General features: G+C 39.6%; 2 protein-coding genes across 5 annotated transcripts; one reads left to right on the forward strand and one right to left on the reverse strand.

The window, feature by feature from the left end:
- Positions 1-8,501: 8,501 nt before the first annotated feature.
- Positions 8,502-10,289, forward strand: KLHL34 (kelch like family member 34). Its single transcript, XM_074157707.1, has one exon. It carries the CDS (start codon positions 8,502-8,504, stop codon positions 10,287-10,289), a length of 1,788 nt encoding a protein of 595 aa, XP_074013808.1.
- Positions 10,290-13,778: 3,489 nt separating this feature from the next.
- On the reverse strand, positions 13,779-235,910 carry CNKSR2 (connector enhancer of kinase suppressor of Ras 2). Of its 4 annotated transcripts, XM_074149949.1 has the most exons (22): positions 235,671-235,910; positions 198,491-198,654; positions 186,319-186,521; positions 174,569-174,656; positions 160,346-160,387; positions 144,006-144,125; positions 137,227-137,286; positions 132,355-132,423; positions 115,970-116,116; positions 105,579-105,712; positions 101,476-101,687; positions 97,579-97,668; positions 95,753-95,967; positions 74,506-74,554; positions 73,464-73,636; positions 71,217-71,290; positions 68,677-68,748; positions 62,395-62,462; positions 57,048-57,148; positions 55,296-55,833; positions 17,043-17,239; positions 13,779-13,994 (listed from the first exon to the last, which is right to left on the reverse strand). In XM_074149949.1, the coding sequence occupies exons 1-22, from the start codon at positions 235,732-235,734 to the stop codon at positions 13,779-13,781; spliced, it is 3,096 nt and encodes a 1,031-aa protein (XP_074006050.1). In that variant the 5' UTR covers positions 235,735-235,910. The 4 variants fall into 4 exon arrangements, with proteins under 4 accessions (XP_074006050.1, XP_074007718.1, XP_074006872.1 ...); XM_074151617.1 differs by lacking the exon at positions 115,970-116,116 and having other exon boundaries at positions 235,671-235,734; XM_074150771.1 differs by lacking the exon at positions 97,579-97,668 and having other exon boundaries at positions 235,671-235,734.
- Positions 235,911-288,358: the final 52,448 nt, after the last annotated feature.

Here is a 288,358-nt window from a genome sequence, read left to right on the forward strand (position 1 = left end):
TATGCATTGTTTTTAATCTCTCTCTTTCAATGGTATCCTCTCCAGATATCAAATGTACACCATTGTAAGGCAGCTCCATTTAACCATATTTCTCATTTAACTCCAGCTCTTGTTCACATCTTCCCCTTGGACATGACCGCTAACAGGTTCAGAGGACTTTCCTAGACATCAGTGCTGCCTCTGCGAACAGGAGAGGAGGATGTAACTGGACAAGTTCTGTGTGTGTGAGTACTCTGGATTTTCTGGCAGGAGCACGGAATCCTGCTGAAGCATCTTCCCTACCCTCACCTCAAAAGAGCACTGTCTCTTTACTGCAGCAGTTTTGCCAATCCACTTGAGAGGGCATCGCTGGCTAACCCATGTCCCTCAGCAGGACCTGTGCTCACCTCGGATGCATTGCTTGGCACCTCAGTAAGGCTGGAGTGGTCTGTCTATTGGCTGCTGGCTTCTAACGTCAGAAAAAGCCCGTGGTTCTGCTGAGAGACACCAAGTGCCCTTGAGAGATGGGCCACCTGGGAGAACAGACAGATAAATCTTTGCAGTACTGGGAAGGTGGTTTGCTGTTACACATTTCAAACTTTATAATTCCCCTTAAAGGCTGTCACAGGTTTCAGGTCCATCTGCCCTATTCTTTTCTCTTTACCTGTCTACAACTTCATTTCTTTGGTGTGGCAGAAGAACTAACATACAGCAATGATTTTTCCACTTCAGGCAAAATCCAAAGGTCTCTTGAAAAACCTGCCATTGTACCAAGAAAATGATGCTTCACTGTTGTGCCAGGTGCATACTGCTGAGGCATAGAGCATGGTCTATATAAGTCCACTCCCTTCGAGAGTCACTTATGTTGATCCTTGATATAGGCAGATCAGACCTAAATAAACTTGCTAAAAAATAATAAATCAGTATCTCTACAGCCTTTTGAGCTGTAGATTAGTTGTCTGTTAAATAGACTATTTGTTTTTTCTGGGCAGGCAAACCCTTGTTCTTCCATGAGGAAGTCAATATTTGCATTGTTGCTGGTACAAGATCTCTAAAGTAAAATTAGTAAAAATGAGCTTATAGTACATTAGTTATTGGAGAGTGCCTTGGGGATGAGCGGTTTGGCTCACTGGTATCCAGAGCTTATATGCATGCCCAGTATGCATCCAGCTCATACCGGGGGAAGAGGGGAGATGACTGAAGCCACGGTGTGCCAAGACTTTGTCCTGGAGAGGAAAACTTAACATATGCAGTCCAGTTCTTAAAACTACCCTAGAAATTTCTTCCAGGAGTGAAATTTAGAGATGGAGTCTAGTCTGGAGGGAGATGTGTCTCTCCCTGTTTGGTGAGCAGGGCCACCAGTACCTTATACCACTATGGACTGGCTCTGAGTTCAGCCTGATAAATGACCGGTGAGGCTTGCTAGTCACGCACCATTCAGTAACTCATGAAGATTAGGAGGGTGAATAAAACATCCCCATCAATGCCTTTGCCAAGCTCCAGCATGGCTTTATTCAGTCAGAAGTCATTAAGACAAAAAGCGCCCCCCCCCCCCCGCAACCCCGGCCCTAGCATGGTGGTTTGCCATCTACCATCCATCCTTCAGCATCTGCAATTGATCCCAGCTGCACTCTACACGGTGCAAGGGCTTGGGTGCTCTTCCTTAGCTGTCTCTCCCACTCTCAAACCCGAGTGTTTGTGAGCAACTGGAATAGGATCAGTAGGTGTAGGCACAATGCTTTCAGTCCCAAGGGTAAGCCTGAGAGTTGCAGATCACGGAAGGACCGTGCCCGGAGTCACTAGGTAACACGTTGCTGTGTGATGACGATGATGGTTGGACTCTATGATATGAAAGGTACCTTCCAACCTAGTCAATTCTATGATTCTATGATGAAATACTGTACAGATTCTAGGAATATTTCAGTGATCGAGTGTGGACATCAGGCCCTCATTATCTCATAGAGTAACAGCACTAAAAGCAGCTGACTACTGTAAGTTTTATTTTGCTAAGAAACAGTCTATATCTTAGAGAGCATTTGCTTGAATGTGAATTAGGGAATGGAAGAGGGTGGAAGAGCTGGATCCTTACCAGCTTATGTGCCCCTTGATTTCAGAGAGACCTCTGCGTCCAGCAGCAAACTCCATGAAGGCTCTTAGCTTTACTTCATCTATATGGTGTCCTAATACAGGAAAATGTCATTTGTATTTTCTCCTCTGTGGTCCCAGAGCACTGGTTATTCCTTACATTCCTATCCCTATAGAAAAAAATTTCCATTCTAATTACAAGTAAATGCATTAAGAGACCATTGCAACATGGGGAGCTGATCTCCATTTCCTTATAATTTTCTTAGACCTGAGGTACGGATCCCAGTTATACTGGTTTCTGGAACATAAGAAGTTCCATTCAAATATGAGGAAGAACTTCTTTACAATGAGGGTGACAGAGCACTGGAACAGGCTGCCCAGGGAGGTCGTGGAGTCCCCTTCTCTGGAGATTTTCAAGAGCCGCCTTGATGAAGTCCTGAGTAATGTGCTCTAGTCAATCCTGCTTTAGCAGGGGAGTTGGACTAGATGATCTCTAGAGGTCCCTTTCAACTCTGATAGTTCCGTGATTCCGTGATCACCAGGAGCACAGAAACCATATTGGGGTGGACTGGACTCTCTGCAGTGGGGGCAGAGCTGGGAGCTGCTGGGTGTATCCAACCACAAACAGAAGGAGAAGTCCCAGCTCTCCTGCCATTAGTGGCCTTACAACCCAAAACTGCACCTTTTGCCACTAGATGTACCCAAGCAAATAAAGTTTGGGAACCCAGTTCAACCATCTACAAAGTCTTGGGGAGGCAGGAAGGCTTCATGGGGGTCAGAAATATTCCTTTTATAGTGAGGGGGACCCCCAGACATGCAGAAGTGACCTGCAAGCAGAGCAGCTTCAGCTAGGTCTATATGAGTCCTCACTGTACAAAGTCAGCAGCCACCACTGTCTCTGAGCAGCCCTGAGCTGGATGCAGAGTAAAGGTCCCCCTTGGCAGGGGCTGCAGGTCCCTCTTTGTCCCTGCTGCAGTGTGGGCAGCACGGGCTGCCCAGGAGAGAAAAATCAAGAGCTCGATGTGGAGCATCTCTGGTGCTGCCAGGCCGTCTAGGGAGCAAATGGACCCCCAAGGAAAAGGTGAAAACTGCCCTCTGCTGTGAAGCTCTATGAAGGCTATTAGGATGTCTGCTCTGAAATGGGCTTGTTAAAATACACATTCACCTTCATTATCCTGCAGCTGCATTGCCTGACTCATCCCGCTGCAGTCGCCCTGAAACAGGAGGCCAAGTTAAAAACTTTCCCAACTTGGTTTTTATTCACCGAGGAATGTCATGTCTAACCCACTGAGGGAGCAATGCAAGCTCTGTCTTCATGGGAGGCGAATGAAAGGAAACCTGAAAAAAAGAGAGGAAACAAATGAGGCACAGGCTGATTGAAAGACTCTTATTTCACTTTGCCTTTCACAATTTGACAAATGATGCTTTCTCACATCGATGTTTTTAGTGCTAACGTAACCTAAGTGGGGCATGGCACCCCGAACCCAGGTGTGTCAACAAAATTCCCTTCTTTCCTCCTCATTTTCCTCAAAACCATGGAAAACTGCCACGTAGCCATGGCTTAGCAGACATGGCCTTGCAGCAGGTTTTGACTGGGATCCCTGCTCTGACTCCTGATCACACTAAACCTCTTCTTCTCCCCAGTGGCGGACGGAAAATTGCACTCAGCCTAAGTCTCTTGCCAGCGTTGCCCCCGGACACAGACCTCTGCTAGGTGGCACATGCATGGTTATAGTGTGTGGAGGGTTTGCAGACCCCTCCAGTGCGCCAGGGGGATGCACTGCCCTGTTCTGATTTCCTGCTTTACCAGCTCCTGGGGGGCAGAGTGTCCTGTGGGCATCTCCGTCTCCTTCACACACAGACCGTGCGTCCCCAGCTTGCCCCTGCCAAATTGGAAACTTCACAGCCTCAGCCCACCTCATCCAAGCCGGTAACTTTCTCCTGCACTTTTATACACAGACATGATCTCACCATTACATTGCTTTCAGCTGCAAGAAAATGTCTCCCTCTTACTGTTTTCTTCTTAACGACTGCTTTCCTGGGCTAAACATCCTTTGCTTTAAATAGATGGGGTGACCCAAATACTATTGTGAATGACTATTCAAGGATGCAGTACAGACTCTAGTAAAATGATTTTTACAAGACAACTTAAATCAATATGATCTCTCTAATTAGTAGTTTCTAGAAAAACTATATGCTACATCATTCCTATTACATTTATCATTTGGCTCACTTTTGCTATATTTGTTCATGTGGTACATTATCAAGCAAGCATCTGAAGCGTTCACTCTGTTGTTGTCTGGACTGCACTGATTTCTTCTGGAATAAAGTGTAGCTTAGAAATCCTCCACTGTGGATTTTTGTAATGAGTATTTTACAGTCAGCCACTTGTTACTAATGAGCCTAATTTTACTTGTGCAACTCTTTTTATAACCTTTACTCTTAAAAAATAATTGGGAAAATTTACAATGGTAATTGAAGTGTTTATTAAGTGATGGCCTATTTGGAAGATTACACTGAACATGGCATTGCAATTTAGGCCATTTTTCAGCTTTGTATAGGAAAAAAATAACTGCAAGCATGGAAGCCAACATTTTTCACAGCACACCTCTGAATTTTCTTTTTTATTGCAGACTGTCTACTGCAGTACAGCAATAATATCAACAGAAAATATACTAAAAGCCTGAAATCTAAATCTAATTTAAAGTCTAAATGCTGCACATGATTAAAAATGTATTATCAGTTCCCAGCAAATCATATATCATTGAAAAACTAATGCTTTGCTAATTTTAAGCACCATATAGTGAGTCAAACATTAGATCTGATCTTCCAAATTACATTTGAGAAAAATAAGATCATGGCTTCACTGCATCCCACCTTGTGCTAGGTCTCTTCCTGAGATTCTTAAGTTAGCTGTTTAGTCACTGCCAGCTCTCCTGCTAATGGACATTAAATACTCCTCCAAAGGTGCCGAAGACCAGAGCTGCTGCCTGGAGATAATTTGTCTGTTGACAAAGGAGGGTACTGGCTGAGTAGGTTCGCCGGTTAGACAAAACTAACTGCCTAAAAGTGGAGCAGGGAGAAACCTTATTTCGATAATGATAATATTTCTTTGTCACTCCAGAGCAAGGAACTGGAAAAGATTTGGCTTTGTTTCAATTATAAGTGAAAGAAAAAAAAAATCTCTGGGCAAATAAACAGCTTTATAAGGATCATGATTCTTACTATTTCTATTAGCTGGCTTGCCATGAAGATGAAGTAGGTCTGAGAGGGACTCGCACAGCAAATCTGCATACAATTATAGGACCTGCTTGTCTGGTACTGGCATTAAATCAGCTCAGTTAAATCATCACCGGATCCTGTGGCAACGCACTGTAATCAACTGGCAACTGACCTGTATAAACTGCAGCCCATATGCAGAATTAATTTGGAGAGTAAGTGGTGCACAACCGCTTTGGTTAATTCTGCATCACTCTGGGCACAGGCACACTTAGCCTGAGCCTCATTTGGCCTCTCTGAGGTTACAGAGCCTGCAGTCAGTGCTGTGCTGGTTCTTCACATGTGCCAGCAAAACTGGTGCAAGCCTGAGCAGTGTCTGGCCTGGCTTTGCTGAAGGAGAGGCAAAGGCATGTTGCTTTTGCCCGGGAGTGCATCACTTGATGGGGGGAGTGTGTTTTGGCTGCTGCTGGCAATACCCATAGTTGCCCAAGCCACATCTCTAACCCCTTTTTGGTGCATCTGGATCTGGGGGAAGCAGGATTTAATTAAGTATGTGCCCTCAGTCCCAGCTTATGGCTTACCATCATAGACAAAGCACTTTACCAGTGCTGTTGGCCATGGCTCAATGACAGAAGACCAGTACAGTTTCTGTGCGTTGGGTGGGCGTCATGTGCCAAAGGGTCTCTCCTGATGATGGGTCCCCAGCTGTATGCCCAGCCAGTGGCTCTCTCCTGGCCTCTGCTGTACTCTGGGTTGGGGCACTACATCTGCTTGGAGGGCCACACAGTGTGGAAGGCTGAGAGCCTGATCCAGGCTGCAGAGACTTCTCTGCTGTTGTATTTTTGGATTTGCCCCACTCGTCTCTCAGCATCAGTTCCTGGCATAACCTCCCAGAGCCCCACCTCAGAGCAACTGTGGCAGCGCAGGCGAAGGGCTGATGGAGGACAGGGACTGTCAGTGAAGAGGAGGTGGTGCCAGGATTTGCTTATGCCAGAACTGCTGCAGAAGTGCTCCTCAAACTCAATCCTGCACTAAAGTTACAATCCCCCTGCCTCCGGCCCTGCTCCGCTGCAGTCATTGCTTGGTCTCCTGGGGAAAGTGTGATGGCACTGTTCTGCACTTCACATTATTGAAATCTGGTACCTTATGGGGTTAAATGGGGGAAAACAGTATCTTTAAGGAGCAGGAACATTTAAGGCCTGGTCCCTCATCACCAGCATGCATGACTGCTGAGGCGTGACAGAGGTGACTGGTCTCCAGTCTGTGCAAAACAGGAAAAGCATCAGACCAGAAGCTTGGACTCAACAGCACAGCTTTGGTAACAACATCTGAAACACTTCAGAGTTGTGCCAACATGGACATAGACATTCTCAGTGGAAAAGAGAACCAAGGCATCCCTTTGCTCCATCATCCTCACTGCTCATACGTGTCAATTTGCTAGCAAAGGGGAAGATTTTTTAGCAAGATTTATGGTCCATAATGCCATGATGGAAAGTGGGTTCAAGCAGGAAATCAGTTTTCAGAGCTATACAGCAACAAAGAATGGTGTTTTGGGGGTCCTTCCCCACAAACATAGCAGACTATGTGCCAGTACCAGTCCACTTATCAAGAGAGTTTAAGCCCACAAGAACAGTTGCACAGCCTGCATGATCCACATAGGATCCAGTCAGCTCCCAAATACCCCTCGGTTACAGGGGTAAGACAGAATTTCATGACATCGCATAAATAAATATAAACAAATACAGTAAAAAGGCTTTACCTTGAGCTTGAGTAAAAGGTGAAACTTTTTAGTCCTGCAGGATCCTCCTCTGCCGCCAAGTCTGCTGGCTCATCATGCCGCAAAGTGGTCTGGCATTTAGCAACCCTGTCAAAGTTTGCAAGTCCTGAGCGTGTTTTCCTGACCTGGAAAGCAAGGTGTCAGGAGGAGATTCCCGAACATCTCCACCCAGAGTTATGCAGGGAAAAAAAAAGAAAAATAAAAGCAAGCTTTAAGAGGTCAGAATGTGTAGCCTGCTCAGAGCTACTATTCCTGGTAGAAATGAGACCCTGAAGGGCCTGGGTGAAAATCAGGGATAATCCCCATATACGTGCTTCTAATTGGGACAAAGTGAAAGTGAGAAAGCTGAGCAAGTCAGCTCCAGCCCATCCACGGGGGCTCTGGGTTTGTTCCCAGCTGGTAACTGAGAGCACAATTATGCAAAGCCTCCCATATAAACAGATTTCGGTTTAGTACGGCCGAACTGGGGGAATCTATTTCTGTCACCACTTTGTGCGAATGTGTTACCCTCGTGATTTCCAGCCAGGTCATTCCAAGTCAGCTGCTTTGGCTGTGGCTGTCATTGGAAGCTCCTCGGTCTGCCTGGTCCCTGGCCCCTTTGCTCGCCCGCCTGGGATCGGCTACCGGGCAAGGGGTGACAAGGGGATGCGCCTGTGGCTATTCTGGTAGCTCTGAGTTATGGCAGTGTCATGTGAAGCAAAGAGCCCAGAAATGCATGTCAAATCGAACCAGTGACTAATCATGATATTTTGGTTATCTTAGTGCCTGCCGGGGAAAGATTTATGGGCTTAGAAAATCTTCACGTAATAATCCCTGGGCACTGATTTGATCGTCAGCGGAGGCTTCCTAGGAGAGCACGAAAAGAGGACGAAAAGGGGGCTGCTGTCCCAGGGGTGGTGAGGTCTAAACTTATCTGAGTTTGAAATACAAACAAGAGAGGGGAAAAACCAGTGCTCCCTCCTCATCTGTGTCTGCTCAGAGCCATGCGCTGGCAGCCAGAGAGGATCTATTTGATCTGCCTGCAGAGCAAGAAGGGTGGAGGGGGACGGCTGAGCAGACACAAAGTGTCATTTGTTGGGATTGTCGTCTAGCTCCCTCATCTGTCACCTGATGGCCAGCCAAGCAAGTGCTCAGCACAACCGTGGACCATTCATCTTTATGCAAGCAACGGAGGAGAGAAAAGTAAGCATCCTGCAGCTGTTACGACATTCAGCTGGTTTTTTTCTGTAAAGGAATGCATTGAATTCACTACAAATCTACTAACTGTTCCCTCATGCCAGGCAAGAGACTGATTTTTATTTTTTTTTTCAGTTGGGCTTTTCTCTAACAGCTGGAGGTCTGCTGGGCATTCAAGCAATGATTGCTGAGTTGGGCAGCTGCTCCAATATCTAATTGCATTTTAGCTTTAATAACCCAAGGGGAAAAAGTTGCATTGCCTACCATGAGCTATTTCCTTTCCTACTGCAAAGCACACTGCACTGCTGTGCTCACCCAGTACCAGACCCTGAGATCAGAGGGCTTTCTGTGCGATATTTTGCTGAAAGTGAAGGAAAATGAGTTTCCTGCACACAAGTCCCTGTTGGCATGCTCCAGTGACTATTTCCGAGCCATGTTCAAAAGTTATACCCAAGAGTCTAAAGCCAGTGTAATTCAACTGCAAGTTGTCTCACCCACCGGTCTCCAGCACATCCTGGATTTCATTTATACTTCCTTGTTGCCTCTTTCCTTTGAAAGCCTGGAAGATACCTTGGAAGCTGCAAGCTACTTGCAAGTAACTGATGCTATTGGCTTGTGCAATCAGTACTTAGTTAACAATCTTGCCTTGGAAAACTGCTGCTTCTCTGCCAACGTGGCCAGGAAGTTCTACCTGCCGGATGCCGTAGTAGCAACAGAAAAATACATTGTCAATAATCTCTGGAAGTTGCTGGACTTGGATTTGTCAGGACTGCTGGAGCTGAACTTCAGGTCTTTGCTAGTAGTGGTTGAATCACCAGACCTCCCCATGGTGAAAGAAACCCGCCTGTTGAATCTTGTGCTGCTGTGGCTGAAGCAGGATAAATCCAGGTTGGCTCACGCTAGCAGCCTTTTAGAGCACATAAGATATGGCCTCATCCCGGTGGAAGAGCTGAGAAAAACCTACACACAGTCAGAAGTGCCCCTCTCTGCAGGTATTAAGTGCTTGATCATTAAAGCAATAAATTACCACACATCTGTTTTCAAACAGCCTGTCCTGCAGGATAAGTCCACCACGCTGAGGAACCAGAAAACTCGGATCATTCTGCTGGGGGGTGGGACGGCAAGCGAAGGGCTCATCACCGATGTGGTGGCCTTTGATGTTTACAATCACAAATGGCAATCTCTCACACAGGTGCAGGACAGGATGCAGAACCACAGCATGTGTGTGGTGGCGAACTTCCTTTACGTCTTGGGTGGGGAAATAGAAAGTGGTGCCCCAGGTGACCCTAAAACTGAAAAGACCTTATTAGTTACGAATAAGGTCCATCGTTATGATCCGAGATTTAACACGTGGACCCAAATCATGGGCATGATGGAAAAGAGATGCCAGTTTTCTTGTTGCGTCTTAGGCCAGGATATCTTTGCCATTGGTGGCAAGGGTGAGGATGGGTCACTGCATTCGTCTGTGGAAGTCTACAACATCAGCAGGGACAGATGGACGAAGGCCAGGGAATTGCCATGCAAGATACATGGCCATGCCAGTGCCATTTGCAAGAATACTATATACATCTCGGGTGGCAAGTATACAGACCCAGCCAGCACAAGCAAGGACCTATATTCTCTGAGCTCGCTTGAAGGGAAGTGGATGAAACAAGCTCCCATGAGCATTGCTCGGTTTGGGCATCAGATGGCAACAATCAGAGAAGCCATATTCACATTTTTAGGATTATATGAACCATTCTCTGAAATAGAAAGATATGACCCTGATCTAAACCAATGGACTCGGTTAAGACCACTGATCTATGATCGGTTTTGCTATGGCCTGGCAGTGGTAGAGGAAACAGCTCTTCTTATTGGGGGTAAGAAATGGCAAAACTCACGGGAGGTCCCCACACAAGATGTGGTTGGCTACGACATTGACAATGATGGCTGGGAAGAGATCTGCAAAGCCCCCGTGCCTTGGTGTGGGCTGCAGTGCGCAGTGCTGCAACTCTCTGAACTGGCTGATGAGCAAGACAGTGACAGCCAGCAGAAGAGGCCACCAAACTGCTGAGTGCACACACTGAGGAATAATCATCCCAGGAGATAAGCCAGCATGGGGGTCCTGGAGAAGAAGAAAATTGCAATGGCACTGAACGTGATTGAGTGGAGGTTTTTGCTTTGATAAGCCATACATTTGGTGGAAACAGGCAGGAAAGTCTGGCTCCAGCATGGGAAAAAGCGATGGGATTTATAGAGCTGGAAGTTGATCTCACTGGAAGGATGTAGCATGTTTAGAGGCGATGAGCGAGAATCATAATCCTTGACTTTTGAAGAGTAATACCTAGATAGCAATTAATAGGTGTTGCAAGTCAGATTTTTCAAAGGTTAAAAATATAATGTCTTTTCTGTTTTCTTAATCAGAGGTAATTTTCCCAGCTGGTAAGTGCTATTGAATTTTTATGCTATGGCTAAGCAAAATAAAAGTGAGATGTATAAAGACTAGAAAATTGATGCCTATGAGAACTAATAATAAGTACTGCCAAGGAAAAAGTATTATTTGATATGCTACATACTAGGCAAGAATGTCTTAGCTAACCAGCATGAAATTACTGAACAGAAAGCACGGATTTTTTGATATGTAGACTCAGTTATGGCCATAAGTCAAAACAGTGACTGTTTCATAAAAGCCACTTCTCTCTGAGCCGCCTTTGTTGTAGCATGCCTTTCAGATGCTTATTTTGTGTTATTTTATAGATGCTCACTACCAGTAAAGTACATTTCTTTTGTATGCAAATCTTGTGTTAGTTTAGATGGCCAGAGCTGAATGGGTATACTTATTATTAGGCTCTAAGACACGTTACAGGAGTTGCCGTAACTAATGCCTTGATACTTACTTTGGTAGCATACGCTGTTTTATTGTACTTGGTCATAACGGTAAAATTGTTCATAGCTGTTGAACTAGTACATGAGGGAATCCTGCAGTTAAAAAAGGTTTACTTTCATCAAATAGTACAAAGGGGAGGGAGGTAATTGAAGATTTTCAGAAGTCTTTATTCAGAGTTTGCCTACATATGAAACAGCAATAGTCTTACTTCTTTTTGGCCATGTTGGCAGAGTTCGAAGGCACAGATTAAGGTATGTGGATCTGTGAAATGCAGGCAAAATGGTCAGATGCCACAGAATCACTTTGGTATGGAGTAAATTAAATCCTGAGTCACAAATGTTCATTTAAAAGCTAAATTTATTGTACTTCATTTTACAGTGTTCCCTTTCTAGGCTGAGAGTTAATACAATAAAAATATATATAGAAGAACATTTAATAGTCTTCAAAGAAGGCAGCACAATGGAGAGGACACATGTTCTTTGTCACTAGACTAGCTTAAAAAACTGTAATGTTTAATTTTCACCTTTAAAGCAATCAAGCTGACTTTACTAATGTAAAGTGCAGGCAGAATAGCTGTTGCATAGCAACAGATCTAAGTCTTCTGAACTGCCTTGGTTTTGACAAGGAATCAACTACACAATGTGCATATACATCCATCAGATATAAAGAGTTTTTTATATGAATATATTTACTTTTGGTCCAGTAAAACAATAGCAAGAGAATCTAAATGCTTGGAACAATAGCACAATCCATTTCAAGTCAAGCATTTTTTAAGAGAAATTTACAAAAACCTCACAAATTTAATATACAAGTCAGTACCCATGCAGTAAATAAATGTCCAGTTTATACAAACAATATTCTTCTAATGGTACAAATATTACACTGGATCCAGAATTCTATACAAACGTTAATACATGATTTGTCATCCATGTTGACTTGAATATAGGATTACTGAAAATGGGCTACAGAAAGGCCACTCTTCTGTACAATTGTGCAAAATCTGCAAAACATTTGCAATCCAAATGCAATAGAATAACAAGAAAGAAAGAGAGAAAGAGGGAAAGAAAAAAAAGAGAGAAAGAGAGAAAGGGGAGAAAATGAGAAAAAGAGGGCAAGAAAGAGAGAGGAATAAAAAGAAAGGAGGAGAGAGAAAATAAATCTGTCCATTCTTCCTTCATCCCTTCATGGATATAACTGTCAGGAAATATCAGAGCTCATAACGTCTAAAGTACATTCACTGAGCTGTACAGGCAATAGTCTAAAGTTGGTGAAGAGTACAGCTCACTGTAAAATGTATAAAGGAAGCTTTTCCTTTTCACACGAGCATTATTAAATTATGTCGTGAGTCCTAACTTATGCAGCAAAACACTGAAAAGCAGCAGAAACATTTTGTCATGCTCTGATCACTTTTTGAAAACAAGCCCATAAAAAGTAAATACGTGATTTAAGATTCCCCTCCCACTTTCCTATTCCAGGTACGTGCCTAACTCTAAGGAGTTTGTTATTTCTAAGTAAGTTATTTCTACTCATATTCACTGGGTTGTCTCCAGCACATCTCAAATCTCATAGAAGTTTAAAACATTTCAATTGGCTTGTGAACTCAGCAGAACCCAGAGGCATCCCTTCCCCTTCAAAAGCAAACCAGGGGCTTTTTTACTCCTCAGTTATTTTTCAGGTTCTGTGCTCAGCTATGCTCCCATCACACATTTTCCCTGCATACAATACGGCCAAATTTCACAGCTCAGAAAACACATAGGAGACTACTTGAAAAATCCTATTCATTCCATTTCTATTGTGGGAATTTTCAAAGTCTCTCAGATTCAGAGTATTTTGTTGGGAACCTTTTCCACTGCTGCTTTTCTGGGCAAGAGAAACGTCGCTATCAAGGATGTTCAAAGTCTACATTTTCGCTTTTGCAAAATCTGCTCATTATACTGATACCTTCAGCATAAACTGCAGTACCATCACTATTTTTTTTAAAATCAACCAAATGTGATTAAGAGACAAATAACACATAATTTGGTCTTCATTAGAATACAAACCAGCATCCCTTTGCACTGATGGCAAACCTTAGCAACAGGCTTTTAAAAAGTACAAGGAAATAAGACCTAACCTTTTGATACTTAAATTCACATCAGTAATTTCTGTCTGCTGATTTTCATCCTTTTGTGTGTTTGACAAAAGCGAAACACAACCACTGCATTACAATTTTTTCTGTTATTTAAGAAAACTCCTAGAGTTTCTTATTAAATATAAAAATTGTTTTTTTCCCACCACCAAAATAGTACCTGCACTCCAAAAATGCAATGCAATACTGGAATTATATAATATAAAATATCATTGTAAAAGTGACCTTCAGTAACAAAACCTTTAGCTTGTGGAACTTCCTGCATGAAGGTCACAGTCTTCCAAAAATGCTTTTAAATATGTTTCTTTAATAGGTAAAGATCATGTTTGTTATTTCAGAGAAGGTAAACACAAGCAGAGCGTTGGTAGCATATAAAAGATACAAATCTTCATTAAAGATGTGGTATCGTTGACCATTGAAGGTTTACTTCACACAGCTGAGTAACATTAAAATATAATTTACTAGAGCTCCCACATATTGATATAAAAACTACTTTATGCACTTAAGTAAAGGGCTGGAGTGTAGCAAATGGACGAAAAGGGAGACCTTTATACGTGTGTTTCAATGTATGAGTGAGTGTGTCCTAAGGAGGCTATAAGTGCATCAACCTCAGATGAGCCATTAACAGAGTCCCTCGGGGTGGTGCTTTGATAGATGTCCATGAAGAGATCAAGGTACATTTGTTTCCATTCTTGAAAGTCTCTAGATGTCAAAGCTGGATTATCCAGAACTTTATCTATAATGGCTACTTCTCCTTCCCTGGCCTGTGAGAGAAAAGGAACAAGCAAAGAGTCAATATGAGTGATGAGACACTGGCAAAATCAATCATGTGGGTGGAAGGAGAGAACGGGGGGACCAAACTCAAGCCACGGAGCCCCTAGAAGCAGGGGGACTATCTGACTGCTATACGATCACTCGTGAGCAGAAGGCCTTCCTACAGGGTGTCACACATCACCCTGCGGGGCAAGGGCTTCCCGCGCCTTCTCCAGCAGCCTCAGAAACAGTCCCTATTCCCCCTCCTCACCCCTTGTTCAGCTCAAGAAAAAGCAAGCCCTGCACTATTTACTATTAGCTGCCTGCATTTCTCAAGATGGGCTTCACACAACGAAGTGCCATCTGTTTGCTCTTCTTCATCAGCGTAAGAAATGCTGCGTGGGTGCGTGGGATGCAGACAGATGGCCTCTCGCCCGCCAGCACAGCTAAGCCTTTTTTACCAGGCTTGCCATGGGGACATCTGAGTGCTACATTGCAAAGGCTTGTGCAAGGAGCCCCGTGCTAATGATAACTCATCTTCATTAAATATCTAGTGTATCTAATGGGCTGGCTGGCTGCAACCTCCTCCTACCACTGCAGTGGCAAAGAGAAGGCACAAACAGGTAAAAATCTAACATAGCTGCTCATACCTCCTAACCTACCATCGAGGCAGGTGATGTGGCTGTATCATAATCACTGGCCGGTGAATAGTTTATCCAGAGTTGACAGGCAGCCGGTACAGATCAGAGTAAGCCTCTGATAAACCTGCAGCCACTCGCGGTTGTTGCGAGTGGTGGAAGCTGGATGCAACAGACCTAAGCCTTGGAAACACAGCTAACACGCAGGTTTCCAGCGCAACTCCTCTGCATAGGAATGGTATGGTCACCAGCAACCTCCCCTCTGTCCCCCTGCTAGATGGGTTTCACACTCCTCATTGCTTACTCACATTTTCCATGTCCATACTACGAGTATGTTAAATCTTTCTGGGGAGCAGGTTAAAGGGAAATATTAAGCTGTGTCAGGTCATGTTAGCAGGAGAGGATCAGAAGGCCAGAGGTCAGAGGTGTCATCCATAGGCAGTAGGTTGAAAGGTATTTTTCATGCTTTGCAAACAGCAGCTAATTAACGCTGTGTGTTAGAGTACTTACTTTCAGAAATGGAGGTGCAAGCCGAGAATGCCCAGTGGATATTAAACCATGGGAACTCCTGATTACCATATCTCTGCTTGAACTAATATAACCTGCTTATCACAGATTGTGGCTGGTACCCACACCTCCGCACTACCTGCCAGGTAGCTCATACTCGCTGGCAGAAGAACGGTTTTGTGTTGTGTCACAGGAAAGAGAGCACACGGGTCTTTCATTAAGGACTTAGCTGATGGAACAGACAGCCTATGGACAACAAGAGCAAGAAACAATTTGGAGGGCTGTCTCAGGCTACTATTAATTTGGATAAATTCAAGGAGAGTTCAGAACATCAACTTAATAAGGCCAGTGCAAGTGGCTGCATTCAGGAAGGAGAAATCAAAGGAATGGATCAAAGGCAAGAATAACTGATTCAGTAACAGCAGTAGCTACTGGTAGATACAACTACCAGGACTACCAGTAATATGGCAGAAGTAGAGCTCTGGGCTATAACGGACCTAGAAACTTGTTATGAGTTACCATGATGCCATTGCAAAACTGGCACGTGACACAAACCAGCAATTATCTGTCTTTGGTACTTGCTGCCATTGCATTTTCAATTATTGCTGTCATGCACTTTAAGAATGATTTCTGCTACTCAAGGTCAGAACAAGAATTGTGACAGGTTTCGATCCTCTAGGTCACGGGGATGTGCTGTTTTTGGAATTCCCTGGAGGAAAGCAATTTCATTTGTAGGAAGCCATTGGCATAATGTAGCTCAGGTATCAATAAATGCTAATAAGAAAGACAGTTAAGCACAGTAGCAAGCTGCTGATACTGAACCACAGTTTTAGTATGAGTGATCCCACCATGGTGCTAAAGCACAGTGTGAACCTCCCGCCACCCCGAAAAGTCTGCAAGTACTGTGATTTTTTCTTTTTCAGTTTCTCACGCTAGTAGAAGCCATGTGGAAAGCACATGTATCTTGACTTTTTCTGCCAGCCTCCAATCCTGTAAAGACTCACATACTCATATAATACTACAAGTAGCAGTTGCCTTCAATGAGATGATACAGTGCAGAAAGTTAAGCATGCATAAGGTTTATTCAGGATGGGAACCCCACAGATGAAAATCATATTGCTTAAATGCTTCTCTAGGTGATGGAAAACTAAATTAATTAATGTTGATAAAGCCCGCTTCGATGAAAGCTGTTACGAAATCCACTGTACAATTATCTAGTGACTTAAAATGTGGTAATTTAATATAGTTAACAGAGTCCCTGGGGAAATCCAGCATATTGTTTGCCGAAATCTCTATCAAGACAGAATTGAAACTGCTGTAACAAACAAAGAAGCTGACAGGGAGGCTAAATGAGCTGTGGTACATTTAGAACAACCATAAAAATCTTCAAATCTGTCATTACTACTATCTATTTATTTAATCAGTCCTACTGATTAAATACAATGATCCTATCAGTTTACACAGAAAGCAAGCACATGGTTTCCTCCTGGACAAGCTCAGCAATCAGAAAATAATCAAGTGTTGGAAAGGTACTGCTCCCTTCTGAAGGGCTGGCTTTGCTTAACTTTAGACTTCGGCAATTACAGAGTGAATGTGTTTTGGTAAATGAAAATGTTCAGGGACAAAAAAGGGATTAAGGTTTCCTCTGATAATTTGCTGTTTAATTCTGTTAAACTAGCTAGAGGAGGAGCAGCTGACTGAGATTTTATCTGGGCAGAAATAAAAACTGGTCCTCTCACTTCGACTGCTCTCCCAAGGCACATTTTTCTCTGCTTTGTGATCAGTGTTTCCTCATGTCTCCCTTGTTCCGCACACTAGTTCAGCCTGGACTACAGCTGCGGACAATTAATCTCCGAATGCAATACAGTCCGATCCAACCCTGGGGCAGGATTTTTCCTCCCTCTTTCATCTCACCTTTAAAGTGCTTTTCAGAATTCGCAGCTGGTGCAGTTTTTCATTGACTACTGGATCGCTACATCTCTTTATAAAAGATTTCTTATACTCCAGCTTAGTGGAAATCCGGTATTCTCCTAAAGGAGACAGGCTGGCCTGCTCCAAGGCTCTGTACAAATCTTGCAAGGAGTCTGCTGTTTTTTCCTCTATAGTTTCAACTGTAATGAGAAAAAGGAAAAAAAAAAAAAAAGAAGAGGAAAAAATAGAGAAAGGAACAATGTATCATTAATGTGATTATAGGAAGATCTATCAAAAACCTTTGCAAAACGTTTAACAGGTTTAACTAGACCATAAGGAGAACGTTTCACACCTGCTAAGTTCCAGAAAATAAGTGCTGCGATTGTAACTGCTCCTTCTCACTAACTATTACCGTCAGGAGAAAGGGAGAAAAACTTTCAAGAATGTGAAGTCTTGACCCACAAAGAAAGAAGAAAAAAAAGAGAAATAGTGCAAAGCGTAGTAATATTACAGTGACATACTGACTTTGTTACTGCAAGGAAAGGAAACCCTGGAAGCATCCTGCTGAGGAAGGTGATCAGGAATCGGATCTCGGCTCAAGAGCACTGATACAGGTTTCAAGATTATATTTATGATGGTGGCCTTGGAATGACATGTCATTTTCCTTCCTAGAGAAGTCCACTTCTTTTTGTCTCTTATTTTTGATACTCAAGAGCGTTGTTCAATGGTCAGTAATACTGTCACTTGTGGTAGTTTTTTACTCTACTATTACCTGAAGGTTCAGCAGCAGACTATGGGCTGGACATAAGAGCATATTCATGACAGCCTACCCAGCAGTGCGGCAAACCAAACCAGTGCTGTTTGCATTCTAGGTTTATTTATTTATTTATTATAGGTTCTAAAGTATTTGTTCTAAATAGTACTGGGAACATTTAAAAGGAAAAAATAAAAAAGAAAGATTTTGCTTCTCTAAAAAAAAAAGTCAAGCAAAGGCTGGGTGTGAAATGTTACTCTGATATGAGCATTTGAAATGCTTTATTTAGAGAGCATCAAAACATTTCAACTTCTCACACACCATCTCCTCCAGAAGAAACTGTTTGATGACTCCATAAAAACTTGGGAAGTGCCAGTGAAGTGCCAGAATTAGCTGACTGGTGACCAGGAGAAGTCCTGGGGGAGCAGCCAGCCAGCGGGGCAGGCAGCTCCGTCCCTGCTGCCCCTCACACACCAAGACACCGGTATACACAACGGCTGGTCGCTGTCTGCACGCAGCCTCCCAGTTGTCTCCAGAGCCCGCAGAACCCTCCAACCCAGTCCTGGCTTTTATAGTGGTGTATGTTTTCCTCGCCCAAGCTGTCTGTGTCCTCAGGATGCTTTCATGAAAGCTCTTATAGGAAGGTTACAGCTGTTTGGTTTCAAGTACCACTTCTATCCTGTGACTGACCCTGCACCAAGACATAGCCATCTCCACTGGCTGAAAATTCAGCACATGCTGAAGTACACCCAAGTAGTGAGCCTCAGACTCCTCAGGTATTTAGAAGGTTTTTTTATTAAGCACTATCAGGGAGGACAGCTCGTGTTTAGAAGTGACATTTCTAGTTCACGAGGAGCTACCCGAGGCAAACTCCCATTCAAGCCCATAGCATGCAGTACAGCAACTACTCACCTCAGGCTCAAACAAGAACTGTGGAGACCCAAGTCTACACACCCCATCACAAAAAGTGTTTGTATTTGTACAGATCTTTACACAATCAAAGAATTTTGCAGTCAGCAACTAATCTATCTCTATCTCTCATCAGTTTAGTCCTTTGCCCTTTTTAGGAGGCTACTGTTTTTAAAGCACTCCTTTTTTTTAATTTTAGAAGATATGGAAGTGAAGAAGGGTTAGAGGCATTTTATTGATGGAGGTGTTATGGGTCTGTACAGAGCTCCCCAAATCCTCCCACTGTGTGCTACCCTGCTTGGAGAGCTGGGTTCATCACTGTAAGAGGCAACCAGGACTTAAAGAAAAATAGAAATGAGATGCATTGCTCTTTCTTGTTGATTTCTTTCATGTTAAAACATCTAATACGTTAAAGGGTAAAACATTTAGAAGCTGAATACTCAAAGACTGGTTAAAACCCCCCATGGTCTTGATTTTTATGCTTTCATAAAAAGTCCATGCAGCAACGAGATCAGATGTTTGGGATCTCTCTATCAGTTCCTATTGCTGAATACCGAAGTCCACCAGTCTGGCAGCTGGGGAATGTGAGTGATTTGCTAAAGGGCAAAGGGAAAAAACCCACCTTGATCTGACAGGGGAGTATTTCACATCTGTTTCTCTCTTTCTCTTATGCCTTGTTACGCAAGGTAAAAAAGATCTTTCCTCGAGTATCTTTTCCCCAGCAGCATCGCCACGTTGTACCCTCAGAGGTTTAGTGGAGGAAAAGTCTGCTGAAGAAGAGAATCAGTGCTTTGACTCCATGTCATCTGAATTTACTTTGCTAGGGTGATGTAGTGCCTGGATCAGCAACCAGCCACCATGTCCAGGCTTGCCATCGAAAACCCATGGCTTCCTGAAACACTAAAGGTCCCCATCATGGTAAAGGACAATGTTTAAGTTCAAGCCCAAGGTTTGATCCTGAATGACAAGTGCTTTTAATGAACCTCGAAGGCAGCGTGGTCTGTGTGGGTTCAAATGCTGGGCTGGGGGGCTTGTGCTACTTTCCCTCCCTGCACCATTGGCCTGGTGGTCTGCACGGCTGGTGCTCCCCATGGCTCACCTCCTCTGGCAGCCAGCCACTGCTCAGTGTGGGCCTCAGAGGGACTGCTGACTCTTGCCCTCACCCCAAATGCTCTGAGGCTGCATAGGAAGAGGCACAGGACCACAGGGGCACGATGCAGGCATGGTTAGACAGCAGAGCACTGACGGCATCAGGTCATCACCTCCACCTGGCTGGGGCTGCCTCCCACAGGCTCTGTCACCACCTCGGTGCTGTAGTTATGAGCGGCATGTAGAAAAGGGGATAGGATTTGCTACAAAGGAAAGAGCAGGGAAGAAAAACAGCAGGTCCCTTCCTTTAAATGTCTTGCTGCTGCTGAGGCTGGGGAAGCTCAAACACAGCAAGACGCCGCCTTGTTCCACCCACGGCGGGGGAGAGGGCAGCAGGCATCACGCTAACGCATCCCAAGCTCTTAATATTTTCCAAAGAAACACTGAAGGTGGTGGTAGTGCTGTTCTCAATGGCTCTCAGTAGGCGGGAATGAGATTATACACAAATCTCCCCTCCCTCACCCTTCTGCTAAAGGCTCTGATTGATTTCCTGTAGGTGCTGGTGAAGCCCTTGGTACCATAAAGCATCTGAGGTACTTGATTAGATATACAGCTGAGCTTAAAACATATTTTCTTTTTTTAAATTGGTGGATTTGTATGCAAGTCATGCTATTACAGCAGGGCTGTCTCCTTAAGGAAGAATAAGGCCTCAGATAATGCCTTGTTTAAGTAGAAAACTGGCCTAATGGGATTTGCAGATGACCTCAGAACAGCAGGCAATGCAGCAGGTTGTTTTTCACCCTCACTTGGCTGCTGAGACATGGGTTGCATCTCCCGTTTCTCTGAGTACGCTGTCAGGTAGCTGTTTCTACCTCCTGCTAAAAACGAGAGTCCCTTCTCTGAAGCAGTAATTTTGTCCCCTGCCCCACCCAAGCCCGAACAACTCTGTAGCTCTGGAGCAGAAATAAAGCTGCATAAACTCTGCAGCACACAGGATCTAAATTCAGAACCGTATCTTCCAAATATAATAATATACAGGTACTAAATTTTTTAACAATGAAACTTCTCCTGTGTCTTCAAGTGAATGCAAAGCCATTTGCATTAAATTCAGGAGGTAAAGAATACATCGGTCTAGTAAATGGTGTGTTATTAGGTTTCATTATTCTGATTTCCACATGAAAGAGTTTCTGAACTTTTTGTACTCTTCCCTCTCTTCTTAGATGCCGTAAATATTTGTATGTACTTTTATATTTTCTTAGGAGAGGGAGCTGGAGTATGTGGCTGGGTAGGTGAAGCACTAAGAGGTCAGGAATGGTTTGGTTTGTTGGCATTCAGGAAAAGCTGGTGGGATTTCTACACTGTGCTGTCATTTGTTGTTCAAAAGAGCATGCCCTGAGCTCCATGGTGCACTAAGTGTAACCACCTCCTGCCTCTGTTGGCCTATTCATATTTTCCATTATTTCCCTCTTACAAACCAAGATCCTAAGAGCAATAAATAAGAACATCAGCCACTTGAGTGAAAAGTGACCAGAGAGAAACAGTTGACATTGGTATTTACATGGATCAAGAGATGATCAGTCCATGTAACCTGATGATTCAGGATGATGGTACTGAATTATGGCAACGCAGAAGGCCACCACTGCAACCCAGATGGCTAACACATCACACTCTGGACACAGAAAATCTCTAGGGACACATTTCTCATAAATCTGCTCTAAATACATGGAATAACCTCTAATAATTTTCAGTGGAGGTTCCTGCGCTTCTGTGACTCACTTCCCCTGTAAAAGCTGGAGCCACTGGAAGCTTGCATGGCTCCCCTTGCATAGGGAAACCCTTTCAATAATTACCAGAGGAATCAGTGGTTTCACCAGGGACTACAAGAGCACCTAACTGCCCCTGCAAGGGTAGTACAACACAGTTAATCATAAATTTTGTTACCCACTGTGCTGACAAGGTCAGATTTTTTAATGGTTAATGCTCTACTTTGAGGTCCCTTTGTGCTTTGCCGGTGCCTCCTAACTCCCCATCATCTTCAGACTCCTTGTCCTGACTAATGGACACCACTGCCACCCTGACAGCTTTCTCCGTTTTTCCGCTATCGTCTTTGCTGTTTGCTACCTTTACAGCTTAGTGACACACTTTCCTTCACTGTGCAGCTCCTCTCATGCCCACCCACTCCTCTACTTGCAATTAGCCTTGCATTTGAACAAAATTACCACCCTCTGCAAATTCCGAGAAAGCCGAGCTGCTCCGAAGTCTGTGACAGAGACTGACCAAGGCACAAAGAGTCAGACTGAAATCCCCCGGATTCACTGAAATTTAAACTCCCATTTTCATTCTTTTTGGTGACCTCACTTCCTCTGGCAGAGGAACCAGCTCAGCTTTCTCAGGACCTTAAGCAGGCAATTTCATTAGAATACATCACTCATTACGTTACTAAGCAGCTCCCATTTGTTATTTCTCTCCTACAAATCTCAAAGATTTGCCTCCAATTTGAGAGTTACACCTTTCTGCTTCACTTTTTGCACAGGGGAGGCACCTACCTGAAGCCTCCCAGAGGCTTTCTGTGGTGTCAGTAAATGCTCCACCAAAACGGAGAGCGTCCCTGGCTTCTGGGAAATGGTCTCAAGATAAATAAAATAGGCCCTGATGCACAAATCTCTGTGGGGTGGTTTTTTACCCCCTTTGCCTTCTTGACCCTGTTGCATCTATGCTGGGAATAGAGAAGCTTGTCTGCCACAAGCTAACTAGTAAGTGATAATCCCAGGACGGACAAAATGTTTTGTAATCTTCCGATGCCACAGCATGTTGGCTGTGCCATGTCTAACAGGTCTACCAAAACCCACCTGGCCCTCCAATGGTTTCACTGCCAGGCAGTGCAGCAGACAGATGTCTGCGAATCCCTTGGGAAGGGGAGGTCTCCCATGGCAGGATCTTGAGCCCCAGCTCAGGCTATCTTCTGGCCCAAGTGTGCTGACGGGCAGGCAGGAGCAGGGGACTCAACGTGGCGACAGGGACCAACAGCCTGGCTGTGCTTGTAAACCCCAGGGAACAGTTAGAAGAAAGACAGAAGGGATCTCCCCATATTTAAGGTAAGAAAGTGAAAGAGTAGAAGGAGAGAGGACATGGTTTTTGGCTGTGTTGGAGGGGAGGAGAGAGAAGAAATCCTCCAAAGAAGTAGTTGTTGGTTTCTCAGTGCAAGGCTTAAATCCATCTTTGCTAGTGTTCAGGTTAATCGTTAGAGTCCAAACTGCTCAAGAGGGAGACATATCCAAATGCTTATGATGCAAAGAAACAGGATTTACAGTCATTTTTACACTATTTGGATGGATGGCAGGCAAACTAAGCTAGGTATTTCCTTTCCCCCCAGACTACAAGCTAAAAGGAATGAAATGGTGAAATCAATGAAAGATTTACAAGGAGATAGTAGTGTCTACACAGCTGTGTGCTATGCTTGAGGTGACCCCTCTGCACAGGTATGGGGGAGCCATGGTGACATGTAAAGTCGGGTCCTGGTAGGAAAATGCTACAAGTCACATCCCTGATTACTGAGAAAAGGAAGAAGCAACATAGTGTTTAAGCCTGGCCTGGCACAGCAGGCAGGAGGTGCAATAAGATGCAGCTCAGGTCTACATGGAAGCCACCTGCTCATCTGCTCTGGGTAATATAGAGCAGATTTCCCTGTTAAAGCACAAGTAGAAACCCGTGTCATCTCCTACACCATGTTATGGCAAAATCAAGGCCTGAATGGGCCTATATATACATATACATATACATATACATATATATATGTATATATACACATATACATATATATATATTAAAGCTTTCCATGAGTTTAAGCAAGCTGAAATAAGACTGGAGGCTTCTTGTGCAGCACCTGGCCTTTCCAGCCCTTCTCTCTTTTATTCCTTCTCTTTGCCTGGGCTTTTCTGATTTGTGTAATCATCCAACCTTCCTGGCCCCATGTACCTGAAAGTGCAGGATTTCCCCCAAAGTCTTGAGTCAAGGAAGGGAGACGCTTGTTTAAAAGCAAGCTTTGATACACATGTGCTTAGCGAAACATTAGTGGCTGGAGGATCAGAGAACGAGTATTAAATTTGCATTTTATAGCATTCTTTCCTCTAAAGAGGAAGTATTTTTGGGTTACTAGGATAGTTGTACACGGTTTCTATTCTTTCCCATTATGTAAACCTGCAGGCAAAAAAGATATTCTCTAGAGAGCGTGTTCACTGAAAGCACCAACACAACAGAGCTCTGCAATACGCTGGAGTTTTCCACCTGATGGTAGGAGGCTGCCTCTCCTCTCACATGCATGAGCATAAATTGGTTTCTTGAAATGAAGTGAACTCTGCAGGCAAGTGGAAAACTAATCTCCCATAGGACAGATTTCTGAAGGCATTTCAGGCATTTTTCACTACAGCCAAGTTCAATCAGTAGCAGTTAGGTACCATAACCACTTTTAAAAGACCTGACCCTAGCCTTTTTAAGGCCTGAGAGATGCTAAACCTTTGCTGTGGTACCAAAGGTCTAATTCTTTTTGTGAACTATTCATGGTACTAGTGGTTTTCTTTTTGGATCAGTAGATCCCTGCGAATCTCTTTTCCTCTCAGGTCACCCTTCTGGTGGCATTTGAATGACAAGCTGCGTACACCTTGTCATGGCCTTGTGAGCCACCACTGCCCGGCGGACTGCAGTTTGTGAGCTGGCAGGCTGGAGCACGTTCAACCTCCAGGCTTCATGGGACACTTGAGCTGGTCCTACTAGAAGTCTCACGCCCACGTTAGTCACCTCTCTTCAGCTTTCCACACAACTGGAATTGCTTATTAAAAAGGGGCTGACACTAAACTCAGCATTAAAAATAAATATCGATCCTCAAGGTTTCTCTCCGCAGACCTGCATTGTGCTGGCAGTATCATTTAGGCATTTTCAACATCCACTCAGCAACGAAGTATAGGTGCCAGCAAATGGGTTAATATGTTAGTGAGAAGGGAAAACACAGTCAGAGGGAATAATTAGTTCGCTTTGTTCATGCTGCCTCTTGACAGCTCTTATACACCTCGAATGAGCATCAGGAGAAGCTCCTAATTTGCTCCCAGCCCTGCTGTTTCATGAGGTTATATTGGTGGGCTGTGATTTCAGAGAGGGCATAAGGAGGAAGATAACTCCAAAGCTTCCCAAAGTAACAGGGAACTCTGATCAGTGGCAGATCTTTTTGGCAGCAGTGTTATAATTGCATCCTTTGGTATTTGGACACGGTACTCTACTCATTAAGTTGCCTATGAAGAGATCAGTTTAGCCTTCATCTGCTGAGCAGATTTTAGTGACTCTTTGGGAGATTTTTAACACAATGAAATAGGATATCCTGACATTTTTCTGTGCCACACATTGATATAAGTGCTGTTTAATTTTACCACAAGCTACCAATGTTGAAGTGAAATAAACAGAGCAATTACATTTTGATGGTACACTTCCCCTCAGTCCCCGCAGTTCAGAAACAATGAAAAACTTCTTTTATTTATGAGGTAATCCGGGAGCTGAAGCAAACTGGGTAAACTGCTACACATCTGGGGATGCTGTGACTTTTAAATAGGACAAGGATGTCCCTACGGATACATCTCGGAAGCAATATATGGAAGCAATTACTCCTTCAGGAAAATATTTTTTCACAAACCTAAGCTGTTACAGCATATGAAGTTGTGAAAGGTTAAGTGACAAATGATATGGACCCAGCAACATTACTCACCAGTCAGAATCAAGCCACAGTCATGTTTGCACAACAGCAATGCCTGTCAAGGTTTAAGGACTTGGTACCTGAAAGCAAGGCTGAACAGAAGGGGTATGTATTCCCGGTGAGCAACACCCACTGAGAAAATGAACTCTACTTCAGGCTACATCCCAAGTTTGCTTATTTATATGAAAATGTGACACCGAGAGTGGAATTTTTGAAAGCACTTGCATCACTTAGGAATTGCAATCCTACTTTCAATATGAAAGAAACATGGTAAATTAGTGTGGGCGGGGGCCACATTAATTTAATAGCCAGCTCAGTTACCTCTGTAATGCACTGTCGTCTGCTGGGGGAGCACCTCCAGAGGCATTTATATGATGAAATATAAATACTTCTGAAATACTTCTGAAGACATTTTCCCAGAAGATGTCATATTTATTCAGATATTCAGATTTATTATTGGATTTATAATTGCACATGTTATGATAGCTGCACTGATTAGATTCCAGACTAATTAATCTGCACCCTGATTTACATGTGATTTATGTAGGGCATAACACTGCCAAATATTAAGAACCCCCTGTCAGCTGCTGAATGCCCATCACACCGCCACGGTCTGTAAGCACCGCACAGAGTTCGAAGTACCTTTGAGAACAAAAGCTATTACTGTGATGAGAGAAATGCAATACCATGTGGCTTTTGTAGATATTATTAATGTCATCAGATGTCATAATGAACTTGTGAACATGTATGCACCTTAACATAAAGCTCTCTCTCAAAACTGGCACTAGAGTCACATAAGAAAGGTCCGTCCCCCATCCATTGGGCAGAATGTGTTTGCACACAAAAGAAACAAGAGAAAGGAAATGAACATTAGCCCTGACAGACGATGGTTATGCAAAGGCAAAACTGAAAATTTGCTGGCTTATTTCCTTTATTAAGCCCAAAATAACACCTTCAAAAAAATCCTGACTTCATGAATAAATCAAATGCCTTCATTAAAGAAACATTTACTGCCATTTTCTATACTTTATTTTAAGGCATACAGAAAAATATTTAACAAATGTGTATGCAATTAAATGCAGGGGACTGCTAATTACAGCCCTTCTGAATGCCTCTGCAAAACAAAGATACCCAATACAATATGTTAGAAAGGGTGGGGAAAAGAAAGAGAGGAAGCTGAAGACGATCTAATTCATAGTAGCACAGATATATGCTGGCCTTTGGCTACGAGCAGCAAATAAGCCATCAGTGTAACCCCAAATGGCAGCCAAAGGACATTTTAGAGTCACATCTTTGCTTCTGCTTCTCTAATTCATTTCCAAAACATTTCACCTCTAACTAATTATGGAATTTAATGACAGAATGTAAAGGACTGGCTGGGGTTGCAGGCGATTCCAACAAGGCTTTAATGACATATCCTTCAGGTTGCAGAATCTTTATGTACTTAGCAGTGATTTATCAGCCCTGGCAGAGGCAGATACTTCAAAGGCAACCTTATATAAAAAATGAATTCTGCCTTTGCCAAGCATTGGAAAGAGCACTAAATTAAATTTAAAAATCAATTCCTACAGACAAGAGAGTCATAAAAACGCAGTGGGTTTGTCTATTTGGCCAACAGGCAAAAATTTATGACAGTACAGTTTTGTAATCAATAATAGCAATACAGTGTATGTTTTTGATCGGAAAAAATTAAAGATGCCAAAACAACATTACTAAATATTTAGGCTGATTTGTGACAGTCCCATTGAGCAGAAACACAAAACATGCATTTTGATGAATTTCCCACTAGTTTATGTCATACTATACTTTTTATTTTTCAAAAAAGATTATTAAAACTATTATAAGCTTTGTCACCTGCTGTAAGGCAGAATGATGTAATTTTATTCACTGCACATTTCCTGTTTGTGAGGCAAAAAAGCATAATTTACTTCTTTATAAAAGGGAAATATATATAACTATATATATATAATTTTATTGGTATTAACATAATGCAATACCATACATTGAGCAAACAGAAAGAAAACATTTCAAAATACATTTTTTAAAAGTATCTCCCCGTAAGATAGTATGAAATATCAAGTAATTAGCATTAACATTATTACAATACACCCTTAGCCAAATATATTAAGGAAAATCCACATTCTAACCACAGAGATAGAGGCAAACATCAACCCATAGGGGACCCAGAACATAATGATAAGTACAATATCTGAATCTACTTTGAGTGACATCCAGACAAATACTGGCCCCAAAACAGCCCTGTGGAGTCTGGGTGTTATACAGAGAATACTTTGTGCCTGCTTGACCAGGCAGCATCACTCACATGTTTAAGTCCTAGAAGATAAAGAGGAAGTGAAGAGTTTATCTGCAGAGTCTAATAAATCTCAGCGTGAGGTATCTTCTCCATCATCATCCAAACCAGTGTCAGTGTACCCTCTGGTAATTCATTAGAAACCATTAGATAAATGGAAGTCTCCGAAAGGTCTGTACATACCTCCACTTGACAGAATACACTTATTTTAGCATGACACAGTAAGGTGACTTCCTTCACTAACGTGAAGTACGCTTAAATGATATGACTTTGTCTGGTTGGCCTGAACGGGTTCACTGGAGTTCAGTACAAGCAACAGGATTTTACAGTTACCATGGCTGAATCCCTCTTTAATTCCTTGAGGTCTGCAGAACAAAACTGAGTGACATCAAAGCCCTTCCCCTGCCAAGACCCTCTTCCCCTTCCGTTCTCCCGTGCGGGGGGCAGTATTTTCTGCAAATGTACTCCGTGTAGACTGGATCTGACTTTGTGCCTAGTCCCATTGTGGAAAGGGTGCATTCTTCAAAAGACTGGCCATGCCCTTTGACACCTTCCTGGAGGCCTCATATCCAGGCATGTGGTTGTCTATGCTTTAACAGGTCTGTTCTCTGTTATAAACATCAAAGTTATTCAAGAAGAACTGACTTTCTGAACGGAGGCCATTAGGTTGCTTGCAAGAGGCTGAAGTTGAGTCTCCGTCGTGCCAATTCGCTAATGATAAGTTTATCAACCTTTGAGTCCAATCGGTTCAGTGCCAAGAGAAGTGGATCCCATTTGACATGGAGAGGTGCTATCAACTCTCGCAGTGTATTAGCCTAATATGATAAAGCAGTGATACAATATGTTGAAAGAATTGTGAGGTGCCATTATTTCCATATCATATTAGTATATTAGAAATACTATCATGCAAACAAGAGCAAATAGCAAATCTGGCATACAGTAGCAGCACTACAGAGCTTTTTGAATCTGCATGCAGCTATGCTCATGAGGACAGAGACATGGCACTGTTCTGCTATTACACTTTGCTCCATTAAAATATCCATCCCTGATACAAAAGAGGTATCTAGGGCAGAAAGTTATATATTCTGTCTTTGTGGATATGCTTAAAAAAAAATAAAAAAGAAAAGAACAGAACAAAGACCAATTAAAAACCCCACAATAAAACAAGAGAACAATACACACTCTAACTAACTTGGGTTGGTCTGCTTTATGTTTAGAAGACATTAGCTCATTTGGAAGCACTGGAAAAGGGTCACATGAATGAGGAGAAAGGAAACAAAGAATGTGTCCCAAATCCACCAAACGTGCTACAAACACAGAAAAATATCCTGTTGGCAACTTATGCACGAACTAGAAAAAGAGGTGGCACAACAGAGTCTGGCTCCTTTCATTATCCTAGCTGACAATCCAGCATTGTGCAACGTTGAGTGAAGGGTAAGATATGGAGCTAGGAAATCATGTGATTTCGAAACCACACTGACATTACATACATCCAAAAGCTAGGACTTGAGAACTTGAGAATCTTTGTGGACCTGTGTTAGCAAACAAAAGAGAAAGAGAGAGGTGGAAATAAACAGCATATAGCTAAGTTGTTTACTAAGACTTTCTGCGTGGATATGCAGTCTCTACACACAGGGCAGTTTCAAAAGCCCAGCTGCTGCCAGTACATACCCTATTTTATTGTCTACTATACTTATTTGTAAAAAAATACAAAACTTTTCATGAATCTTGAAATCCATTGTGATTTTACATCCCAGATATGAAAAGCTGAGGGATGTTTTGTTGTTAAAAAAACTACTTTGGGAAAGAGTTCAACTGTGCAGAATATAAAGATGTACAAATTCAATCCAATTTAACTGGTGAGACTTGTTTATCCCTTGTTAAAGAGATTTTTGTTGTTGTTGTTTTTGAAAGACTGGATGAAAAAGAAGGAAAATATCAAGCATTGCCATTTTTACTCTAGAGCTTATCACAAAAGGTCTGGGAAAGCAGAAAAGTTGTCTCAGTGACAGAAGGCACAAGGTGGAAAGAATCCCAGATGGAAACATCGGTGCCATTTATTCCACCCACGGCAGCAACTGGAAAATGAGTTTCCAGAGAGGCAGAGGGTGAGCATTGCTATATGGAACTCAAACTGAGTTCAGCCTCTCCTCCACTGCTGAGATTTTCCAGGGACTCTATGCATCAACAGGGAGGGGAGGAAGAAGAAGGGAGAGGAAAGCAGTTTATATAACTGAATCCTAAGTATAGCAGTCAAGAGAAACTTTTACATAGCTTACCGTTTAAAATTAGGAACATTTGGTTCTACAACCAAAATGAAAAAAAAAACAAAAACAAAACAACAACCCAACCCCCAAACCAAACCCTCGACAAACAAAAGGCCAAACCAGCACATTTCAGGACTCAAGGGGCTGAGGGAAGGAAGACTTCAGCAGACTGCAAAAGGACATGTTTTTCACATTTCACCCTGTTTTACACTACAAACAGTCACAGAATTTAAAATCAGAGCTTTGGCTTTGTTTAGAAAAAGGCACTAAGTGAAAGAGGATATTGCTGCCTCAAATGTATCACTTCTGCAGCTTTGGGAGATCCTGTTGTCTCATGGATGTTGTTCTTATAACTTTATCTGTAAAATTCAGGAAGCTTAGTTTCAAAGGTCAGGCTTTGGGGAAAGAAACTTGCCTTTTTGTGAAACAAGGTGGCTACGAAATGAAGGAGGGTTATTGAAGTTCGGGCAAGGGCGTTACCTAGCGGGTGTCTTTACCCAGCTCTTCCACACACCCTGCTGAGGCCGGCTGGGATACGTCCTCTGTGCCTATGGGAGAACTGTGCTGCTTTCAACAGATGGTGGAACAGGACTTTGTTATGTATCTAAAATCCAACTAAATTTTGTGTTAGAAGATGACTATTTCTGAAAAAAACACCCCTGGTAATAAGACACACTTTCGAAAAGGCTATTCAGTAATATTGTTAAGGCCATTATAGGCCTATCATCAAACACTGGTAATTCTTGGGTGTCCCAGCTTGGGTTAGTCACAATGTGTATGAACAGCCTTTCATTAGGACCTCTTTAAGATAAGTGGTAGCATATGCTGTCCTATTTATCTGAAGGTGAATATCATTAACAGGCACACTTGGGGGGCTTTTCTAAATAGATTTTGTTATTAATTTACTATATCACTGTTACCGATAGTAACCAACTATACAATATTTCCTATTAGTGTATATGCATATTAAGAGCTTAGAAATTCAGCTTTTTGGTAGTAAAATTATTTTTCCTTATCATTATAAAACCAACATTTTTCTTCCTGGCATTAGCAAAATGATCTATGTAAAAAATCTCCAGCATATGGTTCCCTTTCTAGTTAAGGTTTTTAAAATTTGTTTTAAAGGAGAACAAATACAAATAACAAAGAACAAGTAATGTGCTTTTGGATGGATACTTATCGACACTACAATTTATGAAACTCATGAGACTTGCAAACATTTTGAAAAATAAACCAATTGCCATTCACATACAAAAATGAATGCGACCCTATGAAAATAATGAAGTGAACTTACTGCATTTATCAATTAAATTATGTTTGCATTATGAGAAGAGCTTTATGGCAAATGACTTCCCCAGAGAGGTTACAGAAACAAAGCTGCCTGCTATAAATCTCCGCTTATTTCTTCAGCTAATGCAGTCACATTAGATGGGAGGAATCTTATGTTCGAGGAAACCTTTAGCAGTTACCCATCGAAAGTGGTGGTGACAGAATGCATCAGGGCTGGGACAAACCTACCCAAGCAAGAGCAAAGGGATGCTCTGCAGACCTTTCTGGGCATACCAACACATCTCAAAACACAATAAAAACATAAGCAAAGTGAGGAGAAAGTTCTCACTGAAGAGAAATGCTTGAGAGTCACAATCAATAAAGTCTCAAAATGGCTCTCACACAAGATGTCCAATGTAAGGAAAGGGGCGTGGAAGGTGAATCAACTATTTCTTTTTCTCTTTGAGACCTATTTATAAATAATGAAGGCACACCAGCAGTCACTAATAAGAAGTAATTTAAGTTAGGGCTTTCACTTTGATGTGGTTTTTTTTAATAAAATGCATAACATTTTTTCACTGCCACTTGAGAATCTTTCTTATGAAAGCTTTCTTATGAATGTTCCCATTATATATTTTGCCTAAATAGACTACAAGATGTTTGATTACTAGATGGTATGTTTATGGTAAATTTGCTTTTCAGAGAAGGGGTAGGTAGAATAATAGCAGGTTAATACACTTACTTTTGAAATGAGTACTTAAGTTTTAGAAGAGGAAATTTCAGACTTCCTATCTATAGTGACAATCAGTAAAACTGTAACCGCCTTTTGAATCTCTATCTTTTCCTTTATTTGTATCCTATTTTGTGTACATATTTCTACATCTGTCTATATATTCATGAGAGATACAGAAGAACTTTGACTAGAAGCTCTTACCTATTATCTAGTCCAATAATGAAGCATGTCTAGTTATGTATATTCCCCTGAAGGTAAATACTACGCATGAATAATCAGGCTCTGAACAAGAACGAATGCCAACATGGGAGAAAAGAAATCCCTCCCCGTGTACCACAAACTGCTACCTGGCTCTTTCTGTCATAAGTCCAATGGCAGATACATCTCCCTCCTAACTAGGGAAATGCCTCACAGGGAAATGCCTCAATGCTATTTGACACAGAGTCCTCGGGAGCAATGCTGGCAGATCTACAAACCATTTATTGCTTAATGGTGGGAAGCTCCTACCATCTTCAGGACTGCTCAGGTCTCAGACAGCTGCCACACAGAGATGAAAAGGAGCTGGTATAGAGCCTGGCAATGAGACTGCCTGAGGAAAGAGGGCTTTGATGACATATCCAGTGCAGCCCCCTGACGCTATACTCCAAAGCAGCATCTCTGCACGTTATCCTGCAAGAAGCCAGTTAGATGTGGAAGCAGTAGCAGGAGTCACTCAGTTCTCCTCCGGAGTCTGAGTTACTGCAGTAAAGGGCACCGCACCAAACAATGCTAACACAGGAATATGCTATCTACAAATGCTAAGTGCCAGTTTTCTCAATGCTACAGCACATGCTTTAGCATCCCTCATGTCCTTACTGAGCTAAAAGTGACAACAAAGGAACACCAAAAGCACAAATGTTATATGAGAAAGCACCACAATGAGGAATGGGGACGGGGAGGACAGGTGGTTGTGTCAGACCACGTATAACCTCCAGTGTCTGCTCCTGCACGAGTGCTGCACTTAGCCCCGCAAAAAGAATGAGGTGGGGAAATTACGGGGCTCTGATCTGCAGGGATTCTTCCTCTCACTTACCTCAGTATTTCTAAATGTGCAAATGTATCCCAGCTCTCCCAATATGTGCTTCATATACTACAGTCATTGCTAAATAACCCTCTAATTACTCAGTACTAAAGAACTAAATAAAAAACCCCAAACAACAAACTAAGCAAAATCCCCACTAGGGTTACAATGAAAAGCACCTGGACAACTCAAAATTCATAGTTAAAGTTGTCCTACACTGTCCAGCACCACACCACTGACATATCTATTAGTACACAGAACAATATTATCCTCTATATGATCCTGTCTTAAGCTGTGCGCATGGACGCTGAATCAGATCTAGCACACTTCATGTGCAGGGGAGACCTTTTAAGCCCAATAAAGTCATTGTGCTTTTCTCCAGAGTCTTGCTTTGGCTTACAGCTGTGATGCCTGATACCGCTCTGTCCCAAGGCTCAAATGACGACATCGCACTGGCGGTGCGTGCTGCTACGACCTTCATTCAAAGCACTCTTATTGCTTTGTGAAAGCCACATCTGATAAAAACAGCCATGGACTTGGAAGCCCATGGAGGCAGACCTCTCAAGCATTTCTAACCCTTCTTTCTGCGCTACCTTCTGCTAAAGTAAAGCTTCACACAGAAATGTCAAGGAAGAAGTTTACATAAAGAATATGCATTTGCTTCATGAACTCTGTTTCCCTAAATGACAAGAAGCTTTTTGCCAATGCCACTAGAGCCCATATATTATTTGCTATCTATTTATGGAGGTTTTATTAAGTGATGAACTTCCAGCTTGCTTGAAAAAAAAGAATGATACCAGTATCAGTAACTAAACATCTAATGAAGGAGTGCACCCACTCATACAGATCCCAGTTTTGGCGGCTCTCTGGTGTGTGTGGTTTTTGTGTTCTGTTTTTCTTTTTTTTTTTTTTTTTTAATTTAGCATGTCAAACCATCAAATTACTAATTCTTACTATATTACTATATTATATTCTTGCTAATTCTGCCTATATTATGCCCCTCCACATTAGATATAATTCATGGTTATTCTTGTGCTGTATATAGGTGTCTCTCTAATACCTGTAAAACTCTCTCCTTTAGTTCCTTACTGGGGTCTTACTAAAGTGATGGTCCGTAACTCCAAGATGGAGCAATTTTGACCCATGTCTCTGTCAGAAATCCACAGTATTGTTCTAGAGTAGTTTGTTTCGTAACGATTGTAAATTAATACAAAAGAGTTGCTCCCAGACACAGGAGTCCCTCTAATTCGGGACATAAACAGAGAGACTAGAAATCTGAAAAAAATCTATTGTTACTGGTACAAAAGGAGAACCACCCTTCATTCTTCTGAAGCGGAAAAAAAGGCACATAGTTGAATAACCATGCTGAGGAAAAAAAAGAAGCTGGCTGAACTTCTTATAGTTTTATATATGTTCAGAGGGTGCAAGATGTAAAAAAGGACTTCAGCATCCTACTGGGAAATTCATGAATTCTGAGAATGTTGTTCAAATGTTGTATATTAGCACTCTAATTGCTGGGTTACACTGAAACTAAGTTACATATGTCTATGTGACAAGCATCACCCAAGAGAAGTCGCTGTTACACCCAGAAGACAAGTACATCTAATGGTGAGGTTGCTTTCAATATCCAATTCTTAGTATTGTTGTAAGCTAAAATTAGCCAGGCTATGATTGTAATGGCATATAAAGCTCAACTTAATCTACCAAACCTCCTGCATGGTTTATACTGAGAACTGCTTAAAAAGACATGTCTTTATTTCCTGACCATGAAGCAGGAACTGTAGATCCAGTTTGTTGCCCCATGAAATGGGGCAAAAAAAGGGAGATATGTTTCCTTCGGACCTACGTTCCTTTGGAATTCAACCTTGAAAAAAAAAGTAATGTACTAACTTTTTGCATTTATATAAACAAAATTTTTAATAAGGCATATTTAAGGAGAATTGATCCAATTATCATAACAGACTATTCTCTGTATCATCTTTATCAGCAGCATATTTCTGGGAATTTTTATACATTGACTCATTTGGGGCTTTAAAAGCGAACAGAAACGTATGGAATTAATTATAACTACATAAACAAGTTTTTAACTTCAACTGGTAGAAACCACTTTAGATAAAGAACACTTTAATAGCCTATGATCAAATAACGTAATTGCTTTTTCTGATGGTGCCTTCCATGCTGACAACAAAAATACTAATACACTGACACAATCACTTGCATGACTAAATAACATATGGCCAGACTGTCATGTCCTCACTGCCTGCCTATGTCCAAGGGCAGACAACTGAGATGCTGCTCCTGCCACAGCTGCTGACAACTGCAGCAACTTTCCACCCTGGCCAAGGATCTCTTATCCAAGTCTGTCAAGGAGACAGATGACATAAACATGAAGCTATTGATATCAGACTGCACGGTTACAGTAAAATGAGCAGACTGAGCGAAAATGTCATCTTCCTCTTTATGCCCTGTTCTACTGAGGGTCTTGAGCAGCTTTTGCTAAAATGTTCAACATGAATGGTGTGAAAACCCACCCAGTTAGGGAAAGCTGGGAGGGAATGTAATGATGATTACTATTATGCTCATGTTGAGATTTTTTTAATTGAATTGGGAGCTTACTGGACAAGCACACCCACAAAACATAGACTGCATTATTACTCATCTGGTGATGCCATTAAGTGAAATGTTGAGAACTCCCCCTGGCTGGCTATGCAACATATAACAAAGGTATCCCCTTTTCTCTCCTCATGTACTAGCATGTGTTTGATCTGTTAATCTAACTTGCCTTGACTGTTCCCAGGCAAGTCATGTGGTTCTGCTCTAACTCTATTTTTCATTTAGTCAGGTCTCTTCCAGGCTTGGGGAGGACCATATTTAGGAATACAAATTCTATCAGACCTGAAACCCCTCCCTCAGACCATCAAACTGAAATACACTGCACAAAATTAGCATATAAAGAAACTACTTTTAGAAAACTTGCTTTTAATTAATTTGGTTTCCATAAAAATAAGGCAGATATCACCTTTCCTGTTTTAAAACAATGATTCAGCTGCTTTCTTGGGTGTCTACAGTGTCCTGAAAGCCCATCAGACCAATACAGCAGTGAGCTTCTTGTTTTGCTGCAGTGAATTTGCAGATACTTGGGAATATAAAATGAAGAATTAACGATAAAATGTTTTGCACCTGGTAGATACTGGAAGCATATATTTTCATCTGGTGAATTTAACGTTTATTTTTTATGATAATAATTATCTCTACTTAAGAAGCTTGCACAGAAAGGTTTTATGTAAGGTATCCTTCTGTCAAGCCAAACATTGCTACATTTTTTGCTTATAATTGCTTGTATATTTTTAACATGCGAGAGGTGCTCCAAATTTTCCGTAAAAAGTATATCCTAAGCCTGTCATATGCCAAAAAAATGCCCTCAGCAGTGTAATATGAGAAAATCAGAGTTGTACAGGGATTTCATCTGGCTAAAGGCTCCTCTTGCAGGAGTCAAATGCTGAAAATGTCAGAAGTTCCCCAGTGTATTTCAACTCTAAAGACAGCAACAAACAAAAAATTTAATATTATTTCAAATCCCTGAACATGCTAGAGTGAATATGATCTCTTTAATTGGATAGTATCTCTTCAAGCCTAAGAAAGTACTTCTATACACAATTTAGGAGGGGAGAAAAACCAGCAAACTAATCAAAGGAGTCTTTTGTTATACCCCCTTATGTATTCAAGCTCCTGGTTAAATACTCATTCAGAAAACCACAAGGCCGCTGTTCCTGGAAAGGGATGGTAGAAGTCATTTGTCAGACTGGTCAGGAAGTCCAGACAAAGCTTAAGACATGCCAGGGTTTCACAGCCACGTGATGCCCTGTCTCATGGGGGAGCCCTCAGCCCTGCTGTCCAGCCTTCCTCTGAAATCCAGGCACCCATGAAAGTCCCTCTTGGAGAGAGGACATGGTGTGCTCAGTGTTTTTTAAGGGAAGATCCCGCTGAAATTCTTCGTGTGCTGGGGATAACGAGGAAGGAGTTATTCCTATAGTTCCATCAATTCCTACTCTTTCACTAATTCCTTCAACCAATTTCTCAGGTTTTTACTCTCCATGATCTTTGTACAAAGGTACAAAGACATTGGTGTGAAAATCCATTGCTTCTCTGCCTCCTCCCTAATTTATCCCCAAGCATCTCCAAAACACAAAATGCTTCTGTCACACATGTTGTGATTGATGAGGTGCAGCTTCCATAATTCTGTATCATGGTATTATTTCACAGAAGAAATAATCCTGCGTTGAACAAATTACAGCACCAATACCTGATTTGGTCACTGACTCTCTTCTCCTGCATGTCTGAGCCCTTCCCAGGGAGGGAAGGCCAACCCCTGCTCCTGCCTCAGCGCCCTATCCTGAGGGGCCAAAGGCAATAGTCCCGAGCCGAGGGAAGACGCGCTGTCCTCCTGGAGTAATGGACCAGCACACAGGTCTCGCTAGCATGGACACATTGGCACCCAGGTACCAATTTCCCTCTTCCTAGAGCAGCTCATGCTCCTCCACTGGCATGAATCATCAGAGCTGTGCTGCAGACAGGCACTTCTCAAAACCTTTTGAGATGTCAAAAGTGTTCTTCTTTCTCAGGAGAATGCAAATAGGATCTTGGTGGCTTTAAACTGGAAATGAGAGAGCCATCTTAGGGCATGCATGACTATTTGCTAGCTCTTGCTACCACATCCAGGGTGTTGGATCACAAATGGGAAAAAAAATCTCTTTAATTTCCTTGAAGTTAACCACATTGAGGCTAAGAGAAGACTGATGAAAACAAGGGGAACATTTCCCCAGAGGATTGCCCCAGCTCTGGGAGCAGCTGGGTAGCAGGGGTACTGCTGACACGAGATGGCACCTGGGTAGGCTATGCCCATGTCTTTGGTGAGGAGGAGCAGTGGGAGGAAGGCTGGCACCAGGTGGGAGGGAGCTGAATCCAGAAGACAGAGTGCCCACAGCGGCTCCACCAATGCCACTTTACCTTGGGGTTCCTGTAGCAATCTGTCAGGAAGTGGGGGACACATTTCAGACATAATTAGTATTAAAAGATCCTTTTGATCTGGGTATTGGTATGAGGGCTCAGCTCACCCCGCCAGCAGCCTGCAGGTGAGCAAGCTGTGCCCATGACCTGAGCTGCTGGGCATTCAGCCTGTGGTCCTGCCATGGGTAGCAGAAAGGGTATCAAGAGGTTCAGATGTCCCTTACTGTCACCTCAACTGGTGGCTGTTGTGTGCAAGGGAATCCTGCTCTGCAAAGGGGCTGCTGGGAGAGGACCAAAACACCCTCTGACACTGGGGGGAAGGTTACCTATAAAAAGAGCCAACCCTGGAAACTGCCAGGTAAGAGTGCCCATCCCTCAGAGGATGGTCAGCCAAAGCAGACTTGTCCCGAGCGGTTTCTGCTGTCCAAGTGCCTTCTGTTGATCAGTTACTTGCATGGTCACTCCTCCCCTGGGCAAGCTCTAGCACAGCCAGAGTTGCTCTGTGGTGGAAATATTCCCAGCAATTCACTACTGACTCCCGCTTCGGTTTGCGTAAGTGTGCTTCATCAAAATATCACCACTAAACAAAGAAAATATTAGCATCGCTGTGGCCTGAAAAACACAGAATATCATGCAGCTGAGCTCTGTTCTTATCTCACCATAGCAACCTCCCTCCTCATTGAGTGATTCCTCAAGCTGCTGTTAGCTGTCTTCTGCTAATTTCTTTTGGTAACTAAATTGTCTTTTTTAGTTTCCTTGTCATTTGCAGTCTTGTATGTGAACATCCTTACTGACATCAAAACTACACCTTTTTTTTTTTTTTCCCTATAAGGCAGAACCATCTTATACCAAACAACTCCCATTAGCTCTCTTCTTGGTTTGCAAAGCCACAATTACAGAGAATTTGTTAGAAAAATCAAATCAGCTTCCACAAAAATGGAGAACTTGGTTTGGCTTCTACTTCCAAATAAATACAGAAAATTGTGGAGATAAAGCAGAAAAGAAATAAAATGAGATAGTGTAAATCCCTGATGTGTCACATACTGAAGGTTGTATACTGCTCTGGCCTTCTCACCTCAAAAAGCAGTACTGAGGAAGGTAGAGATATGGGCTGCTGGGATTATTGGTAGTGTGAAAAGTTTTTCCTGCAAGGTGTGACTGCACAGTCTAGTGCATGGTCTAGGACCATATATATGAGGGGTGACTTAGTCACCCCTATAAACAAATGAGATGTAACAGAGGTCTATGTAATTATGAGCACATACATGCACTAAGTAAAGAGAGAAAAGGTTGATCATTGCCTCTTCCAGTAATAGGAATATTTGAAAGTTTGGGTGGCAGGCTCAAAACTAACCAAAAGAGATGCTTTTCTCTCCAGCCTGGAGTTAAAACGTACACCTCCTTGTTGCCACATCAGACAGTGAAAAGTACCCCTGATTTCAAAATCAATAAAACTATTTTGTGGAAGAACGATCCACCAAGCGCTACAAGCAAGACCCTCTTAACTCTTCCCTAGAAATATGTTTTTAGGCACTGTTCAAGGCAAGCTAACTGGGTTAGATAGAACGTGGGGCTCAATGCTCTTCAGTGCAATCACTTGCAGGTTTGGGTGTTTTTTTAATGTAAATAGCTCACAGTCTGGGATCTGATACAGAACTACACAAATCAACGTTTTGGACAATTTTTACTAAGCCCACATCTGCTGTGCAGACTGGAAACATTAGACTGCAAGATGAAATAGTAAAAACAACAAGCTTAGTGAGTTTTTAATTTTGCAAGGATTTGTTCTTTCAGAATAAAGTAAACATCCCCCTTAAAGAAGTTGTGCATCTGATGTCAATAAGCTCACTAATTTTCCTGTATAACATCAGGACTTGCTACCAGTAGAACCGGATATTCCAAAGAGGCTTTACAACATTAGACTTGTCACTGATGCTTTTATAATTTGCAGTGGCTTGAATTTATGTTCATCTTCCTCAATGTTTTTTATTCCAGAAATACAGGTGGAGAGATTCTGGATAAATTATTCTGGTGCAATGACATGGAATTAGGCTATAAATTTATCTTTGATTTATGTCATTGCTTTCACAACTAGGGTAAAAGAAGTGCAGAAAACAAGATTGCTTCTGGAAAAGAGACACAAGGAAAATAAATACACTTCGAAATACACAGAAGTCATACTACCTTTTATAGTGTCCTTGCTATTATCTGATATAATAAAGATTTTACTGTGGTTACAGAGTAACCACAAAGTTCAGTATATGTTATATGATACATCTATTCAACAACTCTGTGGAAAAATAAGAACTTTCTCAATTTAAGTTTTCTATGAAAAAGTACATGAGAACGTAGGAATGAGCAAAATTTTATCTGTTCTGGTTACACTATGGTGTGATAGGCACAGTATGAGCACAACTGCCAGTGACGAAAAAAAGTTAGTGGCCATGATTTACACACTTCTCTGTGAACTATGAAATACAGCAAACCCATGGTCAGCTTAAGCTGAAGGTTTTTAAAACAACCCCTTAGCAGGTGTGTGCAGAAACCTTGGGGGGATTTCAGAACTGGAAATTCACAGTTACATGCCTAAGTGCAGACAGCAAACTCCCCTGATCCGCCTGGAACTACTACAACCATTATATTTGCCTTGGAAAGAAGAGACACACTTTAATAAAACCCAGGAGGAACAGAGAGGAAGATCTGGCTATATACTTTGGTCATTAATAACAGTGTTAGCTATGGCAACTACTAAAGATGAGCAACAGCAGACTGAAGAAATGCAAAACATACAAGGACAAAATAAAGAAACAGGATCATAACTTTGTCTTTTAAAATACCTACTCCGTTTCAATATGGTACAAATGAGTAAGTCATCTGAAGAAAAAGTCTCACCAGAGGCCTCTGCTAATACTTTTGGAAGACATGAGCTAAGGGGACACTATGAGAAGATTTTATTTGTCAAAAATAACTGCTACCTTAGCTAATTATGGACAGAGATATTACAGGGTTTCCAACATAGTCATGAGGTTATGCCAGGTACGTCCTCCTTGGGGGACAACTTGGGCTGAGGAAATGTTTCTGTGCACTCATGCAGTCTGCCAGAACATGGCCCCAGCATAAAATAGGTCCACTTGGCTCACCTGTGCAGCATGCTAATATGAGTAATTCTGTCAAACAAAGGCAAAGACAGCATGGGTGCATTTACTGTAGGTTATCCTGTAAGAGAAATGCATCAAAATCAAGACAAAATGCTTTTGAAACAGTTTTCCTGACTGAGGGGAAGATTTATAACACCATCATGCTCGATTTTTGCACAGAGCAATAAGGATGATGGGATTTTAGTTTGAAAAACCAATCACAACTCAAAGAAACTTGTTCCATATCTTATCCTTACCATTATAAATGTATGTCCTATTTCTAGTCTTCTGCCTTTTGCTTCCATCTCAGCCCACTAGATGTTGTCATCTCTTCCCCAGCTACCCTGATGTTTCCTGTTCCCTACAAGCACGACAAATCACAGGTTGTAGAAAGCGTTTCCTTTCTTTTTACACAGGTAAATTAAGCCTCCACCACCTTGGTGGGGTCTGCTTTCCTTTCTTTGTTCATTGGTTTATTCTCAGTAGCCTCCTACTCCACAACATCCCAGGAAGCAGCCATGCTCAGAAATGCACACAATCTGCTGGCAGCTGTGGCAGAAGAGCCAAATCCAGGTGGAATATAAAATCTCACCCCTCCACTCCCGTTTTCCTCTGAGTAGAAACCCAAAGACTAGAGGTGTCACAGGCCTCCAAGGGACAGTGCTGGCTGCTCAGGGCCATCTGACCATGCCCTTGTTCTCCCACATTCAACCCCCTCTAAAGTTCATGAATAATGAAATTCATCAAGGACCCAAATCCTATTTTCAAAACTGACTGAAGAGCCTAATTTGGACTTCAAGTGACTTTTGTACTCTCACTGTAAATCCCACAATCTCGTTTAGCCACAACATGTACAAGTTTAGGAAATTGGCCTTTTGGGATGGAGGAGAGCAAGAAGAAGGTGGCTGACATTTTTGAGTTTCATTAACTGTAAAAGCCATTTCCAAATTGTGAGTCTCAAAGGCAATCATTTTTTCACTTTATGAAAACCCTGAAACTTCCTTCCACCTTCTACCAATAGTTCAAAATTAATTGAACCAAAAATTTCATCCATCCTTTAAACAAGTATTCCCAGGAAAACTAATACACCTCTTTTCCTCTTCTTTTACTATGGAGACATTTTACACATATTTTACAGACTGTGCAAGAGGTTCAGAGAATTAAATTTCTCAACTTCTTAGAGTTTGCACAGATGCAGGAATAGTCTGTTCATGCTGTAAGATTCATGATGGCCACTGTAAGGTGGTCATATCTGCAGGCAGAACTCGTGAATTCAACTGTGGAAGGTTAAAATGCAAAGTGAGCAGAAAACTTAGAAAGTATTGATTTATTAATGCATAGTGCACTGATGTCTAAAGTTAATTTTTGTTTTTTTTTTAATTTTTATTCCTCAATCTCACCATTTCATGAACCATTATCAGAATTCTGAGATTTAAATTTTTAATGTATTGGTATAAAAAAATTATGGCATGGTTAAATGATCTTCATTGATTAATAAGTATTCCTAACCCCTATAAGAATCACATGAAATTTTTGAGGCTACATTAGGAAACATGAAATTAAATACCAAGATTGTACAGCAACACTGGTGAAGGTAAGCATAATTCTCAGTGGCAAAAAAATGCAAAAAAAAAAATAATTTAGTCTTGGAGAGCATTAGTGGGAGTGTAAAATTTAAATGGGATTTTTCCTAGGCTCTTTACACAGCCAGAAATAAATAAATAAAAATAGTCTCTTCCATCTTGTGAAAAGACAGAAACCAGCTACTCTAGTTATCCCTAAAGCCATTACATTTAAAGTTGAAAATATAAATGTCATACTTTGAAAGTATGTGCATGTACTTAGCTTGATTAAAAAAAGAAAATGTCTTGAAAATAAAATTTATTTTCTTAATTAAAAGTTGAAAACAAATGACAGGGTATATTTGAGCAAGGAGGAAGGAAACAGAAGAATTCTCAGAACAATCAGCTTCAAGCTTTTTTATAGATTAAGTATGATTTTCATATTGGATTTCAAGTGTTCACATTAGTACAGTAAAAATATCACTCTAATGCCAAAGGTAGAGACTATTAAAATACTGTTATGTGAATTCTGAAACAGATTTTGCTAGTTCTGCTACAGGAAGATACTCTCTAATTCTCTAGGTCTCATACTCACCAGTTCTCAAGCATTCTACAGTGACGGCTTTGCACGTATAGGAAATGCCATACCAGCTGCAAAGAGCCCACTGACACGTGTCTGGCATCGCCAAGCCCGGCTGGGGGCTGTACCAGGAGCCTCCCCCACACCAGACCGCCGCACTCAAAATCTGAGTTTCATTTAACCCAAAACTGAATGCACAATGGTCTTCAGTTAAAATCTGTCACTTATTCTCATTAGTCTTGCTGGGTAAAGCGATCAAGGTAAACTTCCTCCCCGTCCATGCCCTGTGGCTAGGCCTTGCAGTGTTGCTGCCTGATGTTTGTCCGTCCCCGAATTTACAACCAGGAGAAATCTCCCAAGTGAGGTTTCCTTACTTTCACCTCCTCCCTGATGCCTGTAAACCTTCACAGGATTAAATCAACATTTCAAAAAGTGGCTGAAAAGTGGTTTTAAATTGAAGTTTTTTGGCAGCCTCTCTCCTCACTCTCTAATGGTGATAAAAAATCAAATGCTTTTAAACAAATCAGTGGTAATATTTTATCTTCCTAAAGGCCTAAGTTCATCTCTTTGGAATCCAGAAGAGAAGAAATAATTAGCTGCTATTGTTTCATGTCAGCAGTATTCAAAATGTGGAGCCAGAAAGCAACCACACTACTTAAAATGCGGCCATTTTCTTCAGGTAAATACAATGAGATTGTGCAGAGAACTTCTTTCACTCTTTGCCCATGAAATCATACTATTTAATAGCACCACACTAGGTACAATGATGTGGGAGTGTTAACCATCATCAACAAGATCCAAAACTTGCAAATTTGGGCCACAAAAGGAGACAATATTTATATTCTAGGTTTTGAACCACAGTTTTTAAAAAACAAGGCTAGAAACCTATTTTTTATTATTATTCAGAACTGAGATCCTTGCAAAATTGCCTGCTTATGGAGCTTTTTTCTTTTTTTTTTTTTAAAATAAAGTACTGTATTATCACATTTGTTTCATAAGAACTGTCAATGCTTGATATTGAAAAACAACAGAAGAGCTTACAAAGCGACTGATGAAATCACAAGTGACAGAAGGATGAGTCTTCAGTTTCCCACCTATCTCCAGGTACCATCTTCCTTTGTTATTTCGATGCAGAAGGGATGTGAGACACAGCACAATCTTTTTCTTCTAGAAGTTCAGGTCCCAGAAGTGAGCGACATTAGCCACCTCTGACATCCAAGGTGTCCTCTGACAGCCAAAGGCCAGGTGGAGGAGACACCACAGGCTCGCTCTTAACAGGGAAGGCTGCACTATGTGAGGTTCTCCCAAGGCTGCCCTGGGTCCAGAAACAGTCCCAGACTACACTAGTGAGCTGGACGGTGGAAGAGAATAAACCTATTAAAATCCACAAGCACAAAAGTGGGAGGAAACACCTCCTAGACTGCTGGAGGACAGTCTCAGAAGTCAAAATGTCTTGGAGGGATGAAATCCTTGCCATGTTTCATACAACCATATGTAGATGCTACGCTAACAGACACAGAGCTTGGCAAACACCAGGTGAATATGTAAGGCTTCTTTTTTATTTTTTCTTGTCTAGTCAGGCTGTTAGTTTTACAAAATGTCATATTTGTTTGTTGGGTGGTTGGTTTTAGCCCAATTAATTAAGACATTTTAAATCACCTGAGGTTTTTGTTAACATGAGCTACTTAACATGGATATGTGAGAGGGGCAGGAATAATCAGCTCAACTATGATTAGAAAAATAACCATTAAGCAGAAAAGCATCTGTACAGCACAAACTGAAATGTGAAGTACAGTATGGTTGTGAAGCAGATACTTATCACAGTACAGTGCACAAAATGCCCAGGGTGAAGCCATCTTCCCGGTCTCAGCCAGGTGCGCTGCACCCCGCTTGGATGTCGCCATCCCAGAAAAGATGGACGGCAGCTGGAAAACCCACGGAAGCTCACCAAGAGGGGTCAGAAGCCTAGAAAACACTATCTATGAGAAAAACCAAATCAACCTTCATAACAACCTTTCAGCTTGAAAAAGACCTGCTGTAATGGAGCAGTTTTGTTTTCTATGCCATAATGGAAAGGAAATGCTAGGCTCAAATTGCAGAGGGAACGATTCAATATCCATTAGGAGGGAAAAAAAAACAACATTCTTTCTAATACAGAAAGAAGAAAAGCACTGTCTGGCGGGAATAGGGAATACCCACTGCTGGAGGTGTTTAAGGACAGATTCAGTACGCTCAAGATTGTAGGGCAGAACTACACTGGATAACCTTTGAACTCACTTCCAGCTCACTGGCTCCAAGACGTGCACAGCACACTTTCAGCCTTCAGAAGGGCCAAGATTTTAGTCTACATATTCTGCCTTCCTGCAGTGGAACGGTTTAGGAAACAAGTAAAGAGATTAAAATACCCAAACATAAGCATCTAGTGCCATTTTAGCTGCCAAAGAGTATCCAAGGAAGTTGCATAGGGCTGGCAGGTTGGACACACGACCTACACAAGATCTGTGACCCTCTGGAGCAGCAGCTGGTGGAAAAGGAAAGTCAGGAGGCAAGGAAAAGGAAAAGTTGCAAAAGGAAAGACAGCCAAAGGCCAGGCTGGGACACTAGGAAAATTCATAGAAAACTGCCCTGCAACATTTATTTCATAGGCCTCCATGACAATCTTTGTCTTAACTCCAAGAATTCCGAGTACTTCTTTTTTAAAAATAGACTAAACCACACAAAACTGCTTTGTAAGAAATTTGGCTTTTCTAGAGTCTCCTGTCCAACAAAAAACATTCTACCAAGATGCTGACTGTTCACACTGAGGGCTTTAATATCTCATCCTGCTTCCCACGACGAACAGTAATTAAACAAGAATGCATGTTTACACGGTGACACTACAGAAGTTCAGTATGGTAGTAGCTTAATAAAACTACATCCCTCCCATATCCTTCCAAGCACTCAAGTTCATCCCTGCATATGTTTTAACAGTTGCGTTAAAGTACTTGAGAGCCACAGACAGCAGATGGTACCACCTGGAGATGTAATAAATACGATTTGAAAAGCTTTTAGTCCTCCTTATTCTCCCAGTCCTACTGGTACCATGTCATATTCTTCTGATTTAATTATAATCGATTATAGAAAGGATTGGGATTTTTTTTTAGTTTTGAAAAAAGCAAAAAATTTTAAAAGGATATATTTTGAAAGAACATTCTCATGCACACAATAGCTGGTTAACTTTTTTTGTTGTAGGTGTCTGTTTCCTTTGCATTTAGAAACTTTTAGATTAGGCTAAGTCTCTGCTGCACCTCAAAGCAAAATTATCCCAATTCTGCAAAAACCCCAGTGAAAAATGGCTTCCTCATGTATTGTGCAGTGGGGAAATATGGAGTGTATTTAATATCAGTTTGAGTGAGAAGATTTATGTAAATGATTAAAAACCATGTATGTTTTTCATGTTTGAAATCAAAATGAATATGTGTATAAATTTTGGGACAGGAAACCTGTCTTTTTAATGGTAAACTATATGTTAATTTAAAAAAAAAAAGTTTGACTTTCCTTTTTGTACACAGAATAATTTTAAAAAAGCCACGTACCCTTATTTAAGAAATGTGACTATATTACGCTTCAGAATGAAAGCACATTTGAAATTGAGGGGGCAGAATCTACAAGCACAAAAAAGGCTTTTTTATATTGCTATTGAGACATATCAGGCCAACTATCTGGGGAAGCAATCGCATATCTTTCAGTAAGGTAAACAAAGAGCCCTAAAGGGCTTGGACTGTCTTCCTTGTATCACTTGTGAAAGCGGTTTGCCACCTATGAGTTGTTTTTTTCCAAGGACAGCGTCTCTGCAGCCAGACTCAAGACAGGGCAGTAGCAGGGACAGAGCTTGCTTAGAAGAAATGGAAAAATTAAAGGCAAACCAGATTGGTTACATAACACCTAGCAAGAGAATTAATGCAGAACACAGAAAAAAAACAGAAATATATTCTCACATACAGATTCCTTGCTCCACCACCTAACCTGAAAGTGCCTCTGATAGGATGGCACCATTGACAGCCACCAATTTAGTAATAGAATTGAGGATGCTTTGCAAGAAAACCAATTTATAAGAATGGCCATGTAAGAAATTCTCTTGTGAATTTCTTTTGCTTGTAAAAAGACCATATAATCTACATATTTCAGGCAAAAGCAGATGACCTTTGTTGGCAGTGACACCCAAAGCTATTAAACCCAAATAGGAGTAGGAATTCACCTCTCCTTTGCATTTTTAGCAGCAGGGGCAACGGAAATAAATTAAAATTTAAAAAGTGGCAACAGCATATTTATGGGTAAAATGCATTCATATGAAAAAGAACTAACAGGCATAAAATTAAACTACTTTTATTTTTGTTGACAGCCCATACTGCTTTCTGAATTGCTACTCAGTAAATGATTCAATATTTGGCTTTCAAACACTGCAGGCAATTTTTTCCCTTAGAACTGAAATTTAAAATCAGAATACAGAGGTTTTGTATCTCATCATTTTTATTTAGAATACAAACCAACTTCTATAATGGAGTTTATTTTGCATATGAGAATTGGAAAAGCTTTATTTTATAAAGTTTAAATTTTGAATTAAAGCACATGCTCAGAAAGATACCTACTTCCAGTACTTGTTTATCCAAGTTAGTCTTCATATCAATATTTTTTAAAATATAATACATAATCTAAACCTCACTTTTATATACACAGTTGAACATACACACATATATAGCAGCTAGAAGACAATTAAGCAACTCTTATTTGGGATGACAATTTTCCCAAATATCCAGTTGCTTCTGGAAGCTTATAGAGACTTCTATTCAGATAAACATGTATCTTAAAATTTAACAAGGATAAAAAAGTTTAGCCTGACATATAACCTAGATTATCAACAATGCTGTCCCCTCACCCATTCATTTTCAAATATAACAGGTCTCATAGGATCTCATTGGATCTTATGACAAATGAAGCACTAAATGGTTTAGAGTATGTGAAGATATGTCATTCCACCAGACATTTTGCACATAAAGCATTTGCATTGAAAGGCAGACCAGGTGATATGGCAGCCACTGTCTTTTCCTGCTTCTCCATGGTTCCTTCCTCCCTGAAACTATGAGCCATTGATGAAAATTTCCTTGCAAATATATAAACTTTCCATACCAAGGCAGTGCAGGCTAGCCATTTACACTATCAACCAACAGGCCTGAGATCATATTGTTGAACATAACTAGGCAGTATTTTTAGGCAAGCTTATTCTGAGTTAACAGCAAAGCTAGCACCTTAGAGGCAGTGGGAGGAAGGGAGGGAGGGAGTGAAGGATGGAGGGAGGCCTCCCAGCAGACAAGGCACAAAACACTGATGGTCCTCAGCCCGCAGAAGTGCAAGTGCCCGGTCAGGTGCCACAGGAAGGCTCAAATGGAAATTACGAATGAAAAACCAGACCATGAAAACAAAGCTCAGAAAAAGCAGCCATTTCATTAGTCTACTTCAGTGTCTGAGCACGCACGGACTGCGCTGCCCAGAAGGTTATCGAGCAAAGTAAGAAACCCAACCCTGGCAAATGTTCTGGTTTGTACAGGACTGATAGTGGAGGTAGTAAGTTAGAAAAACATCCTCCTTAGCATCCCAGAGGGTGCTGCACTTCGTGCTGTTTGCCAGCCTCATAAGGACTATTTCTAATGTGAAACATTACCTGTCATTTCTCATAGTTCTGCTTATTTAAGACACACTACCAGGCATGCACACTTTTACTAATCTGAACAATCCCAGAGGGTAAGATACTGTACCTTAATGGTCTCTCCCTTGCCTCTTGGTGCGGATAAAACTAACTAGGTGGTCAGATGACAGGACACCACTAATGGTATCCTCCTTAAAATGAAAAGAGGCTGTCAGAAAAGCAAATCCCCTCATTAATTTCAGCTACACATCCCCATCAAGTCCGGTGCCCACAATCCAGGCTTTATGCATTTTTCATCCTGGTTCCCACATTTCACTGCTGCTTAAATCCTGCCAAAATGAAAAGATGCCCTATCCAAAAGGCAGGAAGAAAAACCTAGGTGTGGTACACAGCGAACCACTTCATAACACAGTGTTTAATTAGTAAACATTGATCTTTCTGAGAGATACAATTTGCACTGCACAGTACAGCCCTCTCATTAAAAAGAGGCAAGCCTCCCTGTACGTGTATTTCAGAATTTGAAATACCTGATCTTATTCACAGTATATGTTTTACTAGTGAAAACTCTTTCTTGAAGTCAAGTGCTGCCAGGGATATACCTTCTTGGGCACAGTGAGTGAAACTCTACTTGTTGCTCATCATAGGACTCCTTAAACCCATCTGTCCTTGTTTGTGAAAGCACTGCCACCTGGAATTTCATTTCTGTGACTGGCTGGTGGGATGGGAGAAATGCTCTCAGTTTCTCTTATTCTCTTTTGCTGGTTCCTATTTTGTTTTGCTGGGAACAAAAGAAAAAAGTTTGAGGCTTGGTACCTCAGCACAAGCAGACATTTTATGTCTCTTTCAGTGACTAGCTCTCAGTGACATCAAGGGGAGCTTTCCTGAAATCCTTTGCAGAGACTGGACATTTCTCTCAGCTCCAAAATGCCAGCACCAGCTCCTGCTCCAGCCTTTGGGAAGTGTCTGCAGTGTTTTAAGGTAAAAAGCCAAGTTTCAGAGAGTGAAGCATGAGGCTATTGTGTTCCTCTGGGAGAGCACTCACTAGACTGTGTGGGACTAAACATGGGATGCTGGGGGATGTTGCAAACCTGAATAAGGGCTTACGATGATGGAGCAAAATACCAGGGAATATGTATGAGTGTGCCCAGGCTTAAGAAACACTCCAAAATCTTTTCAAGGTGACACAAGTCACACCTGGAAGATTGTTGCATCTTGTAAACACTCCAGAGAATGAAATCAATGCAGCAAATTGTCCTGGTTTGAAGTAAAACTGAACCAATTTTCTGTTCTGTAACTCTACATCCTAGCTAGGCCTCCTCTAACTCTCTGAAATTAACGGCATATTGTGGAGAAAACTGCTCGTTCTCAGAACGATAAGCCCAATGTTTGTGCTCCATGCCAAGGAACGATATGCAGGGAGGCCCTTGCTTATACTTACTGCCATATCAACCAAGGTCAGCCAATTTCATTATTTGCCCCCTTAGAGGGTCGGAAACGGAAAAAACGTAGTGGGGTCACATCAGTGGGGAGGAGTGGACAGGACAGGTGACCCAAACCTGACCAACTGGGGTATTCCATCCCATCTGCCCCATGCTCAGTATAAAAGCTGAGGGATCAAAGAGTCAGCCCCCTTCCTGCGATGGCCGACGTCCAGAGAGGACTCTGTCTGTCCATCTGCCTTTGATCCCAATCCCTGTGTTCCTGACTCCAGAGCTGGAATCCAGTTCCCATTTGTCTCTGAGTCCAGTCTGGGACGTCCCCAGCGCCTGCTGGTGACATGACTGTCATCCTGGGAGCTTGATACGGTTTTGTATATATTGTATCTATTTCATTATTTTCTTCTTTATTTTTATTTTAATATTAATTCTTCATTAAAGTAGTTTAGTTCAATCTAAACTTCTGAATCTCCTTATCTCTTTCTCCTCCTCTCTCCTCTTTTGCGGGGTGGGAGAAGGGGGAGAAAGGGCCATCTGTCGGTCTGGTTTTGGTAAATTAGGCCGAAACCACGACACAAATAAATGGTCCCCACCCTTCAATTGCCCCCAAAGGACAGCCATTGATTTATTGAAACCTATCAAAGACCTTGTGATAGTTGTATATCCTATATAGAAGACAGTCTAAAATTATGATGATGAAGTAGCAACAGAAAAGTCCTAAAACAAGTCAGCAGGAATTACAGTACTTAGAGGGCAGGAAAAGGACAGAAAATTCGCATAAGCAAGAGAATAAAGAGGTGAGGAATGACGCAGAAGGAAATGGGATTGAACAGTGGGAAGACAGTCTAAACAATTTCTTGCTGCTGCACATACCTTTTCAAACTCAAACACAGATGTCAATGCTTTTCTATCCATATTCCTGAAGAAATCTTATGGAGCCTGCACAGTGGAAAGCCCCCTTGTGTGCCGCTGCAGGTCCTGGGTGTGAGTTTCCTGGAAGGTGTGCCAATACTGCTCTGGCCAGCCAAGCAGCACGTGGAGCCAGCAGCAGAGCCCCTGCCCCTGCACTGCCTGGGCAGGTGACAGCACCAGAGACTCCCACAGACGCTACAGCTCTCCAAAGACTTCTCGGGGAGTATGGAGAAAAGAGGTGCAGGTTTTTCTGGGGCTAAGTTGGTGGGGTCTACAGCCAGTTACACCCTGTAGAGAGTTAGTATCTGCTTCTCTTAAGTGCTGAACCCTTAGTCATTCCTGTCACTTTCCCACAAACCAAAGAAGTCTTTGAAAATGAAGGCATCACCACCAAAAATACTTTCAAAAAATAAAGCAAAAAATGAAGCAAGCTTTCCTGGGACAAACCCCAGAAATAGTGTCCCAAGAAGACCCTAATGGCATTAAGTGGTGATTATCTGTCAAAACACAGCAGAGAGTGCAGACAGTGGTGGGGCCAGAGGGGAAGGGGGTGACAGTGCCATGCTGCACAGCTGTCTCCTCCTATTACCTCCCACGAGCAGAAGACAAACTGGAAAAGGCCCAACTTGGCCTTCACAACTGAACCACCGAAATCCAATTCACTGTGCTATAGCCAATGACCCACTCTCCCTGTGCACGCTGCCTCTGAACAACGCAGCAAGAGGGATGCTCGGTGGAACAAGTCTGAATGTTTGCCATTTTCATAGCCTCAGGAGCAAACACATGGACAAACACACTGATCCCACAAGAGAATCCTCTTCAATTACAAAGCAAAAGACCATTACAGGACGGTGTCGATATGGAACATCTAAGTGATTTACACAAAAGTCATTTTAATTAGGGAAATAAAACAATCTGCTAAAGATTAGCAGTGCAATGTTAATGTGAAATAACAAGACAAAAAGAAGCAACTGAACACACAACGAAGTTAGATCCTAATGGATAAACATAGGAAAGGACAACCCATATTTTCAGTTTACCATATAGCTAGGCATTACAGCAGAGCTGATACACAGAACTATTTGCAGCGCCAGTAAAGTCTTGCAATATCTATTTAAGGCATAAAGTAGTGATTAGCAGGGAGCAGATTCCTAGTTGTTGCAAATCAGTGTAGCTTTAGTAGAAAGTCAACAGAATTATGTTAAATTGTAGCAGTAGAGGACAGCATCTGAAAAAAGCACGGAGCTCCTAATTTGTGGTGTGGTTATTTGAAAACAATTCTGCAAAAGAAGTTGGAAGAAACAGGACTGCATTTTACTATTTGATTTAAACTCAGGAGGTTTTAAAAGTGGGAATGTAAAAACAAAAAGCCGAGAAAACAAACTTGGCAATGACATTTGACTTATACAGCAACAACTGCAAAGGAGCTGCATTCCTTGTCCCGCACAAAAAGCAATAGGAATGATTAAGCATTAAAACACATACATGTACACACAAGAACACATATAATCATCCAAGAGCTCAGAACTATGTCAGGATCACAAATGTGTAAGGCAAATAAATACATTGAAAAGGTTCATCTGATACCACGTCAGGGAAGGTTCAAGGCGAGGTTAAAACATTTCTAAAAGGGAGAGGATTTCCTTTCTCCAGCCAGTTGCAATGTTTCATTTTCCCAGAGCAATGGAGGCGAGAGGGGCAATGATACAGCACACACAAGGGCACCCATCCTGCTAGCAGACTCAGCAGCTATAAGCAAATCTCTCAGCTCAGAAACTGGGATTTTGCACTTAAGAACATCACTTGCATGAAATCCCTCCTGCCTTTTACTGGTAAGGGCACTGGAAAAAGCCAGCATTGCAAACAGAACATTGCAGCCATAGCAACAAGCAATTCAACACTTAAACTCTTCAACAGACTAAACCGTGTTTTCTTTCTGGTTTTATAATTTCACGGTCAATAACTCACCATGAGCACTTTACTTGTCTAGCTGGTTGTTAATGCCTCAAAACCAATCTCCTGTTAAAGCTTCAACCAAGAAAACCTCCTAACCCAAACTAAAATAGAAGTATGTGTATACAGGGAGATCACTTCAAAAATTAAACCTTTTTTTCCTTTTTTTGGAAATTGGTATAGAACAATGGAGAAGAGCCCAAGTTCTGGCCTGTTACACCAAGCACTAGCCCTTTATTAGCATTGTACGCTACGAAATGTTACAACCAGGAACCCAAAAGCCTTAAAGCTGAGATTTAAAACACCTAACAACTTAGGCCCTGCAACAATATCTCTGGGTAATGCCCAAACAGCACAGGAACTCCAGTGGGAAGTCTCCTTGACCCTTTTCATTGACTGCAAGGAATTTAAAAAAAGATATATTTTTACTGCTATCAGTAAAAACCCATTTGAAAACCAAAACTGAAGGCTAAAAATAGGATAAAACACTCTGCATCTTTGATGAAATTTAACCCTGTTAATTAGACAGCTTCATTTCACAGTCAGTGAGAGTCTAATATTACCCTAATAAATGTATGGGTTTTTTGGAAAGTGTCATGCATGAATGCAACTGAAATCGTGCCTTTTTTAACTTTTAATGGCATCAAATTTAATATTGGCAAAAGAAATCACTGTTTTCTCAAAGGCAAGAATCTGAAATGTTTGTAACCTATTGATTAAAGCATAAGGGCTATGGAAAACTGTTGATCTCTCCAAGCAGACTAAACAATGTCCACATGAATTTTAATGTTCAACAAAGGTGTTAACCTTAACGAATTAACTTAGGTAGCTAATTATCCAAAGCTTTCATTATCTCTATCCCTATCTCTTTACCATTTCACAGAATCTTATACTTCTTTACTGCAGTGAAAAAACAGAATTTGAAGAAATCAGATAGCACACACGCTTTCAGAGCTTCAGGGCTCATCCTGCCTTCTTGCCACTACCGGTAACTTAATTGCAGCATAACCCCACAATTCGTGGATGTAGGCTTTGTTGATTGACCCTACAACTTGGGTGTGAACTCAACTTTGCTAGCAACACATGCTGAAAAGCTCCATAAATGACAGTGAAGGACAGAGCATGAAACAGACACAGAAATGTGTTTACATGTTTAGGAGGAGCAGGGACCTTCTCCAATCCCTGTTTATTTGGATTATTTTTGACAGGTAATATCTATGGAGTTAATGTGCCATGTAAGAGACAGTTACTCAGCGTTATGATTTTTTTTAAGCTCCACTGGTCACATAGTTGTCCTCTATTAATTTTTTTGTTTGTTTGGAATGTTTCTTGAACTTCTCTTTTATAAATTGCAAAGTGAGGAACTGGGGAAAATACACTCTCTTTTTCAACTTCTTACATCTTCTGGGCTGTCTTGTGGCCTGGATATTACACAATCACAGCCTGACCCTGCACTCCAGGATTTACTTAGTGTTTTTTACAACCCAGATGGAGATGTCTGGAAATCTTACTAAGTATGTCCTGAGACATACATGTGTCAGTGGAGGAGGACAGTATGCAAGAGGAAGTGTGAAGAAAGCATGGAAGCAAAATCCATTTATAACTAAGAATTACTAGTAGGAGGTGATTGGAGACCAGCCTCCAGGGAAGTGTCTGGTGATCATGAGAGGTCATGCAGCACTCTGATTATTAAGCCTTACATATAAGGCAGATCAAAGAGGTGTGTGACACAGGGGACCTGGTAAAACATGGGGGATGTTGAAAGACTGTTGGGGTTTTTGACAGGAAAAAGGAAAAACAACCTGTACGTTACACAAACAGGACTCTTGAAAAGCCACAGAAATATCCCATACTTACTTTTGTCTTCCTGGTTTTCTTCTGCTGCTTTGCCTTCCTCTTCCTCCTCCTCCTCCACCTCCTTCTGCTGCGCTTCTTCGTGATGATCGGCGGCACCGACTGAAAGGCTCTGGCAGCAGTGGTTGAAGCCGCTATCCCGAGGCAGAGTGAAACTTCGGGGCTTTCCCCCATTCCCATTCAGCACTTGCATCCGCTCACCCTCCACGAGTGGGAAGGGGCCGTAGTGGTCTTGCAAGTGGCACTTCTGGGTGGGCAAGGTTGACTGACGCCGGTGCTCGGGGGAGACCACGGCCGCCTCAGAGAACACAGAGTCCTCCAGCGGCAGCGTCTGCAGGTAGTGGAGTCCTGAGCTTGTCAGCGGTGTCTCTATGAGGTCCTGCCAGGAGCGCCGCTGGCTCGCCGTCTTGCGCACTGGCGAGTCGGTGGCGCTCCCCGCCGCCTCCGGGCGAAACTCCTCGTGTGACGACTGCGACTGGGAGGTCTCCGTGGACGAGAGTCGGCTGTGTTTTGGCTCCACGTAAGGGCTTGTGCAGCTCATCTACAATGTCAGCAATGGACCAATCTTCAGGTCAATGTAGACTGAGACCTACTGCTAGCAATAATCACGTACTTTTCATTGTCGGTGATGGCACCCAGTTTAGTAATGAAGGCACAAACTTTTAACCTGCCCTGATCATAACTTTAAGGCATGCACACAGCTACGCATGTCACACCTGTGGGCCAAATACTAATACTTAGTCATAATAAATATCCTTATTGTGTCCCTTAGTCTACAAAATAAGCCAACACAAATTACTTGGGGAAAACTTTGCAGAATACAGCACTATGGAAGACATAGAAGAGATGTGTCTGGTCAATTAAAAATCTTAAAGGTGCCATCCAAATGCCTGCTTTCATCCTATCTTGCTAAAAATTTCTTTGGCATCATCTTTGCAGTGCTTCAGTGCAGTTCAAAGATCTATGATTTTGGAAGATAAAGTATTGCATTCAGATTAAACATCATGAACACTCTCTTACCCCTGACTTTCCTAATTTTTCAATCCAAATTTTTGCATTTTAAAAATTATATTCAAGTGAGGTACACTAGTTAACATTGTCTGAGTATATGGACATGAAAATTAAAATTGCCAGTGCAGAATAGGTTAGAAATCCACACTCTGGTTTTATACCAGCAGCTGCTTCAAGGAGAAAATAAAAACAAATCCCCTTTTCTTCTAATTTATAGAGAAACCTACTTTTCCACAACAACAGAGCAACTGGTATCGCTGTTTGGGATGTGAGAGGACATTTTTATGTTGGCATTTCTGTGGAAATTCAAGTGTGATTTGTTACAGTAAAGCTTCACAGCACAACTGTTGTGCCTTAGAGAAGAGCCTGTGTTGTTACTGAGGTAACAACATTTTGTCAGGGAAGAGGATAAGGAGGCGGTGAAGGATTGCATGGATGAGTAGGGGACCATCATGAACGAAAAACAGGAAGAAAGAATTCTGTAACTTAATCCATTTTGTACAGCAATTGGGATTATAGATCCATGTTTTCATGGATCTATAACCATGAAACCAGTGGAAATAGTAATGAAGGCCGTGCAAGTCAGTGATGCATGTTACTTAACAAATGCCTTAAGTCGAGTACTGACTCAAAAAATATACTGGAGAGTGCCCTAATGTGCACATGCATGTGCTTTTAATAAGAAGAGTAAGTAAAAGTGACACTTTATGTAGTCACTCCTATAGACAATTGCAGGTGACTTACCGAAGGAGGCCGTGGGTATGTGTCATACGGGGGCGGTGGGCTGTCTTGTTTGGGTGTTGATGGAGTGTCAGCTTCCTCCTTATCACTCTCACTCCAGTAATCTACAAGTTACATACAGATCAGATGAAAAGCTACTAATACATTTTGGTACTCAGAGACTCACTTTCACAAAACCAGCTGGAAACTCCATCCCTAATATTACTGAGAGTAAAACACCAGTCAATGCTGACTCTGTAAACATTAGTTGCTGTAATTTGGAATTGCTTTAATCTAAAGAGGGAAAATCCAAAACGTTATGGGGTATACTAGGTCTAATGCCCCATTGCAGAGATATCAAACAACAACCTGCAAAAGAGCCACAAACTTAACTCTTGTACATATCTTATAAATATAACATGCATACAGAATACTCCTCATACAAATATCAGATTTTCAAGTATTTATACAGCCATCAAAATAATTATGATTGGACATTTGACTGGAAAATATTGAATGTATTTTTTTAATAGAAAGATGAAAAATGTAACTTTCAAAATTCTTGTTGACTGCAAAAAAGGCATTAACAAATGTAATTAACACCAACTGGCAAATCAAACAAGTAGGGGTTATTGCACACATGACTAACCAATGTTATTTCTCTAGCCATTTTCCCTGTTGTGTACCACCAGTTACGCAAGCTTTCAATTCAAGTTCTAATAACAAACAGCTGCATTTAAATAAGACAGAAAAACTTTACATCATATATCTGCTTCATAAAACAGCTGCTGCTCTGTTATCCATGCAAGAACATAAAGGCGATATGGTAAGGAAAAACACGACAATCATATTTAAGCAGAGAGTTCCAAAAGATTGATGAAAAAATAAGGACACAGAGCTTGTGGGCTAAATTTAATGGGATACGGGGTTTCATTTTGTCAGAAAATCAAGTCTTGGCCAAGCACATTTCATATGTTTGGTAGCTTGGTCAAAAGGAAAACACATGGATGAATGTACCGCACAGGAATTTATATTTATTCTGTTGCAAATATTTTTGAAGCAGAACAGCATCTAACTAAATGGACACCGGACCTTAACATTCCTTACAAAAGAAAACTACTTAACTGATGACTCAACTCAAGATGGATAACTTTAAGTTTCTACACATTGTAAGACTTATGCAAAAATTCCTGTTGCCACTTTGTTTCTGACTGTATTACCTTCTACTATTTGGGTAAATCATTGTGCAACAAGACACTTTAGCTCAGACTATTCACAGACTAATCACAGGCAATTTTCACTTCGCCTAGTAAGTGTTCAATGAACTGCATGACTTACTACTTTCTCTTTAATAGATGAGGAGAAAAAGATTGATTGTTGCTTCATAAACGATCTAAACCAAAAATCCAAGTTAGCACAACATGTAATTTTGGCTTTAATGATTTTGTTACCATGATGATTATTGTATTGTATGATTAATGACCTGCTGTACCTAATCTTGTTCAAGAAAAACTCACCTTAAAATGACACCATCTTGAAACAGCTGTCCCTAAAATGCTGTATATTTTTAGATTGCAGTAATGGTGGGGGCAGCCTTATTTATGTATTTATTTTTCCCAAGCGGCAACTCTGTTTTAACTCTGGGTCTCTTGATTTGCTTTCTGCAAGCTTATAGACAACAGATTCTCTTCAAATGGTATAATAAATAGCATAAATAAAGTTTTCATGACTATGAAATAAAAAATTACAAAAAAAATTGCCTCTAGGAATCTGCAAATAATGACTCTTTGGTGAATGAAAGACTAAATCAGAGAAAATGCTTTTTTAAGTCACTCCTAGTTTTAAGAAAACTTGTTTCCAGCAAGTCAAAACACCTGAAAATATTGGCGTATAGGCATGTTTATTCCTATTACAGCAAAGGCACGATGTGTGGTGAGAGACCTGTCAGAACTGCATCACTCGGTGAGATTTCTGCAAACTTGGAGCTCAACTGTTTATTCTGAAAGTAAAATTTAGCAGCCTCGGTGCAGATTCCAGTTTTGGCTTAAAATACAAAGACGTTCTTGCTGTCAAATCCTCATGCAATAAAGTACTTTATGATAACACTTTTGCACACCTTACCTCAGACAGGGAATTCTGTTGGCAACCCATGGTTTGTCTAGAAAAATTCTGCAGTAACAGGGGTCAACTTACAGATGAAATGTATGAAAATAGCCTCCCATCAATTTTTAAAAGTGTTTTGCTTTTGGCAACTGAGTCACTAGGGTCTATCTAAAATGTATATATTGCTATTGAACAGTTGCCGTATTTCTCTCTGCAGATTTTGTCCAATTCAATGATGGACAAGCTCAATGCATCAGGCACATCTTGAAAGCTTTCTGAATGAGCAACAGACTGCATATACTATATATAAACCAACACTGACCTGCAATTTGCCAATTAAATATTTTCTATTTATATAAGCAAGTATGTTTTTTCTCTGATTTTATACGACTGGAAAGTATATAACTTCTCCATCCAAGGAAGTCCCTTACCATATTGCTAACGTTCATTGTATTTAATATGGAAAGTTGATGGTATTTTTATAAAACTGTTCTGTACAGAATGTGACATTTTATTCAGCAGTACACCCACAATTCAGTGATTCGTGCATCTCTGAGGCACCTGAAATATATTTATGCACTTCAGATTCAGAAGCATTCAACTCTTAATTGAAATAGGTTTGACAACTACTGTTGAATTGTTTCAGAGGTATTATAAAGGTTTGCTGCAAAGGGCTGAACCGAACAGAAATAAAAGACCTTTTGTAAAATCAAATATGTAGATGACAATTGGTACAGTCACTGAATATAAAAAAATCCAGTTTCACAGTTTTTATAATTGCAAAAATGCTTGAAGCAATAGAGAGGTTTTACTTTGCTAACTTGATGCCTCTGCTAATCAGGGACACTACAAAGGTTTAATAGCCCTTGTGCTGGAAGCCAAGGATAATCACCAGAGGCATAAAAACAGTATATGGCAGCGAGGGGGGAGTGTGATACTGATTCCCACACTAAACACAACCAAGCAACACAAAAAGGATATAGCTTTACCTACCTGTACATGATTAATCAATTTGAGTGAATGGCATTAGAGTGGTAATAAAGAGCTCCGTCAGTGCCCGGGATACAATTTCAATAGTAAGTGGGGTCTCACTGATTATCTTCAATAGGGAGACATTTTAATAATAGGTAACATGAGGCCTGAATCCACATGATCTCATGTCTGGAGCTGGATCATCTGCTATTTTATTACTCAGTGATTGCTTGGTAGCAAAAATATTTCTCCACATCCATCTGGATTTTGAAAGATGTATCATGTCTGCAATTGTGCACTTGGACAGTGTTAGCAGAACTGTTCATACACCTTTTCCCTTACTGTCCCACATGTTATTGTACTTCTAGTGCCAACCTGCTGTCAATAAAAGTTTTAATTTGGCTTTGAATGATAACATGGAGGATTTCCTAGAAGACTCCAAGATTCAGAGTTTTTTCACAGCCTCTTCAAGCAGTGACAGATGGTATACAGGTCCCTCCAAACCAGTTATTGTAGTACTGCCTGGGGAGCACAGATTCCCAAAGTGATTTTGAAGTCTGGTGAGGCACTGAGAACACGACTGGAGGAACAGTGAGCACGTTGCTGCTACCCTGGGCTGTGTGAATGCAGAGGGCCTGGTGTTACGAATGACATGATGTGCCAAGGACCATACAGGATTAAAACAGGGTGTGGGCAACACTCCCAGGATAAGCAGCTGCACTTACTGAAAGACATGATTAGAAATGAGGCAACAGCATGTACGACCTAGTTATGTGCGAGAACGACAGAATGCCCAAAAACCTTCCCACGCACGCTGCTACCACTGAATTACGGCAGTATGCTGTAAGCCACTGCTCTTCAGCTGCAGGCTGATCCCTCTAGGATGCTCCATGGTGAGGCAATCAGGGTGTGAATCAAGGCAGACATAATTTTCTGATGCTGTCTTTTAATCTCCTACCGTTACAGAATATCCTACTCTCTTGATGTTTCCACCTGGCTGCCAAAGTCACCCTTACTTCTTACTGGGGAAAGGAGTATTTTGCACAGTGTCTCCCACAAAAATGGCGCTCTGGCAACACATTGCAGAGAGACAGACCACGCGCACCTTCCTCCTCATGGTATCAGACCAGAAGGTCAGGGCTAAGGCTGCTCTCACATAGCTTGGTATGGAACCATGACTTTGGGGGTCAAGGAGGACACCATGTGGCAAATTTTGAAGCCTAGTGATAGCATTTTGAACGCAACTCCCCCTGAAAAATGGTTAGAGAAATAGTCTTTGTAAACAAAGGACTAGATTAAATATATTGGTGCTGCAGCTCCGAGCTATAAGCTGCCGGGGCCAAAAGACAGAACCTTACTGATGAAGGCAGCCGAGCCACAGAATTAAAAAGTGAGGTTTTGACTCAGTGGCAGACAGGCATCTGGATAAGCTCGGGACCATCATGACCACTGCAATTTTCTGTTGCCTGCTGCCGGATATATCTGTGAAAAAAAGCATGGATTCTAAAGTCCACTGTTTGCCAAAGCAGCTAGTTGAACAGGAATACTTTTGTGGATCCATGTCGCTGGCAATTCTAGGAAACAACTTCCCCAACACAACTGAGGACTGACCCTTACCTTTTCCTGTCTGCGAACAGGATTTCTACTGCAGCAAACTAAAGCAAAGCAACTCATTATTTTATATATGTCGCTTTTTTAAACCCATGAAATACTCAACATTAAAAATAAACAGATGTAAATACTGTAATCCTGCAACTCCAAATGAAACGCCAACAGGGCTTCAGCACGCATCTCAATATAGCAAAACCAGTAGAAATCACAAAAAATTAAATGCCCTTAAAATGAAAGTCTTTAGGGAAATCCAACTATGTTAACAGGCTTTAGAAGAATGGTTTTGTTCCTGAGGCCAATTTCATGCATTCCTGCTCCTTGTGAATTCAAACACCAAATGCAATGCTTAAAATTTTTTTTTTTTAGTTTGCAGATTTTAAAGTTTCTTCTGATAGGTGACACAGACTCCTTGGTATCACATACTGGAGCTTACTGGCAGTACATTTGCTGCTTTTATCTACCTTCTGAGGACTTCTCAGAAATAATCCAGTGTTTGCGGACCAGAATCTGAAGGAGCTAATAAAAACTCCTGAGAGAGATGGAATTCTCTAAATCAACAACAGTGATACCCATATGTGAATTGCCCTCAGATGAGGAGAATGAGGCCTCATACACAGCAGGGAAAAAAGAACAGATGAACTCATGATACGAGCTGACAGAAGAAACCAAAATAACAACACATTACCTTGCTCTTGTTTGATCCTCTCTCTTTCTGCATAGCCAGCAGCAAGCATGTTAATTCTGTTTAGCCATCTGAAATAATATTAAAAAAAAGCAGTGATACCAATCCAGCCTCTTAATTTTTGGGTAAATTTTAACAAAAAACAAAGTGAGGAGCATATAAGGGAGATTTGGGATTGTGTTATTTTTCATATTAGACGGCTGTTTCCTTTGATACTCTTACTCAGGGAGTCTCCAAAGATCTATGATTTTGCTGTTGAACAAATTGTTTTCACAGTAAATATTTTATTTCAAATGTAAAACCATGTATGATGTCAAACACCTGTAAAATAAAGGATTTGGAGATAATCAAAGAGCTATTAAATCTGCTGCTCACAGATATGCCACCACACCAATACTCCTGCTGTTCTGATTTCTTAAGAGTAAACACCACTTTTAGAAATTTAAGAAATATTTTAAGGTCTGAATTGGCAACTTAGCAGAGGAACAGAGCAGAAACCAGCAGTCAAAAGAACAGGTTCACTCCCAAACAGACAGTGAGGTTTAATTACGCTATTATGTGGTTTAGAGCTTACCTACAGCGTCAAGTACAAAGAGAAGGAGGTACACCAGAATTCACTTTTGTGTTTGTGTCAGAGAAGCAGGGGGAGAAAAGATAGTTGCCTCAATCCAATTCACATCTAAGGCTTTAACCTCAACTTAGACTTGAAAAAATGTTTCCATAAGGTGCACAAATTGAAAAAAACCCAAACTATTGCTATTCTTTTCTAGCAGGGCTGTCATTGCCAAGCATACACTCAACTGCCTGTAGCAATGCACTGCTTCAACCTGCCCTATTTCCCCATGGGGCTCTCAGTGTATTCATTATCCAAATGCTTACGCTAAATCAGGTCCTCCATCAACAAGGTTTCAAAGCTCCATGACAATTTCCCATGGTTGCCCGTTCCATGGTAAAGCTGGAATTATTTACTCCAGGCATCCCATACTGGCTTGCAATTTTACTGCTAGGGTATACAGGACAAGCGAAGTCAGGTTTGCGTTTTCTTCAGGAACACGAAACTCCTGTTTCAGAAAACTGTGCCTGATAGGTTTCATTTGCATACTGTATGCACAGAAACAGGATGTAGTATTGTCTCAACAAGCAGGACACCTTTGTAATCACTCCTGCATACCAGCCTTCAAGACATTTCAGTGCAGGGTAAGCAGGCATCAGGTTAAAAAACACAGTTGCTCTCCTCAAAATTAACTCCTGTCCTTCCACAAATGGTTGACCACTGTATGATCTGTAAATCATGTTAATGGTCCATAAACCATTGTACATTCGGAAGTAAGCCAGACGTTTACTCCTGAAGTGATTACAGAATACTTCATGTTAGCATAGAATCAAAATTTCTGCCAGAATAGGGAATCTGAAGAAGAGATTTGAAATTTCAGTTGTAATTGTTAGGAAGTGCAATACACTTATAAAAATAACTGGCACATAGGAACAGAAATTCAACAAATCATGTCTCAGACAATGATTTCACATTTTCACAGCAGGAAGGTGACCCACTGCAAAGCTATCTTTTAGGTTCACACTGCTGATATGTGAAGGCTTTCTTTGGGGAATAAAGCTCAGCTGTCTCGACAGCTCTGCCAGTCCAAATCAGAGGCACTGAGGCAGGAACCTCCCCCAAAGCACTCCAGTCTCGTGCTGCCGAGGGACCAGCAAAGGCCACAGACTTGTCCGTGTCCAAAGGGTAAAGCAGCAGAAGAAGACAAGCGCCTGCTCTGTCAAACGGCATGTCAGACAATGGAGGTGGTTCCCGATTCAGTTCATGGCCTACCATGCCTCAGCGCAGCCAGCAGGGAACAGCCACCCACGGAACCCCCTTGGATACGGCTGCTGACCACAAACATTAGATGATATAACTATAAAAGCTATCCTGTTGGAAAACTTCAATCTGTCCTAAATATGAGATAGTATTTTGTGTTAAGTTTGCATGAGACTGAGATAACCAATTAAATTAACAAACACTTAATTGACCGTAAGTTGATACTGCTTACAGCTATGGTAGATGATTGTTTCCAGAAGAAATTTTATTTCCTGAAAAGTATAATCTAATGATAACCCAGGAAATGTATAGCAGTCTGAGAGAGAGACAGCAGACTGACTTCACATTTAATGATTTACTACAAGTCCTGATCGTGTCATGGTTTGGAATATCACCTGCAATGCCTGTGGGGTGAATGTGAAGGTACCGATGTGTCTGTAAACAGTTAACAGCCACAGCTTTTGAGTGGTTTGCTAGTTTAGAAACTAAAAGAATGGTACTGACCTCTTCTGTATATTTTCTGCTATGTGGCTGCTAAAGCTTCTTTAGATATGGTTAGAGAATTAATATTGTTTTAATAAAGCATGGCTAGAGTTATGGTTCATTGAAGCTTCAGTAGGGGAGTTGGACTAGATGATCTCTATGGTCCCTTCCAACTCTAAAAAAAATTCAGTGAAATTCAGTGAAGTTAGAATCGTACGAGAAATCCAATGCACTCACTTTGTATCACAGGGAAATGTAAAGATCTGCAGAACGGAAGAGGAGTAAAACATGCCAGCTTTACAATGCACTGGGGACAAAAGTTCCAAGCATACAGTTATAGAAATATTCCTTACTATGAATATTAAAAGATACAAAGCTGTAGGACATGGGAAGATTTAAATCTTTCTTCCCTGTGGTGTGCTGTGTCCTGGTAGCCACTGTAACTTTTAGAGGGCAAGAGGCCAAGAAAATATTACTTCCTTACTGCAAATGCAGCTTTAATTTTCTTGTGAGAATTATAAAATCTATTTGCTAGGTAGGACAATAAATACAGTAGCACTGGTAGTTGCAGCAGCAGTCATCTAGATTTTCTTTTTTTCTTCTTCTTTTTTTTTTTTTTTTTTTTTTTTTTTTAAGAATAGGACATCCATTTCTTGTCAGTATTTAATTAAAACAATTTTATGACACTCAGGATTAAAAAAAAATAAAAATCTTTCTTTAGACTTGTAACTTCTGTAAAGAAGAATGCATAGTACTGGCACTCACACAAACTAGTAAGAAATATTTTTCTATCTTATCTCATGCTCCAGGTAGATGCAATGCTTTTTGTCAAAGCAGAGTGTCAAATTGTCCTTAATTATAAAGCTTGAGGATATAGGATGAATTTGCCATATAGAAATATGGATACCTTACAGTGTCTGTAAGTACTCAATTGGAGCTTAACCGGAATGAAAAGGCCTGTAGATGATGCGGGACAATTTTTAGAGGCCTTCTTCACTGAAATCTTCCAGAGACGTTCCCATGCACTAATACTACAAGCTGACTTGTCATCTTTCCTCTTAATCATAGAGCTACACCAGGAAGAAAACCCTTATATATGTCAATGCTCAATGTCACAAAAAGAGAAATAGGACAGCTCAGTTAAAGCAGGTCAAGGAAGTTCTCAGACAAGTATTCCACATGAAGTTACTGACTGTATTCCCTTTCCTAGAAGATATAATTTTGGCATCCATATATGTCATCACTAAAAAAAAATGGACAGTTAGGAATAAAACAGAAGAATAAGAGTATTTTAAGTATTTAAGCCAGCCAATCCTGAAAAGGATGAATTTGCCTCTGAGCTGATGATTGGGATTTTTGAGTAAAGAACAAATAGTCAGCCCATAAAATAGCTGGCACAGTTACCATGGAAAATCAAAATAAAGTTACATATAGTATCATCAAGTAGAAATATACAGACTGCCTTCTATATCAGAATATTTTCTTGGAATGGGAATAACAATGAATTTCCAAGCAAGATGTTTATTTGACTATACATTTACATTAGCAAAACACTACCTTGCATCAATAGAGGATATTGTGTTCTTCTTCTCACCCAGAATAAGCATGTTATATGGATAGAAAGAACACTTTTGCTGGTGCAACCATGCACATGAAAGGAACTTCGGATGCCATAACAATAAAGTTCAGTGATCATAGTTCTCCAGACTCCTTACCAGCATAATGGTGTGGCACAGTCATAAAAGTATTAAGAGAATTTGAATAGTGACAATTACCTGAGATTAAAATACTCATTTTATGTGAGTAGATGCACACAAACAAAAACTTCATATCCTGCATACATTTTTTTTTTTTTTAAAAAACCCACAACTAAACCTTTTTATAAAAGGGATGAATGAACTGACCATTTTGAACTTTCAGTTAGACTACGTATCAGCAGTTCTCTCCTTTCTTTTCTTCTGCTTCAAGTATAAACAGAATAGAAATGATTGAATGATACATAATTAAAATGTCTGTCAGAAATATGACAAAAAAGAACAGAAATTGATCAAAACAGTCTTAATTTAATTTAATAACATGATTTTATGTTTGACTTCAGCTAGGCTACAAAATGCTTTTAGAGAGGAAGTACTTTATTACCTCTGTGTTTGAAAGATTATTTGTCAGTAGGCCATTTTTTTTTACAATATATTGAGTTAATTCAATATTAACTCAATTAATTCAATATTAACTCATTTCAATGTGAAAGTGAACTACTTTTTGTAACACATCAAACAAAGAGAAAATATAAAATAATTTGGTGAGACTGTGATGGTAACTCAGATGTAAGAATTTCAAGTAATTCCATAGACCTTGACAGAGTAGCTTTAAATTTACATATGTATAACTCAGATCAAGGTTATTCAAAATGATTTAATAAGCACTAATTTCAAAATATGATAAAGAGATTATTTGTGCTGGGAAAAAGTGCTGCTTTTAGTTCTTGGGGTTTAGGCTGTGCATATATTTTTAAAGAACTGATGCATATTTGCTGCTGCTTTCTGATTACTGAACAGTGACATAAATTTTTGTCCTTAGAAACAAGGTGCCTTGTCATATTGACTGAAGACCTGCTGACAGAAATGATTTATCTACTGCTGTATTTCAGGATATGCCAAATAGACCACACCATTATTCTGTTTGCTGTGGAGCAAATTGCATTTTGAGCGGCTGGCTTGACAGAATTATCAAGGAAAGGCAAGCATAAAATTTTACAAACAAATAAAAAGGTTTTAAGTTTTCTAAGTGAGGAGAGATTTTTGAAGTGAGCCTTAGTCATGCATGAATTTTTGAAAAATGCTAAGAGAGCTATTTCTAAATGAAAGCAAGTATAGTATTGACATACTTTTCCAGTCAAATATTATCAGTAAAGAACCGGCAGTACCCTGAAGGTGCTCTGCCAGGTAGCCGAATCTAGTAGACACAGGAGAGATTAAACCATGATTATAGCATTTAATATCAGTTTTATGGTTGGAGTTTTATCTCCATTTCCCTCTGTTTTAAAAGCAATTTTGCTCATCGAGGGTGTCCACAGACATTACTTAAGATAGAACAATTCTCAGTTTGCATTTGTTTGCGTCCCCTGTCATATGATGAAAATGGCATATTATTTTGAACTGAATTAATTTCAGTTTATGTTGTGAAAATGAATTAAATAAAATCCCAAATATTTGAACAGACATGAGATCCATGTTTTTAATTTACCATTCAAATGAATTAAGAGAAACTGTGTTTATTTTGTGCTGAAGTCTCAATCATTTTTCTAAAAAAAATAGCCAAGTGGCCTAAAATAGACAGTAAATCTCAATACCCAGAGAACTAAGACTTAAGTCCTTGTTCTTTTTTGAGTTGCAGAAATTTTCCCCTCTAAATTCAACACAAGCAAAATTTCACTTCAACCTGTAGGTTAAATTAATGGCAGTAGAGAGAATCTGCAAAATTCATTCCTTGTAATGGCTACCTTCTTTTTCAAGACTGGCAGAAGAAAAAATCAGTGACTGCTTTAAATCTTTCTCCAACAAGTCATTCCCTCCTAGGCCAGAAACAGAAGTATCTCCAGAGCAAGCATCACATGTCTTTGGGAGTATGTTAGGAAGCAGAGTTGGAGATACTGCATCTTTGCAGGTGCTTCACAACTCAGAGCAGAAATCTGGAACTCTGAAATTGTATTTGCATTTTGTTTCACATACTGTATTTACTACTCTTTAGAAAGAGGGAATTTGGTTTCTAAAAATCTTCAAACTTTTGTTTCAATAACAAGTAATTTTACATTAATTGAATATTGAGCATATGCAGCCACTCAGAAACAATGCTACTCTGCACTTATTTTCTCAGCTATTAAACTTATTTTTTTTAGATTAACACATCATTTATTATCATTGTGTTATTACTAGTTTCAAGAAGTGTCATATTTAAGGAATGGTTCCTTGAACTTTGCTAGATTTCCTTACCTGTTCATATCATCTAGATGTTCAGCAGCAAAATAAAAACTTTTGATCTTAGGATGGCAGGCTTTGAATGCACTGTAGAGGAAAAACATAATTATAAAAATGTAATGGCACAACTTTTTTTTTTTTTTTTAAATGTAGATAGTGCAGTCACCAAGGAATGAGATGAGTTCAGATTTCCTGAGTTGGATGCCTGCAAACAACATATAAACATATAACTTTTAGGATTGTGCCAGATTTCATAAAATAAAGTGCTCTTCAACTACCCCTTTCTAAATAATGCTTGATTCATATGTACATAAATACTGTTCAAAAATAACCTGAAGTGTACTATATTTGGATAAAGTTAACCAGTTAAGGATATAATTTTATGTATCAGGTGATTTTTCTGATATACTTATAGGTGTCAATTTTTTCTGAACAGAAAATGGACCGAACAATTTATTTGATACAATAGAAAAACTCTCAGTCCTGGTGATTTCTCACATCCCAATGACCTTCACATTACCTTTAGCTCTAATGACTGCGTTTCAAACAGAAAAATGTGATGCGCTGATTGACTTCTGAAAAGCTGTTATAAATCAACACTGTGTTCTTGAGGTCATTCTAAGCAATGGGCAATTACACCTCATCTTTTCTTTCCACCAAAGTAATCAACATGACTGGGCTGACAGAATTACTGCATTTCATACATAATATGAAATAAATTACTAGAAAGAATTTTTTAACTATGTTGGATAAAGATTTATGGTGAAGGACTTGGAGATCCAGAAAATGCATATGAAAGTAATTAATAATTTACAGTACAGAAGAATAATTTTTGAGAATAGCCTAAAGTTTCTCTTAAAATAAGAACAAAAGATGCAGAACAGTCCAAAAGAAAATAAGGAAAACTGCAACCATAATGCATGAAGAACATCATCACCATTTTTCTGAGACGCAATGGATTTTCTATATATATATAAAGACATATAATATAATAATTCTCACTCTCTCTAATCCACTACATCTCAGAAAAATGGCAATGATGTTCTTTATGTGTATCATGCTCGCAATTTTCCATATATATGTCTACATGTGTACATATATGTAAATATATGAGAATAGGTTTTAAGAAACCATGGATATGAAATTGATATCCAGGAAAGTTACTGTTAGTGAAGGTAATGTAAAAGTGAGACAAAAAGAATTCCTCTAACACAGCAGAGCATGACACAATGTTATGCAAGTGAAAGCAGATGTACAGTGACATCTGCTCTGTTTAGAAAGACATCATCAAGTTACTGAGACCCCAACTTGACTTCTTAAAATTGCCACAGCATCTGTCGTATGGATTTTTAGGTTTTTTTCTTTATCTGCCACCCAAGCAAGGAATTTTAATAGCCACATTTTATGTTCTACTATCCAGTAGATACCAAATCAAGTAAAAACTCCCAACAATTTAACCAGGGTGAAATTTTGAGGAATTAGTTGACTTTATGCTGCTTCCCCAACAAAAATGAAAAAAAAGAAGCACTTCAACAATGTAGCCCAGGGACAGAGGACAATAAGCCCAAGCTGATGGATCTTTTTTTTTTTTTTAAATGCAGTTTTCATTTTCTGCCCTTTGAGACCATCACAAAGTGTAGAGCTCATCCTGAAGCGATATGTAGACCAACTGATACAAGGTCAGTGTCTTCTTTAGAACTGTATTACAAATCATACCATGTTACTTTTGCAATTGCTTTTCTGTACAAATTTGATTGATTCCACAGTCTTGATAAACTTAAAAGAACAGTAAAAACCACTAGAAGGCAAGACAAAAAGTTTTCAACAATAATCACTCTAAAAATACCTCTGTGGGAGTATGCACCTGTCACATTGCTACATATGCTTGAATTTGCATCTTAATGAGAAATGGATTTGTGCAATGACACAAATCTGGACAGCAGCAGACACAGCTAGGTGAGAAGAAAAGTTATTTGACATCTTTAGGTCATACCTCAAAAATACAGCAAATCACTGTCATTCTCTTTTTTCACTCTGACTCAGGACTGATACGCTGTGTCAGCAAACTTTGAGATGATACTAACTAATTTGGAGTTACATTAAAGATTGATGCCTGGCCATGAACTTGGGGACTTTATTTGGATGGTCTCTTTTTATGCTTAAAGCTCTTTATTGAGCTTAAAGTTATCACACAAACACACACTCCAGCACCCCCAAAACAAACAAAACCCCACCCCAAAACAGAAAGGAAACAAAAGAATAAAGGAAAAGTAGGAAAATAAAGGGACAGAAGCAGCCAGCCAGCCTTCTTGCTCTTAATTCATTTTGCTTTCGTCAAGCACTGTAATTCATGGTAAAGTAAAAAAAAAAACCTTCCTCAGGAAAGATGGCATACAGAAGCCACACTGAATTTGCCTGTTCTGTATGAGCTTATTCTGTGATACAACCAAACGATCATTGTAACAAAGCCCATTATGTTATTGTTTTAAGGGAAAACCTTGTCCTTTGTTCCACTTTTTCTATGGTATCATTGCATTATTTTTGAGTATACTTACTATTTCTTACGGCATTCACTGGCTCTGTCAATTTTAAATTCAGGTAGACTGATGAATCCTTCCGCTTTTTCATCCTGCAAAGATAGTTCTAGATATTACTGTTGTTAAGGTGTCAGAAAAAAACCCCACCACACTGAGAACTTAAAGATATTTTCACTTGCCGCCTTCTTACATAAGGAATACTAAAGTACGCTGCTCTGCTCTGCTCTGGCAAACCTCCCACAGAAGTCGCCGGGACTTTTGCCAAAGTAGTAAGACAAATCCCTTGGTATAAAATACAATTTTAAATACCCAGTTTTCTCAAACAATTTCACAGCTGAACCAGCATTTGAAAATATACAAAATGACCAAATGTATTCAGGCAATTAGTTATTGTAATTAGTTAATTTGGGGGAAGATGGACTAATTAGTAAGGAGAAACGCAGTCTACTGTAAGAAATAGGGAAAAAAGCAATTTCAATGTGTGCTGCTTACCATCGTTATATGGTATCACAGCTAAGAGGCATGATATCTCTTCAGCTACTTTCATCTCTCTCCAACACTCAGGAGAGAAGACATCTGATCTTCCGCACCTCTCCTCTAAAGACTTGCACATAGTTTATTTTATCAGATATTCAATCTCCCTTGACTTCTCACAATTTGAAAGAATTCTTTATTTTAAGCCACTAATAAATCAATAACACAGATTCGCTTATTTAACTGCTCATAGCTTTACATGAGAAATTAATACCGGATCATAGAAGTAAAGCTGCAGAAAACACAAAAGTATGTTAAGAAATTCCACAGAATTGTATCTTTTTCTCAGAATCTCCATGGTTATTTATGCTACATATGCAGTCCATATGACTATATGCTTTCTTAAAAATAAAGAAATAAAAGACACAAATCAGCATATAAAACAGGAACTAGAGTTGTTCTGTGGAAGGTACAAGGTTGTAACAGGTTCTGCATTAGCAGGTATTTTAAAATCAAAAGGACACTGTTTAGAATAATCTTGCTATTTCTTTTTTGCATGGTTGCCTAAGGAAACAAAATTTTGGCAAAAGCACTATTTGCTTGTCTGTCCATCTGCCACTGAGGCTCCCCCTGCCAGCTTTTGAATCTATTTGTGAATGCAGACACTTTGATAAGGGAGCTGAGGTCTCAAAAATAACTGAGTCTCAGCAAGTGTCACGGAAACGTGGGACCAGGGGGAAGACAGAGGCGCTCAGACCACTGCCCTCTCCCCAGGAAAGTAAGGCACAAGACAATGGTTCAACATGCTCCTTGGCCACAGCCGGTGACCAGTCAACATACTTGTAGATATCAATTACCGCCCTGGTGAAAACCTCATAGTAGACCTTGAGCAGGGAGGATAGAGAGGAGGCAGTTAGGGGTACCAATCTGAAGCTGGGATCAAGGCACAAATGGGATGAGTCTGTGCAAAAACAGGCTTTGGTAACTCTGTTCATGGAACAACTTGCTTTCTGCCTACTCAGGGAAAAGTTGTGGATCACAATATTCTAAAAAGATTACATACAATTCCCTGCAGTGATTAAAAGAACAAGGCCAGGACTGAGTGCATCCACATGTTGGCAATGATTTCATCTCAAGATATTTACTAATAAGACTAGTTGGGTTGAAAACCAAGGTTTTCTAACTCACTGGCAAAAAGCTTTTTTTGCTAAGCCGGTATAAATAAACGTGTACTAATGCAGAACATGTTGCATGATCAAAGCTGGTACACAATTCAATTGGGCTGTGCCAGTGCTCTAAAGCTCAGCATATATGAGCACTGAAATCATATCAAAAGCTATAAAGAAGGAATGACAGGAGAACACAACTGAGAAAACAAAAGCATCTTCCTTAATTGCCAGAGGTTTTGGTGATTTCACTAGCACAGATAAATAAGGAACACCAGGCAGCACATCATTACGGTTTACACTCCCATGACTAAGCTTGAATGACAGGATTAAATAACTACTTTTTCCCTTTCAAGGGTTTGAGGACAGATTTATTCTAAACTGGTGAGAGCAGGACACAGGAAAGTGTGTTATTTCTCCTTGTAGTAAAAGGTAAATTTGAAGGACCAAATATCTCTGGACCTTAATGGTAATTTATTCAGGCAGTTAATATTAATTTCAGTATGACTATTTGGGTGAATAAAGTTATTCACATATATAAGCACTCAAAGAACTGGCTTCCCACTAAACCGTGACAACAGCACTACACAGGATATTTGTTGAGACAATGAGCACAGATGCTTACCTCTTCATTGATATACCAATATAGAGATGTATCCTTCAGGACAAACCAGTATTTTTTCCATTTCTGGGAGAAATAACTCTTGGCATCTTTCTTTTTCCAAAGCCAGCCTTCACAGTCCCCTCGACCAAGATCTTTACATGAGATCCGTCTTTTGCTTTTACCAGGAATAGGAGCTAAAAATGACAAGTTCATGTGAAAGTGTTTGACTTGTGCACTAAATCAACAAGACAGCTAGCCAGAAAGCACTAGATATATTTCCTTAAGAAAATTAATTAAAAATTTCAACCTCAATTTGCCATGAATAAATTATTACAAACATTCTATTTCTATCACAAAGCCTATGCAAGGCACCATAAGTTAAAAAACAAAACAACCCATGTTCAGCACCTCACAGAGCTCATATTCTATAGATAAGACAAAAAAAAAAAAAAAAGAAAAAAAAAGAGAAGATATTATAGAGAAAAGAAAGCTAAGATAAAGGTAAGATACTTAAAAATACGGAAAATGTTTATTTGTAATTTTCAACAAAGTAATATTTCACATGAGATTAAAGCACACAGCATATAAATTCACATACTTCCACACTTGACCGCCAAATACAACTACGTATGTACACACTTCATGGTATTCAAAAACCTCTCTTAGCAGGTCCTTTTGCAACTAAAGAGCTCCTAAAGCCTTTGTACTTCTAAATCAAAGGTGGACAATTTACTATGATATAAATTACCTGAGAAGCTTAGGTAATGAGCAAGAACTGCAGTAAGGCATTACTTGCACACAAAGGGAAAAACTAGCCCTGGCCCCAAAGAAGCTAGAGCCTAAGTATTCAAAAAAATGACAGCAGCAGATATATGCAGGTAGATGAGTATTTGGAAACCATGAGACATCAGTAACAGACTAACACATGCTCTCAACATGAGCAACTGAACTAAACATTGGATTGGAGCTAACAAGCTCTAGTTCCTCAGATACCGCAATACCATAAACACTAATGCTGGCAATTCCCTTCCTACCAGTACATGAAAACAAGTTTAATTTTTACCTTTGTTCTTCTTTTTACTTTTCTGCTGTAGAGAAGACTGCTGAAATGTCTACAAGAAAATCAAAATGGAATTAGTGAAAATACAGTGTTAATGTTCAACCACATCCTTATCATAAAAGAAGCATAACATTGTGAACTCTGAAGTCATCACCAGGCAAAACACCAGCGAACAGACTTCTAGGCCTAAGAAAAAAAGTAATTTTAGTTCATCTGTTTATAAGGTTGTAAAGCAAAAGCACACAGTGAAACATCTTAAAATAGACCACAAATTAGTTTGCCAAAACAACTGACGTTTCTCTCTAGAATGGTAACACTTCTCTCAAGCTGTTAATAAGGAAGGAATGTCTCCCTTTGGTTAGTATGATCGTGAAGCTACACAGCCTGTGCATTTCTAATACATTGTCTAATTAAGGTCTTCCTGACATAAATATGCAAATATGCAAATCAACACATGGCCTAATGCAGGTGTGAAGGCATTTATATGATGGTCTTTAGAACATCAGACAATTTGCTCAGAAATGGGAATGGGCTAATATTTTTAAAGACACCAATAAAATTCCACTAAATCACAACTAGGAAAAAGTCTCCCAAAAAATATTCTGAAATAGAAAACACTTTATTTTTTACTGAGTTTTGACTGGAAGCATTTCCCTCCAGTTGATCCACTCCATGAACCAACCCATTGCCTTGGAAATGAGACAGAATGGAAATTATTCCTTTACTTAAGATCCTAGATTATTAAAAACCACAATACACATTAACACATTTTATGGTCATTTTTGTTAAAAAAATTTTGACTCAGTTAATCACCATGACTCTAGTGAATTAAAAAAATAATTCTGTAATTAATCACTCCAAAATTTAAAGATGTGATTTTAGTTGTTTTGAATTTTAGTTTTCCATAAAGACAGACAAATATATGAGTACTGAAACTAAGAGAAGTCCACATTAGAGTGTCTGAGTATTAAAACCTCTTATTTCAGCTTACTATGAATCAATACAAAAATCAAAGCTTTTGTGCCACTTGATAAAAATAAATCTAAGCAAAAGCACTTACTGCCCTGTGAGCCCAAATCCTGTTCCTAGGAGATAAGACAAACCCTTACCCAGGATTACAAGGCCCCCTTTTCAATTCAAACAGCTGCTTTACTTTTCATTTTCTCCTGCCTGCTTCCCCTACGCCTGAGCTCACATGCAGGAGGCTGAGGTCCAGTTTTGAAGGGACGTCTCGCCTCACAGCTGAGACATTCTCAAGCAGCAAATACTAACATGTCCATGGGGATAAATTACCAGCAATACAATAATAATTATGTGTAATATAAAAAATTAACTAAATCAGTAGATGTGCTGATCCCTTGTAGATCGTATCTGAACAAAACTACTCAACTGTATTGCTACCTCAGAAGGTCAAACAGGCCTCCACTGGGAAGAAAAAAGGAACCAATTTTTTTCCATTCCCTGGCTCTTGTCCTTTTTCTTCTGCTAGTGGTACCAACTCCATCAGCACTAGCTCTCAGCAAGCCAAGACAGCAACAGCATCCTAAATTACGTTGTATGAAATATTTCGACCTGCATAGGCCTAAGAGGGATCTTTATGGCCCAGGAATAACAGAGTGACTGGGCAGAAGTGTGTAAATAAGTCTCTCTTGGATGTTCTGAAAATCTTACCTAATTCAAAGTGGTTGAAAAAATACACACATGCACAAACACAAAACTTTAGCACTTCTTAGTTCTCTACCCAGAGAGACTGCTGTTTGACTTTTCTGCACTAATATTTTCACAGTGCCAAAAACGAAAAGGAAAACCACCACTTGGTTTTCTTATAAGTGATTCTGAAGGCAGATGAGAACAATATGAAAGCCTTCTCTTTAAATGTTTCATCTGTAAATTTAACCTACAAATGTGAGTTCACACCTCTCAATTTCTGAGTCAGTTTTTGGGAAGAAAGGGTAATGAAGGGGTATCAGTTTTTAATAGGAAGACAGCACGTAATTTAGACGTCTAGCCATTTTTCCATACATTATGTCATATTGCAAAATAGAAAGGTTTTATTAAATTCAGTTATTATTATAAATTAGCTCATTAAATTAAATTATAATTAAGGACAAAAGCTACAGATGAGTGGAGCTCCTGGGAAGTCTTCAACTGACTTCAGTGATTTTAGTGGACACTAGATTATTTTACATAGACTTCAGGCTTCATGTTGGTTCATCCTTTGCAAAACCAGCACCAGGTTTTGGGTTATTTTTTTTTGTTTGTTTGTTTGTTTTTTTTCACCTAGAAGATGTATAAGCAATATGCATTAGTCAGTGTTATTCACTTTCAAATTCACATGATATGTAATCCAAAAAAAAACCAAGTAAGGATGAAATCTAAAAATGTTTCTTCTGTTGCTTTTTTTAGGAAATCATCGAATGCAATCTGCAGCTTCTTCCCACTTATTAGATAATGCTTAATGCCATTTTCTCAGTGCTGTTTAGAATCAGAGAATGATGAAGGAGATCACGTCCTCCCTCCTGCTCAGAGCAAGGCTTGCTTTGTAGCCAATGCTGGATCATGTTCTTCAAAGTCATCTCCAGCCAAGATCCAGCTATCTCCAAAGAGGGAGATTCCACAGCCTCTTAAGCGACCTGTCCTAATGTTGGCGACCTCAATGTTTCCCCTTTTACAGCTTATTTCTATGATGTAGCAAATATGGAAATAATATAAACGCTTCTTTTTAATGCCAAGAACCCTAAAACTATGGATTCACACCAAACCCAGAAATTCAGTTGTACTAAAGCAAGTTTGCTGCAAGATAGTCTTTAATCACCCACCCACGAGGCTGAATTTCAACATATGTTCACTGCATTTTGATTCTGATACATCTTGAGCTTTGGGCAACTGCTTTCACATACATCTTGTCCCAGTTTCCAAGAATTCATGTATCCTACTAATTCTGACAGCAAGCATGGAAAAAAATAGAAAACAGCATTCTATGTTAAAGGAAGTTGTTAGTAACTCAAATAAGAAATAAAATGGACACAAGAGTATCACTGAAAAGATTAAATAAATGAATACCTTAACCCAAATTGAAATTGTCACTCCTGAAGAAAATTTGAAACTGTTTCATCATATTCTGAATTATATGCTTTCCAGTTGCCCAAAATAAAATTAGCAAAACTTTCCATTATGCAAAAGCAAGGTGTCACTTGGCGTTTAACATACATCAAAACTCCCTTGAATACCCTGAGCTTCAGATTTTGAATGCGATAATTTTCTCCTGTAATATGTGATGTTTGAGCTTGTCGTATTTAATAATACACCTGAACTAAGCTCTCTGAAAAATACACCTCTATGTAGAATATTAAAGAAACATTTTAGAGGTATATATATGTGTGCCTTTGCTATCAGCAGCCTCCAAAGCATGTGTATTCCAATAGGAACAAAACATAATTTATTAAAGGGATTTTTGCTATGTTTCTGGTTTGTGTTTTTTTTTTTAATAAAAGTGCTAGCCTACCTCTAGCCCTACCTTTCTAATGGCTTAGCTGCACATCTCATCAGGCAATGGAGATTTCATTGTACATGGAAGAGCCATAACACTTCCTCTCTTCCTGCAACTGTTCATTACCAAACTTACTATGTGGGATATATTTACTTTAACACTCTTCCAAATGATTGACAGGGTTCTGAAAGCCCATCAGAAGACTGCACAGCTGTAAATAGCAATCTGCCTTGGGGTATGCCTTTCCGTGCTTTTGGGATTATAGCACAGTAATACAGCTACTTAGTAAAAAACTTCCAGATGGAGGCTCACACTAACAAAGGAGGCCACCAAACACCTATAACTGTATTTGTTCCTCTAGCAAGAAAAAAATTACATATAGATGATATAATCAACAATATCTGCATGCACATAACCACGCATTAGCATCTTCATATGCATGACACAAAATTTTCAAGAAATGAAACAATCAGGTTTTTCTCTCATCCTCAGAGTTATCCAAGCTTCTGTCTGCTTTCAGCTCTTGGGATAAAGCATTCATACTTGGTTAGTACCACGCCTTCTGTATATTTCTTCAGAAGGGAAGCAAGATTAAAAGTTAGTCATTAACATTCAGAAGCCTCAAAATGTTAGTATTTACTATGAACTATTTAGTAGTAATTTAATAGCTCTCTATTTGGAAAAACATATTTAAATAAAAGTGTTGAATCATTTAAGTTTCAATTAATTTATTTGTTTCATGCCAAATAGGAAACTTAATAAACTGGTATTCCAATATCAATATTAAATTGCTATGAAACAGCTATCAGGGAAGATGAATATTTGATAAAACTCATATTATGATGAAAGTTAGAAATTCTCTGTTCCAGTTGATACCTCAAATAAAAGTAGAAGACAAGTAGACTGGCTATCAAAACTATTGATTTGGGAGGACTGGTTATTTTGCCAAACTTCAAGAGTCTGAGGAAGAAGTCTAAAGATTTGGGGTCAAACTATACCTACATAAGAGCTTCTCTAAGATCTAATATAAATTCCATGTGAGACCAACAGAACATGACACCCATGTCCAAAAAATACATATATTCTAATAGTTACATGAACTCCTTCATGGTTACAGAATTTGTAGGTCTACCTAAAAAAAGACCATAACTGAAGCTTCTCTGAAGATCTGGATTGGTGATACCAACTAGTACTAAATTTGACAGCTCCTAAAATACTCTTTCAAGTGCTTACTTGTTTCTTCACTTTTTTCTTCAGAGATTTTCTACTTGCTCATTTTCAGAAAGCTGGAAGAGAGAACCAGGTTATGGAAATAATAACCTCAACTCTTTCACCGGAATTTGAGCTCAGTCTGATTGGGAAGGGAAATGGCAGGTATCTTTATAGTTTTTTTGAGAGCTCAAGTCAAATTCCATTTTTCTCAAGCTGCAAGTTTAGACACTAAGGAACTATTTACAGTCAGACAGGTCCCCTCTGTCACTGTAAGATAACTTTCCCTAGTTTCAGCAGAGTAGCTCATAATATTTCTGATTACTGGAACTTTTTGCTGCAGATGGAAAAGCCAATATCTGGAAAAAAATGAAAGCTGGTGCTGCCAATTATTTGACTGATCTCTCACTCAATACTTTGAGAACACTGGCAATTTTCTGTTTTCACAGTCTTGATTCACTACTTATAGATATTCCTCCGCATTTGGTGTATTGAGATCCAAAATTTTGGAGCTAAAAGAAGAGTGAAAAGGGGGAACAATTCAAACCTATTTATGTTATGTTGTCACACTATCCACCACTATTAACAACTCATGCTTAAGGGTACTCCCAACAGAGAATTTTGCCAAAATCTTTTTTGTTTACCATTTTGTTTAGTCTCCATTAAGAGCTAATGATAGATAGAAGTATTTTTATGCATATTTGTGGAAAATATAGTTTTCAAGGTATGATGCAAGAAGACCTCTGGCAGCTCAGAAAGTTTGAAACCTCCTGCCAATGAACAGCAGAATTTCGTTCACAACAGATAAATGTTTTGTATACAGCAGGAGCAGGTATTGACCTGTTACTAAGTTTAGCCCTCAAAATAAGCAAAAAGATTACTGTTTATAATCATCTAGGTCTTGAAGCTAGCTGAGTCCATACAGGGCATCTGCAAGGCAGTTTTGGGAACAAGAGCTGAAGTTGGGCCACACTTGATGCTCTGAAGGAACCAGTTACCAGGGCTAAGAGTCAGATGAAGCATCTATGGGTGAAATTACACTCAAAAGGAAACCTACTAAACAAGTGGGATAACGAAAGACTATGCTCTAAGTTATGATCCTATTTAGGAAGGCAAGGACTTCACTGCCTTGTTTGAATAGTTTTGTGTGTTGACTGGGGTTCAGAGACTGCTAAGAGAATGAATATCTGCAAAAAATCTCATGTTTGGTCTATTCAATTTGTCAGGTCATGAAGGCTGTTTTAGGAAATACTCCTGTTCCAGTAATCACAAACCCTAAGGGTATTCCAAATCCTACTTCTTACAATCCTTCTTCCTACATTTTGCTGAATAATTGTTCATTCATTATCTACTTCTGGATTTTGAACTTGTCATACATGCAACATTCTCTGATTTATCTATGGCTACAACTATTTAGTTGCGCAGAAATGGTACCAAGTGGCACTAAACTGTGAATAAAGTATCTTTAATGTGCTGCAAGAGCTCTAGTTTACACAACTCTTCTAAAAGTGGGGCTTCACTCTGGATAGGTAAAATGCAAATACAGTAAATGGGATGGCCCATGTGAGAGAAAATCTAACACAAAAGCAGAGCAGTGAAAGCAGATCCAGAAATATTTCTTAAGCTAAAGTCACAGGCTGATGACAAAACAGTCATCATATGTAAGTAATTCCTAAATCCATGGTGAGTTGGAATGAAAAGTGATTTACAGACAAAGGATGCCACAGTTGATTAACAATACCCTGAAACCTTCAGTCTTGCCTCCCAAAAGCAAAATTTATTGAATCAAATCTTGATCTTTTGGTGCTTTGGCAACAGACACTTCTGCTCTCCCTGCACAGCTCTCTCTGCTCCTGAGCACGCTCTATAATAAAAATACCACACCTGGGTTTAAAAGGTCAGCATTCACTAGCTAAGACATTTAATACTAAAATACAGTATGAACATTATATATGAACAGACTTCTAAAAATGAGCTTTTGTAGTATAAACAAAATAATGCCAATGAATAAGGCAGAATCATTATACTAAATATCATGTGGGTATTTCTCTTTTAAATGGCAGGTACCTCAGACAGAGAGAAGCATGAATCACTGGTTCTGTCAAATGGGTTGTGAGAGGCACTGACATATTAACAGTCAGTGGAAGAACGGATCCCAGAATTTATGGCTTGGTATGTTATCCTACACACTGTATTCCTCTTCCTCCCTTAGTTTTGCTTTTTCAGAACTGCAGAAAGGTGTTCCAATACTAAGGCCAAATGAATGTGTATTTGAAAAAGTTGGCAAAGCAATAGTTTTCTTGGCAGCAGCTAAAAAGTCCATTTCAGACGTGATAATTTTCTACATTTACCTGACAACCAATGGCCCTGTTCCTGTTCCTACTCATTCTCTCCTTTCCCCACAGTAGCGTTATGAAACGCTTCTAGGAGGTACTAGATCTACAGTACATGCCATCTGTCACGCACAGTCACAGTTCTAACTGGGTTCCTGTATTTTTGGAGTTCTGACCATGAATTCCTAATGCATGCATTTTGTTAGTGACCACAAAGATAAAGAAACAGTACATGTCTGAAGATGAATACACAAAGAGTTTTTTATTGTAAAAAAATGTAGCCGGAGAACTTGAAGCTGCCAACTTTATAGCTCCTCCTGTTGTAGGCAATGGCTATGCTACCTGTGCAGGATGGTCTCCTTATTACACAGTCTACAAGGTCTGTTAATATCAAAGATGTCTAAGCTTTTCATACAACTGTTCCTATATCCGCTTATCCAAGAAGAGTATGCTAATGAAGGACAGAACTGTGGTGGTCAGCAATGTGATAGCAAGCATAGCGTTTCTGTTCAGGGATTTTTATTCATTCTCCCATCCCTAAACTTTTTCTCATAATTTAGGGGGGTCTGTGGCAAATTTTGCATTAGTTGGATGCAAATTTGCAATTGCACAAGCTAGTGCAAATTGTTTGCGCAAATTTGTTAGCATAATGCATGCAAATTTTAGAAGAAAAATTAAAACAATTTTTAAATCTTCAGGCCACGTTGAGAAAATGCTTTCTACCACCAGGGAAAGATTATCCTTCGTAGCCATTAAGCCACAGGACTCTTTAATTGAAATACTGAAGCAGTAAAACTTCTGGACAGTATCAAATTTAAATGAGAGTTCTCATACTCCCCCACTGTCTTTTAGACTGACAGAACAGGGACTGCAGCACTGTCATAGCTGCCTGAAGCAAATGAGGATAAAAAGTTAAACTAGACAAGTGCTGTTCATTAGAATAATTTATTCTGAGATCATTCTTCTGCTCTACATCTACTCTGAAACATGTAATTTTGCTACCTCCCATACTGCTTTTATTGACAGTAAGTAATCTAAGAGAGAAAGGGAGGGTTCAAAAACTATATATATTCTTTAAAGGCAAAAGTCCAAGATGCATCAGTTGTTCCATCATGGTGTATGTTTCCACTGCATCTATTTAAGATGGAAAAAGAATCTTAATTACAACCCATTACAGAACAGTATTTAACCCTTTATTTTTATTTCTACCCCAGAGCAACTCCCAGTTTCATCTCTTACTGAAGAGAATGGACCCAGTCAGAGAACCACGAAATGGCTGAGGCAGGAGGGCACCTCTGGAGATCATCATATCCAATCCTGTTGCTCTAAGCAGAGTCAACTAGAGAGGGTTGCTCAGGGCTGTGTCCAGTTGGATTTTCAATATCTCCAAAGATGGAGACTCCACAAATTCCATGGGCAACCTGCTCCACTTAAACCATCTTCAAAGTAAAAGTAGTTTTTTCTTATGTGTACATGGATTTTCCTAAATTTCACTTTAAGTCCTTTCACAAAGTACCACTGAGACAAGTGACCCCACTCCAGAAACCTTGTGGAGTGCTTGTGCCCTGTAGTGTTCCTCCTCCGGCAGGTATCAGTCAGTCAAACAAACCTCTTTCACACAATGCAATTTCCTCCAGGCAAAATCTGGTTTTGCTTAGAAAATTTCTGTCTTATTCATGGGAAAACTAGGTTTTCCTCTGTATGTTTATCTAAACGTTAAAACAATAAGACTATCCAAGCAGATTTAAGAAACTTCTTCTGCAAGTGATCTATGTTAGATTAGAGAGGTAGTCTGTGGCACAGCATGGAATCAATCTTGGACCTTCTGGGAAGAAAACTTAAACGATTGTAAACCACCACAGAAGTCAACCCCAGGGCATTAACAAAATCTTGCATAAGGCCCATAGTATTACTAGACAAAAAATCATTAACTTAAAATAAAGGTCCCATGCCCCCCTACAACACCTAGGTGCTTGCTTATTATGAAAAGAGTACCTACACAGCTCCTTCCGTAGGAGCAGTCAGCAACACTTCTGACTGGGTCCCTCGGCATGATCTCTTTCAAATTGCTCAGTCTGACTGTGTGACAGAGAAAAGTGCAGGGGATGTAGGTGCACTGAGGGCAGAACTGAGAAAACAGATTTTTGCTTTGAGGAAGATACACTCTTGCAAGCTATTCTCTGTTAGCACTTGGGCATAATATTTTTTCCGTGAAAGAAACAAAAACTCATTCTGACTGTCAAAAATATAAAGTTTTTGGTGAAAAATCAATAAACCAGAAAATTGCATGTTGCTGGAGCTAAAAAGTTTACAAAGGTTTTGGTAAAACAGGAAATTACTGCACAGTTGTGTGTAAAAGCAGCAGTCTTGGCAAAGGAGATGCACAAGACAAATTACGGCCACCAAAATGCTTTCCTTGCCCATCCCTAGAAGATAAAACATACAAACCCAAATTTTTTCCTTTTAAGTGGTACTATTCATCAGGAGAAAACCTTATCTACTGGTTACAGTACTGTTAAGGACATGTCCTTATAATAATTTCCATGGCTTAGAGATTTCTTGGTATTTGTACCTTTCAGGACTAAAATGACATTTCCAGAACATAGTGCTTTGTGCCTCTTTATCGGTGCACCTTGCTATCAGGAATAGCTTGCAGCAATAGCCGTAGTAATAGTTACACATCAGGACTGAATTCAGGTAGCTCTTGACTATAGGAAGTAACAAGATCTTGAACAGAAGGGAAGTTTCCATGGAGAAATGAGAGAAAGAGCGTTTGTATCTCAGCCATTGTACATTCTATTAAAATTCATACCAAACGCTTCCATCACACCTATGAATTAAGGTAGAAAATGAACAGATCATTCCAGGATAAAAGTCACATTACTTTCTGGAATTCAGAAAAATTTCCTCTAAGAAGAAACAGCACTTCTTAGAAGGTGGCGAAAGTTAACATTAGGTCTTTTAATTATGTGCTGGCTATGGTGACCTTATGGGTACAAACCAGCTTACAAAATTAGTTTTACACTTAATTCTAAAGTCAGAATTCTGTGGTGTTAGAAATATTATCTACTTGGGTTAATCTGAAAGCTAAGGGATACACTTGAGAAATGAACAAAAAGCAGTTATCTCTATATAAAAAATATGAGATTTTTTTCCTCCACAGCACAGTAGCTGAGATGGATTGGCTGACTCAGAGATCAGGCGCTAAGCAACAAGCACTTCTTTCCAGTAAAATAGAAACACCTAATAAAACAGCTTCTGTTTAGGAGCTGCACTGCTGCAAAGAGCCATTTTCCTCCTAGGTACAACAATACAATCTCCCACATCATGTGTCAGCAATAGGCTTGAGAGGCCACTGCCATGTAAGCGGGGCAGAGGAATGGGGCAGAGACTCCTGTAGAGTCAATCCCACTACTTTGAAAAAAATCACTTATTCAGAAACAATTCTGCTGCTTGTCAATGCCTTCTGATAAAACGGTACACTGAAATGGGCATCTGTGCTCCCTTTGTTCAAACAACATTTTCACCACTAAGTACAAGTTTTTTAGAACGCCAGCTTTCATGACGCATGCCAGCCAGTGTCCTTGGCTCACTGCTTTCATAGTCCTGAGGCCTCCCTTTTCTTTGCACAGAAAGCAGTACAGAGAGGAGCCAGTTGAGAAGTCAGGACCTAGATCTAAGTTCTCATAGGTGCAACACTCTCCACCATATTGCAGTGATAACTCATGCCGAGTCCCCTCTGTGCAAAGCCTGACATACACTTCTCTGCTACAAAATGCTGCGTTTAATCTCTTCTTTATCAAAGGGGAATAACCGGGGGACTAAATCACTTATTCTACATTAAAAAAAAAAACTCTCAACTGTGCTATTGTGATTGTGCCAGCTACAGGTAATGTAGCTTACTGGTGTACAAACAATGTTAATACCTACAAAAGCTAAAGTCCTCTACCACGTAATAAAAGCAGAATGCAACCAGGAATGATTAATTGAAATGGATAACAGAAAAATACAGAATGGGGATGTGAACGGAAATTAGGAAATGTTCTGAGCTGGGAGATTTATTAGTCTACAGATCTATATCTCTTGACAATGTAAAATTACACTTCCGGAGCATTATATCATATGCAGTAAGGAATAAATCTAGACCAGCAGAGCTAGACTAGACGACCTTTACTGTAAGTCTCTCATTTTTAAAGAATTCTCCAGCTTCATCACGGAAAGAAATTATAACAGGCCATTTTTTCCCTCATGGTCAGATGCAAAAGGAGGTAATAGAGGAAGTTTAAAATATTTTTTTTCCACAAAAAACTCCAATTGTGCTTCATGATGGCCCATAAACCAATCTTACCTCATCTCTAGAGCATTTTGCTTTGCTGCAATAGTTAACTCTGGATTTTAATAAAAATGACAGAGTATATAGAAATAGATGTAAAATCTCCCACATTCAATGCCTTCAAATTTCATTTTGGCAACCACTTCCCCAGTAAGAGAAAATTCATGGTATTAACTGCTTCTTTCAAAGAGAAGCAATGCAGATGTGAAAACATTCTCTCACTTGTGACAGGAATAATATTTGTCATGAACAATGCAGGTATTATTGCACATAATTAACTTAGCAGTCCCTCCTGAGGAGATGAAATATTACTATTTCACAAAATGTATGCTTAACCAGAACTCAACTATAAAAGCTGCATATGCACATCCACTCTCTTCAGTCTTGAGTTCAAAGGACTCAGAGTCTAGAACTGGCAAAACAAATACGAGATTACTGAAGCACTTTTACAAGATGATTTTAGCTAAACAGCAATGAAACAACAGAAACTATGCCTTAAATATGAGCAAGTTGCTATCCTCTCAGCTGCTGCTGAAATCTCTGTTTTATCTCCCACCTCCAACTGTTTTGCCATAAGGACAGCCAAGCAGTGCAGCAGGTGGGCCGTGAGTTCGTGCGGTCTCCATCTCAGGAGGTTTTCAACATCTGACTGGGCAAAGCCCTGAGAAGCATTGTCTGACCTCAGAGCTGGCCCTGCTTTGAGCCAAAGACCAGAGCAGAGACCTCCTGAGGTTCCCGCCAGGCCGCTCTATGATGGTTTCTGAGATGTTTAGATTTTTTTCTGTAGCAAGTTCATTAGGAGTGATGCCTTTCTCTTGCTGGCAGGCTAATTATAATTATAATGATCTCTTTCCTGCCCTCTGTACAACACTTTTCTTGGAATTATGACAACTGGCCACCCATTTACCCAGTTTACCGCCTTTTACTGGTCTCATCATTAGCAATTCATACCATGTTTAAATGTGAAGTTTAATACATATCTGAATAGGATTAAATGAAGGCGATTAACTGCAATAGCAGAGGACTAGACCCAGGAGGCCTCTCTATTCCTCTATGTTGATTGCACTAGTCTAAAAATAATACAATGCCATCTTCCATTAGCAAGGAATTTATATGCCGTTTCTCTCTTGCCTTTTCTCTCAGAAATGTAGAAGAATTATTTTGGATCAGATCTTTACCAAACCCAGATGGAATATCTTGATTTGCCTTTTAGCACAACAATCTTATGGCTATCCCAGTCCCTTCTAATTGTCAGAAGTACCTTATGAAGTAACACTTACCTTGCTTATTGGTTAACTGTTAATTGTTTCACCATTTTCTTTGTTTTATATGCCACACAGTTCACTTATGACCTAGATGAAGTTCCTACACTGATTTTAACAACATGACTACTATTTTTGTTACTTGTTTTGTGCTTGTTACATTTATAAAGTGCTGCATTCAAAGGAAGAAATACATATGGTATCATTTAGATGGTTTCTTTTTAGAGTGAAGAAGCTGGCCAAGGTCTGGAGCCACTATTCCAGATTGAGAATGTGAGAGATGCTGCTCTTCTGTCTCAATCAGATACATAAAACCCTGTGTCTCCAATTGAAAGAAACTGAACATGTGCCAATATATAGGCATTCAAAGCTGCCTATGGCCAATGGGATGATTTTGTGCTGTGGGACACGACAACAGTGTTTCAGACTCATGAAGGCACTAGAAGGAATTACATTTCTTCCTCTTACCTGTTTTCCCCTTACTGAATTTTTTAATTGTTGTTGAATTTTTTTAATTGTTATTCTTTCCAATTGTGTCTCAGAGCAAAAGAACTATACCTGAACTACACTAGAGGAAGCTGACAAGAGAAATGGATACAAGCTACACACTCATGATGCCTTCAGAGCAAAATTGGGTATTCTACTCTACACTGCATTATATAAAACATTCTACTAGTGCTATTGCCCCTGAATAGATGTTGCGTCTTTCAAAAGAACTCCAAATCAGATTATTCTATAACTTCGTCAGCCTATTTAGCTCTGTTTCTACTGCAGAATAGTGAGTGAGTTCCATTTCCACACATGTGGAATATCGACCTATGTGACCTAGATATTGTCACATCCTAATTTCCTTGTTACATGCTCATTGATGGGAAAATGATCAAGGAGTTGAAGTTGTAGCACAGGTTAAAGTGCTCTCCTACATCCCCATAAGACTACAAAAACTAAGGTGTAAGGTGACTGGTGTAACCTACAGAAGAAAGGGATATAAATGCCATAAATGCTCCAGTCATCTCCAGAGAAGGATATCCCAGTGTTTAGTTTTTACCAGGCCAAGCTATGCCAGACCTTCATAAACATACAAGTACTTGAGAAGAAACTAGGGCATCACAGCAGTTCAGACTATTGGACTTGTTCTACTGAGGCACCTGGGAGCCTACTTGGAGTCCAATCTGAGACAGCTATTTTTGAAAAGGCTAGACATCATGAAAAATTATAATTTTCTCACTTGTGAAATTTCAGCAGTATATGTGCTACATTCAGTTTTCCTACCTTTACAGTGGAAGCTAGTGCATGTACAACTATATTTAGACTGTAAAGGGCTAAATTGCAACAAAGCAGCAGAAAAACAAGCTTTTTAATCCTTTCTTACTGTGGTAATAGATAGACTGAAATTTTTCACAATTATGACATATTTCAAAAACTCTTCAAAAAATGTTCATTTAATTTCTGGGGAGTTCTTTGAGATCCAGTGCAGTTTCTTAGCTGGAATATAAAAATGCCAATGCTTTTTAACTTTAACACAAGCATAATTTTTTAAATCAAGTATTTCTTACAAGTACATTTTCAAGAAGGAGTTTAAAATTTCCTTTGCTGATGATTGGGTGCCTGTAAGTCTGTAATTATTCTGCAAGTATTATTCAGTATTATTTTAATACAAATATTTAAATGGAGATGAAAGACCACAGAGAAGAAGCAATACTAATTCAAATGTTAACACAAATTATGGAAATCCTCATGGAAAATATTTTTCACTATGCACTTAGGTTAAAGTAGACTTTGATATCAACTGCTAGACTTTTATTCTATAGTAATTACAAGTCTAACTATAGACAATTGTGAAAACAGAGAGAAAAAAAAAAAGGAAAAGGAAGCCTTGATATTTAAATATGGCCACAGTTGGACTTCAAACATTTTGAAGAAGAAAATGTACCAACTCCATCTGTTGAAATGGTACAAGAACGTTCTAGATTTCAGACACCTACTTAAAATCTGTGCAACTGATTTTCAATTTTTTTCCCTACAAACTTATTTTTCTTCAATTACAAATATCTATATTAAAAATTCACCAAGCAGAAGTTCTTTAAATACTGCGATGCTTACAATTATAATAAACTGCTAGTTTTTCTGTGGGATGTTTTTGCTTGGTGGTTCCTTTTTTTTTTTTTTGTAAATAGTTTTCCAGTATATACTGCTTATTAGATGCCATTTCTATTCAGATTTTTGCATATGTTCTTCACTTTCTTAAATGCTAGTTACTGAATACTATAATTAAAAGGTTTCATTAATACACGAGTATTCAAGTCAAGAATTCTCATAAAAAATGTAGGTACTTTATGTTCAAGTACCTTCTCTTTTTCCTTCCTTTCAGCCCTTCTGAAGAGGAAGAGAAGGAGTAAGAGAAAATCAACCACTTAAATACAGTTAGCTTTTAAAGTTTTCAAAATCATGAGCTTTTGGTAAATTCTCCTCTGTAAGAGAACATCTAAATGCATACATTTTGAATTGAACTTTTAAAAAGCATTTTCCTGTATTTTTCTCTGGATGGGGTAGGTGGGAGGCAAGAAATATCTGGAAATAGGCATCATTTAAGCAGAAAAGTTATTTTTCTTAAAAGTTACTGTCTCCCCTTTCCATTATATCTTATCAGCTAAAACCTGGTTTTTGCAATAGGTCCATAAGCAAATCTTCACTTACAGTATGTTCAACAAGGTCACTGCTGCAACCAATTGAACTTTGTATGCCCAGACTGATGCAGACCCATCAGCTCTGCTGAGCAAACCCACTGAGCTGAACTGGCTCAGCAACCTCATGGGGACTGGCAGGGAGAGACAACTGAAATTGAAACCTTGGCCAAATCCCTCATTGTTATTACCTCCATGTCTTCACTGGCAGAGTAAAAAGGAGAGTGTTTGGCTCTCTGTAGGTGCTCATTGGAGCAAGTACTGAAATTAATTGTGTGGGTTAAGAGTCACTGAGCTGCACTCCAACCACATGGAGAGTTACACATTGCTAAAGAGGAAAAAAAATAAGTTTGCCAAAGGTGCACCAACTTCATTGAATTTGCAGCAAAAACCCCCTCCAACTGATGGCTTTTATGTTATTCCTCCCTTATTTAAACTAAAACTGGAACATTAACTATAGTGCATGTGTACATATCTATACATGTAGATTCAGCAAAATCCCTATGGAACAAATCCTTCGTTTCTTCCCTGCATGCATTCCTGAGCCACCTGTTCCAGATGTATGAACTTTAAATGGTACCTCTTGCCACTAAGCTTACTTTATTTTCAAAAATTATTAAAATGACCAAGAAAACTGCTGTAATTAATTAAACAATTTTAAATAGGCTGGTTATCAGCAAAGTAAGAAGCTGTTAGATTTTTGTCACTTTTCTTATGACAAGCAAGTCATTAGGTACTGCTAAATACATATGAACAAGAGAGCATCCACTAGAAAAGGCAAAGAAATAGGAGGCAAGAAGGGAGAAAGAACAAGGTCAATAATATAAGTTTATTGGTGTAGGCTTGGAAACAGTTCGCAAGCAAGATTACTTTTTCTTGTGTAACTCCCTACCATTACAATAGGCTGCAAGCTTTTCTTCCCACAGCAATGCTGTTTCTAGACTAAGGGAAAGTTCTATTGATCCAGATAGGAGCAGATTATTAACCTGATACAGAAATTCTTTTGACTCACGACGCTATCTCCCTTCTAAATAACTGCATTATTTTCCTGCAATGAAAACAAAGCACAACGTGCCAAGGAAATTCCTATACAGAATAACATAATGAACTTAAAAAACTATAATAATGTGTCAGAGCTTTCATCTCTTGTGCCCCAAAGGTCCAAGACAATTTTAACTGCACCGTTTTATATCTACAGTAATAGATCACACTGAACACCTGCTTGCACACAAGATTAGCAACAGCTCGAACAGTTTGCCTTGACTTAATAAAAACATTAACACTCTGTGTTGGTATTTCTTTTGCAATACTGAGGCAGAAAAATGGAATGCAAAACCAACAACTTGGCTAGAAATCAACATACGCTGGAAAAACTTTCTGGAACAGGAAACAAAACAAAGCGAAGCGGTGAAGACACTTTGCAGGTGAGGATTAAAAGAATACTGTAGGTGGATACAAAAGATTATTACTTCACAGACATAACACAAACTAGTTTTTATTTTGCTATTATGCCAGCTATCACATCAGTTTTGTTCAGTGGACACAAGTAAACATTGTTCACTTTTCAAGGCCATAACTGAAATGGTCCCTTGACCACATAATTTTTGATTGTACTGGCAAGTCAATGATGCAAACAAAATTGTTAAAACTAGTGATTTTATGCAAATTTAGTGTATTGACAGTCGGGAAAATGCTAGACTGACACATTATTGTGACCACTTCAAAATATAACAATTTGAATCTGCTGGCATTTTTCAAAATAACTTTTAGCAAATAAACAACAACCACGCACTTCTGAGTTACCATAGTAAATTTTTAACGCCATCCACTTTGTTTACAAGACAAAACCATACCATTTCTGGTATTCATCAGTGTACTTTTTTTTAATCAAAGATTTTTCTTTTCTTTAGAGCCATGTATAAAAGCAGTAGAAGCAAGGAGTTGAAGTCAGCACAATTGCAAAAGCTGCTTTTCTGCAGAAAACCTTCACAGTAAAAAAGGTAATCAACTGCACAGGTCAATGGCTGCAAAATTCAAAAGAAAAGAGGCCTGGAATTGTAAGGGGAATTCATCATTAACTAGTGGGATGCATTCTTAGTCCAAAATTATTTAACATATCAATGGACTCAAAAAAGAATGAAAACATCATTGAATAAAGGTAACACAGAACCAGTGAATGACACGACACTTCAATGCTGAGTGAGCACCGTGGTTTGTGTTCTAGGGAATTCAGAAAAAAGGGAAGACAAAATAGAGAAAGAAAGTAAAGAAATTAACTGTCTGGGTTTTTTTTTTTATTTCACAGAAGATGCATATTAAAATGATAATTTCAAAATAAGGGGTTCGGTAGTTCCATTCCACAGCAGACCCCAGATTCCTGAAGCTTCAATACTCCATGTTATGGACTTGAGAATCGCGTGGGCCCTATTTGAGGGCCCACAGCCCTTACTCTTTGGTGTTTTAATACTTAGAGTCACTTCAGAGACATAGATTATTCAGCAAGCATACCCAAGAAGATATATGTTTCAACATGGCCAACCGTACATAATGTTATATATCTGAGAACAAAGAATGCAAGATATAAATTATTTGATTGGGAATAACAGTCTTGCAAATTAGAAAAAATAAAACCAAAACCGAGTAATAAACATATTCCTGCTCTCCAAGTGTATGGTTAAAATGGGTAAACAGTCCTTTAAATATTTAAATAGAGAGGTAGTAAAAAGGAATACAAAGGTTATATTACCTTTCTGTCCAGCTCCTGGAAATTTATGTCCTGTTCTGGCATAGATACTTTAGGAAGGATGCTTAGGATACTTTAGGATTAAATACAAGGAGTTGAAAGAATTATGAGAATGATGAAAGGATATGAAAAAAAACTCTCTGATGACAAACCCAGGATGCTCACTCTATTCCTTTTAAGCAAAAGATGGTTGCAAAGTGGTTTGATTACAACCTGTAAATTCCTATATTAGAAGATTTGGTAACAGAAGACATTTAAACCTAGAGAATATAGGTACATTTATAATTAATGTTGGACATAGAAGCCAGGTAAACACAGGTTAACAGGTGAAAACTTTTAATAACAAGAGCAACCAGGGACTGGAAGTACTTAATAAGCGTGTTGGAGTATCCTCTAGTACTGGGACCTAATATAAACAATTGAGGCACTATAGGTACAGGTTGAACTACAGCCACCAGGTAGGAGCTGCACTTTACTTCAGGACAATCCACTGGCTTGTAATATGCAGTGTGGAGAGTGATATTATTCTCTCTTTGTCTGATATTCTTGCATGACGAAAACACCAATGTCTTAAAAAACCCCAAACTGAAACCAAAGAAAAACCCAAATCAAAAACCTCAGTCTCTTTCACTACTATTAGTGCAGTTTTTGAAGTCACCACCATTCCTCTGCACAGAACTCATACTCATCCAGAGGCTCCCATTTACAGATAATCCAAAGTCTTTGTGAAAACTAGGTAGCTGATGCTCATAAAAAAATACTTTTAATAGGACAGTAACCTTTTAGTGATCTTTAAGATGAAATTTGCAATTTGAACATAAAGTATGTTTTCACTGTCCTATTTGTTATCTATAGTTTAATAAAATTGTACTGCAGTCAGATATGTGTTCCTTCTGTTTTATCTGTATTCCCCTGTTCTTTATCTGCTTGCTGCACTGTTTATTTAAGATTTTAAGAAAAGTTCTGTCCAACTTATTACAAAATCTCTGGCTCTGCTATGTGACAAAGACATATAGCCCCACCTGCAAACTAGATTAGGGTTTCATAAGCCAGTATGCTCGGGTGCCATTACCACAGAAAGGGAACTGTATTGTACTGCACAGTGGCAGACAGGTGGCTCCCAGCGATAGCACCAGCAATAATCAGCTGCAGAGGGCTGTAAATGCTCTGTGAAGGGCTCCCTCCCATTTCCCTGGGGACAAATCAATGGCCCAAGCTTCCTCTTTCTGTTTATTTCATGCATTTTGCTGCAAAGCCAGTTAGCAGATCAATACTGGTTTGTATTCTGAAGACTGAATAACCTTTACTTAGTTTTATAAATAAATAAGCTTCCGCAAAAGTTCTAAAAAGATGCTGAAGGTTTAATGGCATTATAGAGAGAGACATCCTTTAATGGTAATGATGCACAAAAAGGATTAGCAGACACTGGTGGAATCTGCAGTGTTAACAGTTCAGCTGTTTGTGGATGGGTATTCAAAGTACATTAAAAATATCAGTTGTTAATTCTAAGTTTGCTGTTGCTCATTAATTTCCACATGAGAATTTTGAAAAATCTTTCAATTCCTGTGTCGTTTATTTTTGTACACAATTTGGAAACTAGACATAATGAGTAATAGAGTAAACCAAGGAAAAACAAAAACAGCACCTTAAAAAAAAAGTTTTTCTTACTGCACAGTGTCAGGAATTTAATGTATACTAACAAAGAAATGTTATTGAGAGATAAATATTCTCTCAATACATGGAAAGTGTTGCAAATTTACTACACTGTTCTTTACAGAGTGGAAAGTCCTCCGTTACACAAATTACTTTTCTATTTTGTTCTGTAAATATTTGATTTCAAGGGCTCTTGCATTGTTTAGATTCCTCCTAGGAAAGACTGCAGACATTACTAAGAGGACAGTTTGGGGACACCAGCAATCTTCTTGGCTTCATGTATAAGGGAAACATTATATATCAGTTTGCCTTTGCAAATGGAAATCTCCCCACTATCAGATTTCCAACTTACAAAGAAAGAATAAAACTAAAGTTGGAAATAACAACGTAAGAAAATATATTTATCATCATACCTAAACTACTACAAATGAAAAGGAAAATGAATAGCAGTTCTTCAAACTGGGGACCTGATTTAATTAAAGTGCACCACTAGCGTTTACTTTTAATACTAAATGACATCTTCTCTGAAATTTATCACTCACCTATAGACTACTGCACGCTAAGGAATTTTATGAGCCAGTGGACCAAGCACTTGGTGTAAAAGGATGTAAAGGCTCCATTAGTTTCAAGTAATCTACAGCAATTATAATGTGATAATCTGTAGTGATGTTTTCAACAAGAAAACGAGTTGTCTCTTAAAGGTTGTGAGGCTTCACCTGCCAGTTTTTCACAGCGGACTTCCTGACAAGCCCACATTGCCATCTCCCTTAGACACTGCCAATCTAAATAACATAATCTTTTTCAGTATATGAAGATAATTTCAATTATTTCTATTGCTTTGCTGTACAGTTACTGTGTGCATATTCCTCTCAATGGCATCTTTTACTGAGATCTAAAATGCAAATACTTTGATGGGGTGAATATGATATCATACCTAAAATATGTTGTGATCTTTTAACTCCATTTTCTTGACACATTTTAAAATCTAGAAAGTTACTGCAATATTACTTTTACAGCCTATTCAGCAGAACCCCTTCCTTCACATTTACTTGAGTTATTGAAGGCTACATGTTAAGAACAGTTACACACATTAGGGCTCCCCTTACCTCAAAGGAAAACCAAATGCCTCCCACAAGTTCTCCTGCCATTAATAGGCCTTTCAAGTGTCTGTAGAAAAGGGTTTGTCTGATAAGACTTAGCATATTGCAGTGACATAAATACTGGAAAGAAGGTTTCTTGTCAGTCTGGAAATTGCTGCTTCTTCCCTTTCCATCAGTAGCAAGTAAGTCAAGGCAGAGATACCACACTCCATTTCAAACATGACATCCAGTTAAAGGAGATAGAACACTGGTGTCCATCCCATATTTGTAACAGCAAAATAAAGAACTCTAAAACATTTCTTTGAGATCTACTTATTGTCCGAAGAATAGGAATCAATGCAATGGCAGTAGTCCAAAAAAGGTTTCAACACCACTATAAAAACAAGACAGTCTCTTATCACAAGCACAGGACAACAACTTCTGTTAATGTTGTTTTTACTCACGTGGTACAAAGCAGTGTCTGGTCCAGGTGTGCCCATGACTTCTTGTCTCAGTGAGTCCATTTGTAAACTAGGCAACAGTGAGTAATGACTTGGACTACTACTCTTGTCTCCTTTCTTTTTGGACTTTTTCCCAGTATCCTTTTTGCTATTCCTCTGAAACATGTAGTCTTCTTGACCTATTTTCTCATTGCTCATATAGCGAAGCAGTGAATTTTCTGTTAAATAAAAGCAATGCAAAACATCATTGTGAATTGTTGTATGTATGTTAATCCTGCTTCCAAAATATATAATATTCTTGCTAAGAGCTACTGTCAATTTTAACTCTTCAAGCGTATTTCATTACAAAACCCATTTGCTTCTTTGGTCTGGATATAATATGAAAGCAATCTTTTGGTAGGGAAAACTCCTAATTCTTGCTGTTTTCTGGTACCTTTGGCAATAAAAGGAACAGAATATAAAAGAAGACCCACATCAATAAATTATGTCTTGGAATCTTCAAAAACTGAACGATACACTTATGATCATTTCTGTAATCTTTTTTTTAAACAAGTTCTTCATGAATACAAATAACTGTGGTGTCATACATTTAATAGTAATTTGCTTTGAACATTCATTTGAGATCTTTTACCATATCATCCATACATTCCCTGAATACTCTTCCAGCATCTACCAGCTTATAGCTGAGGGATACCCTGAGAGAGAAACAATGTTTGCAAATTTAGGAAGGCTCAGCAGATTTGTCTTTCACGAACTTGTCTGGTCTTTCCTTGAAAAATGTGAACTTTTAGTACCCACCACCTCCTGTGGCAAGAGGTTCCTTAGCTTGAACCCAAACTGCATGAGCAGCCAGCTCTTTTTGTTTTTAACCAGCACTCAACAGAGGCATTTGATGTCTTTTGGGTCTTGTTTCAGAAAAAAACAGTGACAAATCTATTACCTTACTTCATTCCACACAAGATTTTATAAACCTTTATTATGTCAAGTCTAAATTCTCCCGAACTGATTATGGCCAGCCTACTGAATTCACCCTGGTTTGGAAGTCACTCCATATATCTGAACACTTCTGTAGTCCCTAAACCTTCTTCAATTCTACTGTATTTTTCTTAAAGAGATGAAGAGACCAGAACTGCACACATACCCAGTATAAGCAAGAACTTACACAGCAGAAGAACACTTCTTTGTCTTGTATTTTTTTCCTAATAATTCCTAAGTGTTTCATTTTTTGATCCCTACTGAATGTTTAGTTAATATTTTTATTGAAATATCTATCATTACCGTAACGTCTTGTTCCTAGGCGGTAAGAGCCATCTCAGAGGTTATAATTTTGTATGTGAAGTTACATATCTGAGCCACACAAACCAGAATTTTGAAAAAATTATCCTCAATGTTTTTGAGGTGAATCCCATGCTGCTCTAAAATGTTTTGCACCCAAAAAGAACTCATGAAGACAGAGAAATGTTATATATAATTCTCATTTAAGAATAATAATATTTATCAGTAATAACTATACATTTGTGCTCTAGTATTATAAAATTAAGACCAGTTCTGAAATGGACTGGATAATACAGCTGAATCAATGAAATGCCAATATAAAGTTAAGCCAAATAGCAGGGCTTTGCCATCATGATTTTCTTTTGCCTGGCTGAGCAACTTTCTTAATCCTCAAAAAAGGCTCTGCAAAAAATTAAGTATACATATGAAAGAACCTCAGACAGGTTCACAAAAATATGTATCTAAGCAAGCAGCAAAATGACATTGAAATATATGGCTGAAAGCATGATAAAAGCCATAATGCCTTGTAAAAGATGTGTGTTCCGATCACTTACCTCTCCTACTATCTCTTTTTATTTTATTGGGGTCTTCATAATCCCCCACCCAGTTATATTCTACTGGCATAGAAATAGGCCTTAGTTTCCCTGGAAACAGAGGAAAAAATTGAGATCATGCACCATAAGGCAGTATTAAACTAACATGCTTTAGAAGAAGAACAAATTATGTGCTAAGCTGCTATTCTACAGGGTTGCTTATGAAAGAGCATCCAGGATCACCTCTGAACAAGAGGTTAAGGTAGGAGTTGTATTTTCTTTATCAGACAAGAAGCAGCTAAGTATTTAATGGATATTTTTTAAGTTTAGAAAATAAATCCAGTGCCCTACAAAATGTCTGGGTTTGACAAATGCATTCAAATTACTTTAGTTTTCACTGAACAATATCTGTTTATAACTCTGGAAGCCCCTGGCACACACATGGAGAGAACATGTTTTAAAGCATTTGTGAATTGTTGGTAACAGTGTGTCCACATTACTAAAGTACCTTTACAAAGAGCATCTTTGCTGGTGGGCTTAAAAGATCCATCAGTAACTGAGTAAGAAAAGAAGCAGAAAAACTCTCCATGTAATTTCTTACGTAGCATTTCAACCACCAAAAGCAAAGTACATTACTATTTGTAAATTCACTTTCATTTCAGAAAGCAAGAGACTGAAAAGCTGAAGACTATGATATCTTTTAAATTTTGATTTTGAAGCTGCTGGATTGATTTTAAAAAAATGCTGTGAACTATGATTTCTCCTTAGGGATTCCACAAATATAGTTGGAAATTCAGGGAAAGTGTGCTATGCAACTTAGTGGGGTTATTTAAAGTGGTCTGAAGTTTTTAGCAAGTTAAATAGTATATTGAAACAAAACATAGAACAGCATAGCATACGGCACAAAATCTGGCAGACTGAAAACAAAATGTTTTCTCAAGAGGGTCAAAAGGCCTTGGTCTTTTTTGAATAGATTTACTGGTCACAAAACCAAAAATTGAGAAAATAACTTGTTTTTGGAAGTAGCAGAACTTAAAGTAAAAACTTCAGAAGTCTCGTTATTATTTTAGTAGAAAACCCCTACATAAAGGTGATCCTTTTTTATTCCACATTTTGGAGGTTAAATCCATGATACACTGAAAAAGAAAGATGTGTTTATAGTGAAAACAAATATTCAAACATGTCTGACGACCTACTGAAGTATGGCGTCCATGGGAAATACACCAATACCGTGCAGGCAGCATAATGGCAAAAAGTTGTACTGGCTGTACTTGTGTCAGGAAACACAACGTATATATTTAACTTCTTATTTATCATTTATTTTACTATTTATGCACACATATTTAAGTCTGATTGAAGCCAGCAAGATTTAGAGCACACAGTTAAGAAGTCATTTCCTGAGTGGGGATGTATTTGGCTCATGTTTACTTGATCAGAACTTTCAATGTTTACTTTTTCTAGAAATACAACTTTTTCTTCTTTGTGAAGCTGAACTCACAGTCTTATTGAAAGGATCTGCACACTTAAAAAGATACAAAAGTAATAAAATCTTGTAAAGTCTGATTGTTATCAAAAGGTATAGCCATAACAAACTTTCCACAAAATCTTGAGCTGTTCAAAGTGCATATTTTATTTTTTTTTTAATCTGGCAGTAAAACTGCAATGACCAAATTTTTATCTTTCCTCAAATTCATGTTTCACTTGCCTGCTACCTCTGCTAATCTCCTTCTTGTAAACCCCCATGGATTCCCAAAATCTGTCTTCCCTGGTGACTAAACTCAGAAAAATGTCTTCCTTTGGATGTGAACAGAAGCTTTCTGAGGCCAATTAGCAACAATCATACAACAGTTGGAAACCAGTAAGAACATGAAAGAGAAATCTCTTTGTTAACATTGTCAAAAAATGTCAAAAGATTCCAATAAAGAAATTATGGAGGGCCCTATTAACCTCTCACGAAGGAGGACTGAGAAATCTTTTTTTAAAAATTAACACCACCACATAATTAATGAAGAGTACACGTTGAAAACAATTATTTCTCTAGGCCTTGGAACTCTGTTTGACCTTTTTTAATGGGTCACCATCAGTCAGAAGAGTGTTATTGTCATTTTCCCGATTTCTGTGAAATCCTAAGGTCACGCCTAGCCACCAATCTTATGCTAACAAGTGCTGTGTGGGAAACTTTAGAATTTAATGCCGAAATGGTAATCTTTTTAGAAAATACACTTAAATGAAAATGGAGTCGATGGTGTGAATCCATTTAAAAAGAAGTGAGATCAAAAGTGAAAGGCTGTATAACAAATGTGTTAAATAATGACTGACTTTTATTGCAGTCTTTGATCCATCTATTTATAACCTTTTCTGCTAATAGAAAAAAAGGCTAAAAAAACTACCCTGTAACACAATAATGGATCCAGTAGTCCTTGAAGAAGAAATGTATTCCTCTTCACTCCAGACCACCAATATTAAAATTTAACATCTGGAACAGAGAGTACATCTCTTTTAATGGAAATGACTGCATCCACCAATTGTAACAGTGGAAATATTGGAGTAATAAAATTGATATATCCACTTTGAAAACTTAGCAGTTATTTCGTATGCTGTGGGCACGGTTAGAAACCACCTGACACCACTTTGAAATCAAAAGCATACTGAGGACTTTGCAGCAGGATTGTGTAGTTGCATAGAAAGGGTGCATTTTATAAAAATGCATTTTTTAATGTTGTGCAAGCACATTACTCCAGGTGCTGAGGACACTTTACACAGCTCAAGCTCACAGGTGATTTTGGAGCTTGGCTGCATGATGCACTAAATTTATGCTTTGTCATAAATTAAGTCTGTCTTCTTCTCAAAGGGATATGATGTCAGGATTACTATAACAACTCCAACATACAGCTTGTGCTCAGTTTAAAAATTGAAATAACATAGTAAGTATGGTGAAAAAATATTCAAGTGTGTGCTCAGCTAATACCATAGTAGTTAAAATATTTTTTAAATATGAGATTTCCTCTTCGTTTTAGTCTATATGCTAACAACTGTGCATAATTTTATACTTGGCAACAGAAGACCAATTCTCCCAGTCCAAAGCTGAAAAAAGTTACAATACTAGCTAAAGGAAGATTTCCAACAGATTCAAAGGGAATATAACCTGGAGCATAAAGGTTTGAGGTGCAAAAACCCTCACCAGAAATTGTTTCTGAGTTCTCACCCTAAATAAGTCAAAATCCAAGACGTGGAAGTAGCACGAATACACCTGTGTGTTTACACACAAAATTCTTTCTTAGACAACATATAACCTCAAATAAAGAACTGCTATATATAGGAAGTTACAGAGGGTTAGTACGGTATTACAAAAAATGCATTCTATCATCAGTCATACTTCATTTTTAGGACTAAAGAAAAATTAAAGGATTTTAAACCACAGTGCAGCATGAAAGCAGAATGTCATCTCTTGGTAAATCTGAAATGCTTTTGATCTTTAAAACTATTATACTTGGGTAAATTTTTCTAATGCTGAATTCCTAAAACTATGCAAGTCTTGCACTTGTACTGGGAGAACAATTCCATCCTGTATTTTTATTAAAATTATATGGGTTTCTGCCAGTTTTTTTGTTTGTTTGTTTGTTTTTAATGAAATGATACTGAATCATAATCTGGAAAATTAAACTGATAACAAAATAATAGAACTTATATTCAGAAAAATCAGCAATATAAAACTAGATTTGCCCTCCCTATCATAATAAGTAATTATTTTTTTCTTGCACAGAATAAGCTATTAGGTTGAAATTAGACTAAAGCAGTACAGAATTCTTAGTAAAATCAATGGCCACTGAAAATACTTTCATGCTTAAAAACAAAAGCAGATGCATGAAAATCCTAAAATCAACAAATGGTGATTATCCTTCTTAGATCAATCCATACCATATGTTGGTGTGCTCTCTCTCCTTCCAGGACCACTTGTTCTTCCTTTATCATATTCATAGCAGTACAAAACTGCATCTTCTTCAACCACATTAAAGCGTTTCCGATATTCTTGGTCAAGAAATGAGTTTGGAGATTCAGATCCTGTATGAACTGGCTTGCCCACTATATGTCTGCCAACATCATCACAAGGGAGATTTCCCTTTTCATCCCTTTAGTAAACAAGAGAGGTTTTTTAATATATTGGAATAAAACACTTAATTTTTTTTTTTACTGCGAATATTTCAATAAACATGGAAATATGTCAATATTTTATACAAGCTGGTAACAGATGCCATCGACCAACACCAGGATCACACATCATACATGCATGTATGCTTGTACGTGCCAGTTACCTCACACATCTCTGTTTATTGAATGCTTTGGCAGACTGTATTAATCTTACTGTTTTTTCTTGAAAAGAATCATAGAAATAAAGCTGATGTGCAGCTACTTTTTTTTTTTTTTTATATCTACCTAGCATTTTGTGATTTAGGGCAGAGAAATAATGTTGACCTTACTTTTTTATACTTGCATCTTTAAATGCATCAGATAGTTTGCATTTGCATCAGTGGTTATATGGCAAGAATGGACAAATACAATCTGGTTCCTTATAAACTAACGTCAGAGCAAGAAGAACCAGGGACCGATGATGTATAGACATTTGACATAGTCTTGCACAATCACTTCAGGCCTAGAAGTTGTATAGGTACATCCATGCAGTACCAAATACGGTGTGTAGCACCTGATCATGAGCTGCTATCCCAGGACAGCAATCCTTCGCAAGGCATGCACTTTGGAGTTTCTGCAGAGATCCCCAAGCCGATTGCTTATTCCTTGCCCACACCCCCAACCCACTCAAAACGCAAACTGCTCAAAGGCACCAAACAAGAGATCAAGCTGTGCTTGCAGTAGGAGCTCTCTCTTTGCACTAGATGAAGCAGGGCTCAGTAAACCTGCTGGTAGGACTGTGCCTGGACATGGCTGCAAAAGACCTAATCAGACAGTAATTTCTGGGCAGCAAAATGCATGGGACGCAGCCAAGAGAGAAGCTGGGGCCTCATGCCCTCATTGGAGAGCTTCTGCCCCTCTGGACTGCCATGTGAGTTCCAAGCTGGCCAGTGTGTTGACCCACACTTCACTTGGCATCCTGAGACTCCATCCGAGGACAAAGCAAAGCCTCCTCGTGAGATCCAGGCAGCCAAGGAGGATGAGAAAAGTCCATCCTACCTTGGCTACAACAGCGCAGCAGCACTAACGCCCACTGACCACTACACTGGCTTTGCCAGGCTCCTTTCCCAGAGCAGGGATGGTGTTGGCTTATCGAGGGGGGATGGTGCAGCCCCACCGGGGCTGTGAGCTCGTCTCCAGTCACAGAAAGATGTTCTGTGGTGACAGTCCTGGGGGACCACGGCAGGTAACACAATGAAGACTGACATAAAACAGCCAGATGCTAACCGGAGCTGCAGCTACCATCAGGGGCTGGCACAAGGGAGCCTCCATGATAGAGAGGGCAGCCTGAGCTGGAGGGATCTTTACTGTGAGCACGGAGAGAAGTGTGGAGCCACAAGGCAAACATCCTTTGCCACAGCCCTCTGGAAATGAGGGCTTCAGTTCTCACTCCCAAAAGCATTTGACAAATTTGAGCAGGCACTAACTTATGACCAGCACTTCTAAGTAACCGGTACATGGAAAGTGTCAGTCCCTCTTTCTCATGCCATCTGTCTGCGGTTATGTCAGCAGCTGTACTATCTGTTGGTACCTTAACCAAGGCAGCATGGCTTCAGGGTTTTGCAATTTACATCCAAATATCAAGTCCCTTACTCTATTCCCATAACAAAAGGAGGGTTTGTTTGTTTTTTTCCCCTTGGAACGGCAACAACAAACTGAGAAACAGATGCTGAACAGTTTGATAATACCGGAAATAAAGACATGCTTAAATATAGTTAATCATGGCCAAAAACCCCCTGATGAAATACCAAAACAGATTATTCAGAAACACTGTACACTATGTGACAGGTTTGTGAAATGAAGTGTAGTCCATTAGGATTAAGCTCATAAAAAAAAATTCAAATGTACATAGCTTAATCCCTCTGAAAGATTACAGTTTGTACTAATATGTATTATAAGATTTAATCACAATTGGTCCAAACTACTGCATTCAGGATTTAGGAAATGTTATTAATAAATAATCAAAATGCATTTTGAATATCTCAATTTCTAGAGCAGAACTCAAAAACTGCTGAGCAGTGAATATTCACTAAAAGAGGATGTATTTCTTATCAAATAAAACTATTCTTGTGGTGGTAAACATGATCACTGGCAGTACAAGGCACTACTTGTTTTAAGGTAGTATAGTTTTGGTTTCAGAAGCAACAGGTCTTCACCATATAACTACTACATTCAAAGAGAAACCTAAACTATGTTTTGGTTGGGGTTTCTTTTTGCAGCTTTTCTTTGTTAATGCATTTGAATTAATTAAATACTTTGGGGTTTTTTTTCTGTGGATTTTCTAAAACCGTGTCCTTAAAATATTTACATAGACATAACAAAATACTGTTATCAGAGAGGTAAAAGACACATTCAATCTTTATGAACAATTCAAGTGTCATGACCGACAATGTTTTTATTTAATTAGAAGAAAAACAAAATAGTGAACTAGACTATGTACTCTGTATCTTTGTCACTTTAAGACAGATATTAGGGTAATTGTTTTAGCAAGTTCAACTGCTTCATATGTGTCACATTTGAAATAAAACGGCAACATTGTTTTTCAAGAAATAAAAACCAAGCCAGGTAACAGACGAGGCAGGGATGAGGAAGGAACATGGGACTCAGCTTACGGCTTCACAAAAGGCTTGTGACATCATCTAAATCATGAAGTGGAAAGTCACTCTTTTGCTCTGGAACTTTTTTCATATCTCTTAAGAGTAAGAATTTATCATAACTTCTGCTCACTTCTCCTTCCCACTAAAAAATTTAATTTGCCATATACCTCACTCTTGGATAACCCCCAGGAAAGTCTTATCAGTATCAGGTCATACATCTTATTAATTGGCTAGAAGAGTTACTGATAACAAAGTCTAAGAAAAACTCAGCTGCCAAAAACTCAGGTACAAGAAAGGAGATGCTGTCCTTACAACCTTTCCAAGAAAGTTAACTAAAAGAAAATTTAAAAAATTTTCTGGACATATAGACTGGACATATGATAGCCTGTGCCTAAGAATATAGAAGCTTTAAAAATACTGATTCTTCCTAAATACATTCCTAGACTTCTAAGTAGCTACTATTTATAGGCGGTAAGTCTCAGAATTTTAGGAAAGCAACATCTGTGTACATTATGGAATTATACTGAATCATTTGAGGTCATGTAAGGGTAGGGTGATGAATGTGCAAGGAGGATCTGCTGCTTTTCTGGCTCAGAAAGCCCAGAGATGTGGGAAAGATGAAAATGCCTGTTCCAGGTGACAGGTCAGAGTAGCAGATCTATTTACAGGATGGTCATTGCAGAATCCAACAGAGTGGCCACACTAAAATGCAATCCTGAACTTTGCTCTAACACTATCAAATCTATCTAAACACTATCTAAAACAAATCTATCAAACACTATCTAAAAAAGAAAACACTATGGCAGAACAAAACAGTACTCTTGTTGAAGTTAAAAGTTTCTTGCCTTTATCTCAGCCTCCCTTGTCACATCATGGTTATTAGACAAGGGCACAGATGCAAGCTCTTTCCTAGCTATAGATTCAGGGTTTCAGATAATTTTTGCTCTTCTGAAGTAGGATGAAACTGTCACAGACAACAAATTATCCCATATTTGAGAAAACAGGGTATTGAATATTCTTTTCTAAAGACTACTGTCTGTTTTGCAGACAAGACACTGATTCACATCACTGTGGGTCTGATTCAGCATATCTACCCTTCATTTTGCAGGTGAACTGGTTGTTAAGTATTATCACCCTAATCCCGCAGGGCAAGCTGAAAAACAGGTAGGAACAGAATAGTCGGTCACTTTAAAAATATTTTTGAAGTTTAATTGTACCTGAAATGATCTTTTTTACCTTGGAACATAAGGTTCTGTCGGAGGAGGGGGTATGTAGAGATCCTGAAGGGCAGAGCTATCTCTTTTGGTAGGTGTGCTGATAGTGCTCGATGGTGTAGCAACACTGCTTGTAGGACTTCTAGGAATAAGAGGCTGGTTCAAAAGAGAGAGAGAAATAATCAAGCTTATCTTTACATATTTTTATTTGAAAAAGCTATAGACATTCTATAGTTCAGAAAGTTAAATAAGTTAACAGTTCTAATGTTTTGTGTGCTTTTAAACTGACTGAAAAAGCTGAAAAACTAACTCATACTAAGGAGACAGATCTACAAATGGACATGTATTAGGCTCTGATTACATCTTTTTCCCTTTTGCGCAGCAAGATTATTGCCAATGCCCATAAAACTTGTAATCAGTAGAGCCACTGGTGAAATCTTAATGAGTAAATATCATACAGAATCCAGTGAATTCCTTAATTAAACTAATATTGTAAAGAAGTCTAGTGTTTACAGTAAAAGGTGCATAAGTAGGCATTAAATTGAATGTCATCTCCCCCCATCTGCTCTACAGCTTCAGAGTTAACTGTAAAAGCTTCAGTTTATGTCTGCAGATGCTGTAAAATCAGCTACTGTGTCCTCAGAGCACACGCACTATGATACAGAATAAGCTGGTGATTATTATTATTCTTCACTCCCCTGGGCACACTCCTCACAAAGTAACATTTACTCACAGGTAAATAAATTGTACCCTCCTTGCAGAACAATCATGAATTCTAGCTATCATTCCAGTCCAAATAGGATCATTCCTCTTAATCACGTCTCTTTCTCTCTCATGAATTAGGCCCCTCTTTTTCTTCCTCAACTTAACTATCTTGGGTAGCTAAATAATGACCAACCATTTGAAGACTTTATTAAATCACTGTAGGGCTGGAAAGTATAGCAAGATTTTCTAACAGTGTCTCTACAGATGCAGAAAAATGAAATGAGAATAAAACTTTGATTGCTTTAGTCTACTTAATAACGTCTACCTAATAACAAAAGTCTTATGTTGCTTGGCTTGTGTGATAGCTAAATTCAAGCAGAAGAAAAAGAAAAATGGCAAAACAGCAAGTATAACATTATCTTCATATACCCTAAAATTAATCTAATATTAAACAAATGCTGAGTTTTGCTTAGAAAGAGTTCTTTCCCCTCCATCTTTTTGAAGAAACAATTGTTGGGATTACCATTATGGGTTCACCGATACCTATAATTTCTGATGTAAATAACTACTAGAGGATACAAATATTTCACATTGTATTTACAAACATGTAGAAAGATCCTTCTGCCAGCAATATTAAGAATACTTTATGACAGACCAACAGAGCATTCCTGTGCAGAATAATCAATTCTCATTTTCTAGATATTAATCTTGACACTGTAGCATTATGCCTATACTGCAGAAAGAGTCCAACAGCAGGACTGCTTTCAAAATGTTGGCCTTCCATAAGTTAGTGATGAGCCATTTGAATTTATGCTTATCAAGCAAAGCCCCTACCATTCCATTACTTTTTTTCAATCTGTATGTATAAATAGTCCATGCCACCTAGGAACCTCAGACATCCTTTAACCAGTTGCTGCCTTGTTTTAGGAACAGAGCTGTGTTAACTGTTATTTATCTCAAACATAATAAAATGTATGCTTAATATTTTCTTGTTAGAACTTTGCAAGCCCACCTGTAGAGCAACAGCTATAAAATGACAAAAGTTTTGTCTTTCTGAATGTTAGAAAAACATATCCTGTAAAACAGTGATACTGCTAAATTCTTTCCTTGCTCATTATAGTTAACGTGAGTATTCTGTAGCCAGGCCAATAAAAGACTGCCAGTATTTACAGGAAGAGAGGGAGAAAGACACATACACAAAACCAGACAGGCAAAAGACTTTACAACCACTAAAAACAAGAAGACAGAAGTCTGCAAAAATAAGAATAAATCTGGTGGCAAAACTGGGTAAAAAAAACCCAAAAAACTTAAAAACAAATAATAACCCTCTTTCAGAGAAACAAAAATCTAATCTTTTAAATTTTCATCTGTGACACTGTAGCCATAGATGTTCTTGAACCACTGACTAAAGCAACACTGGTTATTTGCTTTCTGATACTTTGAACTTCCGTGACAAATACACTTTGTGGCTTGCTGAGTAGTTTGTCGAATTAAATTTCCTTGTAAGCCAAAAGAATGTTGTGATCTAGACCCTGTTTACACTTGTTAAGCCCAGGCTGTTGTTGTTCATGGCTCACACTGACAGGAGCACTGAGAGGAAGACAAGACAGATTTGCTCTTCCCTTTGAGGAATAAGACAGCCCCTTACTTTACCTGAATGAATAGGCAGACAAAAGGAAAGGGGAGACTAGACAGGCAATCAATAGGAGTGTATGATTTCTGTGACATAAGGAAAAACAGGCTCCAGCGTAACAGTCATCTGGACTTACAACAGGTTGATGAGCCCCTGGTGGTCGTGACCAGCTGCTGGAGGACACAGGGAAAGAATTTGCCTTCTCTTACAGCCTGGAATACCTGGGCTTAACTACTTAAATAATAACGATATGGGCTTAATTCGCCCCCCAAACGGATTTTGCTGCAGTCTGAGGATTCTATTGGTTAACTTCACACTTCATCAGTGCCTGATAATACACAGCACAGACATACAGGTTGGTTTGTCCTCCAGAATAGTTTGCTGGAAGATTTTGAAAGTCATCAGTTGGGGCTAGTGCATCTTTGACAAATGTATATTTTGGTTCATCTTTTGGCTCAGCAAGGTGGTTAAAACACTGAGTACAATAGGAAGAAATGGTATTCAGTCTACCACAGGAAAACACAAGTTATCCAGCTACCTGAAGGTAAAAGGCTTCCCTCAAACTGACCCCATGTCAAGAGGTGAAATTACAGTGTAATTAGCAAGAGTCTGAATGACTGTGGCATCAGTTAGATCTTCCCAGGGCACCTGGAAATCCCAAGGAGATAGAAAACTGTAATACAATCTAGTACAAGTGGAATCACAATCCGGTAGGATTGTCCCAAAACATCGTAGGATGTCTCATATCTTTTCCACATTTGCATCATATTGCCAAAGTCAACTCTCCAGTTCATTTCCACAAAAACAGAAAAGCTGCATAACTGGAAAAAAAAGCAGAAATCCAAATTTAAAAGTAGGTCACCACTTTTTTTTTTTTAAAAAAAAACATATTTATCACCACTTCACCAGATAAATCTGTAAGCTCTTTCAAAAGAACGGCTACGTGGTAAAAGTATTCAAATGGTCTCTCCTGGTAGTAGCTCTACACACTGAGAGCATTGCTGTAACTACCACCTTGTGCTAGAGGAGTTCAGCTTTCATTTTATAAGGAATTAAAAGTCTTCAGGCCCTCCTGGCTGAAAAGAGAGCCTTCAGAACATGGCCTGCCAGTAAGGTGCATCTACATGGCATTTTGCATTGCAATTTAGAGAGACCTCAAGCGTTCGGTTCAAGTCAATCTGTGCACCTGCAAGTAAATCAGCCCATACAGCTCTCCAGTTCAATGGCAGCCATTCAGTGGCCCACATACAGGCACACTGAACAGGAAAACCCATGGAACTCCATTCAAGTATTTCCGAATTGGACACCTTGGAGATCAGTGTTATCACTGAGTTAATTATCTTCCAAGGGCTAGAGCTTTTCCCTGCTTCAGTTCCTTTTGGTAGGCTGGCCACGGCAAGTGGGATTGCTGAAACAGCAATAAAACTAAAAAATTTTCAGGTCCAGAGAGTTAAATACTTGACCCATGGGAATAGAGAAAGTTTAGAAGTTTCACATTAAAACTGGAATAGCCTCAAAAATGTCCCACAGAAGACCCTGCATCAATGTTAACCCACAATGACAGACACAAAATCCACATTTCAATACATTTTGGAGTACTATTTCTCAAACATTTTGGATGCACCATTCTCCTTCAGGATCATTAGTCTTTATGAACCTTTTCCCAAATCGTCAGTTTGCCAGGGAACAGATAACTAACCACCTTTACTTACAGTAGCTCAGTTTCCCCAGCACAGGGAAATAAGAAGTCCCTGTAAGTACTGCCTGATAGCGCAGAGACACATATTTCCCTCTCCTCCAGGAGCTGCTCTGCCCCTGGTTAGCTCTGCCCTGCAGTCCCTACCTCCCTCTTGCTACCAGCACCTATTGCTGCTTTTCTCGCCCCCAATCCTGGAGGAACTCAGAGGGTGCCCCTAGTAAGTCAGCTTATTTTTTTTTTTCCTCTAAACAATGAATATAATTAATATTTAATATATACTATCTAAAATTCTTTTTAATGTTTCTAAAAACTCTTTGAACCTTTCATTAGCTCCCTTGGAAGCTGCAAAATATAGTTTGAGAAACATTGCTCCAGAAAAAGACATACATTTTTTAAAAACATAAGCAAAACCAATGCAAAATTTTAAGTGGTAATGTCTTTATACAGTATTTGAATCAGTAAACAGATTTTACTGCTAATATATGTATTTCATCTTGGATCATGGTTATGACAACTTATTGAACAGAATATTTCCAATAAAATAAACTTTTCATTAGACCAACCATGACATGAAGCAATGAAATACTGTAACTAATTCATACTCTGTAGGAAAACCCAGTCAGAATCCATTTTAACAGTGCTACAAAGATTGCCCAGCTCCCATGCAGTTAAAAGACAATTAAGCAACTGAAGAGCCAACAAGTTATTATTTCGTTCAAATTTAATGATTAAAAAGTGTAAGGTCATTAATTCTAATCATAAATGATGAAAACAGAATATAACATTGTTTATAACGAAGGAGGCAGTATAATAAAGTAAGGAAAAATAGGAAATAAAAATAATAAAAGTAGCATTTTCTCTCAAACCAAGGACTCCATTGCTATTGTTGCTGTTGCTTCTTAGGAGGCTGAAAAGCTGAATAGTTCATAATGCATATACAATGCATATCATAGTGGAGATATGATGCATATCTGATCCAAAATAAAGTCTGTTTAAAAAACTACAGATACTGAGCTGTTGGTGATTTTACAATGGTACAATTTAATCACATACAAAACAGTACAGTGAACTATTTTAAATATACAAAAGGTGACATTTAAATAAGCTTGATAAAGAGGGTGACAGAGTGTTTAAGAGGTGTCAGAAGGCTTTTTTCCAAGTCAACACACAAGATGCGGCTGGCAGTTGGACCTGCCCCAACCTCACTGATATCAGTAAGAGCCTTTTCACTGGTATCGGCAGGGTGTAGTCCAAATTAGCCAAAGCACGGCAACATGTTGCTCTACCACTCCTTTTCCGTATTATAAAGAAACTGGATGAAGAGTCTTCCACACTGTAGTCAAAGCCCAGTTTCTTTTGACTAATTAACATAGCATTTTCCAGAAGGCACAGGAGGACTTTGCAGCTAGCTTCTCGCTAGCATGACGATGGTGACTTAAATAAGATTTCATATGCTCCGAGAATCTTCTCTATCGAACCTTCCACCCTTGTTCAAACAGCATTTTGGGGAGCCTTCCTCTGAAACTTCCCCAAAATGACACAAAGTGGAAAGGAGAAATAAAACAGACAATCTAGAGTAGAGGACATTTATTTAAGTTAGGTTTTGAACCAGACAAAAATGTGGAGAGTTCAAAGATAATTAAGTCATTTCTATATCAAGTAAGAAAAATGGAAAAATTAAAGGTTAAACTTATTTGTTCATCGTATTCAGTAGCAGTTAGAAATACAAACACTGCAATCTGAAATATCACTCTAGGCTTTCACACAATGGATGAGAGTATCAGAAAAAGTAACTGAAAGGCAAATTTAGTAAGATTTGTCTTGCAAGCATAACACCTTAATATTTATGGTACAATACCATATTAATGAATATCTTCAATTGCAAATGCAACCACAAAATTCCCCAAGGCCACATCTGCCTAATTCAAATGTTATAAAAGCAGTAACAAAAACACAGGCTGAAAAATCTCTTGACTTCACAAATTCGTACATGATTCCAGAATGCATCAAGGGAGAACTTTGATTATCTGAAAGAAGTTGAATACTGATGGATATTAAAACAGACAACCATCAAGTGACAGAAAGCCAAAAAAACCAACCACCCCAGCACTTCCTTTAATCAGCACACAAGGAAAAAAAAAGGATGGTTTTCCTTCTGTACTGATTGACCTCAGAGCTGGAATTAATGCACTTGTAAATACAAACTCATTATGTAATGGTGCATAGTATAGCCATAGGCTAATTGTATTATTTTACTGCACATCAAGAAATTTGTTTTCAGTTTCAAGACTGCTACACAGGATACATAATAATTCTCCTTCTTCTTCTTCTTTCTTCCCCCTAACCTTTCGTATTTATTCTAAGGATGAAAATGTTTGTGAAAAGAATGAAAATACCACATTTCTGATAAAAGGAAAAAAACATCCCAAAGAATTAATCAATAATTATGTAGCCTGCATTTAACTCATAATTCATGGCAAGACTGCAGTGTGAAGGCAGAGCTGTTCAAAGTAAACCACTGAACATTCTAAGAAGTATTTATGCCAATTAGTAATCAGTTAATATTTGAATGATCGAAAAGCGATTTCCGCTCTCAGGGACCATATGCCAGAGAGACGGTATATAGCTAATTTAGATCACTAACAGTGGACAGCAAGCTCTTAAAAATTTAATTATCAGAATGCATAATTTAATTATCAGCATGCCCTGTCACTCACACATCAAACTGATTGATACACTGGTAGCGCATACTACCTGAACTGGAAGACTCGTCTAGCACTTCTCCATCTTACAGGCATACTTAGCATCTCTCCATTAAGTCTAGCTTTTCATATAGCTGTAAATGGCAAATTTCATGTTCTTACACACAATTATTGACTAAACAAGCAGAATACCATTTACCAATAATGCCTCAATATTATTCACTTTGAGCTAAAACTACATTTTGAAGTCTCTCAATTAAAACACCTGAATGTAAATCTCAATGTAAATGAGTCTCAATTTAATTCATTGAAATATTACCTTCTACATTCACTACAACAACTGTCTCCAGCCCCTAGTTCTGATGGTGTCACTTTGGCATAATCATTAAAGGGCAAAGTAAACTTTCCCCAGGTAAAACCAAAAGTGTAATTAGTAAAAGCATCATGTGATGCTCGAGATACGCAGGTAGAACCATTATCCAAGTAATTATATTATACATCTGAATGCCAATCCACATTGGTGGGGTGCATACAAAAACTCAGTTTCTGCTTTTGTGTCAGCCTCCTTACATAGGGGCAAACTTCCACCTTCCCACCTCATTCATTGCAATTTGATTAGGATGGGACACCACATTTCTTCTCTGTTCACTCCTTTTGCAGAACCAAAAGAAACACAGCAGCCAGTTTGCAGATTCTAATTCCCACTTTGTGAGAATTTCATCCCCACATCTTATTCTAGAGTCTTTTGAATATTTTGCTCATATTTTGTACTTAAGAGAATTATTACTGAGTCATAATTTCCTTATAGCTTGTGTCTGTTGAATAATACATATGGTTCAATTAACTTAGCTCTCGGATGTCAGCACAGTTATAACATTCTCAATTATTTCATGACATCCTGACATAGGAAAACAAGTTATCATAATTTCCCCTGCTTCCAAAGGTGATGGAAGTACTGCTTTTCCTTATGTTTTTTTCCTATTTGCTATCATTTTCCCCCTCTCCTCTCACACTATCTCCCAAGCTCCTATTAAAGAATAGCACCCTTACGTGAATCAGGAACATAAGAAATTTCACAAAAGCCACAGGGCAAATTGCAATTAAAAAATATACAGCTTTTCTGAAGATTTTTTTTCAGAAATTTTTGAAGTAGATTCTGTTAAATAAACACCATTTCTTCATATAGCTATAAAATTACACTGCACTCTGACTGCTTTCGCTGCTTGTTATTAACCAAACATACAGGAGCGATTTCACACTTAGGCTACATTTAAACTAACATCAGCCGACTTTAACAGCTGTTCACCTCTGATCTTCATAAATTAACAGCAGAAATCTCCACATTATGCAGCTTCTGAAGTTTGTCTTCACCCTGGAGCTTTTTTGACACTCAATCCACTTAAGAAAACTGTTGTTTCTCACACTAAAATCACAAATTACAACAGACACACATATGCACATTGCACACATAAGTGCTGAATGAGGTTCTGGCCTTTTGCAGGTGTCATGTTTGATAACATCAGAACAATATCATCATGATACCAGAATTATATCTCTAATGTTTAACAGCATCTCTATTTGTACTTATATTAACCTTAAAAATATTCATATTTTCTATGCTATCAGCAAAAAACCCACACCAAAACCAATACCCCCCTGCCATCCCCAAACCTGTACGATTACAGAAAACCTCTATCTAAGGTCAGTCTCATCTTATCTAATACAGATAATCTACATTCGAGCTAGTTGTCCAGACTGCCTTTATCATCAAATAGAGAGAAAGAGGCATGCACATGGTCAAATTCACCTCATTCTATGGCAGATCATTCTAAAATAAATGAAGACAAATGAACCAGCAACTTTTGTTTATGTCCACTGGCCAAAGGGAGTAAAAATGAGAAACTGAATGATGTGTAGATAGGTTCATAGTAGATACCTAAAGTCAGATCAGTTGAATAACACCCTAGTATCTGTACTGAACTAAGGATGCTGAGATGTAAATCAGTGACAAATCAAACACACTAAAAGATGACTGGATATTTTTGCTTCTGGAAGTGAGCGTGGAGTTTCAAGCAGGCCCACAACTGTAGCTCATGACTACATTCACTGTAACAGGACCACAGGAATCCTCACTTTCCTACTGGACTTAGTTTAAATGGTGGAAATTGATTTCTATCCAATTTCTTCCCACCTTCTTGGAGTAGCCTGTCTTGAATTAATTACTTATTTGCTATTGTCTGGATCAATGGCCCATGTCAGAAACTTCTGTTGTGTGGTTTTCTGTGTAATTATTCTAGCAGCAAATGATAAAGTGAAGCAAAAATTATTACTTAGGAGATGACCCAATTTACCCAAAGAAATACCAAACTCACCCAAAGAGGATTTAGACTGAAAGTATTTCACCCCATTTAAAGCAATGATGTGTATTTTTCATTTGTATTTATATTCTCACTAAAGCTATGATAAAAGTGCAGCCTTCAAGTACGGACATTCATACACTCATATAATGAATACAGATTTGCAATTTTATGTTCAGACACTAATAAGATATTTCTGGTTGAAAGTTTTTTGTCACATGTCTAGTCAGTACTTTACATCTGAAAGACCAAGACATCTCAATCATTTAAAAAGTTACTCAGTATCAAAGACAGTGATGCATTTAACCACTATAAAATAATTTTTATATATATACATATTTAAAAGGCGTTCTTCATGGCAATAGTTCTTTTTACAAATCTCTTAATATTTTAGATAGCAAAGACCACAGCCACTGCAGTGGCATTTCCATATCTCATCTTCCTTTTACCCGAACTTTGCAGAAGTCCTTCCTCTCAAATATACTTAATTTTAAATTAGACTTTTTATTGTGATAATAAAAATGTCCTGAAGAATGCATTCGTTATGCAAAGAAAATAAATTTCTAAGCAATGTTCTATCTGAACTGAATGAAAAAAAGGGATTATTTGTCAGTTCCATCTGTTGGTTACATGCTTTCATCAGTCTGGACGTAACTTTTTTTTCCTAGAGTAATCCATCACATTGACATTTTATCCTAGAGTGAAACACAAAAGCTTTAATGAAACCATTCCATGGTTTTCAGCACATTGCAGGCTTACTAAAATTAAAGGCCTATCCAGACATCCTGTGCTACACCTCCTTATGTGCAAGGGTTCAATATCAATGACAACTCTGACATGAATACAACTTTACTTACATGAGGAAATTTTGATGGTCAAGTGCTGAGGAATAAGGGAATAAAATCCCCTTATACATTTTCCTATAACTCCATGATTAATGAAACTGAGAACTCATGATCTTTTCTTCCCCTCTTTCTTTGAGTTTATACTGCACTGGGAGCTGAACAAGAAGTCAAACTAAAATTTATCAGTCTCTGAAGTATGCCTGCTTCCCCTTGGCTAGAAAAGTTATCTGGGGCTACTTTTCTGCACTGTAAAACACTAGGATGATTACTTCCTAACTTTGAAAAGTTCTAATAACAGGTTTAATTTCAATTGAGCCTATGAGAACAAACTGCAGAGAAATCATTTCAGAGACAATTTTTCAAAGTATACAAGAGTAAATCCATATGCTGCTGAGATGAAGCACAATAAAGCATCATTGAGATAATCTATAGTTAAAATGATGGTGTATGACTTATGATTAAGCTTCATTACCTGCAGAGCAAGGGGCTTCCATCTCATATTTTTCAGTAAAGCTGGTGCTGAGGTAAGCATGCTCTGAGGTCGCTTTTTCAAAGTTAAGATAACACCACTCGGATCCTCTCGTAGTGCATTCACCAAATTTTTCAACTGCCACCCCACCTGGTAACCAGTAAAATCAGTACAATAAAATTGAGGTACAGTATTCAGTATGTAATGTTCCCTTTTTAAATAAGATTAGTAAAATAACATAATAGGAGTGTATATATATATATATTAAAAGAGATTAACTCTAGAAATGTAAAAAATAAATTACTGCATAAAAATCACGTCAACTAAAATAATTATTATAATGGATTAAGATGGATATGCATCATTTCAGGTTTTAGAATTAATAAACTACTGTTACTCCACTGTTAATGCACAATTAAATCTCAAAGTGTTTTCAAAATTAGCTCTGGTACATAGACTTTAGAGACTAGAAGGTTAAAAAGCCCTGGCTTCTCCCCCAACAGTTCAATTCAAAACTGAGCATTTTATAGTCCATAGTTACTATTTAAAGTCCACTAACCACATGAAGTCATACTACTCCTACTCCTAGCAGCTTATGCAAGCACAAACCAGTTCAGGAAAATCTTCTACTCTTCACACTGCTATAAAAATAAAATCAGAATCACAAGGCCTTTTATTTTAATAGTACTTCTTTCATGATGATTTCAGAAATAAATGCAGTAAATTAATGACAGAAATGTAGTCTAGCCACTACTTCAGTATTAGCCCAAAGTAAAATTTTCCTAATTGAATTAGAGCATTTTGAAATATTCTAAAATTAAGAACTTGACTAACATGGAAAGCAACAAGTCTTTCTTTATAAATGCAGGATAGAAGTTTCTGAATCATTTACTTTGCATTTTTGAAAAAAATACTTCAAATATTAAAACAGTACAACTCATGACAATGATCTTCATTCTAAATAATACCTGATTTTAGGTATCTATTATGAAACGCTTTAAGATATTCAATCCCTGCATTTTCAAGTTTGGCACCTAGAGTGGCAATACACAGAATCATACATCCCTCAGCCTGTTGATTTAGAAAGTGATTACTTCTGTAAACTTGACAGCTTTTCTACTTTTTTCTCTCTCCCCACTAAGTAAATTTTTCCTGTTGTTTAAAGGATCACAATTACAAATATTTTCCTGCTTGTACAACTTGTATAAAAACAATGTCAAGACGAAAATTATCTGAGAAGTGAATTCTTACTGAAAAAACATCTAGAATTCTGAAGTGATAAGGTAACATCATCATAAAAAGGTTACTTTATATCACGTCAATGTATTTGAAAAAAATCAAATAGGCAATGTGAACAAAGAGAATGCAGATGTTCCTTATCACTAGTACAGTGCAATATGACACAAATAAATATTTGTTACCTCTGTATAAACAAGGTGATCACATGTAGGTTGTTGCTATTTATTATTTACCTTATTCCCTCTTACACCAAAACTCACTTTGTTTGCTTAATATCACTTATTTTAAGAGCTGATGCTCCCATATGAGCATGCCACTTAAGCCAACACTGATGCTTACCCACAACCCTGAATCACAGACAAGGTTCAAACCTCACCACTCTTCCTCAGCTACTGTGAACCTACCTGTCCTTTTTTCACCACAGCAAAGTTCATTATATCCAGGATGCACTTCTACAGTAATATTATTGTAAACAAAATCAGGGTGTTAACAACATGCATCTTTATGGAATATTTTCCAGCTTCCACAGAAGACTTCCAAGTATGCTGAAATCCTTATTTTCAGTCTAATGTACTAGGCACATGCCTATTACACTTTCAATAAAATGAAACACACACATAATCAACTTCAGCTCAATTCCCCTGTCCCGGTGAAGCCTCCATTCTGTTTCAACAGTATCTAAACCAAGGCTCTGTAAGTCTAAGTTTTGTGTCTTAATATTATGATTCTGTAAAAAAATACCTTGCTATTTACAACACTGTTTTCCTACATGGAAAGACTTCCACAACTACTTAGAAACAATATATTCCCCATAGTTCCATTTCACCTTGGGCATTTGCTACCCAAAAGAAGGAATTAAAGGCCTACAGTTCATGTAACGTATCTCTGTATGTAAGCTACTGTAAACTTTAATTCCCTAATGTAACAACTGAAGACAGATTTCTGGAGAGGAATCCTTCTGCTGAATAAAGCAGCACAGGGAACCTTGAGGAGAACATGATACGGCCCCAGTTACACAGTCAGAATGTAAAATTCTTGCCATTTAAGTTGGTAAGATGCTGGACGCAAAAGCTGTGCTTTAAAGCCATCTGTTTCTCACTGAAATAGCCAGAGGAATATAAATAAAATTGGGGTTTTTTTGGTTATGCTAGCCATTTTAAAATTATTTTAAATGCACTTTCATACTTCACAGAGATAAACTGTATTTCAACTACATGTTACAAGGCAATAAATGTGAGATTATCTACTCTCTTTATGAAAGCAGCATTAAAGAAAAAAAATCACTTCAAAGCACTAAATCTGATGTATTTAATTTAGAAGCTATGAATATAAACAATTTAACTTATTTTTTCACAGGAAAATTCTGAGTTTACTATTAATTTTCAAATGAAGTTCATCCTCTAATTTTACTTTATTCCCTGACAGGAGTTTCCTGACTGTTTCAGAGGGTTCTTCTTCTTGCTTATCTTTTGAACAGAAACGACTAAATTGGCCTAAGACGAACAAGTCACATAAGAGGCTGTCCACAATAAATTGAAGGAAATTGATGCCCGTGTTGGAGGCATGCTTTTCAGTTCTCACATAGTTTAGATCCCATCAAAATTCATATCGACACAGACTAAACACAAGCCATCTTATGTCAGGAGGTCAGGTTGGAAAGAGGAAAAGGCAGTGAACACACCTGGAACTGAAAACCGTTTTCCAGAAATCCACTTCAGTGATATTTAATCTACACTTTATTTTAAGTGTGATTTGAATGTATTCTCTCTAATTTCTCCTCAGGATCTCCCCCCTTCTCATTACCATGACAGTTATTCTCAACTTCTAATCATCAAGCTTTTGGGCAGAGCTTTCAAAGTCCCTACTGTATGCTTTATCCTGCTCATGTATTGCAAAAATGGACAGTAAAAAGAAAGTTTTATTACTGGTCCGAAAATTCAACAGATAAGTAAAAGGACTATATTAACAGACAACTTTACTTACATTAAAACAACCCAAGCCATTAATTTTTAAATCAGTGCACTATACTGACCAGGTAGTCACTTTTAAGGACCAAGCAAGTTACTGTTGCTTCCTTTAAAATAAATTTACATTGTTAAACCAAGTGCCATCAAAAGTGACAGTCAGGAGAGGTCTCTTTAGTGTCAGAGGAAGCCCAGCATTAGGTTTTGCTGTGCAGTGCCTGAATCCCTCCTGGCTGCCAGTGCAGCTCATGGCCAAGCGCAGGGAGGGGCAAGGGCAGATGAGAGCAGCCCAGGGGGTTGGCCACCATGCACAGGCACAAGTTAGCCAGTCCCTGGGTAATACTGGGTTCCCTGCAGGAGTAAGAGTGCCCATTGCATGGGTGCAAGCCTGGGTGCCCAAGGGAGCACAGCACACCTTGTGGAAAGGTGGAGCTTGCAGCAGGACAGGACACAGAAGTTTTTTTAGGGGAGGAAGGAGGAAGATGAATATGGACTTCAGGAGCAGGAAAGGAAGGTAAGCACGGCTTGCAAAGACAGAGGAAGTAGGGGAAGAGGGAAAGGAGAGAGAGGGAGCACCACAGGGTGCCCTAAGGGGTCATGCTGATCAGCTCCTCCCAAGGAGATTACAGCACCTTTGCTGGACGAGTCTACTGCCAAGGTAAAGGTGGGGTAGAAAGGGTAGCCCATGCCCATGCCCCCTGAGGAGCAATAACCCAAAGCCAGATGAACAGTGCTACTGGGGGAAGGCAGGAGAAGGCCCATCACCCTCCTAAAGGGGAGGGCAATGCTCTGCGCTAGGAGAAGTGAGCCTGCAGGCAGGGTGCCTGCAACATCAGCATCAAGGAACCTCCAAATTTCTTATCTTATCCCATCACTACATGCCCAGAGGTTGTGGCCAGGCTGGGAAGAATCACCAGCATACTCCGGAGACATTCCTGGCCATCCAAGTTGCCTCAGCGGGGCAAGATGGGCACACAAGAGCCCTGTACAGCTGTACCCATCTCTGACACATCCTCCTCATCTCCCCTGCCTCTCCGCCTCGCTTCCCACCAGCTTCTCTGCAGCCTGGAATAACCCATTAACCCAAATAGCAGGGTGAGGTTACAAGATTCTGCTCCCCCAGCCACCACCTAGTAAAAGAAGATGTCCCTGAGCCAGAGGAGACATATTTTAAAAGACTTCAACTGTTCTTTGGCTTGCAGCAAGCACATCTGGATCACAATATCACAATGGCCTGAAATGGAACTTTTATTTTAGATTCTTATTCTAAGTTGCCAAGAACGTTGACATTTTAAACTATCAAAAAGTTGTTCTTAAACTAATGACCTTTTTTCCCAGATGAATCTATTGCCCCTTTTATGACAAGCTTGGAAAACTGGTAGCAATCTTCCGTTTTTCTGAAAGTAAGTGTGACCATTCACTGTATTTTTTTTTTTTTTTACACAGCCGCACCCATGACAATATTCCCAAAATCCTGTGCTCATTCATGATTTCTGTATGTACTGCTGTACGTTATGAGCCAGAAAAGAGCTCTGTAAAATATTAACATGCAGGCAGCTCAAATACAATCGGATGAACCTAAACCAAGCATTTTTAGGATGCTACAAGATCCAGTCTGAAAAATCCAGCACGTGTATCCCAATGAAACCATGGAACAGCTGCATCATATAAAAGCAGTGTGCAAATATAATACACACTGAAACACCATCATCTAGTGGGTGGAATTATAGTCAAATGATAAATAGAACACAGTCCATACTTTTACAGGCGTATTCCTGCTCAAAGGGTCCCACAAAAGTTAATGAGAGCTTTCTGCTTCCACGAAGCAAAAACTGAGTTTTCCCCAGTTACAATAATTCATTCCTGACTTGCAGATTTGTAAAAAGAAAAGTAGTAATATCTTTACACTTCTGAAGGAAAACTAATATTTTCCTGCTCAATATAAACTGCAAAGCCATCTGCTATTTTCTTGCTAAGCAAATATGCGAAATCCACTCTAGTGTTTTGTTTTTAAAAGTTACTGGAATGGCGAGATAATCAAAATTCTTACTTTTTCAATGATGCCTGTTATAAGTGGAATGCAGCCAGAGCTCTTTGACTTATCAAACATTTCAAGCTTCAAGCTTTACTCATTTTTGAGCAAAAAAAATATATAGAATTTCTAGGAGAAAATTGTATTCACTTTAAGAAATGGGTGTTTTTTAAAAGAACTTTCATAGCTATCACTCATCTTGCATTCTACAAATAAAAATCAGTACATCAGAAAAAAACCCAACCCCAACACTGCACTTCAAGTCACTGTCTATCAAACCTAGCACGCTGTTAAGCAAGTCAGAATCTGACAAGAAACTACCTGGCATCATGCTGCTAAATTAACAGCTTGATTTCCATGAACACTGGCCAGAAATGAGGATGATCAGCTGGCAGCCCTGTGAAACAAATATGTTAGTAGCAAGCATCTCCTTCCCTTCCCCCAGCTGCAGATGCCTGAAAAGGCTAAAAAATAACAGAAGGCCATAGGTCTTCCACCTCCAGAAAACATTATTGGATGAGGGAACCACAGAAGGATGTTTACGACATGGACTACCACAGAGAGGAAAGCTCTATCTGTACGCAGGAGGAGAAGCAGTGTCAGGAGAGTAGCAGATGCCTTTCAGGGATTTATCCAGGTTCTTAGGCCAGCATGATAATGAATGTCCATGCTTACATAACAGCTTTGTCCCAAAGAGGAGAGGTTAATAATATTGTGATTGCATATGCTGCAACTCTAATTAAGAGCATCTTGGCTATGTTATTTAAATAAATCCAATTTTAATCCAGTATAAAAGAAGTCAGTTCTGTGCATCCTTAGAATGTCACTGTATTGTTGTCCAGAGTCACAACAACACAGTTTGTATATAAAGTACACTGAAGAAAATCGCATCTTTTACTTAAGCAAAACCTGATGTTTCATCAGAAACTTATGCTTATTACCACTAAACTACGAAATAAGTAATTTTTATATTCATTTTGGCTACATAAGCTAAAGCTCACAATTAAGAGACTTTCACAAGAATAAACTAAGTTAGGACCCAAATTGAGAGCTGAATACAGAAGTCACGGCCTCTCATTAAGCTGCTCTAATCACATTTCTGCGTCAGAAAACGTATCTGATCCAGAGCATAACATATGACTGATTTTATTACCTTGCTCTTTTTAGGTATTTGCACAGCTCAGTTCCACCATAATTCAACAAACATCTCAAATGTTAGTAACATAACTACAGAGCATCACAGTAACGAAGACAAGTATCTGTTTTGCCCATGGGGAAACTAAAAGTTGAGTTATCCAGGGACACAGGATCAGTTCTATATTGAAGATCGGACACTGTTTAATAACAATGCTTACCTTTCACTTTTCACTGATACAATCAACCTTCAGTTCAGAGCTACCTCACTGTTTTGTTTTTGAGTCATTTCTAGCAACATCCTAGAACAAATAAACGAGTATATTTGTTGGGAACAGCAAAGATTCCAACTTTATGGGTTTGATTATATCCTATTTTACAGATGTAAGGTCAGCGGCTAGGTACAATTTTTGAGGAAAAGGGGTGTCGTTTCCCTATTTCAGGGTATGGCTCTAAAATATGGGGTTGATTTCAGTTCGGTCAGTTTTGGTGTACCTCTGGAATTTGAAGCATCTTCCCCACAGTGACTGGCTGCCTCCAGCGTGATGACTGTAAGGCATCTCTCTCTTCACCCAGGAGTACAGATAACCAGAAGAGACAGGTACTGGCAATTTGGAGGGTTTTAATCCAGCCTTCCGTCCAGTTGCGGAATGCATATCTCAGCACTATTTAGCCTCAGAGGAACTAAACTCAGTCTTTCAAACCCTAGAGGGGTGTCTCCAGCACCAAGATGTGCATAATTTCAGGTTAAAGGCCCTCCCTGAAGGCAAAGCACGGTGATGATGGAAATACACGACTATGAAGTCCAATCACACAACAGGCAAGAAACCCTCAGGTCCCTGCGTTGCGACTAGGGAAACAAGGGTTCTAGTCTCAATTCCCAGTGACCACTTTTTTGTGTAATATAAATGCATCACAAACTAGTGCAGGGAATGAGCTTTGAAAGCCACGCTGTGATGAGCCGCCCCTACCTGTTCTTCAGCAAGGACACAGACATTAAACTATTATGAATAAAGGTGTTGCCACCAGAGTCCTCACCTGGCCTCATTTTCAGGGGCTTCCAGGGAACATATGAAGACCCCTGGTGCCTTCCTCCACTTCAGCAGGGCTCCTGGCGAGGGACAGACCTCCACTGCCTGAGAACTGACATTTTAGCATCCCTGGGTGGCCACAGGTGAACGCTAAAGAAACTTTAAGGCTGAGCCGGGAAATGCTGATGAATGTCTAAGTAGGTGCAGAGACTTAGTGATACAAGCTAAAGGCACAGGCAGGATTGCACCCCAGTTTCTCACTGATTAAGCTGCAATATGGACGTGGGTGGCCTCATCCTTCCTAGAGGGAAGGGAACAGCCAAGTTCTCCATACTTCACACAGTGGCATAAGGAACATGCTCCTCAGGACTGACCCTGCAGTCTTAACCCATCACAGCCTTGTTTGCCTTACAGTAACTCATTTGTGCTGCTGTGTGCTTACATCTCACAATGGGAATTTGAGGCATGTGTGTGTGTGCATTGCATATTCTCATATTTAAATTCCGAAAATGGTTGTCCTGGAATTAAAATAATAAATATGTATAAACATACATGCATACACACATATGTAAATAATTTTGTTTCAGATTAAATTTACATTATCACAACTTAATATTTTAGGATGATTCCAGTGAGACAGTAATTCCAACAGTCTTCGACTCCACCTTTTCAATACATAAAGTCCCTGAGATCCCCAGCTGCTCTGCAGCTAAATAGTGCTGCTATCCTTGAAACTGATGTTTCTTGAGACTGAATTCATATAATGAAAATAAATTAACACATGTACAAAGAAATTGTAAAAAAAATTCTTAAAGGTCACTAATAGCCAAGCACACTAAAAAAGACAATAATCAAAAAGCCTTTAATTGAGCTGAAAACTCACATAGCATCACTTAGCTACAGGAAGGACAGGGATAGGGAGTTAAAAGAAATTGTCATAATAAAGCAGTAATTATTTAGCCATGAGAGTTTTTTCTTTTTTGTTGTTCCATTTTACTGCTAATAAAATAATTAGCCCTAGACTATGTATAGTCTTCAAGCCACTGAGGTGTTTTAAGCCAGTACAGAGAGTTTTTTAACAAAAATTTACATATTCAGAGTACATTTACTCAAATCAGGCATAGAAATTCCCTGCTTTAATTGTCCCTCCCTCATGACACAGCATTAACCTGCTTTTCTTACAGTTTTGATCTACTTTCACAACAACTATCATTGTCTTCCACTTCCTCACAATTACCTCCTAACTTCATCAGGATAAGATAATGAATTCTGCAACACAAGATCAAGCTGGAACCTGAAAATCAGCTGTGTAAGCTACACAGCTGCTACCTGCACAAAGCACAGAGGTATTCAAAACTACTGCATCCTAACTCATATATGGTCCAGGCTGTGCAAAATTGTACTATCAGCCAATTAATTTGCACAACTTTGAAAACATCTCTCCCTACCTTTCATCTCCTTCTCTACAGTGTACTTCAGTTTTCAGCAATTTCAGTTAAAAGGAAGATTATTAGTAGCAGAATAATATCTGCCTTGCTTTCCAAATACACATACCTGAATTTATACCAACAGTATGCCTTTTAACCTGTTCTTGAGAGACAAGAGTGCTATTGTTTGTATTCAGCATCAGCATAGTTAACAGTAGAAAACTCCAATTCTTCTTATTTATTCTTATTCTATCTTACCTGCTGCCTTGGCATAAAACATATGCTCTAATCATATACTTCACACATCAGAGACTAAGAAATTTTGAAAGTATTAACTGCAGAATTTACAGTATTCTCACTATCAAGAATATCCTGTTAACATTGCCATTTAAATTGCCTGCAAATACAAATTGTACCAAGATTAGTAGGCAGTAGCAACTACTATGAAAGTATGAAAACATTTTTATTGGGAATATATGCAAAAGGTTTTTGGCAGCACATTGTCTTTCAATATTTCTGTTGGAAATATTAATATCATTTACAGACCCTCTTAGAGGACTTTTTTTTCTATAGAAACAATACCATATGAGAAAAAAAAGCAAACCATAAAACAACTGTACAAAATAAATAAATTAAAATACATCATCTCCCAGTATGTTCTGTGCAGAAAGATGAATTTAACAATTAGGCCCCAAGATTACTCCACAAAATACTGCAGCAGTTTTTCTGCTGACACATCCTCAGGAGTATGGTCATAAGTATAGCTTGTATCAAAATACTTGATTTGACTATGGACTTAGTAACTTCACTACCACCAGTGGTGAAGCTATGAAGGCCCACCAATGACACCCACAGAAAAAGTCAACTGGTACTGCAGCAGAATCTTTACTACAATCATGCTGCTTCTAAGAGAGACATTAGTGCCTTCAAAGTCAGCCCAGGTGTGTATTTCCAAACTGTAGTCAGAGTCATACAGAGCGGTCTATGTCATGAATTACAAAAGAATGTATTTTTTTTCTGAAGAAAAATAATAGAAGAACTCAATAGTCTGATCAATGGTTATTCATATACGTTCATCTAATCATATGAGTAAACTACCAGGGCTCAATGATAATACAGTTGTCCATTCTGGTGTACATCCAGGACAGACAAAAAAAAAAAGTATGTTTTTGATTGAGCTGTGGGACACAGCAAATGGCAACAGGTGATCAAGACCACAATTAGCTGGCAGGGAATACTTCTAGAAATACAGTGTGTGGCACTGAACCCACGACCCACACATATGAGAGGATGGGTATCTCCTGTTGCACCAGTTTCTTCTCTTACTTCCTGAAAGACCTCTTATAGTAATCTGAACCTTTCAGTGCTTTATTGCTACACAGCTCCATCAATAGCATACAAATCCCACAGATGAGGCTTAACATACCTAGCATATATATTATTTAAGTACTGCAGTGCACTGTAACTCTACAGCAGAGGGTCAGGATCAGGTGCTCTGGAGGTCAAAGAGCTCATTGAAACTGGGATGTCGGTGACCAGGTCACAGGACCAAACCTACTACTCACAAAGCCCAAGGGAATAAGGAGCACAACCACTTGTGACTTAAGACTGACCCTATTGGTGTTCCCTTTCCATTTTGGGCCAGGTTTAATGCCTTCAGCTAAGCCAAGCAGGTTGACTTTACAGTAAGGTGGAAGCGCTCACATAGTTAAGCTCTGTTACCATCTAGGAGACAGGTAGCTGCCGAAAGCCAGCACAGAGTGACTTTCTGCTGGAACTGAACTAATTCCACTTGCTGGTGATACAGGTGTATAGTTAAGCGTGAAAATTTCATGTGGAATGAACAAAGGGAAATTATTTAAAGTTTGGCAGAAACATGAAGCAGCGTGGGCTGGCCAAGCTTATGCTGCTCTATCTAACACAGATGCGACAATGACTTGTTTGTTAGCTGATTTGTTGTGCCAGAGTTAGAAAGTGCCAGAGTTACAAGTGCGAGTGGATGCCCACACTGACACAGCACATAACACATTTACATAAAAATGAGCCTGTGCTCACCAAAGTGGTGTGTGTCTCACACATCAACTCTGAACAAGCCCCAGGGATCAACGGAAAACAGATTTACTGGACAAGAGCATCCAACATTTGAGCTGTAGAACTGTCAGAACCAGCAGGGGAGTCCTTGCCCATTCAAACTCTACCAATCCAAAACCAAGTGTGGGGCAGTTCTCAAAGCAGAGATATTTTATCTGTGGAGCTGGCACCAATGACCTCCCTTAATTTTATTTTCCCAGATATTTACTTAATTTGAAAAATATTTGTGCAAAACTAAAAACGAACTATCTGTATTCACATGTGCACACTTCCCTAACTCCTTAAAAGACTACCTCCTACCTTTTCTTCAGAGTACCTGAGAATCCTTTCTCCCTGGAGAATATTTCTTGGAAAGCACAACATAATTCATCTGCATTTGTCAAATTTGTCAAGTTGTTTCTCTTCTTCATTTATACTCATGTAAAAACATTTGCATTTACCATGGGGAAACAAAAGATCATCTTCCCTCACACATTTCATCTCTGCAATAGCACACTTCCCTGACATATGGGATATAAAATAATATATTTCTGTGTGTATTTGCACATCTATGTAGAAAAGAGTTCATAAGTAACACCATATAACCTTAACACAAATTCCATGTTAAAGAGAATTGCAAATTGACAAAAGACTTTTTCCGTTTGAGAGGATCATGACAATTTAGTTCCTTTATCAGTATTCCACAATACTTATGGTGACTATAAAGAAAGAAAAAAAAAAATTAAACTGAAAATTTGAGAGGGAGTTTGGAGGACAGACTACATTTGCCAAAGTCAAAGTACAGTCCTCATATCCTGACAAACTACAGAGGTCAAGAGAAAGCCCTGCAGAGAACTAGGTTACTTTCATAAAGACTTCCATTAACATTTCTGAATAGACTTAAAAAGCTTTTAGACGTATATCCCACCTATATTTAAAATTAAATATTCATGTTAAAATTTACCAAGCCATTATAAACAGGAAGCCCAAGGATTTGGAAAGGATTAAAATCATGATTTGGGAGCTATTACTCTATCTCCTCTTCCATAAAAGCACATGCATGGCAGCAACAGAAGGAAGCTGAGCACAAGGCATATTTCTTTTGAACTTTTACGATCTTGATGCACTGTCCTGTTGTTCAAATCAAGCATCATAAGAGCATAAAAATATTATTTTAAATGAAAGATGTTGTTACTGGAAGTTGTTGTATAAGGTGTCAAACAGCTAATGTCAAAATCTTAGACTGACACTGCTGTCCCCCCCCTTATACTCTTCGAGCCCACTTCCCCACTGAGTCTCTTTAGAAATACTTCAAAGTCAAGTTAATAAGGCCTTAAATGAAAAACCTGTGTTCAAAAAACTTGTGTTCAAAAAACCTAGCTTGGATCTGAAACATCCTGCTAAGCAGTGCAGAAAAACTGAATAAACAGAAATATCTGCAACATCACTTTTCTACTTATAGATGTTTTGTTTCTCCCAAACTTAAGATGACATCTACATGCATAAGACAACATGGATGCATACACTACAGAGATTCATATGAACGCCAAGATCAGCATTTCCTATCAGCTGGAATTTGCCAGCTCTCCACAAACCCTGAGAGGTTCTGTGGAAGTTGAACTCTTCTCACTAATTGTACAGTGAATCTTAAAAACCTCTCCCTTACTTTTTCCAAGCAAAGATTAAGTTAGGGTATAAAAGTTAGGTGTTACCTACATCGTATATGATTCCAAAAAATCCAATTTCATCAGTAACTTATAGGTGTTAAAGACATCAAGCATACCAGCTTCCACATGAAACTGATCAATAACTGACCATATTCACCTATTTTGCCAAATTATTGTGCTATATTTTTTGTCACCTATATTTACATTTGTTCTAATGAGCTTTAGCCAAAAGACATAAATTTTGTGAATCCACGTCTACCACATCATATCAGACTTGCATTAAATCTATAAGTCATATCATACTTGTATTAGAAGTATATGCGATGTGCCAAAAATGCCTCCAAAATAAAGAAACTAGGCACAGGAGATTACACAAGAACAGCCTGTTATTCAAGAATCGTACACCATCCTGAGTCTATACCTCCCTGTTTTCTGCTTGGAGTATTTTCTTTACAGCTTTATCACTGATGCAACCAAAAAGAGTACTGTGAACAGTAATAACTCATGTAAGCGATAATATTGTTTCCTGCACTTTCAGTTGGTTAAAAAGAGGACTATCTTGAGGCAAAATACACTCTTGAATTATATATGGGCAGAAACATGAGTACTGCAGTACCGTGCAAATTCTGAATCGCCTGAATGACTTTTTTTTTTTTGTTTACATTGGAAATAGTTTAGACAGACAGGCTTTTAGAGGAGATTAAAGACAGAATTTACAGGGAAGTTTAAGGGAAGACAGTGCCTAAGTTCTTTGAATTTTAATGGGGGAGTCATGCCTCTTAGTTACAGAGCTATTTAGAAAAAATTCTATTCTGTAAGGCAAAACCGACACAGAAGATTCATACAGCTATCTAAGCTCAATAAACCACAATTTATAGGACAATTTTCTGAACATTAGCTTTTCACTGACTTTAGGCTTAATCTTATTATTTTTTATTTTAAAAATTCAGAAGATATTTACATTGCAGACATCCTGCCAGCAACAAGTGGAATACATCCTGTTACGCACGTTTTCTATCAACATAGCAAGAGATCAGGGCAATCACTTAAAATCCTTTGAATTCACTGCCAAGCAAAATACTATGAAAATTAAGGAATGCTACAGGCAAACAGAGGATGTCAATAGAGAATTTAAAACTACTTGAGACCCAGTATTAGCACATGTATAATAAAAATCAATATAAGTCACTGAACTATTCTCCTATTTCGTCAGGCTGCTTATTTGAAAACCAGTGGGCTTTCTGAAATAACAGACTTCTCATAATTATTAAAATGTGAGCCTTGTAAAAAGTGTTAGCTAGCAAAAAACCTAGCAAGTTGTACCTTTAAAATAATTGTGTGGAATTTCTCCTCCCCATACCTGCATTCATTCTTTGAAATACATAGCACTGAAAGCCAAGTATTACCTTTACTTTGACAAACAGAATACACCAAAATAACTGAAGAAAATAAAGAAAAAAAGTTCTAACTGTAAAATAAATTTAAACTTTGATTTTTTTTAGATTTTGATTCTCCAATGACAAGATACCACCTAAATAAAAGTTACATGTGAACAATATTTCCCTATTGTTTTAGAGTTAGATCTTTAAAAAATTGTCATAGTTATTTCTATAGGTGATATGAGTGCTAATGCATGATAAGTTACAAGGCGCAAGCTGAAAAACAGATCCTGTGTTTTAAACTGCTGAGCACTATATGAAGTGTGAAAAAAGTCCATAAAAAGCAAAGACAAAATGTAATATCTTCAGAATTCTTTATCTCCTAACTAAGAATCACTGTAATTAAGAATACCCTTTCTCCCCAGAAAAAGAGATCGCTAGAACTGGACAGTAAATTCCTTATGACAAGGGCCAGAGTACAAAAGGACTGATTTAGACTCTTGCCAAAAGAAATAAAAAGATTTAAAAAATGGTGCAATGGCTATAGATAAGATTGAATATTTGAGCTCTATAAATTGGAAAGCAAATGAAGGGCACTTTTGTAAAGGTAACATATGAAGTGCAATCGTATTCCTAACAGAATACCAGCTGACTCTCACTGCAAAAAGTTGACATTAAAATACGAGGAAGTTACTTGTACACAAAATCTAAGATGCCAATTATTTTAACTACATTGTTGCTACAACAAAGCAAGAAGATACATAAATGTGAAACAGTGTTATTATACATATCCTCTACACCAAATGTTACTGCTGAAAAATTAGATTAAGTTTGTCTTAGCTCTCTATGGTCCTTTTTCCTAGAACTACAGTCAGCTCTCTTTTCTGTACATCTCAAAATGCCTAGCTTCACTGACTCAAAAGCCAAAACACCCAAATCCTACATTCAAAATACCATCCAACTAGGTAAGAAAGCTCATCTTAAGGCTTGTCTTGTCAAAGAGCTTTTATTATTAGTGTTAGGAGTAAGAATCTGATCTTTCCATCAAATAAATGCAGTGTAGATGTGCCAAAAAACTAGAATAAATACCTAGCTGATTGGAAATTTTCAAGTTGATGAGGCAACTTTGCTATATAGCACCATCAGAATTTGTTGGAAAAGATAGCTAGCATAAGGACTGCATGCTTGTTGATGTGCCTCTTCAGATGTGTATATATATTTTGATAGGCAAAATAATAATGTTCTAAAATGTTTTTCATATTAAATTGCTGTCATAAACTTTCTTAGTGCAGAAAATTAAAAAAATTACTCATCATGATCATGGAATACAATACTAATGAATAATCTATATGGCCAAAAAATTATTAAAATTCACCCTGATCTGCTTAGATTTATCAGATTACATTGCATAGCTCAAAAGATAGCTTCCCATCAGTTAAGTTCCACATATGTACAGTACATTTGATATCAAACTTAGCTGGAGGGTATACTGAAATATTACACTAATTTGTGCAGAGGAGCTGACATGATGTACAATGACCTAAAGTTAGAAGTGGAATCCCATGGGGAATGACGAAACACACTTTTAACAAATGACTTCTGTATTAATAATTGTGAACTAGGATATTTTTTGTCAGTTAAATTGCTTGGAAGGACACGTGTAATTAATACCATATATTGTCTCTCACTACTCTTAAGAAACCTTATACCTCGGAAAAAGAATAGTTGTTTTCTATACTGACAGTCTGCTCTTTTCTGTTACCAAGTCCTACCTTAGAAAAGGTAATTTTATTTTAACAGTTCACCAATCCTAAATAAAATTACCAGGAACTAACATGCATCTGTTCACACAAAGAGCAATTTGCATAGTATTAGTTTTCTTGCCTATCATATCTGAAAGATTTGTTTCATCTTAACTTTCCAAGTTTCAAAGTCTGTATTTAAATTAAGCTAAATATCCTAGGCACACTATGGGGATTTTATGTGCTTTGTTCTCAAAACCCATGTTCTACTCATTACAGTAGGTTTGGAAAGCAGTAAGTTTTCCAGCTTCCAGGAAGTAATCTTGCTTTTAAACTCACAAGGGCACAACAGTTCCAACTCCCTGCATCCCTTTGACCCAAACCTCCTATTACACTAAACCCAACTGTTCATCAATAGAGCATGGGTAATCAGAAAACAGCCTAATATATCTCCCAAGCCACAGCTATTTAGCCTAACTCAATACCTCCAGTGCTACTCAGAGGTAGCCTAACTCAATACCTCAGTGCTACTTAAGCTTACGAACTTAAGAACCATGTGGTTTCAAAAGAGAAAAGGAAAATTTAGATGTTAGAATAAATAATGATTTATAAAAACACATTTTTCTACACATTTCTTCTCTACACATGCTGATGTGCCATGACAACTCTATCTCCAATTGACACAGAATATAGTTATACATACCACAGTTTGGTGGTTAACTTGAATCACTTCATCCCCAGCATGGATTTTCTTGCACCGATCTGCAGGTGACTGAATTTAAAATAAAAGAGATGATAAAGAATACAGTTCTTACTGGTCATCATCTCTCTTTCAGCAGTATGATTGCTAAGCTATGTAAATCAGGTTAGATTGACAATTACATTCTACTGTGAAATAAAGAATTAATAAATATTTAGTAAATCAAATCACTGTTGTTGGAGAAAAATAACCTGTACTATTGTACACAATACAATAAAATGTTGAGAAAGATATAAATTTTTTTTATTAATGGATAAACAAGTCCTAAGGATTTCTTTTTAATTTAATTCTGCCAAAAGAGTGCTTTAATCTACCTGACACCTCTTGAGCTCTGAAAGCCAATCTTTGGCTGAATTTTGAACCTATCAAGACTAATTGGCAATTCCCCATAAACAAATTTCATATGTTGCCTTTTTGTTCTACAATGTTTCAATATGTTGCAGAGAACTTCAGTAAATTACTGTTCTTCAAAAAGTACACAAAGAGAGATTATTAGGTTAGATAACAGCCAGGAAGACCATATAAGTTACATGGTAACTTAGTTTCTCAGTCATAATTAGAGTAAAAGAAATGCAACCAGCATTAGAGTAAAAGAAATGCAATGCAACCAGTGAAACCACACTTTCAAATAGAAAAGTAGTTTTGTTCTTTGCTTTTGCCTCAAAAACCACAACTCAACAACAAAAGAATCCAAACAAAAAAACCCACAACAAAAAACACTAACTGTCCCCCATAAGGCGACATCCCCCCGAAACCTTTCCCTTCTTCTGTCTTCTACGTTTACAACAGATCAACTGTTTTCTGAGGGAAATACACTATGTTTAGAGGAAAATAAACTCCTTCAGCTTTTCATAGAGTGATACTTTGATTTTTCTCTCAATACTGTGGCTGCCAGCCTACGAAGGCACTTAATCAACTTAAAGGTAGAAGACGAGACAGTTTGAAAAAAATCAAGGTGCTCAGGAGGAGGTTTCCAAAAAGCTGCTATGAATTTTACAGAAAGGAATGAGATCAAATTCTTTTTCAGGTGAGATAACAGGTCATCTAGAGAATATGCTTCAGGTCTAAAATGTGGACTTGAAATTGTAATAAGCTATGTACTACATCCCCATTCAAAATATATGTCCCATAGCTACGCCATGACTTTCTGGTACAATTGCACGTAATTCATGGCCCAAGTTAAAGACAGTGTTTAAATGGAAGATATCCAAGAGAAACATGAGGCTGAAAGAAGGGTCACTCATGACTCAGTCCTACGTGACATTGCTCAGAACATCCTAAATCAAGCTGGGCTGGTAAAAGCGTAATTTTACTTACACAAAGAACAGCAGCCTTGACTTTTTGGCACTATTTCAGCATTAAAGGTGTTGGCTGAGTGGCTTGGGGAAAAAATTTAATGCTGGTAATTATGTTCTAATGATCTATCTTCTTCCTGCCATTTCACTACTCACACTTACTCATTCATACCTCTAACAATCTTTATAATCCTCCCATGTAATATTGCTATTTTAGCTCAGATGTAGTTACACCTAAGGCTTTCAAGTACTCAACACAAGTGAATCTTGTGTCATTACCCTTGAACTCTACAGGACTTTATTACCATACAAGCTTTCTCCTGCATTGACTTCAGCACCTGCAGCTTAAATCTTGATAAAACAGGCATTTTGTGCAGCAGTTTGCCAAGCCAGTAAATATGGTCTGAGAATCTTCAAATTGGAAGGGGCTACTTTAAAAAAACTTATTGCAATTATGCCTCAAACACACTGCAAAGTGAGGTAAAAACCATTTATAAAGGAGTCTCAAGGCTGTGGTCTTATGAAGAGATTGCAACTGTTCATTATTGCTTTTTCCTCCTAAGTAAAGAATACAGATCTTGCTGCAAAGAAATTGTATCTTTTATCATCGCTAAGGAAAACAGAGGAGAATTGATAAGCTCTCTCTTTTTTTAGATGTTGATCATTAAGTGAAATATCCATTCATGAAGTCCTACTAGGAGGAACAAAGTGAGACACATCACAGCTATATCTTCATTAGCTGCTAATTCAGTTCAACAGGGAGCTGAACAACAGATGGAAGTACCTGTTGCTGAGGCTCACACATTCATACCATACAAGCTATTCAGAATCTGTTTAGGATTTATTCTTCAGAATAGATTCCGTTTTGTCCTTTAGAATAAATGTTGTCTTTGTCCCATTCCCCCAATGTATCCATACTGTCTGAAAGACCAGTTTAGACCCCCTGGAGCACATTTGTTTGCATGCTCAGAGTGGAGATTTCAGTGTCATTTCTCCTGAAAGGCTTCTCTTCCCTGAGATCTAAGGGCAACCCTCAAACTCAACCAGTGCACAGTAAGTGGGGATACTGGGAGCACCTCCTTCAAAGATACGCTCCTGCTGGAGATGTACTGCATGCTATTACTTTAGCAATACTCTTTTCTACTGGAAAACCAAATTATAAAATGGCCTTATTTGAATGCATTGGTTTTATGAATTAAAAGAATCTCTCCAACATGGTCTAAAAGTGCTACTCAACAAGAAAGCTGTAATTTCTTGCTGGATCAATACACCCTTTAGAATTGTTTCTTCCAAACAAAAGAGAGAAGACATGAACTAGAAAGCTCAGCTTACTCTACTGCTACAGGACCACCAAGAAAGAAGCTCTTACGGGGCAGTGACCTGTGAGAAACCCTGGTCTCTCAGTGTCTGCATTTCAGAGCTCAGCTGATTTGAACTGCAGGGCTGATGTGTTGGGAGAGATGATTCTCAATGCTGAACAGCAAAATCCAAACTCTAATGGGCTTTGTAGCTGGACATCAAGTACCTTGAATGGCAAACAGAGAAAGCAGAACTGTGGCTACAAAAAATGCTATTTTACATTAATGCTGCTAGCATTGCCCATGCTACTGTGTTTATTAAAAAGGCCGGTGCTTCTCTGTGATCTTTCACAAAAGTGTCAAGACAAAAAAAAAGCTGTGCCAATGACTCACTAGGAAGAGCAGAATTTGGAAGAAAAAGGCCACAAAATTTTGTTCAAAGGGAAAAGAGTTTGGATTCTTATTGTTTCCTAGAAGTCAAATTGTATCACAAACAGTAACCATACCAACATCAACAAGTCAGATCACATCTGCATCATCATGACCTTGCTCTGGCTTATGCTGCTTAGATGTTTCTACTCCCATCTATCGGAATCATACTTTTTTTTTTTTTTTTTTTTTTTGGTTAAAGGAAGCAGCTAGCAACTGTGTGTTTAAAAGCAGGAGACATCTTACTTTCTTTAAGGCATTACTCATTTTCACAAATGCTTTAACACACAACAGGTTTTTCCCTGGATAGCAGACTGCAGTTTCTCAGTCCGCTGTGAGCACCTCCAGGGTGTTACAGTGAGTGAAAGAATCAGTAACGAAAGCAGAAAAGTCATCATGACTGACGCTTCCTGACATGGTTTTAAATTATATTCATGAATCACAAAAGATAGGAGTTTTGAGGGAATGCATTAAGATTTTATTTTTATCTTTGCCCTTGGGAAATTAAATCCAATACTAGTAAGTCATGGAGAGAAATGGTTCCTTTTTAATTTGAGAGAAATTCAACTGTAAAAACCATCCTCTTCCTTTCATATGTTTCCAAGATTAAGCTCAAGTATGGCTCTCTTGGTTTTGTCTGCCTTTGCTAATTCCACTGATGAGATCTGTACCTGTAGGTCTGACTCCCTAGAATTTTGATTTCAAGGTTGAAATTCCTTACATTCTCCTTATTCTGAGACAAGTGACATCCACATTATAACCATTATAACCACAATGGTTATAATCTATTGGGCATAACCCATCAATCCTGCTCACAGCAGAAGAAAAAAGAAAGAAGAAAGGCTATCAGATTGCAGTTCCTATGAAGGGATGAAAATAATATTCCTATTTTATTGAGATGTTAACAGAACCTCACTGCAGATCAGAGGCAACAACTGTAAATAGCATGTAGGTAGTTTGCACTTTCCACAGTATGACACAGTAGAAGGATAAAACAAACATTTCTGACAGCTTCATTTTAAGAAAATGCTGTCAATATCTTTGAAAGGAATTGCCTAAACCATTACGGAATAGTTCAGTGTTGTTTAGTGGCTTGTTCCATGTTCATTGAAGATTATGGATAAAAGCCTTTCCCCCCAAAATGATCATTTAGCTCACTTATTAACAACCAGTCAGTTCTCTAAATATGGTGTACAAAGAAAGGAAGTTATATTTCAAAGGCAGTTGAAAAGGATTCTATTATGTTTTGCTTGCTGTTTAATACCTTCAGTGAGAATTAGTACACCGGTAATAAGTGTTCCCTTTCTATAACCATTACTCAGAAGTTCATGCAGAAATATATGGTTATTTGTCAATGTGAAGGGATGTCCTAATTTCCATGCATTTATTTATTACAAAATAGAGCTTGATAGATGGAAAATATAAAAGCTGTTTGTCTAATACTGCAGCAAATTCCAGCATGTCAGCCTATACATAATAAAGACATTTCTCTTTTATTCACAGAGCAAGGTAACTCCAAGACAGCTAGTTCCTATCTTGATCAACTGCAGCATTTTAGGTGTCTTGCAAGAACAAATCAAAGCTGATTCTCCTGGTCCTCAGCTGGGAACAACTCTTTCAATTCTGAGGTGAACAAGCACAAGCATTTCTGCCGTCCAACATGCTATTGGTCCTCAACAGCCAACTAGCACACTTTTGCAAGCAAAATGTAGTCTATAGCAAAGGGAAAGCATAACCCACAGGTAAGGTCAAAAGGCTTCCAGGCCTGAACACACAGTATTAATAATACTTACATTTTCTGTTGTTCCAGTAATTACATGGAGACCATCATATGTTGATTTAATGTACATACCCTAAGAAAAAGACATCATGGGAAAGAATTTTTAAAGTGTTTCACAAACCATCACCATCCAAACATAACTTGCATATCTCTAAAAGAAAAGCCTTTTTTTTTTTTTTTTTTTTTTTTTTTGGTGAATTTCTAATATATGCTATGAGGAATTTGTCTCTGGATAGGAAAGTGCTTTTTGATACACTTCAAGAACGACAGTCCAAATGATTCTGTCCCTAATTATCAATAGCAAACTAAAACTTTTACCACAGTCATCTCCATAAATAGTCCCCAGGTTTTTTAACACACTCCTTCAACTACAAATAAAACAACATCTGATTACAAAAAACCCCCCAAGAATTACAAATTGCCTTAGGATGATCAATACTTCCATTTTGCTTTGGAAGCTACAGAAGGCTTTAAAAGATTTAGAGTCTCTGGTAGGCAGTGCTGCAAACAACTTTCAAACTGATAACCAATGCTTTGAAGTGTGCCTGGAAAATGGCTCTAAGACTTTTTGATGGCCTCACTCATCTCAGTGAGCAGGTCAGCTATAAAGCTCAATGATGAAAACTTAAAGGTCAACTTTGTTAGCTATCCCACTTCTTTCAAAAATATATGAAAAAGGGGGGATAGCTTATGAACAGACAGAACTTCCTGCATGGGTGATCTGAGACAATGTCTCAAATCTGTTTTTTCATCAAGTCATAATTCAAATATTTTAACAGCATCCACTCAGACACTGAAAGAAAGAAAAGGGAGAGGTAATTGGCATACACTGTGCATTCATCAGCTTCTGAGGAATCTCCTTTCCCCCGAACTGTTCACAGAAAGCAGGTAAATAGTGAGCTTGAGTTAACATTCTCTTCATGACCTACTTTTTCTCCTTTTAATCAGAGTGTCACAAAGTCTGTTCATAACTGAGGAATAGGGTGCACTCACTGGTGATTAAGTATGGTAAAGAGGCAAAGAAGACGTATCAAGTTGGGACTGTAATCTAGTTTGGGATCAGAAGTCACAGACAAGCGGGAACAAGGAAGTACCCCCCACTTAACATAAGTGGATGTGGATACTGGATATCCCCAGTATAAAAAAAAAGGTATTTTATGAGTTTCTCAGGAGAGGGGGCTCAAAACTAAACTCCTATTTTGCTCTGCACAATACATAGCAGTAATGGCATCAAATTCAGTTGTCATGTTGGGCTGCCAGAGATAGAAGAGAACAAAGCAAGAATCTGCTCGTTACTATACAGATACAAGCCCCTGTCATCATCTTCAACTTCCAGCTCCTCTATACACTTTCAGCAATCTTCACCATTGATTGGCTCCATGCACGTATTTTCCTGCTTAACTCAGTTATCTCAAATATAGAATGGCAATTTCTTATACATTTATCCTCACAACACCCCTGTGAGGTAGGGAAACACTAATACACAGACATTTTACAGAGAGGCTAATGAGCCCCACAAGAGGCTGAGATATGTTGGTACCTGTTATTTGGTATGCATACCTACCCTCAAAGCACCAAAAAATCAGGGCCTAAATCCCTCTTGGGATCTGGATCTAAGTGACCTGACCATACACCTTGAGACATGGCAAAAGCTGAAATCATCATGACTTCATGGTGATAAGAACTATGAGTCAGGTCCCCACACAGAGCAATTTCTGAAGAAAGTCACATCTTTGTTTTTATTGACAGTGAGTTACTGCTTTCAACTTAAAACATCAAGGTGAAAGCTGAGGATAAAGTCTCACGCTTAATGGTTACACAGTATTTATCTTTGTGCAAAGCATTATTCTGAAGGCTGGTAAGGTCATCCAAGCATGTTGTTGTGGCAGAGTGTAATTCACATCCAATCTAGTCTTTTCTACAAATTTGAAAGACTGAAAAAGCAAAAGAGGAGAAAGAACTTTTTCAGAATTTTCTTTAAAGGCTAAGATCAAGATTTTGCACGCATTAGGAAAGAAAGGGAAGAAGGAAGTTGCAAAAAATCCGCCAGGTGATATTTATTCCACATGCGAAAAATTAATAAATGCTACACTAGTACCATGCCACATTAATTTTGCAAGAGCCAACATTATTCTGTTTACAAAGCAGCTTTTGAATGGGGAGAGGCAACAGAAAGATGAGTTACCCTTTCACCCACATTCCTCCACTCCTCGTTTTGACTGAACTTGTTTTAAGTATGGGAAATGGTACAGAGAATAAAATGTTTCTGCCTTATATTGTTCGATCTGGAATGAACATAAGAATACCACAGACAAGTTTTCCCCTCTCTGCCTCCTTGTGGCTGCACAATATCAACAAACTTTTGCGATCAAGAATAGAGAGGAGATTAGTGTGTGTGCCGTACATTTGTACTGAAACAAATAGGCAGATACACATCTTAGGTATCCAAAGATAATGCCACGGTCCCTATGAATTTACAAGAATCAGTTACATCAAATAAAAAGAAAGATAACTCAGTTAATAACACTAAAATAACCATAAGGTAACTACCCTAGTAATCAAGAGCAAATGTATGCCTAGGTTAAAGATCAGATAACTCCACCTTAAATACATCAGAGATTGTCATGATCAGTTACGGGTAGAAGTCCAATTTCAAACCAATCATTACATTTTATCTTAGTGTGTATAATACAGTTAAGGGTTAGAAAAGAGACCTTGTGCCTTTTTTCTTTTTTTTTTTTTTTTTTAAGAAAACAGAATCTGATATACTTTTAACATATTTTACACAATGCTGGATGGAAAAGAAAAGAAGATACTAATTATATTTTATCACAAAACTGAATTTTTACTCTTTCACAGTGACACCATCTTAATGGAGTCCCCCAGAGTTGCACATGCCTCTTTAACCCCAAGCAGTTCTCAGAACCCTGTTCATAATTTTTTCCCAGCTCCTCAAATATTTCAAACCAAGTAACTCAGGAGAAATATTAGGAAAAGTAGTACCCTGGATTTCTGGAAAACACTTTCTAGCCAGGGAGTCAGCAGTGCGCTTTTCATCAGCTGCCACACTCTGCTGTGTCTACAACTTGCATGTTATGAACTATTTTTTACATGACAGGCTCATTTTGTGTTTGGTGCAGCAGGCAAAGAGAAACCCAGAACAATTAGTCTCATGTTCTGGTGAATTCACCTTTGCATTTCTGAATCTAGCATGCAAGGCAAATAGCTGCAACTTCAAATCATATCACAGCACCTGAACTGAGTAGGATTATGATGATAATATGAACAGGAAAAAAATGAGATTCAAGATTAACCCTTGCCACGGTTCTCTGATACTCTGTTCTATATTAAAAAAAAAAAAAAAAAAAAAAAAAAGACAAAATAGAAAGGTACTGTTGAAGGAAAATTTCCCAAGTAAAACTTAGTTATCTGCTTTATGTCTAACAAATGGTATACAGTATTCTGCTTTTTTTGCTAAATAATCTCACTATTTTCAGTCATGCAGTAATATTTTTAAGCCTGTTTCCTGGCAAAAGATACTACCTAAGCTAGTCTGTTTTGTCTCTTTCTAGAACATCAGTAGTGTAAAACCACACAAAATTAAATTCTGCTTACTGATACAGATGAAACAACTTGTAAGTCCTCAAAAGAAGGAAAAAAAAAAAAACCCAACAATAAAAAGGAGTGATTACATATGGGAACATGCTGGTGATTGCAAAGCTGATCACATTGATCCATTTTAGGCCTTTTTAAATAGTTTTCTATGTTGACAACCCTTACTTCCTCCCTTTTCACCCTTACTTCACAGATGTTGCAGGCCATATCTCTTCCCACAGCAACACTCACTGGAGAACACAAGTATGCAGCCAGTCACACAACCACACCTAGGCAACAGACGATGGATAGAGGGGGGAAAAGAAAAAAAAAAAAGCAATACCAAAACCCACCCATAACTTTGCTTTACCCAATAAAGACAAGTAGTAAGAGTCTACTTTACCCAGTAGACAAGCGTTTCCCCACATCACACTCTAACAAAACTTCATGCTTGCCAGGTTCTTTAATCTCTTTTTTCTGATAGGTGTTAGCTAGTTTTAATACCTATAAGACATTGTAAACCCTTCAACACATTTACCTGTTCCTTCTGCATTAAGGTATGAGTGTGACAATTAACATTTACCTCTGACTGATACTTACGTTTCCACAAGGAAAGATTAAACATAGTGAAGGAACTATTTGTGCCGATTAAAACGTCCTGATAGTGCTCCAATCTGTTTTAAGTCATAAAAACTCCAACCATTTTCTCAATTCTGTCATATATTTACCATATGAGTTTAGGGAAATAGCACTGATTTCCAAACTTTTTATTTCCTTCTCTTCCATTCCTTTTCCTCTCCCTGATCTACTTTAGCTCCTTAGATATTCAATTTGAGATGTTAGATATTCTGTTTATGGTAGGTGGCAAAAAAAATCTTCCCAGTTGGCAGCCATCCTTGTCCTTTTCCTTCTGCTTGAAGTCTTTCCACCTTTATAGAAGATTTTATTTAGTGATCAGTAGAGCCAGCACAGAATTGTCATATGGGTCAGAAATCTAGAAGAAAGTTGACAACAACCCATTTTTCCACCTCCATTGTTGCACAGATCCTGGAAGAAGGTCCAGAAGTTATTGAGTTTCACATTCATCCAAGTGTTCCTGATGTGCAAAGGGTATCACAACTCCAGGTTCCACCATCAATTCTTAAACTGACACACTTAGCACTCAACGGGGCTGTATTGATATGCATTTACTGTATCTTAATTGAAAGATATTAGTTTAAAAAAAAATAAACAAACAAAAAACAAAAAAAAAGCCCATCAACCCAAAAGCAAAGCTTTCATATGAAACACCAAGAGCAACCTGACAAAGATGATCTGTTAGTAAGATTGGCACTGTAACAAACTGAAAGGTATGATATTCATCCTTCAGACGCAAGTATATCATCCTTTATGCCTGCTCTGGAGAGCTCACAATCTAGAGGAGACAGCACGATACAGAGGCAATAGAATACTGGCATAGAGACAAGGATAAAGGGGGAAAAGATATGACCATATTAAAATAGCATTGTATCCTTCTAGTGCTTGTAATACTGCACAGTTAGTGTTTTCCACTTTTTAAAAATACATATAATTATTTTTATGACAATGACATGGTAGTCCTCAGTCAGCATCATGACCTTGTTCAGTTCATTCACAAATACATATTAAAAGAAAAAGGTCTGCCTCAAGAGCTTCCAGTTTAAACAGACAAGACAGACGGAGGGTGTAAAACAGAGGCACAGAGGGGTTAAGAGATTCTCTATCTCATCAGCTACCCAGCAGGAACAGACCCATGAAACACATTCGTATTTACAAAAATACCACTCAACATTTTTCAGTCACTGGGGGTTAACAACACCCTACACAAAAGCTTAAATGAGGGAAAAAAAAACCAAACTAAACAGTCACAAGACAGAAAGGAGAAGAAATAAAAGTTCAGATAAAAATGGACAGAACTCCAGAAAAGGTGATCAAGAGAAAGGGGAAGAATATTTCTTCATTACAGTAGAAGACAGGATTTTGAAAGGTTGACTGCACTGAGCTGGTGGAAGATTTAAAAATACGGGAGAAAGAGAGAGAGGAGAGAATCCATGAAAAGCTGAAATCCTGGAGGACTAGTTTGAAATGGATTCAGAGATAAAAAAGAAAGCCAGTGGAGGAAGGGAAAACAAATAGCAGACTAAAATAAAGGATAGGGAAATATTTACTCTTCCAAATGTTTGGGATTTTTCTCATACTTTAATTGTGATTTCCGAAAGAATGGAAAATTAATTTTGGGAATAATTGCTCTAAATACCTTGGCACATCAAATTTGTCAAAAACCCAAACCAAACTAAAACCCAAAACCCAAAAATAACCAACCCACAAACCAAAACACTTTCCAAAACTACACCATCCAAACAACTTTAAAAACCTGCTGCAAAGAGTACGGCAGTAATCCTTCTTATTCAGGAAAATTGAATAAGAATAAACTTGGACAGAAGTTGCAAAAGCTATTTGATTAGGCAAAGAATGGTTAACTGTATTCTGATGACCTACTACTACTACCTCCAAGGATTGTGGGAAGAGATATGATTAGTGATGTAAATCGTACAGCTGTAATTGTTACCAGTGTTGGTTTTTTCCATGCAGTGGGTGTAGGATACTTGAGTAAACAAATGATCGATGGTCAACTGTTGAACAACAAACAGGGGATGGCCGCACTGAGCCTTTACAAGCACCTGATTAAGCCTGCAGAGTTCTTGCAATAAAATTCAATAAGCTACTTCTCAGCAGTGCTGTAGAGCCCTTGAATAACTTATAAAATAGCTTTATATCCCAGAGATACTATGAAGCATATTCCAGAATTTGACAGGTTTTGTGCATAAGCCCACGCAAACTTCGTGGTTGAGTTGATCTTAGTAATTTAAATCCCTTCAGACTTCAAGATCCTAGAACAATCTGAACCATTTTTCAGAAGCTGGTATAAATGGCAAGAACTTCTCGCTCATTTCTCCCTGGTCACTAAACTCTGCATACATCTGTCAGCCTTACAAAATACTTCACTGTTGGCCCAGGTGCATGAGAAATCAAACTAGCATGAGAAATCAAACTATTTGCAGACTTTAAAATAAAAAAGAAAGCCCAAAATGTCCTGTTCCTCTCCATATATACAACTTATTTTAGAAAATTAACTTTCTCATCCTGGATGATGGGTTTGATTAACTGCGTACTTCTTACCAGCCCTTCACTTGGCTTGATGTTTGTAAGCTGGATCACTTCAAGGTGAGCAGACTGGGAAACCAGCGGATCAGAGGAGAGCGAGATAATGTGATCACAGACTCCAGAGAGAGTTTTACACTAGGAAACAAAAAAAAAAAAAAGAAAAAAAAAAGAAAAGAAAATGTCACAATAAGCATACCATTGCTAACTATTTGCATATCAACCTACAATTCAAAGCACTGCATTTTTGAAGTACATAATAAATCACATTGCTGAATCTGCAAGGCAGAGGGAATGAAGGTGGATGGTGAAAGTCCTCGAGTCAGCAGCACAGTACAAAATCCATTTTTTGTGATGACCCTGAACTGACACAGCATCAGACCAGGGAAGAACAAGAGGCAAGTGCTTTTACATCCGAGTAGAGAGAAAAAGGGACTGGGCAAGCTGCTCCCCTGCACTCTCAGGGTGAGGTGCCCTGCCTCTGAGCCCTGCTCAGGCATGCACAGAGTGCGCAGTGAGCTCCCTCCCCCCCGCCCACATCTTTTGCAAAGACATTAAGTGCCCCCAAGCCCCACTAATTTCCATTGAATGTGCAGATGTTCAGCACACATGAAAAACGGGCTCCTAATGATGATGGGTAACTCCCATTAACTCTGAAGTTTATTCTGTACTAATAAAACATGCTAATTGACTTTGGACTGAGTTTCTCATGTTCTACTGCTGCCAAGCATGATTTACTATTGCAGGCATGAAGATTACAATAAATAACCACTTCACAATGGGGTAATTCCTAAACCTGTTATCCTTGGCAGCCTCCTCACAGCAAGATAGAAATAAAAAGTTTCTCAAAAAGGCTGGGACTGTCAAACGAGTACTGTGCATCTACTCATCTCTCACTCTCTGAATACCCTCTTCTCAGAAGCAGGGAAGCTGTGATATTTTTCCTATCATTCTCTCATATTTCTGTAAACAAGAGATTTTTGGGAGTTTCAGTATTTTCCATTAAGTCCCCTTTCAGCAACTAAAACTGATTTCCCACTTCAGGCTTCCAAATGCGTGTTTTGTCAGCAAATTCAGGGATTAGGACATTCTTCTGGTCCCAAAACTGTGGGTACCTCCAAAACCAATTAAGAACCAGCTTAACTGCTCTCAAATTCAAAAGATGAAGGCCAAAAAGTCTCCTCTAATGACTGAAACACAACTTCACAGATTGCTGCACCAACCACACTTCCAAGACTGAAAAACATACTTAACATAAAAAATATCTACAACAACTCTATGGAAAAATAATATAAAATTGGATATAATCTTCTTACCAAATCACCATTATAATTCCAAATGCCAAACTACAAATATCTTATGTGAAAAGGAAGGTAAAAAAAATGAAGTGATAAAAGCAACAAAAAATCCAGTGGCAGTGAAATTTTAATCCTGTTACAGACCATTACATTGGGATTTTCTCCTCTTTAAATTATTCACAAACAGTTGGAAGTTTAGGTTTGTATATAGATGGCTTATTTTATCGAAAAATAATGTTTCAGAATGAATAAACAAATCAGAATCAAATGGAAAATATAATAAAATTTAAATTACCAACATGACCTTCTTCCAGAGATATTACCTTCAAGCATACACACACACACACACCCTCCCCTTCTATTTTATCTGTATTTCATGATGCAGAATCATTACTGGAAAAGAAGAAGTAAAGAAATAGATAAAATGGGGTTAAGAATGCTTTGTTCTTTACCTGAATTAGGAAAAAGTGAAAAAGTGAACGTTACTGCAAAATTGGCTTTTTATGGCTTTTCGGATACATGAAAATTGCTTTGGGCTGACATTTTAAAAAGGTAAAAAATATATAAAATTACATAATAAAATGAAAGCTTAAATTTCCTGTTTGTTTCATTTTTTTTAATACAATGTTGAAATGTTATTTCTATATTTTAAAAATATTTTTAATATTAATTATTAATTCTAATTAATAATTTTATTCTCTTGTAATTGCACTGACAATTATTGGAAAATTAATTTTAGAAAGTTATAGAACACTCAGCTCTCCATATGCAAAATGAAAAAACCTACATTATAAATCATTCTCTGATGATGAAAACTGAATTTTTCATGTATCTTAGAACTTGTATTCACCTACCTATTCTTCCTATTAATCTCTCCTAAAACTACTAAATTTATGGGGTCCTTAGCAGTTTCAGATAAAGTTCTATTTACAGTGAATTAGTGTATGATTTTTTTTTCTCCAATTCCCAGCTGTTACATTGCAGAGAGATGCCAAAATGCACAGAAAAGGAGTGTTCCTACCACCTAACACAAGGTATGCCATTTCAAGTTCACAGACGTGGCTCCTCATTAAAAAAAAGTCCTCGGCTGCCTTGACAGATGATGGGGAAAGCAGAGGAGTGAGGCAAGTTCAGGATGTGCCATGGAACAGAAGCCTAAGATGAGATGGATTAAATAGCTCCCTGGAGCAGCTGCTCTCCCTCTGCATGAGGGGTACAGACAGTCCGTAAGCCTATAGAGATCAGCATTCCAATATGGTTATGTTGGTTACAATCCTAAAACAAGGTGGTATGAATATTCCCCAAGAGTAGCTCTGGGAATACTGGATGCCAAAATCACCAAGTTACCACGATAGAAACATCTACCATATGCTTCTATGCATTTCTAAAAGATTATTGTCTTTTGGGTCTTGCGGTTTTCTTTCCACCTTAGATATTCACACTGCTGTCCAACAGCACGATCGCATGCCCATTCTAAGCACAATAAATGAGCAACAACAAAGTCCCTAGAGAAGACCCTACAACTACAGGATGCTCTTTCAGATTAAGGCTTCAAATTCTAGGACCTTCCCAAAATGTAAACACTCATTCAACATGTGGAGATGCATACATAAATGTCCTTGTAAAAAATTATATTTAAGGGCAAAACTCTGCTGCATTATTATAAAATCTTTTCCACTTCACAAGTACTCAGATCTCACCAGGGTGAGAACAAAAGTTGAGACAGACAACTTGTAAATATCCATTAAAAGTTATCAGGTTAATTACCATGTAGTAATATCAGAGGTGACTGGAAACAGCAAAAGAAAACAGGAGGTACAGAGAAGTGAAAATGAAAGTTCTTGACCTACTTCTCTCAGTTCCTGACCAACAGAATTAGCTTTTTTTCTTCTAATAGAGCACTAGCAGACCTGAGCGATTCAGTAAGGCAACATGCCATAAACTAACTGCACCCATAAAGAGAGTTTCTCAAGAAACAGTCACTCTGGATAATGAGACCTAATCACAACATCATCTGCTTAGTAATTATGGAATAGTTCTGTCAGCAAACTCATTTCATTAAAACGTGGTTTGCTTTGCTTGTACGAGCTATCCTTTCCTTTGGAGGGGAAAGGATGTTTGCTGTAGGAGGATTTTGAATTTAAGGCTCACTGCTATTGCATAGCAAACTAGCATATTCATGTTGCCAGGACTTCCAAGGAATGACTAGCTAATTTGTTTTCAAGTAAACTGCTCATCTAATTTCAGAATACTATGCATTTTGATTTTCTTGTTCCACCATAATTTCAAGATCTTGGGAAAGGTCTTGAAACTTGAACTGACACACAGCTGTGTCAGTTTACAACAGAGAGTTCAACCAGTGGCTCTGAATGTAGTTACCATCCAGTTTACTGCTGTTGACTTAATTGGCCAAGGCTTTTTAATATACCAATCAGCATAAATCAGCATACAGACAAAACAGCCTTTTCACTAGGAGCACGCTTCCTCCCCATTAGACCTCTTTATGGAAAAAGACCTTGGATCTATTCAGTGGATCAGGACCTTCCATGGCAAAGATACTGCCACATGGCACAGGAGCAAAGTTAATTTAATGGAGGCAACATGCTATTGTACTTAGAAAGTTCTGAAGTAAACCGCCTTTGACTTCTCTATGCTCCTCCTCCTAAACAGTTCATGCTGTTGCTCATCAGGTTCATTCCATACTCATTCAAGCAACAACCTTGCCTAAATCTAAAGTTACGTTTGATACTACTTTATCTCTAGCTTGACTAAATTTTCCCTAAGATTCCCAGACTTCACCGGAGCTTTCACCTTGGCAGATGCAAAGCCGATTTATGTAGGTGTGAGAAGTACCGGAGGGTTGTTATTACATTTTTTTATTATTATTTCTTGATAGAGAGTTTTAAAATTATTATTTTATTAGATGGAAAGTAATGGACTGACATATTTTGCATGTAGGATACTCAATTAATTTGAGCGGAAGAAAAGCACACAAACAGTGCACTTTTGCTACTAATTTGTTCCTAACAAACTATGAACACATTATTTTTCAGCATAACTCTTCAGCACAAGCGGTATCGTAGATGTGTATTTCAGTTTCACTAAAATCAGATGGAAGTACAACTCACCTTTTCTCACAAATGGCAGTTACCTTTTGTTACTTTGTAAAACTAAATTTCTGTTTATGAAAACATTGTTAATGAGATCAGGATCCTTTATCTTTTGTAACTCTTGATTCCCTGCTGCAATACAGTACTAGCTACAGGAAGACGAGCATCCAATTGCTCCTACAAAAGTCAGCAGGCATTAAAAATGCCCAGCCTTTCTCAAGCTGCATTCAGCTTCCAGCATGCAAGGTGTCCAAACAAAGGAAAAGGATTTGGCCAGGCCAAAAAAAAAACCAACCAAATTACAAAAGATTAACTGAGAGAAATCAACAGATGATTACATTTTCTTCTTTTGTCACACAGTCCCTGTTTTCACTATAAGCCTTACAGGGATGACTCCACTTCTTTTTTTGCAGTAACTCATCACTGCACATTAGTAATAAATTCTCCTTTCTGCTCAGTGACGAACTGATAATTGCAGATTGAAGCTACACCACAGTCTTTATGTACAAAGCTAAATGATTCAAAGGAGGATGAAAAATAATCACTACACAGCATCTAGTTCTCTGGAAAAATTCAAGGGGAAACATTTTCTTTCACTTAGTAGGCAACTAGTTTACCACCCAGAGCATGAAGAATGAAAGATAATAGTTAGTTTCTACCTGAATTTTTGGACTGTAGTGTACCAATTTCTAATGGATTTGCCTCAATTGATCCTTCTTTCAGCAAGGGGGATGAGGACCTAGGGCAGATATGCATCTGTTCTGATTCCCTGTGGCTGCTTCAATCTGTGCCGGGAAAATGTCCCTCTTCTGCAGCAGAGTGGAGGTACTTAGGGACACAGCTAGCTTCAGAGGCCTCCACAAGCCATGGTCTTTCCTCAAACTGTTCATCCATTAAACAATTCAGGCAGCTGTAAGGTCACAAAGCATTTCTGGTCAAGCAAACAGACTTGTGTTTCTTTCCTTAATTTTACCCAGGTGAGTGACTAAGCTTAAATCTATCTTGCCAAGTACTACTAACCACTATTGCTCTTTCATGTGGGTGGTGACAAGGTGGCAACACATAGCCCAAGAGCAATCAAAAAAGACTTCAGGGAAGTTGGGAAGGTTATTAAGGAATCTGGGGCGCAGATAATCTTTTCTTCTGTTCTCTCAGTTATAGGCAGGGACTCTGAAAGAAACAGGTGTGTACAGTCTGTGAATGCATGGCTCCATGCCTGGTGTCACCACCACAATTTTTGTTTTTTCGACAATGGGATGGCTTACACAGCACCAGGCTTGCTGGCATCGGATAGGGTTCATCTTTCTGAAAGGGGGAAGACGGTGTTAGCTCATGAGCTAGTGGGGCTCATTGACTGAGCTTTAAAGTAACCTTGTTGGGGGAGGGCGATATTATCCGTCTAGCTCTTGACAAGCAAAGGGATGATGCTCCAAGATCTGCGGGATGGGTCACCAGCAAAGGACCCCAACCTGTTGCTCTGAGATGTGCTGGGTATGCTGCAGCACGCTTGAAGTCTTAGGGGGATGAGCTAGGGGCTCCTGAGGCAATAGGAACCAGGGAGTCACAGATAAAAAACACCTCAAAGGAAGGTCACCTGAAGAGCAGCACAAAGGAAATGCAGCCACTCCAGCCAGCAAGTCAGCTCCATCAGGCACCCAGCTGAAGTGCCTTTACACAAATACACGTAGCATGGGGAACATGCAAGAGGAGTTAGAGATGTGCACACACCTCCAGGGCTATGATCTTATTGACATCACAGAGATGTGGTAGGATGGGTCTTATGATTGGAGTCTTGGAATGGAGGGATACAGACTCTTACAGGAAGGACAGGCTGGGGAGACAAGGAGGTGTTGCCCTCTGTCAATGAACAGCTGGAGTGCATGGAGCTCCGCCTGGAGATGGATGAAGACCCAACGGAGAGCTTATGGGTCAAGGTTAAAGGGAACACAGGGGCGGGTGATGTTACAGTAGGGGTCTGCTACAGACCACCTGACCAGAGCAACAGGGCGGATGAGGCCCTCTATAGACAAATAGGAGCAGCATCATGTTCACAGACCCTGGTCGTCATGGGGGACTTCAGCCACCCCAATATCTCTTGGAGGGACAACACAGCAGGGCACAAGGAATCCAGAAAGTTCTTGGAATGTGTCGACAACAACTTTCTTCTTCAAAGGGTAGATGAGCCAACGAGGAAAGGAGCTGTGCCGGACCTTGTCCTTACCAAAAAGGAGGGGCTGGTGGGGAATGTCAAGCTCAAGGGTAGCCTTGGCTGCAGTGATCACGACATGGTAGAAATCAAGATCCTTAGGGCAGCAAGGAGGGTACGCAGCAAGCTCATTACCCTGGACTTCAGGGGAGCAGACTTTAGCCTCTTGAGGGACGTGACTGGCAGGGTCATATGGGAAAAACTACTAGAGGGGAGAGGGGCCCAAGAAAGCTTGTTAGTATTCAAGGATCACCTCCTCCAAGCTCAGGAAAGGTGCATCCCAAAAAAGAAGTCAGGCAAAAAAGCCAGGAGGCCTGCATGGATAAACAAGGAGCTCCTGGATAAGCTCAAAAAAAAAAAAAAAAGGAGGCCTAGAGAGGGTGGAAGCAAGGATGGATAGACTGGGTGGAATACAGAGAAACTGAGTGGCCACGAACCAGAGCAGGCAAGCTAAAGCCCAGAAAGAATTAATTCTGGCCAGGGACATCAAGGATAACAAGAAAAACAAGAACCACAGAATCACAGAATCTTCTTGGTTGGGAGGAACCTTTGAGACCATCAAGTCCAACCAACAAAAAAAAAAAACCAACCAAAAAAACCCCAAAACAACAAAAACCCAAAACCAAAACAAAACAAACACCCACAACCACACACCACACCCACCCACAAACAGACACAAACCAACAATCTCAGGCACTAGAGCATGCCCTGAAGTGCCACGTCTACACGTTCCTTAAATACCTCCAGGGATGGCGACTCCACCACCTCCCTGGACAGGCTGCTCCAGTGCCTGACCACTCTCTCAGTAAAGTAATTCTTCCTAATATCTAATCTAATCCTCCCCTGCCGCAACTTCAGACCATTTCCTCTGGTCCTGTTGTTATTCACTTGGGAGAAGAGGCCAACGCCCACTTCTTACAACCTCCTTTCAGGTAGTTGTAGAGGGCAATGAGGTCTCCCCTCAGCCTCCTCTTCTCCAAACTAAACATGCCCAGTTCCCTCAGCCTCTCCTCATATGACTTGTTCTCTAGACCGCTCACCAGCTTGGTGGCTCTCCTCTGGACACACTCCAGTACTTCAATGTCCTTCTTGTTGTGAGGGGCCCAGAACTGAACACAGTACTCGAGGTGAAGCCTCACCAGTGCTGAGTACAGAGGCACAATCACTTCCCTACTCCTGCTGGCCACACTATTCCTGATACAGGCCAGGATGCTGTTGGCCTTCTTGGCCACCTGGGCACACTGCTGGCTCATGTTAAGCCGGCTGTCCACCAACACCCCCAGGTCCTTTTCTGCCAGGCACCTTTCCAGCCACTCTTCTCTGAGCCTGTAGCGTTGCCTGGGGTTGTTGTGACTGAAATGCAGGACCTGGCACTTGACTTTATTAAACCTCATCCCATTGGCCTTGGCCCATTGATCCAACCTGTCCAGGTCCCTCTGTAGAGCCTGCCGACCCTCAAGCAGATCAACACTCCCACCTAGATTGGTGTCATCTGCAAACTTGCTGAGGGTGCACTCAATCCCCTTATCTAGATCATCAATAAAGATATTAAACAAGACTGGCCTCAGAACTGAGCCCTGAGGGACACCACTGGTGACCGGCCGCCAGCTGGATTTCACCCCATTAATTACAATTCTCTAGGCATGGCCATCCAGCCAGTTTTTTACCCAGTGAAGAGTACACTTGTCTATGCCATGATTCGCCAGCTTCTCCAGGAGAACGCTGTGGGGGATGGTGTCAAAGGCCTTACCAAAGTCCAGGTAGACAATGTCCACAGCCTTCCCCCCATCGAGAAGGTGGGTCACATGGTCATAGAAAGAGATCAAGTTGGTTAAGCAGGACCTCCCTTTCGTAAACCCATGCTGGCTGGCCCTGATCCCTCGGCTGCCCTGCACTTGCTGTGAGAGCTCACTCAAGATGATCCTCTCCATGATCCTTCCTGGTACCGAGGTCAGACTGACAGGCCTATAGTTTCCCAGATCCTCCTTCCAGCCCTTCTTGTAGATGGGCATCACATTGGCCACCCTACAGTCATCTGGTACTTCTCCTGTTGACCAGGATTGTTGATAGATAATGGAGAAAGGCTTGGTGAGCTCTCCTGCCAGCTCTCTGAGTACCCTTGGGTGAATCCCATCCGGCCCCATGGACTTATGCGTGTCCAGGTGCATAAGCAAATCATTAACTACTTCCTCCTGGATTACGGGGGGGTTGTTCTGCTCTCCATCCTTATCTTCCAGCCCAGGAGGCTGAACACCCTGGGGGTAGCTGGTCTGACTATTGAAGATGGAGGCAAAGAAGGCATTAAGTATCTCAGCCTTCTGCTCGTCCTTGGTCACAATGTTTCCTCCTGCATCCAGTAAGGGATGGAGATTCTCCCTGACTCTCTTTTCGTTGATGTATTTATAAAAACTTTTTTTGTTGTCCCTTATATTAATGGCCAGGTTGAGTTCCAGCTGGGCTTTTGCCTTCCTAATTTTTTATCTGTATAACCTAACAAGATCTCTGTACTCCTCCTGAGTTGCCTGTCCCTTCATCCAAAGGTGGTAAACCCTCCTTTTTTCCCTAAGTCCCATCAAAAGCTCTTTGTTCAACCAGGCCGGCCATTTTGCCTGCCCTTTAATTTTGCGCCTCATGGGGACAGCCTGTTCCTGGGCATTTAGGATTTCCTTCTAAAACTTCTATAGACATGTCAGGAATAAAGGCAAGACTAGGGAAGAGGTGGGCCCTGTCCGGAAGGGAACGGGAGACCTGGTCACCCAGGATATGGAAAAGGCTGAGTTACTGAACAATTTTTTCACTAGCAAGGACTCTAACCACACTGCCCAAGTCACAGAAGGCAAAAACAAGTGCTATGAGAATGAAGAACCACTCACTGTAGCAGAAGATCAGGTTTGAGACCATCTAAGGAACCTGAAGGTGCATAAGTCCATGGGACCTGATGAAATCTGTCCGCGGTTCCTGAGGAAGCTGGCAGATGAAGTTGCTGAGCCACTTTCCATCATATTTGAGAAGTCGTAGCAGTCTGGTGAAGTGCCCGCTGACTGGAAAAGGGGACACATAACCCCCATTTTCAAAAAAGAAGAAAGGAAGACCCAGGGAACTACAGGCCAGTCAGCCTCACCTCTGTGCCTGGCAAGATCATGGAGCAGATCCTCCTGGAATCTCTGCTAAGGCACGTGGAAAATAAGGAGGTAACTGGTGACAGCCAGCATGGCTTCACCAAGGGCAAGTCGTGCCTGACAAATGTGGTGGCCTTTTACAATACTGCCACAACATTGGCAGACAAGGGCAGAGCAACAGACATCATCTACCCGGACTTATGCAAAGCGTTTGACACTGTCCCACATGACATTCTGGTCTCAAAATTGGAAAGTCATGGGTTCGATGGATGGACCACTCGGTGGATAAGGAACTGGCTGGGTGGCCGCACTCAAAGGGTTGCGGTCAATGACTCAATGTCCAAGTGGAAGCCAGTGACGAATGGTGTTCCACAGGGGTCAGTACTGGGACCAGTGCTGTTTAACGCTTTGTTGGAGACATGGACAGTGGGATAGAGTGCAGCCTCAGCAAATTTGCCAACGACACCAAGCTGTGTGGCACAGTCGACACGCTGGAGGGAAGGGATGCCATCCAGAGGGACCTTGACAGGCTTGAGAGATGGGCATGCACAAACCTCATGAAGTTCAACCAAGCCAAGTGCAGGGTTCTGCACCTGGGACGTGGCAATCCCAGGCACAAATACAGGTTGGGCAGAGAATGGCTGGAGAGCAGCCCTGAGGAGAAGGACTTGGGAGTGCTCATGGATGAGAAGCTCGACATGAGCCGGCAATGTGCACTGGCAGCCCAGAAAGCCAACCGCATCCTGGGGTTCATCAAAAGGAGTGTGGCCAGCAGGTTGAGGGAGGTGATTCTGCCCCTCTACTCTGCTCTTGTGAGACCCCACCTGGAGTATTGTGTCCAGCTTTGGAGTCCTCAACACAGGAAGGACATGGACCTGTTGGAAAGGGTCCAGAGAAGTGCCACAAAAATGATCAGAGGGCTGGAGCACCTCTGCTATGAAGACAGGCTGAGAGAGTTGGGGTTGTTCAGCCTGGAGAAGAGAAGGCTCTGGGAAGACCTTATTAACGGCCTTCCAGTACCTGAAGAGGGCCTACAGGAGAGAAGGGGAGCGACTCTTTATCAGGAAATGTAGTGACAGGACAAGGGGTAATGGTTTTAAATTGAAAGAGGGGAGATTTAGATTAGATACTAGAAAGAAATTCTTTACTGTGAGGGTGGTGAGGCACTGGAACAGGCTGCCCAGGGAAGTTCTGGATGCCCCATCCCTGGAAGTGTTCAAGGCCAGGCTGGATGGGGCTTTGAGCAACCTGGTCTAGTGGCAGGGGGGTTTGAACTCGATGATCTTTACGGTCCCTTCCAATCTGAACCATTCTATGATTCTAAGTATTTGCAATACTTAAGCATCCTGGCTTAAACACATTTCCAGGGCTGAGAGCAAGAAAGGCACCCATCAACTCTCTCACCTATGTCATTGGAATGAGGGATAGGATGCCAGTAAGACACATGGACATTCAGGGCTAAAAGTAAGAAAAAAAACGTCTTGGCAATGTTAAGTTTAATCTGTTTGAAAAGAAAAAAGAAAAAGCTCAGTTAGTAAAAACTGACTGAGATGAAGCAACTTGCTGCACGAGGATTCAGGATGAAGTCTAACTAGTTAGCTTAAGCCAAACCAAATAATTATTAACCAATTAATTTTAGTCCAAAACATTTGTTGTACTATAGGGAATACATCAGTAATTCCAGCATTCTTAGAACCAACTGGGCCTGGACTTGAATTTGTATATACATGAAGTTTAAATAGTGAATTAAATCTTATTTTGGATGCAAAAAGAGAGGCTTCTATTAGAGTGAAGTTTGCTGGGCCCAGTTTGCAAGGTATAGACTCTTGAAAGGAAACAGGTGGTTACTTTTTACATTTACAGTTTATCATTTACAAAATGATACTTTTGACAACACATTTTTAGTTGATTATAGCCCCATAACAAATATTGAAATATAGTGGGGAGGAATGAATTATCATCACTGTGGTTTCTGCAAGGCTCTTAGTAAAAAGAGAACATTTTGATCCATTACTCGGTCTTTTCTTTACCAATTTAATAACTCTTTTTAAATTTAAATAGCTTATTTGCTTTTCAAAAACTTCTGAATATTAATTTCACTCTGTGGTTCTCCTTTCTACAGTTTTCCAACTCAATAAATTTATTTTTTTTCTTTCAGGAAAAGCAACATAATTTTAAGAAAGTGGAATTCTTTAGGAAAACATATCAGTTTTTTATAGAATTAAACCAAAAAGAAAATTCAGTTAAAACTTATTATTAATCTGACTGGGGCCCGGCTTCTACTTTCTATCATTAGTCCTTCTTGCTTTGCTCTCACTTTAATACTCTACTGCTTCACGTGGATTAATCTGAACTAGATATTTCCGTCATATACAGCCTTGAACAGCTGGATGGAATCAATGAATTATTCTTCAAATATTTTAAAGCTTCATTCAGACTTTCGCAATGATTAACTTATAACTCCCCAAAATAATCAGAACTGATACCCTCTTAAGCTGAGCAGTTTTCCATACATTTTATCATCTCACGTTAAATCAATGTAAATATTCTAAATATAAACTATCCAGAGCATATTAATTTCCAATTTTGAAGCAAACACCACACCTATGGTTTATCCTTTCATATTATGCCCACTGTATTTTAGAATCTGTGTTTTTTAAGCTAATATTTTCTATTGCCATCTGCTTCTATTCATATTATTTTTTGTTGATATTTACTCTCTATTTATATTAGTAAATTATTACTACTATTATTTAATTATTTATTTATTACATCACTTACTGAGCAAAAGGTAACCAGGAAAAAATACTAAGAAATGAAGTGGCAGAAAGATGAAGCATTTCTTTGTATTCATGAATTTGGAAGCATCAATATTTTAATGCACAAAAGCCAACACATTATTCCTGTGTGGATTCATGCTTCTTATTCCATAGAAACCAAGTGTTTCTGTGAACAAATTCAGAGCAAAAAACCTTGAAGAAATACAGTTGTCTAAAATAATTTCAACGCACCTGCAATTCCAGGGCAGAAAATTATACAAGAGACATTTTTTCCCAGGCACACTTTGCAACTCCATTTAGAAGAAATAAACAAGGTGAAGAAGATAATTTTTCTTAAAACTTCATCAGTTTTCCATAAGACCTTTTTCCTTTAGGTACATTTTATGTGTTTAGTTGACACAGATTAGCTTAATACTTAATATTGTGAGTGAGAATTAAAAAGCTTTTATATAGCATTTGAAACTTGAATTACTTGGAGTAAACAAAAATATTTCTTTCTTGAACATAAGCTGAAGCTACAGATTTCTGTCTCCACAGAATACCATTTCTTAAATGTACCAGTGATACCCAAAAAGCTAACATCTGAATAAGTTTACTGACGTTAAAACATACTATCTATGTGCAAGGTGATTCAGCAGTCTCTCCACATGAACATCCACACTGCCATCTCTGAAAGAAAGGGGGCATTCATTTGCTTTTCAAAAGAAATTACTGTGATTATAATACGAGCACATTAACTATTTTTTGGCCCTACCTGATTAAAGCAAACCAATAGGTCATTCAATTGAGAATTTGCCCTTGCTGAGGGATGTTGCCTAATCCACCATGCTTTAGAGGAAAGTGTGAAGACTCAGTGATGGGTTAGTTTTGGAGGTACCCATGAATGCACTTCAGTAGCAGCAGTGGTCTCACATCCCCTGTCTGTGCCCACATACCCTCCCGCCACCCTTATTTGCCACAAAGTAGGCTTGCTCCAGGGCAAATGGGGCAGCATCCGCAGAGGACATGAGTGCTTACAGAGCTCCAGCCCCTGAACCACAGCACATGAGTCCAAAATAACACTTGTGAGCCATGTGAACAATGGAGATGTTCAACCCAGGACACAGGTTCAACCTGAAGTAAACCACTGGACCACCAACAGGCAACACGGACAAAAATTAACTACTTTGATCCAATGATCTATTCCTAAGGTGGTAAATTTCTTGGTGTCCTAAAGAATAAGCATACATAACTGTCATATAATTCATTTTCATTTCTTTAGCTTAGTTCTTTTTTACTTGTGTAAGAAGGATCTCTTAAAATTTGACTTCAATCCATAGTGAGAACAATACCTTGCAACAAGGATTTCCTTAGGCTAATTGCATGAATTACTAATTAGTTTTAAGTCAGTGCCTTTCACTTTTGTGAGGAACCTTGTTTCCTTGTGTCACGAGGAGAACACAGTATGTGAAATCATACAGGGTAAGCCCACAGTTTTGCATTAATTTTCTTCTCCAAGACATCTGAGTGAACACAGCTATATGTCGGTATCTGATCATTCAAAGGCATCTGGATGCAATGCTGCCCAGACACCACTTCTGTTACCTCCAGGAATTTGTACAGTTTGCAGATGGGAAACATACTCAGAAAATGGATTTGCAATATCTTGTTCTTTGAATTTAAGAAGAGAAAATCTACTTTTTCTCTCTGTAACATCCATGTACATGTCCCCTCCTCCCAATCCTTCCTAGTTCTCCCAGCATTTCTCATTCAAGACTCTTTCTATGCCTTTACCAAAATCTACTACTATTCTTTTTATATCAAAGAAACTTCTTTTTAACATTCACCTCTAAATTTACTGGATGCACAGTCTGTAACAGGAGATTTAAATTCTTAATCTAGAACATCTTTAATCTAGTTTGTACTCCTGCACTCAAATATTGTTATCTCATAAGGTATCCAACATCCTGTCTTCTTTGACACTGACATTAAAGTACCATGCACTTTCTCAAGATCTTAACATCAATAGGCATTTCCTCTCTTTTTTTAAATCTACCTGTTAGATTGCTCTTCTGCAGATTGTCTAACCAGCTAAAACCACACCACCTTTTTCTGTCTTCAAAGAAGAAGGGTTAGAGAGAACTGTGACAGCTTTCAACTGCAGTTCTATCATTAACCTTTTCAACTGCACATGTAAAATACCCCTTTTCAAATTCAAAATATGATTTCAAATCCCATCTTTTAGTTACTCAATCACACATTTTTTTCTTTCCTCCATTGCTTTTGGTCAGCTTTTTCCCCCTGAAATCCCATCCATCAGCTGAAAGGCAACATGGTCAGAAATAATCCAAGTTACGAGTAATACATACAGTCATTTTTAATCCTGGGTTTCAGTAAAACATTCAACGCTCTGTTCATGTTTCATTGCAAGCTTGAGCACTAATCCTAGAAGCTAATTAAGCTCTCTACAATAATATACATGTCCACCTGTCACCACAATGAAGTTACTGTAGATTAAAGAAATAAGCCTATGTGAGTCTGAATGATGTAAAATAACTTTTGAAACTTGTCTCACATTTGTACACTCACATCTCTTAAGTGAATCCCTCTCAGTTTCCTCAAAATTTTCTGTTGAAGACTGCATTAACTGATGCTTCGTCAGCTCCAAACACTGCCAGCTCCCTTTACAATCCTTTTTGCTAATTTGTAAAAGATACATACTGTATATAGCAGATGTCAGAGCTCTTGGCTCTTAAAGCAGAAAACAATCATATATTGAAAACCAGGCTATATATAATGATTTCAAACTTATAACACTACAACTTTTGCCAAGATTATGCAATTAAAAACTTCATTACTTAAATACTTGCAGAGATCAGCCTAGCAAAGATGATGACGTCAGCCGCACTAAAATTGCTAATTCTTTGTGTCCCACAGGGGAAAAATGTCAGTGAAACTTAAAAATACAAGGAGACATTTTATTCCACATCACTGTGAAATCAAAGCATCAAAAGCTTATAGAATTCAGCTTGCCAAGCTTTTGATAAGGAAGCACTGAAAAAAAAAAAAAGTTATAGCAAAATCTACTGGAAAGCTCACCTTTTAAAATAGAGAAATGCAGTATTTTCTTGCTAAAGCTCCACTAATAAGAAAAGTAAGATATCAAAACCTACCTAAATGTAAAATACAGTGAATAAATTAAACCATTTCATTACTTACTCTCAGGAAGATCTTCCTATTTAACTTTTAGAAACAAACCCTGAGTTAAATTAATACTCACTAAACTATAGCCACAATACAAAACACAATTTAATATCTAAAACTTAGGTGCAGTTTTCAGACAGAGCGTAGTCAAGCTTTTGACTCCGCTATCCATGAAAGCATCAGCCTTTCAAACTCGTCTTATGTTCTGATGCCCTGATGACTTTAATCTGCTTTATTCGAAAGGAAGGAATTGCATTATTTTTCCTATCACTAGGCTAACTCCATGCTTCTATGAGGAATAAAGTTGTATAAATTAAGCTATATCACTCACATAAATATATATTTCCTAGAAGCCTAGCAACCAGCTCACTCTCAAAAAAAATGCCATTTTTCGAAACCATTCTTCTGACCATGGTTTGCAAATAACAGATGGGCCTGCGCCAGACAAATACAAGCCCTTGCAGTGTTCCTGGCTTCTCATATGCATTCAGCTGCCATAACATCATTGCCTATTCACAAGTAGTTCCATACACTCACTCTGTCATATCTGGACTAGTTCATTATCACACTGGCACTGCATAGAAACAGCACAAAACACACAGATCTATAATTCTATGTAGTCTATACAAATATGTTTATTAAGAAATCCAAACACTACTTACCACATGAAGAATTTTATTCTCTGTTTCATATACTGTGCAATCCTGAAAAAGTAAAGCAGAAAAGGAAGGTTAAATTGATCCAATCATTCACCCTTCCTAGATTTACCCTTAAAAAGAATGAAATTAAATTGAATTGAAAAGTCTTTAGCCTAAAGCAAAAGCGTTCAAAGTCTCAAACAGAATGAAAAAGATTCACGTAATCAAAGTGTAAAGCCACCACAGAAGGCAAATAGTGGTATATGTTTATATGTCTTCACTAGTTCTTGTTGCTTCCTTCCTTGAGACAGATAATGATCTTTACATCCTTTTGGCACACACCAGCTAGTCACTTGTACGCCAGAATAGTGGCTTCAACCAGCAGTCCCTGACCGTGGACAAAAATTACCCGCTTCTAGTGGTAACACTGAGAAACAGAAGTATTAGCAATAGTCTTAAGTAACTAAGAAAGAAAACTAAGCTGAACAATTCCTGCTGAGCAGAACATGTCTGCACACCCTGCCAAAGAAGAGAAGGAAAACCCTGGGATGAGGAAGAAGAGAAAAGGGAACCACTGGTTGTTTATATCATTCTATGCAAGGGGAGGGAAGACAAATGCGGAATACAAAACGCACAGGAAACTTGAGTCAAACCATCTTACTACATACAGCCTGCTGGGGACTGCATGCACATTGTTATCACCTTATATAGCATATGAGGCATTGCTTTCTACAAGCAAGACTAACAGATGGGAGGCTGGGGGCTGTGAAAGTTTTTCTGACAGGCCAAAATCTCAGTGGATACAGAGAAATGGAATTAGTAAGGCAGAGAGCACATGAAATACTACCAAATTTGATGAAAGAAACACTCTTTCCTAAGTTCATCAGATGCTGTGGCTTTATGGTAATTAGTGCAAGCTCTGTTTAGAACAGATGCTTTATATCCTACCTAATAAGCCACATGAAAAATGTCACTAAGGTTTCACGTTTTCAGTCTCATTTTAAAATCAGTTTATCCTGTTAGAAAACCAACTTTGCTATATGCAACTGTTTTTAAGAAATGAACTTTTAATCCATGACACACTTCTAGTGTTACTCGGGCAAGAAAAGCCAATGTGTTCTTAAGCTTTATATAAAGCAACCTATGCAGAAGCAGCAGGTTGACCAGGGAGTATTTTCCTAGTAACAGCTGTTGGCATTCAGGAACCATTTGCCAGTAAGTACAGCCGGAAAGAAAATCTAGCACGTTTAATTATATGCAGACATCAATGAAGTATTTGCAATCTTAGTAGCAAAACACACATTTCATTGTTATATGCGGGAGGACATGTAACATTTTCAGTCTGGATAAATTTATGTTCTGCATGGTTTCTTATGAACCATTTTGCAAAAATAGTAGGAATGAATTGCAACAGTTATATTGAAAAAAAAAGTGCTTTTAAGAAGATATAATTATTTCATTGGTAATAGGAAGATTTTACTATAAGTTTAAACATCCAACTTAAAGAGGATACTGTTTGAAAAGTCTCAGTAGTAAGGGAAGAAGGATGCTGGGTTGTTAAATGCCGTCGACGTTTATTACAACCAAGAAACCAGTGAATAAGAAAGAAATGCTGATACATCCTTGAAATGAAACTCTTCCACACAATCATGAAGGAAGCTAAAAATATGATTATTTCTGACAAACCAAGAGCATATATATAAAAAATAAAATATTTCTGAATCTACAAAAGACAGCAAAGTGGAAAACTTCTCAGGCATCCAGTCTATGTACAGGGGCAGGTGGCCTCACCCTTAAATTCTCTCCTCAACACAATTACCTACAAATCCAGGGTCTGGGAAGACAAAACTAAACAAGTTCATCACATAGTGGACCGCTGATTGTTGATGCTACAATTTCATATGCAGAGAAGAATTAACAGTCCAGGAAACCATAAAAGACAGAAAAACTGGAGGAAAGCAAATGCAACGCTTAGGTAAAAAAGCAATTTCAAAATATCCTTTTTCCATACATGAATGACATCCAATTAAACATAATTCAAGCATGAACTCAGGGAAATGTGCAGGAAACCAAAGATGCATGCCAGCATAGCCCAGAGCAGCCCTGAAGTCTAGGATTCAAAGAAATCTAGAAAAGGTCACCAAGCTGATCCCTGTATCGTAGCCAGCTTGTTTTAACTTCCTGCAGCCATCCCTAGAGATGAAGGCTGAGGCTGCTTCTGAGCGATCCCAAGAGCAAAACCTACCTGTCACTTTCTTTCATAGTGAACAGTTTCTTTCCCCTTAGTTTTTTTAAGTCACTCACTGCTTCGTGCTTTATCTTTAAGCAAGTTCTGAGGATAACTGTGCCCACCCTCTTCAAACATCCCTTAGGTAGAACGATAAGCTGAATGCTTATTACTGGGGGCCTTTACCATTTACAATTATTGCTTTTTCATACCCATTTCATTTCAACTAGAAGAGCTTAAAGCATTTAAGAACTATAAAAAGAGTCGCTAACTATGTGATTAGAAATAAATTTGTACTCTTAATAGCATACCACCCACAGCTGGAGAACATCTCTTCCTTCCACACCTAGAGTACAAGCCCATACCTTACTCTTGATCTTCTCAAATATCTGTTTAACAACAGTATCAAAACATTGCAATTAAGGTAAGAATCAGATCATATCCAAGTTTAACATCAACTTTTTTCTGCTTCAGAAAAGCAGGAACACACAAAAAATCTGCAACCAACCTTTACTCCTACACAAGCTAACAATTTGCTATTCACTTAGTGAAACAATACTGTGATTACCCCTGAACTGAAATGCAAAGATATAGCAAGGAGGAGACATTTTACCTGTTTATTCTCTGAACTGCACACATATATTTACTGACAAACTATAATTAAAGCTAGACTATATGATCTTAATCCAAGCGACCAAACAAAACTTCAGCTGAAACAGCGTAAGGCTATCTTCTAAATGCACATTATTTTCTAAAAGATTATAACCCAGGTGCCTAATAAAGCAACAAAAGCAGTCTTGTGTTAATTTATACTTCCTGAAGATGTAGTCAAATATTGGCCATTAGCAGTTTCAGAACGGAAAATGGGACAGTATCATCTGCAAAGAAAGCGCAATAAAAGGGGAATATGATAGAACAACTTAATTACTAATACCAGATTTTCATGGTCAGTTTTTCTAGCTATGCCTCATGCATCAAAAATGGCAAAATGACCTTTGTGGATGCAGATGGAATTAGGCTAAGATCCTAAAAAAAGGAAAACATGAGGTCCAAAACTAGAAGAAAGAGAAAAAAAAAATGCAGTGAGGAAGATAACAAGAACAAACCACAACAATGAGGAAGAGGGTTCTTCTGCACTTTCAATCCTGTTATAATTTTAAAAACTATTTTTAAGAGTAGCAAGACCTATGCCACACCGCAACTGAGAGGCATCATTAATATTTCTTCCAGAACTTCTGACCTTCATAACCACAACTTTGCACTATTTCTACAAAAATTACAAGTTTTATCTGCAAAGATCCTATCGTAATGATATAAGTAATAACTACTAAAGACACTTAAACCCATTGAATTAGACAGCACTAACTGGTGACAATGCTGCAAAATGTACACGCCTCACCCCACCCTGCCCCAGACATTGCTAGAACAATTCACATGAGGCAACATATATAAAATACAAATATTTGTGGATTTTATTTTTCAAAAGCTATATTTATGATGCTTTATTGTTCCATTTTATTTTATTCTTCCCTCACTATTATTGCCTTTCTTAAAAACATTTTTCTTAGTATGTCACAGAAGTGGGGAATGGGGTCAGCCAATTACACCAGCACTTTTCTTATTCTTTAGTCATTTTCTTTGCACCTGAGCTGATTAAATCAACTCAAAATGTGAAGTACTGAGATCTAGAAGACCTGCCAACTCATCCTACTGCTCATATATCCCACAGGGAAAAAATGTTCATGAAGTTCTCCAGTACTATAATTATGGGATAATACTCAGCAGAAAACACTTTCTATTTTTGCATATATATGATCTGGTTTACAAGTCCGAGTTGGCAACCTGTCACATTACCTGTTACAATTACCTGTCAAACACTTCTTCTCTCAGGTTACTTGCAGGCTATAATCTTGAAACATACCATCATTATTACTACTACTACTATTATTATTTGTGGGTTTGTCACATATTCTAGGCAGCTGCTGCACTGCACTCTTCTTGGTAGCCTTAAATTCCCGTCAAGCCCATGACTTAACTTCAGAATAAAGTTATGCTAGATCAGAAAATAAAATATATACATACAAATAGTTAAGGGATACAAAAAGGGAGAATTGCAGAAATATGTTTATTAGCTCTTTCAGCAACATTTCAGTATTTCTAGTAATCCTTAGATCAGAGTGCTCAAGAGCATGTACTTCTTTCACTGTATTTTCTTGTTCAGCAGAATGCCTTGGTTACTCATATATATTTAGTCATCCTAATTCATTTTTTCCTCCAAGGCAAGGAAATTTCCTAGGCAGAGCTGATACAGAAGCAGGTTACATGACTTGCAACAACAAAAACCAGATGTCCTGATTCTCAAGTAACATGTTAGCCAAAATACGTCCATTATGAATTCATACAATAGTAGCATTGCTCAAAAGCAGGTTGTGGGGTGCTACAGAGGTGGAGCCAACTGGAGCCACTTGTGAAGAACAAAAGCTTGCCATGAGCACTTTCAAGTTGCTTCTGGTGGAGCATCTTCACTGTTTTTCATTTGTTTTCCTCTGCAGTCCAACTGAATTTACATGTGTATGGTTGTGTATATTGCACTGTTTTTACCAGTATTTTGCACAGTAAATGTAGGCAAGGTTAGGAAAACAATTTTAAAAGTGGTAGTGAAATTGCCTGGGAAATGCGTCTTTCATGAGCATTCCCACATACCTTCCATGTCTGGTGTTAAGAGGACAACAGCTAGATTTTATGTACCTCTTAAAAACAGATGTCTGATAGAATTGCTGTCACCATTATTTTGAAGTCACGCAAAATGTTCTAAACTATGTAACTCCAGTTCTCTATTTGCAACAAAAAATAATGAATTACATGATTGTTAAAAGAGGCTTCAGACTCTCATGCATTGCCAAACCTTTCACATAAAATCTTGTCTTGAGCAATGTAGCCATTGGCTGGAATTAAGCCAAGCCATCCTTTAAATCCCTTTGCTTTTCAAATTGATTAAAATTGTAACTGAATCCTTTAATAGCAGTATATGTCAAATGGATGGTCTGTCGGTCTTGCTACTTAGCAACAATAAAAAATAATTAACTTGAGAATGCTCAGATTATAACTCCCAGTTACTTCAGCCTCAGCACCGCACCATCAAAAATAACTTGTTCTAGCTTCAAGGACCCCACCCTTAGCCTGTTCAAGTGTAACCAGCTCTAGGGAATTTATGCCATTGGCTCTAAAAAGGCTCATTTGGTTTGAATTCCGCCCAATTCAGCTATGGCAAGAGATCCACAAGACTAGGGTTTGCTGAAGTCATCACTGAAGGTTCTCACAAAAGCTCTCAACAGCAATGACAGCAAAGTCTAAAGCTTTGCCAACACACGAAGAAGGCAAAAGTTTTATAGCTTTCATAGTATACCTTCATTTATTATTACCCTTCATTTCTTTTCTCGGACCAAGACAGTAGTACATAATTTCCAAACAGGTACAAGGGTAAGGCAAGTTGAGTTAATTTAGCCTTTCACTGCTTAGAAAATGCATGGAAAATATATCTAATACAGCTGATGGCAGGATTAAACAATGACAGCTTTGAAACAATAAACCTGATCGATATAACATAGGCTATGGCAAAATACTGTGTTCTATAGAGCATGATGATTAGAAAACTGAAGGATATTAGAGAACTCTGTTCCGACTGTGTTTTACAGGTGTTTCTGGGTAATTAATGGCATAATAAAATACAAATCGGCAGACATACAGCTCTGTTCAACCTCCTCCCCTCCAAACCCCCTTCTCAAAAACAAAAAACTCTTAAATATCCCCAAAGCTACAGAAGCTGGCAAGCCGGTAATGCTCTCCTCTGGCAACAGGCAAAGATTTAAGAACATGACACAGGCAGAGGTTTACTGTGGTGCTTTACCACATCTTAGATTTTGAGAGGTCTAGCAGGACTTTGGATACAAAAGGTGCGGGCCTTGGGGACACTGACAATTACAAATGTTTGGAACAGAGAGAGGGAAGAGGAAATACCTTTTTCCTGTCTCACCAGCTAAAATGCAATAGAAAGCTTCTCTTAAGCTACGCAGCAACCCACTGCTTGCATAGGTAATCCTTGGCTGCTGCCATACAAAATGAATTTTTAAAATTACACAGCCATTGTTAAAAACATATTCTATTTCTACACCACACTTCTAAGTGAATGTCCCAAAAATATGTGCTTTCCCTGACTTTCTTCCCACTGAGCTGCTCCAAAAGAGTCTCCTGTCATGGCTCTTCCTCCTCCTTCCGACTGCCAAAGTCCCAGGGAGCTCTATCCTCAACTCTCCCCTCTTCTGCAACCTCTTCCCTATTGCTCAGCAGCCTCCTAAAATCATGCTGCTTTAATTATCATCTCTGTGCGGATGAGTCACAGATCTCTCGTCCCTTCTGTTCACATTCGCAGTTCAGAATCTCCTTCTGGATATTCGCCACCAGCCCTAACGCAGTATGCTGGAAAGCTGAAATCACGTTTCTTCCCAAACCCTCCCTGCTTTCCCCTTCTTCCCCCATCTCTGTCAACAGCTCCACCACCTTATGTCCCACAAGCTCACAACCTGGGTGCCATTTTCAACTCCACTTCCCACACAAATCCTGTCGATTTTCTTCCCACTGCTGTTCAGAAATATTTGCTTTCTTTCCCACTTATGCCACAATTATTCAATCCCTGCAGTTTCTTGCCACTGCGTCTATGGCACCCTCACTCAGTTATTATTCCCTGCCCCTCCACACTGAAGCCAGGGGTCGTCTGTATCTGCAGCAACCCACTCTGTCCTCCCCCCTCAGAAGCATGCATAAGAGCCGACAGGGATAGGAGAAAACAGAATGGTGAGCACACGCCATTTAAGATACTAAGGGAAAAGGAAAAAAAAAAATCTCTATTGTGAAAAATGTAATGCAAGCTATTAAATAAATGCTACGTAAAAGGTCATTTCCTATGCAACCTACACAAATGCTTCTAGAAGTCTAGAGCCTTTCTCTGAATATTTAATGAACCTCCAGTTGTCTAAGTTCATAACCCTTGTGTACAAACTAATAGCAATTACCCAGCTTACTCAGTACAAAGAACTGCCTTAATTTTATTTAAACAATCTGCGTGGAGTGGCACCTATCACCATAGTAACAGAATACTTCATGTAAAAATTTAACACAACTTACATAAATCACCCACAGATCAAGCAACTACTGGGAAAAATTGCTCACTGGATTAAGAGAGATGCAACGTGTACACTAAGCTCTTTTCTTCTATATTTCTGAAGTCATTTTCCATTTCCAATTATTTCTACTCTCTTTTCTGTAAAAGACATCATCTCACTTTCCTTTGAGATCTGGTCACATATTAGTTCTTAATTTGCATATAGAGAGTAACACTTCTTCCCGCTACGCCATTTCTAAAATGAGCTGGTATATCATTAGGTAAGAAATCATAGCAAGTATTTTAGCACTGACTAAAATCGCATTGATACTTGCTCATATATCCTGCTAGAATTTAAATGCTTATGTGGTCTAAATTGAATTTCAGCTCTTAGGGTGATTTCTCTATGCAGCAACACTCTCAGCAGGTAAAAATAAAATCCACTGAAACTATCATCAGATGAGAGGCTGGAAATGAGGCAAAAATGTTCCATGCAAAGAAGAAAAAACAAAGACGAAAACCCCTTTTTTTCCACACCTCTAATTCAGAAAAATAAGTGTCATCCATTCAAACCCAAATCTTTTATTACAGACACACAAAATAGAGTTTGTAGTATGATGTGCAGTTCTTAAGTTTTCAGTGTCACTTCCAAGACCATTCAGAGGTAAATAATGTCTTAATTTTTCACTTCTGCTTTTCCTCTAGTACTGTCATGAAAAAGAATTCTGGTTTATAAAACACAATTACAGCAAAATATTTTACGTTTCATAGAGTGCCTAGGTGGTTATTCTGCCAACAGAGGAAATAAAATTAATCAGACTTGAGAAAAAGTAATGATATTTAGGTAGATGGCATTTCAGGCTCAACTATGACTTGAATGTTTCATATTGGATCATCTGAAATTCTTGATGTGTTTTTAACAGATTTAAGCAAACAAACACACACGTACTTCACATGACATTCCTGAAATAAAGACTGACCCTACACTTTTTCATGCTCAAGGCTTCTATTAGCTACCTAGCAACACATAGTTTCTGTAATTCACTATACTGAAGTGAAATCTTGCTTCGCTGCACCTGGTTACAGAGACTGTACTGTCTCTGGAAAGGGAAATCAGTTTCCAAAGTAAAAGAAATGCAGAGTTTCTGTCTTTATTTCTACTGATATGACCAACATAATGATTAAATATAGCATTTACAAAGGTTTACACAGGAAGCATGGCATATCCTCTGTTTCTATTCAAATAGAAGCTGTGATGCCACTCAACATGCACTGACACAGTGCCCACAACAATCAATTTACAAAGAAAAGGTTTTATTCAAAGGAAACATGAGATACTAAAACACATTCTTTCCCTCTGTCTACACTTTATCTCAGTTTCCACCAATTTTCTGCTACTTTATGCAAGTGCTTCCATGGGTGTATGAATTAACTCAACAGTCCCTGACTCTCACCGTCACCTTGACCCACTCAGGCTCCTTTTCTTGGAAAAATTTAACAGCTTAATTGGTTTACCAGCATGTGCCCCACCAAAAAGACTACTCTTTTTTCCACAAATTATTCCACTTTGTGTTTTGTTTTCCACCATGTTCAGAGGCTGTGAATCATTCATCTAGAAGAAAACCAACCAACCACAAAAACAAGCCAACACCAAACCATTTTGGGCTACGGACACTAAGCTTATGTGCTCAACGACCTTTTAGCATTTTTTGGTTGCTTTTTTTTTTTTCTTCTTCCATCCACGAGGAAAAGAAACTACTTTCTCTAAGAATGGAAAAGAAAGCACAGCTAACAAATTCACAGGACTTTACAAGGTGGGTTTTTATTAAAGCATGCAGTGGCTTCATAAGCTACTTTGGAAATGTCATATCACAGACTACACAAGTTTTGGGAAAAAAACCTCTTTACAGCATATATCTCAATGACAACTAATGAGGCATCAAATTATTTCTAGTAGTGGTTCATATCCCTACAGACTATTATTGATGTTTTAACCTTTGAGCTATTCCGTGCCTAATCCCATTTGAAAAAGGACTTAGATCAAAAGACAACAATATATCTACAAGTAAGCCATTTCAAGGGGGAAGAAAAGTATAATAAAATAGCAGAAATAAATCAGCAGAATCAGAAAGAGACATAAATGTTAAGCACCTTAGGCACTTTTCACATTACATTAAATTACATCTGAAATTTCCCATAAAAGTGTGCTATAGAGAAATAAGCTACTCTCCTATGAAAAAGAGGAAAAACACTGCTAAAGAGCATAAATTGAAACTGCTTTGATATAGCTCCTTCTAAACAAAAACCACATTCATACTTCCAACAATCCTTTAAATTCTATTTTACCTCATACATTATACACTGAACACCACTACTTCCGAGCACTGCTTTGTACCTTATGCAACAGAAAATTCTTGCATAAGAGCAGTAATTGAAGGATACAAGGTGAGTCTAAATTTCTCTCAGTGTTCCTTGCAACGAGTTATAACACTCTTATAGGAATACCATTTGAATTCCATGTACTACAGGCAGATAATAGCTGGGTACTGTTTTCAGGGGGGCTTTTTTGTTCTTTTTTTAACTTTTCACCATATCTATTTAACTACCCGCTTGTACACTTATGCCTCTACTTGTACACTTATCAGAAATGGGGTGCGTTGTATAAACAGTGTACTATGGTTATATTTATTTTAAATTCCAAGAATATGGCCTCCTCACCATGAAGTATTTCTATTGAACAACAGGGGGAGGGAGAGGATTATTACCACAGTAGGTAACAAAGTTTTTCCTGCAAGCATTTGACAGGAAAGTTGAGGTGGGAGGAATAATGTTGAAAATTTAAATTAAAAACTTCGAAATTTAATACATAACTGTTTCAATCAAACACATTTTGCTCTGAAAAACCCAACAACCTGAAAGCGCAAAGCAGCTTTAATAAGGAACCAATCAAACATTCATACCACTAAACTGTTAAAGCCAGTTTATTAGCTAAAGATACCTGAGGTAATTAGCTACTTGGTACAACCTAAAATTCAAAAATTTTTGGCTATATTTAGTGAGTCTTTAAAGTCCTTAATAATTAGGACTTAAAAGCAAAAGTGAGGAATTGTGATAGAAAAGGTTATGAGAGATACTTTGTAACAATAGTACTGAGGACATTAATTATTCCTCTTTGTTCACATATTTGATATTGTCCTAAAAAAATTAATAGAACCAATTTATATTATTGCATTCGGATTCTGTGTTGGGATGGGGGGCTAAGAAAGTAAATTCCCTTTTTATCCTTTAAACTGGAAAACAAGTCTGCGCTTGGTTTCTCAGTGAGACATAATATTTGAAACATTCTTCATATAAGTTACAGCTATTTGATTATAAAAAAAACGCAGTGTCATACAAAAATAGTGCATTACTCATGAAATAATTTGTGATCCTTTCCAATATCTCCTATCTGAAAGATAGCATTGACTAGAAGCCCAACAAAGATTACCCCTCTAGCATGGGAAGTGAGTCTAACGGGGCATGGAGTATATGGACACTTACCTTTTTTTGAATCTCAAACACTTTTAAACAGGGAATAAGCTCCAAATCACTCAGCTGATGCAGTACACAGAGTACTTCTGTATGTGCTCTGTATTAGGGCTTTTAGGTGTCTATATGTCCAGACAGAGTATTTGTGGATGGTTGGCTTGGTCTTTCCTAGCTATCTTCCATCCTGGCTGCCACCTCCCAAATTGCATCACGCAGGTTCTCACCCTCTGTCATCCACAGTCTGAGTTTACCTCTGAACGTTGCTGACAGATGATGTCAGAAGTATGTTCTGTGACAACAGCGAAAGCCAGATCCACGTGACTGTTCCCCATCTCCACCCCTGTTACATAGAATTGCTTCCACCGCATAGTCTCTCTTCAAAAAGGTGTTTAGGCAGAGAAGTAATTGCAGTGAAGCTTTTATAAAGGAGTATTTACAGGCCTACAGCTATACTTCTGCCAGAGCATCTTGCTAAGTAAATCCCACAAGACATTAAAGCTGTGAGATAAACATCAGTGGTTTTAAAACTAAATAAACACAGCAAATCATTGTGAAAGCTGATTAAGGAAAGTAAGAAACGTGTGACGAGTGCTACTAATGATCACAATTAAACAGCACTAATAAGAACTACAGTGTTCAGCAGTAAAGTTTTCTTTAAACGTCTGATAACTTAAAAAGTCAATATAAAATTAGACTTTTCAGATAGTCCCAAGATCTCCAGGTTTTTAATTCTAAAGAAGAAAGCTTCTTTAGTGAAACACTAATGGGTTCCTGAGAAATAAGAGCACTGAGAATGATAATAAAAGTTACCTACAGATTGCCTAAGAAAGCAATAAAACTTCTATTCCTTACAGTCATCATTGTAGCTACTGCTACCTTTCCAAAACAAAACAAGCACACTTAAAAGAACCAGCTCCTGGTACCCTCTGAAGCTGAACACCAACTAAGTCAATAGTAAGACTTTCATGAACGCCATAAAGACAAGGAGTCATTCATGTTCTTCCTCATATGCATTTTTGACTGGAACAATTCTACCAACAGAAACCTAAATTTATGAATGAACCAAAAGGGAAAAAAAGCACAATCCAAAAGAATCTATCTCTCTCACACACACCCCCCCAACCTGTACATCTGTATCGCTGTAATACCTATCTCGTATCATCAAGAAAGAACAGGCCTTTTTTACTTATTGCAGGGTAAACAGAGAGTACAGATAAAGCACAGCCTCCAATTCCTATGGGGAGGCAGGTACGTGTAGGAGAGAAAGGCAGATAATGCAAGGGAATGGTAGCAAAAAATCACAATAGTCTCATAGATTTGTTTGTTATTTAAATTCTTTTTTTTTTTTTTCCCTCCAGTGTTCTGCTGCGAAGGAAGAGTTGATTATAAAAATGAAACAAGAATGCAAGCCCTGAATTAAATAAGCCATCAGCAAGGAGGACAGTATTAAGAGTGAAAACCTGCAGGAAGTGCCTATGAAACAATATCCTAAAGTCCTTAAGGGGAAAAAAAAATCCCTAAGCCAAAATAAAAAGCTGCATAGAAGCAGATGATTAGTGCGAATGTAAAGCAGGTTACAATAATAACTTGCAGTACTCTGAGGGACCTGCTTCCACTGGCAAATATCCACTGCATGCTGGCCTGTTAGTTGGGTCCTGGCATTGTGCAACACACACAGAAAATAAAATGATTAAAACAAAGTATGCACCATTCTGCATTTTATTCCAAAGTCTCTCTCTGAGTAGGTATTATTGCTCCAACTTTTCTAAGTATTTAAAGGTTAAAGCACAGACACTGAATAGATTTTCTTAGACTTCATACATATAAGAGAGAGCTATAATTTTGTAATTTTTTTCTTCATTATCCATTTAGCACTGATTAGGGGGGAGGGCAGGGAGGCGAACACACCAAACAACACTTAATTCTATGAAGAAACACTGACGTTACAATTAGCCTCAAAACGTGCAAAATAATTCAAGCAATCCAGCTTAACTTTAGCTTTTTTATGTCCATCTTGACTAAAGAATCATTTCTGGTTAATAAATCTGAATGTCAGATGCAACTTAAACAACCCAAAAAAACCAGTTTTCAGTCCTGCTGGTGTTCAGTTACTAAGGTGAATACTGGAGTTCTGTTTTTAAATTGTATGAATGTCTTAAAATAAAAAAAATAATGCACAGACTGCATTTTTTTTTAATAAACCATTAAACTTTATAAAAAATTGTTGTTAGCTATTGTTACAAGAACAATTCTAACATTGCCTTCCATAGGTCTTTCACAAACAAAACCATATTTTCTCATCAAATTATAAATTATTGTAAGTTAGTGAAGTACTATAAAGTACTTCTCATACAAAAAAAAACAGATTCTGAGACAGAAAAAACACCTGATAAGGTGATACTGAAACATTCCATTTACAGCCTTAAAAAAGCACAATGAGAATTTTCAGTGTATTCAGTGGTCTTACAAAAGAAAAGCTCAGCGAAGACATTCTGAAATGCTACATCGGAATGCATTTGTTTTAAGTAGAGATCAAACCACATGTGTTTGGGACTAGTAATGGAATTTTTCATTATCATTCTTCTGACTACAGCCCAATTCAATTTCAGAGCATGCTTAAATTTAGGCACATAAATGCTCCTTTTGACTTCAAAGTATGTATTCATGTACTGAACTGCTTCCTGATTGGGGAATCATATCAGTTTTGGCAAGGATAAAACTGCTGTTCTCCAAAGGTATTAAATAGTAACATTTGCTCTCATTCACACTGAAAAATATACATAGAGAAATATTTACCTACACCATAGCAAATTAGCGGTATCATGGATAGAGATGAATTTGTAAGAAAATGAACCGATATTGAGCTACTTCTGAGGAAGCACTGCAGTGTTTGATATTCTACCCACTTTCTCACTAATACTAGACACATGAAAATGGATCAGGTGGCTCTTCCCCTCAATTAGAAAACTAGACAGTGATGCACAGCAACTCCTGAATTTCTTGAAGGTAGGATGTACAAAAATGTATTGACAATATTCTAGCCTCATGGGGTTATGTATCATCTTAACAGGTGTCTAAATGACATGAACTGCATGAAAGAGCAGATGACCAAAGTCAAATACATACAGACCTTTTGAACCAGACAATTAATTACAAATTAAAGACAAAATATAAAACCAGGACACAGAATTTTTATAAAGTGTTTACCTAGTACTACTATACTCTTATTTTTGTTAGACAATGATACAGACAGAGTAATACAAAATTGTGTGAAAAAGGTAACGGTCATTTACAATTTAGGAAAAAATAAATTGCTAAGCAGATGTTCTCATACCTGTTGTACTATTGTTGTTAGTTCCAGACAGAGCTGTATGACATTATTTCTTGTTACTGAGTAATCTGTGACAGCGGCAAAAGGTGATCTAAAAAAAAAAAAAAGAAAAAAAATGTTGAATAGCACTACCATATATCCACTTGCTTCACTGGTGCACAATGAGCTTAATACACATTGTTTCTCTAGAGATATTAAAATCACACAGAATATCTAAAATGTACTACTAAAATTGTAAAATACAGCATACATATCCATGGAAAACGTTCATCTCTCCTTGGTTTTAAAGTTCTTCTTTAAGAAATTCCATTTATTTCTCACAGCCTTCCAGTTTATTTCTGGACTGCTTTTACTCCTCCAGAAAAAGCCCACCTTGCCTTCTGCATTTGTTTGGGAATAGCCTCATAAAGGCAACCAGAGGCAGCGCTTCCACCTGTGATATGAATGGTGTCCAGATGTGAATCAGATCAGAACAGCATTTGGCTGATTCACTGAGATTCTTGGGACCTGATCTAATATCTGGTAAAAGTACTGGAGGGACTCAGAAGTAGTAAAATCTTTATTCAAAGCTGAGAATAACATTTAGAGCCAGAGGTACATTAACGCTCAGAAGCAGCTGCGAAGGCTGAACTGGAGGCACAACCTAACATCCCCACACACTGTGCTACAATCAGAAGTGTTCAGTGAAATGAAAAGTGTAATCCAGCACTTAAAGACATCACCTACACATATCCCATACCTTAGAACTTCATGTAAGAATGTTTAAAATGCTTGCCTACCTAGAAGCTTACTTTCTTTCTATAGGCAATGCTAAAATGTATTTGGTTTGTGAGGCTGGCAGTCTGATTCCTGTACTACAGGTCTGTGTTAAACTATAAACTCAACTTGGCCTATTTTCTCTATTCAAGAAGTAGCCAAACACTAGGCAGGACTGGTATTTTCCCCGAAAGGAGTCAAGTTTTTTACTTCTGATGAAGTAAATTGCAAATGAGGTTTTATGGGTATTATTACCATCACAAAGATGGCATTTCTCCCTACCTGCTTCAAACATTTAAAACAAAGAAAGGTGGCAAAGAACCACAAGGACTGATTGTAATGTCTGAATAAACTAACAGTTGATCATGTAATGTGCCAAGATCCCTAAACAATACTTGAAGTGTGGTTGCCTTTAAATTAAGCTGAATGAGTAGTCCCTTCCCCAACTGCCTTCTTTCATCACTTCTTAGAGAATACATATTCATATACACCTTTAAGAGCTTTACCACGATGGTTGGTATTATGCCTTCCTCATTTAAGCCTAGAGACAAATTTCCAGTACAAAGAACTGTGCTATATCCAAATGGTAACTACAAATACAGTTCTACTGGTTCTTAATACGTCTCTAAGGTTTTTTTTCCCATATGCAGAATTACTGAAATTTTAGTGCAGGCAGATTTGGAACTGTCCATTAATAAACCCATGTGAACTCCCTTATCTCCACCTGCTTCTTCTAATGCCCTCTTTCTTCTCCAGGGCTCCCAGTTCAGCGCTGATGGTTCATAAGACTGAATGCACTTTGAGGGAGATACGCAAGTCTAGCAGCTTTAATTTGATGTAATACATCATACAGCAACATATACTTTCTGCCCATATTTTCTAGGGAGAAAAGCAGTACATTCTTTTTAAAATAAAAGGACAAAAATTGGAAGCTAGGCAGAGTTTAAGAAACATAAAAGCAACAAGAGAGTGAGGACTTAGTAGACAGCATGTGGGAGGTTCCAAAAGGTGCCTTACAAAAGTTATTTGACACAGACATATAAGCACAATCCACAGTCTAAGTTTTATGCAGTACATGGCAACTGTACAGCAGGTACACACCATGGCAGGCCTACCCACGGACACACACACAGATTATTACTAAAGTTCAGGAGACATGTGAGCATATTAAAGGATAAAAGGTAACTGAACTGCTTGGTTATGAACCGTAATTGTGTTTTAAAAAATACATTAGCCAAGATGTACAAAAACACTCATATTTTTCTTTCAAAATTGTAACTGTTGAGGTTCTGAAATCTACCTGAAACCTTGATTTAAAAAGGTTATGTTCATTTATGAACTCACTTTTATTGAAGATGAATGGAATCAAGCCAGCAAATGGTATTATTTTACTTTAAGTATGGATGTTAATACAATTTGATCCTCAAATTACACAACTGGAATCTATTTGACATTTCAAGGCCTCCAGCATTTCTCTAAACAAAATTGCATGGTAGGCTTTGGCTTCTAATACCGCATCATCTTCCCTCATACTTTTACAATTTAGTTTGGTTTCACGGTTCATGAGGAAAATAATGACATTTTTACCATCATTGCTTTTAGTGAAGATCGTTAGAAATGCCCCAAATAAACTTTGTTGACATTAAAGAACAGGCAAAGGGTCTGAGACATTACTCATTTTTGTTACATTGAAGTTTACTGAAAACAGCATCCGAAGCGGGCAGCAAGGGTGCCAGCAGTAGGGAAAAGACTACTAAAAATCAATAACTAATAGGCAATATTTTGAAAAGTTCTTCACAACCTGGAAACACAGGGAGGCAGGTCCATACTGCATGGACTTTTCTCCTGCAGAAAATGTAAGCTACCTCAAGCTACCTCTGTAGGTCTCTCTAGTTTATAAACCGACTCCCTCACATCAGTTTCAGCCAATGCCTCTCTGGGGTGTTGCTGCAAATTGGACCAGTAAAAACAATTCCCTTTCCTTCCTCTCCCCAGTTCAGATCACTTCCCTGGAGGCAACCTGCAAGCACAACTATACAGCCAGTACTGCATAAGCAGTTGGGAAATGGTAAGGGCCTCTTTACATATTTACTACCAAAGGAAATGTGTTTTGGTATTACATCCCCATCCCAAGTCGCAATTTCAATAGTGAAAGTCCAGCAAGACTTATAGTATAACAACACACCAGCCGTTTCAACCAAAATATCAAGAGAAACTTCACTGTAGGATTACTGATTGGATTTCATAAAAGACACAGTATGAAACACCAGTCTGACAAAAAAACCCTCTTCATTGATAATATATCCACTGATTGTAATTTTAATACAGCCCACTTATTGCCTGTGAACAGATGAAACAATATGTATAAATGCAAATAAAGCTTACATACACTGTAACTTTTCAGTTGGCTACTAAAACACTTTCCTTCTAAAGGCATCATAAAGACATCAAGTAAAAGGAATTCCTTGTTTAATTGGACCACTTCTCTCTACTTTTTAAAAATTATTTCCTTGGCTTGGCTGAGCCACTTCTATCAGCTTCCGATTTCTACTCTTTTCTTTCAAAGCCACATCCTTCTCAGTCCCTTGGACCTTCAAGTCTCAGATACCTCCTATGGCTCCAGTGAAGCAAAGTCCCTGAGAACAACTGCAGTCTTCAAGACGTGTGCTGTCCAATTCGGTGCTCTTTAAGTTAAAACAAGAACTAAAGAACTGCTTTGGACTGGGGCCGTATGTTGCCCCACTTCCTGCTGTGATATTGACCTCAGTGTCCCATCATCTCACCTCTCAGTCATTTCCAAGACCTTTTCCAACATACATTTCCTTATTCATGGAACCGTTTTTTACTCAGTTTCTTTTATAATGTATTTGTACTTCCTTCAAAACCTCCCTGTGATTCTCTTCCTTTGCAACACCCCCATGAAAACACCTTTGTAGCTCCACTGTACACCTACCTGACGATATGCCCTTTCCATTCATTCCCTCTTCCAGACCTCTGCTGGCTTCCACCTTCCATTCTTTGTCTACTCCTATGCCTGATATCTTAAGGAAGGAGATTTATGCAATCACATCAATGTTTCTGCACACACGTGCAGGGTGGTTTTACCCTTGTTCTCACCTTGCTTTCTCCTTTCCAACATTTGAAGAGGTTAGCCATTTTCAAACCAGTTTCACAAATGGGTGGGTAATAGGTTTAAAGGGTAATTAAGTTCATACATGTTGTGTCATCATGCATGCAGCTGGAAAAGTGGGAGCCTCTTAATTTTTCCACTGTGTGAACCCACACTGTGAGCCTGCACCATATTAGATACCACAGACTCCAGAGAGATGAAGAGCTTCTAAATACCTCATTCATAGGGAAAAAAAAAAACCCTTACAATTGGTGTTTACTTTTTTTTTTTTTTTTAACATTAAAGCCAATCAACTTCAAGACACTAATCTATAGGAAATAAGTTTTCCCTAACACCGGGCATGACAGAGCTACTGGTTCTTTTAAGTTCTTTTCACAGTTTTCAAACCTGTGTTTGAGATAAATAATAAAACACCTTGGAAGCATGAATTGGTTTATACATGTGTAATGCAGGCTGTAACACATGCATGTATGTATACCATTTTATTAATTGAGACCTAATTAAAATCTTTAGCAGCATCAGCATCTTTCAGAATGAAAAAAAAATATTATCTAACACTAATTAATTAAGCCACCCTGAAGGATTAGTAGAAAAACCAGCTACATCAATATAGCACAGCTAATTCCATCACAGAATTAAGAAATCATACAATTCAACAGCTATTAATGCTCACAACTGCTGATTGCACATGAAGGAAAATTCTTCCCAAACAATTAAAAAAAAAGTTGTGTATTGTGAAGGAGACGCATATGCTTAGTATTTCTACATTATCAACATTTTCGGCCTCCTATGCTTTAGTCTCCTCATCTATCTTCTTTATATAACATTTGGTTAGGAGAAAATTATACACAGAAATAACTATTTCACTTTTTAAAGTTGCAATTTGGACAAACACGGACTGTTGTTAGTAAAAGCACTGCCTCAAAAGAAAAGTTAATCATATTTCACCACTAGTTGTAGTACTGAGCTATTTTATAACAACGGACATTGTGAGGGGTTTAAAACCATGTTTTAAAAAACCCTTTTTTTAAAGCCTTGTTTTAGCATCCTTACAATGGAAAATATCCTCAGAGCAGTTTGATTAAACATAATAGTCCAAAATGTTTTAAAGAGAGAGGTAACCAAATCAGTAATATTCTTCAAAGGTAACACATTAAGGTCAAATAAAAATCTGAATGTACAGTATTGTTGCATATATATTCGTGCCAAATCCATCTAAGATTATAAGTTTTAGGCTTTGATGAAACAAACATTTTATTTGTATTTCTAATGGAACTGCTTTATGTAGAAGCAGGGAGGAATGCAGTAAAATTCACACTGGATAAAGGAATTCTTTAAATGAGTGCTCTGTTAAACATTTACAGCTGTTTGAGTAGCACAATATGGTTAAATACCATAGCATTCTTAGCGAGCACTTACTGGCAGGTTTGGCATACCATTCAAACAAGCATAATGGGGAAATGCATAAAGGAAACATGAGATTCACAGGTTTAAGACTGAACACCTATTGACAGTGCATTATTTGTGTGGTGAGTAAAAAATCGCTCAACTCTTTGGTTTCTTTTTGTTTGGGTTTTCATTTGTTTTCCCCCACCATCTTGTGTGCAAACCAAATCTACCCTGTCAGGACAAGCAATAACCAAGCATGGCTAACAGGACTGTATGAAGTCTTTTATAAAGGAGCCTCTAAACCAGTAACACTTCCTTTGTAAGTAAGAAGTTACAGGCTTGCAAATATCCAAGCATAATTTTCCCAATGAATGCTCCTCTTTACTTAAACCTACAAAATAGTCACACCATAAACATCACCAAGGGTCATTCACCGAAAACAAGGAGACAAAGAAATCCAGCTGACAACATTTTACCTACAGTGGAAAAAAACATATGCATTGTGTATGTCACCATGGTGAAAAGAGGGAGATCCATTTTTGAGCGGGGAACGTGTTCTGCTACCACAGCGCTTCCATACAAAGCAGGCTTAAAGGGTGCGCTGAAGCTGAACACCTAGGATTGTTCATACATAAACAAGAGTGTTTTCATCGTTGCAGGCTGAACTTCTCTGCAGACATCAGAGCATCACCAAAAGAAGATTACACAGCCCACAGTGAGGCCTGGAGGTCTGCTCTGTTGCCCAGACTTAACCACTGAACCATTCAAATGTCCTGAACTTTAGGCACAGTTTTTAGCCTTACTTAATAGGTTTTCTGTATACATTTGAGTGCTTTGCAGACTATTAGCTCATTTAAGCCCATGGCAAAATGACTTGCCCACCTGGGATTACACTCCATCAGTTTGTGAATGGTCCTAAAAGCAGACCTAGACTTGCCAGAAAGGCCTTTTGCTCTGAAATCTTACATCTTGTTACTACTATCAGCAATTTGACCTATATCTTTTATATGACCAGCAATTTCTATTTACAGTTGGGCTTTTTGTTCATCTCCTTGTTCCATTTTGTTCACATACCATGTAGCCAGACAGTAGTGGTAAATTAATCAGACCGGCACACATTTGTAAGCCTACTAGCTTTTCTCTGGCCACAGCAGTGAAAGTCTTGAATACAAAATCTGTCTCTGCAAGATCTGTTTGTTCCTACTAGTAATATGCAGCAGCAGTTTAAGTTTTTGATTTCCAAAAGGGGGATAGTGCTAGGGTTAAAAACAAGAAATACAGGAGAGTTGCTGTGAAAGACATATTGAATCACTGCCCACACAGATGGCTGAGTCAAGTAGACTAAAAAAATGCAGCGTTCCCTGACAAATCCTAATTCACGACCATTAAAATCAGTGACACAACAACAGACGCAAAATGTTGTAGTAGTTATCTCATGGGAAGTTGATTATATGTTCTTAAATTCTTAATTGAAAAATAAACTACCACATTATCTTAGTTGTGTCTTTAACGAAGACTCCATTAAATCCCTAGAAACAACCATCACCCCTTCCTCACCCCTACTCTCGAAGTCCACGTTTACTGTTTATACAGATATTGTTACTATTTGCTAAGATCTGAAACATTCTTATTGATGCTGCACAAGATCTATGGTATGGGGAGTCCTTGCTTCAGATAACAGGGCCCAAGCATGACAGAGCAGGCAGAAGCAGGGAGCCCAGATGCACAACTAAGAAATTTTTCTTGCTCAGTGCAGTCAGCAGGAAATACAGACTTCCAGGGTGTTTTGTTGGCAAAGAAAACACAGTGGTGGAGGTGAATGAAGACAACATATCAAACCAAGAGCAAGATGGAAGACAGGAACAGCAGAAGCAAGGGATGCAAACATGCTGGCAGAGCAAGGAGACAAGATGGGAAGAGACAGAGCTCATGCAGCTGCCACCAAATGTCACCCCAGGTCAGGTTCCCTCAGGATCCTTCCTCCTCCACAAAGAGCATTATAGTTCTTCCCAGTTAAGACTATGGTATTGAGCTCTACCTGTTAAATCTAGCTGTTCCATGAAAGAAAAACAGATAACGTACAGTGGGACTTGAAGGGGAAAAGTGGGATACTTAATGGATGTGTAAAAGATGCTTTTGCTCCCAAGGCTGCCTTCATTTGCAGCAGCCTCTGACTCATTAGGAGACAAACTCAAAATTGCGCCAACTTCTCATGAAAATACAATGTTCTGTCTGCCTATTCGATGGTTTGTTAAGTTCTGGGAGAAAAAGTATTGGATAAATCTAAGCACCCTTCACTCTGGACTCATCACAATTTCAGTAGCACAACCAATAGGTAGTAGCAAATTAGTAGAAAAGGAATGAGATGTGAGTACAGTACAAGAGCTGGCTGTGTCTTAACCAGAGAGAAAGTTAGTTATAAGCATTCCTAAATGCTCTATGTTCATATTTGCCTCTGGATAAAAACTGGGAAGTTTCAGTGGTGTCACTGAAGATGCAAGTAACATGGTAAAATTCTAACATAATTTTGTTAAAAATGAAAAAAGTAGTTTGATTCTCAAAATCCCCTGGGTGTTCATGATGTTTTTAGATCAAGAAAGCCATGGATGGATGATGAATATTTAATTCAGAAATCTCAGAAAGGCACTGAACAACAACACCACACATGAAGCCACACTTTTACAAAGTGGTTTTCAGGTGGACTGTAAATGTGTGTTGTAAGAACAAAACCTTACCTGGGATGAACAGAAATAAATATGTCCAATTTCAATTTCAACTAAATGTGCAGATACTTCTGAACATACTACTGTACAGAAAAAAATACTTTAATGAGGTTAGAGCTAGCTTTATGCCACAAAATTGCAATGCATTCATGTTGTGGGTCCACAGTAGTGAACTAACAACAGTAATCCTACTTTAATTATACAGTTAAAAAAATCCTCCTCAGGATGGAGTGTATCGGCCCTACAAAAGGCAGTAGAATTTCCAGGAACCTGACACATCAGAGAAGAAGGAGGATTCAGAAAGGTGGCATACATTACTATTCAAAAAAAACCAAAAACCACCCCCCCAAAAAAACTTTCATGAATTACAGGAATAAAGACTGAAAAGATCTAACTTCCAGTGATCTAAATGGAAGTCTAGAACACCTGTATGACTGTATATATTATTCTCTAATTCCTGAGTAGTATCACTGGAGACATTTCAATGTAAAGTTGCTTTGAACATCAGGTAAGTAGTTTGTTGTTAGAGCCTAAGGTGTGGTTTTCCATCAGCCTAAGATCTACGTTAAGTGTCAAGTGGAAACACACCATACTTTCACAAAAGGCTCTCATAGTTTTTCAAGAAAACACCATTCTCATCAGCAAATTGGCCTGGAGGAATTTGAAGACTAGGGAAAGTGTATAAAATAAAATATTATCAAGCTAAAACATTTTTTTAAGTCTTCTGTAAGAGAGGATAGATTTTGTGGGCTGAGAAAGTAACAGGAAGTTAAAATTAATCTAAGAAGTTTAAGGATATAATCTATTAGTGTGGTGACAGTTTCTTACAGGACGTTACTGGAGAGCTATTTCATGTTCCTCAAAATCAACAGCCAACCTCTTCTGAAAATAGCTAGAATACTAAGTTTTCTTAAATGAAACTAAACCTGAAGACTTTTAAAGCCTGGCAATAAAAGCTACCCTAATTTTCAGTAAAACTCAAGTCTCTGACATACATGTGGAAGTAGGACTGCTCCAGGCAGAGACCTGGAACAAAAAGTGTCCTTGGATTGGCCCTGCACAGTGGCACCGCAAGAGCCACAGGGAAAGTAACCCAGCAAATCACAGCTCTCGCACTCCTTTTGATAATTGTGCCTGGCCTAATGAGGTCTTTATAGATTGTAAGTGTCCTACAGAAACACCATAAAAAGACAGCTCTCTAAAGCAGCAAGTGAAGCACAAGTTGTACAGAGTCATCACATTTCCCTACACATTAAAAACACATCATTGCATTTCTATGCAAGTTGGAGCTGCTGCAAGATGCTTTTTCCAGACATGACCGGAAAAACACTGCATAGGTGCAGCCCACTATGGATCTTAAAATGGGGTGGATAACCCTATAGTCATTTTATTCCTCCTAATGGTTTGCTCTCCCCTCTCTTGTACCCCAGAGATGGAACCAGTGGTAGAATCCAATCAAAAAACCTAAGATTTGGGGCCCAGATTTAATAGTAACAGCTGTGCAGAATAAAATTAAATCCATGTTCCTGACTTTAAATACTTTATTTTTAAAATCTTTCTATCTCCCCCTAGTGGCCCCAATAGCTTCTTGGAAGGAATATAATTAGCAGAATCCTATTGATCTCCAGATGTTCCCACTTCCTGAAAAAATGCAGTCATTGGCCTGCCTTCATCTTAATTTGGGGGCTTCACAAAGAAGGAACAACAAACCTAACTAAAATACCCACAAGCTCATAAACCAGAAAAATCTTTTAATGTTATAGAAAACATTTGCAAGAACCACGTGTTTAAGCTGCACAGACCTTCAAAAGGACTTTCCCAGAAATCTGAATGAAATTAAAATATTACTTCTAGGAAGCCTTATCTGGACACTAAAGACAGTATTGCTAAAAGTGGGCTACCACCATGGCTGCCCCCATTTTTAACTTCTTGGAACTTCTGGGTCTGATCAGACAAATGCAAAAGTAATTTTGCATTTTACTGGGAATAGAATTGATATGCATGTTTTTAGAAATTATTTTAAAGATCTTCCCCCACCAACACTAAAACCTGTTAACAGAATTCTCTCTGACAAATACAATATAGCTGCCTTTATAAACCTAATTTTACTAAGAGATAATTCTCAACACACTTCTGAGTAACCAACAAATTTTAAAGACTGGATTTGTCTTTTAATACTAGAAGTGCATAATTTGAGCATAATGCACAGTACTAGAGTGACACATTAATGCTCAGATGCAGATGTTTCGTAGCATCAACAACTACTTTCAACTGAAAGTTGAAACTGAAGTTCAACAACTAAATTCATATTAAGGTGCCAGAAACACATTGTTTTTCAATGTGTTAAACATAACATATGTGAAAGTTTACCTTTTAATATCAATGTATTTTATAAAAAAACAACTCACCACTAAATCCTCAACTTCCTAACTAAGTCTTTATCCATTAACCACAATTCCAAAGAGAAAAAAGTCAAAATTATTTCTAAATAGAAAGAAGTGGTAAACACTGATCTGCCTATGCAAAAGAACATTGCTTTCTACTGTTCCTTCTGTTTTAAAGCCCAGAAAAATTATTTGCAGGGAGAAAAAGTGAAGTCTACAGGTCTTCCAAGTAACAAGAGGCTGGAGACAGACCTAAAAATATATTCCAAATTTTTAAAGTCTTAATACTAAGCTCTTTCCATGAGATTGTATTGCTTCTCTGCGCATCCAATGTTAAATATCTAAACAGAAATTTAGGAGGCCAACTTTAGGTACTCTAGGCTAGAAAGGGGGGAGAAAACAAGAAGCAGTGGTAGCTGCAGTCTATTGAAAAAAGAAAGAGTTTGCAGTTCAGCTTAAGAAATAGAAAAGATTCATACCTCACCTAAACCTTTCATATGGAAACCATTTATGGGACAGAAGCTAGTTTTCCTCAGGACAATGAAACATAACAAAACCCACAACAGTAAATCCAAATAATTCTGTTGGACTTTAAGAATTACACAAAGATCATACTCTGAACAAAACTTCAGCTGCTGGATACAAAATAAGATACACCTTTAAATCAAGATAAGCATTTTATTTTTGCTGATAGAAATGCATTGTGATTCATTCTATAAAGACATACAGATAGACTAATTTTAACCACTTTAGGAGTTTCAATGATCATCACAAATACCTGCATATTACTCTGGTTATCATTAGAAAAATGTCACTACAGATATAGTAAAGGAGGGCACTTAAGTCCTGGTTCCACATATATTCTAGGTAATAGAGGTAAAAGTGTAAGACAGTTCCAATTGCATCTACAGTTTTAGAGGTATTTCACCGCCATTTAAAAAACCTGAAATGCAACACGCATGTTTACAGACACATGCTCACACATACTGGAGGTATATATTGACACCTATTTAATGAAAAGTATGATCACAGTATTGTGAATGTGATACTATCAGAGCAAAGAATCTGAGTTATGCAGCGTTATGCAATCTGTATTAATAATAAAATACATATATAACCTAATGATGTCATCCTGCTGCTAGATTGTATTTCCAGATATGCATAGGCTTGCAGTGCAGTTCGACGTATTGTACTGAAAGGAGATCTGAATTGCATGCTGACTTAACAAGAAAAAATTGCTACAAACATCCTCTCAGAATTTGTAAATGAATTCTGCTTCCATTTCAGTGCCGACACTACATTTTGTAAAGAAGCTGGGGGTTTGTGCATGTGCATGATCTGGTTACCTGCGACACATTTGGGAGATTTTACCTGTCCAACCAAGCCAGCAGACTTTTAGCTGCTCCAATCAGATCCACTACCGATGTCAGAAAATCATTTGGTAATTTGCGGCTGGTCCTTCCGTCATAGTGACCACTCCTCCGTCTCCCAGTGATGAAGTTTTGCAGATTTTTGGCAGATGCATTCAGTTTGTGAGAAAGGGTTTTTAGATTTTCTGTTTCCAAGCCATAGTTCTACATGAAAAAAAAAAAAAAAAAAAGACAAAGAAAAGTTAGTTTTGCAGCTGAACATGAAGTACCAAGAACAGCAAGACTGCACTTCTGCTTCAAAACTTAAACCATTCCTAATAATTAAGGTAGAAAGACACCCACTCATTAGTTTTTAAAGGTATGGCATGTTCTGTTTCTAACATGCATAAAAATAGAACAAAAGAAGAACAAAATTATGAGTGATCTTTTAGCTGGTTTTCAGTGCACTGAGAAAAACAACTCAAAATGAAGAAAAAACCTAGTCTGGAAGATCGATTTTCAAAGCTGTGCATCAGTCTCAGTAGACCAGGTGGTTCTCTCAGTAGATCTGATGGTTAGGGGTCAGTCCCTCGTGTCCATACTCACACCAATTCCTAAGATCACGTTAGGCAAAAGGGCTTGCAACTAGCAGAAGTATGCAGTATGGACACAGTGTGACACCAAATTGCTTTTGGTGTCAGTGAACGAAGCATGTTCATTACCTTATTTTTATTCTTGTTAGCAGTAAGGAACCACCAGAATCACAGACCAGAGAACACCGTGATACTCTGCTCAATGTCTGTGTTGCCCTTTTAAAGTCAAGTTGTAAACTTCACTTCCATTTAAGAGTCAATCCCTTAAACTTAAATTATGTTCCTCAGCTGTGCAGTAGACAGAAATAATTATGTAGAAATATTAACAAATAGTACTTGAAAATCCTTCAAATATACAAATGTTGCTGTAACAGTACTACAGAATGCCTTAATTTAATCTTCAATTACAATATAATATAGTACAATCAGCAATTTGTTATTTCTGTAATAATTTATTTTCCTCACAAATGCAAATAATAATAGAGTTATTTCAAAAGAGATCTTCTTTTGCCTTTGTAAAGGAATAAGCAATTACATAGACTTGTGCTTATTATTTCTGTAAGAGAAAGGGGGACTTCTGAAGGTGCTCCTTGCTTTAACCACATCACAGGGTTATAGCATGGGGTGCTCACAACTTGTTCAGCTGATGATGGGAAGTGCTACAGTCTATCAAAGGTGGACCACTTCCTACCACAAATGCTGATGTAGGATACAGAAAGCCCCTCAGCTGCACACAGAAAAATCTACTTCCTAACAACACACCCCCATCCTCACCAGCTCTCCTCCCAGGACCCAAGTTTGCTAATTTGTCCGCAAAGTGAAGTGATGGGAGAAAGGATATAATTGCCAATTAATTTAAGGCTTCTGAAGCTTATTTACCTGAGTCTTTTTTCTATAGGAAATGGGGGGTGTGTGTGTGTGTGATTGATTACTTACAGCAGTTGTCATGCTCCTAATCCAAACCATCTACTAAATGAACTTAATCTCCTCTTTAATTACACAGGGACTGAAGGAACATTACACTGAAGCTAGCCCCAGCCCTCCCACAAGGTCCAAATGGGAGATCATCACAGAAAGAAGAGACTTCAGCACACAGCTTGTCTGCCACCTCCCAGTCAGCCCCTCTTCCCGCTTGTAAACCGAACACACTTCACCAGGGAGACACTAAACCAACAGCCATCTTTCCACAGCAGAGGATGCACTTTGGGGCTCGGATTAAGGGGGAAGTGACCATATGCTAAGGCTGCGCTTTCAAAACCTCCACTGTAACGTCTGTGTACATCCATATTCTGGGCAAGGAAGGTTTTGTGGGCATGTTTCTCAACCCCAAAGTTTCTGCACATGCACCGTCCTCTGCCACCACATTCGGTTCCCAATTAGACAAATTGTGTGTTTGGGCAGTGACTTTTCCACCATGTAAATATTAATAGCAATTATACAACAGAGTTAGGTTATAAATAAAAAATTACAAGATGAAAACAATAATTTGGGATGGAAAAGTAAAACGTACTTCATTATGCAGCTAAACGGCTCATAACTAATAACTTATTAAATCAGTCCAAATTAAAGAGATAAACATCAGGTAAAAATTGTTTTTGCTGCCTTTTTCTGTGGTTGCTGTGGCTGAGAGAGCAAGATGGAGATTAAGGACTACTTAGGAGTAGGCTGGAAAAAAATACTAGGCTTCCTTTTCTTTCATCCTGCTTCTTGAGCATCTAGCTCATTTTGGCAAAATTAACAGGGGAAGAAACAAATGAAAGATATTCTGGGTGAAAGATACATCACACCAAATGTCTTGCAGATCAGCCAAGAGATCCCTCTCTTTCTTCATCCCCTGGTTCATCACCTTGTCCATACCTCATCCGCTTCGATGGCGGATGTCGGGCACCAGCTGGTGCTGGTGTGCTGTGCCCAGGGTAGCCGGATCACTGGTGGGAGATGTAGAGGCCTCTACTCCCACCAGAAACCAGAAAGCAAAGCACCAGCAAAAAGAAAGCCTGCAACATCAGACACTGCAGACCGAGCAAAACAATACTCAAAAATTTATTCTACAAGAAAATAGGGTGCATTTATGTCTATGCTTCTTTAGAAAATCAGCTCCTATAAAAGCCCAGTGGCCTCTTGTTAACATTTCAAGTAATGGCCACCTACAGACACAGATTTTTCAGATGTCTTTTTTCACGGTCGGATACGTGGAAAGGAAGAGACAACATTAACAGATACAAAGTCTATTTTCACACATATTCATCAAATACGTGTGTGTTCTTTAACATAAAAAACTGAGGGACAAATGTAATGCCTAAGCTACATATAAAATTCAGTCTTACGTGAGATGATTTTGGTAAAGCCTCCACCTGTAATATGAGACAGACAAACCCAGGGGTGGAAAACAGAGATAAATTTCAGGCAGAATAGATTTTTGGGCAGCTGTGTTTATCGAAGCCTTCAAGTAGAAGGACCCTAACACAGCAGTCAAGCTAACAAAATCCGCACTTTGTTTATCACTAGTATTCTGTCCCACATTAAAAATGAACAGAGTTGCATGTTCTAATATTGAAAAAAAGCTTGCTCAAATAAAAACTGCCAAGTTTAATCATACTTTATATGTGATAATATACTATTAACAATATGGTTTTCTTAGATATGCACTGCATTTACTTTCAAGCACTGTAAGAAGGTAATTGCAGGCAAAGGAGACAATTCTTTGTTTTCCCCTACTCTGCATTTAGCCAGCACTAACGTAAGTTATGCTTTCATTAGCCAAAATAAATTCACAGTCACTGAAAGAACCTCAAAGAAATCTCTGTGTGCTTGTAGAGATTACGAGAAGCGAAGCAAGTCGACGCATCTGCTTTCCCAACAAGAGGCCACGGAGCAAGAGTCTCTTCAGAGACACCCCGCCTCAACAGAAATGGCTCTAATGGAGTCTCTTCTGGCAATCACAAAACAAGAACTTGATGAAGCTAAGCTACACAGAGAAATAGCTTGTCAGCAGGTGTTCAAGCTAAAGGTGGTGGCAGCTATTAATAGACATTTTACCTGCTAATTACTTTTCTGTGGCTTCACATGACAGTGTGAGTGATGAATTGTAGCTCTTCTCTTCACACGCTGACAAGCAGCAGCTCTAATCACCACTGATGAGTCTTTTTTTTTTTTTGGTGGGGAGAACCAGCCTAGTCCCTCTGCCAGCCCATCCTTGCACCAGCACCACAGGGTAGGAAGAGAGTTTAGTAACCAAGCTTTGGAAGTAAAGTGAAATTTTCTTGAATTATCTTGATCAATGTTCACTAGTTGTCCCCCCTGCTTCCCCAACTGAAAAAAAAATAATAAAAATAATCAGAGCTCATTTCATGTCTTCCCTGTGTTAAATTCACTTAACCCTTGCTGGCCGGGAAGCACACCTCACACTGCTAGCACAGGTTAAAAAGTGTTCCTAACTCATATAGTGTTAACTATCTCTGCGGGCTCAGACAGAAGCTTGAGACAGAAGCTCTAGAAGCTGCTGAGACCTTTAGTTTCAGGTATTTTTATGTTGCCCATTGCAAATGTAAAGACATCTCAGCTAACTGAAAAAGCCAAGCTTAGATACCAAAAGAGGTCTGGATCTAAACACACCGCAATAAGCCATACAGAGATAGCCAAAGTCATAGAATCATAGAATTGTCCAGGTTGGAAGGGACCTTTAAGATCATCTAGTCCAACCATCAACCTAACTCTGATAAAAAAACATCACTAAACCATGTCACTAAGCACTATGTCAACCTGTCTTTTGAATACCTCCAGGGATGGTGCCTCAACCACTTCCCTGGGCAGCCCATTCCAGTGCTTAATAACCCTTTCAGTGTAAAATTTTTTCGTAACATCCAATCTGAACCTCCCCTGGCGCAACTTGAGGCCATTTCCTCTTGTCCTATTGCCTGTGACTTGGGAGAAGAGACCAACCCCTGCCTCTCTATGACCTCCTTTCAGGTAGTTGTAGAGAGCGATAAGGTCTCCCCTCAGCCTCCTTTTCTCTAGGCTGAACAACCCCAGCTTCAGAAATTCCTTAGAACAGATGTCTTGAGCACAACTTTCATGCAGCCACGAATGCCTCCGTATCTCCAAGCCCAAAGGCCACATCAAGTTCAATGACATCGTTTGACTCCTACAAACAACCCAAGGTAGAGAAATGAGTGTATGGCCTCTTTGCCCACCTCCCTAAATAACTGTTTCTTCTCTTCAGCCCAGAAAGCTGCTGGAAAACACGTGGAGCAAAAGGCATGCAGTGACCAGCGCTAACTCTTACTGAAGAGACACAAGATGGGACATGAAGATACTACTGTAACACTGGTGCTTGGGGGTAAAAGGAAAATAAAAAACAGTTTCTCCAGGCAGGCAGAGCAGATAGCAGTGCTTACATCGATCAATTTCTGCTGTCTCTTTGGAGAAGGCAACCATGACTGTATAAACTACCAAAGGTAAAGGTTTATTTTTCTTTGGCAAATGTTAGTTACCATGCATACAAACATTATCTTTTAAAGAAGGAAAAAAATGGCAACCTTTTGAAAAGACAAATGTTATAGTCTAGATAGCTGTACCGTGTAACAAATTACGTGTAGTGTATAATAAATTTTGTATGAAGAAATGTACCTTTTCAGTTATGCCTGATATCTCTCAGTAATATGGATAACAATCACAAGGATGAAATCAGAAGTTTTCTTTCTAATGCAACTTTTTAAAAAGTCTTTTTCTACTTATTTGCAGATTGAATGCAGGAGTTCAAGGTAAGAATAGCATATGACTGCTAAGAAATGGACTTAAGGTAACCTCAGGCTTAACTTAATTCTGCTCCTCACTATTTTTCAGTGCTTTCATCTTCCATATTTAATTCTTGAGGATCATTTCTGTATGTATTATTTATTGCTTTTAAACAAGCAACCGGGAAACAGTAAAGTTCAGAGTCTTCAGTTCTCAGGACAAGTTTTTAAATGAATAATCAAAACAGCATCACGTGGATCCCATGGCACTTGGCAGCCATTTCAAAACCATGCCTCAAAATTTGGGGCGGCCAAAAATTCGCCAGGAAAAATTCCAACCTTTGTCTCCAAAGTTGTTTTTAAAAATGAACAAACTGCATCTGAACCTCATTCTTCAAAACATTTGGCTGAACACATCCCACAATGTATGAGGCAGATAGCTTACCAGCACAAAGTTGCGAGCAACTGAGAACGCAGCTTGTCATATGGAAGGTGCCTTATGTAACTTCATACCTCATCAGATCTGCCTACGACATATATTTCTAACGGTCCTTCTTCCAGCATCACGAAATGCCAACACTAAGGTTATCTCCCCTTCAAATAGCACTGACATATGGGGTAATTTAAAAGTGCACAATACATGATCCTTACACATCTGCTTCATAAACACAGAATAAGTAGATAAGGAGAAAAAGCTAGATAGCTTAAATGACACTTATAATTTACTGCAATTATTAAACATATACTGATTAAAATGCAAATGGTTTAAAAGAGTATAAATATTTGTCCTAAATGTTTATAGTAAAAAAAAAATCAGGTGCATGATACTTACAGCCCTGCAGAACCCAGGAAATATTCATAACCATCATCATCATCCCCTTTCCTGAAAAACGCGCTTTTTTTTCTACAGCACAATCAAGAAACATATCAAAAAGCCAAGTCCTGGTCATGCTTTGTAGCACTAATAGAGCAATTACATAAACTATTCTTCTTACTCTTATTCAATCAGCAGACTCTGCAAGACCAAATGCTCATTATTTTTTCGTTTTTCTACTTTCTCATGTAATTTTGTCCCTAGCCAGCCAAGTGCTCTTATTTCTCCAGAATTCAAACTACCAGTTACATATTCAGTTACATGCATTTCACAGTGTCTTGAACAGCTAATCAGCAGTTTCAAAGAAAAAAAAAAAAAGGAGGAGGGAAATAAGTAAATTATTATGAACATGCTACCTCTTAAAAATATTTTACGTTGTAACAGCCCTTTTTATCCAGTCTGCTCTTAACTAGGGGGTTAGATCTTTAAAGGTCCCTTCCAACCCAAACCGTACTATGACTCTGTGAACCAGGGCCTATATTTCATACTTTCCCAAAACTCCAAACCGCCCAAAATAAAAAGCAACTAAGAAAAATATCTAGGATCCATAGCTGATTCTTGTGGCAAGTGGGAGAAAGGACATTCACCCTTTGCATACAGACATATTTACTGCCTTTGGCATACCACAGGGTTTTCTACAGTTCTGTATAGAAGATCTACTAACACCAGCAACAAACATTTTCAGCGTGATCTATATGAGGTATCAGAAAGTCTTTAACTCCTTAGCTTTATTGATCTGGCGATGGACTTAAGGATTTCCTTCTCTGCAGTTAAGTTAGCTCATGCTGAATACAGGAAGGCAGATGATATATAAGCAGAACTTTAACTTGCAAAGGGCAATAGAAAAAGGGTAAGTAATTTTTCTGCTATGAGCATGCAGAATATTAACAATAAATCCCAACTCCAGTACATACAAATCTCCATTCCGAAATGAAGTCTTCCTCATTTAGCACTACAGTGATTAAGTCTAATATTCACTATTACTGACAAAAGCAGTTTTAAGACCTGACTAGTGATAAGGGAAAGGATTTCTGTGTGAGAAATGGCAAGAAGATGAAATTAAGATAAGAGGAATCATTCTTAAGAGGAATCAAATCATTCATGGGTAAAGTAGGTCTATTTTTTACATTCATTTGCATATAAATGTTTTGTGTTAGTGGTAAATGATAAGTAATTTCATGCTGTTAGTGCACACCAATGTTTTCTCTGCCAAATAATAATGCTATTTCATCTGCTGCAATCGTCTAGCTTTACAGATTCAAATATATAGTGTATAATAAATTCCTGTGCAGCCATAGCAGATTTAAATAACTAGCATGAAACCACCACTGAAACCAGTGTGCTGTACAAAGCCAGTATGCTGTACAAAGCAAAAACTGTTTTGTTTTTTAACCAAACTCTACTCTGCACAAAGGTAGATTCCCTGAACAAGTATTTTGCAAATTCAGAGGGACTTTACTAAGCTTGTTGTTTAAGGAAAACTTTAAAGCACCCAAAAGCTATTTGTGAAGTTTTCTAAATAGTATCTTCCCAGAACAAAATATTTCCTGCTTTAAGGTTTCCTTTTAAAAAATATTTGAAAATGGTCAAAATCAAACGAAATTCATTTAATCTTCATGTAAGTAAAACGTACATGATATTTTGGAGAAGCAAAAAAAAAAAAAAATCCTCATTCATCAAGGCATTGTGGTGATATGTCAGGTAAACCAGACCATTTTCTTAAAGATGGAAGAAGAAACCTTTGGCTGTGCAATTTTCAGTCTTTTTTTTTCTCCAGACAGTGAGGCAAAAGGTAGCATTTTCTGGGAGAAGTATGATACCAAGAAGACATAAAATTTAGAGTCCACGGACATTCAGAAAAACATGGTCATAACCAGTTTTGAAAAATGAAACTCCATCTCCTGACAAACAGATGATGGGAAAAGAATTATGTGCATTTCTTTGCTTTTTGTAGCACAGTTCGGTATTTCAGGAGCTACAAGACCTCCAGATGCACTCCAAACCTGAAGACTGTTACAGTGATCTGATGGCACTACTTAAGTAATCTGTTTTTCAGTATGCATTTCTCTTTTCAAAAGCTTCACCTCCATCTTTGCTCAATTTACTTTCTCCTGGCATTGTTCATTCACATCCAGTTCCTAAAGCAATCATCAAAGAACTTTAAGAAGAACTCACCACATTTTATGTGTGGATGAAGGTCTGCTACACTGTTGTTTGCTTACCGATTAAATGTAAAGCAGTCTTAGACTAGCTTTACCACCACACGCATACTGAAAAGGATCATTTTGAGGCTAGATCTGGGTTGTAATTTTTATAAATGATGAACAATGTATGTTTTATTACCTGGGAGTAGCCTGGAGAAAAAATGCCATGATACCTAACTCAGTACAGTTTCTCCTGTATCCATAGAGCTGGACATGCAGTTTCGTAGTTTACCATTTTTCAACCAGTTATGAGATGTCAATTATTTTTTGAGATTTTGTCAGTATGAAAAAACATGTACATCCATATCAAGCAGGAATCTACCTGTTGGTACCACCAGTGTGATCTCAGTTTCATGTCCCAGTTTGAACAGAAAGGGAGACAAGAGACGTGCCTTGCTGGAAACAGAACAACTCTAGAGGCATATATCCATCATGGTAGTGTCTCAAGAACTAATTGAAAACCATGCAACAAACCCTTAGCAGCAACAAAATACCATCACAGACCTCACTACTTCTTTCTTTTAAGCACAGAGAACATTTCATTTATCTTGCCCTTTCTGACATACGGACTTTATAAAAGACAAAACTGCACCAAGGCAAGACAATCTATTAACGTGCTCCCACCTTCACAGACCAAAGGAGAGAGGGAAGAGACAAACCAAATTAGCTACATTGCCCGCTATCTCCTGGAGCATGTTCAGCTTCAGTGATGGTATGTGGTATGTACGCCCCCACCATTATCAGCGAGTGTGACCTGTAACAGCAGTAGCAGCTGGGCAAAATCTTTACTCCTCCTTCTCTGAAGCACCACAAGAAAAGAAAATCTGTGAATCTCACCCCCGGGATGCTTGCTGTCCTGTCAAGAGTGCAGTATGGCAGGCTGGCAGCCAAGAAAGACTTGACTAAGATGGATAGCTCAGGCCACCGTTTGTTCTCTGATCAGCTAACAAACACTGGAAGATGCATTTGTCGCAAGTGTTTATGACAGGAGGGGAATACTGTGAGAGGCCATAGCCACCCACCCACCTTCTGTCAAAAATCAATAAAGAACATCCTTTAAATAGTGCTATCAATCATAACTGGTTCCCAACTATTATTGCAGCACGCAGTTTGTCTATTTAGTGCTGTTCAATAGCCTCCGCCTGGGTTAAGCAGGTCTCATGCTCTCTCCATACCAGATAAATATGCTTGTCCAGGCTCTCCACCTTCCTCCAGGAAGAAAATGTTGCCCTGTGAACTGTAGACATGCAACATAAACGGCTGGTTTGCCATTTGCTGTATCCACAGCTGACAGGGCAGAAACTGCAAGTAGAAGTTTACCCTAGAAAAACTCTGGGAAGGGGGGAAGGAAGAAAGCAGCTCATAAAACACATCAGCTATCAACATTGCAGAAGCTTTCCTCACTGACGGCAACTCTCTCTTGGAAACTCTCCCCTGCAGAGTGGGAGAAGGAATGAACAGTGGGAGGTGGTTCTGTCCTCAATGCCAAAAATTGTTTAGGTGGTCACTCACTAACTCAGAGAAAATAGGGAGAAGAATCAGAAGTGACAATCCATTTGGTTTTTTAATGGCTAGTTTAAAATCAACCAGAGATTATGCTTGCAAGGCAAAATTAACATTATTATTCTTACCCCATCATGCCACTCATTATCTCCAGCATCCAAATAGATGTTAACTCAGTTGGATCATACACTTGTAACTCTTGCCAAATTTTATCACGAAACCTCTGTTAAACTCCAGTGAAGAGGAAAAAATAATCAGGTAATTTTAATTTAAAAAACCTTGCACAGTGACTACCTGCACTAGCAGTTAACCTGTGTTGGAGAGTCATAGGCTTAAATCTCTCTTAAACAATACAGTCAACATTAGAGGCTAATCGTAAGAATGGGCAAGCACTAACCAGGACAGATACTTACTGATGTAATAAAAAAAGGAAAGCCTGTATATAGGACCAGTATAGTCAAAAGGATTATCTCTGAATTAAATTTCCTCAGAGTTTTATCTGATTTGTGAACAATAAATTCAAATTAAGTTCACTAAAATCAATATAACGATCGCATTTTGTATCTCCAAGGAGCCATCAGGAGCCAATTGTGAGACTGCAAAAACCTCAGCTTAAACTAGAAGCTGTGATCTGAACACATGCTATTGTGTTTCAGTGATGAAATTTTCTTTAAGACGAACTCAGAAAAGCCAACAACACTGTATGTGCAACAAGGACCACAAAGGTAGACCGTTGCTACATGAGTTAAGGATGCAATGTTAGCCTTTGCTACAAATTCCTTATTTTATATTCAAATTAGTTCCATACACTTTTGCCTAAGATAAGGGAGCTACACAGACAAGTTATGTTTGTTTGTCTAGAGATAACATCTGTAATTACATACTCAGAAAAGAAAAGAAATTTCTGCTAATAAACAAGTTTTTTTCTGTGAAAATAGGCTATTTTTGAAAGAGCCACAATCTGTCTCCCTGTGTGCCCGGAAAGAATGGTCATCAGTCTTCACCCTAACTTAGATTTTGTCTCATTTAATTAAAGTATTTATTTTCTTGTTTCCTTTTGCATTGTCTGATGAGAAAAGTACATTGTGAATAACTCTTTACATTTCCTTCTATAACAATAGCATTATTTTTTTTTTTTAGGATGGCATCCTTTCCGTTATTTAAAAAACAAACAGATATGTTATCTTATTGCCCTGAGCCACTTTGCAATGTTATTAGAAATATTACTCTAAGGAAGAGAATCTAAGATGTGTTTAAAACCAAATGTCTTCCTGTATGGAAAACCTTTTCTCTCCTTTTTCACTTTTTCTTTGTTTATTTGTGCATTTATTTGTTTTCTCTCTCTTCTCTTCATTACCCCTCACATTTATCTCCCAAAGATGCAACAACAACAGGATATTCAGAAAAGCTGCTGCATACTGAGAATCCACAAGCCCTTCTGAAGAGCCTTTCAGCCTACCATCTTTGATTGCCTCTACTGGGATTCAGCTTTCTTAAAGCTGCTTCTGAGGCTTGGAAAAGTAGTATGCATTAAGAATCCACAAAACACCACTTTAGGCAGTCAAGTACATCTTAGCAGAACTGTTCACAATCCTTGCTACAGTGGAGAATGCAGAGAGTGTGCCCAATCTATCACTAATCTTTAAAGGCACAAACAAAAAGTTTGTAAGAAGGGTGAAGTCAGCACCACACCCCTCACCGAGGGGATAATCCCAGTTATGCGTGATGCAACCTGACTGAAAAGATTGTTACCAAAATCCCCCTGTGTGCTCCACCAAAGCTGTATGTATTATTTACACAGAAGATAATTATTTCAGTATTTAATCCTTTCTACTGTGAAATACAAGCTTCTATGTTTCAGCAAGCTTGAATAATCATCTAAAACATAATTTGCATTAAAGTATCAGTGAAAAATGACATGGTTAATATCAGGACATTTTGTTTGTAAAGGGCAACTGGCACTCTATTAATGCATTCACATATATAACTGTTTTACATTCCAAACCAAACCCTGTCTAGTTCTTTTGTGATTTCAGATAAACTTTTCTTCTACAGATATGCAAGCCTTAAGTCTTTGATACCAATTTATTTAATAAGCACCATCCCATCAGTAGATATTGCTCTTTATCTTGCCTCTGCTTTAAAATGCTAAATTGTTCATACATTACGTGTCAGGAGTTTCTTGAACTACTTAGATAGTCTTTAGGACTAGAAATTTGAATACAGAAACCGTGACTAGGCAGTGTTCACCCACCCACCCGCCATTTTGCCCCAGGAAGTTTACCAGTGCACAGAGCAAGTCTACTGCTTCCAAGATAAGCTCCTGATGGCCAATTCGTGTGACTCCAAGATCTTCCAGTTCTTGATGAGTAATGCGTAGTAGCTGGTCACCACTAATCTTCTCTCTCTCAAAGTTCTTTATGTATTGCTGCAGGCAATCATCAAGACCTGCAGAAACAGGATGGAAGAAGGTAAGGCAAAAGTTAGCAACATTTTGTACTGCCATAGGAAGTAATAACAGGCTGGAACCAAAAATCAAGCCAACAGAGGACACTTGCCCTACCTTTCAGAGAAGTATTTCAACATCACAAAAAATTTAATGCTACCCAGAAATCTTAAGATTTGGAGAGCTATGGCAGCCATGGCTTTTCCATCTGTGGATGATAGCAACCACCCATGAACCCCGAACATAGCCCTGAATTCTTGTAGTTTACTGGACTACGAATACCTGTCTGGCAGCCCCTAATAACAGGTATGTTAGCAACGCCTCCATTACATCTGGGAGGGGAGAGGAGAAGAGGGAACAATGGAAGGGACGAAGACTTGCATCCTTCTCTGGGTGCAGCACATCAACACATGCTGTTAATTATTACAGCATTGTAAGAGATTGGAAACAAGGGAAAGAATTTGTGCCAGAGATAAATTCTAAGGGAATAATGAGAGTGTGAATATGCTTAACGCCATACATCCAGGAATGACTAGCTATCAGTGTCTCTTAACATCACTCCCAGCATACCTCTGCCATGGTAGGTTGCATGACAAGGAGGGGCTGCTGGAGATGCTCTCAGCTAGGAACCCAGTCTCATTATGGGACATTTGACTACAGTGCCCCATGCAGTGACACACAAAACAGCAGTGCTACATCATAGCATCCCTCCTACTCCAAGACTGTTCATACGCTGCTGAACCACCTGAAAGTTCACAGATCATGCCAGACTCTAAAACAAGCTGCAAAGAGCTCCAAAGAATAAGGAAGGTGGTAGCACAGCAAATGCGCAAACTGGGCCCCAACTGCAGCAGCAGATTCAGCTCAATGTACCTCAGTTCAGAAGCAGTACGGAGTTGCTTATGGCACACAAATGTTTACTGAGCCACTAAAATCAAGACCTGGGTGTGCTCCCCAGAACAGAGTAATTGGGGAGCAGAAACAGGCCCATTGTGCCAAAAAAGATCCTAGAAGTTCATGCAACACATTTGCTCAGGACATGGATGACAGTACCTGGTCCTGCTTTGGGGACCACTCCTATTCTAGCTATTCAGTTTGATTATCAGTCTAATGACATGCAGCTGACTACATGTTTTTGCCTGGAGCAAAGAGCACTGCAGAACATGAGATAATCCATCACGCTTCTCTTTCCCAGCAATCTTTGCCTAAGAGAGCCAGACTAGTAGAGGGAAGATCTGCAGTGTGTACATCCCTGTGTCAAGGGGATAAAGAAGACTCTTGGGTATTTGGTTGTCCATCTAAAATTTGTGTCTGAATACCTTCCAATGGATCATGGAAGGTCTGCTACCGAGTAGCAGGATTTGACAAAAATCTGAATGCATTAATTTAACTGCTTATTGTGAGGTACCACCTTTCTGATGGTTGTCTTCAAACAATCCCTGATTTTGAAAAGCCATCTACTTAGTTTGCAAGGAAGCAAGGAAATTTTTACTTGCTAGTAAAAATGAATGAAAAATCTGAAGGTACATGGAGGAGAAAAGATCAATCTGGCTGCTGAGCCCCATCTGTCTCATAAGAGCCCCAGCTTATAGCATGCAGCTTCTCTGGAACTGGTTTTGTTGCATTTTTGGTTCTCACTCATCCCTTTTAGGGTGTAGCCACACCTCCAAAGAGACTCCCATGAGCAACATATTGGTACTGCAGGCAGGGATGCCCCAGTGCCAGGCCAGCCTGCCATTCCTTGCTTGGACCCTGGACAAGCATCACCCACACTGTCCTGTTACAACACACCAGCTTTAACTTCTAGAATTCACACACCAAAACTAAACCCCAAGCAAACCGCTGTAAATCAATAGTCCAGGCCTAAGACACAGGAGTAGGTCCCCAATTCCAGCAGCCTCTGACCACGTCCTTCCAGACAATGCCCGCTGATTTCCTGCCTCCAAAACAAAGCCACTTAATGGTCTAGGTTAATCAAGGATTTGGAGCTATGCCTTGCATTCATTTTCCTTTCCAATCAAATAGTTGCTCAAATAACTCATATACTCTATTACAATATATTGACAGAGAACAAAAATGGTGATCCAGGACTGATCATGTATCGCCACACAGCCTGGTTCTCAGATGTGCTTGACCAGCTTGTGAGGAGCTAAAAATTGTTCCCTAATTCTCCAACAAAGAAAATATAAATGGTTAAACTTTCAGTAAAAGCAATGATCTAGTAAAGCTTTTATTCTCCTAAATTTCATTCCCCTACAGTAGGGGAAACTGAATTTTCAGAACCACAAAGACTGATCCATAAAATGACCTGGTTGCCACACATACCTATGGAAAAGAAGACAGGAACACTCACTAAGGTTAAAACAACACAGCTTGCTGCTTTGTGGGGTGCTCCACTGTATTTTTGATATTTTTTCCCTTTGTACTTAAATAATGAATACTCTGCCTTTGGCCTTAGAACTGCTTGTTAATCATAAGTAAAGTTTCACTGTAAAATAACACAATACATGGATAGTCAGTGTGATGTACAAAGGGATGATCTTAATTTCTCTCTTTCTTAGACACCATTGCTTCAGAACATGTCAAAGAACACGAGTCCTGCATATTCCCAAGGCATTTCAATGGGAGCCCTGAATTCATCCAAATGCCGCCATCCCTCTCTCACATGCTAGGCAATGCTCATCACTATTAGCAAACAGACAAGCAGCAATAAAAATCAGGTATTCGTCTCTGCCTGACACCTGAGAAGTAAAGCCATTTACCAAATCGCAGTGCTCTAAGAACTCATTTAGACATTTAAATTTAGGTTGCAAAAGGAAATAATTTTTCTCAAATCTTGAATCCACTTTACTTGTTCACACACACACAATACCATTATTTTGAATTATCTGACGTGAACCTTCTATATTTATCCATATTTGTATGTATTTTCTCCCAAAGCCCTTCTTAGTCCAAGTTTCATGTCTGATATATTCATTGCATGAACTGTTTTACAAGCACAGTCAAATGCATAATGGCACTTATTTTTTGAAAGAAATTGAATATTCTTGACAATACATAAAATATTTCATCTAAAAATGTATTAAAAATAGGCCATAGATGTGCTTTTGCTAAATGACTAAAAAAGAAGGCAGTAACTACTTCTGATATTCCTGAACTTGTCCCACACTGCTTACATAGACTGCTAAATGAGAACAATAACATTAAAATATTCAACGTCATCAGGTATCAAAAAAAAAAAATGAATTCCCAGCTAAGAGACTAGCAACACAAATCCAGAATAAGACATATGACAGATGCACTTAATAAACACTTACTGACAGTTAATTCTAAATAAAGCCATTACTCTTCCTCCTCCTGCTATCTATATATTTTTGTCATTCAGATGTAATCTAGACAGATGCATGTAGTTCATATAGGGTAAGAAAAAAAGATTAAGACAACAAAAATATTACTGACAATTGCTTGACTCACCAATTTCGTAAAAACTACAGCCAGGAAAGAACAAAATAATTTAACCATAGATTGCGTGACATTTTCAGAATAGCTTGCCACAATTACTTCCCCTCATTCCCTAAAGAGAACATCCTTTTAAAGTAATTTATTTCTGTCATTCTATTTCTTAATTAAGAGCAGCAATTCTTTTTGTAAACAAAACTCTGCCCAGATCAGAAATAATAATAATACAAAAAGGCCGCCAGCATTCCTCACCCACACCTTTTGTCACCAGAGCCAGAGCAGACAGCCCTGTTTGCCAGCAGCCGGCCAGCCGCTGCTGTGTTCAGATCAACAGGAGGGGAGCTGCAGGGAACGGGCATCCCTGGCTGATAATGCCATTTAATGTCCCATGCCTTGGGACAGGACAAGATATACCAAAAAAAATCAGGTGCCTGGGGTCCATGGAAACACCCTGAAAGCTAATGGGGAAAGCACAGCTTCCTTAAGAGCACTCCGTCTTTTACGATATTCCTACAAGTCCAGCATCCACCCAACCACAATGTAGTAAGAAAGTTTTCTAGCCGTCAAGGTCTGCTCTACTTCTACCCCCAGATGCCCTCATATCCAAGGGTGTCACACAACCCACGTACCACAGGAATCCCAGCAAATAACTCAGTTTGATGCATTATTCCCTGTTCCCGGCCACGGGTGCACTTAAGGTTGCCAAGCATCCAGCAGTCCTGGATATTTCAAGAACAGTGGCCTCTGTCCAAAAATCATGTTCGTTATTATATTCTGGATGCATAAGGCCCCACAGTATATCAAACAAATTTTGTCATGTCAATACACAAGTAACAGTCTCATATTCAACAACTCTGCTCCTCATCCAAAATAACCCCAAGATTTTTTGACTATATGTAAAGGCACAGATGTTCCAATAATAATGGAGTTTAAAGTAAAACTGTATGAAGGTACTCCTCTTCCTTTTAGACCTACTCTTTAAAGGAAACACTGTATAATGTGAGTTTTTTTCTTTTTTCTTGAAAGATTCTTATGCTCCAGAAATAACACAGACCTCCAAGGCTGCTAACTATTCAAGAAGCATTCCTCTGCGCCACGTGCTTTCCACCTGAGCTTATCAACCACAGAATCTAGCAATGCTCTCCAGATCCCACTATACACTCGTTACCTGGCAGTTTGATTGGGGCCATTTAAGATGTTAAGTTAAGACATTGCTTATCTTTGCCAGCTGGCATACTCCCGAGGTGTTATGTACACTGATGGACTATTCTGTGCATTAACGGAAAAGGAACAAGTCTTTTCATTAAGTTTAAAGCAAGGTTTACTTGCCTGTGGGACTAAACTAATAAAAAACAATAGCAAAAGTAGAGAAACCACCTCCAAAAGAAGAGCTAGTGCTTTTAACATTAAAAAAAAGTCCTCTAAAAATGTTTCTCTTGCAAGTAAAACATAATGGAGCTTTTTTTTCCCCTACTCCATCACTGAGTTCTACCCTTGTGTGGGCCAAGTCAGAGTTCATCAAATCATTAACAATTTTTAATGGCTCACAGATGGGTAATCGGATCAGGCAGATTTCTATGCAATGAATTCCTTTGATTAAAATGGCACATAGAAACCGATCAAGAAATGTTTAATTTCATTTTTTTACTCATACGATTTTCTGGAATAAGATTCCAAAATGCAGCGCCAGCCTCCAGGGAAATCTTCCACGCTTGCAATCTTCTAAGTAATAACACAACTGTACACTTCATGATCTCTCTGAGGTATTGTCTTACTTATTCTGATGTGTGTAAGAGATTATCTTTTGAAACAAGTAAACCAACAAACCACCCTGTAATTCAGTGTCAGAACAGGTTATGCACATCTGTGGTAATTCAAACTCAAATGACCCTCTCCATGAAATATACCTCACAGTCTGATCCTCCTCTGCTATCAGTTCAGTCTTTCCTCCCACCTCTAAGAGTCTAAAAAGTATTAAAATCATCTTTTTCTATGGCTAGATCTGAACCAAAATTTGTAATCAGCTACTCAGATATACATGAGAAGATACAGTTCTAAAAATCGTGACAACTAAGTAGACTATTCTTCCCAAATTTGCCAGCAAAAGGATTTTTCCTTAAGATTGGAAAACTACAGTGAAAATAAAGTTGTGTTGTTAGCCTTCCTTTCAGTTTGGGGTTAAGAGAAAGATGATGAACATTACAGGTTTAACTATCATACCTGAACCTTCGACAAGGGAGTATACTGGTAAATCAGAATGAGGATGCAAACTGACAACTTCCCTTGGCAAGTCCTTGTTCTGTAAACCCAGCATTTACTGAAAAGCAATAGCATACAAACAATACATGGAATACATGGGATTTTGCATGGGAGGGAAAGACACAGCTTTCTTAAAAAACAAATGACAGGTTTGGGGTTTTTCTTTTTCTTTAAATACAAGGCAAACAAATTCATCTTTCAATCTGAACAGAAAAAGTATGCTCTACATGAACTCCATCAGTTTTACACCTTAACAAATGCAAAATCAAGCAATGGACTGTAGTTCAGAATTTAACAAGTCACTTAAAAAAAAAATTAAAGCAGAGTTTAATATAACCTGGGCATTTATGTAGCACTATCCAATGCCTTTTCAGATTGTAAACTATTATTTGCAACATTTTTACCTAATCTAGCATGATGGAAGGGACCACTAAAACATTAAATGTTCAGAAAAAAAGTCACATTTGTTTTCTCCCTGCTCACCATTAAATACGCAATACATTTAAGCCAATGATTCTTAAGGACTGACCACCTTTGAAAGTGCACGTGAATCTACGTAGGTTTCAAGCTTAAATGTTCAACTGAGTTCCTAATAAATTAAAACATTGTGCTATGACATGCATTTACACCTAGGATTTATTAATCCAGAGCTGGTAAGATACTAGCCTATTCACTTTAATTATACAAAAATACAAGCTTTCCTTATGTCAAAGAGCAAGAGTAGCAGCCAGGAAACTTCTCCCTCTCTTCCACCTCAACCAGAGAGCTGCTCCTGGGCATGGATATTGCAGGCAGCCCAGCGCAGGCAGTTCTCCCCACCACAGCAGCTCCTATTTGAGGTACGCACTCGTGTTTCCTCCCTGGGAGAACTAGAGCACGAGAGGGGAGACTAGAAAAGGCCAAGTTTTCCCTCAATCTGTCCACGGGAGATGGGCATTTGGAAACTCTCCATGTTCCTCGGTCTGAATGTCACCACAGAAACAGGGAGCAAGCAAAGCCAGGCGCTTCCCCACCTGAGAGGCAAAGAGAACTCTCTTCTGCCCACATAAGGGATGCTCACTGCTTCGGGGTCTTCAGCACCTCCTGGGCTTCATATGTGACAAACAGATGTCACAGTTATCAGTGCCAAAAGACAGAGCAAAGAACAGAATGTTTTAAGTGCAGTAGATGGCAAATGCCTACTGTGGACAGGACGGCCGCAAAAAAGTAATGCCCTGTCACAGAGGAGCACTGCAGGTAGGACAGCAAAAGAAACATCAGAAGCAGCTTTCACTATAGATTGGGAAAAAATTACAATATATTTTAAACTGGGGAGAAAAAAAAAATAATTGCTGGCCACAGATTTATGAATGGCTACAGGATTAATGAAGAAAAGAATTGCCAAATGCCTGGATTCCAGCAATATTTGCAAATGAGCAGGACAATCACCTTGTGCACTGACTATCTGCAATTTCGGGCAAAAGCCCGTTAACTGCAAAACATGTTTATGTTTCACTCTACAGAATTATTCTCTCTCTCTCACTCCCTCTCCTTCTTTCTCTGTATATATCCAAGTCAAAGAAAATTCCAAAAGCATTGAAAACAAACAGTAAAAAGGACTGAGAAGATGCAAATAATTATTTCTTCAAGCATAACATGCATACTCACAGAATATAGTATAAGATTACATGTTTTCCATGTGAAGCTTAGGGTAGATGTATTTTTTTCTAGGAATCTTTGACTATTCCTTTTTTCTAGGAATAATCAAAACATTAGCTGAAAGGTACTGCTAAGTAAAACCTACATTTTTAGGCAGTGAAAGAGAAACACAATACATAAAAAACCCATTTTATATCTACTAGATATATGCTACTACATCCAGAAAAGCATGTTAAGTTTGTAGAATGAAGAACTCGAAAGACAGAAGATATGAACATGCAGCAACATAATCCAAATGCAGCCTCTCCTGAAGGTATTATAAAGGCCGAGACCCTGGCTACTAGACCACGGGTACTGTGTACAACAGTGACGTAGATAAGGAAGTTATCACACCAGGCACCTGAAGAGGTGAGCAAAATGAGGAACTGAAATAGTATATTGTAGACCTTGCATTTTGGCCTGTTCTTTTCAAGGTACTTGCCAGGAGAAGGGCCTGTGTTCAGTCAAAGGAAAAGCCACCAGTGAACAAGGAGATGGCTTTACGCCAGGTAAGAACTCGGGAGTCAAAGAGTGTATTTCCGGTAGCGTGGGTTAAAACAGAAGTTTGAGGTGAAAGAAGTACTGAATCAAGTCACTAAGAATTCGGTAATTAAAAATCAAATCCTGTTAGAGGAATCCAACACTGAAGTTTCTGCTGTTTCTGTGCCTACAGACAACACTCTCTTTTAGTGATTGTGAACTCTTACAAGACCTGGATATATTAACTGTATGACCATGTTGGCAATAAATAGCAATTTTATACACCAGAAAATTGCAGAAACATTAGGACTGAGTGGATCATACATGGCTCATCAACAGCTCTACTTTACAAAGAATTTCACATTAACCAACTTTTAAAAGGATTTTCTCGAAAAGAAAATGAAATTTTAAAAAGGAGACAGAAAGTGTACATGCAGACTTATTACAAACATGATTTAAAGATAAGCAAGACCAGACTGGCTGCAGTGTCTAATAGGAAATATTTTCAATAAAATCAGTCCTTGCTGTTAGACTATTTATAATCAGGGCTTGTAATGGCAAGTTAGACTTGCTAATTACAAGAATAATATCCAAAGTGTTCTGTTTCACTGTTGATAAATGTAATCATTCATATTTCTCTGGGAGTTTTTTGCTTCCATTATGCCCATCTGTATAGCAAACCCAAATCTTTACACAAGCACATACAAGTTTTACAATGTATTTGAAATCTTCAAACACGGATAAAGCTACAACAACCAGTGGCAAGCACTATTTCTATAATATTCAAGGAATAGTATTCCTGATTATCAATATTGTTCTCAACGTAAGAAGTTATAATTATTTTTATATTTAGGACTCTTATTATTGGATTACAACGACCACATTGTTCAACTACAGCTGTGGCCTTTGCACATGAGAAATGCTGAAGTTTGCTGAAAAGTTAGTGTGGCTGATAATGGGAGCGGAAATCTCTTTGCTAGTGGAAGGGAGAGGAGCTTGCCAAACAACCCACAGCATCATTAAGTATCAGGAATCCCTCAAATGAAGCTAATCAAAGGAATGTATCCATTTACTCCTGATAAACATTACTACAGCAGCCTAGGGCAGCCACAATGGGGATAGGATGAGAAAGTGTGCATTCATCTTCATAATTCAATGTATAAAATGAGAGATTTTAAGCTCAGGGTTAGAAGTTCAGCACGCTTTCTTTTCTTTTTTGCCCCCCAAGCCCACCACCAAATCCTACGTGTATTCTGAACAAAGAAACTATATGGGCTAATGGGGAGGGGAATGGTAAATATTGTATTCTACTAAAACCAGAAGTTCTACAATAAGTTGTCTAAGCATTATCAAGATTATAAAACTACAAATACTGAATGAAATACACTCCTAAAATTTCAAAGAGACAATCCCATTACTTTCTTATTTTTTTTCATACTTAAATCTATGCCCTCATGATTTTTGAAGCAGCTTTGAGGACACAGAACGTACCATCAAAGCTTTGCAAAATCAAGAGGAGAAAGTGGCATTGTCACTTTACATGCAATAATATGTCGCTTTACATAATAATATAATAATAATAATAATGTCACTTTACATGCAATAAGGAAATGGTCTGAAGTTGCGGCAGGGGAGGTTTAGATTAGATATCAGGAAGAATTACTTTACTGAGAGAGTGGTCAGGCACTGGAACAGCCTGCCCAGGGAGGTGGTGGAGTCGCCATCCCTGGAGGTATTTAAGAAACGTGTAGACATGGCACTTCAGGGCATGCTCTAGTGCCTGAGATTGTTGGTTTGTGTCTGTTTGTGGGTGGGACGGGGTGTGGTTGTGGGTGTTTGTTTTGGTTTGGTTTTGGTGTTTGGTGTTCTGGGATTTTTTGTTTGTTTGTTTTTGTTGGTTGGACTCGATGATCTCAAAGGTCCCATCCAACCAAAAATATTCTGTGATTCTGTGATTCTGTAATATATTTTTATGATACACAAGAATCCAGCCAGTCTAGTCTTATTCAAGATCCCATGATACTGCAGTCTGTACAAAGTAATATACCAGGAGATATGGCCCTGACCCAAGACACTTGATAAACTTCTCTTTCTCCATGAAATTCAAGCTGGCTAGTTAATAAAGGTAGATCTCTCAAAAGCCACTTTTATTTCTACTCTGTTTAACTTTGCAGTTTTCTCACTCTCAGTCACTCTCCTCATTTTTCACATGAGCTCCAGTTTGCAGAGTACCTCAAGAGAGGGAAGTCTTCTTGGATCCAATGAATGTTTGACTTCTTCCTCAAAGTACTACATTTCTGCTCCAATTATCACATGTAAACTAGAATACATTGCAACTATCTTATCATACAGACATTTTTCAATCAACATTAAAAAATTAGGGTTCTAAATGCCTTTAACCAATGGCTATTTGTGTTTCAACAGATAATTTTTTTTTAAATTTCAAACACTTATCATATTATGATTCCTCATACAACATCTGTCTGCATCATTATGACTGTGGGGATTTGATGTTTTCTAGGAACTTGTTACCATACATCAGACTAAGGAGTAACTTTATTACTAATTCGTTCCCCCTAAAATATAAAGCAATTTATGAACAAGCACAAGAAGTTTTTCTCAACAGTATCCTCCTGACTTAAGAGTTTCTAGAGATTTATCTTTGTACTAGTGCAAAGCAACTTTACAAAATTAAAACTCAGTTTATCACCAAACATAACATTCTGGTGCCTGCAAACAAAAAGGCTACACCACTGGTTTACAAGGGAGATCAACTGTCCATCTAACAACAGCAAGTGGCTTGATGACTTCTCCAACATATCTTTCAAACAAACACCGAGCGCTAATGATATTAGAGTAGGCTGAAGCGAGTACCACCAGGCTGAAGCCCACCACCAACGTAACCGTACCAGAGCTGGGAAGGGCTAGCAAGGGCATGGTCTGCTCAAAGCAAACCAGCCCTCCATCTGTCCCAGCCCTGCAGCTATGGCTGCGCATCTCCAACCCCAATTGCACCAATACACAGCACCTGCCCTCCGAACAATTTTGCACAGCACAGCAATGACAAACTACCAAATTCCCAAATATGACTAAGCATTGAAATGCAACCACCATATCCCCTAAGGATGAGAGGCTTTGTCTAAATAGGTGTGGTATTGGCTTCTTCAACAGTTTAGAAGGGGCTATAAAGCTGGAAAACCCCCTCAGGACTTCAGATAAGAAAGTCTTCATTTTCCATAGCTTTTTACTGTCTCCCATGATGATTTGCAGCTGTGCTTCTTCACACCAGCACATGACTATAGGAAGTGCAAAGCCATCAAGTGTCCAAGCCTGCAGCAGGCAGACAGGAGGGAAAGTTTCTTCAAACTCTGAGTGAACTCCCTCCCATTCATTCTTCCTTCTCACAACGCCCATGCAATTCCCAGGCTTGGAGCTCTCTTTAGCAGAAGCTCGCACAATTCAGCACAGTGTGAGATTTGGGACAGTTTTAGGGTTGTGGGCAGAAAAAGCTGTACATCCCCCTCCACATGACAAAGAAACATCTGTAACTTAAAATCACTGGTCAAATACTTTGATATGTGTAGGAGTGTGTTGAAGAAGAAAGGGAAAGCTATACTTCTAATACTCATCACCTCCATCACTTCACATACAATGTCTCAGTAACCATTCCACCCCTCCGCAAAATATAAATGAATCATATATTAAAGGGAAAAAACAAGTATAATATGTAAGACAGTCAGAAGATGTTTATGTAAGCCAAGCACACCCCTGACATTAACCAAGTAAGTAAATAAGTACTGGTTGTTCTTTCAAATGCCTTCCCATGTTTGCATTTTTACAGCGCGCTGCAGAGCAGCCACATTAAACACACTGTTGTTGTCACAAGAAGGACGCTCCTCTTCTCCTTCCCTTACATGGGCTAATATATGCTATTACGTAAAATAGTCAAATAAGCTCTACCACAGCCTTTATTATAGTTCTTCACCACCAAAACCAGCTTTGCTGCCAAGAATTTATTATGTCAGAAGGCATCCTTTCGGAGCAAGCTGGAACATCATGTCCCTGAAGACATAATACAACAGTTGTTAAAGCTTTCCTTTACCTCAGTACTTTACACTGACTCCCACCACTGGAGAAATCTGTTAATGGTTCAGATAAGGCTTCAAGATTTATTTTGGGATGCCATCACAGAGGGTAGGCAGATTTCATGCAGCCCAGCAGTGTGGTTATAAGCAATGCAATTCATTTTGCAACATGAGCAATTCCTCCTTTTTGCTAGAGTTACACTGAACCTCTCTCTGGAGCAACAGTGGACAAGATGCTAAGCTTGGTTGTGAGTGTTTATACGATGACTTCCATCCACGTTCCACATTATTCTTCCTTCCCCTAGATTTGATTTTCCTTCTAATAGCAGCAAAATCATCCAGCGTTCACTGGCTCTATCTGCCTACTCCCAGGAAGGATTTCAGAATTAAGCCAGAACCCCAATGACATCACCCATAATCAGACAGAATATGTTCAAGTAACTTTGCAAACAGTCCTACAAGTACAGCATTATTACATTCTGATATGCACAGATCCTGTGTATGTTAAGAAGTGAAAAACATTTCAGCTTTAAGCCTCTTGGCTAAGACAATCTGCTTCAAATTATATTGAAAGTAGAGAGCTTTACATAAAAGCACAGGCAAGGACAACTTTACATGCCTGCTCTTCCCTCGTGCTTGTTAAAAGAGAAGAACATATTCCATAATCTAAAACCTACAATATGAACCATAAGCCTGTAAAGTGGGAGTGCAACCCACACAACTGGATCATGGAAAAATGCACTTGTTAGTTTTTTATTTTCTTTGGCAATATACTTTTTAAAACAATGTTGTCAGCTTTACATAAGTTGTAAATACATAAAAATAATAATAAAAAAAAAAATCTGTTGAAGTGACAACCTCAGTTACACTTTAGCTAGTTTCTCATTTCGCATAATCACTTGCTCATAAAATTTATCCATATGAGCAAAAAGCAGTAACTAGGAATTAGACCCTTCAAAGACTGAATTAATCTACAGCGACATATTAGTCTCTTTCAAGTCTCGTCAACATTGTATCTCCAGGAAAGAGAAGTGAACGTTCACATGGAAAGTAATGTGTACATGTGTCACACAAAATTAATAACAATTTGTTTTTAACTATTAACTGCATAGCACTAAATTTATGGTATGAAATCGCTATCCCTGAAGCTCTTCCCCAAAGAGAGGATGAAGTACTTCATTAAATATTAGCATTACACACTATATATCTTTGTGCAAAATGCTACAGTTTAGTGCTACTAACATTTTATAATGCACACATATATACACATTTAGTTAACCAATTCAGAGGCCTAATGCTGGGAAACCCAAAGAAAAACCTGATGTCCCCACACTTTGCTGCTGTTGCAGGGAACATTGAAAACCATCTATGAAGAGGTGGAAGATGCACACCATGCTCAGCCTCCCAAGTAATTCACGTAGAAAGAAGCCAGAAACATCACAGAAAATTGCCATCCGTGAGAGCTCTACTCGTACGGAGCCCTCCAGAAGGCAGCATAAGGTAAAGCGATGCTCTCATGCATTTTGCTTAGCCCTGCTTACAAACAGCCTTCCCCCAAGCCACGCGGAAGGCATGGCAAACCAGAGTTGAGATTTAACATGGCTGCAGTTCCACAAGCTCTGATATATTGTTGCCATAGCTTATCACATAAAAAAACCCCAACCAACCACATATAAAGTTTTTCAACTGAATTAATTTTGAGCTTGGCTTTCCTTTGTGTGCTTTGCATCCTTTATCCTGTAATATCCCTGGCTGGTAGAACTAAATACTCGTCTCAGTCAGTGTGGGATAAAGTGTCCCAATTATGGATATTCTTGCTCATTCCACAAGACACCACCAGGAGGTAAATGCTGTTCAAACATTTGCTGTTCAAACCTCTGTTAGCTATATATACCCAACTGCACTATACTTCTTGGTCTTCCTTCATATCTCCTGCCCATTTAAGCATTGTTTACTTTCTATTGAAAAGAAATGGAGAGGGCGTATCAGTATAAAATACTAAGTTTTTCCGTTAGCACCTCATCCAGACCTAATCAAAAGCTGGGAAAAAAAATTAAACCAAAAAGTACAAAAAAAAAAAAAGTGAATTTTCACTCTGCAGAGTTTAACAGGACTTCAGGACTTGTTACATGTACTAATTTTCTTACTGTATGAGAGAATCCTTATTCCATATTTATTCTTAAAACTGTACCTGAAACATTGGTGGATGCCACTTCAAGTAGTCATAAAAGCTGGATGAAGTAATAATAATTAATATTTTTATCATAGTAATTCTGCCTGACTTTGAATGCCTTCCTCCTTGTTGCTAAAGACTGGAGGAAAAGACTGTCCTTGTTACCTGCCACAGACTCCTTTGGTCCCATTAAATAGAAACTTTTTGAACCTGAGTGAGATTTAAAGGGTGTGGGGGTTCTTTGAAAGACATTTATTTCAAGTACCTGTTCTAAGGTATCAAATAGATTATTTCCAGCATCATTTCCAAATGCCAACCAGTCTGTTAAACACATATTTATCATCTGTATTCTGATTTTGCACTGCATCATATGCATTCTAGTGCTTATGTATTATTTCAGCCTCTTGTTAAGAAACAGTAATACCTTAACACTCTTCAGTTCTTTCAGAATCTCGTCGCTAACTTGAACTATTTCAGAAATAACAGGGCTTTTAATAATAAAGCATGCATGAAGCACTAGTAGATAGGAAATGGCAATTCTAATGCCTGTAAAGATAAGGTGCAATTCCCCTTCTCACGATAGGTTCTGCTCTGCTAAAGTCCCCTTCAGAGCCGGTTCTCTGCAAAACAGCCAGTTTCACAACTGTAACAGGAGAAAAGTGGAAAATGGAAAAAATTTCTGAAGCTTTAATATTAATAGCTTAATATTAAAACGTCAACCAGTTGTTGGTATATTTTTGAAAAGAAAAATAACAGTATAACAATGTAGGACACACAGATTTCTGGGACAGTACTTTTTAAAAGGCCAAATTTTAGGGGGAAAATATAAGCAGAAGGAGATTCTGGAGACTTTTGACTGGAGTGGTCTGGCAACACACTGCCCCAGCACCTCAGTCAGCCAATCTTGCAGCCAGATGACAGGATTCCTCCCTGAAGACCACTGCCGGCTGCCCAGCTGTCCCAGGCTCCATCAGCTGGAACTGCAACATTCCCATCTGCAGCCCACTGCCACAGAACAGAAGTACTATGGGTTTTGCACACCAGCAAGAATTTAGTTGGCAACGCCTGAGCACCAGTGGTGCAATCCTTAATAGACGAAAACCTGTAACATGGCTTGAAATATCCTGCCACAATATTGTGCTGGTAAGACTATGTGGCCAACTTGTGGTTACAGTAAGATAAGAAAATCTTAACCATGGGCAAGATTGTGGGAAGAAACCTAATGACCATCTTCAGGAGATGGGCTTGTTAGGATTCCCACTAGAAGAACACATCTTGTCACCAAAGTAGAGGCGGCATAAAGACCAGGTAAGCTTTACCTATATAAATGTCACTCATTTATTCCTTTCCCAGCACCACCGCCAGCAAAAATTTTCCTCAGCACATCTGTTATTCTACCAGCTCAACCCACTCCCTTTCTTCTTTATCTCCTCCTTATTCTCTTTACACCTAAACAGGAATGGGAAAAACATTTTATTCTAGCATCCATTTTTCACCCTTCTCTCTCTCCCTGCATAGCTCCAAGGTCAGCATCTCCTGCAGCACACAGCTTTCTTAAGTGGCAGGAGCCAAACAGCAGGCTGACAAGAGCCTCAATGATTTAGCTGCTGCATGAGAGCTGCTAACATCAGCGAAGCTACCCAGACAGGGCGTTACTAGTTTTACCTTACTGTTGTTATTTGGAAAATCTGTGACTAGCAGGTAGAGGTATTAAAGTCATCCTCCAAATAGCAGGCTGGCACTATTATAGTCTGCCAGAACCAGAAAGAAAATGATGTTTCTTCTACATAAAAATTCAAACTCTGAGGAGCCTGGAGGGATCCTCCCTCCTTATCAGGAGAACTGCATCTCCACCATTTGCAGAGAGAATTTTATTATAACCTATTGACAGTATAAGCCAGTCTTTGGCAGACAGAACAGTGCTTTGATTTCCAAGCATTCAACAGGAGATCCTATTAATGAAACACTTTTAACCCACATTGTTCAGGTAGGGAGCGATTCGTTGACATGTGTCTCACAAAGTCTAAGCACCACATTAGTGTTGGGCCCATCTTCTCTGACACAACTTGACACTTCAGTCATATGTTAAGCTCTGAAGCATCTGTTCCATAATAAACTGTTCTGTGCTTGCCAAGAACCTAAGCACTGCCTTTTGGATGAGTACTGCTAAGTTGCAAGCCATAATTTAATACTCATCTGACATTGATGGTGACCCAACGTTTAATGGAGCTTAATGCTCTTCTGATGCCACTGATTAAATTATTGCTCAGTAGTCCAGTTTCATAATCTACAATTTGCAAGGAAGCAAGACAGATATACAGGCACTGTCTCCTCTCACATCAGTGAATTGGTTCACTGGCAGGGAAAGATTCCCTAATTGAAGTTATAGGTAAGTACACTACAGTGGATCATTCGTCAATACAGAATTTTGTTCAGATGCTTAAGCCAATTATATTATTATGAAAAAGCAAAGCACAAATTATTCCCAAGCGCAAGGGGAAAATATGGGTAAAAGCCTTGACCCAGCATGTGCAATGACTTCATAACGTCCTGAGCACTGTCCAGGAAACTCAGTCCCCTGGCCAACAGGAGTTTCTATTCATTTTCCCCCCGCTAGGTTGTTTAACAGCTTGGTCACTGCTTAGACACAGCTGTGCAAACAATCTTTCAATGTTTGGCCTGATGCTATTGAACTCCATCCCAAAATGTTTCTCCCCTCCTTTCTGCACATATGATGAGGAAGGCTAATTTGGATGCAGAGGATTATAGGCTCTCATAGTCCAACTTAAATCTGTAGATCCTAACATTTTTGAGTTTTGAAAGAATTTTAATAAGTAAATTAGCAAGTTTCAATTTATATCTAAGACAGTTGGTAGCAATAGTATTTTCTAAATCTCCCAAGAAGGCCTATTCCCATCTCGAAGGGAAAAGTGCCCTGTGAATGCCCAAATATTTTATAACAACTAGAAGCAATTAAACAAAATCAATGAGAAAGTAATGTTTTAAAAATGCCTTGGATGAGAACAACTAGAAAAAGTTTCTGAGGGTACAGACATAAACAACAACAACTGCTTTTTTTTAGCTTCCCAGAAAGTAAACCCTTCATCCCAGATAAAACAGAGGAACAGTGTCTGTACACAAGTACTTTTGCAGGACTATTCATTATTACATTATTTTCACAGCTATTGGCAACCCCAAAACATACTACCCTCAATAAAGTAACTAAGGACTAACCACACACAAATTGAATGCTAGATGCTAGCATGAATACAATATTAATGCTGCAGAAATAAATTTAAAAAAAAGTCAAAATCAGAAAATCCCCAGAGTAAGGTTTCCGGGGTCTATGTACTTCAGCTACACTGTAGCTCTCAAGTATGGGCCTCATTTCTGAGACTGTGCATGATTTTAACTTCAAGCATGGGAATACTCCTACTGAAACTAGAGTAGATCACACTAGTGCCTTATGTAAGGGTGAGTCTGCACATCTTGTTAGGTGATGAAGCTTTAGTTCTACTGCAAAGTTGCGGAGTTACTCATGTCCCTTCAGCTGTTAGTGGGCAGAGACTAAATAATTTAATCGATATTACAGAAGGTACAAACGTCAGACCTAAGTATGCCCAGTCTCTCTCAGAAATTAATGTGATTACCTTAGAATATTGTGAAAACCTCAAAAGCATTTAGAGATATTAAAGAAAAAGCTTTCCCATTAAACACACAGTATTAGACAGTACAATATATTAGAACATGTTCCAAAATTAATTTTAGTGCAGTTTTATACAACCATAAGGCCTACTGACTTCTTCCTTCATTTTTGTTTTTTATCCAGAAATGCACTATTGGCAGAATAACTTGATTCTCTTGATTCTCTTTTTTTCCTGAATTTGGTCTTCAAGACTTTCTCATGCTGTGTATTAGAAAAAAAGAAATAAAAATCAGCCAGTGTTTTAAACATGCAAGAGCTGGTAATTAAATTTCAAGGAGTTAATCTTTGCACAAAACCTGAGAACCTAACACACTGCCCATGGGAAGAAGCTCTCCAGCTCAAACCCTGCACTGAAATCTCAAGAGGCAGGGTCCCAGATGTCTCCTTGTAAGGTACTTGTAACGTCTTACCGTTTCTGAGACCTTTAGACACTTTGCCAAGGATAAACATATTTTTAGGATTCTACAAGCTGTGAAGTATATACAATATTTCTTCCCTTTTTTAAAAGAAGTATTTGCTGTATTGTCAAGCCCACAAAAATGTATTTAGTTCTAGCAGTAACTGACCTTTCTTTGTTTGCATCTTACTCTCCAGTTTCACCTTCCCCACTGCTTACCACCAAGGCTACAATTCAGCCAGGCTTGCAGAGAGGTTGTTTTTCCCCTCGCTGTATGAAAGAAGCTAAGCTCCAGAGAGAAGAAGAAGATTTTCTTCTGCAAACTCAGTCCTCATCACTCAGCATCCTCTAAATGCCAATAGGAAAATTTAACCCATTGGCATGCAGGAAAAACATAACAAGGTATTGTTTTTCTTGGTCAGGTTTTCACAGTTACTCCTGAAAGAAAACTTTACCCTTCAGCATCTGCAGGAAACAAAAGTCTACTTCTCTGCATCTCAGTTCTTCCCAAGACCTTTGACTCCAGCAGTCAACGCCTGAGGTCCACTATCTTTCTCCACGGGTGGCTGAGGCAAGGAGAAAGAAGTGCATTTTGGCCTGGTCCCAACTCATCAACGCAAGTGGGAACAACAGCCACAAAAGTCCCCTTTCTCTTATCCCTAATTCCCACATACAAAACCACCTCCATTCCTCCCCACTTTGGGTCCCTCACTGCATCTGTTCCAGCTGGGGAAGACTTTGGTGCAACCACCTCCTATCTCTACCCAAAAACCGTTTGATGCTTCCCCATGTGGGCAGCCGGACAACCCGCCACTCACTCCCCGCAGAGCCAGGGGAGAAGTTGCAAGAAGGCACACACCCCCCACAGTGTTTTGGCCTGCCTCCTGCCCTCCACGTGGGATGGGATCCCGTCTGCTGCTTCACCACGCATCACTGGGGCATCACTGCCCATACAGAGCTGCCTGTGCCCTCATCATTAGCAAAGCTGGCAAAAAATCCTCACAGCACGAATTCACCATGAAGAATTCACCCACCACGGCTTGGGGCAGGTCGTGGCCATTTAGAACAGCAAAGGGAAGGGCATGGGGTTAATTAGCAAACTTTCACTGATATTCTCCATGGCATTCCCTTCAGAGTTCCCTGGAATATACCATTAAAAATGAGCGTTTGCTTTTAATATTTTGCACTTTCTGTATTTTTAGAATACAAATAGTTACACAAAAATTATTTTGATTAAAGGCCGATTTTGCACAGAGGAATAGATCTCAATTTAAGCAAAAGGTCCTACAATTACAGACCGCTGAAGGAATTGGCTATTTTATTTTACTGTTATTTGGAACCTTTTGAATATCAGGCTGAGAACATAATAAAAGGCTGCACTTCAGTATTTTGAGGATTTCTTAGGCTTATAAATTTTCCTTTAATTTATAATTGAGAGAGCTCCTTTCTAAAGCTAGTCGGGAATCTATTCCAAATAGCTTTTTAAATAGTTAACTAGTACTAGGGAAGAAAATAGCAATTCAATGAATGTGTCACTGTTACAGAACCAAAGTTGTATCACGCTTATAATATTTCATTAAATAGCAGACCTTTAGAAGATGAGAAATCATTAGTTTCAACCGTGAGTGAAAGTATTCACCTTGCACCAAACACTAAAAATGCCTAAACATTTAGAGGCAGTAAAGGGGATCTTCTAGGCTTCTGCATGACATTTAGAATTATTTTATTACTATTTTCAGTTTTCAAGAGTTTAAAAACATTATTTCAGGGAGAAGAAAATGTAGCTTGCTTAAGCCAGTAATCTTAATGCTTGAAATTGCTGCATTCCAAGTAAAATCATTAAAGTATAATTTTTTCACGTAATTACTTTTTTTTTTTTAAAAAAAAAGCATTGCACTAGTGACTACTGCTAACAAGGAAAGACGTGGTGATTAAACGTTTCATGTCCTTTAATAGCTAATCTGAAGTGCTAATGAGTGTTCAAAACATGACAAAAATGTCAATTGTTACAAAGCTTCTCGCTACACTGTAGGGCGATGAATAAACTTGACTTTTCTGTTTTGCTTGAGTCAGAATGAGAGCATCGCAGACCTGGTCGCTTAAGCGCCAGTTACACAGACTTAGTCTTTACGGGACTGCCTTCCAGGACTTTGCAGGTGTCTCAGCTCACGCCTACCCACCAAGCAGGCTTTCTGACTTCTCTCAGCTCCACACAGTCCACGCTTTTGTACAACGGCAGCCATCAATTTCGGAAACCTAACTCTAATTAAAAACACGATATTAACCCCCCTCCTCGCCTTCTGCAGATTAACTAACCTGAAAGAGGTTTCTTTGTTAACCGTGAGGGTTAACACTTTCTTTGGACACAGGCCTGTCTCACGTGCCAAGTAATTTCACCCCCAGTGAGGACATCAATAACCGGTGAACGCTGCAGGGAGGCACGGGGCTACGGCAAGAGACACCTCCCCCTGCCCCACACCAGCGCTGCCCCGGCACAGCCGCGGAGCTGCCAGCAGCAGCCTCTCTCCTTGCACATCTGGAGCTTGGCGCCCACACCAGTAACCACACAACTGTGGGCCACAGTGAGAGCCAGGGAATACCTTTTTTTAGTCCCTCTACCAAAAGCGTAAGTGTCTCCACCTGCTCTTCCCTGTGATCCGCCCTGGCGCATGGTAAATGCCACAAGCATTTTTCATAATATCTTACTGACATGAGATGAAAAAAGAAAAACCATGCATAGCTTACTCAAGGCACTTTGCATCAGTTACTTTGTTTTTCTATAATTTTTATGTTGGCTTCTTTTCCTACCAGTCTTGATATTTTAATATCACCGATTCTTTTATGCAAACTCAAAACCAGAAAAGGCTTAGTCTCAAACTCTAAGATGATGTCATTTCAAATTTTCCTTGAGAAAGTCCATAAATACCCTTGGAAACATTCCTTTACAAGCCATCACAAATACTGGTACAAATAAAAGCTAAAGCTTACACGAATGTAAACATTTACCATGACATTATTAATAATGAGTACTCTTCAGGACCCCAACTGATATTTTGAATTTAACGCACAAACATACTATACAGACTCACCAAACGATCTTATCTTATTTAATCTTATCTGTAGAGGATTTTTAAAAATCTTTTAAGTCCTATTATGACCTGACTCATAATCGGTAACTTACTGAGCAATAAGTACTGAAGCCCCTCCCGCCCTCATAACAAATGGGATGGGGATCCAGCTGATACCCACAGCAACACCATGTATCAGCATCTTGTCAAAGCACTGGTATTTCTCACACAGCTTCGAGGAGCTTCTGAAATAGGTTTTGACGGTGCGTTTGTTTCTTTTTCATCAGCAGAATTTTGTTTTGTAGTGCCTCGCTTACCGTTGTAACAATGATAAGCGCTGAGCAAGATCAAAGCAGACCTATAGTTTATAGCAGGCAGGAATTTTACACTGAAGGGTTTCCTATTACTCAAAATAATTTAATCAGATAATCTATATGAAACAAAAAGCTTGAAGTGCTCTTCTTTGTCCTTCTATTCATATATTGCCTCTCTCTTTTCATGTATGACAAACTGGGTCATACAGGGCCTACGTTTTGCAGAGCCTAGGACAACAGGCACCCATCCGCTTGGTTTCCGGAACCAAGCTTCTCCCAAAATACCACTTTATGAATTACAAACACTCTCTCCCCTCCTACATTCAGTCAGAATAATGGCAAAGCAGATGGCAAATTGCGACGGCTTCTACTGCTCAGCCAGAAGTGTGCGCAATTATCATTTGGTTACCAGATCTCTCCTTCCAAATAACCTACACAGTAATTCACTTCACCTTTTCTGTCATGCCATTCAGGCTACAATGTCCTTGATGAACAATTCTCTACTTAGGGATGAAGAAAGGTGCCTACTCAAGCCCCTCTCTATCCCTTCCTTCTGGGGAGGTTGGGGTGGTTGGTCGTCTTAACACTCTTGCATTTGCAAAAAGAACCCAACTTGTTTGGTCAACAGGCTCAGAAACAATATCCTAAATAGAAACCTCATTTGCAAAATTTTAAGCGACTAATAATGACTTTTTCCCTTTTCAATGTGCTACAGAATCTGCACTAACATGACCACCAAAGAATTTGTCAAGGCACTGCTTGACAGCTGGGATAACAGTTAATGGGGCTGTTAATCCTCAGTCCATTCCACAGCTTTTGGCAGGAGAAAAAGATAGGAGGAAAAGCAGAGTATGTATGATTTGTTTAGAAGGTGGCTCCATCTCAACAGCCGATCCAGCTTCCCAGCTGGGTGAAGTTCCTCAGACCTCCAGGTCTCAAATCAGGAGTGACAGGCGGCATGGCAGTCTTCAACTCCCACCTGTGCACACGCAGATCCGTATGGTAGAAATCAAAGTGCTGCAACAAGGAGACCACTGGAAAAACATACAAGGCTTCAAATAACCTGAAGGGCATCAACCCACACTGAGTGCCTAAGGAAGTACAGACAATCCTGCCTCCTCACTAAAAAAGGCATTTCTCCTGCCTGACAGCTTTTAAAAAGGTTGCTAGCAAAGGTATACCCTATGTTGTAATGATTTCTTTATTTAAAACACATTTCCAAGCTTCATGTATCAAACTAAATGTCCCTCAACTTAGTCTTGCCAGAAAGCTGAGGCATTTACGCATGCAGAACAAACTGCATCTTATGATACTAAGCAAGACTGAAAATGTTTTCTATATTAACGATTAACAAATCTTTGCATGTTCCAATGTATAAAATGCCTTAATGCCTTATTATTTCTAAGTTATACAAGTCCAACGCAGAGGCGTCCTACAAAAGCAACATCAACAAGAAATGAATCTGTCAAAGAGCAAACGATTTCTGCCTACCAAACAGGATATATGGAGAGTAATATAATGGAGGGGTTTTAATTAGCTGGGCACATAAAGCTGTTACAAGACAAATTTCTTTCATTAAAAAAGCAGCCAGTCAGTTAGAAATGCTTCAGTGCGCTTAAAGTAGAGATGACACAAGGCATTTAACCTTCTCCCTCCTCTGTAATGAGGGGGAGTCGGAGGACTTGTGATGCAGGGGGTGACAAGCAGCCTCTTCACCTGATGCTGAAATACTGGTATCTCCCCAGTAAAGCCAACCACACAGAGGGTTCAGCAGCACATGGGAAAAAAAAAACAAAAACAGAGGTATAAAGAACCATTTTCTGTAATTTTGTTCAGACACGCAGGAGAAGAGTTTCTTACAAACTGAAATGTAGGATTCTTAAGGCCTTCCAGTTTTGAGCACAAAAGTTTTGTGTGTTAGCCAAGAATGGTGACTGTGGTACCCACAGCAATATGCTGTTACTTTGCATAGTGGCTACTTAGTTTCAGCACCAGATACTACAGGTTTTGGCTACTGGTAAGTGTCTCTGTGTTACTACATATGGGGAATTTTCTTCATTTCTTGTCCAGTTTTGTTTTTCTTTTCTTTTATAATCTTAGTGAAATATTTGCTCATTAGCAAAAGCAATTTCTCTTTTCCAGGGTTACATCTCACACCACATGGGTCCTGAGTCAAGCACTTATTTTATATATGCAATTTCAAAAATGTTACAAATATAACTTAAAAAAAGAATTTAGCATAAAACAAAAGTGACTGAGAATATGTTTGCATGCATAGCATGCCTTTTTTCTCATCTCCACTTAAATTACTCTGCTTTCCACATCATACATTTGTATCCCAACATAGTGTTCCCACTTCCCCCCTTGTTTCAGGATAGAGTTGTACCCCAAATAAGGGCTACGGCAGCTTCTCCTTCTCCTACAGGGGCCAGGAGACACATCAGAAACATCGATGAAAAACCCACTGCACAGATTATTAGCAGAGGAATTACTCTGCCCAGGCCCACCGAGAGACTCGTGCACTTAAAGACAGAAATTAGACGCCTGAATTTAAGATCACAGATGTCAAAAGCTGCTCTTAATCTTTCAGGGCATGATTGCAGACAGTTTTGTCTGATGAAATTAGGATGGAGACAGACCCATCCTTGTCTCCAATTCCTGTTCTTGCCAATGCCACCCTGGGCACACCAGCCACATGTACACACACTTCAGCCAGGATGCTCAAGGTATTTAAGAGCACAGGGAACCTTATGCTCCAAGCCCGTGCTCCCAGGAGTACGAGAAGATTCTGGATAAAAATACAGACTGTCCCAAAAGCAAAGTGGGAATCCAAGACTCCCCCTTGCAGCTAAATGGGGATTTGCTGGACAGCAGTTTCTTATTTTCAACATGGTTTTGGGAACAGAGATCACAAGATACTGTATGAATGTTGGATTGTTCCCCTTCAGTTCAAAACAAGTCATTGTTCTGGGATGGGAAACTGTGGTTTCTCAAAAGACAAACATCCCTTCTTGCTTGTTTCATTAAACTGGCAAAAGAAAATTTAATTCACATTAAGAAAACCCATATTCAAACAGATCCACTGGAGAAAAACAATTGATATTTATGTGCTGTTGCCACTTTGCACTCATTACAGGGGCTAATGCTTTGCAAGACACATCTTTTAAACCTTACTAAGCTTATTATTTACTATCTCCTGACAAGCATGACTTCATTTCAAGAGCTGGCACACATCCCATTGTGAGAATCTAATCTTTAATAACATATCCTAATTAAAAATGCACGTTTAATGCTAAAAACAAAAGCTAAAATTCAAAACAAAACAAGAAACATTCATTTGACTAAACAAAGCAATTGGATTAGAGTGCATACAGCAAACTTAAAAAAAGTCACATATGCCACAGCAAAAAGTCATTAAGGGAAGGGGGAGAAAAAAGGGTAAAAAAACCCCAACAGGCAGACAGCTCTTTATAGCTGGCCTTATCCGACCTCTCTGAACTCCTAGCTAGTTTACTTCCCATCTGTCATATGATAATAACTTTAAAGGGAGCACATTTAAGAACTCATCAAAAGTTCATTCAAGTCAATTGTTTTTATGGTGCTTGATTGCATGCAAGAAGGGTGCGTTCTTCTAAGGGAGCTATACGGATTTATTTTTCTCAACACTGATGGCTGCTTTTTACCATTAAACCATTTCCAATTTACTATTTAGTGCTGTTCCACAGTGACACAAAAATCCTAAATTACTGAGTAGTAAACAAAAATAAATGACCTCTTGAGATATAAATACCTAATCATGCCACTAAAAAGTGCCTATTTCTATCTATTTGCTCATTTTTAAATTACTGTAATCTGGAAGCCATTTTCTTTCTAGGGAGTACAGTCATAACATTTGACACTACTGAAATGCTTTGAACTCAAAAACTTCAAGCTACAACTTTGTAAACTGCCATAACACTTTCACAGATTCTATCAAAGAAAAGTAAATTAGATAGATTTGTAATTTTAGAAACAATTTTATCACTGATTGAAACTAAATCCTGACACACATCAATCTTTTCCTTCAGAGGTCTCATTTTAATTCTTTCTTGGAGTGAATTTTGATTTAGTAAGATTTATCAAAACAGTATTCTGCAGGAAACTCCTTCCAGTATTTGAGAGCACTAAACAAGAGGGTAGAGGCTTAAGATTTATAATTTTAATCTTAGGAGAAATACAAGTCAATTACCTTGTAGGAGGTAGACCACATTACCGAACATATACAAAGTGCGGAAATCTAATGAAATGACAAGATAACATTACAATTCCTAGATGTTATTTAATTTTCCCTGTTAGTTGAGTTGATTTCATACATATGCAATTCAAGAGTTATGAGCATGTTCATTTTTCCTTTGGATATAAAATGTCACCATTCTCATCACAGCCTGCAATGTATTATCAACTGAAAAAAAAAAAGTTGTCTAAAGTAAAGGTCTTCTAATTTATTTTTTTTTTTAAATAAGGGACCAGGAAGCAAAATTTTTATTCTGTTTGCTTCATGTTCTTTTCAACCAGAAGACAAATTTTTGGTTAATTTTCATTTTTTTGAAGGAGCACGTCACGTATGGATGTTATCCTTTCAGTTATTCTATTACACAGACAGCACTCATTCCCTTAATAGGAGTTTGCACAGATTTGCAGAGGTGAAAAGCAGTCAGAACACAGTATCCTGCAAACTCAAGCCCCCATTCCACAATCCCCATCATTCAGATGTCCAGGCAGCCACCTACAGCACACCAACGCACCCTGTGCGGAAGCATCATCTCAGGAAGAAGAATAAAACCCTATGTCTGATAACACCACCAGAGGCAGTCACTAATTGTCCAGTCTGTTCAGGTTTGCTCATTCATATCTCATTAGCATTAGTTACCTCCAGCTCATAATTGAATAGTTCAGTGTGGCTTTTCGTGAGCTGACGGACAATAGTTAGGATGAAAGAGAGAAACTGTATGATGTCCAAATAAGTAACAGAAAAGGGTTTTATTGACCAAGACAGAACATGGAAGAAACATGGAAACATGGAAGAACATGGAAACTAACTTTGTAAGCTTTTAGTAACTGAAATTACCTTTAGCTTTCTGCAACAAATTTCATCTTTTATTCATCTAGCAAATACTACATAGTACAAGGGGTATATTTTCATAGAAAAGTGATTTTTTGTCTTGCACCAAGTGTTTTGTTTTTCCCAAAATCTTGGGTTGGTAAGCTAGTAAAACCATTTTCAAATACTGACACTTCCGCAGAATCACCGAATCACAGAATAATATGGGCTTGGAAGGCACCTCTGGAGATCAAATCAGGGAGATGGGTAGCCCTCCTTCAGTAGCTTTGCCACAACTCTTCAGCTGTCTTATTCAAGCCAAGGTAGTTGCCAGAAAACACCAAATCCTTTTTTTAAAAGAAAAAAAAAAAGCACAGGAAACACACTAATCTTAGGAATACAGAAGTTTCATCACTGCATATGCTCCATTTTACTTTCTATAGTTGCTAAGGGTAGCTTTGTCATAACTCAGGCAGGCATTCAAATGCTATGCCAGTAATGCAATTTGCTAAAGCAGATGTTTAAAACAATACTTTGAAGGCTATGAAATATCCATTCCTTTTAAAAGATGAGTTTATTTGCTCTCAGGGACTCCTGCCACATACCTAACTTCCTTATTTTTCTAATGATAAACTCACCTCCTTCCTTCAAACGTTCAGATTGACACTTGCATGAAAATTTCTTATGTGCAATGATTATGCTTCCAGGCTGAACCTCTCTCTCTTAAATCCACACACAGAGCATGACAAATTATTCACACTACACTGTGCTCTTGGACTCAATTATCAGGGCTCCAGAAATAGGTTTTTGACCACAGACTGCATTAAACAGCTAGGATCTATACGATTTAAAACATACAATGAAATAACAGCTAAAGAAATGAAAACTACATCTGATTTTGAAGTTCAGTACCCAACAGCGAAATTACTGATCACAGGTATTTTCAAGAGGACTTGTGGGGAATAACACTCAAGACTATACTAAAAAACTTAATGAGAAATTTAAGAAATCATAAGCCTCCACATTCTAGGTTAAAATAACATACAGTTAGTTTTATTTGAAAATATTTGAAGACCACAATATTTGAAAGCGCAATAAACACCTCTCTGAAAAGCAGTAATGACCACTTCATCATCGTGCCCTTACAGAAAGTTTCAGGAACAAGAAGCAGACCACAAAGATACAGAATACAAATACAGATTTGTATTTTTTTCATATTAGCTATAATAAAACAAAGTCTACAAAAAAAAACCAAAACAAAGCAAAACAAAAAAAAAAAATGAAGAGAAATATTTCTCTTCTTCTGAAGAGAAATAGAAACAAAGGGCACATGGCTCTCTGTCCATGACTGTGAAGAAACAATAAACAAGACAGCCAGAAGTCAACCAGTGCTGGACACTCAACAAGAGACTTTTTGGGTATTTCACCTCATACTTCAGTCACACTTTACTCAGAATAAGACAAGAAGAAAATTGTTATTTGTTTGGTGTTTAAAAGGTGTACACAAAGCAGGACAAGTGAAGATTCACAATAGTTGATGGTTTAACCATGTAAGTTATTTTTTCAGAGAGCAAATTCTCCTTTGCATTCAACAGGTCCCTCCACCATTATTTTTTGAAAATCTGAAACAAAACAAGGACAAGAAAGGCACTGCACCTTGCAAATCAAATTAGCAATTGTGTAAAAGCAATCAACAAAACTACAAAGTAATTAAAAAAAGTAAGGAAGGCACATCTCAGTCACCGATACCAACGAGGGGAGTCCAGTTACAAAGACTTTAATTATTAACATGGAATTTAATCGGGGCGCTAGAGTTAACTTTCCCACTATTATGAAGAATGCCAGTGAGCCTTCAGCAACCACACCTGGCCAAGATTTCAGGTTCACATCTCACTAAAAACACTAAGGTCTCTTGTCACTCCCATGAACGGTTTCAGTGTTGACTCAGAGGGAAGAATGCCATCTAATGAATTACTCAGACAATATTGGCATGTCCCACCTATATTTACCTGGCCTCATTATGCAGGGAAAGGTTTTCTTCACCTTCTTACTGACATGAAGATTATCAGGAGAGAAGGGAAAGAGAAAAGGAAGGGAGGTCAGGGAAGAAGAATCTATTTTAAAATAGGTCATTTATAGCTGTAGCTATCGGCAACTGGTGGATGGGGCCAAACTAAAAATAAATTCTACACTTTAACAAAAACAGTAATATTATAAACTTCTACATAGCCAACGATCATCTTCTGTGGGAGGCAAGAGCCCATTAGAGGTGAACTAGCCAGCTGCCCAACAGTATCCATGGGTATGTTCATCCTTCCAAATACAAGAAGGCCAAGTAGGAGGTCCCAGCACTACTCCTGCTTGGCTCCCACCCCAACACTCCTCCAGGCCATTTTGGCCAGCTGGCACAGGAAGATTTCATTCCAGCAGCAGCACTAGACCAAGTGGCACAGGCATAGCCCCATCAGCAATATCTGAAGTTACGTGAATGGCTTATATGCTTGCGCAGCTCAGCTGGACATCCACTGACCACCCACAGCGGACACTAGTAAAATCCTAGCAGAGGAGTCTGCAGAGTATTCGCTATCAAAAATTCAGCGTTACCAAACAAAGTCCCATTCAAATCAATGGACGTTTGATGCTGATGCGAGTCTTCATCTGTTTATTAAAGAAAGCTACTTGAACCTTTAATTTAAAGGTTCAATTAATTCTCATCAACTTTTTGCCCTCTTCTTCACACAACTGAAAAGGTATAATACAAAAGTATAGCACTTTGCATCCCACTGTATTAAAATAATACACTTCAGCTGAATATAGTTTAATTATGGCTTACTCTGGTACACTCATATATTAATTAACTGTTTACTTGGAAATTCCCACCATATGGTACTGTAGCAGATGTTAATCATGTAAGGCCAAACACTTTGAAATTACTGTTCTAGGCACTTCATCTGAGGTACCAAGTGCCCTAAATTTCCACTTAAAGGATAAACTGGAAATGCCAAGCACCCTACAAGATCACACTCACAGCTATTTTCTCAAAGATAATATTATTTGGCAGATCAGCAGAACAGAAAGGGCTAGATTTTTGAGCCTCCAGTGCTGTAAAATGACTTGATATACTGAATTCCCTTTGCATAAGAGAAATGCCTGCACTGGAAACCTCAAGGAAAAATTTGTTTCATCTACCAGACATCTGCTAACCCCCATATATGGTGAGGGCGAAATTTGTGTATGAGTGAATGTTTGTGTAGCATTCCAGATCTTGGGTGCACCAGACCAACGGTCCTCAGTCTTCCAGCCTTTCACCCTTCAATTGCAGGAAAGGAGGATTATGAGGACCAGTAGATGCTTGCCCTTGGACAGTCAGCTATTTTAAATTTTAGAGCAAATGTCCTGCTAGGTCCAACTGTCCCACAAGAAGAAATTAAACTCCCTTATTTCAGGTAATTACTTCACTTTTTTAGAAAAAGTGGATGCCTTTAAAAGCTGGAACAGATGAATGAAGAAAATGTGGCATTTCAGTTTCACAACACAGCCCTTCCAGAATTGGATTGGTTTTAGTAAGGTATTTGGGAACCCTTATTCTACAGCATTTGTTTTGATAACTATTCAGCTTCTAAACTGAAGGTTTAAAGGTTTCATTAAGTAAATTATTTAAGCAGTAAGTGTGACAGTGACAGTAGAACAGTTTTGTTTTAATTGGACCTAGAAATCTATAGCTCAGTTATCCTGCTAAAGGTAAGTGCTCGCTACAGGTGGTCATTGATATAGTTATCCTATGATTTAATGAGGAAGTGGTAACTTACTGAAAAAAACCCACAAGCCACCAGCATCTACATAGCAAGGGAGCCAGAGAAACGGGGTTTCTCTTTCTCCTGGTTGCGTACCTTTGAATGAAGAATTTTCTCCAGGAACAGCTTTTCCTTATTCCTCTGGAAACTGGTAACAAATATTACTACTTGACTCTGAGAAATACAATATAATCAAATGCTACAGTAACTTCAGTGAGATTAAATGGTTATCTACACTTCTGAGGACCCGACAGAAAGGCTAGACCATTTGCCAATTTGGGTTTTAGAAGATAAAACTGCCTGGTTTATTATTGCCAGAGCGCTAAGAGACAACTACTTGCAAAGATTCTAAAAATACATCTGTATATATATTTCAAAACTCTCATCTGAAAAGTGATCTGGTTTATATCACTGCCGTGCAAAATTCTTGACACCCATTAACCAGAAAAGGCATTTGTAAATTGCTTAGTTTAATACTGCAGTGTGCAAATAAATCTGAATAAGATCAGAATATAGAGCTTCGCTGAACTGTTGCAAAAAACCACTTGAGAAAACATATTGTGAGGCCATATTTAAACTAACAGATGTTTCAGAAACAGAACAATATGTTCAAACAAAATAAAGGTGTAAACGGGCAGTGTTGAAAGAGCTTCACAACTAGCACATTAATTTCGGTGGCGAGTGAGATCACCTCATCTAGGAAAGCTCCCTCCTGAAAAAGATCATTAATTTAGAAATGAATTCTCATGTTCTGCTTAAAATTTGGCTGCATGAATTATTTGCAGAGTGGCTGCTTATGTAACATTGCCTTTGCTATGGCAACACCCAGGCTGTTGGGTTTTGTCACATCCCCCTTTCAATTGCAGTTTCATTTTCTGCTGATAAACAATGGCAGGAGAGGTTTTCTAATCACAAAGCAAGATGCTCTAAAACACATCACCGTGACTGATGTGGTGGCCATTGATACTGCTGAAACTCTTAACGTCAGAAGGGCAAGCAAAAAGTGAGAGATCCACAGGAAAAATAAACAAGCTAAAGAGAGAGATCTTCCAGCATTGCTTTCACTCCAGCTTTAAAGCTTAAAACTAAAGTTGGGAATAACGCAGTTTGACTCTTGACTATCTGTCTTTGTGCAAACTCCCCTCTTCAAAAAGACCCCCAACTTGTCTTACTGAAATTCATATTACTTTTTTACAAATGGAGTAACTATCTATAAAAAGTTTGGGAGTTCATTGAAATTAAGCTCCAACTATTGCACTATTTCATATTTTTCTTCAGCTTTTCCACAGATCTTCTTGCTACAAATTACAGTAAAAGTCATAACTCCATTTAATAGCATCAACTCAAAGAGGATGGAGTACTGTATGTACCCTCTGATACTGCAAAATTTCAGTTTGCTTTTCTTGGGAGAAAAAAACCAAAGTTTTAATGCTGACAAATTGTAAAACACCTGATCTATTCCACATATGGCACTTAGCAATGACTATTCGAGTTGATGACTATTCTGCAGCTCATCAGTCATCTCCACAAGCTTCACAAGGAACTAAAGTTTCAGAAGCCAAGCATTTTTCATACTCTTAAATACCCAGCTTTTTTTTCCCTGAGACAACTCAGCCTTTTCCATATTATTTCTAATAGTTGCTTTTGTTAAGGGCCCTATCAAAAGCAATGTGAAGGCAAGTAGCACAAGAAAGCACCTTTAACTCAATAAACCATTGAAAAAAAAAAACCCAAAAGATAGACAAAATTGAAAGTCCAAAGTGACACACATACATTTATGGAAGCACATCTCCTCTCTACCGGAAAGTAGATGCTCAGAGGCCTTTGTAACGCTATAGTCCAGCCTACGTTGCAGAAAAAGCTCTCTCCTAAACTCTGTCCATAAGAGAGTCTTCTTCAGAAAAAGCCAAGGCAAAAAAGGAGGTAGGTCTGATAGTGACCCTGAATACAGGAGTCATCCTTGCTGGTTTTAAGACCTAAATCCAATGCTAGATAATGCAAGAGGATTTGTGCCTTCACTGATGACCTTCCCTGTTGCTACCTAATGGTTCAGGACCTGCAGCAGGACCTGGGTGTTGCCACAGAAGTCCTAGGGCTCTGCACATGGAGGAACAGGAGTAAAAGGATCCCTGTGGCAACATTTTTTATTTAAATCATTATTAAATATAAGACTCCCTCATTTCAGAGCATTCCCACAAACCCTTGCATTTTCTTGACAAATCACATGTAATTCCCATTACACCAAGTGGAGGACAGCTGTCGGCAGCCCATGATGACATCATGCAAACACACATACGACTGGCAATGGACATGAACTTCTGTACGTGAAGATCAGACAAAAACTCAGTTCTTAAATCCATGTCATATTCAATCATCCAAATGGGAAACTTTTGCACTCTGCTTTCTCTTTGCTAGCACACTCATGTTTCTCCTTCCCCCAGTCCTTCTAAATATTTATGTCCTTCTAAATGCTGGTAGAGTAGAATTTATAGAGGCAAAAAGCCCGCATTCCTTAGCATTAGAAGCCTTTAGAGCAACTCCATGCCTCAGATGTCAGCTTCTCGAGTATGACTATCATTACAACAGTTTAAGCTGTATGAGCTTAGTATAAGCTCTATGAGCTGTCATTCAGCAAACAAAAAATAAATATTTAAGCTTTGTCAGATAAAGTAATATCGATTTTTCCACGTGGATTGCCTTTTTGAACAGATTCTGCCATTGAGATGTTGGTACTGAATTAAAACTAGAATACTGTTAAGAGCAGCAAGTCCGCATCAAACTACAGCCATTATAAATAACCTCAGACGAAGTTAAATTACAAGACTCGGTTAAAAACATCCTGATGTTTGGAAAGTAATTGTATGTCTTTGAGCTTTCTTAGCTCCTCAGAAATCTAAAACACATCTGACATGTTCCCTTCCTGAGTCAGTGAAAGCCATGACGCTTGACGGCGCTCGCCTATGCAACGTGTCAACGTCTTGCAACGCAGCAGTGGAATCCACACATGTCCTCCAAAGGGGAGGCAGAGGAGGTGACTGACACAGCTTCAGCTCGCTGATCCATGCAGGACCTTTAAAATTAGTACTAAATATATGAAAAGCAAAATAATACACAGTTTGAATCAATTTATATATTCAAATACTCCAAATACAATATGGCATCCTGTGGGAGAGATGAGCTAATCCATCTGCTCTTTTTCCAGCTCTATGACAGTTAATCTTCTGTCTGTGGATTCATTTTAAACCATACAAAAACTCATATGCTGACACAGGCTCCGCTCGTTTTGTCCTTTTCATTTGCAAAGTTTTAACTGGTACTTTGGTCCACTACTTATCATACACATTTTCATAGTCGAAATTTAGGTAGTCGCTTATTTGCGTAACCAATTCCAGGTACAACTCTGTATCTCAGCAGTGTTAGAGTCCATAGACTATTAAAGGATCCATTGACCAACCATGTATATCAAGGAATTAAAAAATGAGAAGATACTGGAGAGGCTGCATTTATTCCATGAAGACCCACAGTCTTGAGCCTGCTCCCTATCCAGCCATCCAGCCCAGAGCTCGGCACTTCTATCTAACACTTTTAAGTGGGAATACTTTCCCTGTCTTCATTTCTCACATCTTTTAATATTAAGCCCTATGCTTTATCACTGCCCTGAACAAAATGCCACTGAGGTAATGGCTCTTTTGCCTAAAGAATTCCAGACAGGGCTTTTTATTGCAAATGTTCAGGTCATACCAGCAAGACCATCACAAAAACACTGAGAGCAATAAAATCTAAAGTGTTTCATTTCCCCTTACTTTCAGATAACTGTAAACAATGTTAAACAGTAGGATTTTCCTTTTTCAGGAAAGATTTTGCTTTGAACATTGAAATCTATTTTGAAGAATGCTCTTTACAGAGCTGCTCTGAGCAGGCATATTACATAGCAGGGCACGCACTTCAAGGAAGAGGTTAAAACTCAGTTCAGCATTTATAATTCTGTAAAATAATCCCAGAAAGTCAGCAAAGTATCCTCACATCTTGAAGTTTAATGTAATTTATGCAAACCAGACTTGACTGCCACTAATGCAAAGACCACTAATGCATTCACCCCAAAGTTCTCATGACAAAGACACATTCATGTTTTACTCATTGAACTGTTTTGGGTACCTCTTAAAACATGGAGACTTCCAGAAATGTAATTTGGTGGAGACAATGTGTTTAAAGCAGTAGAAGAACAGATTTCAATAACAATATTTACAACACTACAAGTGATACATGAGGAAAAAGAAGTTGCTGTAGCCAAGACCACTTGCCCTTATCCACTACCATCCTTCCTCCGAACTTAGCAAGGTGTGATCCATCAGACAGGACCAGACCTGCCGATAGCTGCTGGTCATACTCATTTCCAGGCTCAGCTTCTGAAACTATAGTGGCTACCTAAGTGGTTTTCCTCAGACAGTGCTAGTCAAAGGCAGGTGCTTTATCTCTTTGCATCTCACTCTAGATGAAGGTTCATCTGCAACTCAGAATACAAAATGAAGAAATGAAAGCTTGAAGCAACATATATGTGTTTGCTCAGTAAAAATGAAAGTGCTCCAGAGAAACAATTGAGCATTCGCACCAGAATAAGCAGGTTAAACACTGCAAAACAAGCTTCATAACCCAAAAAGTTGGCACAATTGCAAAAACTGCTTTTTTTGTAAAGTTCACATATTATTTTAAAAAATAGATCTACAGTTCTGTGTGTTATTAACTGGTTTCTAACCACAGACCTTTATCCAGCCTCACACTTTTAATGTTATCATTTAGTCAGCCTGTTGTTTTTAAATAACTGATTTTATATTGATACAATACAAAAGCAGAGTATGCAACATACTTCAACTGTCATTTATGAAAAGTATTTGATGTATTACATTTTTTGAAGTGTTTTAAAAATGCACTATCCACAAATTCATTATTTTTCTGCTTTCCCAAAATATGGGGGAGGTATCTCAGTCATTGATTTGAAAAACTCCTACACAATCTTTTTTATTTTTTTAAAAGTAAAAATGCTGGAAGCTAAATAGCTGTAGTAAAACATTTTGAAGCTGAAAAGGGTTTGCTTTTAATATTGATGATCTGTAGCTCCTTCAAGTTTTTATTAATATTTTCTATTTCTTAGGCTATGAAGTATGATGTTTTTCTTTTTATTATTATTATTATTATTCTATGGATTGAGAACACTTCAGAAACAGCAAAACTATGTATGTTACTGAATATAATTATAACTCGACAGCTATAAATGCCAAGATTGAATAACTGAAAACATATGCTATATGCCTGAAATTTTAAGGATGATTAAAGTGTCACATTAGTAGCATGCAGCATGTTATGAGGAACTCCCACAATGTAGCAGTTGTTCAAAAGTTGTACCCATCCGGTCATTCTATCTTTATAAAAAGATATATAATACTAGATGGTGATTTATTCAAAACACAGCTGCAGCCTAACTTAAAGGTAATAACAAAAAACAACAAAAAAAAAACCCCACCACAAAAAGACCTTGTTAAATAGCAGTGTTAAAGCCATGTCGGTGCACGCAGAATAAGAGAAATCATTTCCAGGATGTCCAAATTTTATTCTCGTTAGACTTTATTTCGGAGGAGGACAGGTGAGGAGGGGGAGAGCGGGAGAAGCAGAGAGCCGCAGAACCGCACGCCAGCCCGGAGGACTCTTCCCCTTCCACGTACATCATGGATGTTTAAATGCCGCCCCTGGGGAGGGGGGATAGCGACACCCCACCTCCTCCCCCACCCGTGGGTGCCCTGGCCCCGGCCGGAGGAGCGGGCTGGGCGCCCTCCTCCCGTCGGGGCGGTTTCACAGCAGCGGGGGCGGAGGAGGGGGAGGGGAAGAGAAGCCCCGGCGTTCCCGAGGGCGCGGACCGACCCACCGACCCGCCGCCTGCCGAGCCCCCTCCCCGCCCCCCCCCGCGCAGGGCCTGGTTGCAGCCGTGCCCCCTCCACGCCCTGCATGGGCCAGCGCCCCACGTTAGGTTAAACTTTTATTTCGCGAGTCATTTCGCACCGCATCTGCCGGGCGCAGCCGGCCACGCTCCTCCATCCCCTCGCTGCTGTTGCGGTGGGGGGCACGACGACAGCCCCATCGCCACACCACGGCCGCCGTATCCCGGGCTCTCCCGGGCACAGCCTTCCCCCCTACCCGGCTTGATGGACCGACGGGGGTCGCCAGCTGCGTCCCGCCCCCCCCCGGCCCTGCGCCCGGGGGCGGAGGGAGTAGTGCGGCCCCGGGGCAGCCCGATGCCCCCGGAGCCCCCGGCCCCCGCGCTGCTCCCTCGCCCCGGCGGCGCGGCGCCGACGGCCTCCCTCCTCCCTTTCCACTCCCCAGCCGAAACGTGGGGGGAGCCGGGGGTGCCGGGGAGGCGGGACCCCGGCGCGGGGGATGCAACGGAGCTCTCCGCACCTGCGGGGATGGAGGCGGGGGGGGGGGGGGGAAGGTGATGGGAGAGGGGCACCGCGCAGCCCCCGGCGCCGCTCCTCACCTTTCATCCAGTCGACGACTTGGCTCGGCGACCACTTACTGACGGGCTCCATGATGAGGGCCATGGGGGGGCTGCGGGACGCGGGGCTCGGGCGGCCGCCGCTCTCCGGGGCGAGGGGCGAGGCTGTGCGGGGCGGCGGGAACCGCGCTGCCCGCAGCCCGAACGGCGGCGGCGGCGGCGGCTGGAGGAGGAGAGAGCCGCTAAATCCCCGCTTGCCTGCGCTCCGCTCGCTCGCTCGCCGCCTCTGTGCCTCTCTGGGGATTTCAGTTCATGTTGCCGGCTCGGCGGGGAGGGGGAGGAGGAGGAGGAGGAGGAGGAGGAGGAGGAGGAGGAAGAAGAAGAAGGGGGAGGAGGCGGCAGCACGCTCCGACGCCTCCCGCCCCCGCGAACCCGCGGGGCAGCGGCGGCGGCTGCTGGCCCCGCTGAGCGGTAGGTCCCGGAGCGGCGAGCGGGGGGGCTCGCTGGGCTCGGCTGCGCCTGGCTCTGCCCGCCGGTTCCCGCGGCTCTCCGCGGCCGCGGCTGCCGCGCCGGTGTCTTTTTCTCCTGGCGGAAATGACGAGGCGGCTCCCGCCACCCGAAAATATCTCCAAGTGAAATGGGAAGCGACACCCGACGGCCGCCCGGGGCGGGGGAGCGGGGCGGGGGGGGCCGGGATGACTCGCAAGGTGCCGCCGGCGGGGGGGGCCGGGCCCGGGGCGGTGGCAGCGGCAGCGGCAGCAGCGGGCACCTGCTCCTGCTCGGCCGGGGGCGGAGGGGGTGCTGGGGGGGGAGCGCAACCAGCCGGCTTCTCGGGGTTTGGGTTTGTTGGGTTTTTTCCCATGGAAAAAAAAAACCCACCATCGCTGCGTGGGCAGGAGAGGTAATTTTTAATTTTTTTTTTATTATTATTATTATTTTTTTTCTGGTGAGAAAAGCGCGACTGTAAAACGGCTGCGGTGGACGGTGTCGCCCCGCGGGAGCCGTGCTGGCAGCGCAGATGGGGTGGCGGCCCATGGCCAGGGTCTGCTGGCCAGCCGGAGAGGAAAGAGAAGGGAAAGAAGCTGCACCTTGTTATCTTGCCTGCCTCGCCCCGAGGGTGCAGTAGCGGGGCAAAACGGAGTGAGGTCAGCCAACAGAATCGGGGTAGGAATTGGGCAACCTCAGCAAGGAGAGGGCACCGAAGGGGGCTCCTCTGCCCACGCTGTCCCCTGAGTTGCACCACCAAGGTATGGTTGCTGCAGGTGCAAAAATCCACCGCCCCTGCAGCAGACCATTGTTGCTGGAGCTATTCATCTTCTCCTCGTTGTGTCCCCTCAGGCTGCATTGTCGTCGAGGGGGCAATTCCCACACACCCTGTGCCACAGTGTCTGTTTGTAGGAGTCCCTCCCAAGCGCAGAGCGATTCCTCCTAGGATGATCGTGGGTGCTTTTCAGGCTAGAAGCCTCTGCTCTGCAGAGGTGGCAGCCCCCCCCCCCCCCCAGCCCCGAGCTTCAGGCAGAGGATAAATAATCACTGCTAGTGAGTTGGCCCGAGCACAGCTTTGCCTGCATTTGCATTCACCCTGCTTCTCCTGCCAAGGCTGAGGCGACGGCCATCGAGATGTTCCTTCTTACGGTGTCGGCTGCTGAATGCCAGCTGCTGACACTGACATTTCATATCTGTACGTGAGGAAAAAAGAGGATTCCCTCAGGCCCGAAGTGGCAACGGCAAAGGAATCCCTTTGCAAGGCAGGGGCAGCAACAGAAGCTCTCCCATTTCGGTACGTGGGGCTGAAGTACTAGCGATGACGGTCAGTAAGGCGCTCGTAGGGTTGGTAAGACCTCTCCTTGGAGTCCCAGGTAGAGTCTTCTGAGCAGCATTTGTTAGACTTGACCCTCACTTTAAAGGTTGTACTTATCTGTGCTAAGAAACTTCTTTTTACTGAGAACTGGGGCTTTGACGCTGTAACTTTCCTTAAATTTGACTCTAGACATGTGTCTCCCGTGTCACATTCCTTCCAGCACACTGACAAGGCAGTCTGCTTCAAGAGGTTGCGTTACCTAAAGCCACTGAAACAATAAACCTCACTTGCAAATTAAGGCTGACTTTTTTCCTTATGAAAGGTTTGAAAGGTATGCAAGATCCCTACATACTGGGTTATTGTTGTTGAAAGAGCATGTCATAATTTTAATTAGAAACTAGTAGTTTAAAAGGATTAGAAGTAAATACCCAAGATCAGACCGAAACCTGACATATAATTTATAACACCATTGTGTAATTCTCATTGTGCTGAAAAGTTCTTTATGGGTGAGGAGAGGGGAAGTAAGTTCTCAGTAAATATGTATGAAGCCCTATAGTTCATAATTACAGAATGCACTGGGATCTCTATAGCTTGCCATGGTAATTTTTAGCTAGAGCGAGTTTTTCAGTAAAGCATATGTGACCCAGTACTGTCCCAGTGGTCAGTACCTATTACTTTTAAAGGCCCTTTATAGTCGTTGTGGCAAATTACAGAACAGTAAAAGGGGAGCTTCCTTCCCCCCTCCAGTAAAGAGATGATGTATTGAGCATGTGATCTAATTACCTTCATTGTTCTTCTCATACATCATAGCTATCTCATAAATACGGGGGTAAATCCCACTATTTCACTCAGGCAAATGTTCTTGTTTCAGTCTCACTGAAGAGCATTGGCTTGGCTATGGTGGGGAGGACTTGGCTCATTAAGAGCAATGATAAAATTATCCAGCCATGGTATTTAACTTGATGACCTATTACAGCAATGAATTCTATAGTCAGGGCATGTGCTACATAAAAGTATTTTTTTTAATTTGCTCTAAATTTATTGCTGCCTCATTTTATTATTGTTCTCTCTTTCTAGGGTAAGAAGTCAAAAGGAGAGCTGAATGACTTTTCATGCTGACCTTCTTAAACTAAAGTGTCTCAGCAAAAATGCCTTAACCAAAGTCTTTTGGCTGTTTTCATCTTTCAGTTTAGTGGCCTTCCTCTTGCTGTCACACCTGCATGAGTCAGGCCTTTTATGTAAAGCATATGGGACAGGCTTGAGCACAGATGCTGAACTGTAGGATTATGTCCTAACTCATCTTTTATAATTACTCTGGCCCATCTAGTGCATTAAAAATTACTGTGTTTAAAAAAATATACCTAAATATACATGTCCTTGTTAAGTAAGCCTCAATTTATTAGGTAGTAAATGCAAAAGTAAGTACACAGTAAAATTCAATATTGAAAGAAGAATAAAAAGAACAGGAATGAGTTTACAACTGAAATACAAGGCTAAACCCAGCAGTATAGGCTATAAATCTGCTTAAATGTCTATTCTCTGAACATCTATGGGCATGGATGGAGAGCCTCAGAGAATAGGTTAGGGCACACACACCTCCTGGATCAGCACCTCAGCCTGTCAGCTCACAAGAGATGTTGCCTTTCCGTCATAGTACATTGTCAAAAACAAAATTCCGTAGAGTTCAACTGGCAATCATAGCTGCTACAGCAGTAACAATTGTAAATAATACCAGTAAATGGTTCAAGTACGTCTAATTATATGCTTTTTGTGACTATTTAATCAATAGGACAACTCCTGAAGTAGAGTGCCCCTCAGCCTGAATAATGGTGTCAGAATTAGATCCAAGCTCCTACACTGGTACATTGAGTGGGAATTTGTTTCATGGATATGAAGCCAGACTCCACAGTGGGTACCAGTGATGGATCAAAGCGTAACTGTGGATTCTCCATAAACTTCATGGACTCTCTGCTAGGGTCTCTAGAAAATACACAAGAGGCTCAGCAATGACAAGTTACATTCTTGCCCTGAGGATAGGGAAAGAAATTTAGCTCTCAAAAGGTATTGTTTCTGGTGCTGGATATTAAAGCCAATTCTTTTAGAGGAAGGAAGATGAAAACACATGGAGGTAAGCTAACAGTAACTAGAGCTGAGATCTAATAAACCCAGTTGGATTAAACAAACAAACAAACAACAAAGTGAAAAAGCTAATACTTTCTTCAAGTTGAGAAAGCTTGTTTGTGTTTTGGTAAGAAACAAATTCCTGATTTTTACAAGAGAGGCTTTATTTGATAAGAATTGAACTCTTCCATCAGTATTAGCTAATGCTACAGAGTTCTGCTTTGGATGCTGCATCCGCGTTACTGGAGAGTATTTTATTCCACAGTTTGGGACAATGTGTAAAGCATATTGCTACTCTGCTTGAATAAAGACACCAGGTTCATTCCTTGCCCAGTAGGGCTGCCATCTGTCCTCTGTTGCCCAGAGTCTTTTTGCCTTCAGAGTGGTGTCTGAGCCGGTGCCTCATCAATGCAAGGATTGCTGTCCCTGCCAGGGCAGGTGTCTTCGAAGGAGAAGTGAGAATGACAGGGAGAGGGAGGGAAATAATGTCTAGCGTTGGTGCCAGGGGGCCATGGGCGAGTAAAGGAGGAGGAAGAAGGTCTGTGGCAGAGCAGAGGTGCAGTGAGGTAGTAAGCCTTTGAAGAGGGTAGAGGCAGGGCAGACCAGGAAAGCTTAGAGGAGCCAAGGGGCTTAGATGGAGTTGGAGACCCAAGCCAACTCAGAAGGACACGCTGTACTGACCAGTTGTCCCTGCCACTGGAGCAGCAGGGAGTGGTGAAGGTCCTGGGGTGGGAAGGAGGTATGTCCTGGCTGAGAGGAGCAGGCGGCTTTCCCACCTGTGCCATGCCAGGCTGCTTGGCCCACCACCCCACCGGCAGCCAGCTGTCACTCACTCCATCTCCACGGACAGCCACTACCCATAGGACAGAAGAGGCGGAAAAGGCAATGACACTTGCTTAATTTGGGGCATCCATTGAGATCTTGCTGTTTCCTCATTTCTCACCACTCATCCCTTCAACCTGCTTGAAAGCACAAGTGTTTTAAAATAGTGTTTCAAAGGCAAATATCTTGCCCTTAAAATATATGCTTTACATCCCCGATGGTTTAATTTGACATAAATATGGGGGGAGGGGGTGGGGTGCAATTGATATTGTTTTTGTATAATCAGAAATACCAATCATAATCCCCCAAAGATGTTTAATAATTTAAAGCATTCAGAACTCAATTAAGGCTATTAAGAGATTAGAAATTAGATTAAAGGTGGCTAAAGGGTAAAAATTCAAGGACTTCAAACACCTTTTTGTAATAAAAAGGCTCTTAAAGAATGAACAGGCTGAGAATTTCCCCAGGAAATTCCTATCATTTTAATTAGGTTTCTTCATTTCAAATAAAAAAAAGAAACCACTCCATACACAATTTGAGTCCCACTGCCTCTCTTGAACAGCAGACTCAAGTAATTGCATGCTGAGACCTCCTCATTCCCCACGTTTGTGGGGATGTGCAGAGGCTTAATAGATTTTCGAGATCAGGAGGGACCATCTCGACCATCTGATGTGTCCTCCTGCATTGACACCTGCCAAAGAATTTCTCCCAGCCTTTCCCGTAATGAGGGGAATTATCTTTCCTCTGATCATATCTCTTCTTCGAACCAAAATGTATTTCTCATTTCCTCCCATATGGAGTCAAGTGGCTGGTTCATTTTCTTGCTGAAAAGGAACAGGAATCCCTGGTAATATGACGGGCTCTTGTCTTTCTGCATCCCACAGTTGCTCCCAGCCAAGGCTCTAGGTGCAACTCCACAGCGCCGTGATGCTGCCATGGGAAAAGAGTGATGCTGCCATGGGGAAGGTGTGAGCCAGTGGCAGAGGGGTGATGGATGTGTCCCTGCAGATGCTTTTTGGGAGCACTAGCCACCTGGTTGGAGGTGTGGGGGGAGCTGCCATGTCTAAAGAACAGTTTTCTGTTCCTTCATGAAAATATATACACATAGGTGGCATTATGTGGGCCTTCTCATTTTCTTTTTTTAGGCACAAGCTCAAGGAGGCTGTTTGTTTGTTCAGCTACCATGCTAGGCTGAGGCTGCGTTTATGCTCCCATGACACAAATGCCCCACTTGAAACAAAAGGAAACCCGAGGGAAGTGTGCTTCTGTGCTAAAATTAGTAGGAAAAGATTATAAAAGAAAACAGCTACTAATTATTAACATCAGGTTCCCACTCATTATTAGCATCACAAATGTAAAATGGCTGCCAACAAGAGTCAGCTTGGAAATCTCATTAGAAATAAATGTCACAGTTTATTCCTGCTTGTAAGTGCTGGTTTATTACCTTTGGAATGGTTGGGTGGCTTGACTAAATGCAATGGGTGGCTCCCCTCGAGGTATATATTTTTACTGATGAATTTGTATTAGTGAAAGAATAATAAACATCTGATCATTTTCTAAGCAATCCTGAAAATAAAACAACATTCTAGAATTGCCCAAGAATGTAGTCATCTAAATTGCACACTGTAGTACAAAAGAAAAAGAATAATGATATGGTAATATAAAAAGGGCAAAACCATAATGAGAAGGGACATTTGTCAGTATACTCAGAAAAGCACAATCTGTCTCCCTGGTAATTTGGTGGAGTACAGAAAGTATTACATGCCATATTACAAGTATTACATTTTATTTCTGACTTCAGGAAGCATTGCCATATGTCTTCCAATCAGACATGGCCTCTTAAATGTAGCATGTTCTTTGTTCGTGCTGTACGGGCTCTATCCTGCATGGATAGTATTTATTCCGAATAAATTAAAGAGACTATAAATCTTCCAGTGCCACAAGACTTTGTATCAGCCAGCTTTTGTGTATGAAGTGGGCAGGAGCAATTTGGCTCCTAATGACCAGGGAAACTTGACAGGTTTGCTTTATTGCTCAGACCTGACAACTTTCTCTAAAAGCTATTGTTATGGAAATACTCCCGAATTTCCCAGCCTTAAGAAGCATTTACTACTTTCAAGCATATTTCACAGGAAAAGGAAAAAAAGACACGTAATTTCAAATATTGCTCGTATATAGCAGCCTATCTATGTTACAATTAAATATGCCCTGATGCGCCCTGATACTGCTATGACTATAAGTTATTTGAGATTTCATACATATACATGAAGCTTCATGTTTACAGCTTGAGAAATTTGTGACCTAAGGTCCTATTCCTATGAGCTGTCCCTTCTGGTCCCCACATTCTCCCTGGAGCTATACCGGGACTGTGCACAGACCTAAAGGTCCATCCGTATGGTGTCACATTGAAATCAAAGGGAATTTAGAGAGACTGATAGTCAAATCAAAAGGACACCTGCAGATCAGTATTAACCAGAGTACATGTTAGACTTAAATATACAAAGTGTTCAGATATCACAGCAGTACCATAGTTTGGACTTTTCTATACCACCATGTCCTTAATGTTCCTTTAGTATTGCTGTTTACGGCTGGACCAGGTTAAAGTGTTAGAAAAGAGAATAAGGTAAAGGATATTGTTTTATTACAGGGATGTATGAGGAATATTTTTGGAAGGGAAAGAACTCTTCTAGTTTCAAATACTTGCAATAATGAAAGGTAGTAAGGAAATGATGGGTCAAGGTTAAGAGGTGGCATTATAAAAGGTGGAATGACAGGGAATACACTACAGGAAGCAATAAAATAATTAGAAGAAAATATTACAAGAAACTGGGAAAAACAAGGAGCATAAGAGGAAATGAAAGCAAATGTACATATGGATCAACCTGTAGACACAGCTGGAATTAAAGGTAGGGAGTGTTAAAAAGAATGAGAAACCAGTGAAGTGGGAAGATATGGGAGAGTATTAAAATTGGGAGGAAATAAAGGAGAAAATGTAAGTATATTATCATCAAAGCCAAGACATCCAAAGCATGGTCAGGTTTTAGAAGAAAAGGATTTTAAGAAGGTGAGTATATTGGACAGGGTGGATTTGAAATACTTAAAATGACTCAGCAGGAATTAAGCCACAGAGAAGGAGTCAAAATAATTTTAATTAATCAGAGAAGAGAGCAAGCCTCTCACAAAAAATAACCCAGATCAAATGCTAAACAAAAGATTTTTTTGTTGTTTTGGGTTTTGCTTTGGGGTTTTTTTTTGTTTGTTTTCCTTGTTCCTTGGTGGACTAGAGCTAATGAATTGAACTCTGCTGAATTAAACATACCTGTCTCATTCACTAGCACTAGTCTTAGCTACTACAGAATGGCTCATGTCCATAGCATTAAATAGCCTTTACCTCCAAAACCAAGCGGCAGCATGCAGCCTACATATTTTGAATGGTTCCTGACTATGCTAACACCCCAACTGTGCTTGGGACTTGTTGGCTGGCATAGCCCAAAGCTCTGCCGGGGCACATTTGAGCAGTTTGGTAGCGCAAGCATTCTCATGCCTGGAAATATTCCAAGACCTTGATAAATTTACTACTGTGGACTTAGTGATGGAGCCTACATTCATGTCACAGGCTCTGGCAGTGCTTTCCAGGTTCGTGCTCCGCTGTACTTTGACTTGAGTGTCAACGTCAGACTAGGGCAGGCAGCATCCATTCCCTGCAGCAGTGAAACCAGGGCTGGACAGGGGCCTGGACAGCCTCCAGCTCGTCTTTAATCCCTATACTTTGGCAACCAGCAACCAAGGATATGTTCTGAAGGTGTTGTAAATCCCAAAGGAGAATCCCTGGGGTGCCCTGGAGGTGACTTGAGCACAAGTAGTCAATATCACACTACAGATAAAGCCATTTTCTCTCATTTCTTAGCTGCCTCTAGCTTCACAGCCTCAAATTCCCACCTGAAAGTTAGTCATCCTCCTACCCAGACAGTCTACTGTTAATCATGAGTGCTGCCCCAGCCTTGAGATCTCCTGAAGCTTTTGTTTCTGTAGTTGGGCACTGGGAAGTCAGGAAATAGGAGTCACAGATCGGAAACTTTGGCAAATCTCTCAAGAGCTGTTTGAATAATTGCTCAGCAAAAACGCAAGCCACTGACTCATTTCAGATTCATCTAACCACCCCAATTTTAAAAACTCCATTAATCCCAGTGACAGCTGGGTATCACACCTATCTAATCTAATCTTCCAAGGCATTTCCATTGTGCTCTTCTCTGCAGTATTCTGAGCATTTTATAGAATTAAACGGGTCTACTACATAGTCTAATTAATATTGATCTTTGGTTCTCTTCTTGCTCAACATGGGCAGGAGAGGAAGGCACATAATTCATCTAGTTTAATTATTATTATTATTAAAGTTATTACAGTGGGAAAGCAATGATAGAGAGGAGTCCTGCATTCTAGCCAGAGGGCATCAGTATCTGTGTCTCTTCCAGTCTCTCGAAGGAGGGAGCCCCAGCGAGAGCTTTACTCTCATGATGTTGAACAACACGGGAGAACTTTGCACTAGCACATCCAGATTTGTTCAAACAGCTTTTCAGCTGCTGGTATGTAGCATAGGTGTATATTAATGTTTGCACTGCTGTAGTGTACTTGATTGCATACCCAAAATGGAACTGCATCAAATTTAAGACCTGCCTTGCATTTGTGTGCAGGTTCACATCAGAGCTTGCATAATGCATTACACTAATGTGAATTCCTATTGTGCAAATGTAGTCATATGGCTTTTTAGAAATAAGTCATCTTGCAAATAGTCTGGAACGAGTCTATTGGGACTGCTGAAGGTCAGGTCAGAGTCTGAAGGCACCACAATGATTTATTTGTACACTTTTCCTTTCTTTGCAGGTCAGCTGCTGTCTCTTGAACCAGCCTGAATTTTACATTTTCCTCTCCAGAGTTGAGATTATTTCTAATTTGACTGGATTGCATCTGTCCTCTCTGGAAGTCAACAATGCTCAGAACGAAGTTGGCATATGCCAGCCATGGACTGGGTCTCCTGTCATCCCCAGATGAAAATATTTTTTTATTAATCTTGACTACTGGAAAACCCAATAGCAATAAAAATTCCATGATGATTCCACAGCTAAAAACCCTCCCTGACACCCTTATATAAAGATAACACTTCAGGACCATGTGCAGTCTACCTACAGAAGCTCCTTGGGCACCTGACTGGATGTGATCATTTGACACAGGTGACATGCTGTGCCAGCTGGTGATGCTGGGAGGGACAAAAACCTTTGTAGTCCTTGCTTGCTCACTCAAACCACCTTGTTTTATATCTGTCCACTATGCATCATCTTCACGTTCCAGGTACTTAGACCCAGTCTGTGGCTACAGCACACTAGCAGCTATATTCAGAGAAGAGGAAACCCGTCTGTATAATTTGACAGCCAAAGTTTGTAGAGAAGGAGGTGCAAGTGCTTCTCCAGCCTCCAGAGAAAATTTTAGGATGACTTGAATGGTCATCATGACATGAATGACCATGATGTATCTTTGTTTTGATGAAAGAGCTTTGCCAGCTAGCAGCAATATTTTCTAAGCAAGAGCACACAATAAGCCTTAGACAACCAGAAGTATGGTCTTTGTCCATAATTCCTACCAAGAGGAAATGTACTCCCTGCTGGCAGTGCTAGCAATGAAGATGAACTCAAAGTGAAGTATTTGAAAAATTACCAATCACCCATTTTTTCCTTTCACTCCAGGACAGAAAAAGTAACAGCTCAACAAGAGAAAAGGTTGAGCAGGTTTTACATCTGACATGTCCTTCTGCACTCTACAGAAAATTACCATCACCATCTCCAGTAATTACAGGCTAAATTCTTCAAAAATGTAGAGAATGACATGAGTGTATCCCAATTTCCATGGCACCTGTCTTAGTGCAAGAAATCTTTCTTATAGCTGCCAATAATCATGAAAAACTTAATGGGTTACACAGTGATCATTTACTAAAGAAGGAAATCAGTCAGTATGTGAAAGACAAAACCTTGCTGGTTAATATGTATGTATTTGAAGGATATAAAAGTCTTAGGGATAAATTTTATTTGGGGCACTTCATATGGGCTTGCATACTGTACTGTAAATGCAATTACTATGCAAATGCACACAGTAACTGTGGAAGGAATTTAGGGTATAGATAGTGGCATCATTCTTGGTATAACATCATAAAAATTATTTTGACCAACGGATCCAATGTTACTATGAGAAGCTAGAATTGATGACATCTTTTAACTTGAAGAGAGGTTTTAAAACAGTATACAATAAAATGTATTTTCTGGATCTATTTATTTTTAGCACAGTTACATGTACAAATTTGAGGCATCAGATATGACTAACTAATTCTGAACTCTGTAATCGTTATTCCACATCTACTCAGACCTATGCTATCCACTTAGTTCTCTTTTGCTTATCCTACCTCAGACACATCGCTTTTGTGATGAAGAACCAAGGAGATATTTGGTTGGAACTGGTGGAGAGTGGTGCTGAGTGCCTCCCCATCACAGCGTGTGATACAGCTGCCAATTCAGAAGAGTGGGCAAGTTTCCTCTGCATCACCCTCCTGTCCTTTCTTTCTAAGAGGTCCTTTTCCTCTGTGCTGTTAATCTCTCTGACCAGCAATGCAGGCCTGCTTCCAAAGCCTTTTGTGTTAGCGCTCGTTCTAGTGGGTCCAATTTTCCTCTGAGTTAAACCCAATTAACTCCAGAATAACTCCATTAACTTCAAAGCACTGAGCAAGTGAGCATTAAGTGTACGGAAGATGGAATTTAGTGTATTGACTTTGGAAGTGTTGCTTTCCCCAGAACACCCTCGCACGTGAGGAGAGAGCAGGAACCTCATCGTTCATCACTGCCTATTAATAGCAAGTATCTGGAGGTTTGTTTTAGTCTCATCTTAGTCACAAGATTGTCAAAGAGAAGAGCAATGGGAGTTTTTCATGTTTTTGAAAGTTGTATCATTTTTCAATTTTGTTACTTTGTCATCATGACCTTTCTGCCCAGGAAAAGATATATATTACTAGGATAAATTGTTCTGCTCTTTTTCTCCTAAAAGTCAATTAGTTCATTTCGTCATAATGCGTCAGAAGTCTCTGTCAGTCACATCAGCTCTTTCTAAAGTAACAACTGCAACAGAGAAACACATATCAAAACTGTGCAAATACAGTGGTATAACCATAATGTTATGTATTATTATCTTATTTTGTTTTCAGAGAGTAAAAAGAGGAAAGAAAACATTTATGGTAACAAAACACTGGATTTTTTCAATGATTAGTTTTCTGCTGATATTGATCCAGTGTGTACACTGCTCATACTTTGAATAAAGCTTCAAAATATCTCAAGCTATTTACCCTTTATATATGAAAAGTCAAGTGTTTTATAATTTGTAGTCAAGTGGCTACTCAGAGAAGCTCAAACCATCAGATGAAATTATGTCAGACTGTAAAAAAGGGTTGTGTACATTTGCACCCAGTTCAAGGCACTCATAGTTTACGAGTTAAAAAAATTCAGAAAATTAGCATTTGTCAATCACATATTGAATAAGAAGTTGGCACTGGGGGAAGGTGAATTTTTTTTTAAGTGCTATGTTGGGGAAGGATTGACCAGTGAATTAACATTCCTGTACTCCAGAAGTATTTTTCCGTAACTATGTATCCAAATTTATGCACCAAATCTTTTAAGGTGACATTTGAATGCAGAGAACATGTAGTTTATGTTTCTGCCACAGAATGGAGCAGGCAGACTCATTTAACTGTTTCCAGTCTTTATTGCTTCATGGTATTCATATGGGTAACTCTGTTAATTGCCTCCAACTCTCGACAATTACATCAATGTTTTGAGCAAGTTGAGATTTTCTTTTCCTGCATGCACGCACGTGTGCATATTTGCAATTAGCCTTTAAAAGTTTTTCCACTCTGTTTGTCGTGGTGCTTGACATAAGTACCTGCCACTGCCTTCATATTTATATAGCATCTCTCATTCAGGGGTCTCAGGCAGTACGAGTATTAACACAAGAAGATATATAATGTTCCTCTGAAATATTTATAATCCTCTTCTTGCAGAGGCGGAAAATACAGCACACAAAGGCTAAGCAACCATGTGGCACACACAGCTGGCAGCGCGAAATCCTGGCTCCCAGCCTCATAACCAGGAGTTGGGGGGGAGGTGCATGCAATTGCCTCTACTCTGGGTGAAATTCAGATGTGGTCACTTAATGATTCCCCAAAAACTCCAATTCCCTCACAAATTAAGTGTATCCATATATATCAGTTAGATATATATCCAATATATGTTACAGTAGGCAGCAAGTATACATTAAGAAGCTAGTAAGTATGTTTTCAAGTAGTCATAACTTTTATAAGTTTTCCAGGTCCTCAGAAGTGTAAAGAAATCTAAAAATAAAGGAGTAAGATATGCAACACTTCTGAACTCTGACAAGTCTATACTTTTTCCAAATATTTGGTAACACTGCAAATATTTTTAACTCTTCATGCTCTTCAGCTCCCTGCTCTTTTTTACATTTTTGCCTTCTCTCCCAGCCTCTTGATTACAAAATGCTCAGACGCTGGGTGCTTGCTTTCTTGCATAAGTTCCCTGCATAGTTGTGTTTCCTTAGAGGTTGAATCTGAGGTCACCCACACCACCTTGGCAGAGCTTAACATGTTTTACATGTTCATATTAAATAATCTAAATTTACTAAGAGATGCAAGGTTTAGTAATGAAACCTGGGTTTAATTTAGCAAAAGTGAAGCCACTCTGTCTTTTCTTGACATAATTCTGATATTCTATAAACCTTAATATAATTTTAATATTCTGTAATTTTCTTTATATAATTCTAGAACTTCCAAAAAAGTCAGATTTTCTCATCAAAGATCTGTTTTCATAGGCAACCTAGAGTCCAGCTATGGAGTTATGAAGGTGTATTATAGCAACGGTATCCATGGAGCTTAGACTTTTCCATCCCAAGGAGACAGGTTTGGATTTTTTCCCCCTCTAGGTTACACAGCAAATCTAAAACTTCCTTAAAGACAATGAGAATATAGAGCTGTGTAGCAATCAGAGTCATGCAGGGGCATAGATTTTATCATTCACCTCTAAATGGTTTTCCAAGCAGCCACTAAAAGGCACTCTGAAATCATCTGCTCACATCCAGATTGGACTGGTTGCTATTGGTGGTGACACTGAATATTGACTCTACCCCTGCTGCCCACATCTCCCGCCACATACTCTCACACTGGGGTATTAGGCTCAGAGCCCACCCTCCCACCACCTCTAGCTCTCAAACCCCAAGTATCTATAAATAGGGACAGCAGTGGTGGCCGCTGGGATCTGTCAGGGCACGCAAGCAGTAATAGCCTGAGCTGAGCCTTGGGGTGCATGCCTGCATAAACAGCTACTAGTAATAGCCTTGGAGCAGGTGGTTCCTGGGCAATTCAAATTAGCATCCATATAGGAAGAGGGAGGCCTTGGAAGTGGTTTGTGTGATGCCAGCGGCACTCCTGCCACAGGTGGGGAACCACGGCTGATGGCAGTCTGCACCAAAATAGATCAAGGCAGTATTACCTTTGTGCTCCACGGAACAAGACCTGCAATGAGTGAATTATTTAGTGGTGATGCACATCCCCTGAATATTCTTGCCCTATTTAGGAGTGCACAAATGAAATAGCTGCTTCATAGCAGGTTTTTTTCTCATCATCCCGTACATCAAACACATGCCAGACAGTTTAGGCAATAGGCTGGTACCTCAGCTATGAATCAGTTTGTGTTTATTGCTGTTCCCCTTTTTTTTTTTCTCCTCTTTATTGCTTCCTATATTTTTAAATAATAAGAAATACGACACAATGCTAAACATTAAAATTAAATCAGAAGCAGTGTATCAAGAAGTATTTCTCCTCTGAATGTTGAAGGGCATTTTGTAGCTAAGATGCAACAGAACAACCTGTGGCTTGTCTTCCTGAGGAATTTGGTAGAGGTGAGGGCCAGAAAGCAGCACTCTTACTAAAGCTTGACATCAGCTTTAGTCTGCCATGGTCTTTTTTGATGTACATTGCCATCTTGCATCTTTTTTCATTTGAGAGAAATATGTGTGTCCAGTGCCCTTGGGACAAATTCAGAAAAGGTGCACAGAAAGAGGCCGGGTTGTTTTGAACTCTTTAAACTAGTTCCCTTTCTGTCTTTGGGAGTTTAACTTCTTAAAACACCTGGAAACATGGGAGAAAGCGCCCATTAGAAGAGCTCCACATGGCTGACATGCAGCTGGCATGGAGCACGCTGCTATACTTGCTTAGACACTTTCCATATAAGTAGGAGCAATAACTTGTTTTAATGGCAAGTTTGGCTAGGAAGACTTGGGAAAGTTATGGATAATCAAGGGGTGAAGTTAACAGGCATAAGTTCAAGCATGTTAAACTTCTCGGACATGTGTTTTCACTCAGAATAAAGAGGCTGGAGTTTGCAGCAATTTAAACAGAATTAAGCTACAGAAAATGAAAGCCATTTTATTCCTGCATAAGAGCACCCATATGGCGTTTATCAGCCTGCTGTTTAGGCATACTTACATTCCACCTTTATTTGATTAACTTTCCTGCATGTCTTCATAATGGACATAGTCTATGATTTTTCAGTTAGTTCAGGGAGCCTAAACTATGCTACTTTTACAAATACCATTCCTTGTTTATAAACTAAGGTTTCCTATGTAGGTGAATAAGTAACTTTTATTTCCCAGACAGTACTAACTCTATCAGGTACATCTATGCCATCAAATAACTCCCTAGTTCATTTCCAAGTTCTGTTCTCTAGCCAACCCATCTCCAGTTTCAGACTCATTTGGCATAAACCTACTAGATCTCTGCGAAAGAAAAAGTGTGCATACCTCTGAAGATGCTAGGCTCCAGGGCCCCCTCCAGGGAGGCGGTGCAGGTGAGACTGGACCAGGTTTGGTCACCTCTGCCTTACACAGGGTCTGTCTGTTAGCAGGTAGTGCTGTGTGTTGGTGTGCTCACGACTGAGGGAGCCCTTTGGAGCCAGGGGCAGGTCATATACTATCCATATTTTATATTTTCTTTGGACTAACTCTAACATTAGGAATGCATTAAATGTGGTCCTTTGTGACAAATGTCATGCTTTCTTTATATATATCTATTTCTATTTAAAATCAGAGACCATCTTCTGGTTTCATTTCATCTGATTGAAGGTACACCTACAGTCACATTTCTGTCCATAGCAAGAGTGCACTGTTGAAGACTTACCGTGCTTTGACTCTTATTGGAGACGGGCCTTTGAGTGCAAAACCTGGAGTTCTTTCAGACAACAATACATGAGAAGAGAGGCTCCAGTGGCACAACTGATGCCTTCCAGCTACAGGTGAGTTTACAACCCACGGAACAGACCAGAGATGCTTTGAGCTAATGAAACCCACAGATGCCTGTGTCCACTTCCAGATTTAAACTTTGAGTTTGGCACCTTTTAAAATCCTTATCTTCCCACTACTGCCAAGTAATTTTGTAGACATGACAGGATATCAAGAGAAACTGTGTCCCTAAAGTGGCACTTGGATTTGCAGTGTTGGTGTTTGGTGACATTGAAGTCCAAGAGCTAGCCTTGGGTACATTGATTTGGAAGGGCAGCAACAACAAGGAAGAAAAAAAGTGCAAGGTTTTGGAAATGCAAAAGCAGAATTAAAAATGAGGAAATAATAATAAATAAATGAGGAAAAAGAGGGGGAAGAACTTCACCATCCTTACTCTAATGTATGTGTCTCTATTAACCCAACATCTCCCTGCTTAGTGAAGCGGGTACTGTGCCACAGTGTCAGTGCTTCCTGCTTCTTTGGAGAGTTGCTCCCAATGGTTTCATTTATCTGGAATTAATTTGGTATGTGTTTGTTGCCTTATGTGATTAAAGGCTCTTCTCCACACACACAAAGGACTGCAGAGGCACGCAGGCAGGTGGGGGGTGGGGGCAATAACCTCACCAGAGAAAGATGCCCTAGCCCCCACGCCTCCCCAAACTGTCACAGGAGATGACCAGCCCCACAGCTGGGGGACGCTCATCACATGGAGCCAAGGGGAGGCTCTGCAGAGCCTCTTACAGACTGAGGTAGGCACTGCCTGTGGTGGGATATCTCCCATGGGGGTCAGGGGAAGAACATTTGGGGATTGTGCAAGACTCCATATGGGACGTTCAGGAGAGAAACCAAAGGTGAGAAAGTGAGGGATTATGAAGTTTGAGGAGGTTGTGGAGGTTATGAAGTTTGAGGAGGAACAAACATGGGAAAGTAGAGGGGAAAGGAGTAAATGGGGCCAGCTGGAGATCAGCAGGGGCTAGTCAGTGCAGTCTGTCCTTTCTCCTTATTAATTTCTGACTGTTTTCCTGGGTGAGAGGGTCTCTATTCTGAATGCAAGTGTGTGTAAGGTGGGTCTGAGTCCCAGCAACTGGAGCAGGACCATGGGTCTGAGGGACCATGTGTCTGTGGTGCCACAAGTGAAGCACATACGGCTGTGTGTTTCACTGTGTGATTGCTAGCAAACATCAAGATGGACTAGCCAATAAGCCAGATAAAGTCTTAGGAGCCAAGTGTAGGAGCAGCTCTGGGTCTGAGTTGGATACTGGAGAGACCAGAGGGTCTGCACATTGGCTGCTGGAGGTTACTGGAGATTCGATGGGATCTGGGAGTTGACTACTGCTAAGTGCTAAGCTACTAGAAAGACCAGTTCGCATGTGTGTGTGCCTAGGCATGAGCAATTGGGCAGCCAGGGGCCAGCTACTGGCTCCTCTGGGTATGTAGGGCCCGTTACTGGAGGGATCCGATCCACAACATGTGAGTGTCTTCATGTGCCTGCGCTTTTGTGTAGGTCTGAGTACTGGAGGGATCCCTAGGTATATACATTTTCCCCTGATGGGCTTTCATCCTGATCAGCTAGAGAGGGGAGCAGGATGAGGCCATTGGTGCTCTCTGTGTTTGCACGAGTGCTGAGTGTCTCAGTCCCTGCTGATCTGTGTGTCTGTCTGTGTTTATATGTGTATGTGTGTTGCCTATATGTGTATGCATGTGCCCTCTGGGATCACCCACTCCGCCTGGCTGCTGGCTGGACTTGGGGAGCTGCGACAGCCTCGCCTCTGTCAGGCAGCCGCCTGCAGCAGCTCCTAACATCGCTCATTGCCTTCCCGTTGTGCACAAATACAGCCCTGGTGGTTCTTCCTCCATTTACTGCTGTAACAGCTTTTCCTCTGGCGGGAGGGCAGGAGTTATAATCTCCTCCAAGGCTGACGCAGTTGGTGTGGAGTGGATGGGCTGTCAAAGGGGCCGGCATTCTTCCCCCTCAGGGACCAAACGTGTCGCCCCTGAGGTTTTCCATCTGGCAGGGAAGCTGCAGTCCTGAGGTTATTCCTGAGCTCAGCTTCCCCGTCCTGAATTACTCCATAAAATGAGCTTCCCAATCAGAGATTATAATTTTTTTCCCACTATAAACTTACTGTTCCATTTAAAGATAGAATTTCATAGCATTTCAGTTAGTGATGGGCATCATCCTGTGGCTGTTGCAACAGCGTAACACAGGCTTCATAGTAAAATTGTAAAATATTAATGAGTGTTAAAAACATGCTAATAATGGCCATTTGCAAAGGTTTGAGTCTCTGCTATGCTTATCCTAGCACAGCTAATTAGATTTTTTTAATTATAAAAGCATTCATATGTTCATTTAAAAACTAAGTCGATTTTAAAAAAATTCAATGGAAATTAAAATAATGATTTAAAATTCTAATGGATCATAGAGATTTGTTTTCTACTGAAAGGCTCAGAAGCTTTTTTTTTTTTTTATTTTGTGTGAAAAACACTAACATATCATATACCTTGTTTAGAATTTAATTTCTTATGATTATCAGGCAAATATTTTTAAAAATTTGAATCTTTTCACAGAAAATTGAAATTTTGTCATGCAAAATCATTCAGAACATGAGTCTTCTGTAAAAAAAAATAGTTTTAATTTGCCAAATCATTACCTGACTTCAGCAATCAGTCTATAAAATTCAAAACTTAATAGATACAGAATGCCAAACAGTCAGATTTACAGCAATCTTCACAGTCTTACACAGAACATGATATTGTTTTACGACCTCCCGATTAGATACAGGCAAGAACTGACAAACAACATTGCGTGTCTCCACTACAGACTCTGAGGGGGATTCAGCTTGCTTAGCCTTAAGTAAGCAAACTTTCAGACATCTCAGTCTGAGCTGGTCACCTTCAAAGCCCCGTTAAGAGAAGCAAGCATTTCTAGGGGATGATTTGTCTTAAAGACCTATCTTAAAGGAAGAGGAATTGCCCTCTGGAAATAGCTGTGTCTTTCAACAGACTGTAAAATGATCCTATAGTGAATAATTCAGACCCAGACGTTTAATTTCTCATAAAATCTAAGTTTGGGTAGATGGAGTCCGTACTCTATGCGCATAAACACACAAACCCAGGGGTTAATGTGACAAAGCAAAAAAGTAGCACTAAGCATGTGTATGCTTGAGCAGAAGTCAGGAGAGCACTGCATGGAGCTGCATACTTTGGGTACCCAAAATCGCCAGTTATCCCCAAAACAACATGACAGCTTTCCCTGGGTGTATGAAATGTACCCAGTTTGAGAAGGTCATCCATATTCCCTTCATTCTTGGTTTATAGACTTACACCTTTAATGATGTAACTTGACTGAAATGGGCTAGCAGCCTTCCCCATATATTCTGTATGGGAACTAAAATATTATATTTACGGTCAACAATTATAAAGTGTCCTTATGTATACATACTCATGTATACATGTTTTAGTCTGAAGCTTAATTAAATCAAATTTACTCCTGCATATCACACAATCTAAAGGAAATTAACGAAACGTATAGGTATACATACATACCTAGTGGATTTTGTCTGCTGTGATGCAACTATCTCTGCTTTCTCTTCCAGGCATTCCAGTTAGTCATAATTCTAATATTATATTGAAGAATCAAAACTCATTTTCCTTAATCACAGCTGCATGTGATGTGTTCCTCCTGGCTCAGGGTTTTTTAGGTTTTCTGGTTGATCGGCTGGCATTTTTGTTTGTTTGGGGTTTTTTGCTTTTCTATTTATAACATGTTTTATAGCATCAGCTGATCTAATGCACCCATATGTGTCTCCATACTGCAGCTGGAAAATCCTACAGGCAACAGCTCCAGCTTACTGTGTGCTGCCATAATACTTTTGTGGACTGTGTCCATACTTTCACTTCCAGCAGTGCACAGGGCAGAGCAGACGCTCAGTCCCAGCTGTGGGCTCAAGCTCTAGCAGATGGCTGTGACCCATTCCGATCTCCTCCTGGTCTTCTTTGGGTGAAGGGTTTGCTCGTGGTAAAATTTCCTTGGGTGAGTGGGTGGCAAAATTCCCACTGACTTCAGAGGGAGCAAGATTTTACCCTTAGGGTAAATGTTATTATACTGTCGGGCCTCAGGTTTTTAAGGAAGCCATGTGTCCCAGAATCAGAGCCTGAAATCAGGGCTCCAATTTTTCCACACAACCAAAAAGCAGAGACCACATACACCACCTGAAAATCTAATCTCTCAATTTCCTTTTAGTATTGTGAAATGTGCATGAAACTTCAGCTGACACCAGTTTTAGGTTAAAAATCATGAGTGTTTAGTCTTGCATATTAAACTAACAAGGAAGAGACACTGTCTCAGTGTTGCTAACAAGTAACATTTTTACAGCTTTACTTAAAGCTCACAAAGCTAGTTGTTATGCCCAATACCTCCATTTATGGGCAAAGAGGAAAAAACATATATAAAGATTGGAATTTATTGTTAGTATAATTGAAACCTTAGTGGTCTAGTCCAAGAGTCATTATTACTCCAGATGTAATTATTACAGAAAAATAAAGTATATATCTATACAGAAAAAGTTTCAATCATCATAGTAATTATAATGCAGCTAAAACTGTGACATGCACACCCCTTCTCCTGGTGTAACACTCCTTCCCTGGCTGCTGCTTTTGCTCAGGTGTTGGAGTTGTGGGGGGTTATGGGGAGTTGTTGGCATCTTTAGCCCTCCACCAGGAGGGATCTGATGTTCACGTTGACAGTTTTTTCTTCTTTACTCTAGGATTTATTTGGGTTCATTTTCACTTGTTAGCTAATATGCTTCTACATCTTTGTTCTTTCTTAATTGGCCTGAGCTCCACATCAGATTTGAATTTTCTAGGTGTAGGGCCTTTTACATATAATAGATTTTTTTTTTGTTTTTCTTTGTTCTTCACATTACCCCTAAAACCAGTTTTGTCCAGCTCTGGGTCTGCATTTCTTTAGCTGGCACTGGTGAGTTGTTTATAGCTGTGGCGTCTTCAGTGCCAAACCTGTGCCCCATCTCCTGTCACCTGGTGCAGGGACTCCCCTACACTGTATCCTGCATCTGCACATCCCAGAGCCTCTGCTGTCCCTCTGGGGTGCTATTTCTCCTACTGCATCGCTTTTGTGCAGCCACAAAACTACGTTGGTACTGTACAGTGATAAGAAAAGTAAAACAAATAATCTGTAGCCACCTGGTCAGAGGAAAAAATGCAGTTACAGCTAAAGCAAGTTACAGTGAAGCTGTGGGCAGGCCAGACAGCACAAACCAGACAGGTTTCAGCCCTGAGTTCTGCCAAACCCATCACAAAGCCCATGGTCAGATACTGGCAACAGCAGGGCTGCAGTACAGCTGGGCAGCAGTACAGCAACACACGGTCTGAATCCTGACGTTGAAGAACATTGCTGCCTTGGTATACCCAACCCAGTAGGTGAAAAGGAAATCTATGGAAGAAATTAATTTCCAGCACATCTTGGAAGTGAATTTTTTTTAGCAGTAGGGAAACTGGGAGAAAGTTCTCCACTATCATCCTAAATCTAGATGGAAGGGGGAAGTTTATATCAAATTTATGGAAGGGTGTTGAGGATAGTTGTTGGAAGGATTTCATTTCTTTAAGGATAGGAGTTAACACTGAAATATACCCTCTAATATATGTTCACTAATATTTCAATTCTTTCATGCAGAAAGCTTCTTCGAAGTTTTTTGCCTGATGTACCGCAGCTATATTTATTTCTGTATTCTAGATACTGTAGATACAGATGATGTTAAAAAGGCATAACCCATATTTGCGTGGCTTTTCTTTTCTCAGGCTTCTTTCATTTGCACCTTCAGACTTCTCCCTGAAGAATTAGTTTGGTTATTTATGCTGCTCAGTTCACCAAGAATAAAGCTGTATTTTCACACGGACCTAAAACTGACTGAGCTCATAAAATACTTCACATTCTGATTTGTGTGTGTGGTGGAGGCAGTTCTTCATACTTTTTAATGCATGTCTAACAGAGTCCTTTTACATCATTAAAAATCTTATTTAAATTTGTTTTAGGACTAAACTAACAGAAGCAATTTGATAGAGACTCCTTTCCTAGCAGGCCTTTCTTCTTCCAATGAGTCTGACAAATTACTTAAATAATAAACAGAAAGAGGAAAGATGACTGGAACTGCTTTATTAAAAGAGATTGAGTTAGGAGCAGGGCTGTCCTGCTGTAAGCACCGCTGCAGGATAGCCCCAGGTGTCAGCCTAGACAGGGCTCCCAGCCTGGCCATGCCATGGGCAAAGGGGAACCCATGGGGATTTCTCGCTACACAGGATGCTGAATTAGCTGGGGAGAGCCCAACAAGAGCTCACAAGCTCCCCAGAGGACAGCCTGCATTTCAGATCGTTGGGGCACAGAGTCCTTTTGTTTTGCTACTGAGGATGCTCACCTTGAACATGCAGATGTCATTAGGTTAGAGGTGGGTGGACTCTATTAGTTGCTGACATGGTTTGGGGTTGGATTTTTTGCTTCCTCTGAAGCTCAGGTGGGAGAAAGGGAAGAGCTTTCCTGCCTGACTTCTTCAGTGCTCTCACCTGGAGGCAAGACACAGCTTCCCCTTCAGCATGAGCCCAGTTTAAATCTCCACTGTAAATCACTTCAAAGCCAAGCTCTACTGTAAATCACTTCAATGCCAAGGTATGTCTGATTTCAGACCCTATTTTTGACGTGAAATACAGGGTGGCATGGACCTCCCTGCAGACAGGAGCCACGAACTAAACCAACTTGAAGCGGTTTGAGCCTGGGGAGGTTCCCAATGCGCAGCACCTGCCGGCAGAGCCGCTCTGCAGGTGCAGACCCAGTGATACCTCCCTCACCAAAACACTGCTGGAGCATAAGTCCAGCAGTGGGTGCCCCCTGGGCTGGGCAACAGCTGCCTGGGAGCTGCAGGACCACACTACTGCTCTTGAGTGTTTAACTTGCATTGTAATCTCATTTCAAGTCCCTGAAGACTTCAGTGGATGTACTCCTGAAGTGTGGTAATTCAGTGAATTTTATGCATGAAAGCTAACACCTTTAAACTCGTTAAAAGTGTTAGCTGAAAGGTCTAGCATCTTAAATGAGAATATTTTGGAAAGACTGTGATATCAGTATCAGTGTTCTGTGCAGAAATATCACTTCTAGAAAAATCAGGAAAATATTTTTTATATTGTTTGACGTTTCCATGTTGAAATAATGGCAAATACTTATGTTCCCTCATTGTCCCCAGTCCCCGTCCCAAGCTGGAAATATGAATGAAAAGTAAAACTCTGCATAAATAATATATTCAAAGATTTAAAACATTGCTTTTATTTTTCTATCACTAGCAAGAAGAATATGTTAAAAACCTAAAATGGAAGTTAACTTTTTTCAAGTGAGAAGTTAGGAAAAGTCTTTCTCCTCCTCCTCTTTTAATTTTGATTTCTCCAGTTATTCCAGTGACAAGGAACGGCAAGGAGTGTGAGACAAAGAAAAAAATGAGAGAGAAATTTAGTAGAATGAAGCATTGATTGTAAATGTCTGTTAATTTTGAGAGTTTGCTTAAATTTAATATATAGAATTTAAAATATTTTATTCCTTCCTTTATAGCTTCTACCAAAAAAATTTAACATTTTTGTATTTAAGTGTTCACATCAGGAAACTTACTTTTCTAGAAATGGTCACATTTTAGAGTATCCATATTTCCCAGTAATTCCAGATGAAAGAGTGCAGATTGTTTACAACTTTCTGAATACTGACCTTTTGAAAACTGTCTCAAACTAAACACCCACAACATTGGAGTGTACTTTTTGATGTCATATTGACTAACATGAAAGCAAACATTTCAATGAAAGAACAAATGCCTGAGAGTGTGTCTCATAGGGGCAAGGCACATAACAAGTTTTTGATAGAAAGCAGCAGAACATTATACCCTTTTTAGCAAATAAATAATACATTACTGTAGGAATGGCCCTAAGTTTTAACATTTGGAAAACGTTTTCTTAGATTGCAATCAACGAGGAGAAACTCATATGAATATCAAGCCTCACTAGGTTTAGTCATATCTCTCCCAGCTATGTATTTTATCTTTGCCTGTTGCCTTCTCTCTCCATCATTTCCCTTCCCCTACACATTAGATAGCAGAATATCAGAGATAATTTATGGGAAAGTAAATTTACTGCTAGTTAGCACAAGCCACACTGCTATCTTATGGTGGGATTTACCCATATGCATAAAAATACAGACTGATTTAAGTACAGCGGTTCTGGGAAAACTGTGGTTAATCATGTTATTCATATGCTTGTGGAAGAAAAAGTAGTCAAAGTAGTAGAGTCTTTTTTAATGTGTTTTTGCTTGTTGGACAGTTTAATTTTTCACATATATTATTTACTTTCCTTTGGTGGATTTCCGGTGAAACCAGCTCATAAAATTTTGAGATGAGCATTTTCTAACCTGTTGAGGTGAGCATTAAGCTTCCTGGCTTCTTAAAAATACTTCCCATTATTCATGTTACATACATTCTAACCGCATAGGCTTTGTTTGCCCTTTTTATCTTTTACAGGTTAACTGAATAATTAAGGAGTTCACTGAAGTGAATATTATAGAACGGGAAGGCCAAAAAGCCCATCATCAGAGCTACTTGGGTCACTTGGCTTAATGACTAACAAAGAATACAGTACAAAAAATATTTTATTCTACAGAGTGATTTGGTTCTCATGCAAATGCATAATTACAAAAATGACCCAGATTGTTTATCCTAGAGAGCATCTGTTCTGGTTTTCTGGAGTTGTTTAGTTTGGCAACTTCCTATCAAAAGCAATTTGTAGCTGGTATATTGAGCTGACTGGTCTGATAATTAGGCTGGACATTAGGAATAAAGCATTTTAATACCTTATTAAAAAGTTTGTACCACATGCACCTTGAATATTCCACATTAAATATTCAGTTATACAGTTAGTTTTTTGAAAGAGAATAAGAAATGAATTCATAAATTTATTAATAAATTCTCATTTTTGGGTTACCTGTTATGCACATTTCAACTCCCTGTATAATATCATCATATATATCATAATACATCTCTGTAAATAAATATATATTTACCTTATTGCCAAGCTGTATTGCTGCTTCTGCAGTTTTAATATTTTGCTTCTGTCTTAGACTTCATAATATCAAGCTCCCTCTTATTGATTTCTTCACTTTGGTTTTTGGTTTTCTTCACTCAGTCACTTGCAATAGGAAAACCTGGTAAATCTAAGATGTTAATCTTATTTTGACATATTATCAGTACTTTTCTTCCAAGCAAAGTCATTCTCTACTCTCTGTGTGATATATAAAACAATAAACCTGCTTACTAAAGATGCTGGCATTTGACACAGTCTGTGCCTTAACAACACAGAAATATGATTGACTCTTACTAAAATAAGATCACATTTATTTATCCCACATTAAACAGCATGACCTTTTCAGTACTACTTTATATGTCTTAGATTTGCTAAAAAGACTCCACAGTATGATTAATGAACCATTCCACTTGTGGTAATGAAGTCTCCAAAAACACTCTGTAGCTGTCCATCCCCAGATACCCCAAAGAAGCCAAAGGGAATTTACAGTCAGTAAATTTGGGGATAATGCAATATGTTTCCATTCTGTTTCCATTTTGTTAGCCTGGTGTGGTTCCTTTCCCAGAGTCTTCACATGTTGTTTGCTTTAATATCCTTCCCGGGAGGAGTATACCAGAGAAAACAAATCTACAAAACAAACCCTACACTGCTGCCGCAATCACAGCACACCCAGGGGTACCAGGAATGCATCTACCAAGGGGACAAAAGAAGCTCATTTAGGGTAGTCCCACGCAGGATGGGCTCTCCTGCACTGAGGATGTGGTTGCAAATAATGATGGTGCAGTGGACCTGCTCCGCACCCCCTCCTGCTGAGAGTGCTCCTACAGGTTCAGCGGCTGCTGCCCGGCTTATAGCTACAGTCCTTCAAATGTAACCTAAAATCCCAGAGGAGGTTTTGGCCCAGAGAAAGGCAGTGCTGAAAGACTTGTTTCCAGTAGAAGCTGGATTTCACCCCAGCTTCTATCTTTCCAAAGATGTAATGTTATTTTGCATAGACTTGTATTAAACTGTTCTGTCATGGCCAGACTCCAATTCTGAGATGTCCAATTTTCATCAGTTAAACATAAAAGGAACTTCGGGATTATTTGTGATGAAAAGTTATGAATATTTTGCTACTGTTCAGAGCATGCCTGTCTAGACATTTTCACCCTTTCCAAATGAATTCTCTATTCTCATATCACAGAGGGCTTTTATTGCTAGGTAACATACAACACACCTGGGTTCTCTTATCTCCTCTCACTGCTTCCTATTTAAACTTGCATTTCATTCCCAAAGTGCAGCCACATTGTCTGTCAGCTTCAAATAACAATTTTCTCTCCTTCCTATCTGACTTAATTTGCACAATTTAATTTTGGCTAACCTCTTGTCTTCAGAACTTGAAAGACATGAATGTGCAACACCTGGCACAAATTCTTGCATGGGAGCACAGGACAGGGAGTGATAGCAACTCTCTTGCAATAGGAATGAGCAGAGGTTATGGCCCCAATCTGGAAAAACACTTAAACGTACACTTGTTGTAAATCACAATAAATATTCATATATATAACTTTAAGCACATGCGTAGCTGTACTGCTGGAGTGCTGCCACTGTTTTTAAGAATAGACCGCATGCTTTATGTTCTGACACTTATTCATAGTGTAAGACACTGATACTTCATCTTACAGTGTTTTTCCTTTGTGTAACCCAAGAGGTAATTCAGAAGCTATAAACGTGTTTGCAATTTCTTTCCCTGTCACTGCGTGCTATGCAGAAGGAATGCATTCTCTCAAACATCACACACAGATTAGTTTCCATTTCTTAATCATCCATAGGTAGACTGTTGCATAAGCAAAAATAAACACAGAATCACAGAATGGTAAGGGTTGGAAGGGAACTCTGGAGATCATCTAGTCCAATCCCCCTGATAAAGCAGGTTCACCTAGAGCAGGTTGTGCAGGAATGCGTACAGGCAGGTTTTGAATACCTCCAGAGAAGGAAACTCCACAACCTCTCTGGGCAGCCTGTTCCAGTGCCCTGTCACCCTCAAAATAAAGAAGTTTTTCCTCACGTTCAGATGGAACTTCGTTCCAGCTTGTACCCATTGCCCCTTCTCTTGTCACTGGGCACCACTGAAAAGAGTCTGGCCCCATCCTCTTGACACCCACCCTTTAGATATTCATAAGCATTGATAAGATCCCCTTTCTCCAGGCTAAACAGACCCAGGTCCCTCAGCCTTTCCTCATAAGAGAGGTGCTTGATTCACCTCATCATCTTTGTAGACGTCGGCTGGACTCTCTCCAGTACTTTTTTTTTCTTTCTTGACCTGGGGAGCCCAGAACTTGACACAGGACTCCAAATGCAGCCTCACCAGGGCAGAGAAGAGGGAGAGGATGACCTCCCTCGATCTACTGGCCATGCTCTTTTTAATGCACCCCAGGAGACCATTGGCCTTCTTGGCCACAAGGGCACATTGCTGGCTCATGGTCAACCTGTTGTCCACCAGGACTCCCAGGTGCCTTTCTGCAGAGCTGCTCTCCAGCAGGTCAACCCCTAACCTGTACTGCTGCATGGGGTTATTCCTCCCTTGGTGCAGGACTCTACTCTTGCCCTTGTTGAACTTCATTAGGTTCCTCTCCACCAACTCTCCAGACTGTCCAGATACCGCTGAATGGTGGCACAGCCTTCTGGTGCGTCAGCCTCTCTTTCTAGTTTTGTATCATCAGCAAACTTGCTGGGTACGCTCTTACAGGTTGTTGATGAAGATGTTGAACAAGACTGGACCCAGTACTGACCCCTGGGTAACACCGCTAGTTACAGGCCTCCAACTCGACTCTGTGTCGCTGATGACAACCCTCTGAGCTCTGCCATTAAGCCAGTTCTCAATCAACCTCACTGTCCACTTATCTAACACGCACTTCCTAAGCTTACCTATGAGAATGTTATGGAGGACAATGTCGAAAGACTTGCTTAAGTCAAGGTAGGCAACATCCACTGCTTTCCCCTCATCCACCCAGCCAGTTATGCCATCATAGAAGGCTATCAGATTGGTCAAGCACGGTTTCCCCTTGGTGAATCCATGTTGACCACTCCTGATAACCTTCTTTTCCTCCACATGCTTAGAGATGACATCCAGAATGATCTGTTCCATTACCTTTTCAGGGATGGAGGTAAGGCTGACTGGCCTGTAGTTTCCTGGGTCCTCCTTGCCCTTTTTGAAGACTGGAGTGACATTGGCTTTCCTCCAGTTCTCAGGCACCGCTCCTGTTCTCCATGACCTTTCAAAGATGATGGAGAGTGGCTTTGCAATAGCATCTTCTAGCTCCCTCAGCACTCGCGGGTGCATCCCATCAGTGCCCATGGATTTGTGGGTGTCAACTTTGCCTAAATGATCTCTAAGCCAATTCTCCTAAAACAAGGGAAAGTCTTCCTTTCTCCAGACTTTTTCTCCTCCTCGGGGGTCTGGGATTCCTGAAAACCAGCCTTAGCAGTAAAAACTGAAGAAAAGAAGGCATTAAGTAACTCCATCTTCTCTGTATCCTCCATCACCAGGGCACCCACCTCATCCAGCAGCAGGCCCACATTTTCCCTGGCCTACCTTTTGCTACTGATGTACTTGAAGAATCCCGCCTGGTTGTCCTTGACATCCCTTGCCAGATTTAATTCCAAGTGGTCCTTAGCCTTCCTTGTTACACCTCTGCATACTCTGACAATGTTCCTATATTCCTCGCAAGTGGCCAGTCCCTTTTCCCACATTCTGTAAATTTCCTTCTTCCATTTGAGTTTTTCCAGAAGCTCCTGGCTCATCCATGCAGGTCTCCTGCCTCCTTTGTTTGATTTCTTACTCCTAAGGATGCACTGATCTTGAGCTTGGAGGAAGTGGTGCTTCAATATTAACCCATTCTCTTGGATCCCCCTACCCTCCAAGTAGGTCTTTGAAGAGGCCAAAGTCAGCTCTCCTGAAGTTCAGGGTTGCAATCCTATTTATTGCCCTGCTTCTTCCACGCAGGATCCTGAACTCCACCGTCTCATGGTCACTGCAGCCAAGGCTGCCCCCAGCCTTCACATCCCCAACTAGTCCTTCTTTGTTAATACAAGGTCCAGCAGAGCACCTGTCCTCATTGGCTCCTCCACCACCTGTGTCAAAAAGTTATCATCAATGCTCTGCAGAAACCTTCTGGACTGTGCGTGCCTGGCTGTGTTGCTTTTCCAGCAAATATCAGAGTGGTTGAAGTCCTCCATGAGACCCAAGGTCTGTGATCATGAGGCTACATTCAGCTGTCTGTAGAGGTCTCATCGACTTGCTTTTCTTGGTGAGGTGGCCTGTAGTAATCACCTACAACAGTGTCACCCATATTAGCCTGCCCTTTAATTCTTACTCATAAGCTCTAACGTGTTCTTCATCCACCCCTAGGCAGAGCTCGGTACATTCCAGTTGCTCTCTCACGTAAAGAGCAAATCCACAACCTTGCCTTGCTGTCCTGTCTTTCCTAAAAAGTACATAGACATCCATGACAGCATTCTGCTCATGTAAGCTACCCCACTATGTCTCTGTAATTGCAAAGAGATCACAGGCTTGTGACCACACACAGATTTTTGGTTCTTCCTGTTTATTCCCCATACTGTATATGTTGGTGTACAGACATTTCAGAGAGGTAATTAAGCATGCTGGTTTCCTTGGAGGGTTGCAAGAGGATCCACCATAGCCATAATACCAGATTTTTTTAAGGAACAAGAACTAGCACTTTTAAAGAAGTTTCAGGTACTAGAATTTTTTAGATGTGGCCATGCATTATTTTTGTACACTCTTACAAAGAAAGAAAAAAAAAAGACTAGCTTTTAATCTACCTATCCTGAAACTACAGTTTGACAATCTGTATTTTTATCTCAGGAAAATGTGAAAAATAAACACCTTCATAAACATTTTTATTCTTCGCTAAAGCACCAAGCAAACCTCTGAAGTCTATGGCTTTTACATGCTGGTACAGAATGTTCTATTCACCCACTCATTAAAGAAAATGAAAACCCTCGATGAAATAGTGGAAAATAATTTTCCTGAAGAATATACAGGCTTTTCTTTGAAGTATGAAGAGATAGCTGCGATGACCAGACAGAATTACATTTTTTTGATCAAATAGTTAACAACAAGGTACAGAGGAATCCAAAGGGGAGAGTATTCAGAAACAGCAGGAAGAAGATTAGTGGTGATTTGCAAAAGATTAACAGGACCCATTTTTCAGTAGCTTGTTTGCTAGTCTCGACACAAGGAGCATCTCTGATTCTTCAGATGTACATGTGCAATATTGTGCAAATGTGTGTGTCAGAGCTTACTCAGCAAATCTCTGGAGGAGGTGTATTTTCTTATTACAGTGTCCTTTTTAAAACACTTAACATGTACAGTTCCAGCTACGGAGAACAAAAGAAACTCCTACTGAAGTGTTACAGTCAGTAACACAGCTCTATAGGGTCCCATTCATCAAAACTGTGTGCTGTGCATGCATTTTTTATTTATTTATTTATTCAAACAAAAATATTATATCCTGATTATTCTATGTAAATACTGCGAGTATGATTTTGTTCAGTGCAGAATATGATATGCGTCTAATGGGGCATATTATCAAGGTAATGTCTGCCAGCTACCAGGAAACCAAAGGACATGAACAAAATTACAGACAATCCCAATTCCACACAGGTACATTTATATCTCTCAGCAGGTGTAAGTTACAAAAAGATCCATTTATGTAATTACTTAGCATATAGAAAATTACATTACCAGATGATGCCAACATTTCTACAGCGTCTAATATGTGCCTTTAACATTAGAAAATGCAATCTTTCAGCCCCTCTCCTGAAATCTTACTGTATTTTAATCGAGGCTCCAAAAGCTAAATATAGGCTCTGGTTTCATGTGTGAATCAAGTTTGTAACATCTCAGCTTGATTCAAAGTAAGATATCTAGTTATTTTCTTTACCAACAGACCTTTCTCTGATGATCTGCAGGTTTTTTTATTCCTTCTAACGGCACAGAGGGTGCACGGGCAGCCCCTTAGACTCCTCCTGTGGTCAGTGAGGAAAGAAATGGTGCTTTGGAGAATTACTTGTCATCTGGAAATAACATTAAAGATAGATGAGTTAAATTGCCCTCTGAATCTCCCTCTTTCTTCATTGACCACAGAGGGACAGCCTTGGGCTCAGTGTCCAGCTGACACAGCCAGCCAGTGTTGGACAAGGTGGATACCACCCCACAGGTAAACATAAGGTGCTCTGAAGCCAGAAGTTGCCGAGGCATCAGCAGGTAAATCCTCCTCAACCTGGTGACTGCTCCTGATACCCTGTCCTCTGCCACTGCAGACAGAGGGACACTGGATAGTTGGTGACTACAAGCCCTTGGAACAACAGACTGTGCACATTTATGTAGTAAAATGTTGATCTTCAAGTATTATTTAACTGCAACTAATTAAGAACAACAATAATGCAGGAATCAGTAAAAATGTTTCTAGCAAGTTCTGGTCAGCACAAGCCTCAAGACATTTTAAATAGTGAGGTATTTGAAATACCACACACTTCACATGTAATTCAAGCAAATGCAATTAGGCTAAGCTTTTTGGCCTAATTTCAGAGTAAGCAATTACTTCTACCCAACAAAGTTTCCCTAGCAGGATGTAGTACTTCCCACTTCCTACCTCATGTTATTACAGAGATGGCAGGAGGTTGCTCCCAGGCCTGTGAGCACCCTGGTGTCGAGTACGCAGGGCAGCAGTGGCCACAGCCACCCTGGCCTGCCTGGGGGTGCTGGCTTCAACCCTTCCTCACCATTCCTCACCCTTCTGACACACCAGACAGAGATACCTGGACAGACTAGAGAGCTGGGCGGAGAGGAACCTAATGAAGTTCAACAAGGGCAAGTGTAGGGTCCTAAACTGAAAGAGGAATAACCCCATGCAGCAGTACAGGTTAGGGGTTGACCTGCTGGAGAGCAGCTCTGCAGAAAGGCACCTGGGAGTCCTGGTGGACAACAGGTTGACCATGAGCCAGCAATGTGCCCTTGTGGCCAAGAAGGCCAATGGTCTCCTGGGGTGCATTAAAAAGAGCATGGCCAGTAGATCGAGGGAGGTCATCCTCTCCCTCTTCTCTGCCCTGGTGAGGCTGCATTTGGAGTCCTGTGTCAAGTTCTGGGCTCCCCAGGTCAAGAAAGAAAAAAAAAGTACTGGAGAGAGTCCAGCCGACGTCTACAAAGATGATGAGGTGAATCAAGCACCTCTCTTATGAGGAAAGGCTGAGGGACCTGGGTCTGTTTAGCCTGGAGAAGAAAAGACTGAGAGGGGATCTTATCAATGCTTATGAATATCTAAAGGGTGTCTTTCACATCACTGCACCACTCACATTTTCTGACTTCGGTGTGGTGTTGTGAGGATGAGCGGATCGCTGCTGAAGAAATATTGGGACGACCTGATACCAGTGGGAATCTGCGTCAAAGTGAGGGTGGAGCAGAAGGATCTGGTGTAGTCAAGGGAAGGATTTCTCACATTCAAACCCCCTTTGCAGTAATCCTTTTTTATAAGGCTCATTTGCTGGAATATGCCCACCTAATTCCACTGTCTGTCATACTGGCCTAGCTGCAGTGGAAAAGATGGTCTTTAGAAGAAATCTTAAATGGAGTTAAGATGCTAAGTTTTAGCTACTTGTTCATACACTTCCACAACAATGCTCTGTATCCCCCTCAGCCGTGCTTCTCAGCTGCCTGCCTGGACTGTCTTGCTCAAATTGACATGTATAGGCATTAGAACAGGGTCTTGAGAGCATTTTTGTGTTTTAAATACTTTGAGTACCTGGACCACTGTGTTTTTCTGAACAGCACTGTATTAAATGCAGTTATTCCACTTTTTCATCAATATTTCATATACAGTGTGATGCACAGCATTTGTTTTCCTGTACAAATGTGCCCTTTACATAATGTTGCCCTTCTTTCTTTACCATTCTCTATTAGGGTCTTATTAGGGTGCTTCCTACGCCATGGTAAAATCACTTTACAGGGCTGGGGGCTGCATACATGCTCCATATTTGGAATTTGTCTCCTAACATAGTACACATAATTTATACTCTGAAATAAATCTACAGTATATTAATGAGTACAGTGTGGATGTATGGATGTTTACTTGGTGTTATTCAGCACAAATTTAGAGTAGGATGGAGATAAGATCACCATGCAAGCAGGGAGTGCAACATCTTGGTAAGAAGCTTCCCTAAAAGTGCTCAGACCTATCAGCTTAGGCTAGGGCTGTGCAGAATCCACACCTTGTGCTCAGCTCCATAAGGAGTTGTTTTTCCAAGCTGGAGATCAAAAAGCAGCAGTGAGCCAAAGGATTTGCCCTGCAGAAAGTGGGGCAGGGAGGAAGTTACCAGCAGCTTCAGGTTGCCACGGGCTGCTGGAAAGCCAGCGTGCATAGCCCTCGTGCCCTGACCTGTTTCCTTGAAGCGGGGAAGGGAGAAGTTGCAGCTACTGAGGGGCTTTGGGAGGATAATAAGCATAGGCAAGACTGTATGGATATATGTGTTCACTGTAGTAAATTGATTTCTAACCAACCAAGCCATAAGCCGACATTTGGATAATTCAGTTTCACGATGGGCACTGATATGTGAAAGAGCAAGTGGAAGGCACATGCAGAACACAGTGGAAACATCGACCTCTTGCTTGAAAGAGGCTCATGCTGGAGACTGCAAAAGGATCCAACTCCTACACAGAGACCGTGGTGTATTGAGTAATCTTAACAGCTAGCATTTTTGGTTTGAAATGTAGTGAAACAGAACTGGAGAAAAGTCAAGGGTATTTTGACGAAAACACTGATTTAGATACTATTTTCTCTTTAGGTGGGTTGTGGGTATTGGGCATTTTTGAGCATTGCTTATTGACTCTCTATTAGAGGCACTGGGTTTTTACATCTATTGTGATTAGGAAAAATTCTAGTCACATAGATTGATGCTTTAATTCTCATATATTTTGGCCATAAACCAAGACAGAAAATAAAAATGGTTGAAAACAAAAATAGTTGAAAATAAAAATAGTTGAAAATAAAGTCAACTGAAGGCATACACTTGCTAGAAACCAGTCATCATATTCCCATAGCATGTGGTGGTAAAGTCCAGTCTCTTTGATTTTTCAAATTTCTTGAAAAAATGTTCAAGCTGACAAGTTGATGACAATTCCCATATACCACAAAGCACCAGAAATTGATGCTTTCATAATATTTTGCGTTTTTAAAACTAAAATAAAGTTGTCCTACTCAGAAGAAGCATGGATTGCTGCCTTTTGAAAGCAATATATAGCTGCTTCCATGAATTTTATTGCTATTCCCAAAATTCTACCTTACATTTTAGAGAAGCTCATCCCATAGTTGAAATCCTGTCAAGTTTTATTTGGCTGAATCAGCAAAAAAAGTGATTTGCAGCTGAAGACCTCTAAGTGCTGGCTTACTCTTCTCTTCTTTCCCCATTTTGCAGCATGGACTGGTAAGGACTCTTCTTCGAGAAGCTCTATTGCGAGAGGCACAGGTTGCACAGCAGCTTGGGCATCTGTCAGAAAGTGACCCGGCAAACCTTACGCATTTGGAAAAAAAGGGGGTCAGTAGCGGTTGGGGCACGACCTTCCATCACCGCTATCTGAGGCTTCCTCCTGTGCAATGGGGATGACACTCGCTTTCTCCTGCTGCTTCCCAGCTGTTGGCTGCTGATGACAATTCCCTACTCTGAAAAGAGATTATAAACCAATCACATTTCCAAGAAAATGTCAGGCTGTGCAAGTTTGTTGGTAAATTATTGTTAAATATTAATATAATATAAAAGGAGTGAGAAAGGAAGATCCCTGCTTCAATTTTATCCTGTGCAGTACTGACTGTCTGAGATTGCTTCTAGCACACCTGCAAAACTCTGAGAAACATATTTGAGCTATAACCTGTGGAACAGATCCTTTTGGGCAAAAAAGCCAGTGAAAAAAAACTATAGACAGAGTTAAGTCCTAAAAATATTCATAGTATCTTGCCTTCTCATCAAAAGCTACAGAACCCCTTTGGAAATGACAACATACTGTAGCACTTTTGGATGACGGTGACAATACGTAAGTGTGTGTATATTTATATTAAAAAAAATAATGTGGTAATTATATAAATATATAGACATATAGAGACAGAGATACAGAAATATAGAAATATCATCAGATGCCACTAGACCTATTAAAATGGCAAAAGAGCAACTGGTTGAAGCTGAAGCCAGACAAGATTCAGGTGATGCTGGTCAGAAAGAGATGTCTTTAAAGACCAAAGCTTCGTTTCCAGTTTCTTCCAAGAGCATGAGGTCATCACTCGGCCAACTGGTGAAAGGCTCTGGGTTTCATAGAATCATAGTATCATAGAATCATAGAATGGCTAGAGTTGGAAGGGACCTTAAAGATCGAGTTCCAACCCCCCCTGCCACAGGCAGGGACACCTCCCACTAGAGCAGGTTGCTCAAAGCCCCATCCAGCCTGGCCTTGAACACTTCCAGGGATGGGGCATCCACAACTTCCCTGGGCAACCTCTTCCAGTGTCTCACCACCCTCACAGTAAAGAATTTCTTTCTAGTATCTAATCTAAATCTCCCCTCTTTCAGTTTATAACCATAACCCCTCATCCTATTGCTACACTCCCTGATAAAGGGAGTTCCAGCTGGTTCCTTTCAGAGAGTGTGTGATGAGGCTGAACAAGTTTGTGAAAATGCCTTCTTGAGCCTTCTCTGTGATGGTAATCTTAACAAGGGCTTTGCCATAGCATTTGTCTCTTCCATGATGGCACATAGTAACTTGCTGAAGCCAAAGCTGACCCACACACTGCCTCCACCTGGGAGCCTGGTTGGCCGTCATCCTCATGCTGTGGCCGCTGTGAGCTCCCCAACCTGGCTCCAGTCTTGGTCGGCATCCAGCACCAGGAAGATGCTGTGGCTTCCATTTTCAAAACACTTAATGAATCATAGAATCATAGAATGGTTAGAATTGGAAGGGACCTTAAATATGGTTGAGTTCCACCCCCCCTGCCATGGGCAGGGACACTTCCCACTAGAATGTATGAATCCCCAGCTATGCTAAAATTTGTGATGACAGCTCTGACCTTGGGAGATCATGGGGGTTAGAGGGCCAGAAGAGTAATGTGGGAAAAGCCCCAGTCTTGTGGAAGACCGTTTGCCACCGGAGCAATGTCTCAGTACTGGGAGCTGAGCCTGATGTTAGCAAGCTGTGCTCCAAGGGAAAGCCTCTGCTCCAGTTGTGGTGCTAACAAATAATAAAAAAAAATGCTCCATTTAGTCATCAGCTCCTTTCACTTCTCCCAGGATGAAACAGAGCAAAATCGCCAGTCAAAGTAGCTTTCTCAGGCAGAGATCTGGCTTTATAACACTCATGAGACTCCCTGATGTCCACCAGGGAATATGCTGTTGCTATTGATTTTGCATGAAGCACTTTCATATGTTGTAGCAGTAAGTGACAGAAGAAAGCTCTGAGAGGAGAAATTTATAGCTATCTTTAGAGAACAATAAAGTGAAAAGGACTGATTTACAGATAGTTGAATAAATGTAAGCTAAATAGGATCAACTTTTTCCAGGTCTGTCAGAGACCTGTTTCATTTTCAATAACCATAAGCATTGAGTACTAACAGCAGTATCTTGAGGGATAACCCATTATGTTACACACAGAGAACTATTCCACCTTCCTCTCATGGGGATATTAGGGAACACCTGATGACATTACCTGCAGCATTTTCTGAAATTCATTCAGAAAATGTGTTGAGAAACCCACACCCTTTCCCAGGAAATTTTGAAGCTATCGATTTGCTGGGCTGGAAATGGAAGGCCATCTTATGAGGAACAGCTCAGAGAGATGGTTGGTGGATTTGCAGTCTCCATCACTGACACAGCACCATGTAGCTGAGGTCTGGAACAATTTCCAGAGCCAACACCAAGATAAATATTCGGCTTTTCCTTTCACTCCACATTTCTCATTCCTCTTTTACTAGGCTGTTTGCTTCCCAGTTGACCTATCTGACATTCCTGCCAATGACAGACAGATCTCCTTGGAAGGGCAAGAGAAAGAGAAAGGAAAAAAAAAAAAAAAAAAAAAAAGTGAGGTTGAAGCTGTGCTACAGGGCTTAGTGTACCAAGCATTGCCAAAATAAATCCTACACTCAGCAATAGCTTTATCCCATAGTACTGCCAGTCCCGTACTTCAAGGCCGGATTTCCCTGCACCAGGACAGATATTTTAGCATTTCCCTTCAAAAATATCTTCCTAACCTAAAATTAATTTAGAGTGGGATCACCCCACTGTAGATGCATTGTCAGGCAATATAGGCACAATATAAAGGCTTCTTCACCATATTCATTCCCACAGTCATGGCAAGTCAGAACCCCAGCAACCTTCACTTGATGGTAAACACCAGGGAACCAGAAACAGGTTATAGAAGAATGATGTTAAGTCTGACATGTCACTTAGGACTTGCCTAATAGATAGATTTAGGGCGAAGTGAGGGCAACGTAAATTCATGAACGCTTTGGCAGGGTTTTGCAGTACTGTTCTTCCCAGTGGCTCGTGTTCACCTCCATCATGAGCCCCAGTGGCTATTCTCAGAGTCTGAAGAGGGAGGGAACAGAGCCCTCTGGGCTGCCAGAAAAATGACCACAGCTCTCATGTGCAGAAGAACCAAGGCTAACTGGTAATGCCGTATCTTAATTATCATATCAGGTGAAAATGCTCCTTCAGCTCAATACCCACCTACAAGAACCAGCACGGCCTACCTTATCAGGGAGGTTATTGGAGTCCTAATGAAGTGAAGATCTGGGAAAAAAAAAAAACAACAGTCTTGTTCCTGTTAGTGCCACAAGCCCACATTTTCAACCATTTTGATTCTTTCGCCACCATGCCAGCATATTTTTATTTCCCATTAACTTTGGCCTGAAATAATAAGGGCCTGCCCATACAGTGGGCTTCCTTGGTCTTACCCTGAGAATTTGAGGATTAAATCATGCCCAATTCAGACATGGCAAAAAGTAAGCTGGAGCTGCAGATGACAAAAAGGCATTAGTATATGGCAAAATGTCCTTTCAACTCAAGCGGTTCTGATGGTATCAAACCATCTGGGACCTCAGCCCTTCCCATATCCTCTAATGTGGCTAAACAGGACCTCTGCTCTGCTCTGCTGCTGAGGAGGGGGTAAATGCTCCAGGAACTGCTGAGCTGTCCTGCCATGCACCATCAGGGCAAAAGTCTCTCCTCATCTCAAGCTCCTGCCAGACTTGGCAGCCCTTACAAAATCCACTAGAAGGGCACTTGGAGGTGGTCTGACAGGGAAATGTAGATAGCAGAGAAACTTATGTCACTCCTAATGTTGTTCTTACAGAAAATATGACTTCTTCCTGTGAGGCAGGATTCATCAAACACATTTGAAATCTACATATTTTTTAAAAAGAAAGAGTACACGGAATCCCATGTGTCACACTGGAAGAGTCTGAGAAAGTATTTTTTTCTTTGTGTTGTCCATAATAAGTGATAACATTACCACTACTGTTATATCATCTTAGCAAATAACTCTGCCTAATTTTAGATACTTGCTAGGTTTAATTCATCCTACCTGTCATATCATTACAGCTTTCTTCTGGTTGTTAGTATTGTGGTAATACGTGTACTTGTACATCAGAGGTTAATATTCCTGTTGCAATTTAATTTGCATTGCAGAGATATAGTCAAGGAAGCTGATTTCCATGTCTTGATAGAGGAAATTAATGGTAGAAATGATAACAAATTGTCAGATTATGGTTCTGAATATTAAGAACCAAAAGTAAAAGATGTGTAAGAAGCAACATTATGGTAATTTCAAAGAGCAGAGTGCTACCTCCTAAACTGCAGTGTTCACACATAGCAGCCAAAAGCTTTGTGTGTGGGTGCACTCTAGCTCCATAGCATGCCCAAGGTACAGTAATAATTTTATTCTCTAAGTATCCTAGACTGCCATAGCCCTGCTTTTTAAAACATACTTCACATAGAGAGGACTTCACTAACCCTTCAGAAGATATAAAATGTAGATTCATAAAAGCCTGATTAAAACATAAGAAACAAGCATTGCCTGCTGGAAGCTTGTTTTATGTTACTGAATGAGATATTTAGAGATCCAATGGCTTTGGTTCTGTTATTTAAACATTGTGTTACAATATAATTTTCTCTTTTTCATGAAGGAAGAAACAGCATGATTGTTTTCTTTATCTTTCCTTCAGCAGTGCTGGATGTTGTCACAGGAAGGATGAGTTACATTGCTAGACTCTCAGTGGTAATTAATTTACTGAGGTTTCAATGTTGCTCTACACAGTGAAGACAGGCATAGTTGCACCAAATATGCAAAATCAAAATATTAAGTGAATCCCACATTTTTCTTTAGTGTGGCTATCAATGTATTGAGTGTGTTAAATTCCACGGCTTAGCTCATTGCTGCCTCCCTGTATCTGGACTTTTGCATCTCTTCTTATATAACAATCTAAAGGTATCCTCTCTTTTGCACATAGAGCCATGATAAGCATCACATAAATGCCTACATTTCACAATAGTGACATAACTTGTCTTTATGCTCCACATATAGATGTCAGAAAACACCATGCACATAAATGACTACAATGTTTCCATAGAAACTAATGTACTTCAGGCAGAAAAATGGAATGAGCTTTATAAAATTTATTTAAAAAGGCAAAAGGTTGGAAAAAAAGGAAGGACACCAAATCTTCTCACTTCTTTGTCAAAATGCACAAAAGATGTTCAATCCATCCCTTTACAAGGTATCTTTTAAAAATCATAATTGGTTGATGATAACAACACTGCCCTGGACAACTAGACAGTTAGCTTATACATTTTGCTCTGTATCTCTGTCTCTAATAATGTAATCTGAACAGTGTTTTGCTTCCTGGCATCTTTACAGATGGTACTGAGCAGAGTGCAGAGCTGCCTGTGAGATACCCGTGTGCCCCACATGTGCCCTGTGAGGGCTTGGCACAGCTCCCTTCAGGGGGCTTAGCCTCACTCTTCAGCTCATGGGTTTGTTGCTAAAGAGAAAAGCAGAACCAGTTGAGGAAGAGGCACTGCTACAGCCTTTCCTTCATGAATTTTATAGAAAAAAAAATCATAGAATCATAGAATATCTCAAGTCATAAGGGACCCATAAGGATCAACTCAAATTCAACTTCCTGCTCCTTGCAGGACTACCCAAAATTAATCATATGACTAAAAGCATCATCCAGATGCTCCTTGAACTCTGAGAGGCTTGGTGCCATGTTCCATGGGGAGCCTGTTTCAGTGACCAGCCACCTTCTCAGTGAAGAATGCCACAGGAGAGGAAGAGTAGGCACCACCTCTCTGCTCTCCCAGAGTAATTTCTGTGCTCAGAGCTGCAACAAATGGACTGAACAGGGAGATTTTCTAACCAAGTTCTGCCAACCCCAGAGCTGGGATGGCAGCATCCCTGTGGCCATCTGGCTCTCACAGCACGTCCCATCCATTCCTGTGCTTATCGGCCACTGTTTCAGCACGGGGTTTTGGTAATCACCCCAGGTCGGAGATATTTCACGGTGACAGGAGAGCGGCTTCCCCTTTTTTGGCATCAGGCTGCCTGCTCCTTGGCAACTACCCACTGGCTGTCTCAGCTCCCAGTCCAGCTGAATCAGCACTGCTCGTGGGGCTGGTGCTGCCTCCCCTGAATTTGCAAGACCTGCAAATATGTATAGGCAAGCCTGAAAGGGTTACTGCAGCAGAACAGGAGAAAGAGTGAGAGGCATTTTTCCGTATTTATTTTCTTTGAGGGATAGGGAACAGTTTTGTTTCTCCTGGCATGTCATCAAAACAGGTTTCCCAGCTCTGCCTCAAGTCCAATACAGACACAAGACAGATGTTGCTATATATTTTTCAGTAATTTTCCTATCCAAATCTCTTGGTCTTCCCTCTATGACTCCTGCATAATTCAGGTTGCTTACAGTGGTTTGATGTTTCTCTTTGAATTTCTTCTTGTTTGTTTGCCCTCCCCTTTGCCAGTGACTAAAACCATACTTTACCACCAGTCGAGGGACTGCTACACCCACACATCAGCACTGTGTTCTCAGGGCTCCTCTGCAGTCCCAGCCCTGGCGAGGAAGCTGTGACTCGTCTGGATCTTCAATGAGGCATGCCGGACTCCCCAAACGGCAGCCTTCACAACAAAAACTAAAGAAAGGTCTCCGTGTACTGTTGTCAGGAAGGTTGTTTTTTTTCTAGGCTGTCACCCACTAAGGGTGGCGTACTAGCATCATTTAACAAGTGATTCTTCTGCTTAGAAGTGTGTACCTGACCTGTTTTGGGAAGGCAAAAATAACTAACTACATAGTTATGAAGTGATTGAGAATCTAAGGGGATGGGATAGTAGACAATAGAAACTTCCATGAATTAGTCATCTCTTTAAACTAACTCAGTTTCACCACAAGCAAAACCAGCTTTTACCTGTCAGCCAGCAAGTGCAGTTCAGTTTCTACCACAGCACAAACTACAAAAATCACAGCTGCCACCCTCTCTTGGTGGGCTCAGCAGTGAGAGACTTGACACAGAGATTGAATTTTTTCCTTGTTTTGTCAGTGGTCATTCCAGGTGAGGACTGAAACACACACGTGGATTTGTAGCAAAAAGCCAACAGCCAGTTACATTAGGGCTGGATCCATCCATAAAGGATGTGGGCTCTGAAGCATGTTATTTTGGAAACTCTGGTGTCTCCAGTATCTTCTGAACCTTAGTTTAGGTGCCAAGACCCTCAGAAAGACCTCTGGATGCACTTACCCTGCCTTGCACTGTGGAGGAAACAAAGGTGCCACAGAGAGATTCCTGCTTTCAGACTAAGGGCAATACTACAGCATCATTCTTGGCTCCAGTGGAGCCAGTCTAAGGGGTAAATAATTATGAGTTTCCATATGTTAAAGCTAGGCATCTTTAAGTATTTAATCTTCCAAATCATTCTGCACATTGAGACAAACCCTTCATTGCCTGAACTCTAGATGCTTAATCTCCATTTGGAGAGAACTACCCCAGGAACAGCATCTCAGCTACACCTTCCTACTGCACAGGCAGTGGTAGGATATGTCTTGAGCAATACCAGTCATCTCCTAACCTGTCTCATCAGCAGCCCTTGTGATGCCTGATCTAGCAAAAGATTTCACTCTGTTTTCACTTTAAGTATGTGCTATTCCTCCTTGACTTCAACAGAAATACTTATATGTTTGCATGTATGCACAAGCTGAAGGATTTTGCTAGATTAAATCTCTTTCTTTTTTGAAAATGGTGGAATCTATTACATAAAAGCAGAGTAGGAAATGCTTGCTGCAGTTTGTTTAGCAGTGGGAGCCAGAAAAGGCTCAAAGAGTGGGTAAAATATAATAGCAAGATAACATATATAACTCGAACTGACAAAAGAGATGTCAGTGCTTTCATTCTTCCACTCATTGGGACACATTTTGAACATCTTGGTAAGTCTGGATCCTCAGAAATTGAAAGTCAACAACCCTTAAGAAACTGAGTTCTTTCAAGACATTCAGATGGAGTATCTTTAATCTCCAGACAATTCTGAAAACTTTCATATCACCTCCTTGAGAGCACTGCAGATAGCAGTTCCATGTAACCTGTCTGCTTTGGTCCCTGAAACGGTATTAAACTTGCACTCAAATAAAACTTCTTGTCTCCTTCTTTAGTTGCTTGTGGCAGAGGCTCTCTTGCTGTAAGCATAGAAGAAGGCTTCAGAATATACTGGGTGCCAATGTGACCTACACTAAATTATATCCTAACAATCACTGCAGCAAAATGTCCATATGCAACTAAGCATACACATATCAAAAAACAGAGGAGAAGTGGCAGGATTAATAGCTAGGGCAGAACAGACATTCCCTAGGAAGAGCATCTGCACCCAATGAAGTTACACAATCTCTGTCAGGAAAGCTGACAAAATAAAATGCTTGCATTATATCTAACTCTCACAGTTCGTAAAACCACAATAGTGTGTTTCAGTGGCAAAGCTTACAATTTTATTAGAATGAGCTATTACTGCAGGAAGAGAGCAGTTTATATTATCCATAGAGAGCAGCTGACTGTTAAATTGGCAGATCAGGCACTACCCGTTGGCAAACAGACTAATTCTACTATTTTTCTTACAGCTCATAGTTAGGAAACCCTCAACAATATTCTGTTGTAGTGCAGTGGCTGCAGAGCTGAGCTTTTGGAGTGGAGAAGTTTCAGGCATTTTTCTGCTGGTTTTGAGGAAGATTTTGATGGCTTAGTTCACACTGAGTAGCAGCACAGAGCTGCATATGGTCTCAGCAAGGATAATACGCCAACTTGGGCAATAAGGTGTCTCATCCCAGCCTCTTCTCGTGTCAAGACACAGTGTTGTCCACAGAGGGTAATGAACCTGCCTTCACAAACAACAGTAGATGTCTGCTGGCGAATCACATTATAAAAAAACCTGCTTTTCTGTTGCTGAGGTCTTAATCCTAGTTCCCTGTTTGTGTGCAGTCATGTTATAATTATGTCCACTGCAGCCTATAAACTTGTTAACAGCTGTCTACATCCTTCAGTTGTGATGAACTCCCTTTCTGTGACTTCCCCATAAGCATCCATTTTTCTCTGGTCTTTTGGCTGCCTTACTGATGCCCATCTGCTAACATGGCAGGAGGCTGCTTCCAGATTGGATCCTTGCTCCAGCAGAGGTCCTGGGAGAAGCTGGGTTATGCAAGTAGCCTGTTTAATGTTGTCTCACAAGTGAAAAGCTGTTCCCCTGTGCCAGCTCCGAGGAATTTGCAACCTATCTCTCTTAATGTTCTGTTCAGATTGCAAAACCATTGTGCTGTTACTCCAACAGCCAGGGCTGTCTGGGCCAGATGTCCCTCTTTGTTGCTTAGCTGGAAAGGATCTGAGGTGATTCCTGTTAAACAGCCTGGAGATCCCAAATCCAGGGATTAAGGATGCAGGAGTTCAAGTGTTTCCTGTGGCCTGTGTGTTCAAAGCCCTTGCTTCCATATTTCTGTACCTGCTGAAAGGTCAGAAGAACGATGCTAGGATGGTTGTTGCTTGGTGTTCTGAAAACTTTATGTCTGAGATAATACACCATTAATTTGTCTTAACCTCCAAGGTAACAGTCTGAAAGAGACTTGCATTTGGCAGATTTTTCCAGGAAAGTGACTTTTCCTGCATAAAAAGTAGGCAGTTCATGACCAGAAAAATATACTTATTAGCAGAAAAGAAGGTAAAATCTAACGAGGTCAAAAGACCTTCTGGTGACTAATATCTTGTTACTCACTGGACCATAAAAATCACTTGAGCTGGATGAGAGTTTGCATTCCTTCTGTGTAAATGTCATGCTGGGGATGGCAGTTAATACTTTGGGACCAAACTAAACATCAGAACCAGAAGCGCCTGTTTACTCTAAGAAAGCAAACATCTTAAATTGTACAACCTGACTTAAAACTAGCAATGCGTTACAGTGCTTACTTTCATGAAACTAAAGAAAAATATACACACGTGTAGTTCTTCATTAAAATGACCCTTCAAAGTATAAGACATAGGCTAAACAAGAATGGTCATGCACAGAAAGGTCATAAAATATTAGTGCATTCAGTAGAATATACAAGATCTAGAAAATGCTCTTTTTTCACTAAAAAGGCAAAAATTCAATAGAAGAAAAGCTACAACTCTTGTTAGTTGCCAAAAGACCAACTGTTCTTGCTAAAACTCATTGACATAGATTGCAATAAATAGGACTGTTTGCTACATGAAAAGCTAATTGGAGTGTTTGATGATGACCTCTTTATTTTTTTTATTAACAGTGACCAAAGAGACACTAGAGTGTGAGAGGCTATCTTCACGTAAACTTAGATATTAGAAGGAAGCAATCGGAAACAAATTCCATATAGGAAAGAAACTGGAGTGTTGCAGCATGTGTTTCTTTAGTAGAGTTCCCATGAATGGCTGCATAGAAATTCCCTCCCATTTCTCAAGAATGTATTCAACTACTTGAAATCCCTCCCCAGGTGGGAAGCACTTACCCATGCATGCAGGAGAGGTGTGTGCAGAGCCCCTGAAGCTGATCAATACAATACAGAGTGGCACAGAGGAACCAGCTCAGTGCTTAAGGTTTATTTCTTGTGAGCAGAGCTAGGCTAACGCTGCTGTACTGTTCCTGGAGGTTGTTCAGTCGGTATTAGCTGTGCTTGGTCTTAGCTACGTTACCTGTGTTATCTGCTACACAGTACAATTACACCTTGAGAGAAATAAAACAATCCCAAGATAAAAAAAACTACTGCTGTCTCTGTGATGGCATATTTTCCCCCTGCTGACTCTCAGAGTGACCATGTTTGGAAACGTTTGATGGGAGGAAAGAGGAGTCACTACCCCATCTAAGGAAGGGAGAAGTTGCTGAGAACTGGAGCTGGGAAGAGAGGACATGGGCACAGATGAGGGTTAATGGGAAGAGGGGAACAAGTTAGTGTAAATGTTTAGGCGAGTTCCAAGGAATGCCTGGAATCTTTATTGCTGGTGAATAAATCTCACCAGAGCTGACAGCTGCAGGGAAGCTCAGAGAGTTGGTCTAAGGTATGAAATGAGGCATAAAAAAGGAGAGTTGTCCAAATTGTCATCTCTATGCTGCTGCCTTATCATCAATTCTGACACAAATATCATTGAGGAAAGATTTATGGTGTGCACTCATTTTAGTTCTTTGGATAATTGGATGCTAAATACACACAGAGCTCATCTTCCAGATATTTGAAGTCCTTCCAAATTAGGTAGTAACTCTTTTGGAACTAAAGATTTCAGTAGCCTGCCCAAACAGGCATCCCTTCCCCCTCGATGGTGGACCTCAAATACTTTAGCCTTAGTACACCTTTGAACTGTTCCTGGGCAAACTACAGGTGTTCATTTAATTTCCTTCGGGTAGTTTATTAGCTTTTTTTACATTCAGGCTTAACATGAAGATCAAAGTTGTATCCACATCATGAAAGTTATTAGCTTCTGTTACAGACAGCTAATTGGTCTGGTCAAAACCTGTCCAGCCCAGATTGCAATCAGCCATGAAATCAGCACCAGCAGTTACCTGGCCCTCACTGTCCAGATCAGCATCATATTGAACTGGACGGAGCCTTGAACTGTGCTGAGCTTTCTGTCACTCAGGGATCCAAATTCCTGCTCCCAGGAAGCAAGAATCCATCCCTATCAAGGGATGCGCCCCCTCATGGGGGAAAGTAAGATCATGGCAAACTATGAAATGGACAGACTAAAGTAACCTTGGGATTACAAGAAGAGGGAAGAAGAGAGCAAAAGGGGATAGGAAAAGATAAAGAATGAGATCTTGTTAGGAAGCCTAAATGAAATCACATGGTGTTGTCCTGGGGAACAAGCAAGGGGAAAGGCAGAGTGAGCCAGAACAGATGAGGGCGCTGATCTGAGTGGAAATAAAGAGCAGCACTACTGGTGAGTGTCTGAAAAGATCAGCAGAACGGCTTGGCCTTGTTGTGCATTGGAGAAGAACGTGACTTTAAGAGCTCAGTCCAAAGAAACGCTGTGCTCTGGAGCCAGCCTTTCATGGCATCCTTCCCTGGGTGCTCCCTCTTGCTGAGCAAGGCCGGCAATAAACTGCAGATCGCTTTGTACTGACTCAGATTGTTTGACTGGCAAAGGAGAGCTGGAGCTCAGCACTCCCTTTTGTCCTGTGGTGCTTGTGTAGGCACACCCGCTCCAAGGGGAGCATTTTAGAAATTCAGCAGATAATGGCGTTGTATAATCACCCGATCAGCTCTAAGCCAAGCAAGGATCCCAGGGCTGAGAGGATGCTATTGCAAGCAGATGTCGTATCTAAGTCACAGCTCCTTGGATCAGGCGGTCATATTGTCTCCATGGGAAAGCCATGATTGCTTTGACGAAATGTGGATTCAGAGAGGAGACAGAAAATAATCACCCTCCTCTCATTATCTGTGATACTTCTTTCATCTTTTTCCCCATTTGCTTATTGAATCATTTCAAACTTGCCCCTGGCCCTTCCTTTTCTGTCTCCAAATCATCTTTCAGGCATTTAAAAGCTTTTCCTCCTCCTCTCTTATTTTATCATCAATTAGATTTTTTTTTCTCTGAGCAATCTGAGGCTGAGAGCCCCAGCAGGAGTCAGTTGGCACAGCTTTATTGGTGGCACTGGAGCTCTGTAGATTTCTTCTAGACAAGGATCTGGCTCAAAGATTTTAGAAGTGCCTGCCTTGCTGATGCTGCCACTTTATAGGGCCCTTGCTGTGCAAATTGATATCTTCAGAGGCCTCTTCAGACGCCAGTTTATACAGGAGGTACTAACAACCCAAAGAGGCAAGGCAAGAGGGTTTTTAACACCACAAGGTGACAAAGCTGTAGGTGTCTGTATGCAGGTTTCTGGTTAAGTAGGAGGAGAGGAGAGCAAATTCCCTAGATCTCATCTTACTGAGTCTTAATCTGCCTCAAACTGTCCTCTGGTGCCTGTGAGGGGTCTGCTTTCTGTCTTCAGCTACAAACTGGAGTTCAATCACACCACACTTGCTGCTGCGCAGTGGGTGAAAACACTTGACCCACATATTAATCATCTGAATCAACAGATGTAGTCGCTGTCAGAGGCAAATGAGTAAACTCCAAGGAGCAATGTAAATATATGGAATAAATTCTGTCTACTTTTCTGTTAGCTTGTTGTTCTCCAGTATCTCCTTACAGTCCTCTAGGAGACAGGAGATTTCTCAAACGTATTTTTTTTACAGATATCTTTCCTTGGAGATCAGCTAGAGGAATATCTTTGGGAATATGCACAATTTGTTATTCATAAGTCACGCTCTGTTGCTTAGTCATATCCCTGCTTCTCTGTTCCTGGCTGGAAGCATTATGTAACATCTGTGCTCTACATAAAGGTGGTAGCGGGTCAGGCTTCACATATACATATACTTATACATCTATACGTATACATCTATACATACACACATATGTTTGTGTATGTATTCTCAAATATTTATAGAGAGAAATCAATCTTAATCATGTAGTTTCTGCTTCCAACAGTACGTTTCTTAAATCTGTGGAGAGACCGTCACAGACCAAAAGCTCTGGAAATGTGAGCTTGCACAAGGCAGAGCAAAAGAAAATCCCTCACGTTAGTGGTCCAAACCACTCCGGCATTATTCTTATTCTGCTGGCAGAGTAAGCAAAGCAAATGCATCTGCAGAGCGCAGTGCTGTGCATGAATCAGCATGTGGTACAAGAAACAACTAACTTCTGCCTTGCAATGGTCTTGTGGCCTCCTGTCCACTCCACAGGTCTGGCCAGGGTGACTCTGCAACCCATCTTGGCAGGCTAGAGTCAGATGACACTGAAAGCATATCTAGAAGTCACTGCAATTTTAAGGGAGCCATGGAACTACCTGGACAGGACAAATAGAAAGAGCCAGAAAGAGCACAGTATCTGGCTACAGCTCACAAGCCAAATTGTAGAGTGATTTTGCCTTTTAGAATAAAAGAAACATCACTGCCCACATGTCCTTATATGCCAGCCGTGTCCAGGCCACATTGCTTACCCAGATAATTAAGTCAGAGCACAGTTCATTAAGAAGGCAGTATTGCTTCCCTTTTCTATGGCTGAGTACATATACCCAGGTGAAAACACCACAATTTTCCATGCACAAGGTGAAAAATAAATACACACAAGAAACTAAGAATATAAATAAATAAGCTGGAAAATAGAGCTTCTGCCTTGTAAGTCAGATCCAATGGCTTTTCCCACCCTTTCTCACATACATGCAGTAACACAGTGCCCCCTACACCTCAGCACAGATTTATTTCAGAATTAGCTATGCGCAAACAACACCAAAGCAACACCATCATTTTCCAGAACACCTGGTTTTTCCCCCCGAGATTTCAGTTCCAAAAGCTGAGATCTGACAGGTTTTTCATGGTATGATTGCAGACATGTAAATTGGAGACAACCAATTTCATTTTGCTCACGACTTAAGAAATGTAAATCTGGAGCTCTGAAATATTTTAATTAGTTCTCCCCCGATGGATCTTTGTGGCTTGAATAACGCTAAAATTGCATGACATTACACCCTCAGAAAATGTGTAATTCATATCTGCAACCCAGCATCTGTATAAGATCTGTTCAATTTGAGGGAGAACATTCATTTCAGAATGAGGGAATCCCTTATTTCTTTGTAGGGGTAAGAATTTCCATGTCAACTGCAATTTCCATGTTATTCACCCACAAGGAAGCAAGGACTGTGCTGGTGGCATGTGCTGCACTGAGCCAGTGGTTTATGCATGCTAGAGGAAATATATTCTGCTTGATCAGTGTCATGTTGGCATCTCAGACTGATTGCGGTGAGACCTTCACTGTCACCAAAACCGACACAGTGGCACTGAGACGTGTGACTGCAGCAGGCAGGCAGCTCACTGGGCATCTTCTGGGCACCAGTGGGAATGAAGAGCAGTGATGGCATTTACACTGCTTAGTGAAGAACAAGAGATCCTGGTTGCCATATTTTGATCAGTGCAAACTAAAAGATCTTTCTAAACTGCTTTGATTTCCTAACGATCAGCTCCCAGCTTAAAAGCAGAGATAACTCTGGGGCCTGCAACAGAGACTGCATTTTCTGGCAGACAAAAATCTGGAGTTTTCCACAATTGCACAAAAGGAAGCTGGCAATTAGGCAGAGCACTCTAATAACGGGTGCAAAGTGTGCACGAGACGGAGACGTGATAAAAATGTGTTTGTTCGTATCACTTCTGTGCAGCACCCTCACTTTAACTTTGTATTTATTGTATTCCTTTGAAATGTAGCTGCTTTGTAAGTATAATTAAGAACGGGTGCCCTGCACTTTGCAAACATGAGGATGCTGCCATGGCAACAGCAGGGGAACGCAGAGAAGCAGCTCTCTCTGATTAATGTAATTACATAGCAAGCATGTATAATGCCTTTAAATACAGTTTACTTTTGCATGAAGGAGGCATAAAATGGATATTATAAGTTCTGTGTGTGTTAACATTCCAGAAATGCTCTTTGTAGGTGTTGCAAGATCATCATTTGTAGCAGATTACGCACTTCATGAGGGACCTACCATTGCATGGCAACTAGGTCAGTAGTGAGGGATTAGGGCTTTTGACTTCTTTTGAGCTCAAAGTGAGGTTGTGTTCAACTTGGTTGATTTCTGTTACATTTCAGGGTTATATTTCAAAGTAAGGTTTTGTGAATGCAGTTGATTTTACTGCTTTGGGTTTAGAAGCTTCAAGTCCTTATTTGTGTGACCAACTTTATTGAAGTCTGCAGTCCTATCAGGTAAAAGGAGAATTTTCAGGTAAGTAAAATCCCCTGTATGCCTAAGCGCTGGCTGTGTCAAGCCTCAGGAAAATTTATGTGCGCGTGAAGATCCACTGAGTAACTAATTGCCACAAGCATTAATCCCGGTCCTGCATTCCTCAAACATTAACCCTCCATGCCCTCTTCTTTCTAGGGAGGCATTTTCAGCATGGAGGGAATGACGGGCTGAAACTCGAGAGCTGGGGGATGTTCCTCAGCAAGGCAGGATGGTGACCAGCTGCCTCAGTCCCTGTGCTTGAGTGGCGGATTTGGCACCACTTCAGCCAGCTCAGTCAGAAGCCTTCAACAAAGAAATGGAAAAGGAGTTTTGCGGAAAGGGAAGGCATCATTTTTCTTTCCAGGGCATGCTTTGGGCCTGAAAATATATGCACCGTGGTGGGGATTGTAGGAAGCTAGGTAATACATAGCTAATATTGGTGGAAAAATGGAAGGAAGCTCTGGGACCAAGGATCCTTTCATGGGAGCAAGAGGCAGGAAAGCTTGGCACAGCTTTTGCCAGGTATCAGTCTGTCTCACAAGAGGTACGAACTCCCTCGTGGAGCCTGAGATCATCAGTATAATGTCACTACCACTGTGAAACTCTACACGTGTATTACAGTATGGATTTTTTGGAAACTGAACAGTAGCTTACAAATCATAGGTAGTATTTTCACAGATAAAAAGAGAGGGCATTCATCTAGAAATGGAAATCTTGGGACCCAGAGAACAATCTCCTCTGGACTGAGAAATCTATATCAGGTTGAGGTGCAGTAGCTCAGGAATGGTTCTCCCCCATAAATTGCGTGATACGTTATGAAAGGCCTGTGCATTTGCAGTAACACAGTTTCCTCTGTTAGCACCAAGATATTGAAAACGACTATTTTGTGGTAACCACACGTGCTCCTGCTTTGAGTATTGTCATTTAATAGCCTGTCAATACAAATTACCGGTATTACATTCTTAGACTACCTTTCCTAAATCTTAAGAGCCAGATCCTTTGCAGGCATGAATCAAAACAGATCAGTGGAGCTTCAATGACTTCCGCTAGCTGAAGATTTTATCCTGTATGTTCTTCTCTGAACATCAAGGTGCCAGACCCTGAGTCTGGCTAATCTGCGTTGGGATCAAAGGAAGGCACAAAGTACTTCGGGAGGTGTTCTCCAGCTGATTGCTTTTATGGTCCCCACACATTTTTCTATGTTAGAGGCCTCAAGAAGTGAGCATAGGAATTCATATTAGAAACCAGCTCTGGGGTAGATTACAAACATCCCAAGGTCCAAGCCCCAGTTCCTTGCTTGATTCTTCTTTGACTACATGTATTTTCACTTGTGAAAATTTTCCCAAGGGTATCATTTAATCAGAAGAGCCTGGCACTTTGTTTTCTGGATTGTGGAGCCAGATTAGAGCTCACTGATTTTACCAAGATGAAGAATTTGTTGAAAAACTAGGTTTTGACAACACGTTTGCTGGAAGAATGTGGTGGGTTGTTTGTTGTTTTGGTTGGGTTTATTTATTTTTAAGATCTTCAGCATTAGAATTTGAAAAAAATGTTTTATGTTTATTTCATTTTAAATTGTGATGAAATTCTCTTATGCCAAATTATTCTTACTTTGTCTCACACTGGAGAAAGAGGGAATAAAAGTAAATTAAAAGAAAAAAAATCCTCTTATAGCCCAGTTATTTCACTGAGATAAAAATAGAAAATAAAATATTAAAACTTATTTTGATGTTTTAATCAATTTTGAAAGAACTGGAAACTTTTTCATTATTTGCATAACAGGCTTACCTCTTATTAATGCCGCTGTTTACCTGCACATTTTCCATTTGTTCGTTATAATCTCTCTTAAACGGACAGTTCATTGTAGCCTCCCATTAAGAACTCTTCGACATGAAGAAATCTGCCAGCAAAAGCCAAGGAATAAACAGGAAGTGACTTCTGTGTAAGCTCAGCAGTGTTCTTAATTGCCAAGTACTAGAGCATCTAACGTCTGGGAACAGAAGGACTTTCCCAAAAATTGAAGAGAAAGCTGACTTGTGAGCTTGCATCTCTCATAATGACTCAGAGCCAGACTCCTGACTAAGAGAATTTCATTGTTCATTCCACAGAATA

The sequence above is a fragment of the Numenius arquata genome, chromosome 1, assembly GCF_964106895.1.
Source record: "Numenius arquata chromosome 1, bNumArq3.hap1.1, whole genome shotgun sequence".
NCBI lineage: Eukaryota > Metazoa > Chordata > Aves > Charadriiformes > Scolopacidae > Numenius > Numenius arquata.

Bases quoted from the DNA above. Each gene is read 5' to 3' on its own strand.
- KLHL34 (XM_074157707.1), top strand. From the start codon at position 8,502: ATGAGCTATTTCCTTTCCTACTGCAAAGCACACTGCACTGCTGTGCTC.
- CNKSR2 (XM_074149949.1), bottom strand. From the start codon at position 235,734: ATGGCCCTCATCATGGAGCCCGTCAGTAAGTGGTCGCCGAGCCAAGTC. The intron at 160,388-174,568 runs GTATGAGAACAT...TTACTTTTTCAG, and splicing joins TAACAACAATAGTACAACAG to GATTGCACAGTATATGAAAC. The intron at 74,555-95,752 runs GTGAGTAAAAAC...ATTTTCTTGTAG, and splicing joins CAGACACTGCTTTGTACCAC to ACATTTCAGCAGTCTTCTCT.